The sequence below is a fragment of the Hippopotamus amphibius genome, chromosome 5 (assembly GCF_030028045.1).
Source record: "Hippopotamus amphibius kiboko isolate mHipAmp2 chromosome 5, mHipAmp2.hap2, whole genome shotgun sequence".
Taxonomy (NCBI): Eukaryota; Metazoa; Chordata; class Mammalia; order Artiodactyla; family Hippopotamidae; genus Hippopotamus; species Hippopotamus amphibius.
This window is the reverse complement of record NC_080190.1, coordinates 158,473,070-158,761,427: the sequence shown is the minus strand read 5'-3', so window position 1 is coordinate 158,761,427 and position 288,358 is coordinate 158,473,070. Positions and strand designations below refer to the sequence as shown.

The 288,358-nt window shown below is 42.9% G+C and overlaps 3 protein-coding genes and 1 long non-coding RNA gene across 8 annotated transcripts; 2 read left to right on the top strand and 2 right to left on the bottom strand.

Moving 5' to 3' along the window:
• Positions 1-46,269: 46,269 nt before the first annotated feature.
• On the bottom strand, positions 46,270-87,935 carry FAM91A1 (family with sequence similarity 91 member A1). Its single transcript, XM_057735189.1, has 24 exons — positions 87,622-87,935; positions 82,914-82,998; positions 81,424-81,575; positions 79,731-79,788; positions 78,959-79,026; positions 78,268-78,381; positions 76,982-77,072; positions 76,515-76,577; positions 73,471-73,577; positions 72,916-72,954; positions 72,260-72,372; positions 71,619-71,734; positions 70,658-70,770; positions 69,901-69,987; positions 67,982-68,114; positions 63,881-64,029; positions 62,091-62,225; positions 61,827-61,940; positions 58,043-58,115; positions 55,902-56,051; positions 53,822-53,926; positions 52,013-52,136; positions 50,793-50,862; positions 46,270-48,780 (listed from the first exon to the last, which is right to left on the bottom strand). Exons 1-24 carry the CDS (start codon positions 87,691-87,693, stop codon positions 48,595-48,597), a joined length of 2,517 nt encoding a protein of 838 aa, XP_057591172.1. The 5' UTR covers positions 87,694-87,935; the 3' UTR covers positions 46,270-48,594.
• Positions 87,936-88,061: 126 nt separating this feature from the next.
• Positions 88,062-167,586, top strand: ANXA13 (annexin A13). 4 transcript variants are annotated; one of them, XM_057735741.1, is made up of 12 exons: positions 88,062-88,137; positions 91,550-91,631; positions 135,349-135,424; positions 146,862-146,956; positions 150,064-150,234; positions 152,958-152,991; positions 153,090-153,169; positions 154,794-154,862; positions 155,588-155,689; positions 159,997-160,072; positions 163,572-163,684; positions 166,971-167,586. In XM_057735741.1, the coding sequence occupies exons 2-12, from the start codon at positions 91,629-91,631 to the stop codon at positions 167,088-167,090; spliced, it is 939 nt and encodes a 312-aa protein (XP_057591724.1). In that variant the 5' UTR covers positions 88,062-88,137; positions 91,550-91,628; the 3' UTR covers positions 167,091-167,586. The 4 variants fall into 4 exon arrangements, with proteins under 4 accessions (XP_057591724.1, XP_057591725.1, XP_057591722.1 ...); XM_057735742.1 differs by lacking the exon at positions 88,062-88,137 and adding an exon at positions 89,585-89,701; XM_057735743.1 differs by lacking the exons at positions 88,062-88,137; positions 91,550-91,631 and adding exons at positions 111,028-111,047; positions 112,393-112,515 and having other exon boundaries at positions 166,971-167,563.
• A 21,004-nt stretch (positions 167,587-188,590) lies between these two features.
• On the top strand, positions 188,591-198,747 carry KLHL38 (kelch like family member 38). Of its 2 annotated transcripts, XM_057734181.1 has the most exons (4): positions 188,591-188,787; positions 189,246-190,837; positions 196,397-196,502; positions 197,594-198,747. In XM_057734181.1, the coding sequence occupies exons 2-4, from the start codon at positions 189,485-189,487 to the stop codon at positions 197,881-197,883; spliced, it is 1,749 nt and encodes a 582-aa protein (XP_057590164.1). In that variant the 5' UTR covers positions 188,591-188,787; positions 189,246-189,484; the 3' UTR covers positions 197,884-198,747. The 2 variants fall into 2 exon arrangements, with proteins under 2 accessions (XP_057590164.1, XP_057590165.1); XM_057734182.1 differs by lacking the exon at positions 188,591-188,787 and having other exon boundaries at positions 189,153-190,837.
• On the bottom strand, positions 196,331-201,965 carry LOC130853045 (uncharacterized). The gene is made up of 4 exons (XR_009053650.1): positions 201,702-201,965; positions 201,409-201,479; positions 200,282-200,421; positions 196,331-196,637 (listed from the first exon to the last, which is right to left on the bottom strand). It is a non-coding gene; the product is annotated as an uncharacterized LOC130853045 (long non-coding RNA).
• Between the last annotated feature and the right edge of the window lie 86,393 nt (positions 201,966-288,358).

The window sequence follows — 288,358 nt, the reverse complement described above, 5'->3', positions numbered from 1 at the left end:
TGGTACCTGACCCTCATTCCAAAGATGTCTAGTGTACCACTGATATTTTCCCTTCCCCAAATATCATCCATCAAGGGCAACTCTCAATACCAAGTTTATAGTCAAGACATAAATGACGGGACTTCACCTGTGGAGCAGTGGTTAAAAATCCGCCTCCAATGCAGGGGACACAGGTTCCATCCCTGAGCTTGGAAGACCCCCACATGCCATGGAGCAACTAAGCCTGTGCACCACAACTACTAAGCCTGCGTGCCACAACTACTGAAGCCCTCGAGCCTAGAGCCAGGGCTTTGCAATAAGAGAAGCCACCACAATGAGAAGCCCGAGCACTGCAACGAACAGTAGCCCCAACTCGCCACAACTAGAGAAAGCCTGTGCGCAGCAACAAAGACCCTATGCAATCTAAAACAAGCGAATAAATAAATAAATAAAAATTTTTTGAAAAGACATAAAGGACAGAGGCAGCCTGGGGTAGTACAACCACAGAGTAGTACAAAGACCACAAGCCCTAGAAAGTGAAGCCCTGCCTCTATATTTACCAATTTAACCCTTCCTCAGGCTCCCTTCCTAGGAAAAGGAAGAAATAGTGATATTTCCACATCTCTCTCTCACTGTTGATATGAGGTCCAGCAGGTAAGAAGGGCTGGCATCCTGGAAAGAATATAAGATTCTGGAACCAGAAGAATTGAATTTGATTCTCAGTTCTACTACTTATTAGCTTTGTGTCTGTGGATAAATCATGTAACCTCTCCAATGTTCAGCATCTTCAGTTACACTGAAATCTATCATCCTTCCCTCATGTGTATATGGAAACACTTTGAAACCGCAGAACACCAAATAAAGATCTGTGTAGCTCTACCCAGTTCACCACGATCTCTTTTGCATGTGCACGGCACAGAATGAGCATTTAATAAATATAGTTGGATGAATGGGTGGAAAAATTAAATCCTGGGCCTCTAGTGATACTGTATTCTTTATTCCAACCAGCTCTTAATACTCCACAAGCTAAGAACCTGGAACCTTTCCAGAAGAGCTGTATCCTGGACCTCTTCATAGCTCATCTTTTAAAGCCCTTTCCTAAGGCCACTGGTGAATCCCAAACTCATAACCATTCATTGCTCTGGTATTAAAACACCCTCCATTTCCCTTAGAAACACCCTATCTGGGTGTGTATCTGGGTATCTCTAGACTGCTGTTTTAAAACATAAATCAGTTTAAGTAAATGATGGCTGCTGCAAGAAAAACCTGGCAAAGAGTTTTGTTCTACTGATATCTTTCAACAGCTGAAATGAGATACATATGAAAGAATCCTATTTCCTAGTCATTAACCTCATATTCCAGTTGTATCAATTGGATTTCTTAGTTGCAAACTACAGAAACTCTCCCTGACTAGATTAAATAGAAAAGGAATGTGTTAAAGGGTATGAGACAGTTTCAGATTTTCAAGGAGACTGGGAAAACCAAACTTGAAGACTAAAAAGCCAGGAGCAATGCCCATCCCACACCACAAACATCCCCTGGGTAGACCCCACCTCTGGGTGCAGATACTTCATCTTATCCACCACACTGGAAACCAGAGGGTACTGCCAGAACCTCTGGTACTGCTCTCTCTGAGAAAATAGGCTATTTGCTTATGCGTTTTTGTTTTTGTCTGACTGCGCTGTGTGGCATGTGGGATATTAGTTCCCCAACCAGGAATTGAATCTGTGCCCCCTGCAGTGGAAGCACAGAGTCTTAGCCACTGGAGTCCCAGGGAAGTCCCCAAAATAGGTTAGTTGCCCTTCCCTCACCAGAATGTTTCTATGCTGCACCTATTTATTTGTGTCACTAGCTTTTAATTCAAAATCTCAAGGGCAAGCATCTGATTGGTGCATCCCAAGTGAAATGCCCACGTCCTAGCTGCAAGGGAAGCAAGTTTATGACTTTTACCTTGGAAAGAATTTACGAAAGGAAAAGAAGCTTAAAGGTGTAGAGCAGTCAAAAAGAAAAACAAAGTTTCATTCCACTAACAGCAGACAACATCAATAAATTGCCACCAGGCTGCTGTGATATTAGTTAATCCAAATATCATTTTTGCTCTAAAAAAATTAAATGTTGGAATATTCGGCTGTGAAAACTTTGCATCCTTTGTATGCAAAGGTAAGCATTTAATAAGAATTTATAGAGAAAATACGAGAACACTTTTTCCAAATTCCATTAAAAGGTAATTTACAAATCAATGAACCCTTGATTCATATTCAAGTATTAATAGAGAAATTAATATTCCTCTCTAACCCTTACCATCATCTGTAGCAATTACATAAATAAAGCCCTTCATTACTCATAATATGCACATTGCATACATTTTCAGAAAGGAAAAATAAAGCAGTGAAAAGAAATCATCAGACAACAACTTTAGAAACAGTGATATATAGAGGTGTAAGACAGCAGTTAGTAAAGCTTCATAAAGAACAAATCCTATCAAACCAATCTATTTCAGCTCTCTAACCAAGGTAAGTGTAGAACATAGAGAAGAAGCAATAAATATGATCTATTTTTATTTTGTCAGGGTTTGGGATTCTGCCTTGAATAATGCAGGCATCAGTAAAGTAAGATAATATCAGCCAGCCCATCCAGCTACCAACCAGAAGTACAACTTTTGAAAAAGCATTAAAATAAGACCACTACTGAAACGAATGGTACTTCCACAAAAGCCAATGTGAAGATTTTCAAAATATAGTATGCTTATTACAATCAAACCCCAAAATTCAATTTAACAAATAAAAACTGGGTTGCCCTTTGGATATTTGAATAAAGAAGTGTGGCTTCTATCATTGGATCCTTACCACTCAGAGTTCACTTGGTTTCCCGAAAGGATTAGCACAGATTTCACTGCTGCGAAACAGTTCCACTAGAGATCTAGAAAACTTTTTTCATCAATCCTCTTACCTCACCCAACAATTAGATTCACTATTATGACTGACTTACCCAATCATTTCAACCAAGCCATGAGTTTGAATCTTTTTGTTTTTCCCCAAAAATGAGGTTGGTTGTTGATGTCTCATTATTGATGTCTGACTCACTTCTATGATATAAAACTAGGCTCCCAAGACGCTTGCCTTTTTCACTGCCTGCCATTTACTGATTATCTATGACCCTAGGCACATTGCAAAACTTCTCTGGGCTTCTGCTTTCTTACCAGACATTTTCTCTCCAGCTTGGGAACAAACCTTGGGGGCAAAAGACACCTGCTCAGTCCTCTGGCTCAGATAACTTTTCCTCCATCACCATCCTGCACATCAGCTCATAGGGCAGAAACACGGAGCGGTACACCCTCCACAGGACAGGAAAAGATGTGGCGGGACTGAGAACAGAGAGGGCGAGACAGAATGAGGGGGCAAGAAATCTCAGCTGTTGGGTTTTTGGAAATCAGAACCAGGAAATATGATTTAGAGGAAAGGAGGAGCCAGTCTGCGTTCAAACCCTGGCTTCATCACGTCTTAGCTACAGAATCTTCAACGTCCCTTAATGTCTACCTCCCTGGTGAGAGTCAAAGGGATCAAGTAGAATATAGTAAGATAATCACTGATTTATAAATAGTTTTTTGGGGGGTGGCAGAATGGTAGGGGGACACTAACACATAAATCATACCATGTCAATTATAAGATACAACTCAAGTTCAACATGTAGATCCAAAGGTGACCCTTGGAACCTAGAAGCATGGCAATTTCTCTTGGCAACAGGGAGTGGGAGGTGGGGGAAGGGCGTAGGGAGAAGGATTCCAGGCTGGTTGCGATTATACATGCCCTGACGCTATTGTAGTTCATCTAGTGCCAGTAGGGGGCGCCACCTTCCCCTCACTAGTTGTCTCCTCTGGGGCCCATGGGTGGCTCGGCCCTTGCACAAAGGCGGGGTCCATTCACTATTCAGAGAGCCTAAGCGTGTTTCTGACCTGAAAATTGTCTCTTCAGTCAGAAGTTTCCCCTTTTTTCCTGTTTCCTTTAAGCTCACCTGTGCTCCAGGGACTCAGAAACCCTGCTTCCCTCTCCAGCCACAGATGTTTCACGCAGTCATGTGGGAGAGTTGTCCCCTACGCTCAACTGGCTACAGCCCTGACAGCCAAGATCCCAGAGCTTCCCACATGTGCAGGTGAGGCGACAGGAGCCACCAGCCATGGTACACAGGTGGCCACCTCTGGAAGCAAAGGCTGACGCGGTGATGCGTGCACAGAGCACATGAGGAGGTAGGAAGGAAGTGGCATGATCCTCTGTGCAGGGCACCTGAAGGTAGCAGTTCTGAGGGATTCAGGCTGGAAACACTCTTGACCTTACCCAGCAGTCAAAGTACCTCAGTCACAGGGAGGTAAACAAACCAGCCAGGCTGTTTCACGGTTCTATGCCTCCCTCATTCTGCTGCCTGGCCCAGATGGGATTGTCAAAAATGGAAAAATAGAGCCTCAAACAGACCAATTGACTTGGCCAAGGTCTCACAGCAACTCAGTGGCATGCAGCAAGGGGCGTGACCTTCACTCATCTTTCAAGTCTCAGCCCAAGGGTCACCTCCTCACTGAAGCCTTTCCTGATAGCATCGTCACTGGTTAGCTCTGACCCCTGCCTCTGTTTGCCCCATGGTGCCCTCTCCTGCCCTCTCCCAGCTTCAGATGCACCCCACTACTTCACTAGTTAATACGCCTGGCCCTCTGCAAGAGTATAATCCTCACACCCATTAGAAGGGCAACTATCAAAACCAAAACCAAAACCAAAAAACAGAAAATAACAAGCATTGGTGAGGATACAAAGAAACTGCAAAACTCGTGTGCCATTGGTGGGATTGTAAAATGGTACAACTGCTACAAGAAAACAGCACAGAGCTTCCTCAAAAAATTAAAACTAGGGCTTCCCTGGTGGCACAGCACTTAAGAATCCACCTGCCAATGCAGGGAACATGGGTTCGAGCCCTGGTCCGGGAAGATCCCATATGCCACGGAGCAACTGAGCCCGTGTGCCACAGCTACTGAAGCCCACACGCCTAGAGTCCGTGCTCCGCAACAAGAGAAGCCACTGCACTGAGAAGCCTGCGCACGGCAAGGAAGAGTAGCCCTCACTTTCCGCAACTAAAGAAAGCCCGCGTGCAGGAACAAAAACCCAATGCAGCCAATAAATAAATAAATAAATTTATAAAAAAATTAAAACTAGAATTGGCATATGATCTAGCAAATTCACTTCTGGGTATATATCCAAATGAATTGAAAGCAGGGTCTCAAAGGGATATTTGCACACCCATGTTCATAGCAGTACTAGTGACAACAGCCAAGGGGTGGAAGCAGTCCAAATGTCCATCGATGGATGAATGACTGGATTAACAAAATGTGGTATATAAACCCCAAAATGGAATATTACTCAGCCTTAATAAAGAAGGAAGTCCTGTCATATGCTATAAGAACCTTGAGGACATTATATTGAGTGAAATAAGCCAGTCACTAAAAGACAGATACTATGTGATTCCACGCCTATGAGATAGCAAAAGTAGTCAAACTCATAGAAACAGAAAGCAGAAAGGTGGTTATCAGCGTGGGAGGAGGAGGAAATTGAGAGCTGGTGTTCATGGTACAGAGTTTGTTTCAAAAGAGGAAGAAGTTTGGAGATCTGTTGCACAACAATGTACATATACTTAACACCCCTGAATACTTTTAAAAATGGTTAAGGTGGTAAATTTTTTATTATGCTTTTTCTATTATAAAGTTTGAATTTTTTTAATTTTTGAGTACAGTCCCTTAGTGGCAGACACCTAATCTGATTTCCCTTTTTTCTCCAGTATGTAGAAGAGTACCTGGGTTTGAGTGTGTTGAATGAGTAAATGAATGACAATTACCTTGCCTAAAACTTTATCATGAAATCACAAAGTACCAGAGCAGGGAGAGACCCCAACAGTCAATCAGTGTATCTTCCTATGCAAAGTTTGACTATTGTCTACCCAACAGCAGCCCTGCTACGTGGTCACCCGGACTTACCACGAGTGCTCCGTGCCCAACCCCTGACTCCCAGAGAGAGCCACCAAGCCACCATCTCTCCTCCAACTCTGGGAGCCACAGAACCAGTCTAGTCTCGGTTCTTCATGACAGCCCAGCGTTACTCTCAGAATCTTTGATTTGGATGTGGACTACAACCCCTGGGGACTAGACAGTGTGGCCACCAATTTACAGGAAGCAGCAGAAGGATGCAAGGACTGGCCAGAGCACATCCACTCTGAATTGTGACTCTTGTTGGCCACCCTGCATGCCCCATGGACTGACAGCCCCTAGATGCCCTGGCCTTGTCCCATGCCCGGCACTGAAGGGGCACTCATGAAGTACTTGTTGAGCTGAAAAGAATCTATTCTTCCCTCTGCCTTTAGCCAGGGCTCTCTAAGAGGTAACCCCAAAGATGAAGTTCCAGTTATTTTTAAGGACTCCAAAGCGAGGTCACTTCACCCACTTTCTCTGAAACTGCTTCCGACACTCAGTGGCCATTTCACCTAAAAGCATTCACTCTTCAGCTCTCTACTAAACACTGTCTGGACTGTTCTATGGTGTGCCGTGAATTTTAAGTCCCATCACCCCTGCTGAGCCTCAAGCTTCCACAATTTCTCTTGTCCCATCATAGCCCCTGATACAAACACAAATTAAATTTTAAAAAACTTTGACCTTAGCCAGATTCTCATTTCTAGAAATTTATTCTGAGGGTGCCATTGTACAGCTTCACAAACGGGCAAAGTTGAATACACAAGGATGTTTATTATGAAATGATTACATCAGCCAAAAATGGGAAATAAGTAACTCAGCTGGGGACAAATTAAATAAATGTATTTTGTGTATAGTATGGAATACCATGTAGTCATTAACAGTGGCCGTGTAATATGTATTTGTTGAATTGCAAAAGAACCACTATACAAGGCGGAAGCGCTGACTTGATAAGTTCAAGGAGAAAATGCAAGAAAAGGATTCAACTCAGAATCTTGGTATGACGTGAGGAAAGAAACCATAAAAATCCCAGTGCTTTTTAATATTAAACACTTCTTTTCAATCACCCACCAGTAATAGAATTTTCAGTATATGTTGATAATATTCAGAGGAAAAGTAGGTTACAGAACAGCATGTATAAATACAATGTAGTCTATGTTTTTAAAAATGCATATAACCATAAAAAGATGCCTGAAGGGATTTTCATCAGAAAGATGAGTATTCATCTCTGGGAGGTAGGATTAATTTTACTCTCATCTTTATACACTTTTCTGTGTTGTTTTACATTTTAATAAAGCCTCTGTATTATGTTCACAATCTGCAAAAATTGTAAAGCTCTTTTCGTTTTGGAAAAAAAATAATATCTGGAGCAAGGAGGCTCTTATCAAATACTAGTTAAATGGAAAGTGACTCATCGTTCTTTTGGTGCCAGCAGGATTATACAAATGAAGTGAATAAATGAAGAGCTGAAGGGCCTTCCTGAATGTTATATTGCACCAAATTCCCCTAGTCTGTTCCCTGGGTAAATACCACGGAGGCAGTGTTGCTCTGGATGTGGTGAGGACCCCAACATCAGTGAAATTCTTCACAGTTTTGAGAGGCTTTTGCTCTCAAAGTCTCATTTGACCTTCAAAACTAGATTTGTGGCTATTCCACAAATTGAATTCCCTACGTGTCTGTCTGTCCACCATTAGGCAACGTTTCCAGGTTGGCAACGGCACAGTTGTCTGTTGGATGGACGAAGGGATGGACGGATGGATGGATACTACAGGAATGAATTCTTTTCCCTCTTTTACAGACAAGAAAACAGAGAAGCAGAGGTGAAGCAATATGTCTAGGGTGGTACAGTTAGTAAATGATTAACTCAGGGGTTGGAGTCATTCCTATATATGGTTTCCTAATCAGCCCTCTTTTATCAAAATGCACCCCCCAAACCTGTTTTCTTTGGGAGGAAACTCTTTACTATCACTGACAGATGTATATACTTGGTAATCAGGGGTGATAGTCAAAATATCAATGGCATGGGTATTGACCTGTCAAAATGGCAGGTGCAGGGTCCTGGAGACCTCCTGCCATGCCAGGCATTAACCCATCAATTGCTGGATATAGGTGGGTCCTGGGTATCAGAAGGACATTCAGTGGGCTCAAGACAGGAGCCCACTCAGCCCTCTGGTATGGAACAATTTCATTATGTTACCAATGAATGCAGCCATACAAGTGCATAACGGTTGGATATAAGCCCTGCCCCAAACCCTCCACAATAAATGATTGCTTCCCGTTTGAGAAGTTCTGCTCTCTCTCCACTCACAGCACAGCCCTTACCCCAGGCACTATTTATAACGCCACTTAACACCTTCCTCCTGACACATCCAATCTGCATGCATAAATGAAATCAAATGCCATTATCCTCTTCTGAAAATTATCCTGAGCCTGACTGTGGCAGGGGATCAAGGCAGGCACAGGGAGGGCAGGAATAATTACAGTGAGGGAGAGGATGTGATAAAATCTCAAAAAAGACAAGACAGCAGCACAGAAGACCAGTCCTCGCCATGAACCCAGCACTCCTTGGATGCACACATGCTGTATAAGATTCTAGAAGACAGACTCTGGTTTCTGGAAGACAGACTCTCCCTGATCTCAATCTGCTGCTCAGGGTCCAGGAAAGCAAGAGAGACATTGGAAGTAGCTGTTGTATAAATGGAACTTTCAGAAAGGACAAGAGCACGATGAGAATTCAGAGGAGAGAGAATTTCTTTCCATCAGAGGAAATCTAGGAAGACTGCCTGAGCAAGGTGGCCTTGACCCAGGTCTTCTTTAGAAACAGTGGCAGTTACACTTGGGGAGGAATGGAAATGTGCCATCAGAGATCAACTCAGGCCAGTCTGGAAGCAAACATTATTGTCCAAGGCATTTACCAGCAAAGTACACAGAATGGACATCGTGTATACCTTACTAAATACGCAGAATGGACATCATATATACTTTACTAAATACACAGAATGGACATCGTATATACTTTACTGAACTTGTCACTCCCAAAGACATCATGCTTTCTCACCTCCCAGTCTTCACTTGTGCTGTGCCTTCAACCTGAAACATTCTCTCTCACCTTCACCTCCACTTTCACATTCAAGAATGTTGTTTACCAGTCACCCTCCACTTCTCAGCTTAGATGCACTTTTTCCAAGAAGCCTTCCTTGATTCTCCAAAATGAATGAAATTTCTCTTCCCTCTGGGTGCCTCCCCATATCATAATCTCACAACACCCAAATCATAGTCGTCTGTTTTGGTTTTCATCGACGCCACGTCTCCGTAAGTGCTCTGAGAGGAGAACCTGGGGCATTCATTTTTCTGCATCCAGTGCCTCGTAAGGTGCTGTACTCATAACAGATACATTTAATAAAGGATTGAGTTTTCAAAAATGATTCAGCAGCCCAGTCGTGTTCTGTTACCCCAGTCCTATCCCCAAGCAGAGCTGATGATGTGTCCATGTGATCCTACCAAGTCTCTTTGCAGATGAAAAGATACAAACGTGCATAGACCCCTTGTAACCAGCCCCAAGCAGCATGAAGAGCCAAGGCTTGTTCTGAACACATGACTAACTCCTCCAAGGCCTTTGTGGCCACAGGGCAGCAGACTGAACCCCAGCAAAGCTCCCCCAGCAAGTCCATGAATGAAGCCATAGGGCTAAAAAGAGTCCACCCCTTATTCACAAACTGAGAGAAGAGACTTTGAGGCAGGAGGAGGTGGCCAGAGCGAGAAAAGAAACCACAGGCTTAAGTTGCCTTTGCAGGTTAGTGCAGTTACATAAGGAAAGGCCCTGGTTTTCAAAAGTAACAGCATTTAATATTAACCCTTTATAGTCCAGTTGAAAGAGTTCAAGGAATTTTTTTTAAATGTTCAAAATGTTAACAATGGTTCTCTCCAATGATACTGTGGGTGATTTTTAAAATCCTCATAGCTTCCATATTTCCAAATTTTTTACAATGACTATTTTATACTTTCTCATCAGAAGGGGAAAAGTGTCTTTTAAGAACATGATCAGACCCAACTTTCCCTCCTGGCCCATGACCTTGGACTCCTAAGTCTTAAGTCTTAGTTAACCTTTAAAGATTTTTCAAAGAGAGACCCTCAGCCCCAGCTCCCAGCCCTTTGGCTCTGGCCACACCCAGAAGTCTTCCTGTTAGGAGAAGGAAATATGTTACTTGGCTTTGGGTGGCTTTTCCATTCTTCCTCTTCTTGGTGGCTCCTCCGGGCTAGGAACTGGCAGAATTCTGGTGTCTGGCTTTATCCAGATCCTGGGCACAGGCTTGTGAGTTTCAGAGTCATCTGGTGGGTGAGGCTATTGGGGGTGTGGCTGAATCAACACTCACTGATGTGCAGGCGGTTCTTGAGCATCATGTTACCCAGTGCAATCAAAGGTGCAGAGGGGAAATGTCCCAGGAAGAGCAGACCCGTCTGTCAGGCTTCTTAACCACTCCCACCCAGTGGCGTGTGTCTTAATTCCCTTCAATGACAGAACCAAAGGCTAACTGCCTTCAAGCCTCACACTCATATTTTTCTAAGAAGTATGTGATAAAACCATCTCATGGCAAGGAAAACACACTATTAAGATCACTAGTTCTCCTAGAAAAGGGCTATTTCTGCAATGATGAAATGTTCTATTATCAACACTGACCAATATGGTAGCCACTAACCCATGTGACTATTGAGCATTTGAAGTGTGACTAGGGCAACTGAATACATTTCAAAAAATTAATTTAAATGTAAATGGCCACATGTGGCTAGTGGCTATTGTTTTGGACACTGCAGTTTAGAATCCCAAAATGTTAGACCTAGAAAGAAACCAAGAAAGCATCTGGACCTGTGATTCTCAAACTTTGCAATTGGGAGACCCCTTCCTAATACTAAAGATGCATTCAGACTTTTCTCATATTAACAGAATGTTTAGTATCTGTTGTTAAGGACACCATAACAACCAAAATGAGCAATAACTCAGAACTGTTTAATTTGCATTTTAATTAAGAAAAATCGTCATGGTCAAAGTTAGTAAAAATTCAATAACAGTTTTAATTTAACTAAGAAAAGCGTAATGACCAAAATTAATAAAAATTTCAGTAATACTTTTTAAAAACATTTATTTGTTTATTTTATTTTTGGCTGCACCAGGTCTTAGTTGCAGCACATGAGAACTTTGTTGTGGCACATGAGACCTTTGTTGCAGCATGTGAGATCATTAGTTGTGGCATGCAGACTTCTTAGTTGTGGCATGCATGTTGGATCTAGTTCCCCAACCAGGGACTGAACCTGGGCCCCCGGCACTGGGAGTGTGGAGTCTTAGTCACTGGACCACCAGGGAAGTCCCAATACTTTAAACTGCATTTTGTAACTTACAACAGCATCCTCATACACATATAACAGATGTATGTAAGGTATGATTTTGTTCAGCCTTCATACTTGTCTGACATATGGATTCCCAGACCCTCTCCAATAATTCCACAGCCGCTGATGACCATTTCCAAGAGTGCACAGTTCAGTGTGTAAACCAATGGTTTAATGCAACCCCTAGTTTGAGACAGAGAGAAAATGGAGCCCCAAAAAGGAGAAGACCTGCCCAAATCACATAGCTAATAAACAGTGGGGTTGGCCAGACCACTGTTCTTTTCACTCTGCCACAAAGTCAGAGGAAAAGAAATTGAGCTGGAAATTCACCAGGGAAATAGAGCTGGCTAAACTGAAAACACTTCTCTTCTTCTCTTGGGAATTTTGAGGAATTAAAAGAGCAAACATTTGTAATATCCAAAAGAAATTGATTGATGAATAAATAATTACATAAATATGCCTAAGAAGGGGCTATGAGAAAAAAACAGAACTAGCCCTATACGTAGTTCAGTGAAATTCAATAACTTTGAGATTTCTCTTAAGCTTTTATAAATTCCCCAGTCTTTGTGGGGCTTGTTAGCACCTGTGGGTATCTTCCCAGACACAAGCAATAAAACAAAAACATCTCCTAAGAATAAACCAGGTTTATGAGCTCCTTTCGATGACAGCAAACAGGACACAGAAGAAAGAGCCAAGGTGTTCTTGGCTTACAACAGCCAAGTTACAACGGCCGCCAAGTTCACCTGGAGGAAGAGAGGGGTCTCAACCCCAGAACTCTGGCTCCCATTCTCTTCCTGTGTTGATTACAACACACTGCCTCCGACACCATGCACTGCTCTGCTCTTCCAGATCACTGAGGTTGGCAGGGAAATCTACCAAAGTCAGTTCTAAGGGTTTAGTGTAGTCAGGCTTTCTACTCCACAGGCTTCTCCTTTTGGATTCCCATAGCATTTGATTTTTTTTTTTTTTTTCAACTTGACCATAGTAACTACAACCCTGGACTGAATCAAGACTCTAATACTTATTAACTACGGAAAGTTTGGTAATTTGCTCCACCTCTCTCAGTCAGTTTCCTCATCTGAAAAACGAGTATAAAAATTCACTGTATATAGCCTTGTTAAAAAAATTAAAGATGATTCTCAGAAATCTCTTAGAAGAGTGCCTGGAAGAAAAAAGTCAGTGCTCTCTCTGAGATAGCAAGTGTTCTAATTAATGACACTTGTGCACATGTTTGTCCCATGTGAAACTGTCAATTTCATGATGGCAAAACTTTGTTTCCTAACCACTCGGCATCCCATGGAGGCAAAGATCTCTAAGTACAGCACAGGTGTGTGTGGTGGTTACAAATGTCAGCTTTGGCATCAAACATGCCAGGGGATGAAGGCTATAGCCTGTCTCCAGTACTTATTATGCTTTTCTTTTTCTTTCTTTTTTTATTTTTAACACTAACAAGTTTCTTAATGTCCCTGGGTCTCAATTTCCTCATCTGTTAAATGGGTTTAATCCACTAACTTGCAGCTTAATTGTGAGAATTAAAGGATCTTGATACGTGATGAGAACTCCATAAAAGTTGGCTGTTGTGAGCATATTAATGGGTCATCTCTGCTCCCACCCAGGCGCGGTACCATGTGACGTTCATGCTAGAATTGGCTAATAAACTAGAATCGAGGGGTTGATTTTCAGTGAACTCCCTTATTTGTTTACTCTGTGCCACAGCTTCCCGCTTCCAAGAGATGCCAGAGGCAAACCACCATAAACCCAGGGTGTGGGGCAATTCCAGACATCACAGCACAGCAACGTGTGCCAGCTGTTCCCTTGGGAAGGATAAATTTGCTCTGTAATTTTCTGGAATGATACCAAAGACTGTTTGCAAGAGTGCATGGAAATTCAAAATAGCTGCATGCCAGAGATGCAGCCTAGTATTGATGACAGGCTACTGCTTTGAGAGTCAGAGCCCTGAGTTTGAGAATTTGATCTCACCAGCAACTAACTCTGTGCCCTTGGGTAGGCCACTTCACTACTCTGGACCTCAGATTTCCTTTTCTCTCAAAAGAAGGGCCTCAAAAGAAGAGTGGCCAATCTTCAAGGATCATTGCAACCCCTCTTTTCCAGCATCCTAAGATGAGCTAATCAGGCCAACAGGAAGTTGGGCATAGAATGCAGAGCTGAAAAGACCTGGGTTTGAACCCCAAGCTGTTCTACTTTGATCAAGCTTCTTAATCTTTCTGGGCCTCGGTTTTCTTATGAGTAAAATGGGGAGAATAAACTTGGCTGTTGGAGGATTCTAGAGAGTGAATATCCAATACTACACTGTGCCTGGGCCACTGGAGATGCTCAGTAAGTGGTGGCTGCTGTGACCATTGGCATCACTCTGACTGCCATCGTCATCATTATTAATAGTATCACCTTTCTTTTAAAAAGTTAAGGCCCCTTCAACAGACAAAGGATTAATCTCCAAAACATATAAACAGTTCATGCAGCTCAATATCAAAAAACAAACAACCCAATCAAAAAATGGGCAGAAGACCTCAATAGGCATTTCTCCAAAGAAGACATACGGATGGCCAAGAGGCATATGAAAAGCTGCTCAGCATCACTAATTATTAGAGAAATGCAAATCAAAACTACAATGAGGTATCATCTCACACCGGTTAGAATGGGCAACGTCAGAAAATCTACAAACAGTGAATGCTGGAGAGGGTGTGGAGAAAATGGAAGGCTCTTGCCCTGTTAGTGGGAATGTAAATTGATACAGCCACTATGGAGAACAGTATGGAGGTTCCTTGCAAAACTAAAAATAGAGTTACCATATGACTCAGCAACCCCACTACTGGGCATATACCCAGAGAACACCGTAATTCAAAAAGACACATGCATTCCAATGTTCATTGCAGCACTGTTTACAGTAGCCAGGACATGGAAGCAACCTAAATGTCCATCAACAGGTGAATGGATAAAGAAGGTGTGGTACATGTATACAATGGAATATTACTCAGCTGTAAAAAGGAATGAAACTGGGGCATTTGTAGAGACATGGATGGACATAGAGACTGTCATATAGAGTGAAGTGAGTCAGAAAGAGAAAAACAAATATCGTATATTAACACATATATGCAGAATATAGAAAAATGGTACAAATGAACCGGTTTGCAAGGCAGAAATAGAGACACAGATGTAGAGAACAAACATATGGACACCAAGTGGGGAAAGCGGGGAGGGTTGGGGGAGAATGAATTGGGAGATTGGGATTGCCATATATACATTACTAATAAGAAAAAAAATACCAAATTGTACACTCTAAATAGATGCAGTTTATTGTCTGTTATCTGTATCCCAATAAAAGTTCTTAAAAAAAAATTAAGGCCCTAAAACATTCTACTATCATGTGGCATCTGATAGGAATATTAACTGTTCACTAGTGATTTGTCTGAAATGGTCAATTTCCTTCTCTTGTGTATAATTGGTATTGCTTTCTAACTTTTTCAGTTTAAATATTTTAATTTTTGACACTTTAATTTCTTAATAATAGCAAACAGTATAGATTAGTTTGGTTTATGAGGTATTTCACACACATTATCCCCTGGAGTCCTGTGCCACCACCATCACCATCACCCTCCCATGTCCGTTTTTCAACCCCTGGGGTGAGCAGCTTACCTGCAACCTCAGTGCCCACCCAACCAGGAAGTCACAGGGCCTGGATTTCAAGTCAAGGCTTCTGACTCTGCAGCCCAGGATTATCGCATCCCACCATCAACTTCATGAATTCATTCAGCTTTGTTCTCACTATCACTGACTTGACTAGTCAAGAAATGTTGCTTTTTTAAAGCAATGGCTCTTCTCTAAATGAGGAATTTGAAATGCAGTCTTTGTCTAACGTTTAACCTAAACTCCTGAGTCTATTCAGTCACATGCCATCTCACTTAACCATTTAAGCAAATTTTAGATGACCTCCATTTTAAATTCAAACACCTCAAAAAAGATTATTCTCAGTTCAGGTAAATAGGGGCAGTGTTGTTTGGTGTGTTTTTGTTTTTGTTTTTGTATATTTATTTATTTTATTTTTGGCTGCGTCGGGTCTTAGTTGCAGTACATGGGATCTTCGTTGTGGCTCGTGGGCTTCTCTCTAGCTGTGGCACACAGGCTCCAGAGCACTCACGCTCAGTAGTTGCAGTGCACAGCCTCTCTAGTTGTGGCTCGTAGGCTCCAGAGCACGTGCGCTCTGTAGTTTGCAGCACACAGGCTCTCTAGTTGAAGCGCAGGCTCAGTAGTTGCAGTGCATGGGCTTAGTTGCCCCACAGCATGTGGGATCTTAGTTCCCCAACCAGGAATCAAAGCCACATCCCCTGCATTGGAAGGTGGATTCTTAACCACTGAATCACCAAGGAAGTCCCAGGCACAGTGTTTTTATATAGCCTTTTGGTTTCAAGAGACTTGGCTAACTCAAGTGAAGGGTGAAGATTATTTTAAGGATTCCCATGGAATGAAATTATATTGAACAAAATAATGAAAGTTGACATGGCCTTGTGGAGGATGCAACTGAAGAATGGTCCTTGATCTAAAGCAACTCCAATAATTCTGGATGCAAAAGGTCCTGGATCTTCTCCCTAGTGTTCTACCATCTTACCCTTTTCCTTCTACCATCACACCGTCTTCTACGACTCTATCCCATTGTCCTCATGCAGTAGACTGGATGCCTTTTACTTCCTCATTTTCCCTACAGAAATTACATCCCTGGCTCAACTAACTACCGTTATTCCCATTTGGAAGCATCTTCTTGACCCGAGGGCACATCTTAGACCGCTGATCAGCAGATGAATCTGCTGCTGCCAAGTCAGACGTGGCTTGAGGTGTCCAATGTGGCTGCCTTGAAAGAAGCCATCAGCTAGGGTGGTGGGCGGGTCCATCTTACTTAGAAGTGGCTGTAAGCCTCAGCGTGTGCCGCAATTGTCACTGCTCACAACAACAGAACAGATTTTTCCCCTCCAGATGCTGCTACAGTTTCACATAAATCTAAAAAAATTGTCATTTTTTAAATAATAATTTTTCATGTCTCCTTATGTTTTTAAAGTCCTAACTGATGTGGAATCCCAGAGCTGGCTACAATAACACCAACAAAAATCACTTCCTTTACAACATGGCCCAAGCTTGCTGTCTCCGGTTCAAATAAAATTAGCAAGTCCACCTCCCTACCTGCCCCCACCCCCCAAAATTCACTCCCATGAATACAGTCCTTCGTAGTGGTGGCTGCTCTCTCATGCCCTCTGCTCCTCTCAAATGCTGCAGCATCCTGAGTTGACAGAACAGTTACCAATATCACCACTTGACAGAGGAAAGCTAAAGTGTAAGAGGAATGATTGGCCCGCAGCCACAAAACTAGTTAGTGGTCTGTCTGTGACTTAGACCTCAGTTTCCTAAATCAACCTCTGAAGAAATAGAGAGCAACCTTTATTTTTAGCCAATCATGAGTATTTTGTTGACTGTTCATGTACTCACTAGTCCCCTTTAGTCCAGGTTCAGACCCGCATCAGTTCTCACCCCGAATCTCTGCAGCAGCCTCCTAACTCATTCCCTGCCCTCAATTCAACAACTTTTTCCATTCTTTCCTCCATAAGCAACCAAATAAGTCTTTATCAAACAGAGGTTTTGGACCTCCCTGGCGGCGAAGTGGTTAAGAATCCTCCTGCTAATGCAGGGGACACAGGTTTGAGCCTTAGGTCCAGGAAGGTCCCACATGCCATGGAGCAACTAAGCTGGTGCTACAACTACTGAGCCTGTGCTCTAGAGCCCGTGAGCCACAACTACTGAGCCTGCATGCCACAACTAGTGAAGCCCATGAAGCTAGAGCCTGTGCTCTACAACATGAGAAGCCACTGCTCACTGCAACTAGAGAAAAAGCCCACTTGCAGCAACAAAGACCCAACACAGCCAAAAATAAGTAAATAATAAATAAATCTTTAAAAACAACAACAACAGAGTTTTCAACAAATTATCTCTATCATCACAGGCTCCCCACAGCCCAGAATAAGGTCTGAACTCTTACAAGTATATTCAGGTCTTGGGAGATACAGCTCTATCCAGCTCTTTGTCTTATTGCCCCTGACGTGCAACCCCTCATATCCACATTCCAGCAGTGCTTGTTCCCCAAGCAAGGATGGCTTGCATCTTCCTCCATCTACATCTTTATGTAAGTCACCCTCTGCAGACTAGATTGAGATAGGTTTGAATCACAGGTTGTTACCATGGTGGTTGTTTTCTCTCATTCACTGACAACATTTAAGATTTTCAGCTTTTCTTGAATGCAGAGCTCTGGGAATGGCTGGGATTGAAGACATAAACTTGAAAGTCATCAGCATATAGATGGTGTTTAAAGCCATTATTTTCTACCTCATACAGATACTATTTTTACACAGTGAGGACCGTGAATATAATTTATGTTTTTAAAAAGGAAAAACAACAATATTTTTAAAAAAGAAAAAGAAAAAGGAAAAACAAATCAGAGCAATACTCAAAAGCAAAATGGGGAAGGGGGGAAAACATCAAGATAAAAGAAAAAAATTAAAATTTTAAAATGAGAGACTCACAGCCTTTTAGGCAAAAAAAAAAAAAAGTTGCAAATCACTGCGAGGACACACCCTTCCAAAGGTATTTCCAGATTCAAAGCCAAAAGTCAGATTCTTTGCAGAAGAGTCAAATCAGCAGTTTCAGGGTTCTCGTGAATAACACAACATATAATCACAATAAGGAAAAAAAAAATCCATGTGTTCTGCCTGATTTTACTTTTCTGCAGAGCAGGCTTTCTCAGCTGTACAAATTAGCAGCATGTACAATACCAAAGTACCTTTGCTTTGAAAGGGATTTAAAATCCTACTTGGAAGGAGTAACACTCAAAGGTGAGTGTGTTGTTAGAATTGGAATCGGGGGCCTTTAAGCTGATCGTGCTCCCCTCCTCCACCCACAGGCCCCCCAGCTCTCCGTGGTACCCCTGGCTGGCTTCAGTCTTTTGCCACCTCCCAGGAGGATGCTCTGTTCCTCCCTCCTTTGCCTCCTCCCTCCCAGGACAGCACTTGCTCTTTCGAGCTGCTGCCTCCAGAACAAGCCCTCTTTTTATTTGGCCCCTGGACCCCTGACTCTGTGAACTGCACCCCCCTCCCCCCCCCCGGAGCTTGTGCTGTGTGTGGTGTAATCCTGCCCTCACTTTGAACCAACCATCGAAAAGACTAAGGATCCATCCTTATTCTCATCCTGCTTGTTCCCATCTTCTGATGTCTATTTCCTGGCACCAAACATCAATAATGTTCTTTGTAAATTTGATTCTGCATATCTTATTACGTTGAGCTATGCAACGGGCAAGACCAGAGCTAATACATCCTGTAATTTTTCTGAGATTGATTTCATGAGTGAAATGAATGATTTTTCAAGGCTCCTCTCTCAGTGCCATCACGCCTCTGCTCAAATCTTCACTTGCTCAATGAGGTTGTCCCTGACCACCTCGTTTCAATCAAAATCCAGCCCCTGCATGCTCCTTTGTGGTCTTCTCCATTAGCATAGGTCACTCTCTGATCAACGATATACTTGTTTGTTTGTTTACTAAGAAGCAGTACCGTGGACTTCATAGGTGGCACAGTGGTTAAGAATCTGCCTGCCAATGCAGCGGACACAAGTTCGATCCCTGGTCCAGGAAGATCCCACATGCCTCGGAGCAACTAAGTCTGTGCACCACAACTACTGAGACTGTGCTCTAGACCCCATGAGCCACAACTATTGAGCCCGTGTGCTGCAACTACTGAAGCCCACGCACCTAGAGCCCATGCTCCACAACAAGAGAAGGCACTGCAAGGAGGAGCCCAAGCACCACAAGAAGAGTAGCCCCCACTCGCCACAACTAGAGAAAGCCTGCATGCAGCAACAAAGACCCAATGCAGCCAATTAATTAATTAATTAATTAATTAAAAATTAAATTTAAAAAAAGAAAGAAAGAAAAAAGAAGTAGTACCGTCAGTGGCAAAATCCCAGACTCTGGAGAATCCCAGCTCTACTACCTACTAGCTGTGTGATCTCGGGTAAGTTACTTAACCTCTCTGAACCTCAGCTACCTCATCTGTAAATTAATAGTTACTAACTCATGAGGTTGCTGTGAAGAGAAAATGAGTTCACATGTGTAAGACATACAGAAAAGACATATAGAAAGGGAATTACCATGACCTAATCCTTAGATCATATTGAACTTTCACCAGTTGTGTCAATGCTGTCCTTGACAGCCAAAGGACCCAGGTCAGCCTCACACACGCTTCAGTAGAGCCTGATATACGCCTAGTCTTGGTGGCAACATAATGGTGAGTAGAGGACAACACAATAAAGAGAAATACAGCCTGCCCCACAGTAGCCTGTAACTTCCACTGGCATCCACGGAGGAGAAACAGCACCCAATGAGGGAGGGCGTTGGGGATACTCAGGTGACAACCAGCGACACACTTCCCGCAGAGCCGGGAATGCAAAGCAATTTACAAGTGGCCAAGGCAGGAGAGAAGTGAGGAGAGTGTGTGTGTGTGTTTGTGTGTGTGTGCGCGTGCGTGCCCGTGTGTTTCCCTGGTGCTCCTGAGATTATTTTAGGTGAGATTACGTACTATTGAAACTTATAATAAAATTATTATAACTCTCTTTCTCCCTTGATCCTCGTGATTACAACAAAGGGAAAGTTTCATTTTGGTGTTACTGTGTTTTTAATGCCCAAGCTTTGGCAAATCGCACTTTTTAACAGAGAAGGAGGCCTCAAGCTCAGAGCCTGACACAGGGCACAGAATATAGCTAGAATTTATTTATTTGTTTGTTTGTTTAAATTTTGTTTTACATTTTTTTGGCCCCGCCACGCAGCGTGTGAGGATCTTAATTCCCTGACCTGGGATGGATACTGTGCCCCCTGCAATGGAAACGCAGTCTTAACCACTGGACCACCAGGGAAGTCCCATATAGCTAGAATTTAATAACATTGTTTTGTTTTCCTCATTTTTATTTTTAGTTACCTTCTTTTTATAACACGGTTGTCCATTTTCATTAGTAACATAAAGTCACCTTCTAAAACAGATACAGTTAACGATGAGGTATCACCTCACACCAGTTAGAATGGGCATCATCAGAAAATCTACAAACAGTAAAGGCTGGAGAGGATGTGGAGAAAAGGGAATGCTCTTGCACTGTTGGTGGGAATGTAAATTGATACAGCCACTATGGAGAACAGTATGGAGGTTCCTTGCAAAACTAAAAATAGAATTACCATATGACCCAGCAATCCCACTGCTGGACATATACCCAGAGAACACCGTAATTCAAAAAGACACATGCATTCCAATGTTCATTGCAGCACTATTTACAATAGCCAGGACATGGAAGCAACTTAAATGTCCATCAACAGATGAATGGATAAAGAAGGTGTGGTACATGTATACAATGGAATATTACTCAGCTGTAAAAAGGAATGAAACTGGGGCACTTGTAGAGACATGGATGGACTTAGAGACTGTCATATAGAGTGAAGTGAGTCAGAAAGAGAAAAACAAATATCGTATATTAACACATATATGCAGAATATAGAAAAATGGTACAGATCAACTGGTCTGCAAGGCAGAAATAGAGACACAGATGTAGAGAACAAACATATGGACACCAAGTGGGGAAAGCCAGGAGGGTTGGGGGGGAATGAACTGGGAGATGGGGATTGCCATATATACATTACTAATAAGAAAAAATATCAAATTGTACACTTCTTTAAATATATGCAGTTTATTGTACGTCAACTGTATCTCAATAAAAGTTCTTTAAAAAAACAGATACAGTTCAATGTAAAAGTTTATAGAAAAGGAATAGGAAAAAAGTATTTGGACAAAGCAAAAAAAAAAGTATTTTATTTAAAGTACACTTTGTTCTTGCTATGTGCCAAGCACTATTCCAAATATTTCACAGATATTAACTCGTTTATCCTCAGGATAAGCCTGATGGATGAAGAAACTTATGGTCACAGAGCTAGTGCAGGCAGGACCTGGAATTATCCCCTCAGGGTGGGGTCCTGAGACCTAGCTCCTATCCCTTGTCTTTCCCAGGAGCTCCTTCCCAGGGATGTAAGTCGAGAAACATTGCAGGGGAGGAAGGTGTCTCTCTGGGAGGTGGTGGGTAGAGGCTTGGGCCATAATGATGAAATCCAGGTCTTGATCAATTGCCCTGTATTTATTTTTTTCATTCATTTTTATGGCTGAGTAATATTCCATTGTATATACGTGCCACATCTTTTTTTTTAAGAACTTTTATTGAGATACAGTTAACAGACAATAAACTGCATACATTTAGAGTGTGTTTCTTTTCTTATTAGTAATGTATATATGGCAATCCCAATTGCCCTGTATTTAACTTACTCCCAACCAAAGACCACTCCAGGTTCTCTTTATGACTTTGACTCTAGGAACTCCAGTGTATCCTTGGCCATTAAAGAGTTAAAAAGCACGGGGTGTGGGGGCATTGACATATATGCAACCACCAAATGTTAAGCAGACAGCTAGTGGGAAGCTGTGGCATAGCACAGGGAGATCAACTCAATGCTTTGTGATGACCTAGAGGGGAGGGATGGGGGGGGGAGGGAGGGAGGCTCAAGAGGGAGGGGATATGGGGATATATGTATCCATAGATACATACAAAGTTGAGTCTCTTTGTTGTTCAGCAGAAACTAACACAACACTGCAAAGCAATTATATTCCAATAAAGATGTGAAAGAAGAGTTAAAAACCACATTTGGGAGCAAAATGTTACCTGTGGGTCCCCTAAGTTCCCCTGCTCTGATTCTCAGCAGTCTTCACACAGTCAGCCTCTTTTTGTTTCTCATCTTTCCTCTTCTGGAACATATAATGTTACCGTATTCCCCCCACCCCTCCCTCTCCCAGCTGTTTTGCTCTGTCTGGGAAAGTGACACAAGATTTTTTAAAACTGATTTCTTAAATGAGATCCTCTATTTTATTTTTTAAAAATAACAAAAGACATTAAAGCAATTAAAGCATTAGATTCTTTACACCAGAAATATTTATGCAGAGCTGGTGCCCTCCTCTCTGTCTCTCTTTCTTGTAAATAATAAATGTGCTTAAGGAAGAACCAAAATAATTTGCCAGCCTCTATTATGGCTGGTAATTCTTTTTCATAATGGTAACAACTTTTTAGGAAAGAATCAGTCTCGCTGGAGAGAATAGTTTCATTTTCTTTGCGGGGCAGGTAAAGCAAACAAAGTTATTGGAGGCTTATTTCATATGCATAAGCTAGAGTATTTTGTGCGTAATATGCGATGGGATTTTCTGTCATTGGAACAATCTCATGAAAATGCTAATTCAACTCCTGAGCGATTTAGTCTTGAACAAGAGGAGGCCACCAGTGAGAACATTCACAGGACAGGTCCAGAAACTGTCTATCACAGCAGCAGCATGACAATGGCCCTTATCATGACTGCCATTCCAAAGTGCTTGGCTATTTCTCCCCACTTCATCTCATTTGATGCCAAGAATGTCCAGCTGCTGGTGGCTGAACTCCCAAGAGTCCTTCCGAAACCCACCTGAGCCAGAGAACTCAGGTGTGTGAACTCAGGACCTTCGTCATTTTATACAGAGAAACAACATCGATCAGAGAAAATTATATTGCTATTTTGGGAGCACATTGGAAATGAGAAATGGGAAAATATGCTAAATAGACAGAGCTTGGATAAAACCATGGCAATGAACAAAAAGAAGCCTAGCAATTCCAGACAAGTCCAATAAATCAACGATAGTTAAAAACTCTATGAAACAACGATTCTCGGGTGAGTGTATGCCAAGTGCTTTCTCACAAATCATATCATTTTGTCCCTCAGTAAGCATTTCTATGTGCCAAGTGTTGTAGCAGTTACCAGGGCTCTGAGGAGGAGAAGGAAGAGTTGGTGCAAACCTACGAAGAAAGTCTTACAGACCAGTGTTAGAGTGAGGGTGGGGAGGGGCTGGGACAGAAAGACCAATATGCAGTTACAAAGCCCTGAGTGCAGGGCACTGGGGACCAGAGAGGAGGGAATGGCCAACCCATCCCAAGGTTCTAGGCGACACAGGGTTTTGTAAATCTTCCCTAGAAAGTGACATGTAATCAGAGTCTTAAAGGATACACAGAGGTTTAGTCCATATAAATACTGGCAAAGACTCTTTTAGATTTTAAGGCTAAATTAGTGAACAAAAAGACAAAGTCCCTGCCCTCATACATCTTATATTATGCTTTGAGAAGAAATATCAAAAACACATAGTGGCTTAAGCCACTATGGCAAACAGTATGGAGGTTCCTTAAAAAACTAAAAATAGAGCTACCATATGATCCTATCCTGGGTATATACCACTCCTGGGTATATATCCAAAAAAGACAAAAGCTCGAATTCAGAAAGATATACGCACCCCAGTGTTCACAGCAGCATTTTTTATAATAGCCGAGATATGGAAACAACCCAACTGCCCATCAGCAGGAACTGGCTTAAGAAGATGTGAGATATATGTATATATTCCATATGTATAATATTTATATTCCATATATATATATATAATATGGAATATTACTCAGCCATAAAAGGAATGAAATATTGCCATTTGCAGCAACATGGATAGACCTGGAGAGTATCATACTTAGTGAAGTAAGTCAGACAGAGAAAGGCAAATATTATAAGATATCGCTTATATATGGAGTCTAAAAAATAATACAAATAAATCTATATACAAAACAGAACAGACTCACAGACACAGAAAACAAACTTATGGTTACCAAAGGGGAAGGGGGGAGGGATACATTAGGAGCATAGGATTAACAGATACACACGACTCTACATAAAATAGAGAAGCAACAAGGATTTACTGTATAGCACAGGAAACTGTATTCTATACCTTACAAGGCTACTACAATAACCTATAATGGGAAATAATCTTTAAATATATACACACACACACAACTGAATCACTTCGCTGTACACCTGAAAGTAACACAATATCGTGCATCAACTATGTTCCAAATAAAAAAAGAATTTAAAAATCCCCACAAGCCTGTCTGTGCTGATAAGCACTATGGGGAGAAAAAAGTCAGTGTAAAGGGACTAGAGAGTGATGGAGAAGAAGTGTAGAAGGATCGCTATTTTCCATAAGGCAGGTAAGGAAAGACTATCTGAAACAGTGATATTTAAATAAACTGGGGACTTCTCTGGTGGTCCAGTGGTTAAGACTCTGCACTTTCACTGCAAGGGGCACGGGTTCGATCCCTCGTTGGGAACCGAGATCACACATGCCTCACAGCATGGCTGAAAAAAAAAAAAAAAAGCGTATATATATGTTTATGTATACATACACACATGCACACACACACACACATAATGTAATTCTGTACTTATACAAATAAAATTGTGTGCTAAAAAAATTAGAAATAAATAAATAAACCCGAGGACAGGAGGAAGCAAGCCATAGAGAAATCCAGGAAATAGTGATGAAGATAATTCAGGAAGCAAAGCAGCATGTGCAAAGGCCCTGAGGGTGGGGACTTACTTGGTATGTTCAGTAGGAGTAAGGAGGGGAGTGTGGTTGGAATGTAGAGGGAAGGGTGACTTGATATGGAGCCAGAGAGCTGATGGGGACGGACTGTGGAGGGCCTTGTAGAACATTGAACAGATTCTGGTTTTTACTCCGAGTGAAATAGCCACTGGAGGGCTTTGAGAAGCAGAGAGACATGATTTGACCTACATTTTTCAAGAATCACTCCGTATTCTGAATGGAGACTAGATTATAGAGGAGAACACGTTGGGGCGGGGGTTGGGGGGACAGCAGTGAGACCTATGAAAACAGACACGTGGTAATAGTGGCTTGGGTCAGAATGGTAGTGACAGAGGTGAGGAACATGGTTAGCTTCTGGATATATTCTGAAGGCAGAGCCTTCAGAATGGAATAAGATGCAGAGGGGAAACAATTACGGATACTGACAAAATCAGGATATGAGCTTGGGAATGGGAAGCTGAGGTAAAACAGAGGACAAGATCATTGGAAAAGAAAAGGACAGGAGACTGAGAGTTCAGGATGCTACAAAATCATCCTTGTGGGTGGTGAAATCATCAGGCATCATGGGAAACAGGGATGGAGAGAGTGATGCTAAGCTGGGATCCAAATCTTAGAGGAATGAAGAGGAGTGTCTTGGGGTCAGGGAAGGTGGTCTGAGAATGATTTCAACAATTTTTCTTTTACAGATCACACTTTTGTTGTCATATCTAAAAACTCATCACCAAAGCCAAAGTCATATAGATTTTCTGCTAAAAATTTTATAGTTCTGCATTTTACTGGAAGTAAAACTTTCCAAACTGTATACTTTTTATCTCTTTTTCTTGTCCTCTGCTAGCTAGGTGTTACAGTAGAGTGTTGAACAGGAGTCTTGAGAAAGGACATTCCTTGCCTGCTGCCAGGCTTAGGTGGAAGCGTCCAATCTCTCACCATTAAGGATGATGTTAGCCGTAGGGTTTTTGTAGATGATTTATATCAAGTTGAAGATCTTCCCGCTCTATTCCTAGTTTTCTGAGAGTTTTTACCATGAATGAGTGTTGGATTTTGTCAAAATCTTTTTTTTTTGCATCAGTTTGATGTGATCATATGGTTTTTCTTCTTCAGCATGTTGATGTGGTGGATGACATAGACTGATGTTTGATTCCTGAACCAGTTGTGCATTCCTGGAATAGATGCTACTTGGTCATTGTGTATAATTTTCTCCGTACATTGTTAGACTCAGATATGCTTTTGATATTCATCCTTATGGCATCAATGTTCAGAGTAGACTGATAAGAAGGGAGACTGGAGACCAGATGATTGCTTGGAAGACTATTGGAGTAATTTGGTTAAGAAATAGAAAGGAATCGAAATTCTCCAATGGTAAAGAGAATTGGAAGGATGAAGGGTTGAACTTAAGAGGTACTTAGAAGGTAGAATTGGCAAGATTTGTCAACAAGATTTGTCAAAATGGAATAACTGAGAAGAAAGAGAGAAAGGAGAGTGAGGTGACTTTTAGGTCAGGAGCTTGGACTTGAGGGAGTGGGTAGTGCCATTTATCAAGTCAAGTAATAGAGAGGGAAGAGGATTTGACAGAAAAGGGATAGAAATGATGAGCTCACCTTTGGACTTACTTATGAGATGATGGCAAGACATCCGAATGGAGATGCCCCGGCAGCATTTGGATGTATAGATACAGAACACCGGGGATAGGATGTGGTTGAGATATAGATTTGGGAGTCACTTATGCAAGGTGATGGTTAAAGCCATGGGTATGTACAGGAAACAAGGGAGATCGTACATAGGCAATTACTAAGAATTCTAAAAATGTTGAACTCTACTGACAGTAAAAAATTTGTTTTTGTAAAAGTGAAGAAGAAACTGGTCCAAACCTTTGCTTTTTCTACTATCAGATCTTATCCAACAGCAACTTCCTTCCTTCATTGTTTCTTTAGGAAAAATATTTCTACCTATTACTCTACCTTAGTCACCTTGAACACCATTCAATCCCACCTAGAAGCAGTCCCCAAATCTGCCTCAAACTGGATCCGATTTTAGCTGCATCACTTGGGCTCACCTGGCAGGTTACAGCCCATGGCTCTCCCTCCCTGACAGATCTCTCTGTAGGGCTATGTTCTTTATTTCTTCCTATTACACCTCTCTTGAAATGTCTGGCAATTCTTTGATGACTTCCTGCTTTGTGGAACCATTAGCCCAGAATTTGTTTTGCAGCTCTGGTGAAAGGTAGAGAAAAATGATTACCTCTAGATCCTGAAATTAAGCAGACAATGATTCCTACCGGAGTATAAAAATAAAGATGAACATCAAGTCAACAGACTTTATTTATTGCACGAACATGCCAACAAGTCTGCAGGGTGGCGTGCTTGGGGAAAGAAGCAGTGGGCTGACTTGGGGCCACCTCGCAAAATGTGTGCAGGCAGCAGAGATCATTTTTCTGGGAATGGAAAACACCTTGTACTTAGAATGCATTTTCATTATATAAAGAAATGAACCTCAGTTATGATAAATAAAATCACTGGGGAAAAAATTCTAGAAAGGGCTCTGCTGAACAGATATCTCATCTAGCAACTGGCTGGCTTTGAGTCATTGCCCCAGAATAGATGCTAAGTACGTTTTTATTTATCATTACTCTCTTTCTTTGATCCTTCCTCAAAGTCCAAATCACTGATTGGCTCTTCTTACTACACTTGGGATTCTTAAGTGTCAGGATTTTAATAAGGCAGCAAAGTTCACCAAATCCCTTTAATTAATCTAAGTAACACATTTTCCTTTTTAAAAATTCCTATTGTCACCCACCCATATATTTTCCCCCCTGCATTGGCACTTTATTCCTTTCCAATAAACAAAGAGAGGGCATAAGGGGAAAGAGGAGAAGGGAGGGATGGAACTCACACATATAAAGTTGAGTGAATGAAGCCAGACACACACACACAAAGTACGCAAAAATGTGTACTTTGTATGTGATTCCATTATACAAAGTATGAAAATGGGCATAAAAGAAGCTATGCTCGGGAATTCCCTGGTGGCGCAGTGGTTAAGAATCCGCCTGCCAATGCAGGCAACACGGGTTTGAGCCCTGGTCTGGGAAGATCCCACGTGCCGCGGAGCAACTAAGCCAGTGTGCCACAACTACTGAGCCTGTGCTCTAGAGCCCATGAGCTACAACTACTGAAGTCTGTGCGCCTATGGCCCATGCTCTGCAACAAGAGAAGCCACTGCAATGAGAAGCTATCACACCGCCATGAAGAGTAGTCCCCACTCACCGCAACTAGAGAAAGCCCCTGCACAGCAATGAGGACTCAACACAGCCATAAATAAATAAACAAATTTATTTTCTTTAAAAAAGAAGCTATGCTGTTAGAATTTAGAATCATGGTTTGCTCTTTGGGAGAATAGTGACAGGTAGGGAGCAGAAGGGGCTGGGTGGGTACCGGTCATGTCCCATGGACTGACCAGGATGCTAGTTATGAGAACTGGGGCAGTTGGCAGAAATTCATTAATCTGCACATTTATGACATGTGAGGCTTTTAATAAATACATTATACTTCATTAAAACTTTTTTTAAGAAAGGAAAATACTAGCCATCGTTGTTCATGAAAACAATCACACGCAAATATTGTGAGAAATAGTAACACCCAACATTTAAGGAGCATTCCCCATGCACCAGTGCTGTTCTGAGCACTCTGCAGGTAAATTAACTAATTTTTATCCTCAAAAAACTACTCTGCACGGCAAATACTAAGATTATTCCCATTTTACAGATGAAGAAATGGAAGCTTAGATAAGTAATTTGCCCAGCGTCACACCAACAGAACACATCGGACTCTGGATTTGAACCCAGGTTGTCTGACTCTAGAGCTCACGCTCTTAACCCTTCATCTGGTGTTGGAGAAGTGAGGACACTCGAGCCAGAGTGGGTCACCCTGTGTGACCTCAGGCAAGCATCCTTCTGCCTGGGCTTTAACTCCCCTGTAATATGAACAGTTTGAGCTAGCTCTTCTCTCATGGGACCACACTGCACAATCCAGGATGTTTACCATTCCTGGCCCCTGCCCACTGTCTGCCCAGTAGTGAGCCAGGGATCATTACCATGAAGACAGCACCACACTCTTCCATCTGTGTGGTCCCTAAGAGGACGGTACTGCCCTGGTTGAAAACCATTGTGCTACATCACTACTGTAACAAAATACTGGTCTGGTAAGGATGTGGATTAGGGGGGAAGCTATGCAAGGAGGTGGGGGTTGCGGGGAGGAGGTATATGGGACGTTTCTGTACCAGCCACTCAATTTTGCTGTGAGCCTAAAACCACTAACAAATTCTATTTTTTTAAAAAAACTATGACTACAAGAAAAAATACAGATCATCTAACAAACATATTGATGAGCAGAAGCCAAATACAAGAGTAGAAACTGCATGAGCCCATGTATGTGAAGTTCAAAGATACACAAAGGCAAGGTGATAGGGGTCAGAATATAGTTACCTCTGGACAGGGGCAGTAGTTCGGAAGGCGTGCAAAAGAATTTCCTGGGGTTTGGGGAATATTTATTTTAGATCTCACACACACACACACACACACACACTGTATTTGAGTCTTCCGATTACATGAAGAGGGCAGAGAGAGGGAAGAGGCAAGGGGCTAGTCCATAAATGCAGCCCAGATGGAGCAATGATTCAGGGGTGAGAGAATTTTGACTTCAGTGACTAGGCAGGGCTCTCTTGATAAATTTACTTATTTATTTTTGGCTATGTTGGGTCTTTCTTACTTCACTAGTTGTGGCACACGGGTTCCATAGTTGTGGCGCACGGGCTCTAGAGCACAGGCTCAGTAGTTGTGGTGCATGGGCTTAGTTTTGCTCCATGGCATGTGGGACCTTCCTGGACCAGGGATCAAACCTGTGTCCCCTGCGTTGCATCTTCTCATCTAACTTCTCTGTAACTTCTCATCAGAACCACATTTTATATCGATTCTAGGAAAACTATTTTGTCATTTTTCTTAACCTTTGAAATGGATTGCGTGATCCTCAGCGGGCGCAAGTCACCTTAGAGGGCCATGTCGGAGGGAATATAATCATCCGCCAGGGTTTCAGGTTACTCAAACCCCAAACATGGGCTTTTGGAGAGTCCCAAAGGTTGTCCTGTTTATATTCACACTGGAGATGCTGGTGGGGGAGCCAGCGCCCTGCTGGAGGATCTGTTTGAGCTGTGACCAGTTCGTGCCCCTGTAGGACACACAAGGTCTGGAAATTTGATTACTGTTCCGTCTCTAAAGAGAAATGATGCGTGACTGAAAGGCTTAAGCCCTTCTCCAAGAATCGTTTTCTTTTTTTTTTTTTTTGTGAAAGGAAACAGTTTGGCTGGTGACACTGCAGCTGCAGAGGTGATATTAACAGAATGTTGAGCTGTGTGCGTTTGGCAGGACTTACTGAGGTGATGGTGTTCTAGTTCACCTTCTAGGCATCAGAGGCTCTCACTTTACCTTGTGCAATCCTGTGTCAGTCTGCGAGGTTAAGTCTTATTCCCATTTTCCTGATAAGGAAAGTGAAGCTCAGAATGATTAAGCAACCTGTCCAAGGTCATTTAGCCAGTATCCTCAAAACTGATGTCCTGGCCTCTGTTTTTATTTTATTTTATTTTATTTTAATTTTATTTATTTCTTTTTGGCTGCATTGGGTCTTTGTTGCTGCACACGGGCTTTCTTCACTTGTGGTGAGCAGTGGCTACTCTTCGTTGCGGTGTGCGGTCTTCTCATGGCAGTGGCTTCTCTTGTTGTGGAGCATGGGCTCTAGGCGCACAGGCTTCAGTAGTTGTAGCACATGGGCTCAGTAGTTGTGACTCGCAGGCTTTAGAGTGCAGGCTTAGTAGTTGTGGTGCACGGGCTTAGTGGCTCCACGGCATGTGGGACTTTCCCGGACCAGGGATCGAACTCGTGTCCCCTGCATTGGCAAGCAGATTCTTAACCACTGTGCCACCAGGGAAGTCCCCCAGCCTCTGTTTTTAGAAAGTATGGTTCTGACAAGTGTCCTTACAAGAGACGCACAGGGGAGAGACACAGAGGGGAAGGCCACGTGAAGATGGAGGCACAGACTGGAGAAGTGCAGCTACAAACCAAGGAATTACCTGGAGCCACCGGAAACAGGAAAAGGCAAGGAAGGGTTCTCCCCTGGAACTGCTGGAGGAAGCACAGCCCTGCCAATACCTTGATTTAGAATTTCTGGCCTCCAGGACCATAAGAGAATAAATTTTTGTTGTTTATATGTGTACAGTATATGGTTCTGAGAAACATAACATCTAGGCTGCTGCTGGGGGCTGTTCCCCACTGAGACTGCCATCCACAGCGTGAAAACTAGGATGAGTGATGGCTGGACTGAAAAGCTGGAATAAGATGGGAGGAAACACTCCAGCATGTAGACCTAATTGTGAGTGATCCCCGTAGTCTGAAGAACGCATCGAGTTGATGAGCTTCATTAAGTCCAGTGAACAGTGAGACACGCAAGGGTCCAAGTAATTCCATGGAACGGGAAACTTTACTTATCTTTTATAAATCCTTATATCATGCCAGCCCTTTTCAAAATGAGAGGACTATTCATCTTCTCTCACAGTAAGGCGTAAAGGAATATTCCTAAGACTAAATCACAAATTGGGCAAGAGAGGAGGAAACTTACTAGGCATCTTCATGCAGACTTTTCTGTTCACACTGTGTCTTTAAATCTTTAATGCATCACAGTGAGGGAAGAGGTACATCCCTACTTTACAGGTAAGGAAGTCAAAGTTCAGAGAAGTGGTACAATTTGTCCAAAGCCACACTATAAGGCAATGGTTGAATTGGTACAACAGAGAGAAGTCAGACAGCTCTGTGTGCAAATTCAACCCCAGTAATTCCTTGTTCAGTGACATTAGATAGCTTAGCTCACCTATTTGAGCTTCAGTTTTAACCTAATAAATAATTTATCATTTAGGATGCTTTGAGTTACATGTAATAGAAAACTCAAATCGAAATTCCTTAAACAATTTTTTCTTCTTTTTCTTTTTTTTTTTTTTGCTGCATCGCACAGCTTGTGGGATCTCAGTTCCCCACGCAGGGACTGAACCCAGGCCACAGCAGTGAAAGTGCTGAGTCCTAACCACTAGAACTCCCAGTAAGGGAGTAAGTAAGTTCCAAGGTCAGGTATCTTCATGCTAAACTAATTCAATGGATCAGTGACACCATTAGAGATCCAGGTTCTTCCCAATTCTCTGCTCTGCCATCTTCAAAAAGTTAGCTTTGTCCCACAGTCTAGCTGCCCTCATGGTCTCAAGATGGCTGCCACTGTTCCAGGTGTCACATTTAGACAGGACAAAATCCAGAGGAATGAGAGAGGGCAGCTCTTATTATGTGTTTCTTTCAATTAGCAAAGAAGCCTTTCCCAGAATCTATACACCAGTAGATTTGTTCTCAAATCCCATCATCATTGAACCATATACCATGTCTAAACCAATCACTATCAAGGAGAGTGGAACTACTATTGTTCCCTCAGACCAATCAGGATTGACTTCTGAAGTAAATCCACCTAAGAAAGGGTAGATTCCCAGACAAAATCAGGTCATTCACTGTCAGCAAAGAAAAAGTTTATTGGATGGAGTAACAGAAAAGGCCCTGGGTCTTGGTTTAAATTTGGTGGAAAGAATAACAGAGCTTTTATAAAAACACAAACCAAAATGTGAAGCAGGAGGACTAATGCACAACTGGTGTCTTTTATAGATTGTTATCTCTGTTCTTTCTTCTTTCTGATCTTAATTCAAAGAAAAACTTTATTTTACCACCACTAATAGTTTTTCTTCGGAATGAATTGATATTTCACTTGAAAGAAGTCATTTTCTGGCACAGAGCTCCTAAAATCCTTGGAAATTTCTAAGTGTTGAGAGTGATCAAGGTGTCTTTTGTTATGTGAATGAGGTAGATTTTGTAAACCATTTTGGTGGCCGGGGAAGCAATCTCCTGATTAGTGAACTTTCAGTCTCCTCACCACCCCCACAACAACCTCCAGGGAGGGGAGAGGGGCTGGAGATTGCATTTAATCACCAATGACCATGGATTTAATCAATAATCAATCATGCTTGTGTAATGAAGACTCCATTAAAAAAAAAAAAAACACCAAAAGGACAGAATGATTTCCGGTTGGTGAACACATGGAGATTCGGGCAGTGGTGCAAACAGAAACCAGACTTCTCTCACCTGAACCAAAATTCCTAAACATAAATGTTACTGGCTCAGAGAGCCTGGAGTCCTTGGATCATGTGTCTTGTGAAGCAGTTCTTAGGCTTCTATACATTTTAGACTTGAAAAAATTGTCAAGATCATCACCATGACAACCAGAGTCTATATTGGTATTGCTGCTTTGTTTCCTTTATGCGTCTTAGAAAAACACTAAATGCCTGACTTTCTTTTTCACTGGCTGCTTATGTCCTTCTGGTCAGCCCCTTGTATGGTTGAACCGCAAGCATCATGTTTTTTATTTTTTGTTGTAGCTCCTGTGATAGAATCCAGACAAAACATCAGCAAGGATTTTTTGAGTACTGTTGATGAATGAAAACTGGCAATATGTTTAAACTTAAAAACTGTCCAAAACACTTTTATATAATTTAAATTTGTTGAAAACCTCTGCAGGATGAGGTAGCAATTATAAACAACTCTCTTAAAGACCAGAGGTTTTATTAAGCATACAAATGACTTAATTCTAAACAAACAAACAAAAAATAACGTAAAAAAAGAAAATTAAGCTAGGACGAAGTGAGAGAGTAGCACTGACATATATACACTACCGAATGTAAAATAGATAGCTAGTGGGAAGCTGCTGCATAGCACAGGGAGATCGACTCAATGCTTTGTGATGACCTAGAAGGGTGGGATAGGGAGGGTGGGAGGAAGGCTCAAAAGGGAGGGGATATGGGGACATATGTATAAATACAGCTGATTCACTTTGTTGTACAGCGGAAACTGGCAGGACATCGTAAAGCAATTATACTCTAATAAAGATCTGAAGAAAGAAAAAAAAGAAAATTAGTTTGTTATTGTTGCCTTGTTACCAAATGTTTCATTATTTAGATACAATTGACGTGACTGACAATGGGTAGAATATAGTCACGATTCTTATCTCCTATACTAGCCTTGTTTTATGATTTTAACATCTGCTTTATTCTCCAAAGATCTAGATTATCCATCAAGCATAGAGGTTTACATTTCAGAAGGATAAGAGCTGGACTCTGAAAGAAACCAATTTGACAAGAGAATCTTTATCTCTTCATAGAAAATGTCAGGAAACATAAAGGAGAAAATGCTTTAAAAAAAAAAAAAAAGACCATGGTTGAGTTTAATTACAAGAACTTTGTCTCAAGCTGATTAATTTATAAAGTAGGTTCTTTGCGTAGCCCCCCTAAGACCCTTCAGCAATCATGAAATCCAGAGAAAGAATATAGAACATAAAACCTCAAGACACAAAATACTTAACAGATCCAAGGGATTGACTTCATTTTTCCTCTCATTAAAGGTGATTCCCTTCTCCAGGAGACTCATACTTCTGATTTCATGTTTTCCCTTTTCAGAGATAGGGCTTGTCACCTTTTTTGCTTTCACAATACTCTATGGTGTTCGAATCAACTCAACAAGTATATTTTGATCACCAATCATGAGTCAGACCCTTATGAGATTACACAACATTAGAATGAGTAAGATTCACGCTTCCTTGCCGTCTGAAAGCTCAAAGAACAATCTGCTCACACTGTTTCCAGCTATCCTGTGGGATGTCAAGATTTACAAGGCACAGGTCTCGCCCTTAAAGCTTTCCACCTACTTATACAGGTGATGTGAACACAAGAGCAACAAAGGTTCTACAGACATTCAGAATATTTCATAAGATCACCAGAGGCATTCAGCTTCCTAACTGCAGGAAGCAACGTTTTCTTTTTCTTTTTGTTAGAGCATCAGCCATGGCTATGCTCTACAAGGGCAGATAGCTTGCCGTTACTTTAAAATGCTGAACACTGCCATGCTGCTGTGTCATTCATACTAACCCCTCTGCATAGGATATACACGCCGGCACTCTCCATCTGGCCAACTCCAATTCATTTTCAACACCAGCCTAACTGTCGTAACCCCTACCCTCTCTTCTCCCTTCCTCCCAGCACAACTCCCTCCTCTGTATGCCATACCATTTTGTAAGTATCCCTATGATACAACCTGCCCGTGGCATTAAGGTCAGTTCTGTGTGTGCTTTCCCTGCTTGGCTGAATGCCTTTGGGAACAGACATTCCCATTCATCTCGGTGTCCTCTGCACATCACACATAACGACCTTGTTTTTTTGTTGGTGGTGTTGCATTTATGTAATTCTCTACCTCTTGAAATTTAAGAAGTGTGTCCTGTACAATACTGCACACCAAACTGAAGGATCATGGCTCAATTTCTAGAAAAACTAAACCTGTATTTCTATCTATCCTTGAAAAAAGACCTCGGCTTTACAGGCTAGTAAGAGGGTAATTCATTTAACAGTAATTTTTCGAGTGCCTTCACTGTGTGTGATGAGAGTGAAGAAAATTAGGAAATCTTCCTGCACGATAGGAATAGTAATTGCTATTTCCAATACCTAATAACACAGTAATTAGTATTGTTCCTATTTTCACAACCCCCTGCGTCACATGTCCCCTGGCTCCAATGTCATCCACTCCCGTTTGCCTACTAGAAGCTAACAGCTCGTCTTCACCTTCCCTGCCTATTCCGTCTTTCCAGGAGCGTGGGCTTTTCTGAGGCTCTCTTACCGCCTCCTCTCTTGCTCCGTTTCTCCCACATTATCTTCCAAGCTTCACTAAATTCTTATCACTTTGCTCTCTTCTTCTGGAGCTCCTCTGAAGCCTCACTTTAATCAACCAGACAGACCTAACTTAAGGATGTAAATATGCCACCATTACTCAAGCACTAAATTTTAGACCTGGAAGGTCTCAGAGAAGCACTGAGACAGCTCTCGACGCCTATCCCATACATCCGCTCTGGGAAAATACAAAAAGAACAGATGTAGAAAACAAACTTATGGTTACCAGTTGGGAAAGGAGAGGGGAATAAATTGGGAGCTTGGGATTGACATATACTCACTACTATATATAAAATCAATAATTAATAAGGACCTACTGTATAGCACAGGAATTCTACTCAATACTTTGTAATGACCTATATGAGGAAAGAATCTAAAAAGGGAGTGGATACATGTACATGTATAACTGATTCACTTCGCTGTACAGCAGAAACTAACACAACACTGCAAATCAGCTATACTCCAATAAAAATTATATAAAAAGTAAAAATAAGAAAGAACTGCCGTGGAGCACTGCTAAGTGACCCAAAACAGGCCAAAGTTGGCGAGAAGTTGAAACTCAGGAGAAGGGAAAGCACTGGATGAATTTTCATGGCTTTTTACTTGAGCTCATGCCCCAATTAAGTTCTACAAAGCACAGCTACAATTTTAAAAGCCCATATATTTGCTGGGGATCAGAGGATGGGATTCAGAACAACAGCAGCTGCTGGAAAGGGAGGGAAGAATTCCTAAAAGGAAAAGAGATAGAGAGAGAGAGCTCTACAATCCCTGCATGAATGAGTCTCTGGCTGATCCCTGAACCATGTATGTTCCCCCTTATTCTGAAGCTTTGCATTGGCTCTTCCCTTTCCCTAGCACGTTCCTCCCACCGCCACCTCCCCGCCCCCCGCCGCACCTCTCTCTCTCCACTAGCTCATTTCTCACACTTGAGTAATTAACGTCCACATCCCCTTTTAAGAGGAAAAAGTCTTTCAGACTCTTAGTGTTCATGAAAACTATTTTTTAGTATAATGTTACTTAAACACGTGGGCATCGAACTCTTATGCCTCTAAATCTCATAGAGTTTTACAGCCAACGTGTTTATAGATTAAATACAACAACTCTGTAAAATTCAAATCAACCGTATGACAGATGATGCTGGTGTGTAGAAAACTGACCACTGTTCAGCCTGTCACTGGGGCCCTGCCCACTCTGGGGTTTTGCATAAGATGACTGACTTCTCATCACCTCTGTATTCAAACTTCTACAAGACCTTCATCCACAGAATGGACCCTGAGATGGTCTGGCCTCTTCCTGGAGCACAGATATCACGTTGCCCAGCTTTACCTCTTACTTTCTATATGTACCACTCCTGACCTTAGGTATGTCTCCTACAAAATAGAGATAATCATGGTGTTCCTTCTAGATGATCATTATAGGGTGAAATGAGATAATGCCTGAAGAGCTCCTGGCACGTGCCTTATACATAATAAGTGCTCGGCTCATGTTTGCTTCTTATTGTTGGGTGCCCACCGGGTAGCACTTCTGCTGTCAGGTTTTCAAAATGTAACTTAGCCAGAGCCGTGTCCAAGAGCTGGAAATGCTCTACCAGAGGCTGATGTCTAGGTAGGAAATAGGTAATGGGTTGGTCTATTCCCTTGAATAATGAATAAGTTTAATTTATATTAAATTAAATTATATTAATAATTAATTACAAGTATAATTTTATTTTTTAACTTACATATTCAAATGGATTTATATTTAATTTTATATTAGTAATTTACAACTAACAGTAACTGATATATTGTGGTTTTCCAAAAATTAAATATAAAAATTAACTGAAGATAAAGTGTATAGCTTCCAAAGTTGTGTCCATGTTTAAAATCCCAAAAGGACAGTATTTTACATTAATCCTAGTTGTAGTCAACACATCAACCCTCCTGTAGCACTTCTGATCTTTCAAAAATACATGTCTCTTATTATCCCTTGCTTGAAACTAAATTATAAAATTAAATTACATTAACATAATTACAAATATAATTTTAAATTATATATTTATATTTAAAATTAAACTACAGTAATTAAATTAAATTAATGATGGACCTAAGTTAAAATAACTTTTAATTTTTGTAATTTTAAGAGTTTATGTGCTATAATTCTTTATTTCCTAATCTGTATGTTTAAAAATACTTTCACAGCAAATAACAATCTAGTTCAGAATGACTTTAATGGGGGGTAATTTCTGTCACATAACACAGACTCCAGAAGTTGCTGACATTGGTTCAGCTGCTCAAGGACAATACCAGTGATCCTGGCTCTATTTTCTGCACTGCCATCCCTACTTGTTGGTTTTTGTCGTATGCTTGACATTCACAGTCATAAGAAGGCTGCTGTACCTCCAGACATTACATCCAAGTTCCAGGTAGGAAGAAGGGGAGGGACAAAAATCTTCTCACTCACAAGGCTTTGTTTTTCCTTTGGGAGGGGTGCCCTTCCCAGCAGACCTTCCCTGATATTTCATCAGCCAGAACTGGATCACATGGACACTCTTAGATCAATTAAAGGACAAGAGATGACATGATCAAACCAACTTAGATCAGTCATGATCAACTTCCTTGGGCTGAAGTAGGGGCCAACTCATACTGAGATCCCTTCCCTAAGTGCCTCCATGAACACATTGGCAAAGAAGGGGGACCACCAGAGAGTAGACCATGGGCTATGGACAGGGATGGCTTGGTTTAATCCAGGGCAGACCAAGAAGAGAGGCAACTTATAGCCACAGCCCAGGACACCCCTTCTCATGAAGCTCCCAGGCCAGGGGGACCCTGCGCAAGGGCCAAGTGAAAATCACAGCACACTTTTCCCCAGTGTCACAAGCCCTGCTGATATTCCCTTGGCCCACCCCAAGGCCATCTGCAGCCTCAGCTCCTGTGAAGCCTGCTGCCTTCCTATCCCAAATATCAGTGTCTCTCTGCCTAAATGTGTCCTCAGCCCAGGAACTACGCTCAGCCGACTGGCAGGAGAGGCCAAATTGTTACCTGAAAACAGGGTTCACCTCTTGATGGGTGTCAAGCCAAAAGACACAACCAAGCCAAAGAGTAGCAGAAGAAAGGACTTATCATTTGCCACAAATAAACAGAACACTGAGAATCTTTCCCCAAAGCAGTGTCTCCTAGAGCAGCAAAATTGAGAAAGTTTTAAGCCAAAGGTACAAACATATTCTTGAATGGGCTGGGCAGTGGACAGCATCCAAGCTGTAGTTGATTGAAGTCAGGAGGGTCAGAAAAGGTCAACATCATCATCCCTTAGGTGCCAGTCGATCTGGTAGGTGAGTGCTTCCGGCTAAACTTTATCATGGAAACAGAACAGAGAGTCTCCACGACTGATATATCATCTTTGCTATTGCTATTTGTCTTGCCTGATAAGTTTGTCCTTTTGTTCTCCTAAGATCATTATTCCTGAGACCTGTTCAAGAACAAGCATTGTGGCCAGGCTTAGGCCAAAAATGGCTTCTCTTACGTCAAAAAAGCCATGCCTTTTTCTCCTTCTCTGGGGACCCCCTAACTTACCTGCTTACAGTTTTGCAGATGCAATTTAAGGTAAAATAAGGAGATTTGGGGCCTGACCTAAGCACAGGAACCCTTCAATCTGGTCTGGAGGTCAGAGACAAGGAATTCAGAGTCACAATGTGAGAAGGATTCGACACAGGGAAGACTCCCCAGGGCTTTGGAGCTAGAAGGGGACGTGTGTCAGGGAGAGCAGGGAGCCTTCAGGAGCCGAAAGGAGCTGCAGACAGTAGGCAGATGGTCAAGGAAACAGGGCCGGCGAGGATCTGAGCCCTGCCACAACCACGTGAGCTTAGTGGAAGCCCCCGAGCTCCAGAGAACACAGCCTGTCTGCACCCTGACTTTAGCCTCATGGGACTCTGAGCAGAGAACCAGCCTCACCAGGCTTGGACTGAAGACTCATGGAAGAAGGAATAAGTGGATGTTGCTTTAAGCCACTACATTTGTGGTAATTAAAACGTAGCAATAGAAATTGAAAACATCTGAAACGTTATTAAATTAATTTTGTAAATGATGGAATGTGTTCATCTTTGAGGCTCAGTAACACCCTCGCCACCACCACACTGACTGTTAAACTGTTGTCTCTAAGCCCCAAACCCACCCTTCTGTTCTCTGTGATGCCCGGGCTGTCAGACACTCCTGAAGCGAGCACCCTTCCCCTGGAAATTTATTCACAATCAACCTGGGGGAGTAAGTCCTCCTGTTCTCAGAGTAGTTTTCCAAATGAACTCAACCCACAGTTAACAGGATGGGGGGCCATGGCTGAAGAGGGGGACTGTGAATTCTGCCCACTCTGCACTGTCCTCTGCAAGTGGATTCCCTCAGAAAAAGGGAGATTAAAAAGTGAAATACTGCCACCCACCGGAAGAGAAGAGCCTGCAAACAAACCGAAGCTACTGAAACTATTGAACAATCTGAACCCTGAGTTTTAAACACGGCAGGGAGGACAAAGGGAAGCTGGGACGAAGTGAGAGAGTAGCATTGACATATATACGCTACCAAATATAAAATAGATAGCTAGCGGGAAGCTGCTGCTTAATACAGGGAGATCAATTTGATGATGGGTAATGACTTAGAAGGCCGGGACAGGGAGGTTGGGAGGGAGTCGTGGGAGGGAGGGGATATGGGGATGTATGTATAAATACAGCTGATTCACGTTGTTGTACAGCAAAAACTGGCACAGCAGTGTAAAAATTATATTCCAACAAAGAGATTAAAACACAACAAAAAAACAAAAAAACACAACTTCTGTGCATTGCCTGAGTCCTAACACCAACACTCCAGGGACCTGGACGGTGACTTTTGAAACACCAGCAATAAAACACTGAGAGATGAAGTTAAAAGTTTAATTGGGCAGCTGTGCCCTTTTGGCATTCTGAATTTTCAGTGGTGTTCAGAAGAGAGCAGGAATGGCCTAAAGGTAGGTTTCGACTTGACTATCCTGCCTGGGATTCAGCAGACGCCTGCTTGGAAAATGAAAGCCATTCATACTTTTTTCTCATGAGCAAAACATACAAAATTAAAAAACCATTTCAAAGCAGACTGCCGCCATTATCTATTCAACACAATTTACCGTAGCTCCCTTTACCCCAGTCTCATCAAATCTTGAAGTTCCTCGGACGTGCCAGGCTTGCTTGTACCTGTGAGTCTTGCATAGACTATTTCCTCTCCCTGGAACACTCTTCCCCAGGTGTCTACATGGCCCACATTCTCTGTAAGTCTTTGCTTAAATGTCACCCTGTCATTGAGGTCTTTTCTGACCAGCTACTGATAAATTGTAATTCCAATTCCTAGTGTTCCCCATCCTTCTTACCCTTCCCCCCATAGCAATTGTCACCTTCTAACCTGCTATACAATTTACTTGTTTTGCTTACCTTCTCCACTAACTAGAATGTGAACTCCAAGAAGACCAGAATTTGTCATATTCATCTATCCACCCCTTTACTAAAATCATACCATGTCTGCCATTTAGGAAATGTACAGTAAGTGCTGACTGCACAAATGAAAGAATATTACTTACCCTCTGAACAATATAGTGAGTTTAGAATGCTTTAACTCTGTGTAATCTTCTCCTGACACATGAATTTATTTTTTAGGATTTTAGTCCTATTTCCTTACTCTCCCAAATTAAATGTATTATTTTTATTCAGAAGAGCGGTTTAAGATTAATCAACATCTTTGCTCAGCATTCCTTCTCATCTAACAGACATTCCTTATGAAAAATTTTTTATTTGAATTTTTGTTTTTGAGGTCGGTCTAATGATAAACTCATCTTTTTATATTTGAAAAAGTCTTTTTCACATTTGTTCCTGAAAGAAAGTTTTGCCAGATTCACAATTGTTAGGTCTATAGTCATTTTCTCTAAGTACTTTGATGATGGAATTGAATTGTTTCCTGAGTTCGTTACTGATGAATATCATTGGTAAACATTATGCATTGGATTCCTGTATCTCTGGATCATCTGTTCTGGATCATTCTTAGCCTTTTTCTCTTTGGAATATATCTCACTTTGTCTTTTTTATTTTCTTATTCTAATCCCACAAAATAAAAGGACAGTAAGAGTACACTATGAAAAATAAATGCCCATAAACTCAGTAATCTAGAGGAAACAGACCAATCCCTTGAAAGACACAAACTACCAAAACTCACTCAAGAAGAAATAGCTAATAGGAATACATCTATTAAAGAAATTTAATTTGTAGTTCAAAACCTTTCAAAAAAAAAAATCAAAGACGTTACAAATAAATGCAGAGATACTTGTTAGGATGTCAATTCTCCTCCATTTGATCTATAGATCCAATACAATTTTGATTAAAATCTTTACAGGCTTGTGTGTAGATGTTGAAAAGCTGATTCTAAAATTCATATGGAAAGGGAAGGGAACTAAAAGAGCCAAAATCAATTCTAAAAAAACAACAGTGAAGTTGGATGACCAACAGTATCCAATTTCAGCATGGCATTAAAAGAACAGACACATTGATCAATGAAACAGAATTGAAAGCCCCCACATAAAAATGTCAGTTGATTTTCTAAAACCACTTTATTGAAGTATAATTTACATATGATAAAATTTACTTGATTTAAGTGTACAATGCAAATTTTTTTTTTTTTGGAAACTTGGAGTTGCACAACCATCAATCACTGCAAGCCAATGTTACAACACTTCCGGCACTCTAAGAAGGTGCTTCCTACCCATTTGCAGTCATCCCCACCTCCACCCCCGTCAACTACTGATCTACTTCGTCTCGACAGGTTCATCAACTGATTTTTGACAAAGGTATAATGGCAATTCAGTGAAGAAAATACAAACATGTATCTCATACCACACAATAAAATTAGCTCAAGTGGGTCAAAGACCTAAACATAAAACTACAAAACTTTCAGAAGAAAATGAAAACTCTGCACCTTGGGTTTGGTGATGAGTTTTTTGATAACAGCATCAAAAGCACAATTTGTTAAAAAACAAAAAACAAACACCAAAAACTAAAAAACCACACATTGTCAAAATTAAAGTTTGTTCTTTACTTTAAAAAGCACTATCAAGAGAATGAAGACAAGCCAGACTTGGAGAAAATAACTGCAAAACATGTTATCTGATAAAAAGACGTGTACTCATTTACTGAACTTTTAACTAACCTAATTTTTAAAATATGAGCAACAGATCTGAACAGATACTTCACCAAAGAAGATATACGAATGGCAAGTAAGTATATGAAAACATGCCCTAAATCACTTTTCACTGGGAAAATGAATTATTTCAACCACAACGAGATACCATTGCAATGGGAACCCTCACTCACTGCTGGTAGGAATGCAAAATGGCACAGGCACTTCGGAAGAGTTTGGCAGTTTCTTAAAAAGTTAAATACACACTTACCAATGACTCAGCAATCCCACTCCAAGGTATTTACCCAAGCAAAATGAAGTGTTTATATTAAAACCTGCACATGAATGTTAAATGATAAACAAACCTTGATACATCCATACACTGAACTCAGCGATAGAAAGGAACAGAGCTGTAGATTCACACCACATATATGAATTTAAAATGCATTTGGCTATGCAAAAGAGGCTAGACTCAAAGGTTACAAATTCTACCATTCCACCATTTATATTGTATTCTGGGAAGAGCATAATTATAGGAATGGAACAGATAAGTGGTTGTGAGGGGTAGGGTGAGGGGTTGAGGACAAAGGGGAATTTTTAGAGTAACAGAACTATTTTGTACAGTACTGAGATGGTGCACACATGACTGTTTGTCAGAGACTAGGCAGAGTACATTTTACTACATGAAAAATGTCAAGAGATCCTAGATGGAATGCAGAGTGTGACAAATGAATCTGTTTTACAAATGCATGACATAACCTCAATGAAGGGAGTCCAGGGGAAATGAGCTGAACTAAGTTACTTTGGAAAATGTTTTGAGTGGTTACTATAAGGCTAAAGACAAAAAAAGCACTTAAATACTATGCTCTAGTTGGTCAATTTGTTTCTCACAGGGGTACAAGGTAACTATTCTGAAACCACTTTATAAGTATTTTTATTTATTTATTTATTTATTTAATTGGCTGTATTGGGTCTTTTTTGCTGTGTGCAGGCTTTCTTTAGTTGCGGTGAGTGGGGGCCACTCTTCGTTGTGATGCGCGGGCTCCTCACTGCCGTAGCTTCTCCTGTTGAGGAGCTTGGGCTCTAGAAGCATGGGCTTCAGTAGCTGCAGTGCATGGGCTCAATAGCCATGGCGCACGAGCTTAGTTGCTCCGTGGCATGTGGGATCTTCCTGGAGCAGGGATCGAACCCGTGTCCCCTGCATTGGCAGGTGGATTCTTAACCACTGTGCCATCTAGGAAGCCCTATAAGTATTTTAAAGTTGAACAAATAAGCAAATAAACTGATAAAAGGAGCCAGGTTTCTCACTCTCAGGGAAAGAAGTTACGAACAAGCAAAGAGACATAACTAGAATGAATCTTGTGGTACTGGATAAGAATCAGTTTAACTTAATATACATTCAGATAGATGAATCTAAAAATTATTATAGAGATGGGTACCTATATATTTATTAGTATACATATTTATATCTCTTACATCACTTCACTGAAAAGGTGTAGACTCAGTAGCAGCAAGCACACCTAAGCCCCAATCTCGGTTTCTAAATACCATTCATTCTGCAATGAAAGGAACCAGGGCTCCTCGGAGAAATACCTAATTCTAGGGCTGGCATCCAGATAAGATAATAACCTGCAGTGCTAGAAAGTAAGACTGTGGTCCAAAAACAAAACAAAACAAAAAGAAAAAAGATGAGGGTACGCCAAGGGAGTTAGGAACCAACTTAAAAGAGTTCCCAACAGACAAAGCTAAAACAATCTGCACAACAAAATAAATAACAGCTGTACTGGATTTTAACCCAAAGTGTAAAATAAATAGCCATGACCACATACTGATATAAATAGATGATCAAACAAATAGGTGAAAGGAACAAATCTATAAGAAAATTTGTAAAGGATATAGATAGATATTGCTCCTTCCCTTTGAGTGTGGGATAGACTTAATAATTCACTTCCAAAAAAAGAGAAGTATAGAAAGCAGAAAACTGGTACTTTACAATGGAAAAACCTAGCAAACACCATCTTAACCAATGAAGGAACTTCGCCAAGAATGCCTATTAACGTTATGTACCCCATGATATGATAGTAGGGCACACGACTGCTGTGCTATCCTTCCTGATAAAGCATAACCTCACATTTAATCATGATAAAACATCAGACAAACCTACACTGAGGGACATCCTGCCAAATTACCAACTAGTGCTTTACATAGTGTCATGGCCATGAAAGAGTAAGAAACTGTCACAGATTGGAGAACAGAAGGAGAAACATGAGAGGAAAAATGGGTGAAAACCAAATAAAGTCTGTATTTTAGTAAATAATATTGTACCAACGTTAATTTCCGAGTTTTGACAGATGTGCCACAGTTTACATAAGTTGTAAACATTAGGGGAAGCTCCTGGAAGGGTATAGGGAATATCTCCTGACCACCTCTGCAATTTTTCTGCTGATCTGAAATTATTATAAAACGAAAAGGTTATTGTTTTTAAAAAGTATAGGAAAGGGGCCTCCCTGGTGGCGCAGTGGTTAAGAATCCGCCTGCCAATGCAAGGCACATGGGTTCAAGCCCTGGTCCAGGAAGACCCCACATGCTGTGGATCAACTAAGCCCGTGTGCCACAACTACTGAGCCTTTGCTCTAGAGCCCACGAGCCACAACTACCGAGCCCACATGCCACAACTACTGAAGCCCGCGTGCCTAGAGCCCATGCTCGGCACCAAGAGAAGCCACCACAAAGAGAAGCCCGAGCAACACAACAAAGAGAAGAGTAGCCCCCGCCCGCTGCAACTACAGAAAGCCTGAACACAGAAACAAAGACCCAATGCGGCCAATAAATAAATAAATAAATAAAAGTATAGGAAAACCTCAGCACTGAAAGCATGCCTGTATTTAAAATCAAGGAAGGAGCTTACAGAAGATTATACACATTTTCACAGCAACTTGATCAACACCACAGTTTATTTGTAAACATATTATATGATGTGTCAATAATCAAATTGACAACTTTATACATTTCATTGTATAATATTAACATTATACGAGAAAAAAAATTCACTGTACTCAGTTACAGTTTTGGTATTTTAAAATCTTTAAATACAAACCGTATTTGAAACACTGAACATAAAAGAGAAACACAAATGGCAGAGAAAACTGGGAACAATTAAAAGAAAACAATATTCCCCCCAAAACAAAATATCTGATTACATATTTAAAAAAGAAAAAAAGGAATCAAGAAAATCAGACGATGATATATTTTTTTTAATGACATAAAGTTATATTTCTTTAGACCTATGTGAGAGGTGAAATTGTACCATGCTAAACTCTATGTCCTTTTTTATATTTCTTTTTTCTCTTGGTTTCTAAAGTTTGCCAATAGTGCAAGCTACATTAAGGGTAGAAAAGAGGGGAGGTAGCACAAAGCCAAATGAAATTACTTTAAACATTTGCAGAAAATCTGGATAAAAATTCTTTCATAAATTCTCTTTGGCAAATAATAAAATCTATATTTATTACCTTTCTGTTGACTAGGATCAACACAATATTTAAGAGATGCATCTTTACATAACTTAATGCATGAATGAAACAAAGCCAAATTCACAAAGTAAAAGTGGCTTTCACATTTTGCTAACAGCTCTAAAAATGCAGATTCTCCATCCTTAAAAGTATGAGAGGTCTTCAGCTGGGAATCAGAATCTTTCCTTATTCGTATGAGAAACCAGAATTGACTACATGTTTTTCAGTACTTTCCCTAAAATTCATGATCCTTATTAGGTTCTATTTCTTCTTCTATTATCTCTCAAAAGAAATATAGCAGCAAATCACTCCCATATTTTAAGTTTTAAATTCACCAACTGGGTTCACTACCAACAACTACACACATTCAATGCTTTATTAGTGTACATATGTCATTACTGTAGGCTTAGCTTGTTAATACAGAAATAAATAAAATAACTACAGTAAATTCGAACAAAGCAAATGAAAATGAGATTAAAGAGCCCTGATTAAATGAAATACTTACAACTTTCAGTTGAAAAACTGTAAAAGTTACATACATACCTAATAGCACTAGGAATGTACAATATCAATTATTGGAAAAATAAATGAGTGATTCACAGTTATAAGAAATTATTTTAATATTAGTATTTTTCCTTTTATAGACAAACATTTATAACATACACTTGGTTTCTACCTCATATAAGACAAAGTAGAATACTAAACGTTACTGCATTTACCCCAAACACAGCACTGACTGTGCCACAGGTAACCTGCTCCAAAATATACAATTCAATAGGTAGGCCACAGTATTGAATGCATGGTTATGTTAACAGTTTTAAGAAAGACATATATTTCCAGAAGTATGTTAAATACACAAATGTCAGTTCTATAAATAAAAAAAATTATCAGCAAAAATGTTTAGGTTTAACCTTCCCAAATTTTCTAACGCTTTACAAATTTTAGATATATGCTGTTTGACCAGTTAGTTTTGAGGTTTAAATTAGCAAACCATTATCCTATGAGAAGAGCTAAGCTAAACTATAACACTGCACAAACTTCCCAAGGAAGGTAACTCAAAAAATCTAAAAAGTGATTCCAATTATTCTAATAAACGTTTGAGATATTAAAAGAATCAATGACTCAAGAAACATTTTGAAATTACTCAATTTTTCTTTATCATTTCCTCTAAAACTAGTCACATAAATTTAAGATCCAGATTGCCTAAGAATGTGTCCTCATAGTAGGTTTATCACTAGAGTTTTAATCAGAAGACATAGCCTTAATGCCTCTAATGTGTAATTGTAAGCTAAAATCAAAATCCTTGCTTTGAAAACATCAAATCCAATTCCATAACAACTCATGGGCAGAGCTACTAAACAAAAAATAAATCAGGGAGAAAACGTGCAGCAGCCACAGCTACAAGAGTGGAAAATAAATTCTATTTTTCCATAAAGACTCTATGAAAATATAAAGCCCAAAATGAGCGACAACAGAAGTCCACATATAAACATTGTTTAAAAATAGAATGTTTTCCAAAGCTTCTTATGAGATGTCAATGTACAGTCATAGTCTGAGTTAAGACCTTCTAAATCAAGGTTAAGCCATACATAACTATGCTGATTTACATTCCTTCAACAATGTTCAACTGATATACATAATTTATAAACATCCACAGCAATTCTTAATGCCCCATCAGATCATCTCTCAATAATGGATGTTTATCCTTTTATAGTTTTGCTACTTTAAATACCAAGAAGCCTTTTCAGAGGAAGAGTTCTATGTCTTTCATTGATCCTCTAAAGAGTAGGTAACAAAATATAAAATTAAACAAGATTTATGTTTGATAAACTAACATATAAAATTACCATTGCAATATTCATAGTGACTGCTTATAAACATAACAGTCATCATAAAGCCTATAAAGTATATCCTCAGTTTTATAAAAGAAATGCAGATTGTCTCAAGGTAAAAAATACAGTGCAGGCTGCTAAAAAGCTCTTCGTTGCATCAGGAGGTGCAATAATGAGGAAAGCTTCAGAAAACACGAACATGTTCCCCAAACTTTAACATCAGTTAAGCATGACTTGCACTGCAGCAGCAGGATGCTTTTTAGTGGCTGGCACTATAAAGCTAACGTTAAGAAAGAAAAAAGGCAGAAAGTGTGAGCAACAAATGATGTAACCAAATTATTGCAAATGGAGATTAGCAATAGGAAGTGAGGAAGGTGACCGTCCACTCCACTCTGCTAAGATGCCATCTTTAAATATTAAGTTCTTTGCAGGAAGTGGGACTCCCATGTCAGCATAGGATGACTGTGAAAGCAAACTTGAAAAACTGGCCTCAGTGTGAATATCCAGTGTTGAAGCACCTTCCTAAAAGATCAAGAAACAAGAGAAAAAAATTCTATTCAACACTTTACCAAACCACTTAATGTAGCTAATGAAAAAAACAGACCTTAATTACCTAAGAAATGTTTATGGAATGCAAAGTACTATAGGAGATTTGAAGATGTACCTCACAAACCCAAAATAATCAATGACAGGTATTAACATATGCAAAAATGACTAATACACTCACATGATGATAAATGCTTAAAATAAATAGGAATAGGGTATGAGAATATGGGATAAGAAAAAGTTAAGTCTTAGACAATCTATAAAAACCCTCACACAACATTAAGCACTAGAATAATCCATCCTCTCCCAGGCTCTCAGATTCACAGTCAGCACAGACTTCTCCCCAGAACTCCAGGCTCAAACCCCCACCTATCTGACATCTGTTCTTGCATATTTCACCATAAATCCCACACTTAGCATGTCCATAACCAAACTCTCAAAATTTCCCCCACTGGTTCTTTCCCAGCCTTCCCTGCTCCATGCATCAAGCTAGTCAAGAAATATGGAAATCATTCTTCATTCATCTCTTCCTTATCACACCCTCAATCTTTCCTCACGCTTATTTCATCACCAGGTTCTATCAATCTACCTCCGACACGTATCCCCAACGAGTTTACCTGATTTGTTCACTGCAGCCACCACCATACTCTAGGCCAGCGGTCTCCAAAGTGGGGTACTCACTCCAAAGTGGGGTGCAGTACTGAGAAAAACTTTAAAATCTTGTATCTACTTATTGCATCTGATAAAATTCCTGTTTTTGTGCATGTTTTACAATACACATAATATATTATTACATGTATAACAGTGTATACATGTAATAAACAAACTTTTATTATGGTCACATGAAATTTTTTTTTAAATGAAAAAGGGTGTTCAGCCACCAACATCTCTTACTTGGGCTATTACAAGTCTCTGAACTTACCTTGTTTCTATGTTTGTTTTTAATCTATCCTCTAAACAGTAACTAATCTTTTAAAAGTCAATTAGAAACTATGTTATCCTGTTAAAAGTCTTCAATAGTTTCTCTTTGCACCCAGCATAAAACAGGTATTCTTTAACATACCCTAGAAAGTAGAAGGTGCTCTGTTCTTCAGCCTCACCTCCTGCCACTACCACTCTCTCATGAGGCTTCTGCCACACTGGCCTTCTCATTTCCTTGCAGGCCAAGTGCCTTCCTGACATAGGGCTTTTGCACCTACTAACCTCGGCCTCGAATACTCTTTCCCATCCTTTAGGTTTCGGCTTATACACCATCTCCACCTATTTAAATTACATCTACCTTTGGATTCCATCAGATTTGAACGGGCTTGGCTCCTTCAAAGCACTTACTGAAATCTGTAATTACGTATGTCGATGTTTACTTGACTATGGTCTCAAACAACACTTAAGCTCCATTAGTGTCTCAGACGTCTCTGTTTCCCCAAGACCTGGTAAAGAGCCTGGCACAGAGTCGACTCAAGCATTTATTTAAAGAATGAAGGAAACCAAACTCCAAACTACTGATTTCATAATGTTAGAACAGATATTCCGAACCAAAATATTCCATACTAAAAGTTTATCTACAAATCAAGTCTAGAGTATCCTTTTTTTCCTTGCAGGGAAGATAAAAGGTCTACAGCGCTGGCTGTCACTACCATAACAGACAACCCCCCTCTCAGCAATGGTGCATCACTGCAGTTATTAATGGAAGGGTACTGACCCAAGGACCAGCACCTAGCATGGTGTTTGACCCATGGCAGATGCTTAACACATTTCTGTTTAATGAAGTACTGGCACAGAATGAACAGTCCAAGCTTCCTAAAGACCTGGCCAATGAAATCATGTATAAGTCAGTTAACTTCCTGAATTTTAGTATCTTCCTTTATAAATTAAAATTAATGCTTATTTCATGTCTTACTGCTGTGGAGACTCAGAATAAACATGGAAGTGTTTTGCATACTATAAAAGCTCTATGCAAATACCATTTGGATTTTTTTGGTTTTTGTTACCTGGAATGAGTGAACAAAGTTAAGGACTTGCAGAGACAGTTTTCTACTGGAATGTAAGAGGTTTTGAAGGCTGAAAAAAAAAGGGGGAAGTTTAAAATGAATATGACAAGAACTACTATCTCACAAGAGTTTAATTTTAACAATTTAAATGTATGTATATATGTATATACATCTTGATTAATCACATAAAAATTAAAATAAACAAACTCAATGATTCTCATCAATGAAATTTCTGCTTGTTTTAATAATATAGGGTAATAGTGCATAAAAAGACCATTTCGAAATAAAACATCATGTACAACCAAAATTGGAAAATTATTGTTAAAAGAAAAAGTTTAAACTATTACCAAATATAAATGTTAAATGTAAGAAAACTTTTAAAATAATAATTTAGGCACATACTTTTCAAATACGTAAACTGGTAACAATTATAGTGGCAATCATTAAAGCTATATAGTATCTCTACTTTTTACTCATGTATGTTATTTTATTTTCAGGATAGTTATTAAAATTATTTGTCAATTAAGTACTTCTAATTTTCTGATACAAGCTACATGAAGGCAATTAAATTATTTATTCTCCAACTTTGTTTTCCTAAAGATGTCAAGCAGACCTCTGGTATCACCTCTCCAAGCCACTTACCATGACAATCAGACTCAATGATATTCTTTTCTGCTAACCCAGTCTTAGAACCTCTACAACGCGGCCTCTTAGCAGCCGCTCCCAATGGATCAGAGCTGGCATAAAAGATAAAACCTACATGTCCGTTCTGATAAGTAATACATGCTCATTTTAGAAAATGTGGAAAGAAAATTTAGAAAGTCAGCCATAATTCCACTATAGGAGATAATCACTATTAATATAACTTGAGTGTGTGTATGCTAAGAGAGAGAGACGTGCACAAGAGAAATTTCTATAGATACTTACATATTAAATAAAACTAGGTTCATACAGTCATGTAAGCATGCCCATTTTAACCATACTCTCGCCAAATCTGGATAACTAAGTAAACATCATTAACCAAAACATGTGTCCAGAAGAGCTGCATGTGCCTAATTTCTGAGGTTGAACTTTAATTTTAAAACACATAGAAAAATGCCTAAACTAGCCATCTTTAGTCAATCGACAAACACGTGTGAAATAAGAGAAAGTAAGATACAGCAACTGAGAGCTTAAGAAGCCTCACAGGTGAAAAGATGACAGCGAACCGAAACCCTTACCTCTCTTTTCTGCAGAGGCCGTGTGTAGCAATTTTTCTGCAAACTTTCTGGTTTAATTCAGAACTAAACAGTGGAATTCCAAAGCACAGCTCAAGAGGAACCCAGTCTGCTTCTGCCGTGGCAACTACAAAAGGATATATACAGTTATTAATCACATATACATTTATATATATTATGACTGACCAGGGTTTCTTAACTGAAGTCTAGAGATTTTCACAGATTCCTCCCACCCCCACTGACATCCACCAATGGGTTTAGCAGCACAGAGGACTCAGGGGGGTGGTCAGTGAACCTCTGAAACAGGAAAGAATTTTTTTTTTTGGAAATCAATTTGGGGACTATTTTGTCATTGTGTTGGTTATCCACAAATGTCTACAGAACATTTTATTTTCCTGACAAAGACATACTGTGATACACTTTTTTTTTTTTTTTTTGCAAAACCAACTTTTACTTAAAGCACAAATACATTACTTTTTGCAAACAGATCCATGACACATGACTAGACAGAGAGGTCAGATGGCCACTTAGCGCTCGAGTCCACAGCGCCTCCCAGGAGCTCAGGGAGTGGCCCCACGCCCTTGGACACAGATGTCTGGGCTGATTCTAGGGAGTGACAGTTCAGGCTGAAGTTTAATGCCTTAAATACTGGCTTCACTTGAGTACCACACAGTGGCAGCTCTTGACATTATTAAAAAGGGCACAATGCACTAGAGGGAAGGTTAGTGACGGGTTTGGTGAACGACTAATTCTCACTACATAAACACAAACATGCAAACTTAAGTTACTGTATCAGCCATTCTGTACAGATGTGTTCCTCAAGACTAACTGTAAACCAGGACGTGCATTCTGGAAGTCGGTCCCTTGCAGTGCCTGTAACAGGAGTGTCCTTGACCCTCAGTGATACATTAAAAAAAAAAAAAAAAAACTTATTTATTTATTGGCTGCATTGGGTCTTTGCTGCTGAGTGTGGATTTTTCTAGTTGTGGCAAGCGGGGGCTACTCTTCATTGCAGTGCATGGCTTTCTCATTGTGGTGGTTTCTCTTGTTGCAGAGCATGGGCTCTAGGCGCAAGGACTTCAGCAGCTGTGGCTCACAGACTCTAGAGTGCAGGCTCAGTAGTTGTGGCGTGCGGGCTTAGTTGCTCCACGGCATGTGGGATCTGCCCAGATCAGGGCTCGAAGCCGTGTCCCCTGCATTGGCAGGCGGATTCTTAACCACTGTGCCACAAGGGAAGCCCCAGAAAGAATGTTTTTTGAGTATGTACATGCTTCTGGGAAGAAGGCATGCAGCTTTCATCAGCTGCTCAAAGTGGTCTTTTACCCCCCCCCGCCCCCCAAAATTGCAAGATACCTATAAGATGAGAGAATTAACATAGGAAAAATAAACTTTTTTATTCTCAGGTCACATTTTTATAATATTTTAATTATTATTCTAAATATATAAAAATGTTTCCTAGAAAATACTTATAATAAGAGCAGACAAATGATATCCAAATGACTTAACAGAAGAGTTAAACCTCAGGGGACTTCCCTGGTGGTCCAGCAGTTAAGACTCCGCACTCCCAATGCAGAGGGCCCGGATTCAATCCCTGGTCAGGGAACTATATCCCACATGTCATACTAAGACCCTGCATATACCACAACTAAAGATTCTGCATTCCGCAACTAAAGATCCCACATGTTGCAACTAAAGATTCCACACGCCACAATGAAGATCCTGCACGCTGCAACTAAGCAGCCAACTAATTAATTAAAAAGACTTAAACCTCAGAAATTAGTTTAAGATTGCGTATAATTTTTGAAGCCTTACCAGAGTTTTGCTTTGTGGCTGAATCTATAGTTGCTTCCTCAATGACCATTTCAAATGACTCTGTACTCCCATTTACATCTGAGCCAGAAGCCAAATCAGGTTCTCCTTATAATTAAAGGGCATACACAATATTTAGGATTCTAGCAGTTAGCATAGGTTGTCAATGAGTCAGTCCTAACATAAAAGAAGACTTCAGGCAATAGAAAGACAATGGAAAACAATGAACAGTCTTTAGCATAAAGTGGTAGTTCTTAAATGGGGGACAATTTTGTCCTCCAAAAAACATCTGGCAACATTTGAAGACATGGTTTGGCTGTCATGAATGGGGTCAGGGATGCTACTGATATCCAGGGATCCTAAACATCCTACAGTGCACAGGACAGCCCCCAACAACAAAGAATTATCAAGCTCAAAACATAAATGGCACTGAGGTTGCAAAATTTTTGGCCTAAAAAAAAAAAGGATTCAAAAGGCAGAACACAAGTTTAGACCTTTACTCAGATCATTACTAAAGTCATTTCTATCTCCATGGAAACATGCAGTCTGATTACATCATTCGTTTTCAAAATATTTTTTTGACTCCCTGTATCTTTCAGCACAAAAGATCTGCCAAGATCTTCTACATCTTACCTATTACTTTTCTGCTCTCATCTACTACTGCCCAACAAACTCTTTCCTTCTTTTGGCCAAGATAAGCTACTCTACTGCTTGATTCCCTCTGCCTAAAGGCTGCTACTTTCCAAATAAACAACAATCACCTATGTGTGCTAATTCCTCATTTTTCAAAATTCAGTCCAAACTTTACCTTCTCTAAGAGGCCTCTCTAAGCTCAAATGGGCTGAGATATGCCTTCTATATCCTACTTTAGCACTTCAAGAAACACTACACAGTAGGCTGATTCACTTGCTTGTCTCTCCTTCCTTAAGTCTTAGTTACAGAAATATCTCCAGCACTTAAAGAGGTATTTCGTAAATGTTTATAGAATAAATGAAATAAAACATGACAGCTGTAGTAGACATCCTTCGAAATGACTGCCTAACCCACAGCCCTCTTTTCTAAAAATGCTCCTATGATACCTGGCAGTCAGCTGTTGAAAGTTACCCAACTTCTCTGACCAAAGGAAAATGGACCAGAAGTGGATACCTAAGTCAATCCACTGGATGGCCAGCAATCAATCATATTTTCTCAGGATTTCAAACTAAGAGGTTCAGCAAATACAGTCATTCAGTGATAGAGACCTGAATAAAAGGTTCCCTAGAGTCGTGGACCAGAGGTGACACCACAGCAACCAAAGCCACATACAAGCCAAATTATGCCAGAGCAGAAACAATCAGTAACCATGAGAAGGTGATCTGAAACTGAATTTTTAAATTAAAAAGAAAGAAACAGGTATCTAAGGAAAGTTAGCTGTTGTCAATATGCAGGACAGGTTGAAGACAGAAAGAAGGAGAATGAGGCCAGGAAGGCTAAGCAGGAAATGGTCGCAATAAAACATGTATAAAGTATCAAGACTCAGACTAGAATGGCAGCTACAGAGAACTAAAGAGAGAGGGAAAGAAATGGATGTAAGAGACATATCTAAAGATTAATTCATTGAACTTGGAAATAACTGGGCTGGAAAAGGAGAAGGATGAGCTAAAGATAGGATTTTTAAGGCCTGCATAACTGAGACAATGGTGCCTTTGACAGAAAGAGGAAAGCTGAAGGGGAAATCAATCATTCTAGTTTGAAAACAATTTTACAAAGTGGCTAAAGTTTTGAAACCACCACCCCATAAAGGAACTTAATTTAAAGCCTATAAACACAAATACAACAGTAAAGGGCTGAAACCCAATAACTGTTCTGTATTCCAACCCCAGGTCATCACTTCTTTACTCAATGCTCTTAGTATTTTCTCCATTTGAACAACTGATATTTGTCCCAATGATGTCACAGAATATTTTCTCATCTTTCAGTGGAAAAACATTAAGCATTAAATAAATCAATATCCCCACAAAGGTCCCCATGCTTTTCCAATATTAAGTTTGTGATAAACTCAATACCAATTATCTTAATTCAAAGAACCCAACTATTGGCTAACCTCTCTCATCAGAAGCATCACTGAGTTTTCTGTTTGCAAGCTGGCTAGAAGCATTCAACATGGTGACATATCCACAAAAGTGCTGCAAGTCCACTTTGTTCCTTAATATTTGCAACGCTTTATGAACACCCATATTGACACGCGTAAACTCTAAGAAAAAGAGTTGACATCACATTATAAGTAAACAGTTTTACAACAAAACACCAAAAACTTAAATATACTTTCCTTCTATTAAACAATTCTTAGAACTACTTTTATATTTCATCAAGATTGATTCCAATGAAGAAATATCTGTGAATGTAAAAGGATGCTGTACACATGCAACATATTTATAGAGCTCAGAAGACAACTGCTATAGCAAAACAACTGACCCGCTAAGGAAGTAAATAGGGCCAGTCAGTGGCAAATTCTCTAGGCTTCTCTTTGTAATTCTATTCTGCCTCAAATACTTACTTAGTGGGCTTCTACCAGGTAATGCATTAAATACATATTATATATATTTTTTTAATTTAAGAAAAGTATTCTTATTGAAATTAAAGCTAACAATGTACTTGAAATTATATCCCTAATAAGTTATTTAGACATCAGCTCAAGTTCTCATAAATATGTGAACTTACAAAAGAGAAAGTTGCTCTATAACCAAACATGAATATTTCTCTTTTTTAGAATTCTCACAATAATCTCCGAAGGCAAGAGATTTATTAACCAGTTCTTGAGATTTGTGATTTTTAAGATCCTGTTGTAACTATCCTGTATCTTCTGGTGAACAATAAATTTTCCCATAGAATTTATAAAGAATCAGAGAATTAACTAGCACAGTTTAGTTGCAGAGAAATACTTATTTCTGAATAGGGGCTATTTTTGGAAGAAAAAGCTCTCTCCTCTAAATTTTGTACACATTTATTCACAACAGCCGAAAGAGAGCACTTAATTTTAAATGTGAGGCTTTTGCAGCCTAGCCATGTGAAAAGGAAAAAATACTTATAAAAAAAATCTTCTTCCTTTTCCCTGCTTTGAGGGAGGAGGGACAATGGTGACCGACATTTTGGAAGAAAAGTTCTCATATGAATTAACATAAAATTACTTGAATGATTCACTGCTCTCTCAAGTTCCAAACAATGTGGCTTAGAAACAAGAAAAACAGCTTATGAAATGACAGTTTTGCATGGAGCAGGAAACATCAGTGCTATATAAATATATGTAAGTTTTAATCAGAGAGAATTTTTCTTTTGAATACACACACTTTCTTAATACTTAACAGAGGAAAAGTATTTTTATATAAAACAAAAGGAAGAATGAATTTGCTCTTATAGAAATTCTCTGAGCATCTTTCATCAAATGTATTGTAGCTCACAATTCCAGAAAGAGAAGACATTAACCAGGGCTTTTCATCTTTGATTCTAACTGGCTTAATTTAGCTCAAACTTTGCAATTCATTCAAGTCCTCTTTAATAGGAAAAATAAAATGTAAACAAAAAATGCTTAATTGATTACCTAATTGAATAACTAAAAATAAGTTAGTGTTCTCTCACTTTGTCTACACAATGACTCTAGATTCGGGACTTCTAATACTATAGCACAAACTTAGATCAGAACACAATGACCATTAATAACAGTTATTTTTAAAAATTTGTTTTTGTAAAAACAAATGCTGAAACAGGAAATACATGCAAGTTCTCTGTAAACTCTAAGTTAGTATACAAATGTTCATTAGTGCCCATAAAAGCTCTTAAGAAAACCCAGTATGTAACACTGGGGGGGGGAATCAACTTTCTAAGCATAAAACCTTCTCTATGACTTGTCTTCTCCCCCAGCCTCCAAATAAACAAACAATAAAAGGAAACTAAAAGGCTAAACACACAGAAAATCCACTCTGCCATCTAGGTAGCTATTTTCGTCTCTCAGACAGACTAGTATTCTTTCTAGTCCTAGGTCCTAAATGAGTCTTATTCTATTGGTTCTTTGTGGGAAAAGGCACATGACAGAAAACTACCTTTTGTCAATATTCTTTAAAAGCAGAATCATTTTAAGACCCTAGAACTTAAAAATTTTAAGAATTCACTTCCTACTATGTTTCCACCAAATTGTTGACAAGATTAATCACAAAGAAGTCAAACGGATACAATTCAAAAGTACGGTACCTCCTTGTAGTTCTGTCTCATCAAATGGGAAAGGTATGTGGACAGTTTCTCCTATCCCATGCAAACCATGTCCCTAAACATGAAAAAACACAAGTTGAAAGGTATACACGAAACCTGTATTTCCAATAGTGGGTACTCAAATGATAAATAAGACTGTGCCTTGTGATGGTGTATTCCTCATTAATACTCCATCAAAATGCTCTCAACAATTTTCTATTTTTCTCCAGCAAGTAAAGACAATCTTAAGTCTATATTAACCTATGAAAACAATGTGTCTCAAACTGAGTGTATAGGTTAATGAAAAAAAACAGATAAATCTGGTGTCAGCCAAGTAAAGCCTGAATGAGATCAAGTGCACTCACACAAGGGGTACTGTAGTGCTGAGAGAGGAAAGTGCTGCAGGACCCCCCAGGATCACCTGGCATGCCACGGACTAGGAATACAAATCTCAAAAACCTGCCCTAAATGACACATATTCAAAATCACCTGCTGCAACACTGTAATTACATACAATTGGAAACAACCAAAATGCCTGTCAGTAGGGAACTGATTAAATAATGTTCTTATTTTCCATGCAGCTGCAAAAAACAGGAAGCTCTCTACAAAGTGAGACAGAAAGATTCCAATTGCTAAGTGGAAAAAGCATGGGGCATATCTGTGTAACTGCTTGCATACGCATAAAGAAATTCTAGAGGGGTATAGCAGAAACTAACGTGGTTGTCTGATTTGCAGGAGAGTCAGGGAGTGGAAACTGGGCAGAGTTTTACAAGGGCAGTGATACTTTTCTCTGTGCATCCTTTAATAGTGTTTTAGTTTTCAATCATGTGAATTTACTATCGATTCAAAAGTTAAATTAAAAAAAAAATCTATGAGTCTAACCAGCCCAGTCCCATGTTACAAATAATAACCTACTTCCATCCATCACATTAATTAATGTTGTTCATTTAAATTTTGTTAGTAGTAACGCGTTTTGGTCTTACAGTTGTGTAAGAATGACAAGCATGAGGAATTTACTTTTATGTTTATATATACTTAGAATCATTATAATAGAAAATTTAACACTGGGGATCTATACATTTTTTCCCCTTTAAAAGAGACCCATACATTATTCAAATTCAAGATACTGTGATATAAAAGAAAAAAATAATTTCAGGGGAAAAAAAATCACATTTATTTACTTGGTTCATATAACAACCTGAATATATTTCTGACATTTTCCTTCTATTCCATTGATATATTTATGATTTCAACCCTAAACAAGATAGTTATTATAAAAGCATGGATTAAAATCTTTATTTTGTTGTGTTTTAAGTTCCAGCAAGGTGAATCTTTTTTCCATAAAATTTAATAAAAGAGGCATTCTTTTTTAGCAAAGGCAAAACTCCTTAACAAACACTTTAAAACTCCTCTTACTCCACTTCTACCACCACTGCCACCATAGGGAACATTTTTTGAGATCTTCTGACATGCTGAACACACGTCTAAGGCATTTTTACACAGATCATCAATTTTAATAACTTTTCAACAACCATATAAAGATAAGAACTTTTATTAGCTCCAATTTGCAGGTGAGGTCACTGAAGTTCAAGGAGGTTACTTAATTTGCCCAATATTGCCAACAAGTGTGGAATCAAGATGGGCACTTAGGCACCTGACCCTTCAGTCCACGTCTAACCCATTCTACCATGTGATCTCCACCACCCTTCATGTCTGCTCCGGCTGGCTAACGCATCCTCTCACGGTTTCCACTACCATCCACGTGCTGATGCTGACATTCAAGTCATCTCTCCTGCTCGACCTCTCATCTGAATTTCAGAATATTTTCAATTACCTCCTAGATATCTCTACCACTCAAATGTCCCACAGGCCCAAAACACACCACCTCATCTGCCCGCATAAACCGGCTCTTCCTCCTGTATTCCCAAGTGTGATATCACCCCACTTCCACTCTCACAAGCCAAGCACCCCAAGAATCACTCTTCTTCTTCCCACAGCCTTCTCAGACATCTGATCAATTCTATTTATTTTATATTTGTAATAATTTCCTTTTCATTCTTATTACCACTTCCCTAACCTAGGCTCTTCTCATCTCTTATCTGGTCTCCAACACTGAATCCTAATCCTATCTTCTCCCACCCAGCCTTTCTCAACAGCCTTCACGCTGATCTCCCAAATCGCAACTGACCATGTTAATCCCCTGCTCAGCACCGTTTACTGGCTGCCATCATCTAAAGGGGAAAATCTAAGTACTACAGCAGGACAGTTAAGGTCCACTACCCTCCTGGGCCTGCCTACTTCTCAGACTCATCTCTGACCACCACCCCATCACACTGCAGCTTACCCTTCAAAATTATGTAACAGCTTACAGGTCCTAGCACATGCTCCCACTTCATATTTCTATTTATTTATTCAACAAACACTCACTGAGCAACTTCTATGAGCCAGGCTCTATTCCAGGCACCAGGGAAATATTTATGAAGAAAAAGAAAAAAATCTCCACCCAGAGATGTATTCACGCTGACCCCTCTGCCTGGCCTTGCTCTCCTCTAAATCAGTCTTTTATACTTAGCCCAGGTCTCATTTTCTCTAGGGAGCTTTCCCTAAGCCTTTGTCCTTGCCCCAAGGCTGGAAGGATACTTCTCTTTAACGCTTCCACTGTATAACTCTCTTCAGCACTCGGCAAAAAACTGGAAGTACTGCTTATGCAACTTTCCCCACTAGACTTAAGTTCTTTGTCTTATTTGTATACCCACATTAATGAGTACAGAATATGGCAAGTACAATTTTTAGTTCAATGAATTAATGAAATCTTTACAAAGAACTTATTACGTACCAAAAAGTGTGCTACACACTTCATACACACCTTCTTCTTTCATTCTCTCAACAATCCTAAAGCTAAAAATGTTTACCTCAGCATTAGCTGTCACTATTACTTTTTGTTGTTACACAGCAGATATTATCATCTACATTTTGCAGATGGGAAACTAAGTATATAAGAGGAGTAGCTCTAAAATGTTACACACCACTTCACACCTGCTGGGGTGGTTATAATAAAAAATCAGATAATACCAAGTGCTGGAGGGAATGTAAAACGGTGCAGTTACTTCAAAATGTGGAAGCAGTCCAAATGCCCATCAACTGATGAATGGAAAAACTAAGTGCCGTATTGTCATACAAGGGGATATTATTTGGCCATAAAAAGGAAAGCAGTACTCATGCTATATGAAGAACCTTGACAACAGGAAAGAAGCCAGTCACAAAAGACTACATATTATTATGATTTCATGTATCTGAAATGCCCCAAATGGGCATTCTGGGAGATAGCAAGTAGATTAATGTTGTTAGAGCTGAGGCGGGTGTGTGTGTGTGTGATAGTGGAATAGGGGAGTGAGAACTAAAGGTACAGGAAAATGTTATAAAATTGAGTGTGGTGCTGAGGGCAGACATCTGTGAATACACTAAAATCATTGAATCACACAATTAAATTGGGGTATGGTACGTAAACTGCATCTCAATTTTAAAGCTACTATTAAAAAAAAAAAGGGCCACACAGGTAGCAAAAGGTGAGGCTGGAACTCAAAGTTGGGTCTAACTTCAAAGCCCATGTTGTTTCCGCCACTCCAGACGAAGCCCATGACTAAAACCCAGATCTCTGGTTCCCTACGTTTCAGTTTTACAAATGTCAAATAACGGATGTCTGATTGCGACTCAGCAGAAAGCTAGACAAATTATGATTTTTAAAATAAAAATCCAAAACTGATTGTTTCAAATAAGGTAACTGTACCTGAATCAAAACCGCCGAATGTGTTAGGGCATCATTCAACATCGTGAGCACATTGGATGTGGGAACCACCCCAGGATCGTGACCCCAAGACGTTATTAGTAATCGATCATAACCCTATGGGGAGGAAATGAATAAAACACAGTATATGGCATCTAGAAATACACAAAACAAAACGAAGAAAGGTATCTGTAATACTGCTTAACAGTTTCTATCCTCCTCAACAATGATTTCTAAAAAACTCACAAAAAACCTCCTATAACATACCTGGAATATATCTGGCAGTTTTCGAAGTCTTGTACCTTTGGACAGCAAAAGAGATGGTGGTCCTTGCCTGGTGATGTGGTAAATGTACAGTTTAAACCAGACAGAACTGACTTCTGGGATAGCTGGTCCAATATGCTAAAATTATAAAACGGGGAAGATAACGTTGTAAATACTTAAAGAAGCCAAATTTCACAAGTGACCAAGTATATTCTTACAGCTCATGCCTCATGTAAGTGTTAACTGTTATTATGCTTATGAAGATAAATTTTAAACGATCCATTCAAACAGTTTCAAATTTACACTGGAATTGAGAAAGCAGGTCTTATCACTGCAATTGAGAATGGACTCTGGAGCAGACGGCCTAAGCCTGAATCTTGGCTTCATCCCCTCAGCTGTATCACCTAAGGTTTCTTAAGTTCTCTCATACCTCGTTTTGCTCAATTGTAACATGGCAACAAAGTTCTTATCTCTTAAGGACATTGTTAAAGGCTTAAAATAGTACCTGGCAGCATATGATAAGCTCTATATTAAAATGTTAGTTATTATAATCATTAATAATTTTTCTCAAAACGGACTATCTATCCTTCCACCCACCATACCATTCATTCAGTTCATGGATTCCTACTATCCCCAGAGGCTGTGTTAAAGAATAGAAGGAAGTGTGTGTGTGCGCCTGCGCGCACGTGCGTGCGTCCGTGCGTGTGTGTGTTGGGGGTGGCGGCGGAGGTGGGGAGGTGCAAATTATAATCACTCCCATTGAACAGAGGACAACACTGGGGTAAGGGGGGAGTGTGCTCACTGAGGCAGCTAGATCAGTACAGGTAACAAAATCGTCCTTGTACAAGAATCCTCCTTTTACACCATTAAACCCAGCACATCAAGGAAACCAGGCAGGATTGTAGCATTTGTAGCACTGAAGACTAGACCACAGACCTCACTCTTTGAAAGTGGTACATGTCACAATGGCCTTACTAAGTTATACAAATAAACACGACTGATTTATTTTTAAAAAGTAAAAGACCAGAAGTCATTTTCGTGATTTTAAAGATAACTAGAGTTCTAGCTTTCAAGCATAATCTTTTCTCTTTAGCTTATTTAACATCATGGCGCTACTTCCAAAATAATTCACTTTCCCTAATTAAATTTATCTTATCTCTCAAGGCAATCCAGGTTTCCTTCTTAGAGCATCCAAAAACATTTTCTTTAAAATCATGCATTCATGAAGAAAATTTAATCGAACGTGTCACTAGTCACTAGATAATACATATATACATAAAATGTACCAATTATACCTCACAAACTGAACATAACTTTTTTTTTAAAATTTTTTAATTTATTGGCTGTGTTGGGTCTTCATTGCTGCACACAGGCCTTCTCTAGTTGTGGCAAGCGGGGGCTACTCTTCCTTGTGCTGCATGGGCTTCTCATTGCGGTGGCCCCCTTGCTGCAGAGCACGGGCTCCAGGTGTGCGGGCTTCAGTAGTTGCAGCACATGGGCTTAACAGTTGTGGCTCATGGGCTTAGTTGCTCCGTGGCATGTGGTATCTTCCTGGGGCAGGGATCAAACCCGTGTCCCCTGCATTGGCAGGCGAATTCTTACCCACTGCGCCACCTAGGATGTCCTGAACATAACATCTTACAACAGCAAAATATACAAAACTGCTGAGTTGATGATTTTAACATCAGGTATCCATAAATTGAGAATTAATACAAGACTGTTAAACCCCTCCTTCAAGTTGCCATGAGGAAGAGTGAAATGACAGCAGAGCGAGCTTCCCAGTGGGTCTTTACCTGAGGGGTGCAGCTACTGACAGGCCGGATTTCGTTGGTGAGAGGAGCCATGGAAACAAGCAGTGTGTAATTTTTGTTTAGAACTCTGCTGCAAGTTGCAGGGTCCAACCCAAGAAGGCTTTCACAGCGCAAGAGATCCAGAGGAAAACCTGAATTACGATCAACCACATACATAGAATGAAAGACCGACAATGTGAAACAGAAACATCTATGATGAAACACTGATAACTGCCTTGAAATTTAAATTTTTTAAAATAAGGTAAAATAAACTGTCTACTGGTGTTTCTTCCGGATAGCCTTTTACTTTAAAAATATGTTTGCTTTATCTTACCTTCTCTCCATCATGGCAGTGGCATCTTATGAAAGCCTAAGTGCCCCAGGAAAGCTGCATCCTTCCCTCCCCCAATTTTCAATCTCTATAAAAACTTTGCAGCCAAGTTCTGAATTGACCAGTGGGGCAAGAATTCCTCATTTAGAAACATGTGCCCTAAACTGTAGTCCAGAAAGTATGAACTCACTTGGCATGCAACTGATTTCAACTGTTCCCATTCTTAATCCTTCTGGAAAATACCAATCCTATTGCTCTCTAAAAGATAATTTAAACTTCAGAAGATCAAGCCAGCAGAAGCTATGAGCACAAGTGGCACCAAGATCTTGGTCTTTAATGCCATTCACCAGTAAAAGAAACCAGGCTCCTAGGGGAAAAGGCTGATTCCAGGGCTGGAAAAGAAATACAAGGTAAAATAGTTTGGCCAGAAAATAACGAATTACTTTCCCACCCTCTAACTTTTTTTTTAAAAGATAGAGGCATAGCACAAGGAGAGAGGAGTTTATTGGCAAAATCTGAGACAACTGTAGCAAAAAAACAGAGACAATAATGACTGATTATAAACCACTGAAAAAATAAAAACTGATAAATCCATACTGAGAACATAAGAGAATGCTTGGTCTCAAATGTTAAACAAGGAAGAAGTGTTGGAGTTGGGGGAAAAAAATGATTAATTTGCAACCATCACAGTAAAGAATGGTTCAGATAAGAATCAACAGCAGATGATAAATCTAGGAGGAAACATTGATAAGGAGTAGGATGCTTGCATAGTCTTAAAGTGTCCCCCCACAGATTGCTTATTAGTCGTTGCGGGGGAAAAATAGTTAACTCTACAGTGGAGAAATCAGAAAACACATTAACTGGGTGATCAAAACTTGTTAACATCACAAGAAGAGAAGCTTAACCAAGGTCTGCTTAACAAGCATCTTGTTCTGCACCATCAGTGGGGACAAGCAGTCCAGATAATTGTGTACGAGACAAAGGGAATCTGGAGGGTTTGTCTGTGTCTGGCCTCTCACAGATAAACAAGGGGAGTGCCTGTTATCTTAACTAAGTTATATGAGAAAGGGTGCGTCCTTGCAGTTAGCCCTTTTCTGAAACACAAAAAGGGTGAGATGATTTCTTAATCTTTGGGTAAAGTTCAACACTGTCAATGTCAAGTATAGAAAATATTTAATGAATACTAGGATATGGAAGGAGGTCTAAAGAGTTGATGGTGGTTAGAACAAAGTTTTTACAACTGTGATTGCTTCTCTACAAATGAGGTTTAATTTCTAAACATTTCACAGTACTAGACTGCCAAATTACAAACAGTGGCTTTAAGGTCTCATTTGTACTGATCCTAGCAAAAAGATGTCTTTTTTAAAGACAAAGATACCTGGGGAAAAAAAATCATGCTTATTAAAATGAAAAAAAGCTGACCACGCATTGCTTCTGCTTTTTTTAAGCAGTTCCTCATGCTGTCTAAAAGCAAAAGATTACTAAGAAACTAGTCTTTTTCATACATATCAGAAGTTTGCTTCTATGATAGTATCAGAAGCCCTTTTGGTTTACAGTGAATACCAAGTACTACATGATACACTCAAACTACAAATTATTAGTGACATAAAAAGAAAATTCTTTCTACTCAAAAAAAAAAATGCTTTAAACACCAAAACTACAGGATTTCTTGTTTAAAAAGAAGTAAGATTCAGTTATCACGCCACGCACCTACATACAGAAAGCTACCTTTCTCAACATGGAGAGGATCAAGCCCTAACGCCCTAAAAATGTTATTCGTTATCTGGAATGAATGAGCTTCTTTTCTATGACTCTAGAATGGTCCTAGTTAGACACCAGTATAAAAAAATTGAGAAACAGTCACTTAAATCATCTTCTGTGTTCTGTGGTTCCAGTGAGGAGCCTCAGTTAAGAAAGGCTGGTTAAAAGAATGAAACTTCATAAACAATTGCCATTTTGGTCTCATGGGGAGGGAGGAGTTACTCGCATCTTAACTTTGCAGCCACATCAATTATTCTAAGCAACTAAAGCTCCAGAAGTAGTCAACTATTAAATATACCTTAAAGGGTAGAATTATGCTTTACTTTCATACAGAATAGGTTTAGGTTTACATTTAACTTAGTTTATGATACAGACTATTCATGGTGAAAAACAGTTTAGCCCAACCTATTAAGCAACAAATTGCTGATGAATAAATCAATAAAAACCTTAGTGTTCAAAAGAAGATACTGTAAGGGACAGAGCAAAGGAAAAAAAATTCAAGAGACATGGATTCAAGTCCCAGCTCTTCCATTTACTAATCATACAGGCTTTAATGACTAAATGGGCAGGAGATTAACCAAGATAAGCTTCAATTTCTTTATCTATAAAATGAGTTACCCCTGGCTGGTCACTAGCACTCTCTAACGTTCTTGGGTTCTATGATGGGCAGTGAAAGATGGCTATAACAGAATACTTCAAATATTCTAACCCATTATCTCTGTAAGTCACTAAAAAAAGTCCCAGAAATTCCAGGACTTGTACATCCAGAGACATATTCAAGACTGTGCCACTCACTGTTAGGTCACATGAGCTAATATTTGGTACCAAAAACTGGTTAGTATCAATATATGCTTATCAATAAGTGCTTTAGACTCTTGGCATTTGGTGATTTAATATTCTCAGTTTCAACTATTCATGAATAACCTCAGAAAGAGCATGGAATCACCTGCAATCTTGCTAAAGCATAACTCTGAACCAAACACTCCAAGACTAAAGAAGTGAGTTATTAGGTATTGTATCTAGCCTCACTCAGCTAAACTACCCAGCATCTTTGTCCTCCCCTCTGTAACAACTCTTGTGAAATGACAAGTGATTCCACCCTAATTTTTTTTAATTGAGCTGAAAAGAAAGCCAGGTGCTGGTGAAAGAAGTAGAATGAAAATGGATATGACAAAGAAAATGATGGTTCTTGCCAGAAAATAGAACTTTTAGGTAAATGAAAGAATGAGTGAAATTAAATGTAATAGTGCGCTAAGAATTCACAATGTCCCAAAATGCAACTCCTGTCAATGTGCAAGGACTTCACAATGTAATTACATTCATAGCGTAATACTCTTACACTGATGCCCAAGGTGTTACATCTTTTTAAAAACACACATTCCTGAGTGCCATTTCACAATTTAGGAGCTACTACCATCAGTTCAACTGAAGTCTGGGAACCCCTTTCTATCACAAAACTGAGAGAGCACACCAGGGCAACAGCCACATTAGAGTTCATCAATACGTTAAAATTGCTACTACTTCTTTCTTTAACTCTTTGAAAAGAGGTTATCTGTTCCCTTTTTTATTCTTAAAGTAAAACACCTTAGTAAATATTATAGCAGCATTTGAATAGGAAGCCCCTGTTTATTACTTTTATACAATGAATCTTTCATTATTGATATTTCATGCTTCCTAAATAAATTTTGGTACTTGTCCACCTCTCAAAACAGATGCCTGTTCTATGTCCCACCCAGTTACTTAAACAAATTAACACTTCAACTCTTTTCTGTAGGTAACTAAACAAATTTAGATGCTACAAATGTCAGTGGCACATGAGAGAGGAGAAAAAGTAAGATAAGAAATAGCTGATGAGTAAAGCAATTCACAGAACAAGCCAACAGTTATAAATTCAACATCTACACAAAATGTTTTAAATAAGGGACGATTAAATAAGTGAGCATGACCTGTTTAATTTCTTAGAAAGAAGTTCCATAGGATCATGTCTTCAAAATCAAGTATATTGATCATACCATAATTGGGTTGGTCTGGCTGTGCAGTTTGCGCAACTAGATCTTTATTATGACGCAGAAACAATATTGTGTTTCTCAGAGTGAGTGCATGATCAAAGTATCTCTGTGCTTCTCCTTCACCAGTGCTCTGAACCTAAACCAAGAGAAAATACATTTTGCAACAAAAACCACTCTCGTGCCATTCATTCTAGTATATAACCATACAGTAGAGATATTAAGACATTATTAAAAATCAGTAAATCAAAAACTTGCCTAGGCAATACTGAAACAAATATTAACCTCAATCTTGGTTAAGCTTCCATTTTACTACACCTTTGAAGATGACAGAAGTTACCCCAACAGGTAAAACAACTTCAGCAACAGAGTAATGCCAAATTGTACCATTATATGATATATGTTCCATATGTGATTCAAATAGGGTGCTTTAAAAACTCTACGATCTACACATTCTGCTTCATCCAGAAAAGTATTCCAAATCCATGGACACCAATTACGCCACTATCTTATCACCCTGTTCACAACTTTGCAAGGGACAATGGAGTACACGATTCAACACAGCTGTTCAACACTGCTGAACATACAGCTTAAAATCACTCATCAAGGATTCACCGAGTCCCTGTTATGTGCTATGACCTCTCTAGGATGTAAGAGTGGTGGACAAAACTCCTGCATTCACTGGGTTTATATTTTAATGCATGCTTGTCTGACACTGTCACCTGTTCAATATGTAAAAACATATACATCCCAGAAACAACACAGGAAATAGAACGACAGGTCTACAGGGGGAAATAGCTAAATTAGATTTGCATTAAACTAATAAGATAAACTGATTAAGTTTAATCAAGACAAAGCTTCTTAAAAAATAGCTAAGAAACTATTCTTAAAAATTAAACTTCAGACTAGAAGACTTTCCCAGGAATGATTATGTGGTAAAAAAGAATAAGATACATAAAGAGTGAAAGGGACCTTCCAATTTGCTATACTTGATAAAAGACTAGTTGACGTGAAAAAAATAAAAATCAGGAAAACATTAAAATGTGCTAGAATAGAAAAAAATTATTGGCAAAAGATGACACAGTAAGAAATGGGGTTAAACAAGATATTAAAAGTATTGAGGAAATAATGAAAATATAAAGATAAGAGTTAAAGAGACAAATTAATAACAAGGATTATCTCAGGCACTAAAAAAGTAAAAATCCTATGGAGAAGGAGGAGCAGAAAAAATGTTATGGTAAGTCTTTTTTTTTTTTTTTTGAGATATGAAGAAATCACAAAATCATCAAAAATTCTCTAAACATACAAAAGAGTTCATCACTAAAGCACAAAAGGTACCAAAATTATTAGTCAAGGAAGCGCAGAGGACAGAATAAAATATCCAGGGAATGAAAAACACTAAAAGGGCAATCAAGATTTAGAGCTAAGGAAAACTAGGCTGTACTCACGGGGAAAAAGATGATTAAGAACAAATATGCCTGAAGTCTTCAAGATGCTAAAAGGGATAGTGAGAGTGGACATAAATACAACACCCAGGGACACTGTTCCAGACTTAAGATAAGTGGAACAAAAACTTCCAATAAAATTGCTTAAGAGTGGAGTCATATTGAAAAATAAATTAAAGGCTATTTTAGAAAAGTGCAATTTAAAAAATTACAGACTTAAGATTTCTATACCCCGTTTCCTCATTATATCAAATTATGCTAAGAGCTTAGATGAGGCAGACAAATCACTGTTTTAAAATCACAAAATTCATTCACCCACTCAATATGTTTAAGTCTAAATGACTTCCACAGTATTAAGGTGGGAATGAGGTAGGAATGAGCAAGAATATACCAAAAATCTACACAATCAATAACTGATGTTTTATCAAGCAAGAAAAGATTCTAAATGCTGACATCCCATAATAAGCTATCTAGATTTACCTTTTCTAGCTCTATAAGAAAGCTGTCCAGAGACTCATCTGAGAGTTTGCCAACTTCAAACATTGTGACTGCATGGCTTTTCAAATTCTGCAATAAAGAAACAAAAACAAAACTAAAATGTACCTTATTCAAGCCTATTATTAATAAGGTCTAGTCTTTCCTTTGAATATCAGCTAAGTATCTTATATTTATACTTATTTATTTTTATTTATTTACTTATTTTTTCTTTGGATGTGTTGGGTCTCTGTTGCTGTGCATGGGCTTTCTCTAGTTGCGGCAAGCAAGGGCTACTCTTCTTTGAGGTGTGGGGGCTTCTTAGTGCGGTAGTTTCTCTTGTTGTGGAGCATGGGTTCTAGGCATGTGGGCTTTAGTAGTTGCAGCACACAGGCACAGTAGTTGTGGCTCGTAGGCTCTAGAGTGCAGGTTTAGTAGTTTTGGTGCATGGGCTTAGTTGCTCCACAGTATGTGGGATCTTCCCGTGTCCCCTGCATTGGCAGGCAGATTCTTAACCACTGTGCCACCAGGGAAGTCCTTCCAATATATTTAAACTTAAGGGTGGGTGAGAAGCTGATTTTTCTAATTACAGAAGTAGCCCTCACTAAAAAGTTCCTACACTCCTCTGACAAATATATAACAAAGGCAGTTGCATTTTCAGGAATAAATCTGTTACTTAAAAAATATATATAAAAGCATTGAATTATTTTGTATATAATCTTTATTTTAAACATTTTCACATTTAAACAAGAATCTGACTTACTGGTGAAAGGTTTCCCATCATTAAAAAGGCAGTAAGAGTTGAGTCAAATAGGAATGCAATACGCTTTGTATATCCTGTAGACAAACTCAAACTGCTTACGCTGGCTGTGTCTGCTGTGGGGGGGAAGAAATCATAGTTTAAAAATCAAGTAAACAAAAGCTGTTCTTTACTTATCATTTGGAATGAGAAGGAATTCAGCTTTATTTAATAACTGGAAAGTACATAATTAAATATAGGCAATACTGTAGTCATAAGAGGTCCCAATCCTACCTATCTCCAACACAAAGTTAAAAAAAAAAAATTAAAAAAAAAAATTTTTTTTAAGGCACTCACTTTTGTAGTAAATTTTTCAAAAACCAATAAAACCAAGACTTGATTACTATCAGATCAATAAGACTACCTAGCCTAACCTCGTCAGACAAGTCACCTGGCTCAGGTAACAAAGCTACTGAGGGAAGGAATGGAAGCCCATGCTGTTGCGCCCCTCTCTCGCCACAACACAAAACCATGTGCAGCCCCTCCTGCACTATGCTTTGCCTCCCTCTGTGCTCAGCCCACGCGATGGCCTTCCTGCACTCACCATCTGACACGCCCTTATTCATTCCCAGCCCAGACATCATCTTCTCCATGAAGGCCCCCGAAACCTCCCTAGGCAGAAAGAGGGTTCTTCCTCTCTGCTCCCCACGAGCACCATAATGCTTCTCACACTGTGGTGGGTTTTGTGGTTACACTCTCCAGACTTAGTTTTTAGAAGGAAAACTACCATATTCTTGTCAATTTTATACTCGTAAGATCTAGCACAGGGCCCAACATATGCATAAGTACTCAAAGACTACATATTGAATGAATGAAATCCAGACCAAACTGCAAAATAACTGTCAGCCTGGAGGGTTTGCTTTATGAGTGTATGTGCAGACACATGGCTTATCTACAGACAGACTCAAACTGAGTTACTGCTAACCTTGGTCTTCTTGACTATTTGTATCAGTGTCAGTAGCTGATGAAGCTTCTTGTACAGGACTCCTACTTTCCCCGCCATCCCATGACAGGAGCATCTTTTGCGGATCTAAAGTACTCCTATTAATGAAGAATACATTCACTTTTAAAAAATCACATACATGATCATATATGTGTGTGTGTGTGTGTGTGTGTGTGTGTGTGTGTGTGTGTATAAAAACAACTACTGAAGTTCACATCCAAATCCACTCTTACATTCAAGCCCCAAATTGAGATGTAGCCCCAAAATGCTTTGTACACATAGCAAAGGTTCTTAACTAAACCCAATGACAGGTTTCAGGAAATCTGAGAACATTTTTAAATTATATGCAAACAGCTGTATGAGCTTTTCTCTGGGGAAAGCATTTTAGTTTTCACCAGATTCTAAAAAAGATTATCACACACACAAGATTAAAAACCACTACTAAGAGCAGAAACTGGCACAACAGTGTAAAGCAATTATACTCCAATAAAGAGCTTAAAAAAAAAAAAAGCCCACTAATATATAGGGTTCACCTCAGTTGACAGGCTGAATAAGCAAAATTTTTGTATGTAAAACTGAATATTTTTTTCAAAAAGAAACTCTCATACTAAATAAATAGTTACTTTAATCTGTTTACGGATGGAACATTCTTCCATGATGAATGAAGCTGATCCATATTTATCACCTGTCCCTTCTTATGGGCAAACCCCAATCGGCAGTACATTGACACAGCATTCTGAAAGGAATACAAAGGAAATAAACATTTGAAACTAACCAGACATCAGAATGTTGGTAGACAAAAAATTGTTATGGACTATGCTTATAGTGATCCTGAAACACTTTCATCCCATAACTAGAAAAAAAAATTTTTCAGTAGGCCTAGTCTTCCCCTAAGGTCTTCACATATGTAGGACAGGGAATGCTTCCAACTGTCTGGCCTGGGCCTCCCTAGATCCACCCCCAAAGAAGCGGGAGCTGTTTCTTTAACGGACTTCATTACAAGACACTGTGACTGCATTACAAGACACTGGTCAGGCTGCTTCCTGCTAGGCACAGACATGCGAGCACAGCTTTCACCCCCTGGGGTGGAATACTGGTTCAGCGTTCTCATCTTGCTCTTCTCTATCTTGGTAAGCAACCCTGACTTTGCACACTTCCTCTGATAAGAATCTCACTGCTAATAAGAATCTCACTGTTTCCATTTCTCAGTATCAAGACAAAAATCTATGATCCATTCAGTAATCCTGTCACAAGTGAAAAGAGTATAAAAATTACATACCTTAACCAGGGATAGGTCTATCTCAAGAACATTTGCAAGCTGCAAAATAAAATTTAAAAAAATTTTACATTCTAAGAATTATCAGCATATTACACAGTTGTAATAGACAATTTAACCATATCCAGCAAATTTTAAATTATTAACAACTGAAAGACAATACATTTTGTAATCAGAATTTTCTTCTTTCCATATCTCTAAGACACAGAGCAGTACAAATCCAGGCAGTGACCATAACAACTGAATTACTTAGCCTTTAATTTTGTCTCATTTAAAATAAAAAAATTTCTAGATCAATTGTCTACAATGCTTTTACTATAAAGGCATATAAAGTTATTTAACCAAATTGTAAGCTATTAACTAAAAAAATTTTAATATATATATGTAGGAAGTAACTTAAGAATAGTGACTTAAGTACATTAATGGTGCAAGATCTAACCATGTATGGTTAGATTTTGAAAATATGTTAATTATATCATTAAATAATTGTATCTACTTTATACAAACTTATTTTATAATTATGAGGTTAAGTTCTCTCATAAGATGCTACATACTTACCTCTGCAACGTTAGTATGCTCATCTATTGAAACAAATATCTTATAGAGCAAAGTTTCAAAATAATCACCTTGCACTCGATTCATTACAAAACCTTCCAGAGGAGGAACTAAAATAAACAAAGTAGATTTTTCTCAGTGATATAATTTTATAAAACAAGAAAGTTTAATTCAAATATCTATTCAAAAAGAGACCTCCAACTTAGGGACTGAATTTAGCTTTTTTTTTTTTTTTATAAATTTATTTATTTATTTATTGGCTGTGTTGGGTCTTCGTTGCTGCACACAGCCTTTCTCTAGTTGCGGTGAGCAGGGGCTACTCTCCGTTGTGGTGCGCTGGCTTCTCATTGCTGTGGCCTCTCTTGTTGTGGAGCACAGGCTCTAGGCGCATGGCCTTCAGTAGTTGCAGCACATGGGCTCAGTAGTTGTGGCTCACGGGCTCTAAAGCACAAGCTCAATAGTTGTGGCACATGGGCTTAGTTGCTCCACGGCATGTGGTATCTTCCTGGGGCAGGGCTCAAACCCGTGTCCCCTGCATTGGCAGGCGGATTCTTAACCACTGCGCCACCTAGGAAGCCCTGAATTTAGCTTTTGATTCATTTTATTAACTCCCTAGCAAGTTTTTCTAAAACTTCCAAAGTTAAGGTCATATACAACACTGTCTACAGAGTGGACTCTGATGGCAGAGCATAAAGCCTACAAAGAGTAATTTCATCCCCATGGACCTCCCAGCATTACTGAGGCAGAGAAGTGCTGGAGGCATGGACTTGGCAGAAAGGCAGAGGGACATGGACCGCTTCAGAATGGGGAAGCCTGCCAAGGGGGTGTTTTTGATGTGTCTTAGGCAGCAGGGTGCTTGGCCTAAAGTAGGGAAGCGAGGACTTCGAGTTGCCATCTATACAAAACCAGGTGGACAGGAAGTACTGGCTCCCTGCCCTCTCCCATCATCCCTGCTCTATCCTGAGAAAAGGGGAAATTCATCTGCATGACTGCCACGTTTATCACTGGTATAATCTGCTCTTTGGGGCTTTCTGTTCTGTATCCTCCTCAATGGGAAGAGGGTCAAGACCTTCTTCAGCACAAGAGGCTGCCTGACCACTGCTCTCCACCTGACAAGTTTATTCATACTCACTTCTCTCCATCTCTTTGGTCTAGTTGTTCTAATCCAATTTACTAAAGCGCTCTGCCCACCCAGCAACAAAGAGGCTGTATGCTTTCCTTTGCCATTCTCCCCTGTGGGCACACTTCCCTTGAAAACACCCTGGGAAGAAGGCGCGTGCCTAGGCCACAGCAGCATCTGGGTGTCCCTGTGTCCTCTAACCCTAATACCACCTAACTGCACGCAAAACCTAAATTATTCCCAATGGAGAGCTATAAGACAAAAGTCAAGTGGTCAAAATGAAGACACCGAAGAATAACAATGTACACATCAGGATAGGCTATCCACTTTACAACTCTGGCTCATGTCATTTTCTGATTGAGTGCTACCCATATTTCCAGTTATCCAAGAACTGCTAAGAATCAAAGGTTTCTTTTTAGAAACAGTTTAGAAATCCCATTTTTCATATAATTAATTCTTTTCTACACTATCAACTGTGTGAATAAGAAGTGCAAACATTTACTGAACATTTACTAAGTGCCAGACTATATATACTACTAGCTACTTTATATATACAATTTCATTTAATCCTCTCAAGGTCAAGAGTTGTTCAAAACTATACCCTAACTCAGAGATGAAGAAACCAAGGCACTAAGAGATTACAAATACACAATTTACATCTAGGCAAAAAGAACGAGGCAACTCTACATAAAGAGTCATGGAATAGTCTTCAACATATATTAAGTTAAAAAAGCAAAGTATGAGCTGGATACACCATCTGTGTAAGAATAAAACCACACTAGAAAAGGTATATGCGTATATGACTATGTGCACAGTATGTTTTTGGAATATACAGGAAACTTGGCAGCAGCGGCTGAAAGGGGAACTGAGTGGTTAGGGGCAGGCATGGGAAGCAGACATTTTTATACTCTTCTGTAAATTTAGTATTTTATAATCACAATTATTGCCTACTCAAAAAATACATTAATAAAAATAAATACAAAGAAAAACACCTGGAAATAGCAAAAAAAAAAGTTATGAAAAAAAAAACAAAAAAGAATAAAGAAGGCCTGCCCATAAACACATGCTAACACAAAAATAAACGTCGGGGCACACTAGAGCATGATAACCTGATATGAGAGAGTATTTCTGTAATAAGCCCTACCACTCAGTTGTTAATAGCAAGGTCCCTGGAATTTTTTGACACGTTATATTTGATTACACAAATATCTTAGAATGGTAAAAGATATCACAAACAAGAATAATAGCTAAAATACATGGTGGAAAACACACATAATACGTAACCTTAATGTAACAAGTGCGTCTACAAATTAGTAAGAAATCTAATCTATAGAAAAAAAGCTCTATTGTGTTGAAGGATATTAACCACATAACCACTGATGGAAAAACAATTAAAAAAAAAAAAAGGAAATGATCTAAATAACCAGCAATAGAGGAATGGTTTAATAAATTGAAATATACAAGGGTCTTAATATTGATTTAACTTGAGGAGGTGGGTGAAGAAGGAAGGGAGGAAGAGATAAAGACAAAAAAGATGGTAGTAACATGGAAAAATAAGATGCAGACACGTCAGGTAAAAATGAAGAACATACAATTTTATATTACTGAATATATGCAGAAACTTTTGCAATGAACAAGGTTTAAAAGGTGACATAATTTATAAAAACACTGATTTGATTTAGGACTGTGAGAAATTTATCTCAGATTTCTACTATTTTAATGCCAACGTAAGATAAAAATGAAAGGAAGGAATTTAAGTAAAACCACCACAATGTGTTGCAACATAATGAGGAAGAAGTGTTTTTCTTTGAAAATTTCTAATATCAAAGATCCCAGAATGATATGTGTCTAACTTACCAGGGTGATACACAGTGCCCAGCACCTAGCAGCCGTTCAGAAACACTGAGAAATAGTAGCACATACTCACCTGCTATACAACTGTCATCAGATATTGGCACATCCAGATAAATAAATCCTTTGTTATATAAACCTATAGAAGCAAAAGTATCTTGTTTTAGATGAAATAGTAAACACCAGTAGTTAAAAAAATAAAATAAAATGAAACCTTTATTCCTGACCATCTGTAAAGACTCTTACAACTTAATGGTGTGTGGAAAGGAAGAAGGTGAGATAGAAGGAAAAAAATTATATTAAAGCTTTCAAATTTTGGTTTCCCTCAAATGCTCAGAACTGCAAAAAATTTTTTATGATTCCTTTGTATAAATTTCTAATTTATGTGACTGGAAAACAATGGAGTAAAGTCACATTTCAAACAATAACATGCCTTAGGAAATACTACTATTCTTACCTAATTGATAATTAATTACTCTTAATAGTTGATGGCTTAAAATAAGTTTTTATGTCGACAAAAGACCATTTCTACTAACCACTTACTATGTACTACATTGTAATCTAGTGATCCAGAGAGTTGAGGGCCTGCATCAATGATCTTATCAATAGCGCATTTCTCGGGCAAAGTGCATATCTAGGAAAAGCAAAATATTTTCAATTAAGTTCTGTCCAAATTAATCGATAAGTCTCCCCAAATCTACTCATGTTTAAACCAATGATTATATGTCATTAGTTGAATGAACTATTTTTTTCATTTTTTACTCTAGAATTCAAACAAAAAAAGCTACATGCATAACCATCAGTTAAGGTGCCAAAATATGCTGCCAACAGAACTCACAGAACAAAGCAATTTTTAGTGCCAATACTTGCTGGTAAGCAATGTGCTCACTAATAAATACTAATATTTACTCATCTTTGAACTAGAATCTGATCCAGTTGCTGATTCTCAATCTCTCCAGTCAGAAGTTTATTCACATGCAACAGGACTATTATCAGTGACAAGAAGATCACTATCTTATGACACAGCCTGACTTCTCTGCTCCAAAGCAAACGCACGGAAGCAGAATTTCTAAGCCTTGCACTCACTGGATTTATTCTGTCTTCGGAAGTAAAATAAAATATGCAAACTAAAACAAAAAAATCCACATGCTCACTTAATCCCTTCAGCCACAGGGATATGACTGGTCCCTAGGCACCTCTTCTGCTGCTCCACCTCTTTCCTCTGAATCAACATCTCTTCTAAAATGTGTGAAGCTTGGAGCAAATGTGGTCTGGCCACTGGCAATAGCATTTCTCTCGATCTTGGCGCTATTCCCTATCAGGCACCTACCACTTCAGCACAGTGATTAAGAGCACAGCAAACTGCCGGGGTTCAAATCCTGGACCTTTACTACACTGGGGCTGGAGCCACTACTTCATTTCTCTGCACTCACTTTGCTCACATGTGAAATAGGCTACCAACAATACACACCTCTGGGGGTGTTATGGGAATCAAATGAGACAAGTAAAAAGCACCTGGAACAGGGCCTGGCACATCAAGCACACAGCAAGTGCTCAAATGGTGTTAGCAATATTATTGCTGGTAGCTTCGGCATCATGTCACCTTACATGAAACGTCTCATTAAAATCCCCAGAGGATCATACGTGAACGGTATTTTCAAAACCTACCAACATTCTAGCCTACAAAGATCATTTACAATTTTGGTTTAATTTCCTTCACGAAAACCGAACAGTGTTAGTTCTTTTAAAAAAATGTTATGTAACTACAGTTAAAAATCATAAAATAATTTTTAAAATAAAAGTCCTATGTTTAACTTTAAGATATCTACCTTTATGTCATCTTCTGTGATATATGCAGCCTGTACCACCCACCAAGCCTCTATGGCAATTTCCACGGGCTTTACTGGTAAAAGATCACGGGCCGTTTTCCTTCTGAAAAATTTCTGCAATGGTACAAACATCTGAGAATTTGCAATCAATCCAAAATTACTACTTTCTTTTTTATTGATCATAGTATAACAAGACAGTTTCTAACAGGCTAAATAAATATCTTTAAAATAATTTTCATGTTTTAAAATCTGAAGTATTCTAGATATCCTAAATGGAGAGAGTCATTCTTAAATTATTTCAAAATAAATTACTTGAAAACACTATCATTAAATCTGGATCTAAATCCAGAAACTCAAAGGAAACCCAGGTGAAAATGCATTTTGGAAAATGTGTACTGATTTCACCCATGAAGTGAGCACTGGGAGGGGAATGAGCAGGTAAAAAGATCAGCAGACCAAGGTTAATTTTTGAAAATAAATGAAATGTCTTATGCCTTAAATATTTTCAATTTAATAATCACTTAAGCTATAACCTAGAGATACTGATGAGTTGTTTTTTGTATTGTTTCTGATCAAAGCATATTTTATTTGATCAAGGAAATCACATTTCATTATTTCTACTACTTAAAAATTTCATCAGACTGGATAAGGAGGACAACAAATGAGAAAGAAAAGGAAACAACTAACTTACTTTTGATGATCTACACTGATTCATCAGATCAATGTACTGGTTTCTTCCTATGCCAAGAAGCCTTAGACCTAAAAGAAAGAACCTTTCCTTTAAAAATCATGTAATATATCTTGAAATGTCAGTACACTCACAAGTCTCTTAGGAAAAAACCTTTGACTTTTGTTCCTCTTTTGGTTATTGGCAGACAATATCAAATTAAAAAGAATTCTTCAAACAAAATATAAAAGAAAACCAACTGGGAGAGATGAATTCAAGCTGACCCTTTTGACAACGCTAAACGAGAAAATTTTTAAAAAGCAGAAGTCCTGCCAATTCCAGGAAGTCCAAATGCACTTCTCAGCAAAAGTTTCTTCTTAACACAACAAAACCATGTCACATTTCAACTATACACTTCATTAAAATAAGCATACTAGAACACAAGCAAATCATGTAACAACTATGTATGGCGCTGCAAAAATACTGTGCACAAATTTCTTCCCTCATCTGGTATAGTACACCCCAGGTATCAGAAAGAAGTTCATTCTCTAGAAATACAGAGACTAGTCCCATTTTTCTGATTCTACCGCTCCAAAATACTCCTCTCTTAGACATTTAAATTAAATCTTACACTTGACTTGTATCATCTGATAAAATTCCTATCAATAATGTTGCTTGCCGTCCTCATCTTTCAAATCTTTCAGGTTAAATGCACACATTACAAACTGACAGACAAGAGCACGCGTGCACAAAGACACTCTAAACATTACCTCGTTCAACATAATTAAATACTTACAGTCAGCAGCAGTAAAATTGGGCAATGAATCATAACTTTTCTCACTGTTCATAATGTCCTTTTAAAAAGAAAAAAATGTAAATGTTAAATGCAAAATGTTCTTATTACATGAAGCAATGAGATCAGAGTCTGGCAACCTAGAGCATGCATGTCACATTGTGGCATGTACCACATGGTCCCAACCTAGCAACTGAAAGTCAGGCTTTCAGGTCTGTGTTCCCCACAAGCACTTTCTATGAAGTCCAGACAGTTGCCCTGTCACCTCTGCCCTGCGGAAGCTATGCAAGTAATACCTCTCTTAGAGCTCAGGCTCTCCACACTTCATACCTGATCCTAGACTCCCACACCCTAGGATTAGAGAGAATCCCGAGAAGGCCAGACAGTCTGTCAGAGCTCCATCAACATGCTTCCAAAACGAGCACTGCGGACAACGACCTTAAATTCTCAGTAGTCTTTGCTCCTTAAGTCCCAACCAGCAACAGAGGCAAAATCAGTATTCAGCTTCTTCCAACCCTCACCTGTTTCTCCAGTAATAAACCAGCTATTTACTGTGGGGATCAGACCCATTTTCAACCCAGGAGTTATACCCAGTGGTATAAGAACAGAAACCAGAGAACAGCAAGCACACAGATGCAACTGAAAGCTGGTAAATGCTACAAGACCTCGCTCTGTTACCTCCCCCAAACCTGTGGACAACACCAGAAAAATAATCAGAGAAACAGCAACAACTATTCTATGCACTGCTTAGCTGCTGCCACCTTCATTACACTACCCTGGTTCTAGGGAAAGGGACTGACAGAAACCTGGGCTGCCAGGCGCCTCAAGCTTTACTTTCTATTTCCTCCAAAACAGGGACACAGGAGACACGGGACTGCAGAAGCACCTGTGAAGGAGGGGCTTAAAGAGACAGGCAAAGGGAGCTCCTATGAAGACAGTCATGTCCTAAAGGGAGCTAACCTCGCTGCTACTGTAGGCGCCCAACTCCTTCAGTTCTAGGTTGCCCTCTGCTCTTCAAGCGGCCAGTTAGCCCAGAACAGGAGCACTCAAAAAGAATTAACAGCAAATGAATATTAGATAAATACTGCCAATCTTTACAAAAAGCTCACTTAAAGTAAATAACTAGTATTTAAAGCTTTTCAACACAGGCCTAAAAACTGTCCTTGGAAAAAAGCTAACATCTAAAAGTTAATAATCACAGAAAGATTAGCAGTCCGGAGAACTAATACATTTCTATTCTTCTGATACATGCAGTATATAATATTGCGTCTACATCATCATTTATTCTTTCTACAGTTAGCAAATAGCTAAATACATTAAGCTTCTCTGAACTTAATGTTCAATTCTGTCATCCACATTTTCAACCTTAACCGTGTATTAAAAGCACTAAATTTTATACAAACTGTGCTGGCATAAATGACTAATTAACGCTACAACAGCACAAAGGGTCAACGACGCCTTCAAGAACATAGAATAAAGACAGATACTTTCCCACTGTGAAAACGCCGCTAAAAACAACTACTTGCAGAAGTGTGGCTACAACAGTTAATTTGTAAGCAACCGTTCTTTTTACACTATAAACTCAGAAACAACGTCCACTATGGCTGAGTGCTGCAGGGCTGGTCCTCATCCACAAAGTATCCCCTACAGGAAGTCTCATCCCATCCCTAAAGATCCATGTATACTGTAAACTCACCTCCATAATCCCAGTATAATATGAGAATGGTGTTATCCTCAGGCCCTTTACCATGATATCTGATAAATGGTAAGGGTACAGCATGAGATGATCCCGACTGTACTTTAACAGCTCCTCATAGTACTTGCGTTCATCTTTCTTCACATGTTTAACTGGGAGAGAAAGGGAAATTCTCCAGTTTTTCCGGATCATATACTTACATATAATTATAAACGCAATGAGAGACTTCACAAACTAATAGTAATTAAAAAGAAAAGTATGTAAATTGGAAGAGAATAAAACAATCTAAGTTGGAACAAAGAAACAATTATACCACAAGAAACAGACCTCAGAGTATATAAGTAAAATGTATAATGGGACAGATAAGTAGAGAAATAATTCTTAAATCAAAAAGCAAAGAAAGTGAGCATGGAATGTCTCCCCCAAAAAACATGAGCTACAATCCACCCAATCCCTTACTATGATATTTCACAAGACAGCCAATCTGAATGGCAGTTTTCTATGAAATCAAGTCAATTTTCAAAAATCATTTGCTGGTTTTTGTGGGTCTTTTTAAAATTTATTTTTATTTACTTTATTTATTGGCTGTGTTGGGTCTTCATTGCTGTGCACAGACTTTCTCTAGTTGTGGCAAGTGGGGGCTACTCTTCGTTGTGGTGCATGGGCTTCTCATTGCCGTGTTTTCTCTTGTGGCGGAGCACGAGCTCTAGTTGCGTGGGTTTCAGTCGCTGAGGCATATGGGCTCAACAGTTGTGGCTCTCGGGCTCCAGAGCACAGGCTCAGTAGCTGTGGCGCACGGGCTTAGCTGCTCTGCGGCATGTGCAATCTTCCCGGACAAGGGCTCAAACCCGTGTCGCCTGCATTAGATTCTTAACCACTGCGCCACCAGGGAAGTCCCTGGTTTTTGTGTTTTAAATGTAAAATGTCCTCTGACTTCCACAAAATACATTTACATAGAAAACCTATCTCTGAAATACTCTGCTTATAATAAGAGTAACAAATGGGAGGGAAGACTAGCAGGGCAACAGAATAATCAAAGTAATCTGACAAAAAGCAAACATTAAAAAAAAGAAGTTTAAAAAAAAATGGAGACAACTATGTTTAAAGTCTGTTCCAATTATTATAGAGTCTTCATTAAAGTTACATTATTTGGAAAATTTATAGAAACCAATACAAAACTCAAAGTCAAAAATCATTAGGAAGTAATGTACTTCTTTTCTGGCATATTTTCTCACCTAAACTAAAAAGAGGACATCTGAGTCAAAATTACTGTTCTATAGGTAAAATGAATACCTATAAAGAGTACTCTAAAAAATAATTTTCATTGGAATTATTGTTAGGTGTGATGAGTCATCATAGAATTTCTTACAGTCTGTACATGGAAAAATGTCAGTACTATGAAATATATAGTGAAAAGATAGGAGAGATTTATGGAAATGATAATTCAGCAACAGTCATTTCTACCTCAATGTAAAAATGTCTCTACTTACCTAAGTTATTTCTATATCGTAACTGATTGCGGATACTGTACAGGACAACCTGCTTCTCATATTCTCGCTGTGAATTTCCAAGACTCTAAAAAAATTTCAAATAGATTTAAAATGGTTTCTAAACTAAACAACAGTACTTTTCTCCCATAAAATTTCAATACCATGCCCCCTAATTTTATTCTGGAATCTCTAATTTCCAGAATTGAGTAAAGAAGATTTTCTTAAATTTTATCATATAAATTTTTCTGTTATGGTATTAGAGCAAAAATTCAATGTGTTTATCTTCAGTCTGCCTTTCTAAAAAAGGACTTACTGAAATCATCTAAAGTATTTAATATCAAATAAAAGAGCAGCCTGAGAGCAAAACTTCTCTTAAGTTAACAAGAAACTAAGTTCTACTAATAAAGATCTCCTTCTTGACTGTCTCCAATGTGCGTGGATGGATGGATGGATGGTTTCTTGCACATACATTTATTTAAATTTAAGATTGGCCACTAAGGACAGATCCCTGTCTGATAACTACCGATAGTTCAGGGCTATGATTATTAAAAATTAAGATTTCTGGAGAATGTACATTTCAAATGTACCTCTAAATAAGATTATTTCTTAAAAATGTCATCTTCTGGCCTCATTAGAAAACATTTAGACAATTTTAGACTTTCCAGTATATTTTTTAATGAGCAAAATGCTTTCTAGCTGTGAATTTAGTGTTTTAAGTTCAAAATTGGGTTCTCATGAAAGCAAAGAATAAGCCTGTCTGATTATAGTTAACAATATATTCAATGTGAGACCATAAACCTAATTTGTGACTGCTATCCCCCTTCTAATTACTAGCTGCGATCTTTCCAACACACTGTAAAGTAAGACATCTTAAGAGATTAACGACAGAAACATCCGAGGATTCAGTTATTATACTTCTTACTCATAGGTTTTTGAAAGCCAAGGTAAACGTCCATACACATATTTTCATTTCAGGCCATCTTCACAAGGCAGAAACTCACATCTAAATAAACTGGCACATAACTGGAACTATCGGTGGGTAGCATTTTAAGAAAAAAGGGACATAATATGAAAACACTAAAAATGTTTCTTCCTGTATCTAGATTAACTGATATATCACAGGTTGAACCATAACCCACACCACTGCTGAAATGTATGTACTTACATCATTTTCATCCATTGTAACATTACAAGCAGTTAGGAGTAAAGTTCACTGTAGAGAAACTGCTCTCCCATCTTTTATGCAGCACCAAAGCCAGGGTCAGTATTGAAGATATTTAGGGGTTTCAAAACATTAGGCTTTCTGTAAAACTTTTAAAGAATCTCCTCTAGCTGTAGTGCCAAATAAGTGTCTCTTTCTCAAGGAACACAGAACACAAAACATACACAACCCTCACTCACTCACAGAGCAGACAATTTGCTAAACATCTTAGCAACTTCCAGACTTGAGGATTTGCTTTTGTTTCAAAATAAGTCCCTTAATTTATCCTAACTTACAACCATTTTCTTCCTTTAAAACTCTGTTCCCAGTAACTCCAGGATAAAAAGTGTAAATCAAGCCACTTACACAAAATATAAGGGCTAATTATTTGTGAGCTAATTAGCGAATGCAATATCTATTAAACATATAAGTCTTTGCGCTCGTCATTAAGTAATGACCGGTCCTGATCAACACATGCATACACACAAATAACTAAAAACTACATTAAAAGCTAACTTTACACTTACCTATCCTAGTATAGAAAATATTACTGCTTTGTTCACAAAGATTCTTTGGCTTCTCTTCCACTCCTACCCCAAATTTCCCACCATTCACATTTTAAAACACTGTTGCCACTACAGAAGGCATCTAAAGAAAGGTCATTTTACTCTGAGACAGTGCTGACCTTGCAGAAATTCTGACCAGGTCTGACAAATGAAGCTGGGATGCATATAAAAGGAACTATAACAGATGCAGCGACAGAAACTGGCAGTAAAATACCCACTGTGCATCAGATTATGCTAAAAGCATAAAGAATTCTTTCTAAAGCTTTTGCTCCTACTAACTCCATCCCAATGTGCACCCCCCCCCAAAAAAAAGAATATACAGAATTTTTTTAATTGACCCTCCCTGGATTACACAGAACCTCATCATAAAATTTGCCTTCAAATAAAACAACTATGAATTGTTCTGAACATTGAATGCTGGTAAAGTATAGAAAAATCCTGATCCACAACTTCAATAATGGCATGATCCACAACTTTTTAATGTATTTTAAAGTCTAGTATAGCTCATACCACGTAAAAAATTTTCTTCTCATTTACACAGAAACTATTTTCTAAAAATACATTTAAAAAAACACATTAAAAAAAAAAATCTGACTCACCTTCCCCCAGCTTTCAGAACTGGGAAACAGGAGTCACTTCCAAACTAACCTCATCAAAACTCAGCGGAAACTCTCATCAAAGTATTTAGTATCTGTAACACCAAAAACCAAATTCTTTCCACACAAGGACTATTTCCTACTGTTAAACTGACTGAGCTTTAGCTCCTGGAAAAAAAATCTCAGACAGATGTTATCATTCATTCACTCCAAAAATATTTACTAAAAGCCAACTATGTGATAGTGCTCAAAATACAAAAGCAAAAACAAGTAATGTAACCAGAAAATATAAAGTAGTGGGGTAAGTGCTGTGGGTGAGAAATAACAGTGCTGGGGCAGCACAGCTGAGGGTCAACTACTCCAGATTTAGGTCAGGGAAACCTCCCCGGAGGAGTTAACATCTCAATTCAAAAAGAAGCAACAAGTAATACATGGAGACAAGTAGAAATAGGACTGGGTTTGCATTTTAAAAACCTCACCCCAGTACAGTATGAAGAATGGATAGGAGGGTCCTTTTCTGAGGGCAAGAGACCACATAGAAAGCTGATGTAGTAATCCAAAGAAGAACTTGACCTAGGAAAAAACGGCAAGGCTAGAGAAAGTCCATGAAGTAACGTGTATAGATAGGTTTTGTAACACCTTCTACAAGCAGAAGCTTATCCTAAGTTAAAACACCAATTCTTTTAAGTGATCGTACAAAAAATTTTTTTAAATTTAATGTTACATTTGTACCTAATCATAACACTGTTCTGAGATTTTTTTAAATAGTCATGACTAAGACTTAGAAAGGTTTTAGCCAATACTAATTAAGATCGATTATTTCTCTTGGACATAATTGAATCATCCATCTTTCTTCTACCATGCTACATTTATTTTCGTGAAAGGAAGAGTAAACAAGGGAACAAAGGATTGCTGGTTCTTCTAGTTGTCTTGCCATATGTCACAAAACCCTAAAAACAAAAAATGTCCATCAAAGCCCTCATTCAAGCTTAACAAGAGAAACTTAATCCTTCAGGTTTAGAGCTTTCTTCCTCCAGTTCAAGATTCATGTCACATGGGCAGCCACTGCCACCCAAGAATTCTGAGTTCCTTAAATTTATCTCTCCACTTTCTGTGTTTTTGGTATCTTGATGTGAAAGCATTTTCTCTGCCACATGATGCACTGCCAGAACCCTAAATTAATCATTTCCTGGAACTAAGACTCTACGCTGAGAGAAGAGGCAAAGCAATAATCCTTATACCATCGCCACCACCATCCCAAACTTTCCAAATATGCCAGTGTCCAGCACCAATGGAAAACAGAATTTCACTCTCAACCAAGTAAAATGGTGGGAACTTGAAGGTCAATCTAAGACCAGAGAAAAACGGTGCCTTCTATACAGCACGTATCACTCCTTCATAATCTTTACCACCACTCCTCATATTATGTATTTATTCATTTATTTGTTTACTCTTTCTTTACTAAGACGTAAGCTCCATGAAGACAAGCTTTACCTCTTGCTGACTACTGCAAATTACCCGCACCTAAAACAAGGTGTTCAATAAATATCCGTAAAACTTCTGACTAAAAATGACACAAGCATTTGAGAACTACCTTTCAGACAAAAACCTGTCACTCTCTTGTCGCAACATCTCTAATAAACCCATCTTGCTGAGACGCTAAAGTCCAACAAAATAAAGCACGAAGGCACTCCCAAATCTGGCCCTGCCTGGTACCACCACCACACACTCACCAAGCCCCACCTCCAAACAGATCAATACATTCACACCTCCAGATTCCGGTGATACGTGGTCGCTCACTACTCTCAAAGCACGCTTTCACTCGACTAAGCTTTTTAAAATGACTTTCCCCCTCGCTAGAAAATCTTTAATCTCTCTTATCTATCTCTTACTCGTCCTTTAAGGCCCAATTTAAAGGTCTCCCCTACACATTCTCCTGACACTCCCTGGACAGTTTCTGACTCCCTCCTCTGTGCGCTCGAACATCTTGTCATATACATGTGAGCTAGTATCAGTCTGTAACGTATCCATTTGTTTCTCGTCCCTTTCCCACCACCCCGCACTTCTGCAGGTCAAGAGCCGTGTTTTAAATGTATTTCGAAGGTGCCCAGCCCAGAGCCTGGCTGATGGAGACTGCGTGCAAAGGCGCCAGGCGAGTCCAGGGGACACCATCCCATCCCATTTCGCAACGGCCCCATCCTGCCCCTGCGGCCCCAGGGCCGTCCCCTCCTCACCCGCAGGCTGCGGGTCGGTTATCTCGAGACCCTGGCGGGGGGGGAAAGGCCGGGAGTCAGCCCAGAGGCGCCAGCCCCGGCCCCGCGGGACCCCGGCCCCAGGTTCCATACCTGCCTCACGTTGGCCGGCAGCTTGCTCCACGGGTAGTTGTGCCGGATGTGGAACTCCACGTCTATGTTCATGATGCCGGGAGCCCGGGCGGGCGGCGGCGGCGGCCGGGACCGCAGCTGGAACGACGCCTCCCGCCTGCCCGCCCTCGGCCCGTCCGAGGAGCCCGCGAGAGGCCCCACGCTTCACGCCGCGGACGGCCCGGGCTGCCCCATGGCCTGGGCTCCCGACGGCTCGGCGCGGCCCGGGCCACGGGGCACGCGAGCAGGGAAGAGAGGCAGCCAGACACCTCGGCGGCTCCAAGTTTCTTCCTAGTTTCGGCCCGCCGGAAATGGCTTCGGGCGTGCGTCACTTCCGCCCGCCGGCGCCAGGCCAGGGGGCGGGGCCCGGGGCTGCCCGCCCCCCACCCTGCACGCTGCGGGGCGAGGCAGCGAGGGGGAGTAGCCGAGGTACCTGGGTGGTGACCTCCTGCCCGCCCGCTCCGTGTCCTTCTGTCAGTCTCTGGATGAAATAATTGGGTTTGTATTGCCATTGGAAAGGTGAGATCCCGGGGGATGTCAGTAGCCAATCCCGAACGGAGGCCAGGTGGAAGGGGTCCAGGGCCACGAAGGAATGTATAAGTCAGAGCTTTCCCCCCAGTGGAATGGTAGAGTGAAGGTCTAAAGATCCTTCATCCCCTCCTGGTAGTTGCTGCACCTTATGGAAGAGAAACAGTTGGGCTCTCCTTCAAACGTCCAAATTCTTGTTTTGTTTTTTTGGGGGGGTGTTGCTCCCTGGCTTGCGGGATCTTAGTTCCCCGACCAGGGATTGAACCCGGGCCCTTGGCAGTGAAAGTGGAGTCCTAACTAGTGGACCCCCAGGGAATTCCCACAAAGGACCAAATTCTTAAAATGTAGGGATTCAGGGAGCTCCAATGTTAAGCAGCCGGTGCTGACGTGGGGGAGGTCCAGAGGGAATCTAGGAGATAAAGATTCTTGCATGCAGTCTCTCTATTACTGCTCTGCCCCTTACATATGGCTCCAGAGTCACTTTTTAAAGGCAGAAATTCAGCCCATCTTATTTTCAGTTCTAGTGAGAAAGTCTTTGGAAACACTTTCTTCCAGAATTTGTTACACTGGCTTAGCAAAGCCATGACCATTGTTAGTGGCAAGCAATCATAGTATTTTTGTGACTATGTTTCAGTTTTAAACAATGGTTTAAAATAATATTTTATTACACACCTGACAGATGTATAATCAGAACTTTTCATGATGCCTAGGGCACAGCTCAGCAGCAGCCTGATTCATGGCAGAGACCTTATTATGTCTGTTGAGTTGAAATAAATATGGTCCATACTGCCCTTGTATAGATGTACTGGTCTCATGTTATCCAACTATAAGAGCCCGTAACTGAGTGCTTTGAATCCCATGTCTACAGACCCTCGACGTCATAGCTAAAATTAAAAGAACTCTGACCATGAGATGTTTATTCAACAAATATTGATTGCCTGCCTGCTATGTAGTAAGCCCTTGACTTACAATAGGTTGTTATTTCTCACAACCTTATGAAAGAATACCACTCTTAGGATCCCAGTTTACCAGAGGAGAAAACCAAGGCTTGGCAGGGCTGCCTGACTTACCCACAAGATCACACAGGTGGTAGAGATTGGGCCAAACTGAAACTAAAACCTCTCTCCTGCCAGAGCAGTATTTTCAATTCCTGATTCAGGCTGTCATTCACTGATCTGTTTTGCGTGCTGTTCCAATTTAGATAATGTTCATTTAAAGTCAACAATATAAATTCCCCTCAAAGGTATTTTTTAAATAAGTGTAGAAGAACTCATTCTTCCAAAGTCCAAGTTTGATTTAATGCGATGTAACAACAAAAATTAATCTTTGTAAACCATTGTTTAGGGAATTATCGCAAACAGGTGAGTGCCTGCTAAATTCATCTTTTTTGTTTATCAGCAAATACTGACTATAGTGTGGACACATCAAAAACTACAGAAGTAGATGGGATGGTGGAAGTGAACTTTACACCCGCTAAATCAATAAGACACAGACCTTTGGAAACTTGACCATGAAGAGAAAAGAATCTAACTCAGTAAGTAGAATAGGAAAGATTAGGATAGGAAAGATCTGTTGCAGCAAGTAGCTGAGAAAAGCAGAAATTTGAAGGAGGAAATGGTAACAGAGCAAAGCTACGAATGGGAAGAATCCAAACAACAAGCCCTTCTAAGTAGGAACTGATGACAGAGTTTGGCTTATGAAAAACAGAGTGCTAATTAAAATACTGATCTGCTTCATTTCCCCAAGGTGTCCAGTCTTTGAGAGATGGGAAACAAAGCAATTCAGAGAGACCATAGGTTAATCCACGGGGCTTAAAGAACCCTCTGGTGGGAAGTTCAGGAACAGGACTGCTCCCTCAAACACCAGGAAGCAAAAACAACCTATTGGGCTCCCCATGTAACACTCATTACATCATGGAGCCTTTTTGGTAAACAATAATGTCATTCTTTTCAGTCCTTGACTCAGGCCCTCTGCTATTTCCGCTTCAGTAGACCTTTGCTGTTTTAATTCCAGAGAGGTCAGAAACTGCAGAGAGTTAGAAGCCCCAACCCAGAAGCTACCATTCAAATTAACCTTATGGGTAAACAATGTGCTCAGAAATACAAGTGCAATGAGATTTGATCTTATCTGGCTTTACCAACTTGGACTAAGGAAAATAACTCGGTTGTCTCGAGCAGCTGCCCTTTAGAAAGACTGCAGAACCATTTCATTGCCACAGTTCCAACAAAAATAAGGAGCAGAAACAACCCAGAAGCAGGGAGCTATCTGGTGGACTAATTTCACAGACTCCAGAATATTACTCCCTGTGGTAGATAGAGTAATGGCCCCCAAGGATGTCCACGTCTCAATCCCTGGAAGCTGAGAATATGTTACCTCACGTGGCAGGAGGGACTTTGCTCATGTGATTAAGTGAAGGATTTTGAGATGGGAGATTATCCTGGATTACCCAAGTGGGCTCAGTGTAATCACAGGGTCCTTAAGAGAGGGAGGTAGGAAAGTCCGAGTCAGAGATGGAGGTGGGACAATTGAAGCAGAGGTTGGAGTGACACAGGGCCACAGGGCAAGGAATATGGGCAGCTTCTTGGATCTGGAAAAGGAAAACATATTCTTCCCCAAAGCTTTCCAAAAAGATCATAGCCCTGCCAACTCACTTTGGACTTCTGACCTCCAGAACTCTTAAGATAATAAATTTGTGTTGTTTCAGGCCACTACATTTGCAGTAATTTGTTACCGCATCCATAGGAAATTAATACACTCCCACAACAGTCAAACACTCCAACACCCAAACAGCTGATGCATCATTTTCATAATTAAATCATTGTAGTTGAAGTATAAATACCGTTAGGAAGAAAATAGCTTTTTAGCCTTATTTTTTAGTATGTACAAGCTATCACATCTTTTTCTGAAAGGAAATTTGAAAGAGAGAGAGCTCGGGGATTAAATAAGGCCAGAGAAGCACTTCTAGAGGAGGAAGGGGTATCTAGAGAAAAGAAAGAGGAAGTGGCTGTGAACATTTTGTTTCACAGTTTTGCCTGTGCCTGACTTTGGCCATGGTTTTCCCTCCTGAATGTGCTTTGTTCTGTTCCATGAACCAGTGCATCACCCTTGATGCTCAACACCATGGCCTAGTTGTTACCACCTCACCGCTTTTGCCCTTGCTGTTCCCTTGGCTTTGAATGCCTTTCCCCAGACCTTGGCAAAGCAGGCTCCCTTTATTCCACCCATTGTCACTTAGAGCAGCCTTTGCCAACTTCTCTGTCCGACCTCGCCACTTCTCCCCCACCTCTCTCCAACACATTATCTTGCTTTATTTCCTTTGTTGCAAAGAATCACTATTTGACATTATCCTGCTTGATTTCTTGTTTATTGTCTGTCTCCCCAGCAAAAATATAGTGTCCATGGAAGAAAGAATTTTGTCTCATCATCAGTCTATCCCCAGGACATAGAATCATCCCTCACACATGGTAAGTGCTCAATAAATGCCATTGAATGTATTGAATGAGTGAATCAGTTATGTGACACCTGAGCCCTTCCATGTACCTTCTTGGTTAAGTCTTCCCCAACCACCCTATTTCAAATTGTAACACATCTCCAGTCCTCCTCAGCCACCTCCCCTACATTATTTTTCTCCATAACACTTATTACCATCTAATATATTTAATAACTTAGTTTTTAAAATTGTTAGTCTCCCCCATCAGACTTGAAGCACCCCAAATATAGGAACTTCTGTCTGCTTTGTTCTTGGCCATGACCTCAGGCTTAGAACAGCACAGAGTATTGAATGAATGAATAGATGTTGCATAGGAAGCAGAATTCTCAGGAAAATGCAGATTTGCGGATCCTCTTGAAAATGTGGGAAATCCCACAACATTGGACCCCTTTTCCCACACCAGTCAGTGGAGCTGAAGACAGGCCACCTGGCTTAGACAGAACGTGGGCCTTCTTAGGGCCACGTTCTCCATAGGAAGCTTTCAGTTGCAAAAACCATCTCGCTTGTGCTTTGTTTATCTTGGGGTAGAGAAATACTTCTCTAATCTTGTCTCTGTTGAAAGTGAAGGAAATGAATGCTAGACTGGAAGTCCCAGCTGTCCATTCTCACTTACATTATAGACTTCAGAAATACCAAGACATTTAGAATTCCCTAAACATGCCACACTCTTTAATCCCCATGGGTCTTTGCACATGGAAAACCCATTTGGAATGTTTTTCCTCCTTCTCTACCTGAAAACCTTCTCATCCTGACACTGTGAATGGAACACTGAGGAATCAGGAGGTGAGGATGGAGAGGTGGGAAGAAGCACAATCACATGGGACCATTGTCCTCTACATTAAGGAGTTTCTAGGATTTTCTTCTTCAAGTGATGAAAAACAACTTAGCTGTCTGTTTTAGAGAGAAGCAGAGAGATCCTTTGCCATGCAGCCTGTGAAAGATTAATATTATATATTTATATATAATAAAGAGAATGTTACATTCCTGGCATCTGAAGTCAGTGTGTGTTTAGAACATTTGTGGTCTGACGTGGCAATGAATACTGTTCCAATACCAAGCCACGTCACCTCAACTCAAAGCCTGAACAATTGTAATCATTAAGGTGCCCACTAGAGGCTGATCTCACACAACATTTCTATACCTACAACCTACAAGTTCTACACTTCCTCATTTCTGACTATTGACTTTTATCCAAACCATTCTCTCAAGCCTCAAAGTCCTTGAAATTCTTTCTCTAATTTTTCTCCAGTATCTGATAGCACCAAATACTTCCTTGGAAATTGTTGGGTTTAGGAGTGCTGAGCAGTGGTTCAACTGAGGTTTGTACAAATCTCGAGATCACCATTGAGCCTCCAGTTTTGTGCTCCTTGGTAGCTCTGGTAGACAGGATAAGACAGTCAGTTACAAGGCATGGTTTACCCCTGATTGAAAGTATTTTCACAATATCCATGATGGGGAGTAAAATCACATTTTGAGTGAATAGGATTTTTGAATTCCACAGTAGGTATTCAGTTTTATTTTTTGAAAAGAGGTTGGACTATCTGGAAAAATAGCTATCGAGGTGAAAGGGACAAGGTTGTGAAAGCCCAGAGAAGTGAGGAAGCATCTGGAGAGTTTCCCCCACCTTTAGCTTATCAATGAGTTAATTTAAGTAAGTGGATAAAATACACAACAAACTTTTTAATGCCATTTTTTTCCAGTGAGGGGAGAGGGTGGTTCTAGGAGCATGAGAATCACCTGCAAAGTTTTTTAAACTTAGCAACATCCAGGCCTCACACCAGAGCAATTATATCAGCAGTCCTCCATCGGAACCCAGGTAATGCATGTTTTAAAAATATTCCCGGGTGACTCAAAGTACAATGTTAACGACCACTTCTCAGGCCTCTTTGGGCCTCAGATACTCAGTAAGCACCTGTTGAAATAAATTTGTGAAATGAGGAGATAACTTCTAATGTCCATTCTAACTCTACAGTTCAATAATTTCATGGCCAACTATAATATAATTTTTTCAAATGCAAAATAATCCCCCCAATCTAGACTTTTCCGAACGAGAAATAAGTAGGCATCTATTCAACATTCGTGTAGACCAAGGAAATAATTTCTCTACACCTTGATAACTATTGGGAGAGCCATGAGATAAATGGTGAATTACATGCTATTAGACTAATACGGATATTGTCTGAGTTTGTGTTACACTTACGGTATGGGTACATCTCAGATCTTTTTAGCTTATTTGGGTGTATTGTCACAGTGGCTTAGAACTTGGCTGCAATGAAATATTTTTTGTTTCCTTCTACATTGTGTCACTCAAACTTTACACCTTTAGCAACACGTAATCTAACTGTCCAACAAGAAATACGAGTTTGTCTACTAGTATAATCTGTGATCAAGGATTAAAAGAAGTATAATAGGACTGTTTTATGACTTCTGTAAATGAGATCTCAGTGATCTTGGCTACCATTACAACTGTTCCCAGGAAAATGGAAATTGGCTCTTTCTTGGCCCAGGTCTATGTAAGCATTTGTTCTCTCACTTTACAGAAGTAAATTCTCTTTCTTTTAGAATTTGCAAAGATTTAATTCAATGTCATTAGTGACCATATCTTTTTAGAATTTATATAGCCTCAATGCATAGTAATTTTTTTCTTTCTTTTTCTTTCTTTCTTTTTCTTTTAAACAATATTAAAAGCCAACTGAATCATGTACCTTGTAAAATGTAAGCCCAGGAAAGCAAAAGTCAGGGAAAAATTAATCAAAAAGCCAACATCATCCATTTGCCTTTGAGCAAATAAAAATTATTACAAAGAAAGACAAAGTCAAGGTTCATCTTTTGAAATTAAAAAAATGGAATTTTTGAGTCCAGGTAAGACAGTAGTCTTGAGAACCAAGCTTTCTTGAGAAAGAGTTTCCTGAATTATTTTATTTTAGTTCCCATTGGCATATCTTAAGGAGAAACAGGGGAGAAAGATAAAATCTTCAAGGTGGAGCAGAACTAAGTAGAAACCATTGCTGTAATGAGGTGGCTGTATTTAAACAGGAATAGACCAAATTAAGAGTAATGTATACCTGAAATTAGCACTATTGTAAATCAACTATAATTTTTTTAAAGAAGAGTATCTTAATTGGCAGATTTAAGGCCCCACCCCCTGCACACACACTAAGCAGTGGGGTGAGAGTGTGCGGACGAACTGATCCACCTTCAAAAACAAAGCAGCTACAATATTATTTGTTGATATGAATGGTCGTGTACGAACATTCTCAACCCCAAAACGACTGCCAGGGGCTTCCTAGGTGGCGCAGTGGTTAAGAATCTGCCTGCCAATGCAGGGGACACAGGTTCGATCCCTGCTCCAGGAAGATCCCACATGCCACGGAGCAACTAAGCCCGTGTGCCAAAAAAACAAAAACAAAAACAAAAAAAAACGACTGCCAGCTTTAATCTGAGCTAAGACTTATTTTCTGCGCAGAAGAGGTAAGGAGCAAGACTGAACTGGAAGCCTAGTCCCTCACTTAATTCGACGGAATATGGAGAGGAATACAAGGACAGGTACAAAATGATACATGGGGCCAGCGGAAGGAAGTGGTTCTTCTGATGATGGCTTCTGGAGATGACTTTTTTGTTGGGCTTTAATGCTCAGATAGATCTGAAGGGATTGGAGGGAAGGTTTTGGCTGGCAAAGAATGGTATGGGAGATGCCACGAAGGCCAGGGCACACTAAAACAAAAAAGATTAGGTGATGCTCTTGATAGACTCTGGTGTCTAGTAAGATTTAATGATTTGATGACCAGAAAGCCCCGCCTGAGAGATGGTTTGTCCTTTCGTAGCTCTTCAATGTTTTATGATGTGTTAGTACCTCAGTAACACAATATTGATCAATGTACTGAAAATCCTAACAACCAGATTCAAATATAGAGAATGGACCTCATCTATAATCTGTCCTACTTTTATATCCCCCCAAAAAAATTCTTGATGTGACCAAACGCCAAGTCAAGGAAAGAAACGTGGACTGGCTCAAATATTTAAAGAGATTGAGGTCACCTGTCATTTCTTGCCAAATGTACAGTCACTGGATTCTAGAAAAATGAGAAGCTGGTTGTTCATTTTATAAGTAAACCACAAAGTTAAAGATTCACCACATGTGTCATTAAAAATCAATAGCTGGTACAAGCTGGTACTGTGTATTTATTTCTGATATGAAAAACGAGCCACACCTGTTATTAATGCATAATGACATGATACTGTGGAAGAATACCCAGGAAAAATACCAGGGCAGCTTAGTCATATCATTTAATCATGCTGGTAATTATTGCTGGGCTTCTCACTGAGAGACTTCAGAATTCTGTAGGCCAGGAGTTCTCAACTGGGGGCAACGTTACGTGTTTGTCTGTCACAACTGGAGAAGATATACTGGCATCTAGTGGGTAGAAGCCAGAAATATTGCCCTAAAATGCATAGGAGAGTCCCACGCATACACACAAAAAAGAATTACCTGCTGAAAATGTCAGTAGTGCCAAGTTTGAGAACTCTCCTTGGCACGAAAATGAGCACTCGAAAAACATTCACTGCCACACTTCAAACTCCAAATCCTAAATCAGTCCTGCAGATTTTTGGTGCAATCATTGTATAGGAATCCACACCCACCCTAATATATGCAGTCCTCAGGCAGAGAGTAGTGGCCTGAGTTCAAATCCTTAGTCGACGACTTACTGAGTGAACTCTCGTTGTGTAACCCCTTTGGGCCTTAGGTCCCTCTCTGTAAAATGGGGGGAAATAATAGTAACTGATGAACTCAGTGACAAGAACAAGGATGCAGGTGCAGAGAATGGACTGGAGAACTCGAGGTTTGGGAGGGGGTGGGGGGTGAAGGGGAAGCTGAGACGAAGCGAGAGAGTAGCACACACATATATATACTACCAACTGTAAAATAGATAGCCAGTGGGAAGTTGTTGTATAACAAAGGGAGTTCAACTCGAAGATGGAAGATGCCTTAGAGGACTGGGACGGGGAGGGTGGGGGGGTCTCGAAGGAGGGTGGGTGGGGAGTCAAGGGAGGGAGGGAATACGGGGATATGTGTATAAAAACAGATGATTGAACTTGGTGTACCCCCCCCCAAAAAAAAAAAGAAATAGAAATAAAATGAATGAAACTTTCAGAGCAGGCATGAGGATTATATAAGCACAGCAAGTACTGAAAATGGTGCCTGTCTTACCATAGGGACTGGCTAAAAGTTTCTTTCTTCTCCCTTTACAGTTAAAAGAAATTGAGAGAGGGAAATTGAGCTCTATGAAAAGACAAAGTGTTGATGGGAAGCTTGTTGATTCAAACTTTTTTTTTTACAAAATAGTAAAAAATAAACATGATCAACAGTCAAAAAAAATAGTAACTATCTCATAAAGTTGATGTGATGTTTAAGTAAATAAACAAATGTAAAGTTCTTAGAATGAGGTCTTGCCCATAACACTAAATAAATGTAAAATTTTGTATTATTAGTGTTAATTTTATCACCAGCATCGTCGTCATTACTTGGCACAAAGAGAAATGTAAAGATTTGCGTTTATCTAGACGAATTTCCAAAAATTCAGCCATTTGAATAATTTTGTTATTTCCAAAATCATCTAAACTACTATTTACTTAAGATTTTTCTTTAAGTTGTCACACTTCACACTCTTTATAAACTTTTCCAGTGCTTCACAGGTTTGATATCTTAACTGTATTTTCTTTCTTTTTTCCTTTTTTAAAAATGTATTTATTTGTTTATTTATTATTGGCTGCATTGGGTCTTCTTTGCTGCGCAGGCTTTCTCTAGTTTTGGTGAGCGAGGGCTACTCTTCATTTCAGTGTGCGGGCTTCTTATTGCAGTGGCTTCTCTTGTTGCAGAGCATGGGCTCTAGGCACTTGGGCTTCAGTAGTTGCAGCATGTGGGCTCAGTAGCTGTGGCTCGAGGGCCCCAGAGGACAGGCTCAGTGATTGTGGCACACAGGCTTAGTTGCTCTGGGGCATGTGGGATCTTCCCGACTCAAGGAAGTCCTTAACTGTATTTTCCTAATATACATAAAATAATGCCATGCTATCAAAGCAAAGATTTTGTGTTGGACATAAAATCATCTCATGTGCCCCACTGGTAAACATGCCACAGTTAGACAACCAACCCCTTTCTAATGGACTTTTGTCACTCATTTGGCTGCTCAGCTTCTAAACATTTTATTAATCTTGCTGGAGGCAGAGTCCACCTCCCATCAAGGAAATTATAAATGCCAACATTCTCTTTCCCAGCTGCCTTTGCAGCCAAGGCACAAGCACGTGACCTCAGCCACACCAATCAGATGTGCTCGGGCCGGAGTGTGAATCAGGAGGTGCTGACCAGAAGAAGCGGGAATGTGTCAATCTTCTTAGTCTCAGCAAGATGAGCTTCAGTGGCTGTAGTGGCATGCGGCCCTAGGAGGCTGAGGTGCTGGAGATTCTCTCACTGGCCCAAGATTACCCAGTATTGGGTAAATTCCCAGAACTGCAAACTCAAATGCTAGAGGGACCAGGCAAGTAAATGAGCAACACGAGACAGGTCAGTGGGGTAGGGGGACTGTGCAATCTTGAGGTCTTGAATCTTCTTCTAATATGGGCATCTACTGCTTGGTTCCAGCCATTTGTTTTCATGTGGAGATAGAAGCCCTATACTACCTGATCTGGTTTTTCAAGAGAAACGGGAACTCTGAATTTTATGTAACATTGATGGGCAACTTCAAACACACAAATAAACACTCACCGTGTGGGGCATCATTGATGGGCATGTGCCTGTGAGCTGTCTTCAGTCCTCAGGCCACCAAAACGCAAACTCTGGGGTAATCCTAAATCCTCTCACTTCTCACCTCTCCCTCAGCCAAGGTTTAATGGAGAGAGAAGTTAAAGCAGCCTCTCTCTACCCCTGTAATATCTGTAAGACTTCAAGTAGCTGATAATATTAAGTAATAACATCATTACTAATAATAATATTAAGTAATATAACAATATTATTATATTATTAAGTAGTAATAATAATAAGTATCTGTAATATTAGTAAGACTTCAAAGCTTCCATGCGGAAGCCTTATTCCCTGAGTACAACACAGTCCCATGTCTCTGTATTTTGTTCATGTTGTTTCATCTTCCTTTATCAGCCCCACTCTGCCTGACCACTTTTCCTCCTAAATCCTGTTCAAGGCTCACCTCCTTCTGGAAGCCTCTCCTGACTTCCTCTCCCACTTCTTCCTCCCCCACTCATCCACTTTAGGTTAGGTACTCCATAATATCCAGGGAAAATATTCCAAACATTAAAAAAAAAGGTCTCCATCCCAAATCTCTCACAAACAGATGGACAAATCTTACATCCTAACAGTTTATCAGGGGGGCCAATCCCAGGGCAGCAAGAGTGAGGAGGAAACATTATCAGTCGGGAATGGACAAAAAAGCAAATGTAAGATACTATGGTCCTAAGATACTTCTCAAGAAAACACAGGTGGTGGCTGAGTCCTGTGTGATACCTCTCAGATGCAGGATGAAACTACTGTACCTCAAAACAGTTATGTGGGAGATAGGAGGGGTGAGGAATCTATATTTGGGCTCCTTCCTGTCTTCAGCCTCCCACTGAAGGGTCAATATTTGAGCCGTGGGCTAGTGACGCCCTCCCACCAGAATGAGTGTCCGTGTGCACACAGGCCTAACGGTGGGCCTGCCTCCCCCATGGCACATCCCCATTGTATGAAATCACGTGTATGTGCTTCTTCAACAATTGCACGGACGATGACACCAGTAGCATCCTTATCACTTACATCTTTAGCATTTACATATTGCCCAGCACACAGTAGAGAGGTAGGTTGGTTTCGTTCAGCAGATATCTGTAAAACATCTAGAGGTCGTCAAGTGGAATGCAACCCAGAGGTGGGCGACAACCATGTTGAAATACCAAAATCCATCTTTCTACTCAATACCACAGCTTCTTTGTTTGGGAGGTTGTTTGTTTGTTTGTTTGTTTTTTGGCCATGCAGCTTGTGGAATCCTAGTTCCCTGACCAGTGAGAGCATGGAGTCCTAACTGCTGGACAGCCAGGGAATTCTCAGTACCACAGCGTTAACAAACCTTGTTGTGTGAGTTAGGGTTCTCCAGAGAAACAGAACCAAGAGGATATATAGATAGCTATATATAAGAGGAGATTTATTATGAAAATTGGATCACTCTATACAAGAGGAGATGTATTATAGGAATTGGTTCACACAGTTACAGAGGCCAAGATGTCCCACAATCTGGCATCTGCAAGCAGAGAAGCAGGAAAGCCCGTGGTATAATTCAGTCTGAATCCAAAGGCCTGAGAACCAGGAGCTCTGAAGTCCCGGGGCCAGAGGAGGTGAAGGAGAGCAGAAATCGGTTCTTCCTTTGCCTTTTTTGTTCTATTAGAACCTCCAGAGGATTGGATGACGTTTGCCCACATTGATGAGATGGGATCTTCTCCTCAGTCTACTGAATTGAATGTGGATCGCTTCCTGAAACACCCTCTCAGACACACCCAGAAACAATGTTTCAGTAGCTATCTGGGCACCCCTTTCCCCGTCAAGTTCACACATAAAATTAACCAGCACACTTAGCATCCAAGGTGCATGGACTTCCTGCCTTGCTCTCCATCCTGACCCCCCACCCCTACCCCGCCTCTCCCACCCACTCTGGCCTCTCAGGCACCTAGATGCTCTCCAGGTACCACAGGACAATTTTACCTTGGGTGGTTGCTCTAGACAAAATTCCACCAAATTAAGAAATCTGCAGTGTATATAATATAATATCTACCATTAGACACCTATGGTTTTACTCTTATTGATGTTGAGTGATGTTCACATGTCTATACAGTGCAGTTGATTTTTCTACAAAAAGGTTTTTGTGTATTTTTTCAACCAAATAAAAATGTTTCTTTTCATGGCCTCTATTGTACTAATTAGTTGTTTTTAATATATATTCCTACCAACAGTGTGTGTGTATGTATATATACACCGTGTATATATATATATGTGTGTGTATATATATATATAAAATATATATGTGTATATATATATATAATATTTTTTTGGCTCTGCCAGGTTTTAGTTGTGGCATGTGGGAATCTTCGTTGCCACATGCAGAATCTTCCTTGCAGCATGTGGGATCTTTAGTTGTGGCATGCAGGATCTAGTTCCCTGACCAGGGATTGAACCTGGGCTCCCTGCACTGGGAGCTCAGAGTCTTAACCACTGGACCACAGAGAAGTCCCTGTACTAATTAGTTTTAAACACTTGTCCCAATAGAGTTTCTCTCCATCCCCGGAATTCCCCTGATGACACTGAACCAACAACAAATGAGCATTTTTATATAGAGAAGGAGTCTCCATCCATATGGGATTTTGGTATTTGTTAGCGGGAAAAAGTACCTTTTGCAATTCTTTTCACTTTTCATTCTGAGCATCCACTTAGCACACAATTATTCTTTGTGTGTTTGTTTTCTCAGCTATTAACTAGACATCTGGGTACACAGCACCGGACTAGACCTCTTCACTCACTGACACTTTAAAAGGCTTCATGTTTGCTAGCCATTCAGCATGTACCCCAAGAGTAAACTGCAAAATTTTCAATTTTCTCTTCTCCAGGGGCTGAAAAATATAAAAGCGGGATTAAAAGGTGGATTTTAAAACAAAAATTATGGAAAATAAAATAAGTCACTGTATCTAAATTATGAATTACACTCCAGTAATGCTTGATTCCACTTGTTACTTTAAGAACCCTATCTCTAAAAGTAGTCTTGACTATCAGGAAAGATAAAGAAGCTTAGTTATCTGTTAAAAAGTGACATGGAACCTTCAACACTTCACCCTTTGGGAACTACATTTTCAGTGGCATATTGGTCAGCAGGTGATTTATTAACTTTCTGTTGTATTAATTATTTATCTGTTATCACTACGCATGAGATATTACAATTTGCTGCAGTCTTTCTTTAAAGACGGTTTGGGAATATTCATGAAATCTGAAATGCAGGCTGAAAAAAAAAGATTTTTATGGAACTGATTGACTTAGTCTACCTTTTGCCATGTGTAGTTCATCAAATACAGCTTACTCAGACTCCGGAGAGGAGCCCACACAGGATGTGGTCCTTGGGAGAGCAAAAGGCCTCAGAACAAATAACTTTCAACCTGTTCCTTCTTTATAGAAAGCTCAGGCCTTGAAGTCAGCCAGTAATATAGAGCCAAAACATGGGGAAGTTCAAAAGACTCGAAACTCGTATCTCAGGCATCTTAGTCATAGTGTACCCTTAAAAAGTAAAATTTAATTTATAACATGAGTCAGGCTTTAAGCTGCCATAAAAGTAATAGGAGTTTGAAAGTGGGGATTTTGCATCTTGCTACTGACACTGCTTTGCCCAGAATCATGAAAAGTCAGAAATAAAAATACTCCTTTGCACATTGACACAGACAATCTTAGCCTTGGGCAAATTTTTGGAACAACAACAACAACAAAAGTCTTTTATTGATGTTAATACATTTTACTAAGAAAGGTCTAGATAAATGGTCCTAGGTGGAATCATCGAATCAAAGTCGTCTTAAAACAGAAGGAACTTTACAAGGTACTTGGCCTAACCCCCTTCGCTTTAGAATTATAAAAATGGAAGCACATAAAGACGAAGGGACTTGGGTATGGTCATCAGCTTATTACAGAGACACTGGATGGTGTGGAGCACCTTGTGGCTGAGGTGGCCAGAGATACCCACGTGTCCTGCAATGACCTTGTATGCAGCCACCTGCTCTAACTAACTGCAATCAGGCCGACTCTGATTCTAATCAGATCTCTACACAAATGAAATTAAATTTACTAATTAAAAACATTAAATTAATTAAAGTTTATTTATTATCAATTTGCAATGAAAAAATAAAACCATCTGAGAAAAGATTGCTTCTGTTCATGTGATATGTGTATTCCTAAAAGCCTGCAAGGTTAATGTTTACCATCAAATATAGTTTAGTTACTTTGTTCACTTCATATGACTCTCAGGGGTACTCAGCATAGTTAACTGCTTTCCTTCTTGAAACACTCTCTTATCTTGCCTTTCTGGATGCCACGTTCTTCTAGTTTTCCTCTGCTCTGACTCACAGCTCCTTCTCTGCCCCCTTCGTTGCCTCCCGCTCTTTCTCTGTCCAGCAGGTGAGCATTGGCACAGGTAAGGCTCGGTCCTGGGCCTTCGTTACTCTTTCCTTCTCTCTCCTCTTCTCTGTCCTCACACTCTCTATGAATAATCTCCACCCGGCTTACGACTTCACACATGCCAACAATTCCCAAAGGTTTCTCTAATCCAGGCATCCTTCATGCCCAGCTGCCAGTCTGACATTGCCACCTGGGTGTCTAATAAGCATCTTAGAAAAATCTTGATTCCCTGTGAGGAGATCTCTTCCTTCGACCCCAGCCTTCCTCACCTCAGTTACTGGCACCACCTTCTACCCAGGGGCTTGAGCCTCAAATCTGGGAGAGACAGCCTTGAGTTTCCTACTGCCTCTGTCCCCACATCCAATTCATCAGCGAAATCTTCTTGGCTCCACCTCCAAATCCATGCTCACCTCTAAACCCTGCCTCTGCTTCCAGGCCACCTGCATCATTCACCCTCTCAGCTACAAAAGCCTCTTCACCTGTCTCTTCTGCTCTGCCTTCCTGAGATCTATCACGTACATACAGCGAGGGCCATCTTTTAAGCGCTAAATCGGTTCACGCTGCTATCTTATCTAAAATCTTTAGTGATTTTGCAATCCTCTACCAGTAAATTCCAAATCCCTCAGCATAGCCCTTGGGGCCCTGCTTCTCCCTTCTCTCCACTCAGCCCACCCTCCCCACCCTCCAGCTGCCACAGGACATCCTTCCTCTGCTATTCAAAGGTGCCAAAGCCTTTTGACCTCAACACCTCTTTTGGCCTGAAATCACCTCCACTTGTCCTTCAAACGCTGTGCCTGTTCTTCAGGGCTCAGCCCCCAGCCCCGTGCTCACACAAGTCTCTCCTTCCTGCCCGCTGACAGGTGGCCTCCCCACCTGCTCACCTTCTGATCATCCTGTTTCTCACAGCCTCGCACTTTTCACAACCTGTAACTATGTTGTTTGTATCACTGTCTAGTCTTTATGTTTTCCCCAATGGAATATGAAATCCACCAGGGCCCAGTCTCGTCACCACCAAACCCCAGTGTCTAGCAGAGCGCCTGGCACGTAGTAGATACTCAATAGATTATCTGTTTCATTCATGAACTAAGTAGTGGACTACAATGCGCTAATTCACCACGTTTACAAGAACAGTCACGGGAAACAAAGAATTACAGAATCATTCACACATATATACTTCATCTGTGGGTGTGTAGGTGAGAATCCCAGCCTTTCTAACCGGCATTGGTTTAAAGTGAGAAAAACCTGTGCAAACAGACAGACAGACAGACAGACAGACAGACACACACACACACACACACATGCGCGCGCATACACACACAATTTCCAGCCAAATCATTCATTTATTAAAGGAATGTCTGCATGAATTAAATTCCTGCTCAAGAAGTTTTTCCATCCCTTGGGGTTTGTCCTAACAAAATCTGGTCTGTGACAGACAGCTGTCTAAGGAATTCCTTCCTCTCCCTCACTCACTCACCAAGTGCACGTTGTAAGTCAGCTGCCTGTCATTTCCCTGTGACAGGCACCATACAAGCTCCGTATCTAGAAAGGTGAAGAGGAGATATTTGCTGCCCTGTTTCAGGGCGAGACACACAAACAGGGAAACAAATTCTAAAAATCAAGTGAGGTGAGGGCTGACCTGGAGGAGGCAGCCTTCATCCCACGATGCTACGTGTGCATTTGTGTTATCTTGTTTTTGTTTTATCACTTTCTCTGGTGAACCGTCAGACTTCTCTGATGGGCTCTTTCTTCTTACCACCCTCCAAATACACTTTCCAAGCCCCGACCTCAGCCTTCTATTCTCTTTCGCCATGCTCTGCCTTTGCACATCTCAAGATCCTAACACCCCCTGAGTGGGTGGCTCCCTGACCTGGCTCCATCCCTGTCTTCTCAGCCAAGCCCAGCTCTTCTTCCTCCACCTGTCCTCTGAATTCCTCCCTTTGGGGGTCTTCTGGAACCTCGGCTTCCACGTTTCCCTTAGTTGCCCCACGGCTAAAGATGCCAGCACCGAGTCCCAGTCACTCGTGCTTGAAACCTTGGGTTCCCTTTGATAGCTTCCCATTTGCTACTATTCAAGTGCAGCCATTCTCAGCCACGTCAACTTTCCAAGGTCTCCTCAGCTCTCCCTCTCCCCTCCACACGCCACACTTCCGGGCCTCCCGATCATTCCACAAAACAGCATTCACCACTTCCAGCGCCGAGCCCTGTACGCCCTTCCCCCACCCCTTTCAAATTCTTGCCACGTCACAACTCCCAGAAGAAGGCTCATGCCCCCACGAAGACTCCCTCATCCCTTTGGGATAGTCCTTTAGTATCTCAATTCTATCTTGGCTTCCACCTGTACTTATTAATAAGTATCCCCTGTAAATAAACGTTAAGTTCCTGGAGGGCAAGCCTTCTGTTTTCTACCTTCCTTTCTTCTGCCCCATGGTGCACAGCAAAGCACTGTAACATTCCTCACTTAGTGACTGGTGCATATGTGTTGATGAGTGAGGGCTGGGTTCTGAAACCCTGCAGTGTAGACCAAAGTGATGTTTCATCTTCAGAGAAGCACTGAGAATGGAGCCCTGTCCACCAGCCAGCACTGAGGCAGAGCTCACAGGGGCAGAGGCCACAGGATGGAGCCATCAGAAGAGGGAGGCTGCACGGGTACCTGGGCAGCTGTTGAATGTGCTGGTGGCAGCAGCCAACCCCAGGCAGGTCAGCCCAAGAGGATGCACAGAAAGCTGTACTGGAAGGGAAGGGCGCTCTGCTCCCCTTTCGCTAGCTCCAGTCAATTCTCTGCCTCTGAGAGGGTTCAAAACACTCTAGGCTACTATTTCCACCTTCCTGTCCCATCCTCAAAATTGTTCTCTTTTCCTTTTTCTTTTTCTTCTCTTACTCCTCTTATGCTGCCCCTTTTGCCCTTCTGCAGTTGGACATCTCCTGCTTTGGCTAGCCTACCATCCATTCACCTTTCTTTTTATTAAGAACATCCCAATTTTCTCTGGGTGACCAGCCCTCCCCCACTCTCAGACACCCTGGTTTGGGTGGGGTTGGCTCCTCTCTCAACTCCAGAGGTGATGTGAAACCCAGTCCTCACAACCTTCCTCCAGCTACAGTGGTAAGTTCACAGATGAGTCTTGAGTCCCAATTTGGGCCAGAGAACCAGACCAGGACATACAGTCAAACTTACAGGAAAGGAAAATCTCTCATGACCTTTTCCATAGCTTTGGAATTATGAGGATGGAAATATGAATCTGCTGGCAGCTATTTTGCCTGTGAGAGGGGAGATCCCTTTGAGAGGGGAGAAAGCAGAACTGAGAAATGAAGAGAAACATTTCTGGGATGCTGGGAATATAGTTTGAGTAGCTGGATCTAGCCATGCCTGATGCTAACTACTCTTTCCGATTATATGAGCCATTAAATTCCTTGTTTGTTTAAGTTATCTTGAATCAGATTTTTAGTCACTTGCAACCAAAAGAGTCCCAATATACCTTCCTAAATCCAATTGTTCATAGTATTTTAGGTTTGGAAGTAAATATAGAGAGGAAGTCCAACTCTTACATTTACTTAGTTAAAACCCAAGAACTGGATACTGTGACTCTGATGGTTGTACCAGAGACCAGCCTAAAACTCAGGTCTTTGCTCTCTCAGAGCTATGGTTTCTGTTTTTTGGTTTTGTTTTGTTTTGCTTTTTGCCACAAAATGCTACAGTAAATCAAGGTGTTTTCTCTTATGTAGATGCTTTATTTCTCCAACCAGAACATAACCATCTGATAGGGCAGCGGTAGGAACTATGTCCTAAATTTTTCATATGCCCTGCAGCTTAGCATGATGTCTTACATGTGGCAAATATGCAATAAGCCCTTGTTAACCAATCAGTGAGTTCAGAAGGTATTTTGTTCTGTGCGATTTTTGTTTTTATGCTTGCAAGATGAAATGTGTTACTTTCAGGGTTTTTACTGCTAAAAAAATATTGGGGTATGAAAATACAGTTGTTTTCAGCAACTATAATCATTTCCTGCAGATCTCAGTCTTTTTGTCTTAAGCAACATTTATTAACATCTACAGTTATTATCTAATGTAGAGAAAAATATAAAAAACATAAAATACTAATGGAAAAAACCCGGATGAGCTTTTTGGCCAGCGCAATGTTAACCTCTTTGCTTTTGTTTATATGGAAGAAAATATCAGTCCAAAAATCAACTGTAATTTTGGGGTTCTAATTAAATTACACTAAATAAAAAAAATACTATTAATTCTCCCTGCAGAAATATAATAGATATTAGGCAAGTGTTCAACTTGACTGGTACACTTAGAAAATTAGCATCTGTGTGTGTTTGTTATTTTGAATACTGTATGGCTACAAAATAATCTGAAATACTTGTGGTCTTATTATCATATGAGCTTTCCTCAGGGTATTTCTAAATGGACATTTTATTAAATACAAATTACGCAACATAATGTATCTGCTCTGAGAGTCATAGCAACTGATGAGGTTCTTTTGTTTGTTTTTTTGAGATGTTGCGTTCGTTTCCTAGGGCTGCCATGACAAAGTACCACAAACTGAGCAGCTTGAAACAACAGAAATTTATTCTCTCATGGTTCTGGAGGCTAGAAGTTCAAAATCAACATGTCGGTGGGGCTATTCTTCTGAAATCTGTAGGGGAGAATCCTTCCCTGCCTCTTCCTGGAATCCGATGGTGGCTGTCAGTCCCTGGTGTTCCTTGGCTTTCAGCTAAATCACTCCAATCTCCGTCTCTGTCATTGTGAGGCCTTCTCCTGTGTGATGGAGTCTTCACATGGCATTTCCCTCTTCTAATGAAGACACTAGTTATAACGGGTTCTGGCCCATCCTAACGACCTCCTCTTAGCATCTGCAAAGAGCCTATTTCCGAGTAAAAGTCCCATTCAGAGGTGTTGAGCATTAGGACCTCAGTGTGTCTTTTTTTTGGGGGGGTGGGGATACAATTTAACTGGTAACAGATGTATAAGTAACATTTTTAAGAAGTGTTATAAACTTAACCTTGGTGGGCGGTGCAGAAGGAAAGACTCTCTGAGGAGACTGGTTTATGACTTGCTTTGCGACTCATATAGTTAGGAGATGAGAACTTTGGCTGGCATCACCACTTTGAGAACCACCAAAATCCAAGAGGTAAATAAACAGGCCCAGTCTAGTAGAGAAAGTTGCAGCACCTGTAATAACTTAGAATTACTAAATATTTATAATGATGTCAAAAAAAAAAATCCCAAACATCTCCCATCACGCCTCTTGTGCCCTCTTTCCCCCCATCAAGTCTGCGGACTCTACTTTCCCAGGCAGTTCTTTTTCTGACTCTGGACCTCTAGCTGTGACATCTTTCAAGAAATGGCCTGGGATCACGGGAATTCCCCTCCCCTCCCCCTTGCTGCTGTTGCTTGGAATCATCCCAGCCACCTCCCCACATCCCCATGAGGAAGGAGAAAAGGAGGAGATGATACTAGAAATAGTTCTGTTTCAGTCAAATTCAAACTTGACTGTGGGTACATTTAAATCACCAAGAGGTGGCTGCGGTGGTGGTGGTGGTGGTGATCTAGAGAAATAAGAAGGTGTGTTGGCTTCTTCCTTGGCCTCTAAGCTCTCTATCTCTCACCTCCCTGGAGCCATAAACCATATCTCTTCTTGACGAATTTCCGGTGCTCTGTAACTGGGCATCCTTGAGCAGAACTTATCTCCACAGTGAGCGTCGCACATCAAATTGCCCTGTTCCTCCTGAACTTTGAGCTTCAGCAGCCTGGGTTGGGAAAGGAAGGGAGGGAGGAAGACTGTCACTGATCAAGGGTTCTAGGAGGGGTGAGTGACACAGAGGTCAATTCCAAAGCCAGCACAGAGGTGGGGCAGGAGAGACTTGGCCCTGAGACGTCTGAGGCTGGGAAAGGAGGCAGTGAACTGCAGAGCACAAATTAGACACTAAAGACAAAACAATATGAATGGGCAAAGCGTTAGTTGTTAACTTACATCTTCTTGTCTTCTGCCCCAATTCCACTGTCAGTACCCGGAGGAGAGTTGTGTCTTATTTACCACTGTATCTGTAGCACCCATCATCCCACCTGGTACAGACACACACACACACATTAGCTTCCATCACAGCATCCTGTTTGGTTTCTCCACAGCCCGTACAACAATTTGTAATGATTTGTTCCCTGTATATCTCCTCCACTTTTGGCTGTACATTCCAGAAAGAGAAAATTCACATCCCTTCTGTTGACTGTTGCAGTCCCAGCAATTAGCCCATCCAAGAGACTCAATAGGTAAAGGTTAAAGAACAAAAGAATGAGTATACAAGCAGAAGGTAATAAACCTATAAGAATTTTCCTACTATGTTCCATGGTAAGATGCTAAAAATGGCATCTTAGACCAGAAGAGGAAAGATGAATTAATCAATAACTATCTAGGATCGATTGAAAAACCAAAACTAAAGCCAAATCCATTTCTTCCTTATTCCACATCAAAGTCGATTCCAAACGAATCAAAGATGTAAGCCTTAAAGAAATGAAGCCATTAAAAAAAAAAAAAAACTTGAAGAAAATGTACAAGAAGTCTTAATCATCTTAATACAGAGACTTTTTAAAGCAAGCCAAAGAAAAGATAGATATATTTAAATACATAAAAACTAACACTTTCTTCACACACATATACACACTCAAAACATAAACAGAGACAAAAGATAAATTGGGGAATTATAATAGCTATACTTGCCAAAGGCCTGGATTTTATTATACATATAATTAGAAGTATATAATGAAAAAACCAATAACTCAAAAATAAAGAACATAAACAAGCAGACCAATGTAAAATTCATACAAATGGCTTTTAAGGACTGGGATATACAATTTTAAGACTAGCAAAGGAAAGGAATGTAAATTAAACAGTGAGATAACCATTTTTTATCTTTGAAATTGGCAGTAATGAAAAAGTTTGATAATCTTCAACGTTGGCCAGTGTATGGAGAAAGGAGCACTGGCATATTACTGTAGGAGGGTATACACTTCGTCTTTTGAAAGTCAGCCTCGTGGGTCAGCTGGTCTTTGAAAGTCGGTCAGCATTTTTATGTCTGTGTGTAGGACAAGTTGGCAACTTCTTGCAGAATTTTAAAGCATATACTCTTTGGCCAGCAATTGCATTCTTAGATTTTAGTCTACAGATAAACATGCACACATATGCAAAGATGCAAAATGAAGATAGTCATGCAAAAGACCAAAATAAACTAAATGACCTTGAATAGTGGACTGATTAAAAAAGATTTGGTTCCTACCCATAGTAAACTAACTCGCAGACACTGAAATAGAAATGTGTCAATGTCTTGTATCTATTTAATAAATGAAGCCCACAAGGCATGAAACAGAAGGCAATGTACAAACCCATTTGTTGAGAAAAGCCAAAGATGGATAAGCAGATAGACAGATAAACATGGCTGTGTGTGCATACCATTTCTGGAAGGACTCAAAACTCAGAGGGGAGAGACTGAGTGGTCAGTAGGCTTACTTTTCATGGTACCTCTTCATAATATAAGGGGGAAAAGATGTACCATCTACACATATTGCTTTTTAAATTTAGAAACTAGCTAAATCATAAAAATGGTGTTCGTATAGCTCAATGTAGCCTTCAAAAAGATCCTCTGTAATAATAACGGTGATGTTAGTGAAATAAAAAGATTTTTCAGTCTTGTTTGGTTAATGCTTTTATCACTCCAAGGTATAAAATCTTAGTGAAAACGTACACTTTTTTTTTTTTTTTGGCTGCGCCATCCATGTGACATGTGGCGTACAGGATCTTAGCTCCCAGACTAGGGACCACCAGGGAAGTTCCTCAAGGTATAAAATTTTAAATGAACACCTAAAATAAAAAACAGTAACTCTCAATAATCCAGAAGTGAGGAAGGTTTAGCCCTTTAGCTGTGAGTAAGATATTCAACTTGAAAAGCCTACACTTGATTTATTAATGAATATTTTATTTTAAAAAGGTGGCCAGCCAAGGCAGCGTGGGCAGGTTAAGATCATTTGTAGCTGCTGCCACTCCCTACCCATCCCCAACAATGTATTCAAATGCAATGTCAACGGTTACTTATTAAACTCAAGAGATACTATGTCCTGGGAAAACCTTTATAAACTTGGCCTGTAGGAGAACTGATCTCTTAATGAAATACAGAACAACTCTCTCTGAAAAAAACGAAAATGGGCAATCACCATGTAAGTATTTATTGCTTTGGGGAATTAAACCAAGTTCTAATTTTGGTTAGCATGTGAGGAAATTTAAACTATGAAACCATGATTGATACTTTTATACTTTATCATTGTGATCACTCCTAATGATTGGTTTTCACAACAGCAAACCATGCTTTTAAAATGCATTTGGAATATATTTTTTTCCTCCATTAGTCAGAAATCTCTTAGGAGGGGTGAAAGATAAGTATTTAAAACAAGGTGATAAACAGTGCCTTGCAGAGAGCAAGCGGTTAGAATGATATTTAAGGAATGTATGAGTAAATCTGTTAGTTTGCTGCAAAGCTGCACAAAGCTTCATGGACTGCGCCCATCAGTGTTTTGGGAATACAGGTTCATGCCACAAATATTAGTAGACAAAGATACAAATACTCTCACAAACCTGTATAACTTGGATTGAAAGGTGAAAATATCCCAGTATTTTTTCAAAACAGCATCAAATGACCAGATATTTGCAAATATTCACAGAATGGATTTAATCCTTTACTTTTCTTCTGAAATGTCTAGGATCATGGGAATAGCATGTCTATAAACTATTAATGGCTAAAAACTAATGAAAATACTACCATTTAGAACTAACTATGCACAAGGCAGGTCACAGTTAAATCTTGATTTTTTTTTAACAGTGAAAAAGGTATACTTAAAGCTATGGCAATAAGGATTTTAATAAGGTTTTGTTGTACATACTGCAGCTTTCCATGGGAAGAAGGATTTATTGTGTGTACGCTAGGAGTGAAGAGACTAAAACTCCAAAAGTTTCTGTAAACTAGAACTTTATTTGTAAGGTTTTCTCTTTTGCTGTAAATCAAACTTGCCCTCAGCTGGTTGCAAACCTACAAGCATCTTCTTCAGAGAGGCATTATTTTTAAAATCATCTGTAAATAGCATTTTCCTACTAGACAAGGTTATGAGGCTTCCATTTAAATTATCTTTCAGAGAAGCTGAAACCTACTTTTAAAATACTTCTGATCCTGGAAAAAATAAATTAATTGAATAAAATATTTCTGATCCTGGGAACTCCCTGGTAGTCCAGCAGTTAGGACTCTGAGCTTCCAAAGCAGGGGGCATGGATTTGATCCCTGGTCAAGGAACTAAGATCCCGCAAGCCATGCAGCATGGCCAAAAGACAAAAAATTTTTTAAGTAAATAAAATAAAATACTTCTGATTCATGCAGAGGACCTCAGGAAAAATCATTGGCCCCTGCCTTAGCAGCTTAAGAGGATGTTTTCATCCCTTGAAAGTCACCCCCACAGGGCAGCTGGCTTGTGTGAGTGGTCTAGCATTTTATGTATTTCTTTTTTGAATCCTCAGAGCCAATCTTACTCCCTGTCAGAAGGCAGTCAACAGTTGCCCAAAGTGCAGGCCCAACCCTCGGCAGCCGTGCAGCCTCTCAGCCACCCATCAGGGAGTGGAGAGCCAGAGTCCCATCAGCCTGTAAGCACTTATTTTCCCTTCAAATCATATGTATAACCAGGCTTTCTCATGGGCCTCATATTACTCACCAGTGACTTGTTGTACTGGACCCTCCACAATTCTCCGATCTGAAAATGTCACCATCAGGCATTACTTCCAAGCAGGGAAATTTTTCCCTAGAAAATGTTCGTTACAATATTTGCAACTAAGGTGAAAATGTAATCTAGGAACTCAGTTTCCCTTCCCAACAGTTGCCCCTTGACAGTGCCCTGGAACAGAGGACGTGATCCTACACTATGCCCCTGTGACACTGTAGAAAATATTAGTGGAATTTAACATGTGCATAAGGAATGAATATGCTCTAAGACTCTGTTTCTAGATAAGTAAATGCAAAACCCTTTTAAAGGACAAATTATTGCATTAGAAAATGACTTGAAAATGTACAAACTTAAAATTATGATGCTTATAGTTTCAAAGCAACTACAAAACTAAAAACAAATTGGCAAACTAAATGCTAGTAAAATACAAGTCTATGATGTGCAAAAGCATGTTATTGATTTATTGTAATAGATAATGTTATTTTGCTGAGATTAAATGCTGTGCTCAATGTAAAAATAGCATGGATTGCTATAATGTAGTTTTTCTGAGTTGCAGCACATCTAAAATATGATGTGGTGTGTGACTTCTTAGTTTTCCTATCACGTTTCTCTATCCAAACTACTGAGCAACTTTTGTTTGTAAGACTCCCTGTAAGACAATTGGGCCTTCTCTTGGCTAAAATGCAGGCTTTTTATACTAAACTTCTCTCTGCTCTCTGTTTTTTTGTTTTGTTTTGTTTTGTTTTGTTTTATCATGAGCTTGTAACAATTAAAGTACAGCTATTTGGCATGCTTTGTAGATAGAAACACAAATGCAGGCATTGAAATCATGTGCTAGCCTCTATTCATTCTGATGACCCAGTATGTTTTATGTTAGGGTTTATACATTAGTTATTATCAGCACTAAAGAAGCTTATAAAAAGTCTACTAGGAAAGTTGAATCCCCCAAAATATGTCCACAAACCAGGGTCCACAGATAACTGTTTGACAAATACTGCTCTAAAGCCAATAGGATGTTGGCCAGGAAATGACATTTTCCAAGGTACTCTGATATGGAATCCTAGCCAATTCTGAAAACTGAAAATTACTTTTTTGCTCTGTGTTTTATTCCAATCCATCATTAATGATGTTTTTGAACTCAAGACATAGTGTTTCTGCCTAACCTATTTGGAGCAGTAATAACTGATACTGGGATACTCTCATTTGCTAAAACACACAGTGTTCAGAGTTTGCTTAGCCTGGAGGCCAGGTCCCTGTGCTCCGTGAGCTTTGTGCAGAGACAGAAAAATAGATCCACAGAAAAATGCTTAGGGTCAGCCAGATGACTCTTCCATTCTTTTGTGTGAGTTGTTTTCAAGAGAATCACCGTTTGGAGCAAAATAGAATATTGAGGCAAAGAGTGAGATGATTTTGCCATGAGAGTGTGGCTGTAGGGGCAGAGTCATAGGCAAGGAGCAAGATCTAGGGCCGCCATGGATAAATGTGGAAATAATCACAAACTCAAGAGGACTACTGATTTCCGGAAATTCTTTTCAAGACTAACGAACAGGCACGGGAAAGGACGGCTACCTTGTTACTCGCGGTGTGGACCCTGGGCTGGTAGCAACATCCACGTGGCCTGGGTGCTTTTAGATGTGCAGAATCTCAGGCTCACCCAGACCTGCTGAATCAGAATCTACACGTTAACAGATCCTCAAGTGATTCCCATGCACGTTACAGTCTGAGAAGCGCTGGACTGGGGAACAAGTTCTTAAACTTGGCTGGATGTCTGAGTCCCCTGGGGAGTTCTAAAAACCACTGATGCCTGAGTCCCACCCCTGAGAGAGTCTGAATGAATTGGTCTGGTGGTTGGCCTGGACGTTGGGAGTTCTAAATGTTCCCCAGGTGATGCTGATGAGAACGAGTGACCTGTACACCGCAATCCCAAGACCAGCTCAGCACACCACTGAGGAATAAAGTGTCATCATGAGTGCCGTGAATGAAAACCAACTTGTAAATGTCAGAACATCTGCTCAGCGATCTGCCACAGTGTTTGTCAACATGCCACGTTTATGACTCACTTGTGCTAATATTTAGCCAATACAAACATTGTCCAAAATGGAGACGAGTTTGGGACTAATAGCAGGTGTTTGGAACCAGGCAAGTTCAGATGAAGGTGGATCGGGAGACACCTGGGAGCTACGTGACAGGTGGGGTCTAGGTCCAGATTCCTGAGAAAAGAAGGGAGGCGCTAGAGACAGTGAGAATGTGATTGGGAATTTGAGACAAAAGTAAGTACGGCTTTAACCAAGAGTGTTCATTAAACTGTGATCCCCAAACTCAAAGAATCACAGTGAACCCCAAGCAGAAACCAGCCTAGACCATGCAGTAATCTCTCTCCTATCAGGAAATCTTTTGTCCCAGAAAGTTAGTTCTTCAGATCACCACCATCCACAAGAAGAAACAAAACTGGCCTCTGGTGTCAAAAACATGCACTAAAGCATACCTTCTTTTTTTGTTTGTTTGTTAAAGATTTATTTATTATTTTATTTATTTATGACTGTGTTGGGTCTTCGTTGCTGCGTGGGCTTTTCTCTAGTTGGGGCAAGCAGGGGCTACACTTCACTGCGGTGCATGGGCTTCTCAGTGCCGTGGCTTCTCTTGTTGCAGAGCACCGGCTCTAGGTGTGCGGGCTTCAGTAGTTGTGGCACATGGGCTCAGTAGTTGTGGCCTGCGGGCTCTAGAGCGCAGGGTCAGTAGTTGTGGCACACGGGCTTAGTTGCTCCGAGGCATGTGGGATCTTCCCAGACCAAGGCTCGAACCCATGTCCCCTGCATTGGCAGGTGGATTCTTAACCAGTGCACCACCAGGGAAGTCCCTAAAGCATACCTTCTTTATTTAATGACAACTTGGCCACTTAAAATCTAGCTACATTTTAGGCACAGTTACACAATCTTGGCTTTGGAGGTTTCTTGGCTATCATAGATTAAAAGCAATCATTTTAAAGAGGTGGGGGAGAAAAGGCTGGCAAGGACAACACGCTGACAGAAGGAAAAACATGCAAACTGAAAACTTGACCCAAGGACTCTGAAGCTGTAGAAGCCTGGAGTCACTTCATGTAAGTGATGGATTCCAGCGCATCCCAGTGTACCCGGGCATCTCTGCTGTAGAGCACAGCAGCATAAACCCTAACTCCCAGCAGTGGTGGCCGTCACGGGAGGTGTGAGGGGGCTTCTGACATGATGATGCAAACATTTTTCAAGTGCCGGCTAGACTGTGAGCAGGTCTGAGAGCTGTAGTCCCTGAAAATTTGAGCCCTTCGCTCTACAAAGCACTCCACGTACATGTGTCATTTAGTCCTCACAGCAGTTCTATGAGGGAAGTACTGTTATTATTACTCCCCTTTTAAAAAATGTGGAAAGGGGAGCAAAGAGAGGTTAGGTAATTTGTCCAAGGTTGTATATCTAGTAAGAGGTGAAGCATGAATTAGGGTTTGGGTAGAAATTCTTCACACTATGTCTTGGGCTCATAGTCTACCAACTAGAAGCTCACCTACTGGCATTTCTACAACTATGGAACTGGATTATCACCTCATCATCTCTTTACCTCCGTCCCTGAGCTTCCCCCTTCTCCGCTCACCCCGACGCTGGATTAGATGCTTTTCCCTAGTGCCTCCATAATGCACTGTGGGTAACACCATCACTCCTCTCCCAGGTGGTTTTAGAACCACTTATACATCTGCCCCACACGGCACTGATGACTCCCCGGGGATATGACTGTGTCTCATTCCTCTTAGCATCCCCAGTACCGACACAATGACTGGCACATGGCAAATGCTCAATAAAAGTTCAGTGAATCCATCAATTCATCACGTTTTCTAAATGAGCCTTAATAAAACCCATGTTTTGCTCAGTTGGAGTCCAAACCCTATGACCAATCATACCCCAAGACCAGTGTGTGGGTGAGGGCCCGGCATCTGAATTTTTTAAAACTCCCTAGGTGATGCTAATGTAGAAGCATTGGTCTACTATCTACTGAATCAGAAACTCTGGGGGTCAAGCCCAGCAATTGCCACTGAAAAAGCCCTCCAGGAGACTCTGATGTTCGCTATTGTTTGAGAATCAGTGTTGAAGCAAAAGCCTCTCAACAGGTCTCGCTAGAGCTGTGCCCTCACTCTGACCATGAGCCACCCCCACCACTCAGCCTGCCCAGATGCCCTGACCACGGCATTTCAAGCCTTCTCAGCCCCATGCCCTCCTTCCAGGCCTCTTAACACCAAATGCAACTCAGAGAACTACCCTGTTCTGCTCCCTCCTCCCCGAGCCAGGCTGCTCTCTCTCCCACCTCCCATCTTAGAGCTGCACAGTGAACTGGCAGCAGGGAGGCAGGAAGCCACTCTCCATCCCCTCGGCCAGCTCAGCATATTCTTTTAAAGAAACTACCAGAATCCAGGTACGGTTTGAGGCTCTGGAGATAAAAAGAGGAATAAGATAAACGACCACAGTCTATGCCCTCAAAATAGCTCACAGTCTGGTCAGGGAGGCAAACAAATAAATAATTGTAATGACGTGTGATGGATACACTAATAGAAACGTGTCCATCATAACAAAGTTCAGAAGTTGGACAGAGGAGGGAGTGATGCCCTGTGGGAGAAGTGAGTAGAAGAGGGTTTCTAGAGTGGAGAAAGGCATTCTTTGTAATGTAGGAGCACAGAGAGGTCCAGGAAGGCCGCTGTTGCTGGCAAGTCAAGCTCTAGCCCTGCCAAAGTGCTCAGCACATTGTACAGCAATTGCCCAGGCAGCTGCTACCCTGTCCCCAGTCTGTGAGCTTCTGCGGGGCAGACACTGTGTCTTACTCGTTGCTGTAGCCCTTGGGGCTTGACACATAACAGGCGCTCCATACATATTTTTGATAGAGAGATCAATGAACAGGGAACAGAGACAGGAGACAAGACCAGACAGGTGCACAGGGGTGAGACCCGAAGGCTCTTGCATGCCATGCAAAGTGTATCGGTTTCCTAGGACTGCTGTGCAAACTACCACAAACTGGGGAGCTTCAAACAATGGAAATTTATTCTCTCCAACTTCTGGAGTCCAGGAAGTTTGAAATCAAGGTGTTAGCAGGGCCACATTCCCTCCAAAGGCTCTAGGGAATATCCTTTCTTGCCTCTTTCAGATTCTGGTGGCTCTGGGGCATTGCATTCCTTGGCTCCCGGCAGGATAACCCTAATCTCTGGCTCCATCTTCACACTGCCTTCTCCCCATGTGTGTCTCTATGTTTTCTCCTCTTCTTATGAGGACACCAGTCATTGGATTTAGGACACTCCCTAAGTCCAGAACAAGCTCATCTTGAGATCCTTAACTAATTACATCTGCAAAGGCTCTGTTTCCAAATAAGGTCACATTCTGAGGTTCTGAGGAGACATGAATTTGGATGACAGTATTGAACCCACTACACCAAGGAAATTGGGTTTTACTGTCTTAAGCCAGCAGTGGTTTTTAAACTTTGCACAGCAGATTCCTTTGGAAGGCTTGTTTAAACAGAGAGATGTGCCCCATCAGCAGTGTCTGAATCAGTAGACGCTCTATGGCGGGGCCTGAGAATCTGCATTTCTGACAAGTTCCCTGGGGATACTTATGCTGCCAGCCTAGGCACCACACTTTGAGAATCACTACCTTAGACAATAGACAAGCCCCAACTGATCTCAGACGAGAGAATGACAAGGGGAGCACTGCACTTTGGATGGACTCTGCTGGAAGCTGGTGGAGAAAGGCCTGGGGAGAAACATGCCCAAAGGCAAGTAAAGCCCTTGAAAGGCAGTGGCCCTGGAGAAAGATGATGAACCCTGCCCCCAACTAAAACAGTGACATTGGACTTGGAGAGAAGAGGACAGACTGGAGGGTCAAATCCACATAACTTGCAGACTGACAGGATATGGGAGGTGTGGGACAAAACGACTACAGAGGGACGCCCAGGTGCCTGGCTTGTACACGCAGGTGGATGACGGTGACGCATGGGGGGGCTGAGGCAAAGTCTGCAAGGTGAGAGGATGAGTTTGGTTTGGGGATCTGTTGGGTCTGACATTTCTGTGGTCCACCTGGGGATAATGCCTCGCAGGTAGCTCGATCTGAAACTCAAGAGATGTCTGGGATTGAGGTAATCTGTGGGTATAAATTCAATTTTTTTTTTGGTTGGTTGGTTTCTAATTTAGTATGTATTTGTTTGCAGTCTGGTAAGACTAACAGTGGCTTAAATAGCAAAGACCTTAAATGATTAACCCTAACAGGAGGTCTGGTTCAGCAGTTCAGTCACATCGTTAAGGACCCAAGCTATGTCTGCCTTTCCATTCTGCCACCCTTGAGGTACAGACAACATCTCCCCACATGGATGCAAGACGATGGCCGTGTGTGTTCGAGTTAGTGATCTCGCATGATAGGGTCACAAGCAGGAAGGAAGGGGATAGAGAAAAAAGTGTCTTTCTCCTCCTGTACCAGTACCCTAGCAGTGAGGAAAATCTTTTGGGGAGCGCTCCAGGCAGACATCCCTTTCAATCTCATTGGCCAGAATTGGTCAAAAGCCCATCCTAGACCAATCACTGGCCAAGGTGAAGAGGCTAGTGATGGATCATGATTCATCCACAGGGCTGGGGAAATCATCTTGTCAGCTCGTCTTCTTCCCACCCCGCCCCCAACCCTTCCCCACTCTCTCTCTCTTCTCCTATGTCTTGGCCGCATTCTCTCCTGCCGAAAATGAACTTTTTCTTTTCAATGGTGGGGGAGGCAAAAGGAATTGATGATAGGGAGGCCTGGCCACAGAGAGTTCGGGCACCACAGAGACCCCCACGGTCTCACATAGCTCCGAATCAACTACCTCAAGGAAAAGAGTTTTCTCTAAGCACCTATACATACGTCAGGGAAAATTCTGATTGGCTCAGGTATGTACCTACTTCTTGGACTATCACTGTGGCCAAGGTTGGCCTTGCCCATCTTTAGGGATGGGGGACATGGCTTTATGAGTATTGCTTTCTTATAACTCTTGTTTTTACTAACACCATCACCACTACTACTACTGCTATTGGATGGACTGAAATAGAAACAGAATGAAGACTTGAAGATCAGATGGGAAGGCAGTAAAATAATTCATCCTTCTGGTGATGGGGATTTGGATTGTGGTGGGAATGAAACGAAAGATAAAAATGTTACAAAGAATTTTAGGACGAGGACCAAAAATTGAAATATCTTTAGAGAAGGCTTCATGGAAATGCTAAGGCACAATCTAAGCTGCAACATAATCATGGGATTTAAACAGTCTAAGAAACGTGGAAATAACACACACGAAATTCTTTTACTTGTAAAACATGGGCCAGCTTTCCTTTTACTGCTTTGAACACCCAAATATTCTCTTTTAAAAAAATAAAAATTATACAATTAGAAATTAAAAAAAAGAATTTTAAACAAACAATAAGTTGGGATCCAATGCATGTTTCAGCTCTCTTACTTGGAAAAAGAATAACATTCATTGTTTTGATTCCAGAGGAGACAAAAACTTGCTCAAAGCAAATTTAGCTCTTTTGCCTTGTTTCCTTTTCAGCAAATCTGAACTTGTTCACAAACTGCTGGTTATGCCCTACTACACAGCACTACTCAGTGCTGTAATGGCTCAGCTCAGCCCCCAATATTTTCACTTTTCAATTCCATCTGCCCACTTACCATTGACTCTGGAGGATCCCAGAGTACATTAGTTTCCTTTTTTCCTGTAAGCAATGAATCCCAAGTTCATACTTTCATTGAATTGGAAAAAACAAACAAACAAAAAAAAAACCCAACAGCCTTTGGCAACAGAAGAAGGAAATGGATCATTCTTTTCTGATGAGAGAAGTGCTTCATTTTTCATAACTCTTGAAGGCATGGTTCCTTTCACAGTTGAGAAATAGCTGTCTTCTCCCCATCACCACCTTATCCCCCAAGTGCACTTTAGTTGAGGCAATACAACAGTCATTGGATATCTGGAGGTTTAACACTCTTCAGAGGCCTCTAACTCCCCAAGCAATCTGCAGACAACCTCAAAGCAGACATTTTCCCCAGGACACAAAATCTGGTTTTGAGACAATGCATGTTATTCTGCCTCTGGTAGAAGCTGAGTTGTCCAGCCCAACACAGTACTGAAGGGCCCCAAAGAAGGAGACAACTGGGGCTGCCAGTCGAGGCTGTGATGCAGACAGAGAGGCAGGGGCTCATAACAGGCTTCTCCCTCTGAACCAACTTAAACTCTTCCTCCTAGTTACCTCTTTCAGGTTTGTCATCTGGAGTCCTTTAAAATCAAATCAAAGAGAGAAAGACACCACGGTCCACTTCTAAACCTCCCTTTCAGGTAACCACAGCAATGCATCCATTGTGACTGGGGACCTTGCTTTAGTCAATACCTATGTGCCATTTACCACCAGAAGCTCAGCCTTCTCAACACCTTAAAGTAACATGTTGACAGAAGTGTTACAGCTATGAGATCAGGGCTGTAGACCCTTCACATATCAGATCGTAGCACCATTGACACTCGGAACCAGATAATTCTTTACTGTGAGGGGCTGTTCTGTGCCCTGTAGGATGCGTAGCAGAATATCTGGCCTCTATGGCTAGATATCACTAACCCTCCCTTATTTGTGACAACCAAAAATGTCTCTAGATGTTGCCAAATGTCCCCAAATCACTCCTTGTTCGTTGAGAATCACTTCATGAGACACAGACCTTAAATGGCAAAGCAAGGCTAGTGGACAGTAGACGTCCCTCTAAGGTCTTTATCTGGCTGAATTTTCAGCAGCGATCATGCCTTCCTGCCCCTGGCTCACACTCCCCTTCACGCTGCTGATCGCCTCTCTTATCACCGGGTAAAAGCCAGCTCACCTTGGAGCTTGACCCTTGTCCTCCTGTTGATGACAATGGCAGCCGAGAGGCAGGGGCTCTCCCCAAAAGGCTGTCAGCTCATTCGTTAAGTTCTGATGACCAGAATGCAAAGGGCCTGCCTGCAGAAATACCCAGTATCAAGGCTGCCGAGCTATCAGTTTTCCTGCCTAGATGAGCCGTGCTCATGTGGAAAGACATCGACTGAAATAATCCTGAGTCGATTTGCTCACCTCTCCACTGGCTGTAGCCCCCAAAAGGGCTGCCCGCAATCAATCTCCCTATACCAGGGCTCAGGGCACGGTAGGCCCATCACACTGTTTACGTTTCTTAGCATATTGCCAGCACCTTTGGGAACAATGGCGCCCACCACCTTGAAGAGTCTTAAGTTCACATCTCCTTAAGGTCAGTTCTCAACCCCATAGTCACCTTTGATGGTAAATATCACATCGACATATATAACCCAGACAGCATAGCCTAAGGAAGCGTGCCTTTCAAAAAAAATGACCTAACTATACCAATCTTTATTAGGAGGTGTTCTTAAAATGTCAACATGTAAATAACCCCCAATATAGGAGAAAGACCATTTTTTTTTAATGATCTTCCTAAAGATCTAAATCTAAAAAGTTTCACTTATTTTTCAGAACACACAGCATATGTAAGTATATCATATTGAGATCTGATCCTAGGGGATGTTTTTCTATTTTCAGCCTTGTTTGACAAATGATGCAAATATTTGTACCCATTTAGAATGAAGGCCAAACTTTAATAGTCATACCTGTCACTTTAAAACTTTATCTCTGAATGGAGGAATCAACAGCAATGAAAACCTCCCTGCATTCTCAACACCTCTCAAAAGTCTCCTAACACACTCCTAGCTATCTTGTCTACATCCTTGGCTAATAGACTTCAAAAGCTGATCCAAGTGGGAAGGGGATCTAAGAACCAAGGAATCAGTTTTGCTATTAGTGTGACCGTGGCAAGTTCTAATTAAAATGGAGGAATAGCAACAGGGTGAAATTACCAAATATTCTTGTAAGATTGAAACTGCTTAAATATACCCAACAGAGTACACTGCAATATTTTTTTTCTATTTAATAGTTTAACTTTTTGCTCTGACAAGCATTTAAGTGGGTTTTGATTTAAAACCAAGAAAAGCAAAACTTTTAATCAAATTTATTGTTTCAAGGAAACCATGCCCAAAAAGCAATCAACTTAATGAAACAATATGCCACTAATCACCCAAGATTCATGTTTAAAGATGTGAAGGACCCCTCTGTTGTGTTTCAAATTGCCCATCAGTGTCTACTAAACATATTGTGGAAATGTCACCAGGATATTTTCTGGCTCTGAATTCATCAACTTTAAACAGTACAATACTTTGCATTCATGCTAACTGGTTTCAAAGTACAAATAAGTGACCAGTTAGAGGTAAAATAACATTGTCCTGAGAGAGAGAGGAGTCCAGTTTTTTCCATAAGCAACTAAGTGACCTTGGGCAGATGACTTAACCACCAAGCCTCAGTTTATCTGAAAAATGAGGGAATTGGATGCATCAATAACGTTTCCCAGACTTCAGACTTAAGTGTGACCTTCTTGAATGTTGCCAAATACATGTGCCACATGTCCTACTAATAGTTCTAGTAACTATTTTCTTTAAATCCACTCATCTTTTTGACATAAATATATCTTAAAAAGAAACTTTGTATTAGTACCATAAATGGAAAACCAGTATCAGTTGATATAAATACAGAAAGTGAATCTATTAAATTCGAACTAAATACTAGCCAGCCAAAAGTTCAGATTTTTTCACCTGTTTTCTGATAAAAAGATCTGTTTGCATGAAATAGAGATGTTCACAAAGTAACTATTTGAGGCTCTCAGGACCACACAATCTTTGTGGCAACTACTCAACTCTGCCATTGTAGTGTGGAAGCAACCATTGACCAAATGTATATGAGTGGGTTGGCTATGTTCCAATAAAACTTTATTTACAAAAACAAAATGATGGGCTGGATTTGGCCCCAGCCTACAATTTGCCAACCCCTGGATTGGAGGAGTGTGAAAAACATACTATTACCAGGCAAAGACTGACTACTCAGAAGACTCTAGAGAGAATTTTAAAAGGAACTCCTTTCCCAGCTGGAAATCCAATGGGCTTTAGTACCTTCAATGTTCCATGTCACCCACTTTGAAAAACCCTTGGTTGAATTTCTACCCTAAGAATCTATGATAAACCTCTTCCCTTTATCTTTTGCTCCTTGGATAAAGTCTAGCATTTCTTAAATATACATATTTAAGTTGTCTTTCTCATTCATCGGGATGTCAGTGAGAAAGTTCCTAATTTTTATCAGACCAATGGTTCTTTGAACTAAAGGCAAGATGCTTTAGGAAAGGGGGAACTGGAAGATTTGGGATCAGATGGGGTGAGAAGGAGGAAGAGTCCTGAGAGCCTGTTGGAGAAGGTCAGAAAAGTCAATCCCTCTCTGACTAGCTTATGAAATCTCTCTACCCAGCACACTCAGGTGGTTTTTTTTTGCAGCTTTATTGAGATACAATTGACATATAACATTATGTAAGTTTAAACTGTGCAATGTGTTGATTTGATACACTTATATGTTGCAAAATGATTACCAGCATAGCATTAGCTAACACCTGCAGCATGGCCCTTAGTTACCATTTCTTTTTTGTGGTGAGAACATTTAAGATACTGTCTTAGCAACTTTCAAGTATACAATATCAAATTATTTAACTATCATGACTATGCTGTACATTAGATTACCAGAACTTAATCATCTTATAACTGTAAGTTTGTACTCTTTGGCCAACCTCTCCCCCTTTCCCCTAGTCCCTGGTAACCACCATCCTAGTCTCTGTTTCTGAGTTCAGCTTTTTTAGATTCCACATATAAGTGATATCATACAGTAATTGTCTTTCTCTGACTTATTTCACCTAGAAGAATGTCCTCAAGGTCCATCAATGTTGTCACAAACACAGGATTTCCTTCTTTCTCGTGGCTGAATAATATTCCATTATATATAATATCCTCTATCTATCTATCTATCTATCTATCACCTATCATCTATCTATCTATCTATCTATCTATCTATCTATCTATCTATCTATCTATCATCTGTCTGTCTATCCACCACATCCTCTTTATCTATTCATCCATTGACAGACACATAAGTTGTTTCCATATCTTGGCTATTGTGAATGATGCTACAGTGAATCACATTGTCTTATTTTATCTTCCTGAGATTCTGCTGGGTACAGCAGGTATTAGTCCCCGTTTACAGAAAAGAAGCAGAAAATATGATTCCGTTCGACTCAGAAGGAGTATTGGGAGCAGAGTTTGACAGTAAGGCCTCTCCTGCACACAAACTTTGCCCCGGGAGAGGCTGTCCTGTTTGCCTTGCAAATAGTGATAACAGGCCTTCATTTTTCACTTCCTATTGTCTCATCATCAAGAACATTTATTGATCCCATGGTCATGCAAGTGGTCCTCAGCTTCCCCAGTCAGCAGACAAGTCACAAGTCTTGACTGGTGTTTCTACTAAAAACACAGCGTTCTAAAAGTTGAAATGAGCTTTTATACCATTAAATTTTTTTTAATAAATAGTTTTGACAGGGACAAAAAAATTGGTTGATGAGAAGTCAATAGTAGAGTTTCTTAATCCAGACTGTGTAAGTTTGAATTCCATCACTTACTAGCGGTGTGACCTCAGGCAATTAATTAACCTCTCTGTGCTTTGGTTTCTTCAACTGCCAAATAGGAGGTAATAATACCTACTTCACAGGGTTGTTGTGAGGACTGAGTGAGTATACATAAATTGTTTGGACCAGTGCCTGGCACGTAGTAAGTGCGTTATATTCAGCTCTCATCCTCAATTTGAAGTGTTTCTCCCATAAATTTCTCTTAAACTTGTAGCTCCTGTTACTACTTCTCTACAAGTACAAAATGGTTTCTGATTTAGGACAAAATTATGTAATCAGCTATTTTAAAGTTGCCACACAAGGTACCATGTCAGAGGCTCATTCAACACTCAGCAGGAATCAGGTCAAGATGGAAAGAAGTAATGAAAATAACATTGAGCCCTCACCACATGCCCAACATCCTGCTAAGCGCTTTTGATCGATATCCTTATAACAACACACAAGAGAGAGATACTATTATAACCATCTTTCAGATGGGAAAACAGAGACTTAGAAAGAATAAGGAGAGAAATAGCATCACACCAGGTTCAAGGGCAGATATCTTGGTGCAGGTGGTTTACCTATGTGATCAGAAAGAAGTCTCTCTCCCAAACTGAACCTCAGTTTCCCCAACTCAATACAAGGCCCGTTTAGCACTAAGGGCCAACATTAACTCAAGTACCATTAACTAGCATGGTGATGGTCATTGCTAAAGCTGAGGAGAATGCAGGCGTGTCTGAGGCTCTCTCCAGCACAGCCTTCATTTTGCTCCTGTTTAATAAGCCCAGGTCTTCGCCTAGTTCTAATCCTGGCCTCATTTCTAGTCTCCCCAGTCCCCTCCTGATTCCGTGTCAGCTCAAACAGCAGCCCTCTTTAGATAAGTGTACGGCAAGCCCTCTGCCCTCTGCTCCCTGCTCCCCGGCACTTCCTCAGAGACTTCCTGTCTCAGAGTCTGAATACCAAGCAACCACTTTCAAATATTTACTAAGCAGACCGCAGCCAGACAAGGCTTCTGGGGACCTGCACTGGAAAGAGTAAACAATCCAAATGCCACTCCCATTACATTTTGATAATATTTCAGAGTTTACAAATGACCCTTACATCCTTATGTCAGCCAGCATCCCACCTCCTACGTGCCAGCAACCTTGTGCTTACTGTAATCCGGCACTGTGCTACTGCATCCCGGACACGATTGCATCCAAACTTAATGCTACCCATGAGCTAGTGCACCTCCACTGTGAAGATGAGACAACAAAGGCTCTGAGAGATGAGTCAGCTTGCCCACGGTCCTACGACCAGCAAGGGGCAAAGCATCACTGAACACAATAGGTCTGACTCCCAAGTCCACATTGTGTATTTTTGTCACATTTAGATCAATCATGTTTGTTCTGCAGACGCGCTGTGACAGGTCATAGTAACCACACACGTACACAGACCCAGAAAGCATCATGCTGTAATCTCTCTCTGGAATATCCTCTCCCCAACTTCCACCCCTCCTCTCCCCGCCTTTTTTTTTGCTTGCCTAACTCCTACTCATCTTTCAAGAATCAACACAAATGTCAACTTCTCCATACAAATTCCTCTTTCTCCTCTCAGCTCCTGGCAGCCAAAGTGCTTATCATATCATAACGCAATTGTCATTAAGCTATTTCCATGTTAATTTCCCTGAGGAGAGGGGCTACGATTCTCAGACAGAGTCCCCCCTCACCTGGGGTAGTGCTTGCCACACAGTAGATCTTCAATACTTGTTTGTTGAAGGAAGAGGAGGGAAGAAAAAAAAAGGAGGAGGAAGGAGAAAAGGGAAGAAGGAAAAGGAAAATGAGAAGGGAGGAGAGGAAGCAGGGGAAAAGAGAGGAACTATTCAGAGGATGGTCTAATTTTCCTGCTGTGTATTGCTTTTTAATGAATTCATGAGTCTCTCGTGAGACAGTATATTCTTATTTGCCAGTCTTGGTGTTATCCAAATAGAAGTTCAGGTCACCTGATCAGGTCACACCGACTGATGAGTAGGAGTGTATTTAAATATGGGTGTACTCAAGGCTGGATGACCCACCTGGAAAATTTTGGTTACTAGATAATGTATAGAGCAACCAATTTGTAAACCATGTCCCTCAGCTTACTTTTTTACACACTCCATCCCCAGAGTTTGTGGTGAGATGGAGGAAGATTTCTTAAAATACTCCCTTTCCATCATAAGAGTTAAGCCTTCTTTGAACTGCACTGGATCAGAAGCCTTTGGGCAGGTGTCTGTTCCTCCACTCCGGCTCTTCCTGCTGGGGGTATCAGAACTCGGTACAGAGCCACCCTTCCTCCTGAGCAGTCGATGTGCTAAAGCTGGCACATCCCTGAGTCATTTCGGAGTGGGTATCTTCAACATTCTTTCGGTCCAGGTGACACTACTTCCTAGGCTTCTAGAATTTCAGTTTATTTTCTCTGCATCCTCCCTCCAGTAAAAACATGGATCATTCATTTCCTTGTTTTAAAAACAAGAACATGAGAATACAGAAAAGTGACAGGTAGCCATGCTAGAAGAAAGGAAAAAAAAAGCTCCCAACACAGTCATGCCCCATGCAGTGCACTTTGTAGAGTTAGGAGTATTTGTTTGTTTTCTTTTGAACCTGACACACCAGCACAATGGCGGGCACTGCACCTGCCTTGTATCTCAACAGGACCCTCACACCGCGGGGTGAGAATTATCACACTGGCCAGAATGTGGTGTTGCGGTGTCAGCCCAGATCACCTGTACTCCACACAGCCTGAATTTTTAACCATGTTACTGCCTTGGGTGAAATGCATGTCTGGATCCGAACTGCAGGTGATGAATGAAAAATTGATCCTTAGAGTGCCATTTACAAGGTGAAAACCCCTCAAGCAGGAAAGGGTTTAGAATATTCTGGAAAGGTCATTGCTGATCTGCCTTCAACAAATATTGTTTACATTTATTGAGCAAGTGCCCTCTGCTAGGCTTCATTTTGGATGCTTTGCATGAATGACTTCATTGAAACTCTCACAAGAGACCTACGAGGTAGGTGATATTATTATCCGCATTTCGCCATGAGGAAATCACAGCACAGAGAGATTCCCAAACTTGCCCAAGGTCACAAAAGTAATAAGCAGTCCTGCCGGGATTCATCTAGTCTGATTAGAAACCTGTTTTTTTGGTTTTTGTTTTTGTTTTTTGGCTGCGTTGGGTCACTGTTGCTGTACACTGGTTTCTCTCTAGTTGTGGAAAGTGGGGGCTACTCTTCATTGTGGTGTGTGGGCTCCTCATTGCGGTGGCTTCTCTTGTTGTGAAGCATGGGCTCTAGGCGCATGGGCTTCAGTTGTTGTGACACACAGCCTTAGTTGCTCCACGGCATGTGGGATCTTCCTGGACCAGGGCTCAAACCCATGTCCCCTGCATTGGCAGGTGGATTCTTAACCACTGTGCCACTAAGGAAGTCCTGAAACCTATGTTCTTAAAGTTGACTGTTATATCCTCGGTGGTTACCTATTAAAAACATGATCTTGTCTGGGGCATTGCAAGTTAGAGAATAGATGGATGGGTAGACAGACGATAGGTAGATAGATAGATAGATAGGTAGATAGAGGGACTTCCCTGGTGGCGCAGTGGCTGAGAATCCATCTGCCAATGCAGGGGACACAGGTTCATTCCCTGGGCATGGAAGATCCCACATGCCATGGAGCAACTAAGCCCCTGGGCCACAACTACTGAGCCTGTACTCTCGAGCCCATGCTCTGCAACAAGGGAAGCCACTGCAAAGAGAAGCCTGTGCACTGCAACGAAGATGCAACATAGCCAATAAATAAATAAATAAATAAATAAATAAATTCATAAAAAAAGATAGGTAGATAGATAGATAATAGGATCTCATAATTTCAAGTTTGAAAGATGTCTATATATTTGTACATGTATACCTTCCAAACTTGTCCAATCAAAATATGCAGAATCGAAAACCTAAATATCACTGCAAGACAAAAATCAAGAGTTGGCCCAAAGCAACAGAGGCAGGACTAGCATGTCTGTGGCTCCTCTAAACATCTGGCACTGGAAATGTTATCTCAAGTAAGCCTCAGATCTCAGAAGGCAGACATTGCCCCCATTTTACAGATGAGGAAATGGTGGCTTAGAGTTTCAATGGCCCAAGTTCACATGGCTGCTGAGGGGTGGGACCACATTCAAACCTGGATCCACATGGGCTCAAACCCACACTCTGTAATCATTTTCATTAATATCTAACACTGTGCCTTTTTTATGTGTCTCCTGAGTGTCAGTGCAAATGCTGTTTAAAAAGAAAACAAAACAAATCAAAACAAAACAAAAGGAATGTCTCCCCACCTCTTCTATGTCCTGTAATTGAAAGCAGGTGGGATATCCATGTATCTGCCTCTGTCCTCACAACTCAACCCTCTGTCCCCACAACTCAACCCTCTGTCCCCATCCTGGAGTCCCTGCACCCCCATTTTGTGTCTGACTCACATTCCTGCAGAACTACTTTATGTGGAAGTTCTGCTCAGTGGCCTCAGTTTTCAAAAACAAAATCTCCTGGGACTTCCCTGGTGGTGCAGTGGTTACGAATCTGCCTGCCAATGCAGGGGACACGGGTTCGATCCCTGGGCCGGGAAGATCCCACGTGCCGCAGAGCAACTAAGCCTGTGAACCACAACTACTGAGCCCATGTGCCGCAGCTTCTGAAGCCTGCACGCCTAGAGCCTGCGCTCCTCAACAGGAGAAACCACCACAGTGAGAAGCCCGTGCACCAGGACGAAGAGCAGCCCCTGCTCTCTGCAGCTAGAGAAAGACCGCATGCAGCAACAAAGGCCCAATGCAGCCAATAAATATATAAATTTTATTAAAAAAACAAAAAAACCACAAAATCTCCTGATGGGCAAACAGGCCCGAGGCCCCAAAGTCAGCTGCCTGACCCACTAACAATGAACAATGGTGGTGGAATGTCCGTTCCATGTACATTCCTGAGAAGCTCGTTACCCAGCTCATCGGAACAAGCCAAGGACACCCCTTGCATCAACACTGGACATCGCTGATGAATGCGTGCATTGTAGATGCAGTCCCAGCCACGCCAAGGGGAAGATTCCTTCTACACAGACTGCTTTCTTTCTCTCTCTTTTTTAAAATCACATCACGTGATTTCTTCCCTCTAACGCTGAATATCCTGCTGTTACTAGGAACAAGATGGAATTCTCTTCTGATAAGGAAGGCTAACCAACACGGCTAAGAGTCATTCCTAGAAAGGGATGGTGACGTCAACCTGCCCTGCTGAGGGTCATTCTTTCGATATAGACTTTTACGCTGCATTATTCATAAAGCAAAAAAGGGAACAATTAAGTCTCAATATCATCTTTAATCCTAACATGTGGTTCAACACTCTCCCACTGCACACCCCCACCCCCAGACATAGCTATCATTTTGGACTAAAAGCCACTTATTTTTACTAATTTTTTGGCCTCGGATAAATAAAGCAGACATGTTCAGAGGGTCCTTTTCCCATCCCTCCACTCTTTTTTTTTTAAGGACTTTTATTGAGATAAAATTGACGTACAATAAACTGCATATATTTAGAGTGTACAATTTGATAATTTTTTTCTTATTAGTAACATATATTTGGCAATCACAAGCTGCCAATTCATCCCACCCTAACCCCAACCCCCCCCACCGCAGCTTTCCCCCCTTATGTCCATATGTTTGTTCTCTACATCTGTGTCTCTATCTCTGCCTTGCAAACCGGTTGATCTATACCATTTTTCTAGACTCTGCACATATGTGTTAATATGTGATATTTGTTTTTCTCTTTCTGACTCACTTCACTCTGTATGACAGTCTCTAGGTCCATCCATGCCTCTACAAATGTCTCAGTTTCATTCCTTTTCATGTCTGAGTAATATTCCATTGTATATACATACCACATCTTTATCCATTCATCTGTTGATGGGCATTTAGGTTGCTTCCATGTCCTTGCTATTGTAAATAGTACTGCAATGAACATTGGGGTGCATGTATCTTTTTGAATTATGGTTTTCCTCTGGGTATATGGCCAGAAGTGGGATTGCTGGTTCACACGGTAATTCCATTTTTAGTTTTTTAAGGAACCTCCATACTGTTCTCCATAGTAGATGTATCAATTTACATTCCCACCAACAGTGCAAAATGGTTCCCTTTTTTCCACACCCTCTCCAGCATTTATTATTTGTAGATTTTCTGATGATGCCCATTCTAACAGGTATGAGGTGGTACCTCATTGTAGTTTTGATTTGTATTTCTCTAATAATTAGTGATATTGAACTGCTTTTGATGTGCCTCTTGGCTATCTGTGTGTCCTCTTTGGAGAAATGCCTGCTTAAGTCTTCTGCTCATTTTTTGATTGGGTTGTTTGGGTTTTTTTAATATATTGAGCTGCATTAACTGTTTGTATATTTTGGAAATTAATCCATGGTCTGTTGATTCATTTGCAAATATTTTCTCACATTCTGAGGGTTGTCTTTTCATCTTGTTTATAGTTTCCTTTGCTGGGCAGAGGTTTTTAAGTTTCATTAGGTCCCACTTGTTTATTTTTGTTTTTATTTCCATTACTCTAGGAGGTGGGTCAAAAAAGATCTTGCTGTGATTTATGTCAAAGAGTGCTCTTCCTATGTTTCGCTCTAAGAGTTTTATAGTGTCTGCCCTTACATTTAGGTCTTTAATCCACTTTGAGTTTACCCATCCCTCCACTCTTAGAACTCTATGATATTTGTATCATGGAACCATCTTACTAAAACAGAGAGGGAATGTCATGTCATACCTGACAGTCAGTCCTGGTTCAAGCCCTGGCTCCAATTCAGCCGTTACCTGGCCAGGTGATCTTAAACAAGTCTCCTCACGGCTGCTGCAAGCCTTGGCAGCATCTTTGCACAAATGAGGAAAAAGTATCCCTCTAGGGGAGAAGCAGCCCTGCCAGCACAGGGCTCGGCAGGTGTAACCCCAGCTGGACCCAGCCCCCACTGCCCCTTGGCCAGGGCCCTCAGGCCAGGCATAACCTGAAGAGCCATTCACAGAGCCCTGGGTCTGTGTCAACCTGTCAGTTGTGAAGTGGGATAGATAACAAGTGTTCCACCAAATTCTTGCACGGATGAGGCTAAAATGACATACAGAATAGCTTACAAATCAGCCTGTCACTAGGAGACTTCTGCTGCTCTCGTTCAGCTCCACCTCGCTTCCTGAACTGTCCCTAATACTCCTGATGACAAGCAAAGGCGTGATTTTCTTCTTTGAGATTGCTATTTTTCACACTCCCACACCCAGAGAACTAGCCCTTTTAGAATGTGATCAGAAAGCAGGGTGCGCTTGGTCAGTGCACAGTCTGTGCAGCTGCACAGGGCCCCACACTCAGAAAGGCCCTGCTCCTGGTTTCATGCTCTGATGTCATCACCTTGAAATTTCTAATCATTTTTGAACAAGGAGCCCTATATTTTCATTTTGTACTGAGCTCCATGAATTATGTCTCTGGTCCTGCCAACAAGCCTTTGGAAGTACCAGATAGCTTTCTTACAGCCCACAAAAATTGGGAAAGGAAAATGGGATGCGCCATCCCTCTGCTGAACGTGAAGGCCCCAGTCATAATTAGAGCATGAGGCAGGATGGTGCACGGGGCCCAAGAGCACAGGCTTTAGAAGGCACATTGAGCTGGGGCAGACCTGCATCCTGCAAGACCACAGACAGATTCCCTGACCTGCCTGAACCCAGCCTTCCTCCTCTGTAAAGCAGACGACGAATGCCTACTCTTGCCTGTGAATAATGAAGAAAGGTCTGTCAATGAAGAACTTGTCTAGCACATGACGGGTGCTCGACAAATGTAAGTCCCTCTCCCAGCTTGTTTCAGGAGTATATACTTCAAGATGGGCCATGCACTACATTCCAAAAGGCAGTGCGGTGATAGGGGGCCCTGAGATCTCTTTGGCTCTAAGGTCAGATGATTCTCCATTAACCGAAACCTCGAAGCCAGCCTCCATCCAGTCCATAGTTATTCAATCTCAATCTCTCCCTCCCTCCTTCCCTCCCTCCCACTCTCTCTCTCTCTCCATATGTCCACTCTTCTTGTCTCTGCTTTGCTTCATCCTGAACCCATGCTTCCTTCATGTAGTGGACAACATAGATGCCAACAGCCCTAGACTCACGCTCTGTCGGCTTAGCAAACCCAGCATGGAGGGGAATCTCTCTCTCAATATCTACATAGCAACCCGGGAAAGCTCTAACTGACCCTGCCTGGACCCTCTAATTGACTCCTGAACCAGTCACTATTGCCAGAGTGACAGGGTGTGTGTCCCCGCCAAGGGCAGGATGATGGAGCTCAAGCGTCATGACTGACAGCCCCAAGGAGACCACATGAAATGGGGGAGGGGAAGTCCCCCAAAGGACATAGGGATACCAGGCAGATAAATGCAACTCATCCTCTGTGCTTTATGTGGTTGACTGCTCATTCCCAATAGGTACCCAAAGAAATGAAAGGAGGGAGAGGGGAGTCGGGGGGTGTAGACAGTAGCACTTAAACCAGCCTTCAAGGAAGGATGGGAAATAAGTGACATATGTCTTCAAAGACGATCTCTGTGAGGAAAGACAAAGAACTCAGAAAATGCATGGTGTGTTCAAAGTTATTCATTGCATAACTGAGTTAACCTGACATCTTTAAATTTTTAATAGCAATACACTGATTTTTTTTTGTCAACTAAATATTTTTATTGTGCACTCATTATAAAGTCATCTGCTTTTAATCTTAAACCTGATGCTCATTTTTTTAAAATTTATTTATTATTTTTGGGGGGGTACACCAAGTTCAGTCATCTGTTTTTATACACATATCCCCCCCATATTCCCTCCCTCCCTCGAGTCCCCCACACCCTCCCCATCCCAGTCCTCTAAGGCATCTTCCATCCTCGAGTTGAACTCCCTTTGTTATACAACAACTTCCCACTGGCTATCTATTTTACAGTTGGTAGTATATATATGTCTGTGCTACTCTCTTGCTTCGTCTATGCTTACCTTTTGTTTAGGCAAGCAACACTGGTTTTCCACTTCAGTACTAATAGAAAGTTTTATTTTTATTTTTGGAAAATAACTTTAAGCAAAAACAAAGTAGGTCAGGGCTTCCCTGGTGGCGCAGTGGTAAAGAATCCACCTGCCAATGCAGGGGACACGGGTTCGATCTCTGGTCTGGGAAGATCCCACATGCCACGGAGCAGCTAAGCCAGTGCACCACAACTATTGAGCCTGCACTCTAGAGTCCATGAGCCATACTATTGAGCCCATGTGCCACAACTACTGAAGTCAACACACCTAGAGCCCGTGCTCTGCAATGAGAGAAGCCATCGCAATGAGAAGCCTTCACACCACAAGGAAGAGCAGCCCCTGCTCACCGCAACTAGAGAAAGCCCGTGCACAGCAACGAAGACCCAATGCAGCCAATAATAAACAAATAAGTAAATTTATTTTAAAAAACCCAAAGTAGATTAATTGAAAGAAAAATAAGTAAATGATAATAATGTAGACATAGATAGCTGTGGACATTTAGTGCATATATTATGCCAATGACTGAAGAACGGGAAACATTAGATTAGTATATATAAAGAACTTTCTCTCCCCAAGGAGCAGTAAGAACCAATAACTCTACTATTGGTGGTCCGTAGGGTTATTGCTGACAAACTAAATGTCATGTCTCTCATTGTGTGAATGGTAAATCTCTAGCCCAGGTTGCCAAGTGGATCTGTAATAAGATCCTAGAATCCTCAGCTTCTGGCCAGCAACATCTATTCCCTAGATGTACTGTGTCTCATGGCAAAGGCGAGAAACCAGCATTCCAGGACTCTGGCCCACTATATTACTCTCTGTTTCAGAGACACATACACAAAGGTGAGTTTGATGTGAAAATGGCTCCTCCCAGAGCTGGCCAGGCTGATTGTCCTTGAGAACAGAGGGGCCCATTCTCCGTGGTCATCCAAGCCCAGCTGGCTCCAGGGAGTACCAGCCATCTCGCGGGGGCCAGAGTTTCCCCAGCTGATTTCCACGTGGCCACGTGTAAAGCGGCAGCTGGTCCCTCATTTGGCTGTCTGCTTGGTCTTCCTGTTAGCTGCCAATTTTAGCCAAAGATAATTTTCAGTGCCTATCTTGTCCACTCACCTCTTCAATTGTTTTTTTCTAGGCCAAAGCGAGAAGTCATCAGGGTTTTGATGCTGATCGAGATGCCAAAAGGCTGAACAAAGCCTGCAAAGGAATGGGTATGAGAGATACTTTGTTTGCTAACTCACTATTGAAGTTGATTAAACTTGATCTCGTGTCCAACTTTCCCATGATGTTTGGAAAATGACCCAGTTATATTGTATCTTCCAAGCTAAGCTGATCACTTTGAAGGTTCACTTTATGGAAGTTCACAAATTTATAATCAGATCCTATGACTTTTCAAGAGTCAACATAACAGCTAGAAATTGAATATTATGACATTTAATTTGAACTTGAGCTGGGGGAAACTTCATGAGAAGTGTAGTTCCTAGAGTCATAAAGTCATCTAAATCCTCTGATGCCTTTCATGGGAGGTGGTGGGGACTTAGGGCTGATGAGAACTGGATTAGGGACCTGGGAGCTGCATCTATAAGCAGAGCAAGTGGAGGCAAAACTGTGGCCAAGGTCAAGAATCAAGGGCAACACCGAGGCAGCTATTTACATTCAGCCCCAAGTGAATGGCCAAGAACGGAAGACTAAGCAAGAGATGAGGAGTGAGGTACATCCAGGAGCAAGGCAGGAAGAGGGAGGGAGCGTCTGGAGCTAGGGCCATGAAAAGAGGCTCTGGAACTCAAGGAGGTCACTGATAAATAAAGTTCTAGTCCCAGAAGCCTGGAAGAAGGTGGGACTCACAGCTCAGACAGATGGAGTTACCTTGAGTGGGAGGGGGAAGGGGGAGGAGCAGAGACTGAGAGCAGAAATAGATACATTCATGCTATTGTGAGGGAAGGTTGAAGGTGGTCATGCCTGGTAATCAGACATCGCTCAGTGAGTGGGAGGCAAAGTTATCTGCTAAAGACACAGGTCTGACAATGGGGTATGGAGCTGGGTGATAATTTGGAACACTAGCTCTTGAGTAGAAGAGAAGGCAGAGGTGGCCAGTACAGACTTCTCATGTTGAGGGCCCTATTGAGTAAGAGAATAAAAAAGAGGAGGAAAAGGAGGAGGAGGAGGAGGAGGAGGCAGGGGCAGGGAGAGGAAGGAAGAGGAGGAGAGTGGGAGGGGGAGGAAAGAAGGAAGAGGAGGAGGGGAAGAGGCCAAAGAACAAATCTACCTGCCTTCAATGGTATCTCAAGTTCTGGAACTGTACAGAAAAGGCAGCTTTACAATTATAGGCAATGTTTATTGAACTCTTTTGCCATATATTTCGTATGCATGACTTCATTTGACAATAGAAAACCTCATTTAATCCTAATTTTCCAAATGGTTAAAGTGAGGCTCAGAGGGGCTGAGTGACTTGTCCGGACTCACATAGCTAGTGAGTAAGTGGTCGAGCCAGCATTAAGCCCAGGCAGGAATGAAATCCCTCCTCTTGACCACGAGCTGTTGACCTTCCCAGCTTCAGGCAGCTTTCATCTCCACGGGGGCCTTCAGACCTCTTTAACACACATCTCACATTCACTCAACAAACTAACAAACATTTATTCAGCACCTTCTCTGGAGGGTCGTGTGTGACATGCTTAGGGACCTTCACTTTATTATGAAACAAGGTGGAGTCAAGGAAGAACTCATCTGGGGAGCAACATGGAGAATTGACTGGAGGAGGGTGGGAAGGGAGATAAGGAGACAGGTTAGGAGGTGACCAGGGGACAGATGACGAGGCTGCTGGGCCGTGAGTACAGGAAAGAAGGAAAAGATTTCAGGCATTAATGGGCAGACACCACAGAGGTTGGTCACAGAGTTGGAGTGTGAGGCAAAGTGAGAAGTCAGAAAGAACTCCCAGGCTTCTGTCTTGGGGAACAAGGTAGGTGTTATCATGCATCAAGAAAGGGAACATAAAAGGAGGCTCCAGGGTGCTGGGGAAAGTGTAGGTCACACTTTAGACATGTTGAACTCAAGCGTCTGAGAAAATCCAGTGCAGTGAATGATCCACATTAGTACAAACACGTCTAGAACCAGGGAGAAAGATGTGGACAGAGACGGTAGACTTGGGAGACACCAACACATGGGTGGTGGTGGAAACTATGGGTGAGGACGCACTCGCCAAGGAAGTCTGTGTAAAGAGAGGAGAGATGCAGGAAACCCCAGCATCTAAGGCAAACGTGAAAGTAAGACTGGGAAGGCACAGCCAAAGAGACAGGATGAGAACCAGGAGAGAATGTGTCTCCAGAACTAAAGGGAGAAGAGAGTTCCCAGAAGCAAGGAGTGGGAAACCATATAAGACCCTACCTACCCTGAGGTCAGATAAGATGAGAGGTGAGAGCTGGATTTTGCAGCCAAGAATAAATTGACTATTTCTGCCAGAGTAGTTCTCAGCAGATAGCTGGAAGTAGAAGGCTCATTGCCCTTCATGGGGGTGGGAATGGGGATGAGGTAGACTATTCCATCAGAGAGGAGAGGGGCTCACAGAAGACAGAATGTTGAGGTGAGAGGTGACTAGACAGGTAAAGAAGGAGTCCACTGAGCTTGTAAATACAGGAGGGAAAGGGGGTTGCTGACAAAACAAGATTTTAGAAAGCCTGGAAGAGGGTGGAATCCAAAGCGTAGGTATCAGGATTGACCTTGAATGGAGAGAGGAGGGAAAGGGGTGGGATTGAGAGCTGGAACTGATACTTTCATGGGGGTATCAGGGGCAGAAAGTTGGAGGAGCTCTTGCCTGGCAATGTGACATTATTCAGTAAGGCGGGAGGTGAGTGTATCTGCTGAAAGAGTTGGGTTTGACAGTGGAGTAGGAGGTTTGAGTGGTGGTTTGGAATAGACCTTGAGTAGAGATGACCAGGAAATAACTGCTGATCTCCTGGGAGGCTTCTGTTAAGTAGAGAGACTACAATTTCACATGGATTCAGCCCACAAGGCTCTGTGAATTTGTCCTGCAGCCTGATGGCAGGACAGGAGAAACAGATGTTAGCTTGCCCCCAGATTTGCTGATCAGGGATCCCAGAAGAACAAGGAAGTGAGGGCACTTGAGAAGGCAATAGCTTGGGAGAAAAAAGATAGAGGCAAGGTTGATTAATTTCTTCGATTTTATTTTCTTACATCTGTTGGGGAACTTTTAATATTCTAGGCATTGAGCCAAGCACTTTATAAAGTCTCGTGAAGTTTTTCTCACGAAATTCCACTTTTCAGATGAGGAGAGAGGCCATGACAAGTTAAGTATCATACCCAAAGTCACAACACCAGTAAGTGGCGAGCGCTGGGACTGGACTGATTCATGTCATTGCCTCCAAATGCCACCAATTTAGAGACACCACAGCTAAGCCACCTCGGCCACACAGCAGCAGTGGGTGGGGATAGGCCTGCAAAGACTGGCTGGTAGGGGCCGTCTGAGTCCACAGGCTGTTCTATTAAATTTTGTCTTTTTCTTCTTATGATATAATTCACTTATCATCAAATCCACCCTTTTGCAGAGTACAGTTTAGTGGCGTTTAGTAGATTCACAGAGTTGTATAATCATCACCTCTAATTCCAGGACATTTTCATCACCCAAAAGAAACCCCACATATATTCACAGCCACTCCCACTCCGCCCTCCCTTCAGGTCCAGGAAACCACTGGTGCACTTTCTGTCTCTAATGCATTTGCCTATTCTGGACGTTTCATGTACCTGTAATTATATAATAGGCAGCTTTCTGTGTCTGGCTTCTTTCACTTGGCATAATGTTTTATGAAGACAAATGCTAGATTTTTACTTAGAGGTAAATTAGTGGAGATTTACTGTCCTGGGAATGGATATTGTGGTAGAATAAAGATGGTCATAAACTCTTGTGTAAGTAACACCAGAGGAAAGAACTGGGATCCCCAGTGGTAGTTCTAGGAAGACATCTTTTGCTTCCATATAAGGAACTATCTAGCTATAGAATAGTCTGCCTTGCCCAAGAAACGTTGAAGTCCCAAAGGAGCTGGGGCTGGAGACAATCTGGTTGGAAAGTGGTAGAAGCGATTTCTACGTGGTAAGTATTGTTGAACAGATCGGGGTGGGGGGGAGCTGGAAATGAAGGATGACAAGCAGGCTGTTTGGTTTGGGGGCATCAGAGGAAATCTCAGCAGAGAGGAGCTGGTCCTTGCTCACATTCTGGCTGATCTCGTATTTGGACAACAGCTGTCGGGAGGCATGTTTGCCGGCAAGTGTCAGGATGTTTATAGCTGAGTTGTGCTGAGCGGCTGAGCCAGCCTCACAGGTGTTTCCCTGCTCCCTCTTGAGTGAGGGCCTGACATCTGGATGTGGGCTGGAGGCAGGAGCTGAAGTGGGTGTGGGAATGAGTCGGCTGTGGTTTATGATAAATCCCCGAGTTCTTAGCCACCACGCGCGTTTAGCTCACCAAGCACAGACGGAACGCGGACTGAATGTCAAAGTCACGCAGCGTTCTCCCCACCCCCCCTTTGGCTGTGGCCGCAAGGTGGGACCACGCTTGTGCTGGTGACTGTTGGAGAGCCCCTTCTACGTGCCAAGTGCTAAGGTGGGTACCCACGCACACCATCTGGTGTAACCCTCCCAACAACCCCGTAGAGTTGTACTATAACGACTTAGGTAAGAAGGCCGAGGCTCAGAGGTTAAATACTTACCTAAGGTCAAAGAGTCATGAGGTAAGGGTGGGGTGATTGGAACCTAGGGCCATCTTGAAAAGCTATCATTTGGATGAAGGTCTGTTAATAAGAGCAAGCCCAAGCAAAATTTTATCATCGGCACAATTCATCTGTAAGGCCATGCATCTCTCTCATTGATATATCAGCCCTGCCAGGGCTGGATTTAAATGTCTAGGACCATGCTGTCCAATAGCCACCAAGGTGAGACATACAGGTCATTTTTAATTTCTGAGAAGCCCAATTTTAAAAGAAAAAAAGTGCAGGTGAAATTAATCTTTATAATATACTGTAGCTAACTCAATACTGTATCAAAAATATCATTTCAACAGACAGTCAGTATCAAAGTTATTCACGAGATACCTGACATCCTGCTTTTCACATTGTCTTCAAAAGACCGTATGTATTCTACGCTTACAGAACATTTCAACTTGACCAGCCCTAGGCATCAAAAAGGTCACATGCGCCCCCCACCTGCTCACTCACCTGTGCAAGTCAAAGGAATAAGAATGCTGTACCATAAAATACTACTTGATTTTTACAAACAACATAAAACAGACACATTTCCTTGTTTGTGGTTTCTATGCTGCCCCTGCGTTCCTGGCTTCAGAGTACCTGCTTGGTCTGGGTCTTGGTTAACCCAGAACCCCTGACGCTGACACTCTGTCAGGCCTTCCTCTCAGGGCTCCGGGCCCCCCTCCCATTGCCAGCCCCCCCACCCCGCCCAAGCAGGGCCCTTCTGAAGATAACGTCCTAATCCGGCAGTGTATGGACCCCAATGTTCGTTATCCTCTCTGAGATGTAAAAGGATGTTTGCCATCCTCCCTCCGAGAAACGCAGAAACAGGGTCTTAGAGGCTGCCGTGGAGCTGCTATGGGGCGAGGCAGCTGTGGCTGGCCTTGGGGCCTGCTGGGAAGCGGATCACTCATCAGGCACCAGGGCCCCGGGGGTAACGGGGAGGGCACTTCAAACCCAGCAGCCCCCATCCTGCTGAAACTCAGCTCGGTGTCTTCCCAGAAAAATTGCTGGGAAAGCCACAGCCAGGAGGCCCCCAGCCCTGCCGAGGCTGCCAATCACCCAGTTCTGACCTCTGCTGGTTAATTACTGTGTCTGATGCACCGTCAGGGATGAGCTTCCTTCTTCTCTCATTTTTTTAAAAAAAAATCCTTCCCAGAACCACTGGGGACTGGCCCCGGTGCCTCAAACCATTGTAAATGTTTACAGGAAATTGTTCCACTGCACAGACTGCTTAAATGACACACATACTGTGAAATGTAAAATGAGATCACTGTTCAGTAAATCGCTTCGTGGTCGGATAGTGGGAACGGCTCCCCGAATAAACCTGATACCCGGACTCAAAGGGCTTGAGGGAAATCTAGGCATTTGGAGGCTCTCCCCGACCTCCACGCTGCTGCTGGACCATCCCCAGACGACTTTGCTCTCTGCCCTCCTTTTTAAAAGCATTCCAGGAAGGAAAGTCTAAAAAACGTTATTTTTAAAATTTTAACTCAGTGTGTTCCTGAATTATGCAGATATAGGGTGACTAGAACACCAGAGTGGAGGATTTCCTATTGGTCCCTGCTACATACAGGCCACCTAAGTGGCACACACAGCTTACACCAAAGGAGAGACCGGCTCCGTCATAATGCAGTGCAAACTTCTCTATGCGTGAATTGAAACATTCATTCACTCAGCAAGTCAGGTCTGATGAATACTGAGAGCCTTCTTTGTGGATTTTGCATTGAGCAAAGCCCCCTGCTGCCGTGGAACTTGCAGTGTGGGGTGGCAGAGACAGGACAGAGGAGGAGGACAGGCAAAGTGAGGGACACAGGAGGGAGCGCCCATCTGCCCCAGAAAAGTCCCGCGAGTAGAGTCCTGAAAGAAGAATGGGAGTAAAGGTGAGCATCAAAGCTAGAGGTCTTGCAGGCAGAGGGAGGATCCCAGACTGTTATTCGGGATCTGAAGGGGCCTAGATGGAAAGGTTTGAAGCAGAAGAGTGAGTAGGCTGATCTGTTCAGCAGAAAGGTCACTCTGGGGACAGTGAATGCTGATGGGAAGAAGAGAGACAGGAACCCTACTTGGGGATCAGCTCTGCTGAATGATATGACAGAGATGAGGATGGAGAGAGATGAGAGGGCCTGAGAGATACTGACGTGGTAAAATAGTGAGGGCTTCGTGGTAACAAATTAGATGTGGGGGGAGGGGAAAGAGGGAGCCAGGGATGAGCCCCCCATTCCTGGCTGGCACAATACAGCAAATAGGCCACCTGGGAGGCAGGAAGGCTCCTTCCAGAGAGGACAATTGTACGGATAAAGGTCTGAGGTGCAGAGGCCCTAGACCTGGGCTGTAGCAGCCCACGTGGAAAAAAAAAAAAAAGTGGGGAAGTGGATTAAGAGATTTTTTTATGAGAAATAGAAATCCCTTTTGAGGTAAGAGTTCTGGCACTCAGAGGTTAAAAAGAAATAATGTCACAGAGGAAGTAACTGGACACACATCACGTAGGTGAGGCTGCAGGAGGAAAGGAAGGGGAACACAGAAAGAGGAGTGTTGGCGGTGAGCTGGAACGAGGCAGGCAACGAACGCTGGCTATCTTTGCAAGTGAGCTCATCCTAGAATTTTCTGTTTCTCCCGCTGGAATCAAAGAGCTAGATCTTCCTGGAATTGTAAAGGTGGAAATAGTCCTTGAGATGAAGTGAACATTCCACAGACACAGAGCTGGTGGCTGTCCCAGGAGCAAAGCACAGCTCTCTCACCGCCGGGGCAGAGCAGTCTTTCTAAGTCCCGGTGGTGACTTTCCAAATATGGCATGGAGGGCTGGGGCCAGGGTCGGGCCAAAGTCAATCACTTCAGGCTGTTTTCCAGCATCCCTCTTTCTCCCCATCTCCAGCAGGGTCCCCCTCCCCACCTCCCCACACCCATAACTCAGATTTTTCCTGCTCCCAACCCATCTGTCAAAATGCACCTGCCCCATCCTGTTCCTGCAGGATCTTCATCTCTCAGCAGAGTAGGAGCGATTGTGCAAGTCCAACTAATTCAGTTCCACTCAAAAATTGCCAAGCAAGCTATTCGCAGGCAGTGAACATTGAGAGGAGGGCTGAGAACAGCTAATGCAGGAAATCTTCAGACTTCGGGCTCCGAAGAGAGGTTTTTTGATTCCTTTCTTGAAGTCTTGAGTTAGTGCTGAGGATAGGGGTGGACTAGTTTCCTAGAGCTGCCATAACAAAGTACCACACACGGGGTGGCTCTAAACAGACATTTATTGTCTCTCAAGTCTGGAGGCCAGGAATCTGAAACCAAGAAGTCGGCAAGGTGCTCAGGAAAGACCGTTCTATGCTTCTCTTCTTGCTTCTGGTAGCCGCAGGCATTCCTTGGCTTGTAGATGCATCAACTCACACAGTGTTCTCCCGTCTCTCACATCATCTTGCCTCTGTGTGAGTCTGTCTCTGTGTCCAAATTTCCACTTTTTATTTTTATTTATTTATTATTTATTTTTCAAATTTCCACTTTTTTATAAAGACACCAGTTAGATTAGGTCCCACCCTAACGATTTCATTTTAACTTGATTACTTCTGTAACAACCCTATCCCCTATGACTTCTGTGACAACCCTATCTAAGGTGCTATACGGGGTTAGGCCTTCAACATATTTTGGGGAGACACAATTCAACTCATAACAGTAGGTGTACCCCAACAGCCAGGATACAAGGGTTGTATGGGAGGTCTGCCAGTGCACCTCTTCCTGTGGAAGTGTATACATTGCTATGAGCCAGGATGGACACAGTGCTAATATTCCAGCAGAGCTTTACTACTGTCTAGATACGCATTTTCAGAGTCTCTGTCTCATCCTCTCACAGTTCCTATGTGATCAGATTGTCATAACCACCTCCTACCAGAAGGTAAAAGTGGGACCCAGGGCAGTGCTGCCCCATAGAAACACAATGCAAGCCACACATGGAATTCTGAATTTTCTAGAAGCCACATTTTTTTTTTAAAGTACAAAGAAACAAGTGAAATTAATTTTAATAATATATTTTATTTAACTCAAGACATTAACATTCTAACAGGTAATCAATATAAAAATTATTGAGATAGTCTACATTCTTTTTTGTTTACATTGTCTTCGAAATCCAGTATGCATGCCACAGTAAACACATAACTATTAAAACCTTATATGGTCATTTACAGGGCTGCTAAAACCATCTTTCATTCCTTCACTTGTTGCATGGGACTACACCTTAGAGAAACAGATCTGATGGGCAAGACAGACTCAACACACCCACTTCCACAAGGAAGGTGGCAGTAAGTGGCACCTAACAGTGCACACTACCATTTGCTGACCACTCCCTATGGCTCGGGTTCCAGGCTCAGGATATCATGTACATGCAATATTATATATACATATGCCCTCACATACAATATATATGAGGTATTGTACATATATATATATACTCATAAAATCTTATATAGCATGCAATGACTCTAGAGATACACAAGCAACGTTCTCTAGAGGAACAGAGGGGGCAGAAACTTAACGCTTCAGGATTTCTGGAGGCGTCTGACCCGCTAACAAACATGGCTGAGGTAAGGCGAGGTAGCCCGGGTGTGTGTGCTCAGACATGGGTCTAGAAGAGCAGTTTGAGACCGAACTGCAGGGAGTCTCAATGCCACATTAAGGAATAATGATTTAATTTTGGAAATCGTAAGGACTCCCTAGAGATTTTACAATTAGGGAGTGAAATGAGCACATGCATACCTCCGAATGACGATTCTGATGATGGTGTGGAGGACAAGCTGCAGAGACCAGAGCCTGGTGTCAGGGAGGCTGAAAACAAGCAGGGACTGGTAGGCTGTGGCGGGGGCAGTGAAGAGGGAAGAGTCATCTCGTAGGTGAGATGGGCAGGACTCGGCGGTATGGGGAATAAAAGAAACAGCGCCTGGACCCTCAAAAGTGACTGTGGATTTTCTAATTCGGGTGATGCCACACAGTGAGATGAAATGAACAGGGTGGGGAGTGGATTCAAGGACAGACAGGATGAGCTCAGCTTTAGCCACATGGGGACGTGAAATGCCTTGGGAGCTCCAGGGGAAGTGGCCATAGGCAGCTGGAAATAAGATCTGAACTCAGGAAAGGTAAAGGCTGGAAGCACTAGTTTAGGCTTCACCAGCCAAAGGGCAATGGTCACGGGTGGGGGTCGGGGGGGGGGTGATGGCAGTTAGCAAGGAGAGCTGGCGGCTGAGTGCAGAGGGCAGGTGCAAGGAGAGGGGCTGATGGAGGATGCTGAGAGGGAGGTGGGGGGGGGGCCGAAGGGAGGAGCAGAGGCGAGATGTAAAGCACTCAAGCAGAGAACGGTCAACAAATTCCAACACTGCCGACCGGTCAGGTACACGCGGGAACTAAGGAGGGGCTCCGAGCTGTGCCTCAGTTTCCTCATCTGCAAATACGAGTCTGGACCAGGTTCTGATGCTCCTCCCAGCTCAGTCACTGGGTGCCCACCCGTGGGAGGGTGGTCTCAGCACGAGGCCTGCCTGGATCTGAGGCAGCCCTGAGGCACTTGGTCATTTAGGCTCCCTGGTGTCCCAGGACCCACGTGCACCTCAGGGCCACCACGGACCCCTACTTGGATTTCATTCTCACAGTAGCCTTGTCTATCATCGCCTCCACCTTACAGGTGGGAAAACTGAGGCTTGCTGAGGCTGACTTGCCTGATGTCGTACAGTTTAAGGGTGGAGCCAGGATTGGAATCAAGTCTGAAGAAATTTAATTCAGGGTTTGCTGCTCAAATAATCTTCCTCATTCCCACACCTGCAACTCTGGGTCATCTTTCCAGTCCTGTATCCAGGTTCATAAAAGGAGATACTTCCCTTCTTTCTTAGGCATTATCATTTCGGTACGGATCAAATTACCTGCAAGGAATAAGTATTCCTTTGAGCATCAGGGAAAAAGCGTTTTAGAAAGAGTGTGATTGAAAGAAGTTTAAGGGGTAACTGACCCTCATGCTCGCAATTAAGACTTTTCTCCTGAGAGTAACAAGTTTATGGATGGGCTTGATACTGTAGCAATTTGGGCCTGTATCTTAATCTCTTCCATTCCACTTTAAGTACCTGGAGGCCAAGGAGCACAATATTTTTTGTACAGGTTTTTTTTTAGGTGTAAGTCACACACCATATAATTCACCCATTTAAAGTGTTCAATTGTTTTTAACGTATTCACAGAAATATGAAACCGTCACCACAGTCAATCTAGAACATTTTCATCACCTTAAAAAGAAACCTCCTACAGTTTAGGTATTACACCTCTGCCCACCCCATCCTCAGCCACTATTCTACTTTCTCTCTAGATTTCCCTATTCTAGACCTCCATATAAATGGAATCATAATATGTGGTCTTCTGTGATTGGCTTCTTTCATTTAGCATCCTGTGTTTAAGATCCATTCATATTGTAGAATGTATCAGTACTTCATTCCTTTTCCTGGCCAAGTAATATTCCACTCTACAGATGTAGCACCTTTTATTTATCCATTTATCCATTATTTGTCCATTGATGGACATTCAGGTGGTTTGCACTTTTTGACTGTTATGAATGACACTGCTATGAACATTTGAATACAAGTTTTGGGTAGAGGTAAGTTTTCATTTCTCTGGCATTTATGCCAAGGAGGGAAATTGAGGAATGGATCATATTCATTCCTCTTTCCACTACAACACCTAGCACTGTGCTTGATGCAGTGTGAGGCCTCAGTGGATATTTTTCAAGTGAGTAAAAGAATACCGTTCTCAGCACAAGATATTAAAGCAGAAGGGTCCATCTAGGTTCCGCCAAAGCCTCTGACCACCCTGGCTTCCCCAGATTGACTAAAATAAACACCCACCTTGTTTCTTGCTCATCGTGGTTTTGTTTCTTTCTCCTGTACTCTAGGAACTGATGAAGCCGCCATCATTGAAATCTTATCAGGCAGGACATCAAATGAGAGGCAACAAATAAAACAAAAGTACAAGACAACATATGGCAAGGTGATGCTGAGGGTCCTCTGCCGTGTGCACATGGCCTTGGTCTCGACCGTCTCTTCTGCTTCCTTTACGTTCCCAAGGCAGTGAGGACTATCTTTAAAGCTTTATTGAGTTAGCCCAAGAGAAACAAAATGAGACAACTATTTAAAACTTTAATTGACTTCAGAAAAACTGAAATGGCCTGTTAACAGCCTGTATAAAATCAATATTGTTTAACTCGTTATTTTTTCAATTGACTTCTTTTTTAATTAATCCCTCAGTCACTTTTCGCACTCATTTGGACTAATCCCGCATATTAATTTATAGATAAGCCAGTGATTTGAAAATCAGTTTTCACAGGTGGGTCTTTATATAAGAAATCTTCATTTACTCAAGAATGATGTATTCTTCATAAGTGATTCTCACAAAAACTAAAAAACCAAAACCCAAAAAACCCTCCATTTCATTAAGCATCCCTGCCTTTTTTTCCTTTGCATTATCTTTCCTTTCATTCTTCTTGTCGATGATGTTACACACAGAAACCTTTAAGAATGCATTAGTCTCTCTATTTTCTTTAGTAATATATCACGAACACAATTTAATATTTTCTTAATGTCATTAGAATGATCAATTTGCCAAATAAATATTATTATGCTGCATCCTAATCCAAATGTATAAAACCTTTACAGTTTCAATAACTCTATTTATAAATAGAGATAGAGACAGAGGTGGATTTTCTTCCTTATTTGTCCCTGGGCAGGCAACAATCTCCCTAGGCCTTGGTCTCCTCACAAATACAATGAAGATGATTATTTGCCTCTGCTCTCACATTGCTAGGAAAATCAAGCAGGTGATGCTGGCACCTACCAGTAAAGGGAGGCTGTGATAGGTATGACTGTTTCCATCTTACAGAGAAGAAAAGGGGAGCTCATCTATTTAAATGACTTATGCAAAAGCACACACTTAGTAAGAAAAAGAACCAGGACTCAAATCTAAGCCTTCCATCTCCAGGGCCAGCCTCCACTCCCGGGGAATTCATTGCCATGAGAGGAGCTATTTATTTATACACTAAACAGTCCAGACAGCTGTGCTTGTGTCATTTTTCGGCTTCCCTCTTCACAATCAGGCTTGGCAATGTCACTCACGGATGACATCAGTGAAAACAAGTGAAGCTTCAGTTCAGCTGCATTTAACTGAATTGAATGACATTGAACTTTCATCCTTGTTGGCCTGCCTGACTATAGCAGCCTCTCAAGTGCTGTGTCTACTCATATCCTACCAATATGGAAAGTCAGATACAGGCTTCTTAAGCTTTGGTGTGCAATAAGTGTAAATGGGTTCAAAGTGAGGACGTAGGGCTCTGTGAACGTGGGCATCCTATGCTCTAGCACAAAACTTTGCAATACCTACATCTGCCAATCATTTGCTCACTTTCCAATTCTCAGCTGTGTTTCAGACAGCTGAGATTGCCAAAGAGGTGACGGAGAATCATAGCACAAAGGTAGAAGACATTGGAGACCATCAAATCTAAATCCCCAAGTCAACTGAGCTCCAAAGAGAATGAGTGTCCCAAGGTGACGCAGCCAGTTAGCAGGAAACCAGGATTAGAGCCGAGGTATCCTGAGCTGGCTCCTGCGTCCAAATAGAATGTAAACACACCAGGATTTGTTTTCATGCCTGTGGCTTGTAAGAGCAGGCAGCTGGGATTTCTCTTCTCTGCAGCTCTATATAATGCCTGTCTGACTTGAAAAATATTTCCAGTCTTCGGGTACATCCACATCAGAGTACTGCCCAAAGGCCTGTCTTCACAAGATCAGGGTTAGATGCAGCAACTGCCATGGAATGGAGCCAGCAATATCACAACTCACTATTAAGACTGCAGATCCCAGGGCCTTGGACAAGAATCTTTTGGGTTTTTCTCCCAGGCCTGGAGCTCAGAGGTTCCTTTGAGAAATAGTGGATTTGCCTTTTTTTCTGAAAGTTCCTTTCAACATGCACGAATACGAACAGTCATCATGATGGTGCTCGCTTGCTGAACATTGAAAATGTGCCAGGCACTGGGTCCAGTGTTTGCAAGGATTATCTCAATTCATTCTCCCAACAACATTAAGAAGGAAGTCTTCGTATTCTCCCCATTTTTCTGAGAAGGAAACTGACAGTAGGTGAAATTAAGCACATATCCGAGGTCACTGAGTTCCATGACTGTGTTGTTAGCCATCACACCACAGTGCTGAGTAGCCAGGCCAACCCCGTGCTGTAATTTGGTCTATGGGCCCCCAGGCTGACCCACATGGGGCTGTCTCTCTGCGTGAAGGTCCTGCTTTGAGGCCCTTCATTTAAGTTGGGACACTGATGACTCTAGTTGGACTGAACGCTCATTCCTGACTCTTTTCTCATGAAACCATCTAGACACAGGGAGACAGGTAGGAGCAGGCATTTCACCTGTGATGAAATGAGGGGGCTTGCCAAAAACAGGATGCCAGTGAGAATTTCATGTACTTCCCTTCCCCCACCTGAGTTCTTTCCCACGTGTGTCCCTTTCAGGATTTATCAAAATACCAACGTGACTGTACATGGGGTTAACCCAGGACAGTCCCTCTTTATTCCTGTTGTCCCCCTGCAATGAACTGCCCCCTTTCACTCTCAAAAGCACCCCAACTTGGACAGTGAATGATCTGGTCTCCCAGAGATGACAAACCCATACTTCAGTCCTCTCTAGCCAAGTGTTTGGAGATGAGTCCTTTATCTTATTGAGGTTCAGTTAGTGGGGATCATGCAATACCTCTTGTACCAGGACCGTCTCGAGGATCAGTGAGAAAGCACCCTGAACCCTAAAATGTACTGCAAATGCTGGTTGTTGTTGTGATTCATCTTTGGGGTCCCCAGCCCTGAGCAGGGTATCTTCTCTCTTCCTCTCTGCCAGCCCCAGCAGGAGATGGGTGGGCAGTCGAGTGACCATTGTCCCCCAGAGCAGGTCACTCATGCCTGTAGAGCTCTGTGTGTCTAGATTGTACCCCGTGTGTCCACGGCAGGTGTCCTGTCACCCCTGAGGCTGTGCAGTAGGGAGAGCAGACACCTGTCCTTCTGCTCCCAGGCCGTTCCCTGACAAGACTCTCACTGTCTTCCCACAGGACCTGGAGGAGGTGCTCAAGAGTGAGCTGAGTGGAAACTTCGAGAAGGCAGCCTTGGCCCTTCTGGACCGCCCCAACGAGTATGCTGCCCGGAAGCTGCAAAAGGCCATGAAGGGCCTGGGCACAAATGAGGCGGCGCTCATTGAGTTCCTGTGCACGAGAACCAATAAAGTGAGTCCCAGCCAAGCCCTCGACCGACTCCCAAGGGCACATCCATACGCCCGTCACAGTGGTTATAGCAGCCAGCAGCGAAAGCCCTCCCCGCCTTCCACCCACGGGGCGAGCAAGTGTACGGGCAGAAACGTGACCACTTGGTTCACACTGGAGAGACACCTCTTCCAATCTTCTGACGGTCAGTCTTGGTGTTGCTGCCCCTGGCTTGACAGGATAGATCCTTCCAGAAGAGCTGTGTCAATCCAGCTTTCATTTTTCTAAGGAGATGCACAGTTTTATATGCGGAACACAGGTCCTACTTTACCCTCCCAGCCTGACTTTGGGGGTCTCCTACACAAATAATACAATGACAGTCCAAGCACGGCTGCGTGTAGTGGAGAGCACAGGAGAGAGGCAGGTGGCTGGGTGGTGTCGAGGGGATCTCAGTGAACATCCTGGGGCTGCCACCGCCTCCCCAGAGGTTTCCATGTCCTTCTATCCTGTCCTTCTCCCCTCGTCCCCTGGGCAATGCCACCATTTCAGGAGAAAAGGACATTGGTTAAGGCCCTCGCAGAAGCCCATTCATCTTTGGTTCCGGACCCCATAAGGGCCAAGGACTTCATCAAGAGTAAAGGGGGTCCACAGATCATTATTTGGAGACCCCTTCCCTCTTCCACAGCACCCATCACATAGAGTGGGGAGGTCCAGCAAGGAAATACCAGGAAAACCCAACATTCTTGAGGCCTCTGGGTAGGAAACAGAAGCAGCGGTTGGAGCAGATGGCGAGGAAGAACCGCCGCAGCACTCTGATGCTGAAGTGACACTTAAGCCCCGAGTGCCGACCACCCGGGCTGGTTCCTGCGGCTCAGCCTGTGCCATCCAGCTGCATTTCCTGAAGCGCCACCGGGTCCAGGCTACAGCTGCAAACCCCTTTCCTAAATATCCCTGGACCTCTCTTCTTCCCACAAGATAATACAACCCCTCCATCAGGGGAGTTTCAGGTTAGGCTAGTGCCTTAGGAGAGGGTTAGCACACGAGGGCGTCATCAGTTCGGTCCAGTAACCACACAACTGCCCTTAGTCTTCCTATCCTTTCCAGAAGCACCACAGTCCCAGCCACCAGGCAGTCAATATCAGGAGGCTGCCTTGGCAAGAAGGTTCATTTGGTCATTATTTTTCTAGTCACATTTCTCCACACGTGGTTCATCCTCAGCCTCGTTTCTTTCAGGTCCTGGTCTCAAACAATGAGCAAGGCCTTTTTTTTCCCCCAATCAAATAGATCTGACAGTAAAAAGAAGAAAAGCAGGGAGAGAGCAGGCCCCGGGTTCAGGCACATCCTGGCGGTGGGCTGAAAGCAGGAGAAAGGGGAGGGAGCTGCATAGTCACAGGTGTTCAGCCCTCACCTGCTTCCTCCTCCCTCCTACCCACCAAAACAACATCAGCCTGGCTCTCATCTTCTATTGCCCCCGCTCCCTTCTCCCCATCGCTGCCCCACGATTTTCACTTTAATCAGTTCATGGGAGATGCCGTGGGGCAACGCCTGCTTTTATACGCTGCTGGTTCAAGTGTAAACTGAGGCAGCTCCCAACCGGACCACTCAGCACAAGCCCTTGCAATATACAGCCATACCTTGTTTCACTGAGCTTTGCTTTATTGCATTTTACAAATTCAACATTTGTGGCAACCTTTCTTTGAGCAAATCTATCAGTGCCATTTTTTTCCAATAGCGTTTGCTCACTTCCTGAGTCTGTGTCGTATTTTGGTAATTCTCACAATATTTCAAAACTCTCACCAGGAGAAAGATGACTTGCTGAAGGCTCAGATGATGGGTAGCATTTTTTAGCAATAAAGTATTTTTAAATTTAGGTATGTACATTGGTTTTTTAGACATGATGCTATTGCACACTTAATAGACCTCAGTAGAGTGTGAACATAACTTTCGTAGGTACTGGGAAACCAGAAGATTCATGTGACTCACTTTATGATGATGCTCATTTTATTTGGGTGGCCTGGAACCGAACCCCCAATACATCCAAGGTGTGCCTGTAAAATAGTTCTTTCCGGCACACACCCTAGAGAGAGACTTGCACTCCTGCACACAGCAAATTATTTGCTAAGTGCAGCCTTGTTTGAAGTAGAGAAAAATTACAAACAGCCTAAATATCCATCCATCAGAGGCTGGCTAAATAAACAAGGGCTTACTGTAGGATGGAACATTTTGTATCCATTTAAAAAAGAAAAAACACTAGGTGACTAACTAATGTATAAGCATAGCTGGACCTCTAAGACCTATTACTGAGTGAGAAAGTAAGTCAAAGAACAAACAATATGAACAGTATTCCACTTTTTAAACACATACACAAAATAATTCTACCTATTTGCAGTAGCACAAACATATGGGTACAAATGCAAAGGGAAAATATGCACTGAACTTCTAACACTAGCTACCTGGGTGGGGAAGGGGGAGTGAGATTGGTGAGGGGGTAGTGAAAGAAGATGTTAGCTTAACTATAATGTTTTCACTTTTAACTAAGGATAACATATGCTAAAGGACTCCACAAGGCCAGACACTTGCTCTAGGCCTAGACTTTGACCTGCAGGGATGGCTCCCTTTGGAGGAAGTCGTGAAGGCATCCAGTGTCCAGAGAAAGCCTCCTGCCTCTTCGCTTTGCTTATCTCTGCCTATCTCATTGATTAACCCCACCTTGGAGTATTGATTTTTTTTTTTATTATCTTTCCTAGGAAATCATCGCCATTAAAGAGGCCTACCAAAGGTGTAAGTGACCTTTTGTTCTGACTTTAAAGAATGTTTCTTCCAAAATACCTCCGGGAAACTAAATCTGCTTTCTCTCCTCCTTTCTTCTTCCCCAAAAGTATTTGACAAGAGCCTTGAATCAGATGTCAAAGGTGATACAAGTGGAAGCCTAAAAAAAATTCTGGTCTCCCTGCTACAGGTAAGAGTAAAAAGGTCTCACCTGCTTTATGATCTTGGAAAACAGCCTTTGGTGACATAGGGCCATGATGAAAAAGGCTATGCAGATGATAAACCTTTCCTTCTTTTATTAAAAATGTTACTAAGGGATCATCAACCCGCATTCTGTCAGCCCAGCTCTTGTGAAATTATTCAGTGGGGATTTTCCCCATCATAACAATCCGCCCAGTCATTTTCAGTTTACAATCCCTTTTTGTTAGTGGGTTATCTCTTTAAGCATCACCACCTCACTTTGCCAGTGAAGAACCTTTAGGTATACACACAGTAAGACACAGCCCAGGAGCAAGAACCTGCCCATCTGACCCCAAGTAGGGCCCTTTTCATGACACAATGTACTTCCAGGATTCACCCCCAAGTCTAGGCCTGTAAGAACGGCTGCAGGGAGCTTGACCGGGAAAGCAGGGCTTTCAGAATTGGCCCTGCTAGGACCTAGCCCCCGGGCCCCCAGCCAGATGGCATCTGCACTCTCATTGACACACCCATCTTTATGAGCTTTGTGTGTTTCCTCTGTTTCATTACTCTCGATGCAGAGACTGACAGCAGAGAACACACAGAGTAGGCTTCAGCTGTAGGAGGAAGAGTACGTAAGTGTTCTTCTACTGTATGTAACAAATTGCCGCAAACTCAGCAAACTAAACTATGCAGATCTATGACCTAGCAGTTTCCATGAGCCGGGCGCTCTGTTACGGGTTAGCCAGGGTCTCACAGGCTGAAATCGAGGTGCTGGGCAGGGCTACCATCTCATCGGAGGCCTGGGGTCCTCTTCCAATCTCACTGGCTGTTGGCAGATTTCGATTCCCTGTGGCTGTACGACGGATGACCCTGTTTTCTTGCTAGCTGTCGACCAGAGACCACTCTCAGCTCCTAGAGGCCATCTGCAGTTCCCTGTCATGTGGCCCCATAGACAGTTCAGAGCATGGCTAGTTGGTTTCTTCCAGGCCAGCAGGAGTTCATCTCTCTGACTTCTTCCATCTCTGACCTTTAACCGCTCACCTGATTGGGTCAGACCTACCCAGGATAACTGATTAGAGATCTTAATCACTCAGCATACATCCTTTGCCATATAAACATAACATGATCACATAAGTGATATCTCACCATATTCACGGGTCTTGCTCACACTCAAAGGAAGGGGATTACACAAGAGTGTGTGCCACTGGGGTCAACTTAGAATTCCGCCTGCCACTAAGGGCTTAGGTTAGAGCTCCCAGCCCTTCCATGACCAACATTCAGGACTCTTCAGGGCTGGTACCCTGAGAGGTGAAATTTGATATTTTGGAAAGAAGACTAATAGCTTCCCAATGGGCCCATTCTAGGGGACATCATGAGGTTCCTTAGGGGTCAGTGGGGTTTTTGAGTGATCTGGTTTCTACAAAAAAAAAAAGGAAAACTGTGTTCTCACAGAAGCTACTCTGTTTATCAGTTGTGCCCAAAAGATGGCAGCAAAGAGCAGCGTTGCCACTTTGCCAGGCTGAGCCTAGCTTCAGGCCACCCCTCTGAAATCACCCCCTTTCTAGGACTTTCCCTTTTTGTTTTCTGTGGTCAAGCAGCAACTCAAGTTAATAACAGTGTGTTGATTTTTCTAGGCTAATCGTGATGAAGGGGAGAACGTGGACAAAGATCTAGCTGGTCAGGATGCCAAAGATCTGTATGACGTAAGTATGTAGATGTGCCAATCTCTGCAAATTCTTTCTTTTTCCATTAACATTATCTTCAACAACTGTTTCTTTATTTTATGTGAATTGGAATTACTTGGGAAATAAGTATGATCTTTTTTAAAAAAATTATTTATTCATTTATTTATTTATTGGCTGTGTTGGGTCTTTGTTGCTGCACTCAGGCTTTCTCTAGTCGTGGTGGGCAGGGGCTACTCTTCATTGTGGTGTGCAGGCTTCTTACTTTAGTGGTTTCTCTTGCTGCGGAGCACAGGCTCTAGGCATGCAGGCTCAGTAGCTGTGGCACACGGGCTTAGTTGCTCCACGGCATGTGAGATCTTCCCAGACCAGGTCTCGAACCCGTGTCCCCTGCATTGGCAGGTGGATTCTTAACCACTGTGCCATCAGGAAAGTCCAATAAGTATGATATTTAAAATATTTTTCATATATACAGGCTTCATGAACCTAAAAGAATTGCCTATTCTATTCTTATACTCTGGGGTTAACCACCTTAGATCCATTTTGGAACAAGGGGAGGTATAAATAATATAAATAGATACGTGAGGTATACTTGTGGGTTAGAAGTTTAAAGTGCTAGGTCCCTCCATGCGGCTTAGATTCAGTGCATATTTTATTGTTTCCTCTAAGGGAGGCCTGGTTACAGCTCTGTACATTCAGTCCTTTTGCAAAAGGCTTTTTCAAAGTGTTTGCCCTCGGCCCTCTAGGCGGGGGAAGGCCGCTGGGGCACAGACGAGCTTGCCTTCAATGAAGTCCTGGCCAAGAGGAGCCACAAGCAGTTACGAGCCACCTTTCAAGCCTACCAAGTTGTAAGTGATCCGGCGCTAAGGCGAGGAGTTCACATTGAAACTGAGTCTCAAGCTATTTCCAAAAGGAGCCGAGAGCTGGGACAAGGAACTGGGTGGCAGGGGCCGGGGTGTCTTTTACAATATTGGTTCTCCATCCAGGGTGACTTTGCACCCCCAAGGGATATCTGATAATGTCTGGAAACATGCGGGCTTGTCACAACACAGTGTGTTGGAGGGAGCAGTACTGTTGGCATCTAGAGGATCGGGGTCAGGGATGCTGCTAAACATCCCACAGGGCACAGGACAAACCCCCACAACCAAGAATCATTCAGCCCCCAGTACAGTGCTGAGGCGGGGAGACCCCGCTCTGCAACAGAGGCTGGGAGAGCAGGGGAGTGTCACGTTTAGGAGCAAAGCCCTAGAGTCAGAGGGTCCAGGTTTAAATCCTGGTTCTGCCACTAACAAGTGACCTGATGACTCCATTCTCATCTGTAAAACGAGACCATGGACATCAGCATCCCTCATGGGGTTATTTTAAGAGTTAAATACGGTGAATATAAAAGGCTCAGGACAGTATCTGGCATGTGGTCAGCTTACAAATGTTTGCTGTTACTATTATTCCAATTTACAGTCAGGTTAACCGTGCCTACTGCTCCCAAGACAGACGTGATAATACCCGAGACACGCTCTTGAAAAGATGTGTATAAATTGCTTTTATGCAATTATTTCTAATCTATTGATAATTTTAAGTTAACAAGGTGAGTTAGCTGTTTCAAGGCACTTAGTGGTTAGTCCTTCCCTGAAAATCAGTCTTTAATTGCAAGAAGGCTTTTGAGGACTATCAGATTTTTTTTTTTTGTCTCCTATTTTATATTTGTGGAGTGCTTTTAACTATTCAAAGCACATCTGTGCCCTGTGTCTCATTTCAACTTGACAACAATACTGTAACTCGAATGTAGGCTGGACAGCCATTGTTACCCACAACTGCTGCACGAGGAAAGTCTGTTATGAGTAAGGAACCATCTGTAACTTATCAGGACCACACAGCAAGTCAGTAGCAGAAAGTGGATGAGAACTCCAAGATTCCCCAGCCTGAGCTCCTACCTCAGCTAGAGCTGGCTGCTCCTCACTCAGAATAGCACTTCCTAAGTGTTGCCAGCAGATGAAAAGACAATAAAGCTTTGGAATTTTATCATTACTGTATATAAGCCTTTAGGGCCCGCCGCTTTCAAATCCTGCCCAGAGTCGTGATCAAAGGCAGCTGACCCTGTGCTCCCCTGGCCTCTGGGCCTGGAGCTGTGCAGACTGAGCTGGAAGCCTTCTCCATGACCCAGACTCTCTTCCCATAAGACTGGGGCCACGGGTGGAGTTTCTGGGGTGGCTGGCATTGGGATCACTATGGAAACACACATACGTGTGAGGGGGTGTGTGTGTGTGTACATGAACTGCTGATGATCTAAGGACACTCCCTAGACCAGTTTTTCTCAAAATTAATCCCGAAACAGCAGAATCAGTATCACTTGAGAACAGATTTAAAATGAAAATTCTCAGTGCCCACCCCGGACCTACTGAATCAGATTCCTTGGAGTTAGGGTCCTATAGTCTGTGTTTTAACAAATCTTCCAGATTCTGATACATGTTTAAGAAGTCTGCTTTAGGCTACCAGCTATATGACCCTGGGCAAGTTATTAAGGGTTCTCTGCCTCAGTTTCCCCAACTGTAAAATAGGGATAATAACAGTACCTACTTCACAGGGTTAGTCAGAACTAAATGAATTAACAGATTTAAAGCATTTATTGCTGGCATGCAGTAGGTGCAATTAACATTAGCAGTAGTTATGAGTCTCCTTATGTGAACCAACAGCATCAAAAAACAGAGCTAAAACTCAAATGGTCAATAAGATAATCAATCGATCTGATAATTCTTCACATGAAACCAGCTCTAAAATGCTACCTATTCATCTGTTCCAAAAGCCTTGTTGGAACATTGTTCATCTTGATCTTTATTATTGATTTTTTTGTTTGCCCTGATCTTGGGAACCTGGCTCCATACACTTTCTCATGGTCTCTCGCTAAAAGCACTAAGATGCTAGGGTCAGATCAGCGAAGTGCATTATACAGCATAGGTTGTCCTGGCATAGAGCTGAATTTTAATTTTTGGCTCAAAAACTCGGATTTTTGCCCTCGATTTGCCCTCTAAACCTGAGTCTTAACTGCTGACACTCTCAGAAATCCCAGCCCCAGCAATAAAGCTTCCCAGCTCCACTGCATCATGAAAGGTTATTACCATCCCCAGGTCTACCAGATATGAAAGGCTTATAGAATTATAAAATTCCCCAAACACAGCTCAGTATAAATCGTAGGTACACATACTCGCAGCACCAGGTCACTGCCTCCCCACCACACCCCTCACTACTTCTCCCCTCCCCTTAAAGTGTTCCTAAGCCCACTCCAGAGCCTTTAGCCCTTTAACTGCTATAACCAAAGCCAGAGCGCATAGGGTTCTGCCGTGGGCATGCTGTCAATTTGGGGCATTAGTTTTAAAAGGAAGAAATGTCTCATCTATTCTTCTAATAATCTCCCCACGGGCAATGCTACCTAGTAAACTAGAAGCCTTTGAGGCTTGTCTGGAACCCACTCTGGCAATGGGTTTTGGTACCGAGATCAGAAAACCTGGTTTTATCCAAAGAGCCCCCTAAGAGTAACTGTTCCAGGAGGTGAGAAGCGTGCCATTTTGCAAAGGAACGTCTCAGTAGCTTGGGCCAGTGGATTGTTTTCCATTTGTGTTCAGTGGTGCCCCTGGAGGTGCCTTAGTAGCTACCAGGAGGGGATGGGGGCATGAGGTAGGTAGAGAAGAAAGGGCAATGCCGTCGTATCTCGTGAATAGCACTCCCTGGAGCTGGGAGCAAAGAGCCTCTGAGAGGGCAGGAACCTGGCATTACCCGCTTCCCCAGAACAGCTCTGCTTTCCTGCTTTTATCCGTTGTGTAGGTTGAGATGCTACAGAAAATTTAAAAACTGTTCTAGCCCAATACTTACAATAAAAATGGAAAGTGGTTTAATATGAGGATTTTTTTTTTTATACTAAACACAGACCCGTGTAAATACAATGTCCTCTTGCAACACGATCTCAGTCTACAGAACAAGAACCCTGTTCATGGGAGAGTGATAGCAGTTTCTTCTGAAACACCAGCTCCCACATCCAACCCCCCAAAAGCTGAGAACAGCTAAGAAAGGGACAGGACTGAAAGCCCCCCAACCCAATCCCCTTCTTATCCAGGTCCATTCCACACCAGACTTCCAGATGGGCCAACTATGAGGAGGGGATCAAGCGACGGGTTTCATTAAATCCAGATCCTCCTCACCCCTCATCTATTGTGTTCGTATCACAAAGAATATGTTGTTTACGGAATAAACTACATGGACTCCACTGGCGTGTCCTCAAAGACCCCAATTATTTACAGACTCACAATTGGGTCATATCCTGAAAAGATCATTTCTAAGAAAGAAGTTTCAGTATTTCTAATGCTTAATTGCATTTCCCAAACCCGACCAAAAGTTCTCCTTTCTCTTTATAATGCCTGCCCTGAGCTTGGCCCAGGCGGTACTTGTGTTAAGCGTGGTCACAATTTACTTTGAACTTCAGCTTCTATAAATATTTGGAAGGAAACCTAATGTGTAATGCTGAGCAGAACGATAGGCGAGCTGGCGGTGAATATAAGATCATCTGGAGTCTCCCCAGAGAGGATGAAAGCGGCATTTGACGTGGTCAGCCCTTGGCTCCCAGCCTAAGTAGCCCCACTGTATCTAAAACATTAGATCAAGGCCTTACCATGAGCTTCACAACCTCTATTCATGTCGCCCAAACCGTAGGCGCCCGAGCTCCCAGTCTAAGTCCGCCACAGGGGAAGGTGTGGGAGATGATTATAACCACAGCCTCCTGGAAAATTGGACATGGAAAGAATTTTTACAAACACATAGGAGACTCAAATATTATCTAAACATAAAGCATATTGTCCCAGTATTTATTCATTGCTCTTCCACCCCCTGATTTTACAGAGGAGGAAACTGAGGCCGAGGGAGTGGTCCTGACTGGGGTCATATCCATCAGGGGTCAAGCCTGGACGAACTCCTGAGGGTCCCCACACAGACGGGGGGCAACCACCCACAGCCTGGCGAGGGATGAGGCCCGATAGGAGTCCCAAACTTCCTCTGGTTCTTGCGTGGCCAGATCTGGAAGCATCTAGTGCCTTTTTGTAGAAAAACAAGCCTCAAGTGCACCGAGGCCAAAAGCAAAACCTGGACTAACAATTGGACTTTATCTCTCCAGCTCATCGGCAAAGACATCGAAGAGGCCATCAAAGAAGAAGCATCGGGAGATGCACAGAAGGCCTACTTAACACTCGGTAAAGTAAAGCTAGGAAAGCCTCTGACTTAGGTTGGGCTCCCTGGAACCAGACTGAGATGGAGATTTGTGCGCAGGAAGCTTTCAGGGAAGAGTTTGGGAACCACACATCTACGCAGCATTGGGAAGGGAGAGAATGAATGTGATGCAGCTGCAACAGGAGCTGTGCTGGTCCCCAGGGAGCCCTGAAGTCAGGATGTCCACAGTGGGCAAGGGGGCCAGGTCGTCACACCCCACATCAAGCAGCCGGCTAGCTGCACCCAGGGAGCATTTGTAACCTTGGGGAAGGCAGCCCCCCTCTTTGACTCCTAATGGATATGACCCCAGTAAGTCCCTCCTTCCTGAGAAGGGACTCAGCTGTGAGCAGCCAGCAGGTAACTCTTGGCATGAGTGCCTCCGTCCTGAGGACGGCAGCTGGGGGACCTACCACAGCATCCACGACAGTCCCATTATGATCGTGGGTCCCCGAGAGCATCCATCAACAACCTGGGACTGTTGTCTAGTCTCAGGGGGCGGCATGAGGTTCACATGACACACACTCAAAAGCACCCAGGGTCCGATCCACGAGCAAGTTTTTGCAGGTGCCCGATGGCTCAAGGGTGACCTTTTCCATTTGGTTCCCTTCAACATTGGAATGAATGAGGTCTGTTTAGAAAGCAAGGTGGGGAAGACCAGATCATGGCCGTGCCAAGCAAATGCCAGGCCCTTCTCTCCAGGTGTTGCCCATAGGCAGGAAATAGCAGAGAGATGAACACGGGGCTGTGGCTGGCAGGCTCTTTTCTCATTTTTGCAAGCCCGGAATGAAGGCATTGTCCTTTGTCCACACTCTGGGGGCGAGGAGGCCAGGGCAGCATCCCAAATGGAGTGAGAGATGGAGAGAATATCCCCAGAAGAAGAGGAAGAACCAAAAAAGCAGCCCCTGGGAGCTAAAAAAGGCGCTTTTGCTGCCAAACTCGTTTGGGGATTTTTTACGGGATTTTTGGGAGCAATATCAGCCACTGATTTTTTTTTTTTTTAATTCACCTTCATTTTGCATTCAAATGAGCAGGTCTGCTATTGTGACACAATACAGAACCCTGAACATCCTTAATGTCACTCCTGTCCCGTGATGGATGCACACAGATGACTGTCCTTAGGGCTTTCAGAATAAGTGTCTTAAGAAAACCAAGAGATCTAGCCATGGCCCAGCTACAAGGCTCCAAACCCTTTCTATACTTGCAGTGTAAAGAATCAGGAAAACCCCAGAGTTCAGTCAGAAGGTTAATGTTAATTCTTATTAAATATTAATGGTAATAAAATCATTCAATGCTTTAACATTTACTTAGCATCTGCCTGGGCCAGGGGTTGTGCCAGGCGTGGAGATCAGAGGCAAACAGTTCCAGTTCCTGTTCTTAAGAAGCTTCAAGCTCATGGCAGATACACACAAATCAACAGATTGAGCTTCAATAAAGATAAGAACAAAAACAGAGCAAGGCGGGTACAGAGGAAGGAAAGGACCCATCCCTGCAGTCGGGGGACCATGAAATGCAGGAATTGGGTGGACTCCACTGGTAGCAAATACAGAAGAGATTAGAAAAGACCTTGCAAAAGAACCACACAGAGAGCGGAACATGACTTCATGACTAAATTCTCTAGACACTCCCCACCCTATTCCCGCCTAATTCATAAAGATGCCAATTTGCAGCTAAAACTGAGGAGGAGGTGTTATGAGACCAGATGGTCCCCAATGCTTGCAGCCTCTGGAGCAGCACTTCTCAAAGTGGGGTCCATAGATCCCCTGCATCAGAATCACCTGGGGGGAGGCATGTGAAAATGCAGTTTCCAGGGCTCCACTCCAGGTTACGGGCTTAGGACTTCCAGGAATGCAGCCCGAAGCCACACATTTACAAACTCCCCAAGTGATCACCTTATGCTCCCTGGAGTTTGAGATCCCCTGCTCTGCAGGCCAGGAGGAGCAAGGGACACCGCAGGGTGGCTGGCTGCCCCTCCTCCCACAGCCACAAACAGCCTTATTCCTATATCCTCCCAAGCTGGCCCCATCCAAACTTTCGGGGCATTCCTGCCGCTGCAGTCCACAAAGGTTGTTCACCAGGCATAGATTGTATACGGTGAAAAGCTGAGCTTTTTCTCCCCAAAATATCAAGAAAAAGGAATGTCAGGGGAGAAGTCACCAGTGCAGGGACAGAACACACTGAAGTTAGGCAGACGATCACTTCAACATCAGTTAGTACGAATGCACGGGGAGAGGGTCCTGAGGAAAACCCTGTGAGGCCACCAGCTCAGAATGTCTGGTGGGAGCGGGGTGTCACCATGAGTCTCAAATATGCTGCTCCCCACACGGCCAGGTTCACCCCCATAACCACCACCAATCCAGCAGCTTGTGGCTTCAGATTCCTGGGTCTGGGCTTCTCCACGGATACTCTGGTGGCTGCCACATGACCTATGAAATAAGGAGGCAGACCCCCAACCTGGACTCCGCTTCCCTAATTCTGTTCCTCTCCCTTCCTTGTAAGCATCCTATTGGCAATTACCTAGAAAATAAGAGTTCTTGTGGCGGCAGAACATACGAAGTATGTGCATTCCACACTTATGCTGAATTTATTACTTAGTACTTATCACTAATATCATAAAGGTTAAGTGTCCCAGGTAAATAACAACGTAAACAGTAAAGGGTTCATTCCCCAAAGTGTTAGTCCTGATGAACCCACATGAGCCTGGGAGAGGGACAGGGATCGTGATTTATCCCCGGGAGCAGAGATGCCCCCCATCCCGTGACTGGCGAATACAAACCATACGTTGTTAATCTGTGGATTAGATCATACTTTACTCATATCTGGCGGGGACAGGGCCAGAAAAAAGCACCTAGCAGCCTCACAGGAAGGTGCTCTGTAGACGGGATCAAACATTGCATCGAGCCCACATCCCAGATCACAAATTAAGAAGATTGTGGGGACCTTGGAAAAGATTCAGAGACGAGGTTCACAAAACCCAGTGAGGAAAAACAGAGGAAAGCAAGGTTGTTTAGCACAGGCAGGGGGGCCCCCGTCCAACTGAGCGAATCTTCAAGATGACGAAGTTTTATTACGGCAAGATTGCCGGCCAGTCTGTGTTTCCCCTCCAGACCCGACCCCGGCGTCGGAGATGTCTCTTAGAGACGGGAAGTTATCCCTCCTGGTGACAATCGTGAACGTTGCAGGGAGGGCCTGAGGATGGTCACAGCGTTCCTCCTCCTCCCAGGGGTCTGCAGAGAACAGGAGAGGTTCTTACGCATCTGAAAGGGTTTTGGCTGAAGAGTCCAGGTGCCCTGACCCCGGGGGAAACGGTCAGATCCCTTTACCAACAGTGTGATGTCCGGTCCTTTCAAACACCTGCCTCACACTTCCATCAGCTCCAAGGGCAGCCAGGTGACACCCTGGGCCAGCTCTGTTCCTTCCAAGGGTCTCTGTGCTATTCCACAAAACGTCAGTGCCTCACGTTCTCTTTCCCTCCGTCCCGCCCAGTGAGGAGTGCCCGGGACCTCCAGGGCTACTTTGCTGACCGTCTGTACAAGTCCATGAAGGGTGCGGGGACCGATGAGGAGACGCTCATTGACATCATTGTGACCCGGGCTGAGGTAAGGTGCACTCGTTGGGCTCCACCTTCTTGTTTTGCCACCGCTGATGTCACCAACAGGTCGTTTTTATTAAGGCCTATTTACCGAAGGAGTAACACAGAGACAGCCCTTGCCTTTCCAGACTTTGTGGAGGACGGTGTGCTGCGCTTCAACCTGTTTCTTTTTATAAAAATACAGTAAGGATCGCGGCTTCTATTTCTGTCATCTGTGGCTCCGGAGAGCTCGGGGTGGTGTGTGGGAGGGATGTGGAGGGGCCGGTCCATGTAGGGCAGCTCTATTTTAAGGAAAAGATAAAACAGAGACTCTGAAAGGTTAGCAACGGACTAGGTGACCCAGCAGCAGAGAAGAGAGCCAAGTGACTTCCCCACCCCTGAGCTGGACCTTTATTTCCTTAAACACACCCCAGAAGCACAATTTTACATAAAAACCACATGAGTACAAGACAATGTTTCTCAACCTTTTTAAAATTAAAATTAGCAATCGCCACCCCCGCCCCCCATCAAGGGAGCCTTTTTAGACCCAGTTTTTTCCTAGTCATCGTTCCCCTCCAAGAAACGTTAACATGGCATACATTGTGTATCTGTTTATGTCCTTATGTGTGTACGTAGTTAATTTTACATAAAAAGATTAAGATTTTTTTTCACCCTCTAAGAACCAATTTTTGCCCCATTAGGAACAATAGCGCCCCCCTTTGAGAACGCATGAGTACAACAAAGGCACAGGGAGAGGGGTAGCCAGAAGCTTGGGAGCAGCTGTCAAGACTCATGTTTGGGATACAGGACCACAGAGAGAAGGAATTACAGAATAAAGGGGAAACGGCATTTCATCCACAGCAGAGAGGCCTTGGAGAGTGAAGTGCAACTGGGCACTTGAAAACCACAGACATCTTCCCTCAAAAACGTGTTAAATGAGGGGGAAAAGAGACCAACCCCAATTCTGGCCCCCAGCTTTCTGACAAATAATACTTAACATCTGACCCTGTTTGGAAATATAACTTAGCAACACGACCGTTCTTTCATTTTTATTTCTATTCCTGGAATTTCTCCTCCCCCTCTTTCTCCTTCTCCTCCTCCTCCTCCACGATTCATATTTTCCCTTCTCTCTTAAAGCCCCTTTCTTTTTCTCCTCTTTCCCTCCCCCAGTCTCTCTGCCACTGTCTTCGTTTTATTTTGGTTGCTCTGATTCTCTCTTTCCCTTAGCTCTCCAGGTCTCTGCCTTCTTTGTCTCTTAGTCACTCACGCCCAGCCAGAGTCTCCGGAGGTGCTAAGACACTCCAAGGAGCAGGTTGGCGTCAAAGCCCAGAAAGGATCTAAAGACCCCCAGGGGGTTGGATCGCTCTGAGGGCTCCTCAGGGTGCCATGTTCACTCCAGCATGCGTGGGCTGTGGAGTGTTTATTCCAAGATGCTCTGTCCTATCTCAGTACTAAGCAGAGGTCCTGGGTCATCTCTACATGGGGACCATTCCCTCTGAATGCTGTGGGCTCAGCCAGATATATTGGCCTGATCTGCTAATCACTCTAAGCCGCCTGGTACTAGAACAGAGCCCCGTGAGCCCCTCCCCATCCCTGCACGGACACCACCCCCCCACCCCACCCCCCAGCCCCACTCCTGCCCCTCCCCCAGCCGAGCAGCCTACCAGACAGGGGAGCAAGGATCACGGGCCACTTGCCTGATACAGTCTCTCGCACTGTGTCCACTTCCAACATTTCCTCTCTCTCCTACCCTCTCTCGCTCTCATCTTTTTCTCTCCTTCTGATCAGGGCAGGAGAGAAAAAGAACCAGAAGCCTGAGCAATGGTTTGTAGGTCTCTCAAGAAAGCAAGATAGAGTCTAAATTAAAAACAAAACAAAAAACAAAAAAAACAAAAAAATCTGGTTAAAGAGAGTTCTGTGCTTTTTATGAGACTCGATGTGTTCTATCTGGAATTATATCTTCCATGGTGCAAGTATTACCTGCTTTACTAGGTTATAAGAGTCTTTAGAGCAAAACAATCTCTTTATTTGCGTTTCTTCTGAGTCCTTTCCCCACCTCTAGCACGTAGGTTTTTCAAGCTTTTCAGTGAGTTACAGTTGACCCTTGAACAACACAGATTTGAACAGTGTGGGTTCAGCCATATGCAGATTTTTTTTCAATAAATAATAGTACCTGTGTTTTCATTTTATGGATTTTTTAAAATAAATTTATTTATTTATTTATTTATTTATTTATTTATTTATTTATTTATGGCTGCATTGGGTTTTTGTTGCTGCTCGCAGGTTTTCTCTAGTTGCAGCGATTGGGGGCTGCTCTTCATTGTAGTGCGTGGCCTTCTCATTGCGGTGGCTTCTCCTGTTGCGGAGCACGGGCTCTAGGTGTGCAGGTTTCAGTCGTTGTGGCACTCAGGCTCAGTAGTTGTGGCGCATGGGCTTAGTTGCTCCGTGGCATGTGGGATCTTCCCATACCAAGTCTCGAACCCATGTCCCCTGCATTGGCAGGCGGATTCTTAACCACTGAGCCCCCAGGGAAACCCCTGAATCTTTAAATTAAATGAGTGTGGAGAAACGTTTGTGTTCCATTAGAGATCACAACATGTAAAATCAAAAGAACTAGGGTTTGAGGCCTGATGCTAACCAAACTGATTCAGCTTCCTGCCCTTGGGTGAATCATTGATTAATTCCTTTGTTTTTGAGGCAGAGACAGCAATACACAGATTTGAGGCTGCACAGGGGTCAGTGTTCCTAATTCTTGTATTGCTCAAGGGTCAACCATAGATTCAAAATAAGCCCTACAAGTTGACAATGATTTGAATTTTGTTGTTTGGCACTAATATTCTTGCTGATCAGGGTACTAGAGAGAAAAAAATAAAGGCTTCATTTCAAACCATCTTGACAATTTTCTTAATCTTATACCAAGAGTCAGCAAACTATGGCCTGCAAGCCAGGTCATGCCCACCACCTGTTTTTGTGCAGTCCTATTACCTGAAAATGATTATTTTAAAGTAACTGTAAAAAACTCAGAGGAAAAGTAGTATTTTTGTAACACATAAAGCCATATGAAATTCAAGTTTTAATGTCCATAAACAAAGTTTTACTGGAATAGACACACAGACACCTCTGCTACCTTTGGGGAGCTGAACTCAGCTTTCCTTTTCTCAGCCACAAAATAGGAAGAATAATAACCCCGACTCTAAGGGTGGCTTTGAGACATAAGTGAACAAGTGAGAATAATGTACTCAGAACAGTGACTGCCTGTGTTCATGGTGAAAACGCTTTAAAGGTCCCTACTGCAGCTGTCATCTCTCCTACAGGTGGACCTTCAGGGGATAAAAGCCAAGTTCCAAGAGAAGTATCAGAAGTCTCTCTCTGACATGGTTCGCTCAGACACTTCTGGGGACTTCCAGAAACTGCTGGTGGCCCTCTTGCACTGAAGCAAGACAGCGCAGCAGGAGCACAGGGAGGAACCACCTTTGTCAAGAGCCCCTCCCCAAACAGATTTGCAAATGGGACTCCAGCACAAAACACCCTCAAGGTTCCTGGTTTAGTTCCTTGGCAGCTTGAGCCGTGCAGCCAGGCCAAGCTGTTTAAGTTAAGGGCAGCAGCGTCAAGATGCTTGAATAGATCACCCCGAAAGCTGGCTTAGTGAGTATCTGGGCTGCCTGTTAACTTTCCTTGAGGGTAGTAACTGAATGCTTTCTAAGCACAAATAAAACCTGCAGTTGCTGAAAAACCTCTGCATTCATAATGAAACCTTTAGAAGGATATGTGTCACACCAGGGACTATATGTTGTGGGTAAAGAGCGAATGGTTCAAGTCCAAGAAAGACAAAAGTAAGCCATTCATTCATTTTCCTTCTGTGTGCTCAATTTCAAATCCTCCATGTTAATTAAAGATGTGGATTATGCCTCCGTCAGCGGTTTTTCCAAAGACTGGGTTGATTCATGTTGGCATTTGTCCTGGAAATATATGACTTGTGAAATGCAGACATATTTGGAAAATACAACACAGTTACATTTATTAACAATCACCAAGGACCGTCATCAAGGCCAGCAGCAAGAAACAACTGACTTGCCCATACGAAACGAAACGAGGGGTAAAGTTCACTGATCTGCTACCTGGTTTAAATGGGTTTTCTGGCTTCTCTAGGCATTTGACCCGCTTGAGTCTTCCCTCTGATCTCCAAATACAATTAGGCTGGGCCCAGAGCCAACAGAATCAAGGTTAATGGTCTGACTCTCAAATGGATTGATTCTGCATCAATAGCATCTCCATTCCAAGATGCTTGTCTCATAGCCACGTGCTGCTACGCATAAAGGGGTCTGTCATGAGAACACAGACACTTTGGTCCAATGATTATAGCTATCATCCATTGCATGATTACTTGTGCCCGGCACTGCTAAGTAGCTTACCTTTGTACTCATCTTCCCAACATCGCTATGAGGTTAATATTACTCCCATTTATTAGCTGAAGCAACTGAGACATTAAGTAACCTGGCTAAATTCACTCACAAGCGACAGAACTGAGATTTGAACTCAGGGCTGGTTGACTCCAGAATCCATACTAGTAACCACTTACTTCTCTCAGAAAAATAGCACAAATTACATGGAAATGAGTCTGTATTCACTCACCTGCTTAAGTTCCTACTACTTGCCAATCACTGTGCTGGGCTCTGGGGGTACAGAGATAAAGAGGACACCGGCCACACCTTGGGCAGTTCATGCCCAGGCCAGTGGCAGAGACAGATGCCTCCAGTATTCAACAGATGCGGTAAGTACGTTAATACGGGCATGTAAAGTTCTCCATCCATGAGTAAGAAGAGAGGACACGGAGCTCTGCGTGGGGGAACTGGGGAATGCGTCACAGAGATGCATATATGCTGGGTTTTGAATGCACAGAAACTTTCCAGAAAAACAAAGAAAGAAGCACACGTGTAGAGGCTTGGAAACATGAAGGAGCAGGATATGTTCAGGAGGCGATGAAATCCATTCTCCTGGGGCACAGATGTGGTGAAAGGAAGGAGAGGGTTGGGGGGTGCAGGTGATGAAGCTGCTGAAGTATATGTTTGGATCACATTAGCCGTGGTTTTGCCTTCCAGGCGTGGGCTCGGTCCTCTGGGCAATGGTGGTCACCGGAGATGTTTAAGTGAGGGAGAAAAGGATCAGATTTGGGCCTTGGGAAATCACTTTGGTGGAATAGTCAACACAAAGCATACAGCCCAAACATGCCATGTTGTGTCTTTCCAGTGGCTGCAAAAGGGTGATCAACAAATTGAGAAGTTATGCTAACATGTGGGTCCTCAACACACCAGCTTGTCTACCTAACAGTCACTGTTGTAATTATGAGCTCTAACACGTAAAATGGTTCAATGACAAAACACACTCATGTTTACTTGTTGTCAAAGCTGGCCTTTGCTTTTAAAACAGAGAAACAAAAATAACCAGTTCTTAGGATCTGAGCTTATAGTAAGGACAGAAAAACAAACCAATGAACTGAAAAGAGATCTATTAAAAACAGCCATCCTTTGAGAGTGTTGAAAGCCCTGATTGACATGGGGAAAAGAGGAAAGGGATTTCACAGGGGAGGAAACAGGCTGAGTAAGATGGAGAAGCAAAGTCTTTTGCTCGAGGTCACATGCAGGAAGAATCAGGGCCAGAATTCCAACCCAAGTCCTTCCGACCCTGATGCCCGAGCTCTTAGCCAACTTGCTCATGTCATGGGCGCTTTCTCCTGAGTTTGCTGCACGAGGCGCCGGGCACCTCTCTGACGGCTGCTCACCACTCACAAGCAGAGGCCACTTTCCATGCGCTTGACCTGGGGGCTGCCTCATGAGACCACCCCCGTCGGGTCTGACCCCAGAATGCCCCACCCTTGCGGTCCTCATGGTCAGGAAGTTCCTCCTTTTCCCTTCCGTACACCCCTGCCCAGCCCAAGACCCCCTGCCCTCTCCCCAAGCCCCTACTCTCAGAGGGCAGGGCCTGCCTGGGGATGAGGAAGAGGCAGAAGACAAAGGTGGAAGGAAGAACGAGGGGAGAGAGCAACCGGGCCTTGTCACGCTCCCGCTGCACAGCCCCAGCGCCCACCCCTCCTCCCCCTTCCCACCAGGACCACTGGGGAAATCCTAGCTCCTGCCACCCAGGTGTTTGAGGGTGGGGAGGGGGTCTGAATCCCTCCTCCAGGGCTGCATGGGGAGAGCAGGTCCCGTGGGTGCACGTGGTAACGCACCATCCATTTCCCCATGGAATTCTGTTCCGGGCCCTGACTGGTTCACCCCCAGTGACTCACCTGGCCATGGCGGGGAAAACAGACTTTGGGAGGCTTGCCTGTGGGAACCACGGCAGAAGCTGAGGTTCTCCCCGAGAAGCAAAGGGAGTCCCACAACCAACTGCAGGTGCTCCAGCCCTCTACTCACTCCTCCCAGCAGCTCTGGACCCCCACGTGGTTCCCCTCATGCAGGCCCACCCCCCTTTTTGTGGGTCCCCGCCACCTCCCCGTTTTTCCCTTTCCTAGCTCTGTCCTAAACTGTGAGGGGCCCATGGGGACAAGGCAGCCCACAGGTCCAAGTGCTGTGCGTAGGCCTGTCACAGAGCCTGGGGAGAGGCCAGGTCCCGCCTGGAAGCCAGCTCAGGGCTCCGACAAGGGCCAGGTATAGAGAAGGGGCTTCAAGCTGCAAGTCAGTGTGTCTCTTCAGCCCTGTGGAATCTCCACCCCACAGGGAGGACTGCGGCCAGCGGAGGACAGGGTATTACCCCCGAGAGAGAGGCCCAGGGCAGGGAGCCCTTTCCATGCACCATTTTGAGTAGCACTGACCACTTTCCTTCTTACTCTTCTCTGGCCTCCTATTTCTTCTCCTTTCAGGAGACCAGGGCCAGCTCAGGCTGCTGGGGCCCTGCATGGGCCTTAATCACCTCAAATGGGCAAAATACCACCTCCACCACCACCCACAGACTGCCTTCTGCTGCACGGGCAATGCCTCCTAAAGAGACTTCTGGGGTCTGACTCAGCCTCGAGGCAGACCACCCTTTGTCATTTTTCTCTCCTTTATTCTAGGCTCTTCCCTCACCCAGACTCAGGATCACCAAATCCAAGAGGCTGGAGGGCAACTGTCTCATTCCTGTTCCAATCACTCATTGAGCATGAACTGAGAACCTGCCATGAGCCAGGGTCAGGGCTAGGTGTTGAGGATGCGAAGGTGAGCCAGTCACCCCTGGTCCTGCCATCACAGAGCTTCCTGTCCAGGGGGAGACACACATTTGCCAAGCAAACAAACTGAGCTAGAAAATAATCACAGGTCACGATACAGACCACGAAAGGAATGAAGTGGGTGCTGTGACGGAGGGTGATGGGGGCTGGGCGGGAGGGAGGGTGAGGGGAACCACGTTAAATGCAGTGGCCAGGGCCTGCCTCTCAGAGGAAGAAGCACTGAGCACTAAGACCTAAAGAATAACGGAATCACCCATGTGTTAGGTGGAGAGGATTTCAGGCACAGAGGACAGATCAGGGCAACTTGGGATGACACGGGCAAGAGCAGAGGTGGTCTCTGTACCTGGATGGCCAGGGCAGTTGATGCTGTGTGAGCGAGGGCAGAGTGAGGGATGGTCAACAAGGCCGTCAGGGCCCAAATGGAGCAGGACCTCACAGGCCAGGGTAAGGTGTCTGGGTTTTATTCCAAGTGCCTTTCCCATGGGGAAGCCCCACATTCAGGCTGCAAGGTTTCACCTCTTCTTATCCACAGCTCTGTGTTCCCCACGGTCCCAGCATGACTGCGATCGGGGAGGTGGTATCACCCATGCACAGTCCCAGAACAGCCCACCCTCCCTCGTCTCATGGCTGAGTTTTTCTTAGAGGATTCTGGTGTCCCTTCGCACAAGGTGACAGCGTCAGAACCACGAGACCATATCAGAGAGTTTCTAGAAACATTGGATCCTGCTGGATCACATTGAGGGGTTGCAGTATGTTGGTAAATGCTTAACAGTTAGCTCTCTTAGGGGAAGGGTAGCTGATCTATAGCATTTGCTGCTTTCCTGGTGTAAATACTCCCACCATAGCCGATTTCAAGCCACTGATATGATGTCACTGAATACGGAGTTCAGAAAAGATGAGAGTAGCACACCCGTATACAGTCTTTCCATCATACAGATACAATAGATGTAAATAGCTTCAAGAGCACAGATGACGGTAAAATGTAGTCAATAATTAGAAAGTAATGAATTTTGAGTATCACATTTGTTGTCAATATAATTTCATCGTAAGTTTACAAAATTTAATTTTTATTAATGACTATGATTAACAACCAGCTCATCACATTCATGAAAAATTAACAATTGGCTCCACCAATAGGCGCTGACACCAGCACTCCATTATGTGTGAGTTTCAACCCCATTTCTTCCAGGGGACTCTCGAGACAACATGTACCCTGTCTCCAGGTACCAGAAGTGATTTTCCTGAGCACTCTTCCCCCAGGGCAATGGGTTGCTACCTACCATACATTTCAGGGGCACAATGAATGGTTGTGTATGTTGTCTACTGCACAAGGCCGCCTGGCAGAGGGGATGTTTGGGACCTGAAACCTAGCCCTAGTTCCCCCATCAGACTTTGCCTGCAGGACTGCAGCTGCCTAGAGAGGGCGCCTTCCACTAATTTTCACTGAGGTACCGTATGGACTGGTCCTGGGACTGTATGTTATCTATTTTACCTATGAGAGGCCATTTGAGAGACTCTTGCCTGGATAAAATGCCTGTTACCAGCTTCTTATTCTGAAAAAATATTTAGGTTCTACCCCTCTTGGCATCCCACATAACCACATAATCAATCCCTGTAAATCTAAGGAGAGTGTTTAAAAGTAAAGACTAAGAAAAGGGGATTTCCTAGGTGGTACAGTGGTTAAGAATCTGCCTGCCGATGTAGGAGACACAGGTTCGATCCCTGGTCCAGGAAGATCCCACATGCTGCGGAGAAACTAAGCTTGTGCACCACAACTACTGAGCCTGCACTCTAGAGCCCACAAGCCACAACTATTGAGCCTGTGTACTGCAACTACTGAAGCCCGTACGCCTAGAGCCTGTGCTCTGCAACAAGAGAAGCCACCGCAATGAGAAGCCTGCACACCACAATGAGGAGTAGCCCCCACCCGCCACAACTAGAGGAAGCCTGTAGAGAAAGCCTGTGTGCAGCAATGAAGACCCAACACAGCCAATAAATAAATAATGGGGGGGGGGGGGGTGGGCGGGAAAAAGTAGGAAGGTAGAGAAAAAAATAAAACTTTGTTTCCAATATTTGTTAAAAAAAAAAAAAAAGACTAAGAAGAAAAAGGAGATGAGAATAATGGTCCAGAAGATGAGGCAGAGGTTTTATCACATATACAGAGATAGATGGTGAAGCAGAAGAAGGATACCCAGGCTGCCTTCAGGAAGACATCAGCCCAATCAGAGTTAGACATGCCAGCCTCCAGAATACCCCACCATCCTCGCCCAGAGGGCACTGTGTCCCTGCCCCAGCAGCATGGAGTCTGGCTCCTCCAGCAGCAAAAGACTGACGCACAGGACTCCTCCGGGCTGCAAACTAGCTATTTCTCAGACCGCACTACAGCCAATAAAAATGCCTCAGATAAGCCTCCAGAAACTAGATAAGCCAAGAAATAACTGTGCCAGGAAACCAGAAATGGTAGTTGTGCTTCCATATCAACAAGCAAGAGCCGCCACTTTGAATTCAGAGACTTCAAGCCTGCCTGTTTGCGCCATTGCAGTTTTTTGCATGACCAGGGCATACAGTGATGACCAGTCTGTTAAGAGACATAGGGTCAGAAGAAAGAAAAGTGGCTGGCGGGGAGGGGGGGGGGTTCAAAATAAACTTTTTATTTTATTTATTTCTGTAAGTTTTAGGTTTACAGGGAAGTTGTAATTATATTACAGAGAGTTCCCATATATCCCATTCCCAGTTTCCCTGCACAGCTTATGAACTAATATTGACACATTATAATTGAGTAAAGCCAACACTTCATTCATATTTCCTTAGTTTTCACCTAACGTTCTTTTTCTGTTCCAGAGTCCCATGAGAATATCACATTACATTTAGTTGTTATGTGTCTTTAGGCTGCTCTAGACTGTGACAGTTCCTCAGATTTTCCTTGTTTCTGTTGACCTTGACAGTGTGGAGGAACCCTGGGCAGGTATGTTGTGGAATGTCCTTCCATTTGAGTTTGTCTGGCGTTTTTCTCACAGCCAGACTGGGAGTATGGGGCTGGGGGAGGAAGATCACAAAGCTAAGGTGACATTCCCGTCACAGTGTTATCAAGGGCACTGGCCATCGGTGTGACTTGTCACTGTTGATGCTGAGCTTCTGGCTCTGGTGGTGACTGTCCGGTTTCTCCACTGTACTCATTAAAAGGAAATCACTGTGCATGGCCCACATTCAAGGGGCAGACAGCTATGTTGCACCTCCCGGAGGGGGTAGGATCTACACTACTTGGAATTCTTCTGTTCGGGTTTGTTTGTTCTCCCCCATTTATTTATTTATTTATTTATTTATTTATTTATTCAATAATTCATTTATATCAGTATACTCTTATAAATATTTATTTTATAAATATACTTTGTGTATCCAAGACTATACTATTCATTTTGTTTGCTCAAATTGTTCCAGCTTTGTCTATTGGGAGCTCTTTCACTTGGCTCCTGTGTCCCTCTGACATACCCCCTTACTTCGCTTCTTCAGTACTGCTTTTACTTCTGGCACTATAAATTGCTCCAGGCCCATTTTGCATATTCCTTTCCCCAGTCCTAGAATCTGCCATTTCTCCAAGAAGCTCTGGTTCTTTTATGGGAGAGTGATATTAGAAACCAAAATCTAGGCCCTGGGTGTGCTCATTGCCACTAGGCCCACTCAGTGGACAGAGCTAGGAAATATAAGTATATATACTAATCCATGTATACACACATACTTATATTTATACACAAATGTAGGTAGATGATATGGATATAGTTGTAAAGGTGTAGATGTAGATGTAGACATAGACATAAATCCACCTGTATCTGTATTAAGTTAGACATGAGTTCGTACAATGTCTTCAGCTTTCATTCCACCTGGTTCATGCTAGGAGGATTTTTGACATTTTGAAAACATCACAATGAGACAAGATAGTGGGAGGGAAGCTCCTAGAAAAGGGAGCCATGGGAAGAAGCGAAGAAAACCACACAGTGTCCTGCCTGTGCCACTGACTGATTGTATTTCCATTTTGAATGGGAGAGTTTGTGCCCAGATCTGGGGGGGAAAGGGTAGGCCATGGCGGAGTGGTCCTCAGACCTCCACTACCAGGTACCCAAGGAAATGCCCTTAGGATCTGAAGAGAATGCTCCGTGGCTCCTCTGTTCCTATGGTAACCAACTCCCCATGAGTTCAAAGTGTGTTCAGCCACCGCTGATAGCATGCAAAGGAAAGGGAAACAAAGACCATCTTCAGCGTCAGAATCAAGAGACCGTGGGTGGGGATCTATGTATGCATGCAGCTGACTCACTTGGCTGTATGGCAGAAACTGGCACAACGGCGTAAAGCAATTATCTTCCAATAAAGAGCTGAAAAGAAAGGAGACAGTGGGTTTTTATGTCCGTCCCTTTCTGTATATGATTTTTGTTCCCCGATAAGTGTAACTTCAGGATTGCTTAGAACAAGGATGTGTCAGGACAAAAGAGGCCTGAGGCATTTTTAGACTCTGGGCGAGAAGAAAAAAAGCACTGGTTTTGAATCATTCCTCACTGTGAATAACGTGGACCAGGACAAGATGACTCACAAACCAAAATGGACACACTAATTGGCGGAACTCTGAACCCAACCCAAGTATTAATTTTTTTTTTAACTGCACTGAAAACAAAAATCAAAGCTGTTGTTTTTAAAATCCTACCGAACCAGTTCCAATTAGAACCAGTCTTTGGAAATGGTGGAGCCAGAAGAAAAAAGAATCAGAAAAGCAAAATCATTTCCATACAAGTATTTCATTCACCTCTAGTGTCCGGCACATACAAACATGCACTGTATCTGTATTTCTATCGATAGGAGCTCTTTTAATTGACTCTCACTTAACCTATTTGTCACATTAAGTAACAATGCCCCATCCTCTCTATAGAGTCTATTGGTGGAGGTCCTGGATGCTCTGACCTCCAGTCACATCCCTCCTCCAGGCTACTTCCCATCCCTCAGCCAGCATTGCAGTTCTCCTGACCACAGCTCTCTCCCTCGCTGTCCCCAGCCTCCTAGAAGAGTTTGCCACTCTTATACCTCAAGCCTTCATGCTTCCTCTCCAAGGGGATGTCCAAGTAGCATCTCATACTAAATGCATCCATAGAAAAATCTTGATTTCTCCCATAAAACCTGTTCCCTTCCTGGTCTTCCAAATCTTGGTAACCACTCCCAGTTACCCAGTTGCTCATACCAAAGTCTCTTTGTTTCCTTTCATCCCTCAGTCCTCAAGGACCATGTAGTGGAAGTCCTATTAGTCCTATTACTCAAAATATCTTTGACTTTCCATGTTTCACCACTTCCAAAGCTCTCATGCCAGGTCAAGCCTCCCTCCTCTCTAATCTGAATCTCTACAATGACTTCACATTTCATCTCTGACCCCTGGAACCTCCACTCTCCTCTTCATTCACCAGGAACCAGTCACACTGGCCTTTTTTCCCTTCCTCAAACTTGTCATGCTTCTTCCTGCCTCAGGACATCTGTGCTTGTAGTTCCCTCCACCTAGGACTCCCCTTCTCCCAGACCACCCCATGATCCAATCTTATCGTGTGTCTCCTCCTCCAGAGGCTTACACCAGCCACCCTTTCAAGTCCCGTCCCCAACACTGCCCTCAAAACACACCCACACTTTCCCTTTAGCATTATCTTGTATTGTCTTCATAACAGTTGTCACCATCCAAAGTTATCTTATTTGTTTACATAGTCATTGTCTATACCTCCCCCCCATTAGAATATAAGTTCAAGGAGGGCAGGGACTTTTTCTCTATTATTCATCACTGGAACCCCAGAACCTAGAACAATGGCTGGCACGTGGTAGGTGCTCAATAAAATGTAGTTGAACAGATGGACACTGAACACAATTTCCTTCTTCCTCTTCTCTAGCCAGCTTCATCCTTTGACTTCCACTTTTCCTTTCTGTTGTAGCATCACATCCTCATGCAGCTAGCCCCACCCCACCCCCGCTCCAATCTCTCCCTGCTACACAATTCCATCAGCGCACTTAACGTGTCATGCTTTATCATTCTTGTTGTCCACATCCCCAACTAGACCAGGAGCTCTCTGAGATGAAGGACCACGTCTTCCTCAGCCTTCCAGCCCCAACACAACACAGCAATTCTCCACATCTGCACTGCCCTGCCGGCCCTGGCTGCTAGATTATTTTATATCTAGTCTTTTCCTCCACCCTCTTCTCACAGTCCACCTTTATAGCACTTATCATCACCCCAGATCATCTCAGCTCTAGTTATTCATTTATTTGTTCTGCTTATCTATTGCCTGCCTCCCACGTTGCATCCCTAGCGACTAGAACAGTGGCTGCCGCACAGTAGGTACTCAAGAAAGATCTGTTTACAAAGGGCTTATTCAATGTGTTTGTGAAATAAAGAACTAATTAAAATCGATGAGCCACCATGACCACTATAAATCTTAAGGTACCCAAAGAGCAGGGAGACTCGATGCTATGTTTATAGCAGTTACTCATGGTTTGCAAAACAAGACACATGGACATGATTCATGAAAATCACATTCTGAAGCAAATGTTTGTGGGCAGGGGTGGGGAGAGGGGAACAAGGCAAGTAGACATTTGGCTAATGAGGAAAATGGATCTCAAACTGCTCCAGGGCATCTTCTGCCTGAATGACTGACTGGTTGCTTCTTTTGTTTGGCATTGAGAGCCCTGACAGGAGCAGCAGGTCTCTCTGATGCTCTACTAATTCTATGCCAATTAGTCCAATTAGAAGCAGGTCTATAGATGAATTGCCCAGATGTTCGATTTCATCACATGGCCTATGCGGCCCAAGAAGATTAACATAGATCTTGGCACACAGGGGATGGGGGAAGGGATGACACTCAGAAAAACAGGTCTCGAAGGCAACTTCCAAGAGGACCTCAAGGAGTTTCGACAGCCCCTTTCCAAGAGGGAGACCTCAGGTCACCTGCCTTTTCCAGGTCCGTCAGCCTGGGCCAGCTGGGGAGTAGAGACATGAGATTTGCTAGTGACGTCGGCTTGGCATCTTTCATGTGACGTGTAAAGAATATCAACCACATTAAGTCACCCTAGGTTCCCAGCATTGCTGAAGACGTGATAAATAGAAGTTGGGCCATGCGGCCACCACAAGGGCAGTGAAAGTGGAGGCTGGACCTGAGCCAGCTGATGGGGCCAGCAGAACAGAAGCCAGCTCAGGGCTGCCGGCCACCCGTCCCCAAAATAATGTTTCATCAGGATGACATGTGAGGTCTGGCTAGAGCTGGTCCCTCTCAGTGGACGGAAATGTATGGCTAATTCCAAACAGGTTATCAAATGTACAAATGTGCCCAAGAACCTAGCTGGCTGCACTTCACCTCTGGGCATGGGTGTCTGTAAGGAAGATCAAAAGAAGAGTTATTAGTTCCTACTTTATGTCTTATTATGAGTAAGATAGGCCAGTTAATCATGCCTGAAGTTTGTAGGAGACGTGAATGGTATCTAGCCCAGTGCTTCCCACCCTTGACGGCACAGGGGAATTGCCAGGGGAGCTGACAGATGCTAAGCCTGGGCCCCACCCGGAAAGATGTGGATGTTATTGGACTTAGGGGTGCAGCCTGGGACCTGGGAATATTTTAATTTCCCCAGGGCTTACATGGGAAGCCAGGGTAAGAACCACCACCCTTATACAGCTTTAGACTGAGGGGCTCTGAAACCCAGCCCCTGTCTTCTCCCATGGACACTCCCCCAAATTCCCATCACCTTCCAGACTCATGTCAAGCAAAGAGGAAAGGGAAGGACCATAGGTGACTCTTGTCACAAAAGGGCCCTTCTGGGGACATTCAGTGTACCTCTATACAGGTTTTACTGAAGTCCTCATAATGTTCTATAAAATCCTAATTCCTTGAGCTAGAATTCTGAGGCATCTGTCTACCTGCTCATACATTCCTCCAACAAATACTCACTGAGGACCTACTGTGCACTAAATGTTCTTGCTCTCGTGAAGCTTTCATTCTGTTAGGGAGCACAGAATAAACAATAAGATGTTACAGACAGAATAATTTCATAAAACAAAATGTATAATAAAAAACAAAACAGGGTGATAGGACATAGAGAGACAGGTGAGGGGATGCAAGCTACTTCAGGCGGCCAGGACAGGTACGTGTGATGGAACAACATGAGGCCAGTCCTGAACGTCGAGAAGCCAGACGTACGACTCCCTGAGGGAAAAGCATGGGCAAAGGCCTCAGCCTCCTTGCAGGCCCACTTCAACTCCTCTGCTGTCCCAGGCGTCACCAGCTCCTCTGCCTCTGCATTTTGCACTTGTGCTATGAGAAATGCCATCTTCCAATCCAAATGTATGACGGCTCAAAGTCCCCCCTCCTCCTAGAACTTCCCAGGTCCTGTCTCTTCCTCATTCTGACTGCTCATTACCTCACCTGAAATGTCTGGAAATGCCCTCGGTAAATTGTAATAGGTATAAAAGCATAAGACATGATTGTTACTATTCATACCTCCTTAGCCTCCTGCCTGAATCTGCATTGAATCATCACACCCTTGATTTTGTGGTCTTGTTGTTTCACCTGGGTACAACTGGTCTCCTCCCATGGGATTGTTGGTCCTTCTGGGCATAAATCAGGTTTTCTGCTCCTTTGGTATCCCTAGGTGCTCCTTGAACAGAGGTAGGCATTCATTCACAGCCCCTGACCAGAGCTCTTTATTGGAGGCTTTGATTAGGTTAGCAACTCACTGCTTGTTTGAATAAAAGAATTAATTAGTAAGCCTTGCCTCCAAACCACACAGCCTTCCTTCTATTTTGCACTAGCATTATCTCCACTTGATTGGCGAGAAAGCCAAGGCACAGAGAGATTAGGTAACTTGCCCAAGGTCACACAGTTGGTAAGTGGCCAAGCTGGGATTCAAACCCAGGTCTGTCTGGTACCAGATGCTGGACCACACTGCATGACCTGGCCCTGCAAAGAATGACCATTCTCAACTTTTCAACAGAGAAACTAAAACTCATAAAAGAATTAACAGAGGTGGCCTGGTTCATAGATTGAGTTGGTGCCAAACCCAGGGCACTTATTCACAGCTGTGAATGCCAAGGCCTCTGGGCTTCTGCTTTGCCACGTCCCTTTCAGAAAGGTCAAAATTCTGGTCGGGATTCAGCCAAAGTATCAGATCATCCCTGTGCCCTCTACTGAATTTCAGTGCTGCCAGGGTGCTGCTGACAATAGGTGAAAATGTCTAATGAAATGGTCCAAGGCCAGAGGGCCAGAGAATATTCACTTTTTAAAAAATTAATTTATTTTTTAATTTTTGTCTGCTTTGTTGCTCTGCTCGGGCTTCCTCTAGTTGTGGCGAGTGGGGCTACTTTTCACTGTGGTGCGTGGGCTTCTCATTGCGGCAGCTTCTCTTGTTGCGGAGCACGGGTTCTAGGCGTGCAGGCTTCAGTAGGCACGTAGTCTCAGTAGCTGTGGCTCGCGGGCTGTAGTGTGCAGGCTCAGTAGTTGTGGTGCACGGGCTTAGTTGCTCCGCAGCATGTAGGATCTTCCCAGACCAGGGATGGAACCTGTGTCCCCTGCATTGGCAGGCGGATTCTTAACCAGTGCACCACCAGGGAAGTCCCTCATTCACTTTACATAATATTTTCTTTCTTTCTTTCTTTGGACTGCTGGAATGGTCGAGCTGGGGAAAGACAGGAGTCGGAAGCTAACATCATCCAGCACCCCAAGCAAGTCACATCACCTCGTCTGTAGTTTAGGCTTAATGAACGGTTGCCAGAGTTAGCAAATGAAAAGACAGGATACACACCTAAATCTGAATTTCAGGTGGTGAGAAACTATTTTAGCATAAGTATGTCTTGCACAATATTTGGGACATACTTATACTGAAAACCCTAGCTTAACGAAACCTGCCTCCCGGGATTATGGTGAAGATTAAAGAGCACACAGGATATAAAGTCTCACAGGTACCTGACTGTGGCGAAGTGGCAGCACTAGGTCTGTTCAAAGACTGCTTTTGGTCCTTTATAGAACAGTTGGCAACAGACCCTGCCCTGGACCTTCATGCAAAATAGAAAAATGGCCACCACGGATTACAGACTCACAGTTTAATAAGCAAATTCACCTAGAGAAATCACCACTCCCTTCAGTAAGTGAGGCTTTCTTGCTCTCTCTTTGGCCCCAAGGAAAGCAGGGGGAAAGGGTAGAATCCAGTGGCCAAACCAGTTAAGTCCAGAAAAGTTCCTCATGAGAAACGATAATAGAAGAGATAACAGGATAGTAGCTTTGCAAATAGAAAAAACTTGGCTGAGCAAGAGGAGAAGATGAGATGGGGAGATAGTTGAGAGTGGGGTAGGAAGGGAACAGGGCCTGGGGAGACCACATGAAGAAAATTTGCGGGAAAATGTTAAGTGGCAAAGGGCTGTTGGGCCTAAATCAGAACATCTGGGCACCTTGCATGAGCCACAGGGAGGATGGGAGTGTTTCTCAAAGGTCCTCAGACAACCTCAGGCACAGCTGTGTCTGCCACACCCTTTCCTCTGCCTTTTCAGCAAGAGCACCAAGTCTGGCCACTCCTCTACCCTGCGATCCCTTCACATCTCAGAGACATTGTTCTAAAGAAAGCACCACCTTCATCCCCCACCGCTCCCCAGGTGTGGCACTGCTCTGTTTACTTGTCCAAAGTGCTCCTTCTCAGATCCCCCCCAACCCTTATGTGACACACTAACCACAAGGCGGGAACATCCTTTCTAAGGGTAATTCATATTTGGTAACATCTCCTGGAACGATCTTTTCCTCTTCTCCCCTGCACGTTCCTCTTCATTGTTGTCTAATTCATTACCTGCTCTAATTGGGGGAGGGAGTACTTTCCAGGGAGAAGAGAGGGTTACTGTGCGGCCTGGTAAAAATGAGATCTTTGTGTGTCTCTCCAAATACATTCCATGAGCAGAGAAGACAGTAGGTGTGCAGTCGGTGTTCAATAATTTTGTGTTGGGATGATTTAATCAATTCATGTGCCCTGGTGACTTTCTTAATTTCAGAAAATACGGTTTTTACGCAATCGTTCCCGGAGGAACAGCCACTAATAACTGGGGATCGAAGTCATGTCATCAGTTGCCCATCCCCCACCTCCATAATGTTCTACTTTGGGAAAGAGAAACTTTCCCATCAGGCACTTGTGTTGAAGAAAATTCTGGAGATGACAACAGGAATAACGTGCACATCTCCTGGATAGAATGGCAGATTTCTGATTGCTATTATTGCTGCCAATATTGTGTAATGCCTTTGGGCAACGGACAATGCACTAGATGTTATGAAAATTTTAAATAGCAGACTCCCCGACCTCCAGCTCATGTCTGAAACTCCACGGCCTGTGCTGGCCTGCCCACTGGAATGGAAAACATGAAAAGATACTTCCTACTTCCTTACCCAAAGCCCTGGGGACGTGGGCAAGCTTTCCTAGAAATGGAGGTTACCAAATCAACTGTGTTTGTCTTCGCTCACTCTTTTTTTTCCTACCTTTTGATTATTCAGGTGTAGAAGAAAGTAAAGAGCTGACAAGGGAAGCCTTCATCCAAAGGGCTTCCGAATCCCTAGTAGGTTCTGAGGACTGAATCTCAAGTACAATGTGTGAAGCTAATACAGAACAGTGTCTCTCTGGTAGCATCTATTTCCCACCAAAAATGATTTACGAGGAGTGGTGAACACCCACCACAACCTCAGAAAGATAGGACTGATTACAACCCAATATCAGAATCAACTCAATATCAGAAGCATATATGGTTGGCTTGTGAGAAATAGTGAGTGACCTATTCATGCTTTATTTCGTGAAAGAGAGGAGAGTCAATTCTTTGAAAATCAATAAAGAGAGAGTTCATTTCTTCTACATGCCTCCTCCTTGACTCAGAGACCCAGAAATTAGACTCATCTTAAAACTGACCAGCCATCCTCTACCATACAAGTGATATCTTTTGAGGCAGCCAGAGTACAGTTTTATACACACACACACACACACACACACACACACACACACACTCACCCCACGAAACCTTTCCATATCCTTTTAGAGACTGCAACTCTCAAGCAACCAATAGGACAAGATGTGGAAGATGGTGGGGAGAGTCCCTGACAGGGACCCTTTGCATCCTGAAGGTGGAATAGAATTGATAAAAAATAAAGTTTTGAAAGCCGTGAGGAAGACAGGAAGAGCCTGTTGGGGCATTTTTTGGACAGCTGGGGGGTTATAGGTTTTTTTGCATTGCAGATAGAAGAAAATCACACCTCAACCTAGCAGGGCCAAACTTTGTGGATGTCGCTAGACCCTGGGAATGGAGCTAGGAAGATGGATGGATGGGTAAATGGATGATGGATGGATAGATGGATGATGGATGGATGAATGGATGGATGATGGATGGATAATGGATAAATGATGGAGGGATAGATGGATGGACCTTTAGTTTATTAGCCCCTTACCTGGCTCAATTCACATTTCCCCTAGGGAATCTAATTAATCCTACCTCTAAGGATTAGAGTTCACCCTCCCAACAGACCTTCCTCTGTAGGTCACCCACCTTCTATTCCACAGCTGCAAATTGCCAAACTATGCCTCAGTGGCCTGGACCGAGTGATGTTCCTGCCTAAATTCCTACCTCCCCATCAGGGAGTGCCTGCCCTGGGGACCAGAGACGCCAAGGCAGTGTATTATTCTTTATGATTCACAGTGCTAAAACAGGAGAGTAAGAATGTATCCTTGATCATATTATTTCTTAATTCCTGATTTGATTTAGAGCCCAGAAAGCTGATTTGTGGCACAAATGATGTATGAGGTCAGACTTTAGTTTGTGGGGAGAAGTGGGGCCAGACAGCCGGGTTATATACCAACAATCCCCTAACAGTCTTGACGTCATCTCTGTCGGCCTTTTTTCCCCCTTGCCCTCCCCGGGGGAAAGAAAATATGAAGATATTTTCTGGTGGTGGGACAGGATGGAGGAAGAGTTGGGAATGCAGTCATTTGCACTACTGGCCTAATAAAAGGAGCTAGGCTTTGTAGCTCTCAGAGGACAGTTGTCATGACAACCCCGGAATTGAGGAGCAGGATGCCTTTTGGTCACTGTCTGGAGCACAAAGTCCTTGTTCAGCTTTCCACGAGCTGGTTACAAAAGCATACCCAGCCAGATAGGTACAGATGCTGATAGACTGGCACTCAGACGCAGAAAAGTTTTAAAAATCACACAGCAAGAGGCATGTTCCTTCCTATAGTTTTGACGATTCAAATCACTGAAAGCTTACTTGTCTGATCCTCGTTTTTCTCCTGCACCTGCAGATCGTGGGAACTGGAGATACTCTGATGCCAGCAGAGAACAGTCTTCCAGGTTTCAAGGAGCTGTGCCAAGGCCTTTAAGTGTACATATGTCCCTTCTTGAAACACAGGTCCTAGGAACCACCCCCAGCCATGGCTCACTGGTTAATGTGAAAATAACACCTTGCCTCGAAGGGTGTTAGGAGGACTGGACATGTGTGGTAGAGCGCATTTTGTGGCTTCCTTGCCCGTAGCTGTCAGACCTGAGGCTGATCTGAGCCAGCAGCACTGCCCTTCCATGGGAATCCAGGCCCAGCTCACCCAGGAAAGAAACAGAAGCCTCCTGAGTCCAAGCGCCCTGTAATATCAATGCAAAACTCTACAGGGAAACCGAAGGCTTTCTGAATTTACTTAAAAGGACAAAATAATAAAGAGTACCAGCTGGCAGCCTGACTGGTGTTGAGGCCAGAGCCTCTGGCTTCAGGCCAGAGATGTGCAGAAGCTCTGACGAGGCCCCTTTGCTGAGGCTCAGCCCTTAGCAGCCCCTTCGTGGGCCTTTTCAGGGCACAAACTACAGGGTGAGCTGAGAGAGGCAGGGCTCAGAAGTCACCTGCCTATACTTTGTGGCCAGGTGAGAACGTACAGAGAGGTTAGGTGACTGGTCTAAAGACACACAGCCTGTCCATGACAGAGCCTGGACTGGAATCCAGGGCTCCTGAAAGCTGAATAGGCGATGAGGAACATAGCAGTTGCTCAGGGCAAAAGAAACAGCTAGAGCGAGCAGGAGACTAAATTAGATGCTAAAAATTGAAATCTCATGAGATTATTTTCAGAGTAATAGTATAATACTAACCACAACTTACTGTGAACCTACACTGTGCCAGGCATTTTACTAGATGCTTCTTACACATAATTTCTCTCTGACAAGAGAGAAATTATCCCCATTTAATAGATGGAGAAACTGAGGCTGTTAAGTGGTTACCAAAGGGGGAGGGGGGAGGGGCAAATTAGTGATATGGGATTAAGAGATACAAACTGCTACATATAAAATAGATAAGCAATGAGGATGTATTGTATGGCACAGGGAATTACAGCCATTATCTTGTAATAACTTTAAATGGAGTATAACCTGTAAAAACCCTGAATCACTATGCAGTAAACTAGCATGATATTGTAAAGCAATTATACTTCAATTTAAAAAAAAATAAGCTACCTGCCAAGGCCACACAGATGCTGAGAGGAAACGGCAAGGTTCTCCTGAGTCTTCATGCCCTTGAATCCTGACTCTTGACTCCTTATGACACTGACTTTCATCACAAGGAGGGACAAAGAGCCGAATGCCCTCATTTATCTTAAGTTCCCATGTGTTCAGACCCTAAACTAAGACATCTCCCAGAGAAGGTCAGGACATACGTTTAAGACAGAGAGCATAAAACTTTGGGAGACGAGAAGATTCATTCGTGAATTGAAAGGAGCTGGCTGGGGTTACACGGGGTGATAGACATGCTTTCTGGGCTGGGCTTAGTGTTATATGTGTGTGTTTGCTAGGAGGTAAACACTAAGATTATTTGTGTCTTTTCCTGACGTTTAATGTAGAGCCAGAATCCTCCTCGTAGGCCAGGCCAACGGAATGGGGCCTGTTTTTCCTAAACTTTAGAATCCAAAGGATTTATTAAAGTTGGTCAGACATTGACACTGCACACCAGGGCTTGTCTGAACACTTGACAGGGCTGGACTCCAGAAGGTCTAATTAGTTAGAAGACATAGGGGAAGCTTCCAGATTCCTGCCAATGGGTGGCACCATGTTAGCTGCCCTCACAACAAACCCTTGGCTTTGCCCGCCGGCTGCAAGAGAAATGACCCACGCATTTCAGAACAATAGGGAAGTTATTTTTCCCTTGTGCTGACGCTGAGGCCAAGGACTAAAGCACTGGCTTTGGAGTTAAGAAAACCTCAGTTCACTTCCCAACCTTGACCTTAACCCTTGCTCTGTGGTATAAAACGATCATTTTACTTTTCACTTCATCATGTTATTGGATTTGATTAAAATGAAGGACACCCAGGGCTGCCCCAGAGCCCCATGTGCATTGCAGTCTGATGGGCGTGCACCGAGCTGCACACGGCAGCCCTGCCCACCCTGTACGGCAGGTGGGGGCGTGAAGGCCGCCTGGCAGCATTCTGTCTCCTTCCCGCGTCTCCATTCTGTTACGCTCGATTCAGGAACCACATATAATTCTCCCACTATGATGGCAGGCACTGTGCTAGGCGCTGGGGATAGAGAGACAATTAAGACAAGGTTCTTACTGTCCGGACACTTCCATTCTAACGAGAGGGACACAGACAGGCCAACGTAATTGCAATGAGGGTATGAGGAATGTATTATTGGAAGTGCATAGAGGGCATGGAAACAGTACAGGGGAGAACTGAGTCCTGAGAGGGTCAGGGAAGACTTTCAGAGCTACTGATATACAAACAATGTTTTGAAGGGTGAATAGGAGTTCAGAAGTGAGCATGGAAAGGACGGCCAAGGGAAGAACACGTGCAAAGGCCCAGAGACACAAATAGAGGGACCTCAGGCCCTTTAAGGAACTTGGCTACTCACCCGTATATCCCCAGCACGTCTCAGAAGGGCAAGAACAGTCACCAGCTCTGAGAGCTGTACAAACAACTGCTCTCTCCAGCTCCTTGCTAGTACCTCCAAGAGTCTCTGACTCGCTTGGCTCAGATCTTCTGCTCCTAATTCTGGCCTCCAGGCGCCTGGCCCCAGTGGCATGAGATGGATGTGCTTCCCTGACCTTGATTTTCTAAACTCTTCTGGGCATGATCTACTCTGTGATCTGCAACTGTGAGAGACGCTCCCCCTCCCAATGTGCCCTGCAGTGCGCTACAGGCCAGCCCAGCTCAGCCTCCCCAACGGGGACAAGACACATACGAGAATCTGCAAGTTGTCTGAAGGAGCTAGAGTAACAAATATAAGTGGGACAGGGAAGTGGCAGGAGACCAATCTGTTTCCCACTAAAGAGTCTGGACTTTCTCCCACAGACGGGGGAGCCACTGAAGGGCATGGGGGTGTAGGGGGTTGGGGTGGAGACTGGCAGATCTGATTTGCCTTCTCCGGGGTGACTCTAGTGGTGATGGGTGGATGTACTAGAGGGAGAGAGACAAGAGCAAGGGGAAAATCATGGGAGACTGTTGCAATAGTCCAAGCAAGACTTGAGAAGGAGAGAAAGCTGGGCTTCCCTGCCATTCACTGCTGGTACCCTCAATCAGGACCTCCCTGGAGGCAGAGGCAGGACAGACCGGGGATCCCTTTAACTCATCCTTGTGGGTCTATAGCCCTCCTGGTTCTAATTCTTACATTTGGAGGCTGCATCCTACTCCGTCACCATCATCTTTCTTCTTCTCCTCCCCCTCCTCCCCTCTCCCCCTTGACCTCCTCCTTCTCCCCCTCCTCCTCCTCCTCTCCTGCCCTCCCCCTCCTTCTCCTCCTCATCCACTCTCCCCCCTGCCCTCCTCCTCCTGCCCTCTCCCCTGCCCTCCTCCTCCTCTTCCTCCCCCTCATCCTCTTCCCCCTCCTCCCTGCCCTCCTCCTCCTCCTCCCTCTCTTCCTCCTCTCCCCTCTCCTCCTCCTCCCCCACCCCCCCCTCCTCCTTCTTCTTCCATTCTCCCTCGCCTCTCCCCCCCTCCCCCCTCCTGGAGCAGTATACCTTGCTTCCTTTCTCTAGCTCAAGCCTCCCTGATGGGAGAAACTGGAAAAATAAAGCAGAAAAGCAAGCCTGAACTATTTAAAAAAAAAAACCTAACTGAAGAGCAGTCAGCAGGGGTCTGTGCAGGACAGGTATGACCCACAAGAGGCCTGCCCTTGCCGCTTTAAAACAGAAGCCCCTGGGATAAGGGGGACCAATAAAGTTTAGGTCTTTCCCAAGTCTGGAGACTCTAGGATGCTCCACAGATATTTAAAACAACTTTCATCACAGATAACACCATCTGGGGGCCTGGAGGAGGAACTCGCTGCCCTCTCAACGGTCCTGCCAGCAGACGGTAGGAAATAGAGACCTGCTGAACAGCACCCTTGGGCCCATGTTCTGGCTTCCCTGTGACCATCTGCCACCTTCATCTTGCCCAGAACTATCTTCAGTGACGTTCCCCAGGTCACAGCAACCTGTTTACAGACATCTAGAATTCCCAGGCGCTTTTAGGACAAGCGACTCAGGATGTGTCCAAGTGGGCAGCAAAGTCTTCTCTAAGAGAAGCTGTTCCTCCTGATCTATTTCTGCCGATGTAAATACTTGCCAAGGAAACAAGGCGTGTGGGCATGCGCCGGCCCACAGGCCCTTGGGTTGCTGCAGAAGGCAACTGGAAAGTCACATGTCATAACAGTGGAAAGTACATATGCAACTATTCTTAGCCCTGGAATGTATACACTGTCTCCCTGCCCAGCAGTTCCTTCACAAAGCTCTAGAAAACTGTGAAAGTGCCTTCAGCATAAACAAATTCAGAATTCTCCCAGGACAAATTATTTGCCAACTGAAGGAAAGGCCTGGGTTTATGGTTTCACTTGGAGCCAGAGATGGAAACTCTCCGGAGGGACCAGCCGCGGCAGGTATCGGTGGATGTCACCGCAGCAAAATAAGGTAAATAGTCCTAATGTTTCATTCTTCTGCAGATAGATGGCCAGATGTCATCCAATAAACCCAGCCCAGAGTACTGTTTGGTCTGTGCTTTCTATTTATCTCATTTTAAAAACAAAACCCACAGGAGTCCGTGAAGTCATGTTTAAAAAAAAAATCGCCAAGGTCCACTTTCATCCCTCATTTCTGTCTCGTTACCAGAGGCCACGCCCCCAGAATGACATCCGTGGGGAATGACTAACACCCAGAAAGATGTTTAGATGTTTAGATGTTGCTAAATAACAAATATGCTGAGAATCTGGAGGAAGGTTCAGGGACTGCTGCTGGTCAAATACACGGACTGTCATCTTGCTTCTGGCTAACATTTCAGTCCCTGTGCCCATCTGCCACCTTCAACTTGCCCAACTTATCCAACCACCTTCTCTTTTTCGGTTTTTCTTTTGTTGTTTTGTTTTTCTCAGATCATCTGCAGATGCTATTTGCCTGTTACCTTTGAGAGTAATCGTAACCAAAAAGAGAGGTGTCAGCTGTGAGGCCCACGCCGCAGGTGGTCTCCCTTTCCAATCTTCACTGAGCCACATTCCTGGCAATACGCACCAGCATCTTGGTGAATGGACATAGCTGCTCCCAAGTCTTGGAGGCCCCACAGCTAAACCCTCCAGCACGTGCCCCCCTTGGGACTTCTCTTCATCTTCACAGGATGGGCGAGGAGTCACCAGATGGGTTGCTCTTCAAAGACCATGACTTCTCCTCTGACTTGTTGAGGCAGCTCGATAACTTAAGGCAAAACAGGATCCTGACTGATGTGAGCCTCTGTGCCGGGGCCTGCGAGGTCCCCTGCCACCGAAGCGTGCTGGCCTCCAGCAGCCCCTACTTCAGGGCCATGTTCTGCAGCAACTTCCGGGAGAGCAGTGAGGCCAAAGTCCAGCTGAAAGGGCTCGACTCCCCGACTCTGGAGCGGATCATCCTGTATGTGTACACAGGCGAGGCGCACATCACAGGGGAAACCGTCCTGCCCTTGATGGAGGCAGCCTCCATGCTGCAGTACCCCAAGCTGCTCGAGGCCTGCTCCTCCTTCCTCCAGGGCCAGCTGACCCCCAGCAACTGCCTGGGCATGATCAGACTCTCTGAAATCTTCAGCTGTGAGACCCTCCGGAAGAGAGCCAGGGAGGTGGCCCTGACGTACTTCCCAGAGGTGGCCGCAACGGCGGATTTGAAGGAGCTCTGTGCCTTGGAACTGAGAGACTACCTGGGAGACGATGGGCTCTGCGGGGAGGAGGAGAAGGTGTTCGAGGCCCTCATGGTTTGGATCAAGCATGACCTCCAGACCCGGAAGCAATACCTGCAGGAACTGTTCAAGCAGGTCAGGCTGCAGTACGTCCACCCGGCCTTCTTCCACCACTTCATCGCCAACGACGCCCTCCTTCAGTCCTCGCCCCCCTGCAAGACCATCTTGGAGACAGCCAAGAGGCAGATGTTTTCTTTGTACAGCACCACCAGTGCCCCGGACCTCCAACCTCTGTGGCACATCCCCCCAAGAAACTCTTACCAAGACTTCCTCGTCCTCTTGGGTGGAAGGAAGGACAACCAGCAGACCACCAGGGACGTCCTGCTGTACGACGGACAGACCGGCCAATGGCAGAGCCTCGCCAAGCTCCCGGCCCGGCTGTATAAGGCCTCAGCCGTGACCTTGCACCGCAGCATCTACCTGCTGGGAGGCATGGCTGTGGGCGCGGGGAAGAGCGTGCCCAGTCCCAAGGTCTACGTCCTCTCCCTGAAACTCAATCAGTGGAGGCTGGGGCAGCCCATGCTGGCCGCCCGCTACTCCCACAGAAGCACTGCCCACAGGAACTTCATCTTCTCTGTTGGGGGGATTGGAGAAGGGCACGAGGTCATGGGCTCCATGGAGAGATATGACAGCATCTGCAACGTCTGGGAGAGGATGGCCAGCATGCCAGTGGGGGTCCTCCACCCTGCAGTTGCTGTGAAAGACCAAAGACTCTACCTTTTTGGGGGAGAGGACATCATGCAGAACCCTGTGCGCCTTATCCAGGTAAATGGTCCTTCCCACCGTGCTTATATACACACACACACAAGTACATACACACACAAACATATACACACACAAATACATGCATATACACACACCTATACACATACACGCATGTACACATGCACACACAACACATAGCCATGCACGTGTATACACACGTACACACATGCATATACATACATGAGGGTGAGGCAAAATTATCCTCACTCTGGCTGTAGTTTGCACGTAACCAGAGTGCGGATAATTTTTGACTCACCCTCGTACATGCATATAGTGAGTACATACATGCTTGTCTGTTGCAGGGGAAGGAGAAAGGAGGGAGAGAGGAAGGAAGGAAGCTTAGTCTCAGCCAGATTTTATCCATTTACGAATTCTTTTTGTGTAAGATTAATACATACAAAGGTACATCAGATGCATCTAAAGATTCTAGCTAGAACACATCAAATGCCAGACAATGAAGTCCTATAGGAATATTGCAGATGCTTCTAACCCAAATCAGTAAGGCATTAAAAGAAGACTCCCAAGCACTGGTGCATAATCTATTATCAAATCCCCTGGAACCTGACCTCAGATCTGCTGAATCAAAATCTCTATGTATGGGGTCTTGGGGCAGTGGTTGAGAATCCGCCTGCCAATGCAGGGGACACGGGTTCGATCCCTGCTCCAGGAAGATCCCACATGCCATGGAGCAACTAAGCCCATGCGCCACAACTATTGAGTCTGCGCTTTAGAGCCCATGAGCCACAACTATTGAGCCCATGTGCTGCAACTACTGAAGCCCACGCGCCTAGAGCCTGTGCTCTGCAGCAAGAGAAGCCACAGCAATGAGGAGCCTGCGCCCCACAACAAAGAGTAGCCCCCACTCACAGCAACTAAAAAGAAAGCCCACACACAGCAAAAAAGACCCAACACAGCCAATAAAATAAACATATTAAATAAATAAATAAATTTATAATAAAAAAGAATTTAAAATCTCTATGTATGGGGTCTTGACATTTGCTGTTTACAAAAGTCTACAGGAGTTCTAAGGTACAGCCAGGTTGTGGAACTCCTGCCTTAAATGATAGGTAGATGCTAATTTCACTAACAAGCTCTCTGAGAAGTGTGATTAATAAAGATTAAAATGTCAGAATATTGGGTGTTTCCCAACTTTACACAAGTTCTAGTCTCTGCAGTTCCCCTAATGATGTGAAAACTTCAATAAGGAGCCTCTCTTTAAAGATAACCAAGGAGGCCCCTGAGGTCTGCTCTATTCCTTTAGAGGAGTTACACCGGGTGCCAACCATGGTGAAGTCCCTGGGGACACAGGCATGAGCAGTAAATCCCACTTACCCTCCAGGAGCTTACAACACAACTGCAATTCAGATGCTGAATAGAGGGGTACTCTAAGAGCATGGGGGTGTCCTAAAGCAATCTTGAGGGGATCAGGGAGGATGTGAGGGTTCACGGAACTTTGGAGGGAACTCTGTGAGGTTGGTTTAAGCTGACTTGAGCGGAGAGGCAGGAGAAGAGAGAAGGCAGGTGAGGATGAGGGGCAAAAGAGGAGGAGGACGCATAGGGTGGACAGAGGGCTCTGACATGGACAGAGGTGGGCGGGCAGCTTCTCTGAGCAGACGAGCCTGCCATCTGGAGCAGGAGTCAGACTCCTCTACTGAGGGAGGGGTGGTGTTCCTGGGGAAGGCACACAGGTCCTGAACCAGACAGGGGCACAGCCCATCCCCTGGAGGAACTGAAAATGTGACCAGGTAGTTGCAACAAGTCTGTGCACCAAGGCGGAGCTGGGGGTGGTCAGTCCCCCCACAGTCTCCGTCAGTCCCCTTCCCAAGTCACACTGAGCAACTCCCTCCACCCAGACTGCTGCCCTGAGCCCCTCCTACAGAAATTCCAGGGCATTCTTGGGGGATGCGTGCTTGTGGAGAGGAGGCTGACCCGGCAGGGCTTTCCAGGCCTTGCCAAGGAATTGGGTTCAAGCCTGAGAGTAGCAGGGTAGGCAAAGTAGTCAAATTTTCATTTTCAGAATTTCCTTCTGGACGCTTTGTGGAGAAGGGATTGGAGGAGGCCTGAGTGGACAAAGGAAGGAGAGTTGGGAGATTCTTCCAGAGGTCCAGGCAAGGATGATGGCGGCTCGGGCTAAGTTGGAGATTGAGAAAAATGACAATTTCTATTCAAGTCTTTTCTTGTTTTTCTCTTTCCTTCACTTCTCCAGCCCATACTGTCAACTCTTCCCTGACGATCTAGGCAGATTCTAAGTCTCTTCCAAATCCCACTCATTTATTTGAGCCAAGAGAGACGTGTTCTGTTCACCTCCAAGCTCTGGCCACACAACACAGGTATCATAAAGTGCTTCGGTATAAAGCTAGAGCTCCTCCTACATTTTTTAAAAGCTATTTTTCAAAATAAAGTCAACAAATATGCTGATGATTTCACGTTACAAAATAATTATCTCTTCCTAAGAATAAATACAAAGCTCAAAAAAGCTTTAAAGCTGCCTCCTCAAGAAATGCATAGGACAATCCAAAAAGAATCTTAAAAAAGCCAAAAAACCAAAATACTAAACATGTGAGTGATTCTTTTACACTGCAGTCATGAGAAGGGGAAAATGGGAAAAATTAATTTGGAAGCTCTTCTTATCTACTTAGCATTAGTTTTGTAATGGAAATTGTGCTCATTCAGATATAGTTCAGGGTGATTGCTTGGGGTTAGTTATGGGGTAGTTTGGATTTTCAAGTATAGGTTCAAAGATTTCTTCATTGGACAGCTTATCTTCATGCCAGCATTCTTTTAAAAGACTAGGCTGTCATGTGTGTACGTGTACACTGCCATGTGTGTACGTGTACCCGTCTACCTGACCTTCTTTCTACTTCTATGCCTGGATGGCATTAAGCAAATCCTTTACCATAACAAAGTATCACTTCCTGCAGGGGTCAAAGACCATCCTTTGTCATCCTTCCCTCAACCACTCTGGGGGGTATCGTGAGGATTGTGAGCAAATGTTTAATCTGTTTTTGAAACCATCCCCAAAGCTGATAGAGAACAGAAAGCCAGGAGGCAATTACTCACTCAAGTAAAATGCAACCAGTGTTTGCTTCTCCTCCAAGGATCCCATTTTCCAAAGACGTGACCTACGTATTTGCAGATGAAACCACGAGGCTTGACGGCTGTTGTGGTTGCCCCTGTCTCTAGCCGTGGCCTCCTCTGTGCTTCACCAGCTTTGAGGAGAGAGACCTCAAGATGGCTTCGGTCTCAAGAGCCTCCATCAAGAAAGCCACACCCGAGAAAAAGGAGCCTGCCTACACTGTTGGGAATGTAAATTGGTGCAGCTGCTATGGAGAACAATATGGAGATTCCTCAAAAAATTAAAAATAGAGTTACCATATGATCCTGCAATCCTACTCCTGGGTATATATAAGGAAAAGACAAACACTCTAATTGGAAAAGATACATGGCCCCAATGTTCATAGAGGCGCTATTTACAATAGGCAAGATATGTAAGCAACCTTAATGTGCATCAGCAGATGAATGGATAAAAAATATGTGGTACATACATACAAATGGAATACTACGCAGCCATAAAAAGGAATGAGATAATGCCATTTGCAGCATGGATTGACCTAGAGATTACCATACTAAGTGAAGTAAGCCAGACAGAGAAAGACAAATATGATATCACTTATGTGTGGAAACTAAAAAAAAAATGCAAGTGAACTTATTTACAAAAAGGAAATAGACCTGCAGACATAGAAAACAAATGTATGGTTACCAAAGGGGAAAGGGATGGAGGAGAGATAAATTAGGAGGGATAAAATTGGGATTAACATATACACACTACTATATAAAAAAATAGATAACGGACAAGAACCTATGTATAGCACAGGGAGCTATACTCAGTATTTTTTTTTAATCTTAGGATTTTTTTAAAATAAATTTATTTATTTATTGGCTGCGCTGGATCTTTGATGCTACACACGGGCTTTCTCTAGTTGCAGTGAGTGGGGGCTACGCTTCATTGTGGTTCATGGGCTCCTCATTGCGGTGGCTTCTCTTGTTGTGGAGCACAGGCTCTAGGCTCGCAGGCTTCAGTAGTTGCGGCACATGGGCTCAATAGTTGTGGCTCACGGGCTTAGTTGCTCCGCAGCATGTGGGATCTTCCTGGAGTAGGGATTGAACCTGTGTCCCCTGCATTGGCAGGCAGATTCTTAACCACTGCACCACCTACGACGTCCCTATCCTCAATACTTTGTAATAATCTATAAGGGAAAAGAATCTGAATTCAGTTATATATATGTATATAATTGAATCACTGTGCTATACACCTGAAACTATTGCAACATTGTAAATCAGCTATACTTCAATTTAAAAAATCTATCTAAAACAAAAAAAGAAAGAAAAGCCACACCTCCATGGCCCCAAACATGAGGATGGTAGATAAAAGCATGGATTCTGGGCTCAATCAGACCAGCTATTCTACTCACTCTAGATGTGTGACATTGGGCATGTCACTTAACCTCTCTCAGACTCAATGGTCTAATCTGAAAATTGGAAGGAAGTAATGGTATCTACGTCATAAGATGGTTGTGAAGATCAAATTTGGTAAAATGATAAAATATAAGGTCTTTAATACGGTGGCAATTATGTTTCATACAGAAAGAATTTCTAGTGAAGAATATTGAAATGTTTTTGTTCTTTCTTTTCTTATATGAAGTCCATCCTGTATCTTTTGTGCTAAATTCTGCCGGTAATGAACTAATTGGCATTTGACATTTAAACTTTAAACTGAGAGACTTAACAGGAGCCCGTGTTGTGGGAATCAAGATTTGCTACTCTATTTAAGACCAAAGCCAAGGAATCCTGCCCCCACCTCTTTGCTCTTTCTTCCTTTTCTCATGCTTACTTTTTTCTATGATTCTAATGACTTTTCAGGCATGACCTGTTCAAAAGACTTCCTCATTTAGCCCCAAATTTATTCTTGGCCCTAAGACCCTCTCAGATACACCAGAACATTTAGAAATGTAAACATGAGCCAGAAATAAAAATGATTGAAAAATCATTGGTTTTACGCATGTCCAAGTTGCTTCATTTCTCATTGAAAGGAAAGAATGGTTCCAAGCAAGGTAAGCAAACACATACTAGAAACGCATGACTCTTGGTCCATTCCACAGAGACACAGCCACTGAGCTCATGGGGCCACGTTAAGACCAATTTCTGGTAACATTCTTCTTTCTGTCGTTTAATTATATTTTGTTTACTGATAGTAATATACCTACATTTTAAGAACTGGAAAAAAGTGAAAAGAAAAAGAAATCACTACTCTTTCACCCTCTATCTTTTAAAAACATCTCACTTTAAGTTTTGTTACCTTATATATAGAAAATGTTAAGGAAAATATTAATTTTGAGCTTTTTTAATACTGAGCTTTTGAAGTTTTGAATTATGTGTATTACTTAAATAGAATACTTTCTGGAATTAATGATATTTAATTTAAATAAATATGTTCTTAGTTAAACAAAAACACCTATTATCACTTTAAAATGCAGTGCCGTGATTATATTTTTCCCTCAGGTTTATCACATTTCCAGAAACATGTGGTTCAAAATGGAGACGAGAATGATCAAGAACGTATGTGCCCCTGCCGTGGTGCTTGGCGAGCGGATTGTCATCGTGGGAGGTGAGTCTGAACAGGGGATCTTGAGGCTGGATACGAACTTGGCATCTCCCAAGGGAAAAGGGTCACTGATAGACAGATGTTGTTCTACGAGACAGTCTTCTTAAAAGCACGTAACTGAACCACTTTGCTCTATACCTGAAATTAACACAACATTGTGAATCAACCATTCCCCAATATAAAATAAAAAATAAATGAAAAAAAAATAAAAGTACACCATCCAACTAGGAGAGTGTGGACGACTTGACAAAGCTCTTTTCTCATCCATAAGTTTCTCCCTGTCAAACAAAGAATGAAATAATACCTATTACACAGAGTTGTTATCATAAAATGTGCTTATCAATCTAAACCACTTAGCACTTATCCCAGACCCGGGGCAAATACTCAAAAAAACATTTGCTGTTGTAAATAAGATTAGCTGCTAAAGGCAAAAAGATGATGACTTGCTGAAGGTTCAAATGATGGTTAGCATGTTTTAGCAATAAAGTATTTTTAAATAAAAAAAAAGATTAGCTGCTAAGGGATTCTTTCTATGTAATTGTAGTATAATATTATGGTTAAGAGGTCTGGTTTGGGGGTCAGATAGACCTGGGTTCAAATCCTGACTCTGCCCCTAACTGACTGTACATTCTAAGGCAAGTTATTAATCTCTTTGTGCCTCTGTTTGCTGATCTGTAAAATGGGGATCTGAAAAGTACCCACGAGAGAGAGCTGTTGTGGGGACCCACTTCTGAGTTCCCAAGGCTCCTTCTTGGGATTGTTAAAGCTCTTGGATGAGCATATGAGAAAGACGAAAAAGCTAACGAGGTTGAGAAGGCCACTGGAATCTCTGCTCTCAATCTAAGAACAAATGACGTAAGTGCTGCCCTTCACTTCGAATTAAGGTGCAGAGACTGAAATCAGACGGATCTGGGTCCAAACCCCAGTGCTGCCACACATGAGACCTTGGACACGTAATGGAAACATTCCACAATTTAGTTCAGAGTCCAGCCTCAGGGTTATGTGATGGTGGAAATCAGACAGTTCCCCGGACCGGTGACCTCCAGTCCCAAATAAGCATCGCTGACCTTGTCAATACGCCATTTGGTTTTCAGGTTACACGAGGAGGATCCTTGCTTATGACCCTCAGTCCAACAAATTTGTCAAATGTGCGGACATGAAGGACCGGATGATGCACCACGGGGCCACAGTGATGGGCAACAAGCTCTACGTGACGGGTGGGCGGCGGTTGACCACGGACTGTAGCATCGAGGACTCAGCCTCCTTCGACTGCTACGACCCCGAGACAGACACCTGGACATCTCAGGGGCAGCTGCCTTATAAGCTCTTTAACCACGCCTGCCTCACTCTCCGGTGCATCCCCCACCCCTCCACCATCCCCTGAGGTTCATGAGGAACTGAGAAGTCATCTGTCCTAATCAAGATGCTCTTGTTGCAAGAGACAGAACCCAAATCCAAAAAGCTTAACCATGGAACGGTGCATGGAGAGTTCATAGGACTGAAAGTACCAGAGCCTGGAGGCCTGGGACCAAGCATATTGTTGGCAGAACTCTGTCTCTTTCTCTATCTCTGTCTCTGTCTCTCTCTATTTTCTCTCTCCCTCTCCCTCTCTCCCTCCCTCCTTCTCTACCTCCTCTCGTCAGGCTTTACTCTAGAAACAAGCTTCTTTATCCACACAGTGTGAGAACAATGGCAATTGATAAGTCCAGACCCACACTCTCTAGCTTGGCATCTTCAGGAAAGAACTTTACCATTATCCACATAATAACTGCCCCCCAGAATGATGCTGATTGGCCCTTTTTGAATTCCAGGCCTCCCTCTTGAGCCAATCACTGTTTCCAGAGACTGTGCTACTACAGGTGGCTTGTCCAGGATCGTGTCTCTACAGACAGAGATGGGGTTAACTGTAATCGTTGATAACCTATCTGAACTGCACATAATGGGATAGAAATGGTTCCCCAAAGCAAGAAATAAATGCTGAGCTGATTAAAAACCACATCTTCCCAGAACATCACAGAAATTCAGAATGAGAGGGCAAAGACACCCAAGAGAGTCCCTGGAAGCACTTGGTCCAGGTGGCAAAGAGCAATTGGCCTTGACTGTGTTTCTCTGCATCCTAGGATGTAGTGCGTTGGAATTCCAGAAGAGTATATGAAACTCAGTATCGAGTGTTTGCAAAATTATCTACACCACCAGAATAAAGTGTGTTTCTGGTGCCAAATGATGTTCTTCTCCAGCCTCTGGGGAGCTATACACCTGCAGAATTAATCAAGATTTTCATTTTGGTAAATGTTATGAGAGTTGCTCTTCTGAGGAAAGCCAACAAATTCCTTCAGAAATTATCGCAATTATGGCCCTTCCAATGCCAGGGCTGACATTCCCTGTGGCCCTCTTTATCTCAGAGTGCCTCCCACACCAGCTCAGTCCCAAACTCAGGAATTAGCTGAAGCTGCTGGCATGTTACAATCACTTGGGAAGATGTTTGAAAATGGGGCCAAGCCCTACTCGGGATGGATGGACAGGGATTCTCAGAGGTGGGGCCAGAGCTCTGTATTTTTGAAAAATGTCCCTGATCATTGTAATGTACATGCAGTCAGGTCAAGAACCACCGCCCTGCTCAGCTGCAGGCACTGAAGACCTTCACATGCTGGTCCCATTCCCATCCTGGCCTGGCCAGCCCCGCCCCAGCCCAGCGGCAGAGGCAAAGTCCTCTCCCCACCAAGGGAAGCACCGGGATGAGTCTTACCACCCTGAGCCTCGCATCACGGTGCCAAGCTGACAGCTTCCTCCCCGTCCAGCTCTCCACACCCATGTTCTGGACCTTTCCTTTCTTCCTAGTTTGTGTTTTTTGTGCTCTTTCTCCTGCTGGGGTCTGAAGCTCCGCCCTGCGCCCCGACCACTTCTGTGGGCCAGACACCCTCCCCAGGTGGTCAGCGCCTGCTGCTCATCCTGGATGCTGTCCCCTGAGCTGTTGGTTGGCCTCACTCCAACCTCTTCTCTTTGAACCTCTTTGTTAAGGCTCTCAGTCTCACCTCTCCCTGAGACCGTACTTGTGAAAGCAGCCAGTGACTCTGACAGTACCTACACGGGCAATCCATTTCTCACTTCTCGTCTGACTTGACCAGTCAGCAGCATATGACATGGCTGACCCCCCCCCCCATCTTGAAATACCCTCCTTTCTCGGCCTCTGGGACACCCACTCGCTCTTGCTTCTATTCCTTCTCCCTGCAGTTCATTCTTGTCTCCTTGTTTCTCTGGAAAATACATGGTGTCGGGTCTTCCCTGGTTAGGGTTAGGGTGGTCCAGTGGTTAAGACTCTGTGCTTCCACTGCAGGGGGCACGGGGTTCGATCCCTGGTCGGGGAGCTAAGATCCCACAAGCTGCTTAAAAAAACAAAAACGAAAACCAAATACCTGGTGGTTTATGAACCACAGTGCTCAGCCCTGAGAACTTTTTTGTATCTACTCTCACTCCCCAGGTGCATGAGCTCACCCAGCGCATGGCTTTCCATATGGCCCCAGTGCTGCTGATTTTCCAGCTTTCTCTAACTCCACACCCCACTGCCTGCCCTACATCTCCACACTGGTGTTAAGCAGACACCTCAAACTAAACACCTTCAAGATCACTCTTTCCTCTCCAACACAGCTCCCCCCATACACTTCTCCATCCTGGGACAGAACAACACCTTCTCCCAGTTTCTCAGGCCCAAAGCCTCGGACACTCCTCTTGGCCCTTTCCCTCACACTCCACTCCGTTTGTTCCAAGAACATGCAGAGACCCACCACGTCTCACCACCCACAGCTCCGCCTCTGGTCCCAGCGGCCATCTTGATTCAGCGGCATTATCACCATTGTTTCTTCACAGGTCTCTCTGCTTCCACCTTTGCCCCTGAACCTCTTCTCAACACAGCAGCCTGTGTGATCTGTCACAGACATAAAAGTAAGTCAGAATAGGTCAGCCCCCCTGTTTCCTCCAAAGCCTTCCCAGCTGTCTCTGGCCACCCACAGGGACCCGCAAGCTCGCTCCCCCACTGGCCTGCCACCTCTCTGCTCTCGGGTCCTGGTCTCACCTCCCACCACGTCCCCCTGCCTCACTCAGCATTAGCCGCCAGCTCACACATGCCCAGCAAGGCTCCACTTTCTGTTTCCACCCTTGCTGCGAGCTCCACCTGAAAACGCTTGCCCCAGTTCATCACCACGTGGTTCACTCCCGTGTCTCTGCTCAGAGATGCCATCCCTGATGGCCCTCATCTGACCCATCAACAGGTCCTGTCTGCGACACCCCTGAAATAGACCACGAACACCTCCAGTCCCTCTGTCTGTTGCTCCTTCTCTGAGTGCAGCCGTCCTCACCTCCTACCAGCCTCCTAGTAGACTTGCTGCTTCCACTCCTGTCTCTCTGATCCTTCCTCAAACAACAGGCATTCTTTTTAAACACAAACCTGATCATGGTACTTTCCTGCTTAAAATGATGCTAAGCCTTCCAGGGACATTTGCACGAAGCCCCCGGTCCTTTATCTAGCCTCTGCGGCCCTCTGTGATCCAGCCCCAGCCAATCTCTCTGGCCTTGGCTTTTGCTACTCCTCTCCTGCCTCCCACCCCTGCAGTCATCTCTGCTTCAGTCATCCTTCATGAGTCCCCCTCCTCTCTCTTGCCACAGGGCCTTTGCACTTGCTCTTGCCCCTGCCTGATACACACTTCTCTCACCTCTTCACCTAATGTAATTTCAATTTTTACCTGACACTCCAGATTTGAAAGTCACTGCTCAAGGAGGACTTCCATGCCCCCTGTCGCCACAGCCTGGGACAGCTTTCCTATTAAATGCCCCCATTGTTCCCTATACAACCCCTTTGAGACCCTCACCCTGTTTGTGATAGACTTGATCATCATCTTCCTCTCTTGAGTCTTACCTCTGTCCCGTTTTCCTCTGCATTCCCAGAGCCGGGGCTGGGCTCAGGGTCAGCCCCACGGATGGTGGATTCTCCACAAACATATGATGAGAGGATGAAAGAATTAGTAAATGAACACAGAGGCTGAATCAACACTGTCTCTGGGGTCTCCATCCCAAACTCAGAGGTAAGCGTGTGTAGGCACTGGTTGAAGCCCCCCAGAACCTCTGCTAAGGGGACACTCGGTCCTTCCCTCTTTCCCTCCCCTTTCCCCTCCTGAACTGAGTTTGACGATTCTGGGTGGCATAGCCTACCTTGGTCAAGCCTTCAGAAGGGTGAAGGGCTTTGTCCAGAGGGCTCTGTTGGCCTGGAATTAGAAGTAGGAGTCTTGCCATCTATAAACTCCTTCTGTGGCCTCCAACTGTCCTTCTGTCAGAGACTTGCTAATGCCTTGACTTTCTTTTCCCTTCGTCTCAGTCCAATATTTAATAAGCTGCCAGAGTTTGTGGCTATCAGAGCTCGTCCAAGTCTCCCTGGGGCACAGAAGAACTATGTAAATTGCCCGCTGGGATTTATAAAGAAAGACGGCACCGGAGCCAAACACGTTTGGACGCACATCTCAGGCCAGCTCCGTGCGTCAAATCAGCTGCGTCTGTGACAGGTGCATTCACACACCTGGGCGTCCCGAGGACCAAACCCCATATCTGAACTGAGTTACAAAATGACCCTCAGGACATGAGGGATCCTGTCCAAACTGCTGAGGCTAATCTCAGTCCAAAACGAAAGAGAGAGACGGTTTTGGCACAGAGCTTCCTCGGTCTCCCTGGCTGAGGGGAGAGTCACAGTCCAGAGCTGAGGTCAAAACATATTTAGCCAGCAGCAGTTAAACTGAAACATTTTAAGTAGAAAAATGTCAACTAGCCTGACTAATCATCTCAACAGGCAACAAGGGAAGGGGTGAGGGGATGAAGCAGAGTGAGGGCTAAGCAAGAAAACATTAACAAAAATATCAAACACCCAGTCCCAACACACACCAGTAGAGGAGCCAGCAGGAGAGGGGCCAGCAGAGAAAACAGCAGCAGAGGAAAGACACTACAGCAGGGGCAGTGGTAAGTGGGATGCTGGAGGGGCTGCTAGCTTCAGCACTGAAACATGCCCCCCGCCCCCACCCTGACTCCCAGCAGACATCTTGGAAGAAGGTCTGCTGTGCTGAGGCCACCATCAGGCCATGCACTGTCCAGGATGTCCCCTGGCAAAGCCACATGGCCCCAGCGGGAGAGAGCTGCTGGCATCCTGGCCCCACCCCATGCAAACCTTCCCTGACTCTCACCCCACAAAGAGTGGTGCCTCCAAAGGTGAAACCCCACCTAGAGCCTCCCGTCTCCCCTCCAGGTGGCCTCCTTATGATCCTGCTTCATCCTCTTCTGCATCCACTCCATCTGGTGAACAAGAGGAGGGCCCAAGTACCCACATCTTAAAACCAAAGTCCCGAAGTAGGCTGAATTTACCTTCGCCACCTATAACAAAAATCTGTGACGCCCCGGGGCAAGGGCTGTAACCAGCTTTGCTCAAGCACTTTCTCAGGATGTCTGACACCGCCCTCCCCACCCAGCTCCAACACGCCCCCAGTGCCTTTGCACATGCTACTTCTCCTGCTATGATGCCCTCCCCAGCCCCACCTACTGAACTCTTACTTGGCCCTCACCTCCTCCATGGAGTGCTTTCCAACCTTTCTTCCCACCTCCCTCCCTCCCTTTAGTCCAGCTCCTTTCATACTGTAGCACCATAGAGACCTGGCAAATGGAACGGAAAGGGGACCTCTTCACGGAGACAAAGACAGAGTCTTGGTGCCCTATAACCTCCTGGGCCAAATTCAGTCAGCACTTGACACACAGGCGATGCTGACATGTCTGTGGAATGAAAGAGTGGCTGCACAAATGAAAGGGTCCTAAACACCACAGGGTGTCCACGCCGCTCCGGGTGAGCACAAGGGCTTAATTGTTAGACACCTTGGGCTTTAAGTCAGAGAAGATCCCCAATGGTGTCTAAGCTTTAAAAATTGTTTCTGCGGATCTGAGAGCAATGAAAAACATAGACTAGAGTAGTATGTAATATGGCGGGGAAGAAAATGACATTGATCTTTACCCCAAGAACCCTATTCGAAAGGGCACAGCTGATGGCCTTCAGATGATCCAGGTCCCCAGAACTCTCTGCATGCCTTCTGTCCTCCTGGATCATTTTTCAGAGAATCCCCGCCTCCAGTCATCTGGACTTGGAAGGCATTAAATCCTTTCCCAGACTCAAGGACCCCTGACAGCCTTCCCTTGCCAACAATTGTTTACTAGTGGAAGCAGCATGTTGTGCTGCAGAGAGCACAAACATGGGAGCAGAAGAGACCTGGGCTTGGATTCGGGTTCTGCCATTCACTGGCAGTGCAACTTTTGACAAGTTACTTCACCTCTCTGAGCCTCAGTTTCCACATCTGGAAAATGGGTGGATTTTTACCTATGTGAGGAATTGTTTGGAGAACAAGAAAGATGGTGACCATTAACAGACACAGTACAGTGTCTGACATTGAGTGGGCAGTGAACACAGCCAAGTTCCCTTCCCTTCTTCCCTGTTTGGTCCTTCTCCCTGTCTTCATTACTGGCTAGTCTGCACGTTCCCAATGAAAAACTTCCCTAAATACCCACTAAAGACCTAACTTCCCTAAAGACCAAGGAAGAGCAATTGACTCAGACAACCCTGAACAGCCTCTCCCCTCTGGCTTCCAGGGCTTCTCACACCTGAGGATCTGATTCCTGCATCTTGCTAACTGGTCCTCCTCTGAGAGCACTGCTCTCTTCTTCGTTCACTCACTCATAGACTGGTATGCATGCAACAAACACTGACCAGAAACCCCTACGTGCCAGGCACAGTGGTAAATGTGGGGGTCACAGAGCGAACAAGGAGGTGAACAAGGCTCCTGCTGCCACCAACCACACAGACCGATGGAGTTTTCCCAACCAGATGTGCTCAAACAGGGAAAAGGATGGGAGAATGAGGGCAAGACTCTGACCCTTCCTTTAGGACTCAGCTCAGACCCTTGTGTTGGTTCCCAAGCGTTCCCAAGGCTGCCATAACAAACTACCACAAACTTGGTGGCTTCAAACAACAGACATTTGTTCCCCCACAGTTCTGGAGGCCAGAAATCCAAGATCAAGGTGTCGGCAGGGCTGGGCTCCCTCTGAATACTCTAAGGAAGAATCTTTCCTCCTCTCTTTCAGCTGCTGGTGGCTCCTGGAAAACGCTGCCATTCCTTGGCTGGTGGCTGCATCACTCCAATCTCTGCCCCCATCCTCACCTGATCTTCTTCTCTGTCTGTCCTTCTCTGTCTCTTGTTGGATTTGGGGCCCACCCTAATCTAGTATGATCTCATCTTGATCCTTACCTTATCACATCTGCAAAGACCCTATTTCCAAATAAAGTCCCATTCTGAGGTCCTGAGTTGACATGAATTTGGGGAGGAGGCGCTATCCATCCCACCATAGGTTACATCTCCCCCAGGAAAGCATCCTAAGGAGCCCTCCTCGCCCTCTGCCCCAGGCTGGGCCATCATGACACTGACTCCTCCTCATCTCCCTGTTTCATCAGGGCATCTCATGGGTGGGGACCATGTCTGAGAAGATACTCAGTAAATATGTATTGAACTGAACTAAACCATCTCACAGGGACCAGCAACTCTTTAATGGACTCCAAGGTCAATGTATACGAGACACAGCTTCCCAAAAGTCCAAGGTGAGCAACATTTGCCAAGTGCCAATCAAGAGGAGTTAGGGTCCATGAGGAGAAGCCCAGGGTCAGGCATCAGGAATGATCTAAGAGAACTAATCTGTTAGCATAATGTCACCGCAATGTCCTATTCTTGGTCTTGCCAACATAAGCCTTTGGGGTGATGTTGTGAGAGGCTGCACCTTACAGCAGAAGCCAGTGCTGAGGGTACTGGAGGGAGGGGGTCTGGTTTCTGAAATGTCAGCTCTCACGCAATTTTATAGGAATTCTAGGCTCCCATTCAAACGCCACGTCATTCTCTTCATGTGGGGAATTTGGGTTTTGTTTTCCCTAAAGATAACCACGAATCTCTTTTCCTCTTCATTTCTGTTGTTTGATTTAATTAGGATCCCAGGGCCTGTGGTCCAGAAATCCCCAGTAACACTCCCAGAACAAGCTGATGGTCCAGAAAATGGTGCTTTGAGGACAGAGATTCAAGAATCCCGGATGTTTGTAAGTTAGGAAGACGCAAGCGTGGAGGTAGGTCCTATTCGAAATCAGAGGCTGTCTTTGAAGCTTCCCCAAAAGACCTGCTGGCCCCACTCACATTCAGAGACAAAAGGCCACCTCAGGGCAACTGCAAAATCAAAGCCCTCTGCAACAGGCTGGAAGGGAAGGCAATGTGGAGACATCAATACTCAAGATAAGACCGAGGAGAAAATAGTAGAATTCATTAGCAGAGCCTCTGAGACACTTGTCTTTCGTGGAGCTTGGAGAAGAAAACAGAGTTAATCCCCACTTTAGGTATAGATTGATTTGGCTTAACTTATTAGAAGGGCAAAACTAAGAATGCTAATGGGTTTGAAAGAGCCCAGATAATTCGCCACTTGAGACTGAGACCACGGGGGTCTGTGCACATGGGTGTAACAATTAATCCTCAGAATGTTTGCGGAGTGAAGGGATCCATGAGTGATGAGGACTGACATTTACTGCCCGCTTACTAAGCACCATACCCACCTTACCGGCTCAGCTATCACAAGAATCTTCCAGCTAGCACCCTTCCTGAAAACCCCATCTAAAATAGCCTCCACCCCACTCACTGCAGTACTCTTTCTCACCCCTTGTATCTTCCTTTCATACCTTCTATCAAAATTATCTATTGTTTTATTTGCTTTTTCAAGTTTATTTAGTTGATGCCCCCACCCAAATGGAAGTTCCATGAGGATGCAGAACGGGGCTGCCTTGATCACATGTGTTTCCCTGGTTCCTGACACAGAGAAGGCAATCAACACAGGTGTGTTGAATGAATGAATGAATGAATGAACGAATGGCAGTCCGGGCATTTCAGATGCAGCAAAAGAAAAGAGAAGGTAAATTTTTAGAATAGCATGGCAGGGAGCCGGACCCAATATGAGGAAGGAGTTAATTGGCCCTGGGGAAGGCATGTTCTCTGTCCAGGTGAGGGCTATAGGGAGATCGCTCTGCAGGCAGCCAGTGGAAGGATGGAGAAATCCAGAGAGTTTAGATGTGCTGCTATTCCTGTCCCATGATGAGCTAGAGCCACTAACATAACAGCAAGGAGTTATAAAACACGGTAACAGAATCCACAGGGAACTGGACACTAACTGGACACAGAAAGGGGAGGGGGTGGGGAGCAAGGAAGAGAGAGAGAGAGCGCAGCTGCTAGCCTGGCTCAACCACAGGATGCCTGGGCCATAGCAGAGAAGTGCAGGACAAAAGCAAGGGGAAGTACACCCCAGGGCCGCCAGCCAGGAGGTGAAAGCCCCGAGATGGGTACAGAGGTGTCCCATGTCCAGAGCAGTGTCATGGATCTGTAATCTTGCCTATAGTCTGTCTCCCTTGCTAGATCTTGGGGCCCCATCTTTCAGAACCCCTTTTGAAACTCCCCAGTCACCCATGAAAACACCCCTGACAACAGTTTGTGTGGTGACCTTTTGCGTCTGCAGAAGAGCCTATAAAGGCAGTTTCTGAGTGGATGAGAGCACAGACGGAGCCAACGTGCCTGGCTGTGTGGCCCGGAGAAAATTAACCAACCTCTCTGTTTCTCAGTTTCCTCATCTCTAAGTTGGGGACTATGATAATACCTACCTCCTCAAAGAGTTTTTGAGACCATTAACTGAATTAATATACATAAGTGCTGTCTGTAGGTCAGCCATCATTACTGTTTCTGTCATTAAATATAATGCAATACAAAGGGCCATCTGTAGCTATGTGGCCTTGGGGACGTCTCTTAGCTCAGAGGATCTCTGAGCATCAGCGTCCCCTTTGGCAAAATGGAGATGATGATGCTATCACTCTGTAGTGCGTTGAATCATGGCCCCAAAAGATAAAACCTTATTTGGAAAAAGGTTCTTTGCAAATGTAGTTACATAAAGGATCTCAGGATGAGATAATCCTGGATTAACTGAGTGGAGTGTAAATCCAATGGCAAGTGTCCTTATAAGAGAAAGGCTGAGGGAGATCTGAGACACAGAGGCCAAGTCTGCATGAAGATGAAGGCAGAGACTGGAGCTACACAGCCCACAAGCCAAGGAACGCCAGAAGCCATCAGAAACTGGAAGAGCCTCTGGAGGGAGGGCAGCCCTGCCAACACCTTGATTTTGGACTTCTGGCCTCCAGAACTTGAGAGAATACGTTTCTGTTGTTTTAGGCCACCAGGTTGTTGCAGCAGCCACGGGAAACTAATACAGTCCCTCATAGGACTGCTGCAAGAATTAAAACAGATAACATCCATAAAGTAGCTGGCAATCAACAATTTATAATAATTATTGTAATAATTTACCTCCCACCTCTGGACCTTCATCTCCCCACCTATAAATTCAGCATTTAGATGGGATAAAAGTGTCCAAGTTTTTGCTACCTTGTGCCGGCTCCTTCACCCCTCAACTCCCTCCTAAGGTGGGTTGGTACCATATTAATTCCTGCCTCCTTCTTTCTCCCTCCTGTCCCTCATTCCAGGGATCCACGATGGACAATGTCCCCAGCTGATGGGTCTTTACATCTCTGTGTCCATCACAGAGGACGGTGGGCATGTGTCCTTATCCCCATTTTCAAACTGGAGGTGATGAGGAAACCACAGCATCCTGAGCAGTCACCTTCCAGATCTTCCAACCTGAAAGAAGACCTTGGGCAAGTCACTCAACCCCACTAGGACATGACTGCCCAAGTTATATTTTAGGAATTATGATATCCTCCTCCTTCTCAGGGCTTGATGAGGAGGAAGCACTAAAGATAACCATAAAAATGTCTAAAGCAAAATTAGTAACCACGGACGGTGGGGGTAATAACAGATGTAAAAATAAAATATGCAATGACATTAAGAATGTCAATGACAAAAAAAAAAAAAGAATGTCAATGACATTGTAAATGACAATGATAGCAGAAAGGATGGGAGGAAGGAGATGGCGAGGCTTCATGGGTGTACTAGATGGGGACCTCTCACTCGACTATACAAAGGGCCCCCCTAACTCCTCTCCCTGGCTCCATTCTTTTCTCTTCTCACTCTTGCCCTGCCACTCAAAGTCAGGATTGGAGGGACATTCCTAGCAGAAGTAGGGGAGCAATACATCCATTTGTCTTTCTAAGAAATGAATCTGGCTAGATGTCTCCCTTTCCTAAATCCCTCCGATGGTTTCCCACCTCGAGAAATTCAAACTCTATTTCTATACCCATGAGGTGCTTTGTATGTGTAAGAATAAACAGCCTCCAATTGGTTAGGTAACAAATACCATGGTGGCAGAGGGCCCACCCAAGAGGCACTGAGCGAATGCCAATTTCCTTGATGCCCATACACTCCCTGTTCTCTTCAACTGGCCAAAAAAGAGAACTTTCTTATTTGCTCATTAACAAACAATGCTTAGCTATTAGCTGTAGCTGACTAAATAGCTCTCAGATTCTTGGCCACTGGCTCCCCACCCTATGTGGACACAGTGACCTGCTCTTTCATGCCAAAGGCACAGGACACTCTTTCTACAAGGGCTCAGTCCCAGCGAATGTGGTCAAAGCCTTAGATTCTCAAGAAATTTTCAAGGAAATATTTTTGCCCTCAAAATTGCTTCCTTCTTTTCATCTAGAATGATTTATTTTGTTATTCAGTGATTGAAAATTCATGAAATTTTGTGGTGAGAGCAAAAATGTCACACATGATTCCGTATGTCCATGCAGTGGGGCTGAGAAAACCTGACAATGAAAACCATTGTTTCTTTCCCTAGAGTTTAAGGGCCTCTAGCCTCTTTTTTTTTTTTTTTTTTGCTTATAATATTTTATCCTCTTAATCAAAAACACTGCTTAAAAAAAATCATAACTAGATACAAGGCTCTATAAATAAAGACAATTGTCAAAGCACTGTATTTTCTTAGACTTCAAGAGTCAGCTTCTCAAACGCAAATGTAACATTTCCAAGTCATGGAGCTAGAAGGAGGCCTGAGAGACCAGTTGGTCCAATCCAGAGGGGCAATGTGGAGAAATTAAAACAATGGTGGGTCCCATGAGAAGCATCCAAGAGCCTGGATTTGGGGCTCAGTTCTCCCTGCACCAGGCGCAGGACCTTGGGCACGTCACTAAACAACAAAGTCCTGGCCTGTAAAATGCATGAATCTCATCTGTCCAATACTCCTGAGAAAACTGTGATGGTAAATGGAAAAGCTGACAGTGCCCTATGGTGGCCAGGGATAAATATTCTCCCACACTCTTCACTCTACCTCTCTGGTGGGCTCAAGGCCCATTTGGCCTCAGGAAGCAAAAGTAAAGGGACAATTAGAGAAAGCCATGGAAGACACATGTGTAAGCAGCATCCAGATCACAAAACAGGATGTTACAAAACCTTAGAAGGCCCCTTCACCCCTCCTTCCAGTCATTAGACTCTCCAGCAGGAACCACTATCCTGACTTCCAACACCTCGTATTAGTTGTACCTGTTTATGAAGTTCATGTAAATGGAACTAGATAGATTGACCTCTTTGGCATGGCTTCTGCTCAACCTTAAGTTTGTGAAATTCATTCATGTTATTATGTGGTGTTATAATTTGTTCATACTTTTTGCCTATAGTATTCAACCACATGACAATATCACAGTACATATATCTGTTTTACTCTTGATTAGCATTTGTGTAGTTTCCCATTTGGGGCTATTATGAACATTTACGTGCATAACTTTTGATGAACATATGTGTGCCTATCTGTTGAGTATATATATCTAGGAATGAAATCACTGGGTCATGGGGTGTACATAAATTCAACTTTATAGATATAGCCAATCAGTTTCCCAAACTTATTGTACCAATCTCTACTCCCGCCAGCAGTGTACGAGAGTTCCAGTTGCTCCACATCTCAACAACACTTGACATTGTCTGTCTTCTTCATTTTAGCCATTCTGGTGGGTTAGAAGTGGCATCATGTTGCAGAATGATATTTTTAAAGTGTAAACCAGATTATCTTACTCTACCAATGGTTTCCCTTTGCATGCCCAATAAAACCCAACTCTTCAACCTGACCTATAAGGCCTTGGTTACCTCTGACTTTCTCTCTGACCACTCACTCTATTCACTATTCCTCCACTCCACCGCCTTCTTTCTAGTCTTCAGACATGCCAAGGTCATTCCCAACTCAGGTTCTTTATATTTGCTGTTTCCTCTGTCTAGAATGTTTTCCTCCAGATCATCCCATGAATAACTCCTTCTGGCTCATTCATAGATTCAACAAATATTAGTGAGTGATTATCAGGTTCCTTCTCAAATGTCACCTCCCTCCAAGGATCCTTCCCTGATCACCACCATGTTGTCAAGATTAGTCCACCACCACTACCACCACCCCATGTTCACTCTCTAGCCCCTTATCTTGCTTTATTTTCCCTGCAGCACTTACCACTACCTTCCATTACCTCTTTTAAGATTTCTGCCTTATCACACTAGGATATAAACTAAGAGCAGAGACAGTCAGTGTATCTTCAACTAGAACAGTGCACACAGTAAGTATACAATAAATATTTGTTGGGTGAATGGAGAACAAAAGGAAAGGAATTCAGATAGCCTTCTCAAAGATAACTATAGAATATTAAAGCTGTTGGAGCCCCTTCTATGTTTTCCTATCTTACTCCCCCCCTCCCCCGCCATTTGACTCATAAAAATGAAGCTCAGAAAGATAAAGTGAATTGGCTAAGTGTCAGCAGAAGTGGGGTTTGAATCCCAGCTCATGATTTCTAGTTACAGTGCACCATTCTGCCTACAAGAACAGGGGACAAAGTCTGATCCCATTTGAATGAGTCTCTAATTGTTGAATGTTGGAATTAGGAATTAATTCAACCTGGAGAAGTCTCATCTCATACCATGAAGGCAGACAACACATCAAGAGAATATGACACAGGAATCACTTCTGCTTTACCCCCAAATCATCTCTGACCTTGGTTCAGAGGAAGAGGATTATGTTGAGAGGGTAAATATGGACGAGGGTGGCTCTGAGTCTCTCCCCCATTCTCTCAAGAAAGGATAGTGAACCATCTTGACAGGAACAATTTCCCTGGGCTCCAAGGACCTGAGATCTACCAGGGGATCATGTGCTACCAGGTGAGGGCCCTGTCTCACATGCATGGTTTGGGCGAGAATCAGTTTGTACCACAATGTAAGCCTTAGGGTCAGTTGCATAATTGGATATGTAATCGGTACCTTCAAGAACTTCAGCCAAAAACACTCCTGACACCACTTCGATCTTGCTGAATCATCTCCAAACCCCATGACTGGATGATTCACTGGTCTCCTCCGGGGTCATGACTATCAGGTGCTGACCCAGAAATAAGAAATAAATTCATAAGGGGAAAGATCCACTAGTTGGAACTCCTATTTTTCCAGTGCTTCAATTTACCACTCCTTGGGTTTCCAAGCAGTGATGGAGGCCATGATGGTCTCCTCCTCATCAATCTAAATAAATGGAAAAAGATAACCATAGACAAACTAGATAAGATAGGGAGCTAGTGTTTGGGAAGAAATCAACTTGGAGTGATTAAAAAAATAAAAATACAAAACCACAACCTCCTATCACAATTCCAAAATCCAAAAAGCTCTTAAAACCAGGTTTTTTGCTTGTTTTGTTTTGTGTATTTACACCAAATTCATCTGGCAGCAAATCCTGACAGCAAAAACTGACATAAGACTATTTTTAGCCTTTATCCTACCTCGGGTGCATACTCATACATTTTGATGTAGAAATATTACCATTTGATCCTGAGGTACTGGGTCAGACCCCAAAGGCATGATCAGAATAGACAGTATATGGTCCATCTTATTACTGTAATGAAAACTGAAAAAGTCTTAATACCAAAACACAGCTTGCCGCTAAGATTTCAGGTAAGGATGGTAGATCTGTAATTCTTCACTTACCTTATTTGTTCTGCACAAAAAACCTAGGGCATGCAGTATTGTCCTCATTTAACAAATGAATAAACTGAGGCTCAGAGAAGTTATACAACCTGTTATCTATCACTGCATAACAAATTACTCCAAAAGTTACTGGTTTAAAACAACAATAAACATTTATTGCTTCACACAATTTCTGTGGATCAGGGATTTGAGAGTGGTTTTGTTGAATGGCTCTGGTTAAGGGCCTCTCATGAAATTGCAGTCAAGATGTTGCCTGGTTATCCAGCATGTTTTATCTGAAGGTTTGACTGAAGCTGAAGGATCCACTTTCAACATGGCTGTTGGCAAGAGGCTTTGGTTCCCTGTCACATGAACCTTTCCCTATCGCTACTTTAGTACCCTTCCAATATGGCAACTGGATTCCCCCAGAGCAAGTAACCCAAAAGAGAGCAGGAAGGATGCCACAATGTCCTTTATGACCTAGACTCAGAAGTCACATTCCATCATTTTCATAATATCCAACTGGTTACAAAGGTCCGCCTTTCCCATATAAGAGAGGACTATACAAGGACATGAATGCCAGGAAGCAGATATCAATGGGGGCCATCTTGGAAGGCTGGCTATCACAATTAGATAGTATTTTGTTTATGTTTTACAGATGAAGTCTAAGTAACTGGTCCAAGTTTACATAGCTGGTCAGATGCAGAACAGGACCTGAAGCCAGACTGACCAGTTCCAGAGTCCATACTTTTAACTGTGACATGATAATACCTCCTTCAATTTACTTGACTGTCCTCCTAATATATTGAACATTTAAATAAATTCCAATTTCTTGTTACATATAAATAGCACCAAACACTTTCCACATAAATCTATATCTCTAGCTCCTGTTCTTTTGTTAGGACAATTGCCTAGAGGCAAAATTGCTGTCAAAAGGTATGAACTTTTTTAATCCTCTTGACATATATTACAAAAAATAATCTCCAGAAAGGAAACACCAATTAACAATCTCAGTGAAGGCTCATATGAATGCCTCTCACTACATCCTTGATACAACTGAATATCATCATTGTTTAAGTCTGTTAATTTTATGGGCTATAAATACTCATAATGATTTGCATTTCTTCATATGACTATTATTACTATTTATCTGCACATTTAGGGGTTTTGGTTGTAAGCAATAGAATTTGACTAATTTAAAGTTTTTTGAAAAAGGAAATATTCAAAGAATACAGGTGGCTCACGGGATTAAAGAGAAGGTTGGAAAATACAGCTTGAAAAGAAACAGAGACCAAAGCACACTGAAGGCTTTAGGCAACAGGAAGGGATGGATGGTCTTAAAGGCCACCATCACTGGAATGAGTCAGTTTCAACATTCTATCCATCCTTGGGTCAAAGAGCCCAAGCTTGAATCACATGTCTAAACTTGGATAGGGCAGGGCAAGGTGCCTAAATTCAACCAAGACAGCACTTAGTGGGGGAGAGGTAATTATCCAGAAGTAGGCAAACTGCTGTTACCAAAAGAAAGAAGGAATGGATCCTTTACAGCTAAAGAACAATAAATGTCTACTACAGGGTTTAATTTGATGGCTACAAAACCCATGCTGTTAAGTTAAAATTTCTCTGCTCCTTATGCTGCTGGTTCACTGCCTATTTTTATTCATTGGTCAAGTAAAATTACTTAGTTTTTAACCTAAGAAGTTCAGCATCATTGGAGTCCCCACCATGGACAAGCCAGGGAAGAGTTCTCTTTGGTTGGGAGAAAAGTCTAAAAATATAGAAATGTGGAGATAAGACCCCTTCAACTTTGCCAAGTAAAATAACCGAGAACAAAGGGATTAGACTGGCTCCAGTCTGACTGTGCCCTACCCCCAAATTCATATGTTGAAATCCTAGTGCCCTATGTGATGGTATTACAAGGTGGGGGCCTTTGGGGATTTCCCTGGTGGTGCAGTGGTTAAGAATCTGCCTGCGAATGCAAGGGACATGGGTTCAAGCCCTGATTCAGGAAGATCCCACATGCCGCGGAGTAACTAAGCACGTGCGCCACAACTACTGAGCCTGTGCTCTAGAGCCCGTGAGCCACACCTACTGATGCCCACGCACCTAGAGCTCGGCAACAAGAGAAGCCATCACATTGAGAAGCCCGCACTCCACAAGGAAGAGTAGCCCCTGCTCGCCACAACTAAAGAAAGCCCCAGGGCAGCAACGAAAACCTAATGCAGTCAATTAATTAATTAATTAATTTAAAAAGAAGGTGGGGGCCTTTGGGACGTGATTAAATCCTGAGAGTGGAACCTTCATGAATGAGATTAATGGTTTTATAACAGAGACCCCAAATTGCTTCCCAGCCCACTTTCCATCACATGAAAATTGATGTGATGAGAAGTCTGCAGTCTAGAAGAGGGCCCTCACCTCACCATGTTGGTGCCCTAATCTTGGACTTCCAGCCTCAGGAGCTGTGAGAAGTAAATTTCAATTGTTTATAAGCCACCCAATTTATGGTATTTTGTTAGAGAACCAAACAGACTAAGATAAGCCCTTTACCAGGGGTTGGCAAACATTTTCTGTAAAGAAACAGACAGTGAATATTTTAAGGTTTGAGGGGATAACAGTCCCTACCACAGCTACCCAGCTCTGCTGTTGCAGCATAACCACACTCACAGACAATAAGAAAACAAAGGGGCCTGGTTGTACTCCAACACAACTTTACTGACAAAAACAGGTGGTAGGCAGGATTTGGTCTTGGGGAGGCAGGATAGTTTCCGACTGTTTCTTTAAACCAAACAACAACAAAATGCAGAATGCTCCTGTTTGTGATTATTTCAATCTTGGCTCCAAAATGGTAACATTTCTCCTGTGGTTTTAAAGAATTTACCTTCAGTTGCCAATATTTAGGACAGTGTTCACTTGATTTACCACCTGCATTTTAACCATAAATTACTTTAGGTGATTTTGGCTTGGGAAAATATAAGAGCAATAATGAACTCTTTATAGGGACTCAATATCCACCTCAAAGTCAACTTTGCTATCCCTGTAGATGGGGACAAGTAGATGTGCTTATTAATTCAAGAACATTTAACATGCATTTACTCAGCAACTATTATGTGCCAGGGACTGAGGATGGACACACAGACTACACAGGTCCAGGCCTTGAAGAGTTTAAGCCTGGTGGAGAAAATTACAGTCTAGAAAAATAATCCGTTGTTGAGTGTTACTCTAGTGGATAACAGATGGGTGTTACAGAGAACTGGAATCAGGTTTGGAGATCTGTAACTGTCTGAAAATGGAAGAGAGTACCTCATGGACAGGTCAGAAGAACTCCAGCTTTGCGGGATTACCAGTGCCCAAGGCCAATTCCTAATCTGAGTAAATGCCCAGACTGTAACGCTCTATAAGACTCTATAATCACCAGATATCACTTGGAGTGCCTGCAAGATTTATAACAATTCCCCCTTCAGTGGGTGCGAGTACCCTCCTCAATATGTCATTTTGAGCTCCCAGGGGCTGAATCTATACTATGTTTCAATGCCTGTGTTCATGGCTGATTGATCCAGGGGTCGACAAATGACCCGAGTAGGGTACAGTAGAAAGTCTTCAAAGATGGCCACCACTGATTCCTTTCCTCCTTCTGTGCACGTGCTACTCCTCACATCCAGAGGGGAGGTCTGTTTCGCTTATGCTTGAATCTGGGTTGATTTTTGTGAAGTTTTTGACCAGAGGTTATGGCAGAAGTGATGCTGCCTGACATTAAAGGCTAGGCCAGAAGCAGCTTTGCGGCCTCCACCTTAGTCCCTTGGAACATTTGTTCTTGGAACTCAGCTGCTACGCTGTGAGGAAGTCAAGCAGCCCCATGAAGAGACTCACATGGTGGGGCTTCCTAGGTGGCGCAGTGGTTAAGAATCTGCCTGCCAATGCAGAGGTCACGGGTTCGATCCCAGCTCCAGGAAGATCCCACATGCCGCAGAGCAACGAAGCCCGTGTGCCAAAAAGAAAAAAGAGAGACTCACATGGTGAGAAATCACGGTCTCCCTATCGATGGTCCGGCTGAGCTCCCAGCCGACAACCAGGGACCACCGACCAGTCATGCGAATGCACCACCTTGGAAGTGGCTCTTTCAGCAGCACCAGCTTAGGGCTACGCAGCTGAGCCCTGCCCAAATTCCTGACTCGTAAATCATGAGAGGAAACAAATCATTGTTTGAAGTCACTCCGTTTTGAGGTAATTTGTCATTCAGCAACAGATCATTGGAACATGAAGCCAGCCACAGTCTTTCTCTCCCAACAATGTGAAGTTTAGGTTGGAAATAAACAGATACTGGAAATTTTCAGAGCTGAATCTTATTAAAAACAACCCTTGGTGTGCATTAGAATCACATGGAGAAACTGCAAAATGTAAAGTTCTGGGCTACCACCCTTCCCCTAACGTTCTCATCCAATCAGACTGGGTAGAGTTTCGGAATATTTTAAGCAAACATTTTAAGCAAGCATTCCAGGTGATTCTGATATCATGGACTAAAACTATGATTTGGATACACAACTTAGAGAACCAACACACACACGTCCACTTAGATTTTCCCTTGTGTCCCCAAACTGGCCTTGACTTCACCCCCTGACAATACAGTGTCAGCTATGTGTAGCCTAAAAACTGGTCGGATCTCAAATTAAGAAAAGCTCACGTCAATTAAAAACTCAGTAGAGAAGATGGTGGTGCTTGAATCCTCATGAACTCACAGTTCTCTCTAAATTGAACTTGAAGACTTAATCACCTTCCTAATTTTAGACTCCTGAAACGTCTAGGATTGCAAGATTAAAGACTGCTTTAAACTGCAATGTGAAGTGTGTTCTGGTCCTTGCTATATTTTTTTTCTCCAAAAGGCGAATCTCATCCGCCACCTTGGGGTTTCTTCTGGATTATATCAGAGACAACAGGATTCTCTCAGTAAGACAGGCCGGCTGTGACTGCCATTATCTGCAGACAGAATTTCAAAGGGCTGGTCAGTGTGTGTGAACTCTGGCTGAGGCGATAGCTTTGGGGGAAGATTTTCTTTGAGGAGTTCAGATAGGGAAGCTGATTTACAGGCACTGGACTCCCACAGTCCTGCTCTAGTTAGACGTGAATTGGGCCAAGGTCTGTGCGTACTTTCCTGCTTAAAGGTTTATTTGGGAACAAGAAAAAGAGAGAGAAAATATCTCTGTGAGTTGGTGAACTATTCACCTTTTCCCACAGCCAGTCCAAAGAGGCAAATACTATGTAAATGAGCATGTGATAAGTGTCAAAGTGACAAGCCTGGAGTTTTCAAATATGGGGTCGATGCTAGCAAACTTGGAAAGCAGGTGACGTTTACTTCAGCAACCTTCTCCCAACTCCGTGTTCCGTGATACCGCTCCTTGCTTTACCGTCTGTTTTCATGTTGCTCTCCCGTTCTTCAGTTGTTCAGCGCACTGAGTGTCCCCACCCAGAAGTAGCTTGTTCAGCTTCACAGCTTATGCTCCCAAAGGGTTTTCCTCCTCTTTCTTCAATCAGCCCACCACCTCCATCAAAATGTACCCTTCCCAACACCCATGCCCTCTGGACCCTCCCCTCGCCTCACCAATCTGATGATTCATCTTTTTATGGCAGCACTAATAGGGGAGAATTTTTATTATTACCCTTCACGTTTCACTTTTGCAGTTTATAGGGACCTCGAAGAAGCAATTCCTTGGAGTAACTAGTAGTTAAAGCTTCAGGCTCACTGCAGTGAGATGATAGGGTTTAAAGCAATGCATGGCTAAAGAAGATATGGTATACACACACACACACACACACACAGTGGAATAATACTCAGCCATTAAAAAGAATGACATTTTGCCATTTACAGCAACATGGGTGGACTTGGAGGGCATTATACTAACTGAAATAAATCAGACAGAGAAAGACAAATACTGTATGATATCACTTATCTGTAGAATCTAAAAAATACAATATAGTGAATATAACAAAAAAGAAGCTGACTCACAGATATAGAGAAGAGACTAGTAGTCACCAGTGGGATAGGCGAAGGGGCAAGGGGCACTATAGTGGCAGGGGAATAAGAAGCACCAACTATTAGGTATAAAATAAGCTACAAGGAATATAACCAATATTTTATGATAGCTATAAATGGAGCATAACCTTTAAAATTGTGAATCACTATATTATACACCTGTAACATATAATATTTTACAGTAACTATACGTCGATTTTTTAAAAAACAGACATTGGACTTCCTGGTGGCACAGTGGTTAAGAATCCACCTGCCAATGTAGGGGACATGGGTTTCGATCCCTGGGCCAGGAAGATCCCACATGCCGCAGAGCAACGAAGCCCGAGTGCCACAACTACTAAGCCTGTGCTCTAGAGCCCTTGAGCCATAATTATTGAGGTCACGTGCCACAGCAACTGAAGCCCATGCACCTAGAGCCTGTGCTCCACAACTAGAGAAACCACCACACTGAAAAGCCCAAGCACTGCAAAGAAGAGTAGCCCCTGCTCACCTCAGCTAGAGAAAGCCCGTGTGCACCAACAAAGACCCGACATAGACAATAAATAAATAATTAATTAATTTAAAAAAAAAAAGAATCCACCTGCCAATGAAAGGACACAGGTTCGATGCCTGGTCCAGGAAGATCCCACATGCCATGGAACAACTAAGGCTGTGTGCCACAACTACTGAGGCTGTACACTAGAGCCCGAGAGCCACAACTACTGAGCCCATGCACTGCAATTACTGAAGCCCAGGTGCCTAGAGCCCATGCTCCCTAACAAAAGAAGCCACCACGATGAGAAGCCCAAGCATCGCAACAAAGAGTAGCCCCCACTTGCCACAAGTAGAGAAAGCCCTCGCAGAGCAACAAAGACCCAACACAGCCAAATTTTAAAAATAAATTAATTAATTTAAAAAAAACAGATATTGAAGGAGGAAAAAAAAAGCAGGGGCTTCCCTGGTGGTGCAGTGGTTAAGAATCCGCCTGCCAATGCAGGGAACATGGGTTCGAGCCCTGGGCTGGGAAGATCCCACATGCCGAGGCGCTGCTAAGCCCATGTGCCACAATTATAGAGCCTACGCTCTAGAGCCCATGAGCCACAACTACTGAGCCCGAGTGCCACAACTACTGAAGCCGGTGGGCCTAGAGCCCGTGCTCCGCAACAAGAGAAAGCCCACGCAAAGTAACGAAGACCCAACATAGCCAATAAATAAGTTTAGAAAATAAATAAATAAAATAAAATCCTTAAAAAAAAAAAAAAGCAACACATGGTTTCTTCTTTGTACCAGGCAAGCTTAGAGGCTTAGGGGAGTTGCAGGGTCCTGGGTACTGAAGAAAGGAGCGTTCATTCTTAAATGAAAGTGTAATTGAATACATCTGGATTTTTGGAATAAAAATGACCTTTCCTGTAACTTAGAATCTACTTATTCTTCCCTGTGCAAATTAAGAAAACTTGTTTTTTAAATCTGGAAAATAAAGCCAACTCACAAATCAAATTAAAAAATGGAAATGTGAAACTCACCCTACCAAGGTCTACTGGCTGCTCCTGTGGCACGTTTTTGTGGGTGGTTTACGTTCAAGGCACATCACCACCCTCGGCTATGGCTCAGCATGGAGGAGAGGGCGGCACTGATCAGTCCCTCTGACCAAAGCTAATTTCCCAGCTTGCATACTTGGACCCCAAGATTTCCACCATGACTCTATTTTCACACTAAAAAGTGCAGACTAGAAATCGGAAGACCTGACTTCTAACCCAGACTTTGCTGCTAACTATGGGGTCTTGAACTTAAGAGAAAAACGAAGAGTTCAAACCTTGGAAATTCTCTTCACCCCAAAATATCTAGGATTCCAAGATTGAAGGTCTCTGTTTAAAATACAAATTAATTCCCTGAAAAGAGTGACACATTAATCATCTATTACCCACTGCCCCTTAGCTCAAATGAGCTTCCCAGCTTAGCTTGTCCATCTTCTTACAGGTCCTAGAGGAAGCCACAAAAGATCAGTAATTTATAAAGATCAGTAATTTAAATCAAAACTACAATGAGGTATCACCTCACACCAGTTAAAATGGCTATCTTTTAAAAATCTACAAACAATAAATGCTGGAGAGGGTGTGGGGAAAAGGGAAGTCTCCTGCACTGTTGGTGGGAATGTAAATTGGTACAGCCACTATAGAGCAGTATGGAGGTTCCTTAAGAAACTAAAAATAGAGATACCATATGATCCAGCAATTCTACTCCTGGGCGTAACCCAGAGAAAACCATAATTCGAAAAGATAACATGCAGCCATGGGACTTCCCTGGTGGCACAGTGGTTAAGAATCTGCCTGTCAATGCAGGGGACATGGGTTCAATCCCTGAGCTGGGAAGATCCCACATGCCGTGGAACAACTAAGCCCATGTGCCACAACTATTGAGCCTGTGCTCTAGAGCCCGAGAGCCACAGCTATTGAGCCTGTGTGTCACAACTACTGAAGCCCAAGTGCCTAGAGCCTGTGCTCTGGCAGCAAGAGAAGCCACCACAATGAGAAGCCTGAGCACCGCAAGGAAAAGTAGCCCCCATTTGCAACAAAGACCCAATGCAGCCAATAAATTAATTAATTAATTAATTAATTAATTAATTAAAAAAAAGAGGAAAAGATACGTGCACCCAATGTGCACTGCAGCACTACTTACAATAGCCAACACATGGAAGCAACTTAAATGTCCATCAACAGAGGAATGAATAAAGAAGATGTGGTACATATATAAAATGGAATATTATTTAGCCATTAAAAATGAAATAATGCCATTTGCAGAAACATGGATGGACCTAGAGATTCTCATATTGAGTGAAATAAGTCAGACAGAGAAAGACAAATATCATATGATATCATTTATATGTGGAGTCTAAACAAAAGGTACAAATGAACTTATCTACAAAACAGAAATGGAGTTATAGATGTAGAAAACAAACCTATGGTTACCAGGGGGTAAGGGAGGAGGGATAAATTGGGAGATTGGGATTGATATATACACACTACTATATATAAAATAGGTAACTAATAAGGACCCGCTGTATAGCACAGGGAACTCTGCTCAATACTCTGTAATGGCCTATATGGGAAAAGAATCTAAAAAAGAGTGGATATATGTATATGTATAACAAACAGAGTCACTTTGCTGTACACCTGAAACTAACACAACATTGTAAATCAGCTATACTCCAATAAAAAAATTATATTAAAAAATAGGATGATGAGAAGGGAAAGTTCTAGAAGACAGTGGCTTCTCAAAGGAGGAGAGGAATGTGGTGGGAGATATTGCTGGGCTAGGGGAAAGCATAAGGCTCTGGACCCCCATTTTGGAGGCACCAAAGGGAAAGGGAGATATGGACAAGGCACACACACAAAAAAAACCCTAATTTTTTCCATTTCACATTTTTTTCCTTGGTTGGGGCTAAAGAAAAACTGCACAAAGTCCATCATAGTAAGAGCTTTGTAGACCCTTGTGGATGCTCATTAAATGGTCAATAACTCCAGAAATAATCATCCTCAGGAATGCTAGTCCCATCACTGCCCTGACCCAAGTCAAAATAAATGCTTTCTCTTCTTTCGAGAAATGAGACTCAGTTGATGTGGGACCAGGAGGGGTTGGGAGGGGAGAAAAGAAGAAAATAATCAGCAGTTGCCTTTATCAAGCATCCACTCTGCACTAGGCGCCGTGCTGGAGTCTCTTGCTGGACATGACAAATCCGCCAAGAAGAGATTATCATTCCCATATTCTACCCATGGGAGCCGCTGCGGCTCAGAAGAGGTCCCCTTACCCAACATCACCCAGCCACGATGGGCACGGCCAGGATTGAAACCCACACCTGAGTGACACCAAAACCTACACTCTTTCCATGGAAAACGAGTTTTAGCAAATGAGTTTTAACTTTCCACTTAAGTGATAAGCTAAATAATACTAATGATTAACATCCAGTGAGGGCCTATTATTTGCCAACCACTGTGCTAAACGCCGTCATTTAGCATGACATTTGATCCTCATTCTGACCCTACAAAAGAGCTAATATTTGCCCATTTCACTGCTGTGGAACCCGAGGTTAAGCAATTTGCCCAAGGACATAGGGTTTGATAGCAAAGACTGAAGCCAGACAGTCAGACACCAAAGGCCATAATCTTAACCACTGCACAGAGCAAACTTATCTTAGTCCAATCCCCCCATAAATAAAAACGTGTCACTTCTCAGTGTATTAAGAGGGATGAAGAGAGAGGGGATTTTAACTATGATCCAGGCTGTTGACAGATCCAGAAATCACTCTTTGACAGCAGCTTGGAGTGACTGAGGGGTGAATGTTTTCAGAGTGACAGCCCTGCCCCCAGAGCTACTTGGGCCCCAAACAAGACCTTCTCTGTGTCCCTGACGTTCTTAAAGAACACAGGCCAATTTCAACAATCCCGGACCAATGGCTGCCACCATAACCCCAGTGTGTAGAAGAGCACCCTGACCTTCTCCTGGAAAATGATTCTGGCATCTTTGCAAAGACGGGAAACTGGAGTGAGGAGGAGGCAGGGAGGAGAGGTAAGGTGTGGAGAAAAAAAAAAAGAAACAAAAAACCAGTGTCCACGTATGTAAAATGCAGGGGGAAGCTGAGCTAATGAAAACATATTTCCACAAATGGAGCCAAAACATGTTTCACAAACTCTCTTGGCCTTACAAAGGATTAGCTGCTAAGGACATGACCGTGGGTACCACTCTCTGTTTACAAGCTTCTCCTCTGCCCTGCATGGAGACGTGACTTTCCGTGTCCTTGCTGAAGGGCTAATTATCTGGTTACCTGAGCTGTGTAAACCCAAACAATTCCCAGAGTCTCTAGGACAGGAGTTAAAAAGCAAGGCCTGGAGGGGCACTGGCTGTTGACACATGTTCACTGTCAGCTGAGAGACGTGTGTCTTCAAGAGTTTTCCCACCACAAACAACTGGCCTGTATGCTTCAGAAAAGTCAGTGGCTTGAAAGACCGAAAAAAATAAAAAAGCTGGGGAACTGTTCCAGATCAGAAGAGATTAAAGAGGCATGAGGACTAAATGCAATGAGCGATCCTCCACTGCATTCTGGACCGGGGAGGGGGGATGGATATTGCCCTAAAGGCTATAACTGGGGCAACTGGCAAAATCTGAATATGAAGTTAGCTAACAGTGTTTTACCCTAAAGTTAAAACTGAACCTCATGGTTATACTCTGAAATGCAAATAGAAAATGGCCAGACCTTATCTTAAAAAAACTTTGACCCACAACCTGTAGGCACTTGCCCAAGAAACCAACCCCTTAATTATAATAAACAGCCCAGGTACCCAGCCTGCTATAAGTCAAGATTTGCAGGAAGCCAGATTGCTGTCTCTAATGACAATGCAGGAAGCTAAGTGATAGTTCTATAACAATTGGCCCCAAATGGCCAGGACTTGGTTAATAACTGACAACTTCCTTAATTTTTGTTCCTGCTTCTGACTTAGGACCAACCAGAGAAAGTCAATTATGCACCCCTAATCAACTATGTGGATCCCCCACTTCTAAGTTAGCCCACCTCCAGCATCTGCATACAAACAGCCCCCAGTCAGGGAGCACCTGAAGACTTCCCTTTTCTTCTCTATAAAGCTTTCCCACTCTTCTGCCTGCCTTTGCATCTCTGTCAAAATTCAAGTGATGGTGGCCGACTCCCTTGTTATAGCAAGCTCAGAGTAAATAGCCTTTGCTTTTTTCATTTGGTGTATCTTTATTTCCACTGTTCTACAGTCATGTGAGAGAAAGTCCTTGTTATAGCAAGCTCAGAGTAAATAGCCTTTGCCTTTTTCATTTGGTGTATCTTTATTTCCACTGTTCTACGGTCATGTGAGAGAATGTCCTTGTTCACGGGAAATATACACTGACGTGTTTAGGAGTAAAGGGTTTTCTAAACCTCAGTGGTTCAGAAATATATACATATATGTATATCTAGAGGAGGGGTAGAGATAAAGCATATGTGGTTACGATTAGTGAATGTGGGCGAATGGTGAGAAAGTTCTTTGTACTCTTCTTGCAACTCTTCTGTAAGTTTGAAATTATCTCCAAATAAAACGTTTTTTTAGAGTTTTAAAAACTGGCTGATTGCTTACATCCTGACCGGACAGACCACACCTGTTCAGCTAAGATCTCAGACGATGTCTTGTCTGTGTCACTTTATCCACCTGCTTCCCTTGTAGAACCACAAAGGCGGAAGCCAGAGCTTCCCTGGTGGTGCAGTGGTTAAGAATCCACCTGCCAATGCAGAGGACACAGTTTCGACCCCTGGTCCAGGAAGGTCCCACAGACCGTGGAGCAACTAACCCCATGTGCCACAACTATTGAGCATGTGCTTTAGAGCCTGTGAGCCACAACTATTGAGCCCACATGCCGCAACTACTGAAGCCCACGTGCCTAGAGCCCGAGCTCCGCAGCAAGAGAAGCCACGGCAGTGAGAAGCCCGGGCACCGAAAAGAAGAGAAGCCCTCGCTCGCCGCAACTAGAGAAAGTCCGTGTACAGCAACAAAGACCCAACACTCTAAAGAGTGATCACACATTCCCCACACTTTCCTAACTCTCTTTGGCAGTCATCTGTTTGGATCGCTGGCTACATAGAGAATCAGAGTGATCTCGGAGTCCCTTTTCCCTTCTCCCCTTAGCCAAGGGGCACAAAGAAGTAGGATGCTCCTCTCATTATCAGCCTTCACATGTACCCTGGGCCTCGTGATGCAAATGGCTCATGAACCAAAGATTGCAAGGATGTTTGGAGGTTGGCCATCAGTTTCTTAAGGCTAAGCTGAGTTCTTGGAACTGGCTGGACTTAACTATTACATTCCAAAGATGCTGTATATGACTGCAGTGTATGACTGTTTCCTAATCTTGCTACTTCCTCTTCTTTCTTGCAACTTATTGGGGCTCCCCCTTCTTTAGTAAGCCTCTCTTATCCCTTCACCCAATAGTTCCTAACTTTGGCTACACAATGGAATCATCTGAGGAGCTTTAAAAAATACTGATGCTGGGAGGGGGTTGGAGTGGGATGAGTTGGGAAAAAAATATCAAATTGTATGCTTTAAATATATGTCACAGAGACTCTTATTCAATTGTTTCAAGGTGCAGCCTGGGACTGGGGGACTTTGTTGTGTTTGTTTTGATTTTTAAGTTCCTTGAAAGTTCCCTGCAGCCAAGATTGAGAACCACTGTCTTAATGCATTGTCAAATACATCTACAAGGCTCTTCTCTCCCAGATTTCCCATCTTTCTAATTACTCTGGGGAGATTTCTCATCATTTTCTCAGGCCTCACTAAAGCTCCCACACAGGGGGAATTTCCCTGAAGTGGTTGGAATTCACTTGGCCTTTACAAAAGTGCTTTATTTGAAAATCTTTCCCCAACAACGCATTAAAGAATGATGAGACACGTGAAAACTTGCTCTGGTCAATAACAATCAAAGGTAACCATCATCATTTCCTATAAATAAACTCACCCAGCCTATAGTGACAGGGCAAAACCCCCAGCGGCATCACAGCACATGGCACATGTCCCCTTGTGACTGCACACACTGCTACAAGGCAGAAAACAACAGACCGTCCCTCCAGATGTAGATATAAGGTATCGAAAATACGTGGGGCAAAGCGATGATGAAACCGCACCAGATTTACAGCAACAGGTGGTGGCCTCTCCTGGCAAGTGCAGACGTGGTCATCCAAACTTTCAGTCACAGGAAAAAGAGAACAAGGAGGCCCAGCACCAAGAAGTCTGTTGAGAGATCTGTAGCTTGGATTACAAACAGGGGGGCCCAGAAGATGCTGGGAAAGCATGAGCTTGTGCAGTTTTCAGTCCAGATATGCACAGAATGATGAAGGGGGCTTCCAAAAATGACTTGTCTCTCTCCTATCCCCTGCTTGGCCCAATTAAATGAATTTCTGCAGGTAGAGCCCAGGCACTGGTATTTTTAAAGGCTCCTCAGGTAGTCTAAGATGCTGTCACTTGACTTTGAGTGTTACCTCCACGTAGAATCCTCTTGTCTCACCAGCCAGGCAGGACCCTGAGTTCCCAGCCCCCCTGAGTGGGGTTCTGAGCCACCTCACTTCTCCTACCCCCACCGCCTTAGCACTGCCTTCTCTCCCCACACCCCTGCTCCCATTACACACATGTACACACACACACACACTCTTAAACACTCTCACTAACATACTCTCACACACATAGACCCACAGAACAAAACTCTCGGCAGCGGCTTCCCTGGTGGTACAGTGGTTAAGAATCCGCCTGCCAATGCAGGGGACACAGGTTCGATCCCTGGTCCGGGAAGATCCCACATGCTGCGGAGCAACTAAGCCTGTGCACCTCAACTACTGAGCCTGTGCTCTAGAGCCCGTGAGCCACAACTACTGAGCCCATGTGCCACAACTACTGAAGCCTGCACACCTAGAGCCCGTGCTCTGCAACAAGAGAGGCCATCGCAATGAGAAGCCCAAGCACCATGACAAAGAGTAGCCCCCACTCACCACAACTAGAGAAAGCCCACGCACAGCAACAAAGACCCACTGCAGCCAAAAATAAAATAAATAAAAATTAAAAATAATTAAATATAATGGAATTAAAAAAAAAACTCTCAGCAAGTACATGTCAGTTATTACAGTTCCTTGCATGTGAGTTGTTTTCTTAATTACACTGTGAATTTCTGGAAGTGAGTATCTCTTCTCACCCTGTGAGGGCCCCCACAGCATCTAGCAGAGTCCCAGACTCAATTAAATATAAGTGCTAAATGACTGAAGGGTTAGTTGACCCCTTCAGCAAAAACTACCAGAAGACAATTCACCTCACTGAGCCCAAGACTTGGTATCCTGAAGTAGAGTCAGACAGCTACTGAATATCCCATACCATGGGCCTGGGTTTGAATTTTGGCTCCAACACTTATGAACTCTGTGACCTTGAGCAACTGCTTCAACCTTTTCTTCAAGCTTCAGCTTCTGTAGCAATCAAGTGACAATAGTATTACTATCCACCTCACAGCGTTGTTAGATAATACTACATGCAAAGCACTTTGCAACTACATAGTGTCTGGCAGATAGAAAACACTCAATGAATGTTTCAATGAATGATTTCAATAGCCATACCTGTGGACAAAAGTTTGCTCTGAAATGATCCTCAGAGTTCAACTTGAGCTTGTGTAACATCTTCTCTAAACAGTGACAATAGCAAAAATGGTCTCCAGATGGCACAGGGCCCATCACCTTACTGAGGTGCCAATGTCCTGTCTGGGTGACACTGCAGCTCCCATTCTGACTATTCTCAGTTTAAAAGAGCCACCCACGGAGCTTCCCTGGTGGCACAGTGGTTAAGAATCTGCCTGCCAATGCAGGAGACATAGGTTTGAGACCTGGTCCAGGAAGATCCCACATGCCGCGGAGCAACTAAGCCAGTGTGCCACAATTACTGAACCTGCGCTCTAGAGCTCACGAGCCACAACTACTGAAGCCTGCATGCCTAGAGCCTGTGTTCCGCAACAAGAGAAGCCACCGCAATGAGAGGCCCGTGCATCCCAAAGAAGAGTAGCCCCGCTCTCTGCAACTACAGAAAGCCCATGTGCAGCAACAAAGACCCAATGCAACCAATTAATTAATTAATTATAAAAAAAGAGCCACGCAGGAAGTGTCGATCCATAGCTCATCTGTTTCACTCTTCCCCTATAAGGGGGTACAGAGCGTGTGGCGAAAGTGTTGAGATCAATCCTGGAAATCGGACCAGTCTTAGAGATGCCAATCAGCCATGGAGAGCGGGGGTGGGAGTGGGGCGGTCTTAAGTATGAATGACATAAGAATCACATGTAGAACTTGCTACATAGACAAGGGGTGGGCTCCACTTCCAGAAACTCTAATTCCAAGGTTCTGGACTCCGTGATTCTTCCGAATAGCAGCCCTAGTGATTCTGGGGCAGGTAGTTCAGACCATTCCTGAAGAAACGTTGATCTCGTAGGTTGATCAAGGCAGAGAACATGAAGAGGGTTGTGCAGGAATGTGGCTCTGATGTCAGATACATTTGTTTTAAGTTTGAATCAGTTACCTAATCTGTGAGTCTTAGTTTCATCATTTGTAAAATAAGAATAATAATATCCATCTCACAAGATTATTATGAGGGTCAAATGCATGGCATTCCGACATGGGAATTTATAGGATGGGTAGAGGAGGCCAGTTCAGCAAACACACAAAAATATCAGCCATAATCCAGGTGAAGGATGTGTCTTGAAGACAGAGGGAACAGTTGTATCCACAGCTGCTAATAGGTCAAGATGAAGACCACGCGATTTGACAACATGGAGACAGCTGGTGACCTTGAAGAGAGTGTTTTAAGATCAAAAATACTCTTAAAATATTGGAGCAGTTTCAGGTCAGAAAAAATGGGAAAAAATCTGCATTACTAGCAAAGTTGTAGACTCACATAACCCACAATCCAGCAATTCTATTTCTTGTACCTACCATAGAGGAACCCAGCACATACACACCATAAAACACACACAAGAACACTCCTAGCGGCATTGAAACAACTCAATATCCATCAATAACAGATTGATATGAAAAGATGCTCAATATCATTAATTGTTAGAGAAATGCAAATCAAAACTACAATGAGGTATCACCTCACACCAGTTAGAATGGGCATCATCAAAAAATTTACAAACAATAAATGCTGGAGAGGGCGTGGAGAAGAAAAGGGAGCCCTCTTGCACTGTTGGTGGGAGTGTAAGTTGGTACAGCCACTATGGAGAACAATATGGAGGTTCCTCAAAAAACTAAAAATAGAATTACCATATGACCCAGCAATCCCACTCCTGGGCATATGTCCAGAGAAAACCATAATTCAAGAAGACACATGCACCTCAATGTTTATTGCTGCACTATTTGCAATAGCCAGATCATGGAAGCAACCTAAATGTACATCAACAGATAAATGGATAAAGAAGATGTGGTACATATATACAACGGAATATTACTCAGCCATAAAAAGGAACGAAACTGGACTGTTTGTAGAGACATGGATGGAACTGGAGACTGTCATACAGAGTGAAGGAAGTCAGAAAGAGAAAAACAAATATCATATATTAACGCACATATGTGGAATCTAGAAAAATGGTGCAGATGAACTGGTTTGCAAGGCAAAAATAGAGACACAGATGTAGAGAACAAACATATGAACACCAAGGGGGGAATGGAGGTGGGATGAACTGGGAGATTAGAATAGACATATATACACTAATATGTATAAAATAGATAACTAATGAGAATCTGCCATATAGCACAAGAAATTCCACTTCGCCATACAGTAGAAACTAACTAGAAACTAACACAACTGTAAAACAACTATACCCCAATAAAAAAAATTTTTTTAATAATAGATTGATAATAGACAATAGATCATGAATTGGGTATAATGATACAATGGACTAATATGGCATCCACGGAAGTAAACTCTCAGAGACAATGGCATGGAAAAATACCACAGACATAATGCTGAGCTTTTAAAGGAAGTAAGACACAAAAGAACGTATACACTATTATTCAACTCATATAAAATTTAAAAACAGGAAAAACTAAGCTATACTGTTCAAAGGATGTATTTTTTTAAGAACTTATATGTGCTATATCTTACCATTTAAAAAAAAAACTGAGAAAGAGCTATACAACAAAAACTTTTCTTAAGCATAATTACAGTTGGCCACATCCTATGTCATCACTGGATGGCCCCCGCTCAGAAGTCACTTCCTTACAAAGCCTTTGGGACCACTCAGGCTACACTCATCACTTTCATTTCTTCGAAGCACTTCTCACTACACAAAAGCATATGACCATTCACATTTTACCTAGGAATGGTCCATCTGCTCCATGGAGGAGAAAAGGAGAATGGGAACTGAAGAGGTGGATACAGAGAAGATAAACAACTGCTTCCACGATTTTTTTTCCAAGGGAGAATAGAAATGTAGCAGAAGATGGACAAGGATCCTTTTCCTCTTCTTTTTTTAAGATGGTACCTACAATACATGTGATGATGAATCTGTGCAATGAAGGGAAGCATTCAGAAGGAAGGGGGAAACGTGATGATGCAGAAGGAAGAGGGAATAATCAGACAGGCTAAGTGCTAGAGAAGGGGACGGGAGCTGGACTCAGGGTGCGAGTGCAAGGCTGGGCCTTGCCCAGGAGCAAGGACCGCAGGGGGAGGAGCAGAGGGGGACGACTGCTGGGAGGTCTGTAGATCTGGTAGTGGAAGGAAGAGGAAGTTCTCTTCTAATTGTTTCTATTTTCTCCATGAAGGTAAGGATGAGGGAACAGATGTGAGAGGTTGGAGGAGACAGGTGGCATAATAGCCTTCTGGGAGAAAGTTGACCAGAGAAATGCAGTAGAACGCAGGCTGTGTGTGCCTGAGAGCCCTCTTAGAAATGATGGTCCCCAATTTAACGGGAGGTGAGTCAACATCGAGTGCTTTTCTCCATTTTATTCCACTACTTGGAACAGGTCAGGAATAGAAAGAGAGGTGGAATTCTGTCAACTGAATGTTAGAGGGAGAGAGGCAAGGGCCTGGTTGACACAGCGACCATGAGCTCTAAGCTGGGCAAGGAAGGATGTGCAGACGTAGCACACTTCACGTTCACTATCACCACCATCCTCAACTGCCAGAGCAGTTGTTACTTTCATTTGTGCTTTAAAGCTACCAATAGAATTCACAACAAGACACGGTATTTTATCTGCTTTTAAAACTTATATTTTAATATCTATAAAGATATGAAAGTCCTTGGGAAAACTGGGCTTTTTGAATCTGTCATGATAGGCTCCCAGTTTTTCGACAGAATACAGATAAGACATAGGAAAGCCTGGGAACCACTATCTCATGCAATCTACACCCAAGTAAGGGTCCTTTTCAGAGAAACCACGTGCTCTGCTGATTAACAACTCGGGCCACGGCAAGAGGCGGATCTGGCCTCCAACCCCCTCTCCATCACCAGCTGGCTCTGGCCAGGTTTCTTTTCATTTTTCCACCTTAGTCTTCTCAGTCGTATAATAGGGATAACAGTAGCATCTACCTCCTAGAACTGCTATTAGGATTAAGTGAGAAAATTCATGCAAAGTGCTTAGCAAGGTGCCTGACACATTCCAAACATTCAGTGAAAGATGATTATAGTCTTTCGGAGTAACTTCTCAACAAACATTGACTGTTTGGGGCTGTTGGTGATGGTGCTATTGCTGCTCAGTTATTTAACCCTGAATAATGGGTTAGATGCTTGAATACCTGGGTGCAAAAAGGCCTCAATCTCACTTGCATTCTATTCTGTCATTGGACAACCTTAATTTGATTCAAGATAGGAAGCATTTATGTTCTCTCAGCTTATATATATTATTTCACTTAATTGTCACAACAACAGGATTCAAAACCAGAGCCTTCTGCTGCCAAAAGCTATACTTTTTGCCCAAGAAAACAGTTCTTCCTGATCATCTGTTCTAACTCTAATACGTTCTAATTCTGCTCACAGGAAGGACCCAAAGGAAATAAGCTTCTCCTCTATGTGACAGTGTCCTCCAAACCAAGCTCCAAATTCTGCAGAGTTGTTGATCACACCAGGAAGTTGTTGGGGAACTCAGCCTCCCATCCACTGAGTTCCTCTCAGAGCCTCTACTTACTGCCAGAAACCCCTTCCAAGGAAGGTCTCTTATCTAAAGTCATTTCCATTAACACCAGAGAATCTTCCTCAGGCGAAGCAACTTCTCCATCCAGTGAAACAAGAGTCCGCTGCTGTCATATTCCCAGTCTAAGGTCCCTGTACATGACCCTGCCTGACACGGCGGTGCCGCCATCCGTCATTCAATCAGCAAGCTTTAGGGGACCGCTTGCCAAAAGACATAGGCACGAAGGGGAGTGCAAAGGAAGTGTGAGGTCTGGGCTTTAAGGACCTGAGGACACCCCATAAAGATACCCAATAGCCTGTGTGACCTCAGACAAATCACTTCACCATTCTAACCTGCAGTTTCCTCGGTGTGAAGCGGGGATGATAATAACTCCCAATGCAAGAGTTACTGTGAGAATTTTGTGAGGTGATGCTAGCTTTTTTTATGGAAAATGCTCCCACACAGACACCCTTCTTCTTTATTGCCAGAACCCCAATTTTGTTCAAGAAAGCACTGTGCCTGCCCTGGACTATGAATTGAAATTGATATGACATGATCTTGATAATCCTATTCCTTTGTTAGATACTGATTTTCTCAGCCTCCCTTGTGCCTAAGCATATCTATTTGACCTTGTTCTGGCCTATGAGAGGCGAAGCGAAGCCATCTGAGAGGCTTCTGGAAATTCTTTTGCTTTCCTATAGGAGGCAGGCATGAGATAATACACATAAGTGTCTCACACATGCTCTTTCATCCTTCTTCCTTGAATTCAGAGGCAATGCTTGGAGCTGTGGCAGCTATTTTGTGACCATGAAGTGGTAAACATGAAGGCAATAGTCAAAAGCTAAGGACAGAGCAGCTGAAATGAAGAATGACCCTAGATCTTGATGAGCCCCTAGAGCTATGAACGACCTCAGAATGCCTCCCTCCAGAGTTCTTAAGTGACATAATAAATGCTTGAGTAGTTAAGCCACTATTAACCAGTTGTCAGTCACAGCCTAAAGCATCCTTAATTGATCCAATGATATTGTCTATTATCATTTACTCCAAGCTCCCATCATTGTTCCTTCTTTGACTTGGAGCAGGGAACCACATCTCTGAGTACCAACAGGGCTTTATGACCGGGTACTTTTGACCAGGTCATCCACAGTAAAGTTGAGCCCCTCTATTATTTTCCATAAAGTCCTCCTCTACAAAGGACCCCAGCACAATCACCAAATGAGGAGCCCTTAGCCTCATATGGCTCAGAAATGCTTCTCAGAAATTCCTCCCGTGTGACACCATGCTTGCACCCCGCCCCTTGACCAATCCCATGTTTCATGTGTCTCATATATTATATTTACATTATTCTGAGTTGTGTCCCGGGCATTCCACTCTGCCTCAGTGGAAGAGCTTCTAATTCTGAGAACCAGGTTTCACAATTGCCCATGAGGGCAGAGAGATCTGAACATGTGATCAAATGCATAGAAACTTAACACAGTGCTTACTTAGCACAGTGACTGGTACCTAGTGGTCTCTTAGTGAAAGGCTGCTGTTATTACCATGATCATGGCCATTATCACCATATAACACAGTTGCTGTCACTTCTAAATTCAGCTCTTCCACAAAGGGATAGACAAGCCCTGTACTTCCGAGTCCACCCACCTCTGTGACTTAGAGATCAGGATTCCTTCTGACTCCATATGTTCCCAGTGTGGGAGGGGACTACCAGGTGCTGGTAAGTGAGCAGGTGCCTGATAGGTTACACGAAGAAAGAGGCAGGACTTAGAATGACCATTCAGGAGATGAGTCAGGGCCATGGTAAAGAATCACACCCTATCTTCCCAATCTGGGCTGAAAGTCAAGATGAATTTTATATTATTCATCACCCAACAAGTATTTATTGAGGTACATGGCAAGTGCTCAAAATTGTACTGTAAAATTCCCCTGGAAAACAAGGGAGACAGTAAGATATATACTGCAGAGGGGATTTATGGCTCGATTAAAGGCATTCATTCCAGGAAAACAGCCTTAGGTTTCAGCCATTTACTTTCCCGGAATTCTAACTGAGGTACCAAGCTGGAAGATTCCCAAAGATACACACCAAGCTTCCCAAAGAGCTCTCCTCTAAAATGTACACTGTAGCTCTATAAACAAGCCAATCCAAGGCAACTAAATGATGATGTGGTGGGACTCCCCTTTATTTGGTGCCAACAAATGAGCAATCTCCTTGTGCACTGGGTCTCCACCCAGCCCCAGTGGGGAAATACCCCAGTGAGTGGTGTAGTGCACAGAGGGCAGGACTGCAGCCAGAACACCTGTATCTCCATCTGCAAACCATCCTCCCCCCCACAACTAAACGGCTGCACAACTACGGGTAGATTACCGAGCCTCCCTGGACCCCCGTCTCCCCATTTGTCAAATGAAGGGGCTGAACTCAATGACTCCTGTGATGTTTAATTTCATGTGTTATCTTGGCTGGGCCATGGTGCCCAGGTATGTGCAAACATCATCCTGGATGTATCTGTGAGGGTGTTTTGGGATGAGATTGACATTTACTCTGTGGATTTGGAGTAAAGCAGATTGCCCTCTGTAAGGGGGCAGGGAGCAGCGGAAGGCCCTCAACCAGGCATTTGAAGGTCTGAATGAAGCAGAGATTGACTTCCCCTGAACAAGAGGGAATTCTGCCAGTAAATGCCCTTTGGACTCGAACTCATCTCTTCCCTGGGTCTCCAGCCTGCCAGCCTGCCCTGCAGATCTATTTTAGACTTTTTCCAAGCCTCCATAATTATAAGAGCCAATTCCTTTTTTAAAACAGTATATATGTGTGTGTGTATTACATATATGTATATGTGTGTGTATATACCTCCTGTTGGTTCCATTTCTCTAGAGAACCCTAATACATCCACCAAACTCTTTTCCAGTTTTAGATGCTGGGAGTCTGGCAGCAGAGGGGAAGTTTGGAGCCCATTTCTCAGGCTGCAGCTCCCCAGGGCAGGGATGTCAAAATGATCAGGACAATGTCCTCTTTCAGGAGAACTTATGCAATGAGACTCCTCAGCACAGCAATAAATACCAGTAGTTCCAGAACTGGGACACCACGTACTGTAGGGGTATGGAGAGAGATAAATTGATATGAGCGCAGCCAAGAGGAATCCAGCATAGGCGGTTATGAAGGCAGCTTCACAGCCCACTGGTTTTGCCATCTTCTGTCAGGACCTCCCCAGAGATTTGCCACATTATGACACTGTCCTCCCAGGAAAACATCCTCAGGTTTCAGCCGTTCACTTTCTCGGAACTCTAACTAATTCTAGAATAGTCACGCTGTTATCCCAGAGGCAGGAAGCAGGTTTTCTAACTGTGATTGATGAGGTGCTGCTACAGAGCAGAGTGTCTGCTGCAGAGGAGACAAGGAGACTGTCTCTGCAAGACAGAATTTGGGAGAAGGAGGAGGAAGGGAGAGCGGGAGCAGACTGACACTGAAATCCATGCGAGGACCACAGCATCAGAAGCACCTGCCCCACACCAGCTGTTGTCTGGATGCTCCGGGACCATTTCGTGGCTCTCCTTTAACAACTCCGGGCAGATCCCAGCCACGGCTTCCAGAATTAGAGAGGCCACAGATGGGAGATGGCAGGTCTTTCTCAAGCTCCCCTGCTGTCTCTTCTTCCTCCTTAAGCCCTGTGTGTCCCATGTTCCATCCAAGGCCCTCTTCTCTTCCATTCTATACCCTTCCAGGTTGCCCCGTCCATGCCCAAAGCTTCACCCCCATGTGGGTGAACCCCAAATCTAGACATCCAGTCCTCCTATTCTTCTGTGCTCCCGACCAGAGCTCCCCGAGAATGTAAGCTTCATGAGAGCAAAGACAGTCACCTTCTGTTCTCTGCTATGTCTCCAGCACCTGGAACAGCTCCTGGAAGGTAACTGGTGATTCAGAAATACCTGTTGAATCAGTGAATGAACCTTCCTCCTTTAACCCCAGCATCTCCACTGGGGCTCTCCTGCACTCAGCATGTATAAAATCAAACACTGGATGTTCCCCTCAAAACCTGTGTTCTTCATTTTGTTGACTCTCTCCACCACCCGTGTTCCTGCCAAGTCCCGAAATCTGGGCATCAATCTGAATCTCCTTTTCTCTCCTTTGCCTCTCAATCTCAATGAGCCTCCAAGTTCTATCTTCTTGCTATTTCTTACCTGTTCCGTTTGCTCTTTCTCCACCTGGAATGAGGAACGAGGCCCCATCATTCCTTTTGTAGTGTAGTCATCTGTTTACTTTTCCGCTTCCCTGACTGCACAATCAGTCATGCGATGGTAAAGGCCTGCGGTACTGACATTTATCTGTGTGTATGACAGGCAGCGCTGGAGGAGGTAATTTCCAGAATATGAATACCCCCTCCTTTTTTTTCTTAATTTTAGTAAATAGTGTTTATTTAATATTACACTCAAATTTCCGTGGATACCCATGGTTCAAAACTCCAAATATAATAAGCTGTGTTCCCATCCCTGTCCTTGTCCTCCCTGATCCCCACCCTTACCCCTAAGAATGATCACTTATTTTAGTTTTTTAAAAATGTTTTCTCTTTATCTTTGATGTTCTCAGTTAATGGGACTTTTAATTTTTAAAAACTTTTCATTGGAGTATAGTTGATTTACAATGTGTTCGTTTCAGGTGTACGACAAAGTGAATCAGTTATACATACACACACATCCGCTCTTTTTTTAGATTCTTTTCCCATATAGGCCATGACAGAGTATTGATGAATACCCCCTTCTTATCTGTGGAAAATCCTCCACTGAGTGAGAGATGGTGAGAGGCTGGGTCTTGACTCCCCCAACAGAAGCCAAGGGCGCCAGCATACCCTCCCTGCATTCGTGATCACATGACCTGGTCTCACCCACTCAGAGGCCTCCACCCGGGAATAAAAAGCTGGAGGTAAGAAAGCAAAGAGGTAGGTTCATTCAGAGTTTTTTTCCTGCTCTAGCCACTGTGGTGGCTGTCCCAGGAGGGCGGCAGTGAGTCCTAGCAGCAGACTGCCCCTGGGGTGGGCCCTGGGCTGTGTTCTCCGCCGCCTGGCTTCCTTGGCCCTGCCTGCTGCCCAGTTCCTGCTCTCCAGCTCCCCATCACCCTGAGAAGTGACCAGTACCCTTCTGACACATCCCTTATATTAATAAGTTTACTAGAGTCAGTTTCTTGGCTGGAACTAAGAACTCTGACGGCCAAACCTGGTGTTACCTGTCCTTTAACCCCAGCATCCAGCAGAGTACCTGGTATCTAACAGGTAATGTATGTTAAGGGATGAATGAAAGGAGAAATGGAGGAAGGGAGGGAGGAAGGAAGGAAGGAAGGAAGGAAGGAAGGGAGGAAGGGAGGAAGGAAGGAAGGAAGGAGGGAAGTAGGGAAGAAAGGAAGGAGGGAAGGAAGGGCAGACAGCCATCCTCATTTTTTTTCAACCTTTGACTACTTCTCAGGTGAGCTTGGAAGTAGGAAGAGAAAGGTTGGGAAATTAGGGATCACTATATGTATATGAGCCTTGGAGGGGGAGGTTGTTTGTTTGTTTGTTTTTGGCACTGAATTCTCCTACCTCTTCACTGGCTGTATCTGGGAATCCTCAGGAAGTGTGAGAAAATATACCATCCCAAACTCTGAAAAATCACTAGGATTCAACATCCTCCGGGCTGTAAGTTGACAGCCAAGTAAAATGGTGACTCCCACGTGATTCCCAGTCAGAACAGGGAGAACAAGGGAAGAAAGGAGTAGAACCTGTGTGATTAGGGAGGGAGAAACAAAATAGGGAGCTGAGAATCAATCCGGGAAGGCACATGAATAGAACTTGTAAAATTCCCATGCTTTATAAAAACCAGATGAGAGTATAAATTGGTGTAAGTGTTCTGAAAATCGCTCCGGCATTCCCTTTGACCCAGTAATTCCACATCTAAGCATCTATCTTAACGAGGCAATCAGAATACAGACAACAGGGACATCGCTGGGGGTCCAGTGGTTAAGACTCTGCGTTTCCAATCCAGGGGGCACAGAAGCAACTCCTGGTCGGGAAACTAAGATCCCACATACCACATGGCCAAAAAAAAGAAAAGAAAGAAATATAGACAATGATTTATGTTTAAGAACCATCATGTTAATGTTATTTATAACTAGAAAAAAATTGGAAGCAACTTAATGTCCAACATTAAGGAAATAACTGAGTAATACAACTCTTCCATACAATGGAATATTAGGCAGGCATTAAAAATAATGTTCACAAAGGGGTCCTAAGAGTTATGAGGAAGTGTGGTGACATAATGTTACGCAGAAAAGACGTGGGAAAGGAGCATCTCTTCAATGAACAGTGTTAGGAAAACTGGACATCCACATGCAAAAGAATGAAACTAAACTATCTTATACCATAGGCAAAAATCAACTCAAAATGAATTAAAGACTTGAATGTAAGACCTGAAGCCATAAAACTCACAGAAGAAAACATAAGTGGTAAGCTCCTTGATGTCAATCTTGGTGATGATTTTTTGGATTTGATACCAAAAGCCCAGACAACAAAAGCAAAAGTAAACAAGTAGGACTACATTAAACTAACAAGCTTCTGCCCAGCAAAGGAAGCCATTAACAAAATGAAAAGGCAACCTATCAAATGGGAGAAACTATTTGCAAATCATATACCTGCTAAGGGGTTAATATCCAAAATATATAAAGAATTCATACAACTCAATAACAAAAGCAAACAATCCCATTAAAAAATGGGCAGAGAATAGACGTTTTCCAAAGACATACAGATGGCCAACAGACACATGAAAAGGTGCTCAATGCCACTAAACATCAGGGAAATGCAAATCAAAACAACAATGAGATCACCTCATATCTACTGTAATGGCTATTATCAAAAAGACAAGAAATAACAAGTATTGGCAAGGAGTTGGCAAAAAGAGAACTCTGGTGCACTGTTGGTGAGAATGTAAATTGGTGCAGCCACTATAGAAAACACCATGAAGTTTCCCCAGAAAACTAAAAATAGAACTACTATAATGTTATCTGTCAGCAATTCCACTCTGAGTATTTACCACGGAAAATAAAAACGGTAACTTGAAAAGATATATGGACCCCCCCTCCCCCACGATGTTCATTGCAGCATTATTTACAAAACCAAGACATGGAAGCCACCAAAATGTTCATCACTGGATGAACAGATAAAGAAAATGTGCTATATGTTTACAATGGAATATTATTCAGACACAAAACGAAGGAAATCCTGCCATTTATGACAACACGGATAAAACTCAAGACCATTGTGCTAAGTGAAATAAGTCAGACAGAGAACGATAGATACCATATGATCTTACTTGTATGTGAAATTACAAAAAACAGAACTCATAGACACAGAGCACAGCTGGTGGTTGCCAGAGGTGAGGGTGGGGTGCAACATGGATGAAGGTGGTCAAAAAGTACAAACATCCAGTTATAAAACAAATGTCATGGGGATGTACTGTGCAGTGTGGTGACTATAGTTAATAATACTGTGCTGCATATTTGAAAGCTGCTAAGAGAGTAGATCTTAAAAGTTCTCATCACAAGAAAAAAACGTGTAACTATGTACGGTGATGGATGTCAACTAGACTCACCGTGGTCATCATTTCGCAATACATACAAATGTCAAATCATCATACTGTACACCTGAAACTATATAATGTTATATATGTCAATTATATCTCAATTTTTAAAATAATAAAATAAAATTTAAAACAGAAAAGAAATGATATATGTAAAATAATGAATATAGAGTGTGGTCGCAAACAAAGAAAAATGTCTATATCAGAACAAAGGCTGAAAAATGATCAAAGTATTAACAGGGTTCGTCTCTACATAATGGAATTATGTAACTTTTCAGTAACTTTTCCATCATTTTCTACAATGGGTCAATATTAATTTGTTGATCAAGAAAAGAAAATACGGGGACTTCCCTGGCAGTCCAGTGGTTAAGACCCTGCGCTTCCACTGCAGGGGGCATGGGTTTGATCCCTAGTCAGGGAACTAAGATCCCACATGGTGCATGGCACTGGAAGAAGGAGAAGGAGAAGAAGGAGAAAGAAAGAAAAAGGAAATACAGTAAAATGCTGGAGTAAAAATTAAAATTAGATAACCAGTGCCATATTTTTTTTTTTTAATTTGGAGCCCTTTTGGTTGATTCTGAGGCTAAAGAAGCCCTACCTTCTGCACAATCACTTTACCTTCCGCACAATCACTTTACCTTCCACCTGCCTCCTTCTTCTCAGGTGACATTTGAAAGGACGTTTCTGCTATCTCCTGGACCCAGCGGTGTAGTCCCTTCCTTTCCGCTCCTGGTTCCAGTCCCTTTCTCTCACTCCAACTTCACCTCCAACTTCTCAGAGCCTCCTCAGCACAGATTCATCACACCTGGCCCATGGGTGATACTTCTAAGGAGCTACTCTCTCAGGCAGGCATGTCTCTGAAAGGAAGTGACCAAATTATTCATATTCAGTGAATAGGATGTGTGGCATGTGCTGCGATCATTCACCACTTGAAAATTTGGGGATGACAACCCATGACTTGCCAAGACTCATTCATTCCATCTAGAGTCTCTGAACTCTGAATAGGTGCTACAGGCTTATATGCTAATAGGTCCAGCACCTTAGCACATCTAACACGGAGAAATAGGTATGTGCATCCTGTCACAGAATTAATATGTTTTCTCACCAAATACAGAGTTGCTCTTTACTCAGTAAATAGTGCAATCTTTTTATTAATCTCGGTTTCTTCTTGCAACAACATAATAAATGTTAGAACAAAGCTCACGTAATTAATTTAAATACCCTTGTCACTAAAATATTATACAGCCAATTTCAACTACTCCTCAAGTCTGCTCCAGTTTGTTCTGAATTGCACATAAAATAGAATGTTGGTGTTAATCGCCTCAGTAAAAATAACATTTATAATAGTAATGGGTCATTATATGCCAAGCACTGTGCCAAACTCATTATTTCCTTTAATATTCACATGAACCCACACAGAAACTGAGGCACGGAGAGGCTGAATAACTTGAGCCAAATTACACGGCTAATGATAGCAGAGCTGGCCTCGAACCCAGGCAGTCTTTCTCAGAGCATCCCGTGTACGCCTTCCCCCTTCCATAGGGTTCTATCCCATCGCTCCAGCTGTGTCTCCAAAGGAGAAAGGCTTCTTAACATCCTCCGACAAATAGCACATTCTTGAACTTCTGCTCTTGGCATCCTGAGGTTCTCCCTGTTTTGTGACTCAAAATTAATTGCTCTAAAACCTTACACCTTCATGTCTCCAACCATGGTGTTTTAATTTTTTCAACTCAAGTATCTGTCTCAGTTTCTAAAGCGATTGTTGCGCGTTATTTTTAGCTGTTTTAGAAACTTTTTAAAGTGCCAAGTCCCCTCCCTTAAAATGTTTTTAAATTTTAAAAAGCCTAACTAGAGGAAGCAGAGTAGAATCGTTCTAGGAGCTGAGCAGATGGTCAAGTAAATATTATTTTAATAAAGGGAAAAAATGTTAATGAAGCCAGGGGTATGCATGCCTGATGGTGGAATTTGGTTCGTTGGCAACAGTCTGCTAAAGAAGATATTTTTGAGTTATCTTCCAAGGAAAAGCAAAACAAATCAAAATAGAAGCTAGTGCTCTTGTCACTTTTCCAGACTTGGGAAATGAGAACCCACTGAAATTTCTACCTAATGATTTGACCTGCCAGGAATTTGCCCTGTCTGCTTTCAAAGTTTCCCTCCTGAGTCCTGATGTGGTCAAGGTGGCAACCACTAAGAAGGGACTCTGGAAAAATAAGAACGAGACAGGGAAAGGAGAGGAAAAGAGAGGCAGTAGGTCATATAATTGCTAAATGTCAGCCACAGCAGTAAGATGCCAAGAGCTATTGTCCAATTGATAAAATATCAACAAATCAAAAAATAAAAGTGTAACATCACTTAGGTTTATGGTTGTAGCCATAACATTAATTTGTAAAAATTAACATTTGAAGATGGGGTAATGTGTCCCTCTAGGAAATGCGGTGGTGAGGTCAGGGAGAGCAAAAAGCTTTTTAATTTCATATAAATATACCCTTCCATACTATTTGAAATCTTAAGCAAGGAATAGGTATTATTGTTATAATAGAAAAATAAAAGGACCAAAAGTTATTAAAAAGTATATATACATATACATCTATCTATATATGTGTATATGTGTGCATGTACATACACATGTGTACATGGAAACATGCATATCATGAATACATGCACATAAATATACATACAGCCATCCTTTCCAATTTTCTTTTTCCCTTAAGGGTGTTTGTAAAGTTCATATGGGTACCTATTGTCAGACAGCCAATGCTGTCTTTTCACCAAGATCTGTATGCTTTCAAAAAAAAAAAAAAAAGAGTGACTCAGAACTTGTGGTCAAAAATCCTTCCATTTAGATGAAGAAGGAAGAATTCCCTTTCCACTAACATTTATAGAGCAGCTACAATTACCAGAAGACAAGGTGCCAGGCCTCAAGACGCAGGGATGAATAACTCCAAAGGTTTCCAATTAAGATCAAGGTCAGGGACTTCCCTGGTGGCGCAGTGGTTAAGAATCCTCCTGTCAATGCAGGGGACATGGGTTCGATCCCTGCTCCAGGAAGATCCCACATGCTGCAGAGCAACTAAACCGATGTGCCACAACTACTGAGCCCATGAGCCGCAACTACTGAAGCCCGTGCGCCTAGAGCCTGTGCTCTGCAACAAGAGAAGCCACTGCAATGAGAAGCCTGTGAAGCCTGTGCACTGCAACGAAGAGCAGCCCCTGCTCTCCACGATCAGAGAAACCCCGCGCAGCAGCAAAGACCCAACACGACCAATAAATTAACTAATTAATTAATTTTAAAAAAGAAAGATGGTCAACAATGCAAATGGCTAATTATGATGACAATACAAATGTAGTAAATGGCAAAACTGAAACAAAGGGCAATTGCTCAAGCTGATGCCAAAAGAACCACCAATTGCAGATGTGAGCTCTTCCTTGGCAGGGAGGGGCGGTGTCTGGGAGGGGCAGTGTCTGGAAGTTACTTCCACTTGTCCAGAGGTTTGGGACCCGAAAGACACCCACCTCGGTTCTCCCCATTCATCATCCTGCTCCAGCCAGATCAAGGCCAAGGCAGAGCCCAGGGGTCCAGACACAGAGAGGAATCCTTTCCTTGCCTCGGCTCCACAAGAGCCGGGTTATTTTAGGAGCCAGGGGACTAGCGGTCATTCTTAGTTTTCCAGAGCCTAGATCCCTGGAAATCTGGGCTGACGAGTGAGTCCTATTCTTTCTTGGGAACTGAGGGCTTCTGAAAACAAGAGGCATACAAACAAGATGGGCCCCCATGCATATGAAAAGTTGTGGAAACCTCCCCGGTAACCAGTGACAGCAATCTGGTGCTTCCATTTTCTACGCATCAGATGGGCAAAACTTTCAAAGACTGAATAAATTTATGCTGTTGAGGATGCAAGGTAAAGGACGTACCCATTCACTGCTGGTTGGAATAGAAACTGGCTTAACCTCTTAAGGAGGACGAGTGGAAGCATCTACACAAAGATCATATGTAAACCCACAACCGGCAGCTCCACAAGGACATCCTTGCACAAGGATATACGGACAAGATGCTCACGTAGATGTTTATAATAGCAGAAAATTGTAAACAACTGAAATGCCAATCAATAAAGAAATGGTTAAATCAATTACAACATATCCCTGTTAGGGAATGCCATGTGCAACAATTAAAAAGAATCAGGCGGATCTCTTTGTCTCGTTATGGGTAGAATGATAAGTGAAGAATGCAAATATCATAAAAGTACAGAGTGTGATCTTACCTGTGTTTTTGAAAATCTATATGTGTTTGTGTGAATGCAAGTGCCCAAGAAAGAGAGTGGTTGCCTGTCCCTTGTCATCTAAAATTTTACAACATGTATTCATATTTCACTTACCGAATTTTTTAAAGTGAAATAAAAATAAAAGTATTTTAAAATATGACAACAGAAAGTGGAAAGAATTTTGAAGTCAAGGGAGACAAGCGGGCTGCCCAGAGCTCTAAGTGGTGAATTCTGCACAGTCCAGGTGTTGGTCTTCAGCCTGACAGGCTAAGAGAGTTTACTGAACCAGATCTGACAGTGGTTTAGTCTCCCAGAGGCAAATTCAAACTAGCTAAGCTGACAAGAGACTGATGGAGAAATAGCAACTTGTCACTTACAGCAAGGGGTCTCAACCTCAGCACTGTTGACTTTGGGGCTGGATAACTGCTGTGTGTGGAGGGGACATTGTGAAACATTTACCAGCATCCCTGGCCTCTGTTCTCCAGATGCCAGTATCACACTCCTCCCGCAGTTGTGACGACCAGAAATGTCTCTAGAAGGTGCCAAATGTCCCCTTTTGGGATGTTGCCAGAATTGTCCCCAATCAAGAATCACTGATTTACAGTGAGAAATAGAACTGCCAAGAAAGCCAGATGCTGCATTGCAGGAAAAAGACATGGGCAACAAAATTACAAAGCAAGGTTGCTAGGAGAGCAGGAAGTCAGAACAAAGGCAGTTTTTTTTTTAAATATGATTTAAATATGATGACTCTGGCCTGTGGTAGCCTGAGGCACCCCTCCCCACCCCCACACACACACACACACACACACACACACACACACACACACACACACACACACACACACACTCCAGGGAAATCTCTGTCCCTGGACAGTACCTTGGTTGGGCACTGCCAGCTCTCTCCCCTCTGACCCACACTAATTAACTGTTCCCCTTTTGATCAGCACTTTTTTTTTTTTTTGGTTGTGCAGGGTCTTAGTTGTGGCACATGGGCTCCTTAGTTGTGGCATGCAAACTCTTAGTTGTGGCATGCATGTGGGATCTAGTTTACCGATTAGGGATCGAACCTGGGCCCCCTGCTTTGGGAACACGGAGTCTTAACCACTGTGCCACCAGGGAAGTCCCTTGATCAGCACTTTTTTCTCCCCAGAGAAACCAATGTGGTAATTGTGTTAGTGCTCCTTAAACATGCTGATGACCTTGAACAGCAGAGGAGTATAAACCCACGAAAGTAGGTGACCTCTGAGGGCAGCAGAGCCCCAAATGCCCTACCATAGACATATTATTTATTTGAAATTGTGTTTCACCTTAAAACTCTATGTGATTTTTGCAACCATACTTCAATAAAAAAAGGAATAAATTAAAAAAATAAATCTAGGTAAGAATCTGAAAAAAACAACTCTATGTGATTTCTGCCTTCTGCTCTATGTATGTATTTATTTTAATGAAAAGCATACATTTCCCAAACCCTAAATAATAAACTTTGGGAAGGTACACAGGAAGTTTATCCTGTGGCTTCATGCTCTCCCAGGCACCTGCCAAGTATAAAGAGTAGACAACTTCCTGCTCTTCCCTCTTCTCATCCGAGGAGACTATTTCCAGGAGCTTGAAAAAGGTTCAAAGTTACTTGAGGAATCTTCTTTCTCTAGGGTGCCGTATGCATCTATCTGACCTCCACAAGTGTACTGCTTACACTCCCAGGTCCAAGGAAAGCCCCTGCATGGCTGCCTATACTGAGCAACTCATAGCCTCTGCACCAGCTGAGCTCCAAAACCAACACAGACAAGAGAATGACATGCTGGGCCTCCTCTATCTCCAGTAGAATTGTAGTTAAGACAAATACTGTACAATTTCATTCATATGTGAATATTTAAATTTTTTTAAATAAAAAAAAATTGTTTTAACAAGCTTAATGAACAAAACAAACCATACAAAAATGAATATGTAGATACAAAGAACAGAGTAGTGGTTACCAGAGGGGAAGGGGCATGCAGGGGGAGAGCAAAATGGTTAAAGGGGGTCAACGGTATGGTGACAGATAGAAACTAAGCCTTTGATGGTGAGCAAGCTGTAGTGTACAAAGAAGTTGAAATGTAATATTGTACACAGTCAACATACAAAATGTTATAAAGCAATTTTTTAAAAAAGACAACCAAGTGGCTCATTTCAAGCAATATTGCCTCGAGATTTTTGTTTGTTTGCTTTTTGGTTAGATATTTCTCTTAGTAAGAAACAAATTGGGGAGAGGGAGGACGTGGGAGACTCTGTTTCTAAATAAGACTTCCTTGGAATTTTATGTTCCCTTATTTGAGGGATTTCATGTTTTAATGCAGTGGCGGAGGGTAAATATAGTATATTTCAATCATGGCTCATTTAAGGCATGTGTCAAGACTGACTTTTTCAGGGAACAGAGGGCTTATGAAGCAAAATCACAGCAGGGAAGCTGCTCACGAAATGTGGAGCTTCCCTTGTCTGTTCTGAAGTCACAGTGTTGGAACCTGCTGTGCTGGGACAGGCCTAGGATTTTCTGAAATAAACACTTCTGAGGTTGCAGTCATAATTTCATAAATCTCATTTCAGTATCGTTTGGAAGCCTACATTTTTTTCTTGTTCCCATCTCTCCTGGTCCAACCCTTTCTTTCTTTATATGTCATAAATACAAAGTCTGACAGAGGACAGAACTGGACACATCACTTTCCTCTTCCCAGAACTGGGATGGAATTTCATGTTCTGCTCTTGCCCTCCTTACCCAGTTCTATATGTGATTTTGATGTACTTTCAGCCTCAAATAGTTTCCTAGTAGAACAAGATTTTCTATTTTTACAATTTCCCTGAAAAATGACTAAGAGAAATGGGCCCTGGATTGTTCACCTTTTCTTCCCTCCTGAATATTTTTCAGGGACTCACATCTCAGTCTTCTTATCCATCCTCTGTGCCATGATATCTAGGGAGAGGAGGCCCAAAGTGATGGCAAATTTGAAGCCCTCTTGAGAGTTAGCTTTGTGGAGAGATAAACATGGTGTTGGTTCCTGCAGTTTCCAGGCTGTGGAAAAAACACTCAGCCTCACTGCAGACTACTTACACGGGGAGGAGGCAGGGAGAGAAGAGAGGCACAGTTCTGGGAAATTGGGTCCCATGTTAAGAAAAGTAAGGCCCAGTACCAATTAGATGGCATGTCAGAGCAGAAAAGTAACCCAGTCCACGTCAGCCCAGAAGGAGAAATCAGGCAAAAAAAGGTGACACCACCAAGGGGTCTGAAACGCACGAGGATTAAGGGTGTCGGTTTTGGTGACAGGCAACTTGGGTTTGAACCCCAGCTCAGCCATTAAATTAACTACAAGTTACTTAGTCTCTCTCTGCTTTGATTTTCTCATATGTGAAATGGTGATAATTGCACTGATTCATTCAACAAATGTTTATGAACGCCTGGTATATGCCAGGCACTCTTCTACATGCTGGGTGTGGGGTGGGGCAATGGTCACTGCTCTTGGGGAGTCTACATCCTAGACAGCAATGCAAAAAAACAGAGGATGATTTCCATAGAAAATGCTATAAAGAAAGCAAAACAGGATGGTGTGATAGAAAGTGGTGGGAGAAAGGGGGTGGTGAAACGTTAGAAGAAACAACTGAGCTGATGGATGAAAGATGGAAACAAACCAGCCACGTAAAGATGAGGAGAAGCACATTCAGGCAGAATCCACTTCAGAAGGTATTTCATAAGGACTCAATGAGATAAAGTACGGTAAATCTTAGTGCAGCACCAGACACAACAAATGGAAATTACTCAACAAATGGAGGCAACCATTATGATTCAGAGGGCTTGGGAAAGTTCCCAGAGTCGGGCCATGAGGAAACTGAACGAGGAAATGACAAGGACATCGGTGAGGAAACTGGAGCCAAAGAGTTGACTGTATATCCTCATCTATGGAGGCCGGATGGAACAAAGGAGTCATGGGAGGGCTGTGAAGGAGACCATGAGGAACTGGAGAGCTCATGAGGAGCAGCTGGGATGCACTCCACTTCCCTCAATTACCCTGATCTCTGTGACCTGTCATCCTCATCTGCACATAGCATTACTCTCAGCTCACCCTACCCATGTACCTCCCCTCCCTATACTTGCGCTGTCTCTGCCCCACCTGGCCTGGACTCTTGGGCAGCAGGTGGGCAAACAAGTCAAACAGCATCTGTCTAATCTCCTGTTTTATCAATAAGGAAACTGGAACCCAAGGAGGTGATGAGATTCTAGTGGGGAACACAACTGCTCTCTCAACCTTGACAAGAGATTGTGCCTCCTCCAGTCAAGAAGGTTGTCTCTTTCCAGCTCACCTCCCTCTATGTCTGACCTGTAGCTCAAGAGGTGGCAGGCAGACAGAGCAGCAGCAGAGAGAGGGGACCCCTGCCCAGCCAACCAACTCTGGCGATCCACAGGGTCACTGATGCCACGGTGAAATATCCCCCACACCAGAGAAATGAAGCTCCAGTTTTCAGAACTGTCAGAAGTATTTTTTGGCAGGACATGGGGACGGAGAGGAGGCCATGGTATCATCACCACCAGGGGTACTGATTGAGCAGGCCATGTACACAGCAGGGCAGGACATCGGAGAGCAGCCCTAGTCAAATGAACAATTCAATCATCCAAAGAGTATCAATGGTACAGCCTCAAACACAGAACTGCAGATGGTAACAGATGCAGTGACATCCCCTTCCATTTGAAAACTATTTTTACATTTCTTGTCCCAGATGGTTTACAGAGGAGAAAACCACAGCCCAAAGAGGTTAACTGAGATGTTGTGACTCCTCTGTGCTCTGCTCTCATGGAAGTCAAAGCCCATAATATCTGTTTGCCTTCCGTGTGTGGAGAACACGAGGTTCCCATCCATGAAACGATGAGAGAACAGCACAATGCACAGGACCACCCCAGGAGCACCCGCTGGTCCGTGCGCCGGACTTCTGAACCACTTATAATTTCTGGACGGCACATGCTCTTTTCATCTGTAGGCTTTGTAAATACTATTTCTTTTGCCTGAAATTCTATTTCTCATACCTCCTCCAAATATGAGCTTCATTCGCCTGGCTAAATCTTATTTATTTTGTCGCAACACAAACATCTCTTCCAGGAAGCCTTCTCTGACGCTCGTGGGTTGGTGCCCCATCCATGTGCCTCCCTGGCACCCAATGCCTCTTAGAGCATTCACCAGCCACACTGTCCTATCATGACTTGATTGCATTTCTGTTATACATTAGACTTTGTTCCATGATGGCCAAGGCTGTGTCGTATTTGCTGTTATATCCTCTGGCCTCAACAAGCACTCGACAGGTTGTCATTTACAGAATCACAAACAAGAGCAGAACCCGCCCTCTCAAGGTTCACAGGGTAGAAGCTCACAGCCCAGGGTGTTTATTCCACAGCAGGCTCGCCCTGACAGCCCCAGGCCTCTTATGGCTCTCGCTCCCTCTTTTGGGAATTCCTACCCTCCCTCATTGTCAACAACTCCATGTTAGTCAGATGAGATCTGGATAATGCCAACCCACTCCGGAGCCAGCCAGCTCCTCTCTGCAGACCGGGCGCCAGGCCATCTGATGTTCTCCCCTCCACTGGCATGAGAGGTCCAAAGGCAGCCAGGAAATCAGTCTTGGGAATGTTTGGCCTTTCCAGGCCCTTGGGATTAGAGTATAAAAGTCTGATCCGGGGAGACAAGCTAACAACCCTCTTCCCTGTCGATTGGTGGGAACTCTTTGCATTCACTTAGCTAACTGGGCCCACCTGTCTCTCTCTCATTCTCCCAGGTTTTTACCATCATTTGTATGCTACTTTTTATTTTTGAGGGCAACTCTCCGTATAGGCTATGGTGAACAGCTTTGGGGGTGTCTGCCTGGTTTACATGACTCCCTAAGCATACTGCTTACCAGCATATCTCATACCCTGCGCTCTCACCAGGATTGACACCTGAACCAACTGAGCCAATCGCATCTCTCACTGAGGACATGGGACTAAGAGAGTCTAGTTCAGTCTGAGCTGGTCGTTTAAATGGAGGTGATGCAAACTAAAGACCCACTAACTAGACTGGGAAGCATAGGCGGCTGGTCTGCAGAGAAAGAAGAAGGAACCAGAGATACCAGGTTCAGATGTCTGGATTGTTTTTTTTATTCCTGGTTGCACCCCCTTTCTAAGGCCCAGTCTCATTCCTTCCCATCAGCACCTCTCCAACATTCAACACTTATTCATCGAGCACCTACTATGTATCCATCTTGAAGGCCTGAGCATTTGGTCTAAGTGGCGAGAAAAAATAGACAAAATCCCTGCCCTTATAATGTATACAATCTAATTAATCATAATTTAAAAAACTAAATATGTAATCACAAACTGGTTTAATTGCTACAAAAGAAAATTACAGTGTTGTTTTATCTATAGACAGATAGATAGATAGATATACACATACATGCATACATATATAGACAAAGAAAAAAAAACAAAACAAGAAGACCTGACCTAGTCTGAAGAATCAAGGAAGGCTTCCTGAAGGCAACAATATTTGGATGAATTCATGAAACAGAGAAGCACCTGTGGGATGGTAAGGTGATTCCTAAACCAAACCAATGCAGTAGAAGCAGTGTTTCAGGAACAGAGGTGAGCATGAGAATATAAAATTAACTCAACAGGGAGGATCCTGGGTGTTCCACAGACCGAGGAAGGGGAATTCAAGTCAATCTTATCTTACTCTTAAGATACCTGGGTCCATCTGATTTAATTAGTCGGACTCTACTTGCACACTGAGAGCTTTTAAGCCCCTCAGGTGATTGTAATGTGCAGCTACAGTGGCGAACCACTGACTTCTGGACCACGATGTGAGTCAGGCTGACAGCAAAACCATGACTCTGTAGCAGTCTCAATCTTCAAGGTCGGGCAACTTCTCCAGCATCATCTACTGACCCATTCTAGTGATCAAATCATGCACACTGTGTCATAATTAATGAGGCCTCCACTACGGAGCATGCTGGGGACTTAGACCTCCCCACCAAAAAATGGAGAGTGACCAGAACAGTCTGAAGCATGACCTGAGTTCATTAACAAGGAAAGAAGAACTCACACACCAGGGAAAATAAACAGAGGTAAGGCCAAGAAAGAGAAGGAGAGAAGATGGCTAGACTGGGGTAGAACTTGTAGAACTAAGAACGATTCTCTTCAACCACCTAGACACAGAATGCCAGGAATTTGGGAGGCAGAAAGCTAACCAAGGGCACCCCCAAGGTCTTGCGTGAGAGCCAGAGAAAGATGTGTGCCAGTGGCTGCAGCAGTAATGTGCTGGCCAATGCTTAACACCCACTCTTGGGGGAAAGCCCTGGTTTGTAGCATTTGCCATTTCTGGGGTGTAAATACTCCCACCATGGCTGATTTCAAGTTATCAGAAGCAGAGCTGGGAAGAAACGCTCACAGTTGGCACTCTTGAACCAGCCCCAGCACACCCCTGGCCAAGCAGGTAAGCTGAATGAGTTTTGTAGGCTGGGTCATCCAGGAATGCTGGGTCCTGGCATTCACACTTAATCTGTGACACACATAATAAATAGCACTTGCTGTTAATTGACATTCTACATGTGAGAGCAGAAAAGGTCACTTGTACTCTACTCTCCCTGCCTCCCAAGGAGCATGAATCCCAAAGGAGATGTGTCTGGAAGGCTGGAGAAGCTACCAAAAGTCTTGGCAGACTATCTGGGCAGCAGGGAGAGGTGAGGTGGCTAGTGTTGAGAGAGGAACTTTGGAAACAGAACAAAGATGCTTGAAAGGGGAATTCTTTTTAAGTTTTGCTTTGTAGTATGCAATATTATCCTCCAGATTTCCCCAAGAAATCCTGAGTAAAGTCTGCATTTTTGTCACCAAAACTTTTGGAGTTCAATTTGATTGGAGGAGGGAGCCTGTAAGGTGCTGAGTCTGGTCTCAAGGTGGGTACACAGTGAGAGAAGGGGCTGCCCAAAGGGGCATAGTCACATTCAGATCAGATGGAAAATGACAATAATAACACAACAAAAACAGTAACAACCCCACTTGCCAAGCACCAAACCCATGCCTGGCTGTGCTCCACTCACTTTATGAACATTAACCCATTCAATCTCACAACATCCCCATTTGGTAGAAACTATACAGATTAGCAGCTGATTTGAAGCTGGACAGGCGGGTCACAGAGCCCAAGTCTGATTGGTTATCACACTACATGACCTCTCCGTGTAGTGTATGGAAAACAGTGTATCTTTTAATGTTTTCATTCGTTTCATTATGTTTTATTGAAGTATAGTTTATTTACAATATTATATGAGCTTCAGATATACAACATAGAGGTACAATATTTTGGTACATTATACTCCATTTAAAGTTATTATGGGACTTCCCTGGTGGCCCAGTGGTTAAGAAGCCACACTTCCACGCACAGGGCAATAGTTTCGATCCTTGGTCAGAGAACTAAGATCACACATGCCATGCAGCGTGGCCAAAAAATAAAAATAAATAAATAAAAATAGTGTTATTATAAAATATTCGTTATATGCCATACAGTGTATCTTTTTAGAAACGGTGTATATTTCAATATAAAACATCTTAGAGCTTTGTGGTTAGGATGCTTGATCAGGTATTCCCAGGAGAGCTGGAAACCTAACGCTACTTTTTGGTGAACATTGCTTTGAAGTGAAATGAAAGCCTTACATGGACTGTAAGGGGAAGAGGGGGTTTCAGTCATTAACCAGGGAGTTGGATATTGTCTCTCTGAGGCTCCTGAAATCACTACAGAAATGCATTGTGCACCAGCTGCATACAATTCAGTTCAACAGACATTATGAAGCACCCTTGGACGACTACACCAGTGAAGATAATGGTCCCCAAGCATCTCAGCCAGCCAGAGGGATGGGGCAGGGAGTGGAGTGGAAACGCAGGTACGTCCTTCACTCTGTGACAGGGAGAGTGAAGTGGGTGCATGAGAGGCAAATAAGTAAGTGCAGCTCAGGACGTGGCACAGATGTCATAAGAAACTTCACGGCTGATAAAGTCGGGGCTCGGCTTTGAGAGCAGGCACAAGTGGAGGGGGAGTAAGGGTGCTCTGGGCAGAGAGAAAAGCCTGAGCAAAGGTGCAGAGGTGGCACAGACAAGGGCAAAGAGTGTGACATAAGCACAAGGAGCAAGCTTCGTGCACAGAAATCAGACGCCATTCTTGGGAGCTCACAGTCTTCTCCACGTTGTTTTATAATAATTTAACTATGAGATGAGATTAAACGTATCATGAAAATGTGAAAGGTCAACAGGACTACTTTAATTTTGACAAAGTAAAGAGCACCTTAAAATGGGAGGAAATATAACCATACTCCCACTAACCTTAATTCATAATAATTAATCAATAACGAATCGGTTAGTTGAGGCTTAAAATTTTAAAGGCAGAGCAGAGTTGCTTTGTGCAGGTCCATGATACCATCAGTCTCTTTCATAAGTTCCTCCAGCCTCTTCCGCTGCTTCCCCATCTCAATTTTTCCATGCTTCTCCCAGTTCAGATCTTCAAACTCTATATGCCCTCCCCTATGCTGGACTCCCTTCCATTGGGTCCTTTCAAGGTTGTACTTTCCTGATCGTGTCTTTTCTATCAAAAGATCATGTCTTTTCTATCTTCTGTGTTCCAGGCCCTTGGAGTCTGAGATAGCCCTAACTGGAGCTCAGGCAATAATACTGATAATAATAATAATTATGATCTTCGATTTGGAATATATTGGCTTCAGGACCAAAAAAGCAGGAAATGCGAGAATTTCAGGCCAATAAAAGAGATCAGGGCAGGATCTTCTAATTCCCCTCAAATTACACCCAATAGGAGACTCTCTATTCCACCTACAGAGCTGGCATTTGTTGGGGAAACTGCTTTAGGAAACCAAAGGCCAGATTTCATAAAAGAAAAGGTAGAACGTGGCTATAGAGTGTCCTCTATGCCCTCTTGTGCCCTGGTCCCTGTTTTCCTCCCTCCCCCCCGAGGAAACGCAGAGATGTTTTTGGAATGTAATTCTAGATAACTCAGGCTATCTATCAAGTTACATTTCATCTGGCAATCCAGACCAGCTGCATGATCCAGCATAAAGAGAGGCCGGAGGTGGGGGAGGGAGGAAAAAGCCGCAGGGGAGAGCAGGGTAAAAAAGAACGTGATGACAAGAGGGGCTCATAGAGGCAAAGACCTGGAAATGTGGACCCAGCAGGTTCAGCTTCTGAGCCTGGTGTCCATCCGAAGGCCAAGGGCACTGCCAAAAGCCCTATGGGAATCTCCAGCATTTCCTAATTGCCTTGGCCAGAGTCCACGGCAACTCATATCTCTAGACATTTCACTGTTTACAGAGCCCTTCCCAGACAGAAAGCCTCACAACAGCCCTGGGACAAGAACCACTCTATTAATATACCCGTTGTACAGATAAATAAACTGAGACTGAGCAAACCAGTGATTCACCCCGAGGTTGGTCAGTGAGCGAGAAGGGAAACTTGGACTTCACTCCAGGTCTGCCAATCCTCTCCCACCTGCTCCTCCTTCTCCATTACCATGGTCGAATGACTATCCACAATTCCTGTTGATTCCATTTAGTTGATGTCCTCAGATCTACCATGAACAAGTACCTGGTAGTAGCCAATGTCATAGGAAATAAAGCAATGGGGGATAAAATCGTCCCCTTCTCTCAAGTTACTCACAAGATTGAGAGATTTTGAAATAAAGGTAAAGAGTCTTCTGGCCAATGTGCTTGCAGACACAACCATAAACTCCACTTTCCTTCAAAACTTCACCCTAGACTTCCCTGGTGGCTCAGCGGTTAAGAATCCGCCTGCCAATGCAGGGCACAGGGGCTCAATCCCTGGTCTGGGAAGATCCCACATGCTGTGAAGCAGCTAAGCCCATGTGCCACAACTAGAGAAAAACTGAGCCTGCGCTCTAGAGCCCACTTGCCACAACTAGAGAAAGCCCACACGAAGACCCAACACAGCCAAAAAAAAAAAAAAAACACTTCACCCTATAGTCATTCATACAATAAATGTTTATTGAGTACCTGCTCTGTGCCAGGCCCTGTCCTAGGTGCTGAGGTTACAACGGGGGCGGGACTGTTAGGGCCCTTGCGCTCATGAAGCTTAGATCCTAAGGGTAGCTGACAAGAAAAAAACCAGGAAAATAAATAAATAAGCCTCTGTCAAAATGAAAACAGATACAAACAATGCTGCTCTTGGGCAAAAACAAGCTCAGAGCATATGAATGTCAGGCTGAGCTTCACAAATCAGCCTCCAATCTTCTAAATTAATACCAAGTTCTCTACTTACCAGATCATATAAAAACAAGTCCCCTTATTACAAAACTGCAGAAAACACCACGTGAGAACCCAGTCAAAAGTCAAACTGGGAAGGATAGCTGCAAGACCTAAGGAGAGATGTTATTGCTGATAAATCACGGCCTCATCTTCAAGGCAGGAATGGATGCAGAGCCTGCGAAAAGGGCAGATGCATTCACGTTGAAATGATCTGGGAAGATGACATTATCATTATGACTTCAGGGTCGAATTGGAGATTTTTGTACATCAAAATTAAATTATGCTTTCAGTATTGTACACAAGGATTTCAGCTTCCAGGATATCAATATGTGTTTATTCACATGTGGCTTTTATATTTCAAAAGATAATACCTTCTGAAACTAGCACAGCCCACCCCACAGAGAGTGTTCTCCCTTTGAACTTGAGGCATTTGACATGCACTGTGCTTGTTTGGCAATTAACCACACATTGTCCATGAACTCGAATTGTTGTCTTGCATTGTTCCTTATCTCTTCCAGAGTTGAACTCCTCGTGCAATGATGATTCATCTACTAACTGGGATTTACAGGGACCACCCTTGTGCTATCTTAACCTTGCACTATAACATAGCCTTCATTTTAGTCCACAATGCATTGAATTCTGACCATGTACTGGGCACTGCATTAGACATTGGGGAGGGTAGACTTCTTGGAGATTTCAGTCGACAGAGAGAGATAGACACACTTAAATGAGTCTATACTTAGACATTGCAGGCTGAGACAAGCAAAATGAGGGAAAAGAATTCAATTCAATGAGAATGGATCATATTCAGGAAATCCGACCTGGCCTGGAGGGAAGGAAAGGATTCCCTAAGAAAGTGACACTGGAGCTGAGAAGGGCAGCAGAGGAAGAAGAATGTGGAAAGGCCCTGGGCAGGAGGAACAACGGTGGGTCAACACGTGCACTGTGCGAGAGTTTGCACTGTCAGAGCTGCAGTCAGAGCAGAGAGAGCAAAGGAGGCTGGAAGGGAGTGAGGCAAGAAACTTGGGTGGATCCTTGTAGAAGTTTCCTTAAAAGCAATGAGAAGCCTTTGAGGGGTATGATCGCATTTGCACATCAAAAAGGTCTCCTGCCTGCAGCATGAAGCAGCCTTCTCTAAACAGTGAATCAAACATCCTTAAGAGCAAAAAGGCTTTATGTAAATTTATGTATTGTATATGTGTATATTCATATATACTGTATAGTTCACGTACATTATAAAACATACAAGTATAGAAATGTTTTTAAAGGGAGCTAAGAAATAGTTTTTAAAGTCTTGTCTTGGCAAAATGCTGATGGTACGTGGGGTTTCATTATTATATTTTCTATCTTGTGTATGTTTGAAAATGACCACAAAGAAAAGGTTTTCTTTAAATCTCACAAATTACAATGATGACTAGATACTATCATTAGTTAATATCTCAAAGCACAATGTACACTTAGGATGAGGTTTGTTACCAACAATAGTAGATGTCTGTCCATATTCCATGTGATATTTTTGATCACTCTGAATTCGGGGGCCACCTTAGTGTCTGACTTAATCAGTCATCGTCTTTACTCATTCAAGGAGGTGTAATGGCTCAGCCCCTAGCCCACTGTCCCTCTTGCTTGCCTTTAGTATTATCTGCAATCTGCAAATGTGATGCAGGAATCCTTTTAAGTTGCTTGTCCATTTTTTGAAGGTTCATTTAATTAAAGCTACTTAACGGAATCCATAAACAGCTTATCCTGGAGAAAGATATAAAATGCAGCACATTGCAAGACACTGAGGACAAATAGGAAGAGGACCTGAATACACACTTCCAAAGACAACGTGTTGATTACCAATAGGTACATGAAAAGGTGCTCAACTTCACTAATCATCAGGGAGATGCAAATCAAAACCACAATGAGATACAGACTGTCATACAGAGTGAAGTGAGTCAGTAAGAGAAAAACAAATATCGTATATTAACACATATATGCGGACTATAGAAAAATGGTACAAATCAACCGGTTTGCAAGGCAGAAATAGAGACCCAGATGTAGAGAATAAACATATGGACACCAAGTGGGGAAAGCGGGGAGGGTTGGGAGAAAATGAATTGGGAGATAGGGATACGAAATTGTACACTCTAAATATATGCAGTTTATTGTATGTTAACTGTATCTCAATAAAAGTTCTTAAAAAAAAAAACCGCAATGAGAGATCACCTCCCACTTGTTAGGATGGCTGTTATCAGAAAAATGAAAGATATCAAGTGTTGGTGAGGATGTGGAGAAAAGGGAACACTTGTACACCATTTGTGGGAATGTAAACTGGTATTGCCACTATGAAAAACAGTATGGAGATTCCTCAAAAAATTTTAAATGTGACCTAGCAACCCCACTTCTGGGTATATAACCAAATGAAATGAATTCAGGATTCTCAAAGAGAGATCTGCACTCCCATGTTCACTGCAAGATTATTCCCAATAACCAAGATATGGAAACAACTGAAATGTCCATTGATGGACGAATGGACAAAGAATATGTGGTACCTATATATACAATGGAATATTATTCAGCCTTTAAAAAGAAGGAAATCCTGCCATTTGCAACAACATGAATGGACCTGGAGAACATTATGCTAAGTGAAATAAGCCAGATACAGAAAGACAAATATTGCATGATCTCACTTATATGTGGAATCTAAAATAGTCAAACTCTTAGAAACAGAGAGTAGAATGGCAGTTACCAGGGGCTAAGGGATGAGGGAGATGGGGAGATGTTGGTCAGGGGTACAAAGTTTCAGTTATGCAAGATGAATCAGTTCTAGAGATCTACTCTACAGTGATGTGACTGTAGTTAATACTGTATACTTGAAATTTCTGAGAGTAAATTTTGTGTTTTCACCTCACTGCAAAAAAGGTAACCAAATGAAGTGGTGGATATGTTAATTAACTGGATTGTGAATATTTCACAATGTATATGTATATAAAATCATCAAATTGTACACCTTAAATATGTACAACTTGTAATCATCAATAAAGCTGGGGGGAAAAACCAACAAGCAGAAAACCATGAGGGCATCTCTTGAACCCTGCCATGTCCTGGAGCCTCCAGGATACCTCTCCAACCAAACATGACATGCAACTGTCTGGCACAAGGATTGGGATGAGAAGCTGGGGTCAAGCCACTTGTTGAATATCAGTAAAGCTTTATTCCTAATTTTAATAAAAATCAAGATTCTAATGTTTTCTGCCTGTACCCCAATGGATCATATTATACACAAACTTCTGAAGACACAGCAATAAAGACTAGACAGGCGGGACCCAGTAGGGACATATAGGAGGCCAGTCCAGTATGGAATGGAGTGATGATGGGGTGACAGTAGCAATGACAGAGGGACATAGATGGATTCAAGAGATATTTGGAAGTACGGATACATCAATGCCGGATTGAAACGGGGATAGAGAAGAAGAAGAACACAGGAGCACCCAGGGTTTCTGTCTCGCACAAAGCTGTGCCTTACGCAAAGAAAGTATATTTATTCAAATGCTGAATTAAACCAGCACAATGCCATAAAACTGAAACCTACTTGTGCTATTTAAGTGGATTGTTCATACTAATAGTGCACATGGTGATACTTTCTCTGTTGCGGTTTTTTTGGGGGTTGGGGGGCGGTTAGATAACATCTCTTTATTTTACTTATTTATTTTGGACACACCGTGTGGCATGCGGGATCTTAGTTCCCTGACTAGGGATCAAACCATTGCTCCCTGCATTGGGAGCACAGAGTCTTAACCATGGCACCACCAGGGAAGTCCCTGCTTTGGTTTCTTAATAGTTCCAGAAAGTGCACCAGGTTTTTGCTTAGCTAATTTCACTGCGGGAGGCTTCTGACTTTGAACCCTGAGCCCAGGCAGAGTCTAGGAGACAGCACCAGATAAGCTGCACATTCAAGCCTCTGCAGTGCAGCCCACATCCCGGGTCAGTCCTTCCCGTCCCACCACCAAGAACCAGCTTCCCCGACAGGCAGCTTGATGGGAGAGCACACCATAGTCAGGATGATGGGGAGAGGCTGGTGAGGTGAGCCCTGGATACGGGCCGGGCAGATGATCACCTCCTCTAGTGTGACTATAGGAACTCCAGGAACTCCAAGCCCCAAAGGCCAACTTCTCTCTCCTATTCACCTGGCACCATTACTTGAGATCCTCCCCTTGGAAATGAAGTATCATCTCCCAGGCATTCTGAGAGGAGCAAAACATTATCATTGTCGCCTTAATATGAGTGAGTTTATCAGATCACTTTTCAAAGCAGCAGGGAAAGCCCAAAGTTTCACAACAACGTTGTACATCTGGCAAAGCATGGAAACGAGCATGCAGGAAGCCCCCAAATACAAACATCCTTGAGGTGTCTTTGCCACTTTCCTAGGCTGCAAGGGGCAGGCAGACAGAGGTACCCCTTCCTTCTCACAAGCCAATTCCCTCAACTAGGGAGGTTATGCCATTCCAGAGTATAGAACAATAATGAGAATATGGTTAAATTTTTTAAATTCTAATTCACTAAGCAACTGTGTGTGCCAGGCACTTGGGAAGGCACTTTACAGGTAAAATCTCATTTATTCTTTACCATGACACCATGAAGTGGGTAACTATGCCTGCCTGTACTTTACAGATGAGCAAAGATCAGAGAGACTAAATATTTGTGTAATGACAAAGCATGAATGATGAAGCCAAGATCGTATTCAAGTTAGCAGCATGTTGTAGATTAAAGAAAACTGCACCAAGAATCGAGAGACTTGAGTTTGAAATCCAGCTTTCCCAGGCAAGAGCTATGTGACCTCGGGTGACCTCAGAGCCTCAGTTTTCTCCTCTGTAAGATGAGGAACCCAATGATCTCCAGGGCTATCCCGGCTCTGACATCCCATGAATCTACTGAGACATAACCTTCTATCCGCTAGGCCTCCCATCCAACCACACAGTTTCTCTTGAAGGCAGTTTAATTAGCCACTGTGCTCTAGCTCACAGGAACACTTTTCAGAAAGCAACCAGGTGTTACAATGGTTGTCTTTCTTTAATTTTTAAGTTAAACTAGGACTTCCCTGGTGGCACAGTGGTTAACAATCTGCCTGCCAATGCAGGGGACATGGGTTCAATCCCTGGTCTGGGAAGATCCCCCATGCCGTGGAGCAACTAAGCCCATGCGCCACGACTACTGAGCCTGTGCTCTAGAGCCCGTGAGCCACAACTATTGAGCCTGCGTGCCACAACTACTGAAGCCCACATGCCTAGAGCCCGTGCTCTGCAACAAGAGAAGCCACCGCCATGAGAAGGCTGGGCAGCGCAACAAAGAGTAGACCCCCTCGCCACAACTAGAGAAAGCCTGTGCACAGCAACGAAGACCCAATGCAACCAATAAATTAGTTAATTAATTAAACTGAAAACAGCTACTATAGTGCTAACGAGATGAATGCTTGCGTATTCACAGGTTTAGATGGAAAATATCAACCTGCCGAATGGACAAGCTGATTCCAGGCAGGCTGGCGTGTTACAGCCACTGTGTTCCCGTTACCAGGGCTGCGGAGGCTTAGGGCTCAGCTGTTCTATCAGCTGCGAACTATTCGTGTTTCTCAGTTCTCAGAGTTCCTCTGCCTTAGGCAGAATTACCTTCCACAAAGACGCATGACAGGTGGCCTGGGGTCCACATGTAGCACCCAGGAAAGCCATAGTGACCAGGCCTTGCAGCAAACAACTTTTCAGAAGAGGAAGAGCCTTCCTTTAGAACCTGGAGGAGCCTTCATCCGGGGCCTACCTCTTGCTGCTTCATCTCAAGTCAGCCTTGATCATCCCGTGTGAGCGCCATGAGTAAGCTACACCTGGCTCTGGCCACCGGGTCGCAACTCTCAGCTTTGCTGTTTATGAAGAATACCTGGGCTGAAATCCTAGCTTTGCTACTTATTAAAAACATCACCTCACCTAAGCCACCGACTACCTCCAAGCTTCAGCCTTCTCGCCTGAACAATAGAGATCATAGTACTTTACGGGGTCGTTAAAACTATGAAGAGCTTGCTTACACGGGAACACATATATTCCAGGGTTCACGTACACCAAGCACTCGATAAGTATGTGTTAAATCTGAATCATAAGTTGTGAGTCTCCGAGCCTGTAGGGGTGAAAGTTAAAGATTTTATGTCACACAGAAGAAGCTGTGGGATTCTGCAGCCCTCAAAAGCCATTGGAAATTTAATTCCATTTATTCTGCAAGTCTTTACTGAATGCCGACTGTGTACCAGGCACTGTTCTAGGCACCAAGGATACAGAAAAGAACAAGACACACAAGAACTTGCACCCGTGGAACTTATTTAGTGTAAGTTATTTGAAATTTTCAAAAGTTTAAATCCATTTGAGGATAACAGTGTCATATTAAGCTATTAGGCCGTTAAGGAAACCCAGTGTCCAGCCTCCAGGCTTGGCCTCAGCAGAGGGCAGCCATACGCTCTTGCAACACTCTTCTTGGTGGCCCTATCACAGAGCACATTCCCGGGCTGGAAGGACTGTGGCTGTGACCCAGTGTGACATTTCTTATGTCCTCAGGTATCCTTTCTGGCCTAAGTGGACAGGCTGTATAGTGTAACACAGCCTCTCTTTCTCCCAGTATATTCCTCAAGACATGACTAGATGATCAATGAGAAAAGAGTACCTTGTCCACACAAGTTCAGGAAACAATGCCTTGAAGCAAGTTCAATAGGTTTCTTTACTGCAGGCCTTCTCAGAGCCTTTGGTAAGCTAAGGTGCTTGTGAGTCTCAGAGAGGATTACAGTGAGCATCCTTTGACTAAAGCGCTGCTTCAACCATGGAACACTTCTTTATTCCAGAGTACGTGGTAAGTCTGGCTTTTCCCAACACATATTTTCAGACATACTGGATTTTTGGAAAGAAGTCAGCAGTCCTGAGTTCTGGTCTCTGGATACAACTGACTTGCTCTATGGTCTCAAGCAGGTCAGGTCACTTCTCTAGGTCTTAGTTTCCTCATCCAGAAAATGTGTTTGTGGGGTCAAGATGGGGCAGGAAGGTGATAAAGAGGAAGGAGGAGGCTGGACCACATCAACTCAAAGGTCTGTTTCAGGAGGACTGGTTTATCATCTGGAAGGTCAGCAAGCTCCCTGGTGTACAAGCTGGCTCATGACTCTGTGTGTGGCCCACGGGGAAGTTCCAATGGCCCCTCAACACTCAACGCCCCTGGGTTTGACTGTGACACACTCTCCATAATCCCAAAGACCATTCCTACTTCCCTTCAGTTCTATTAACAGCCTCTCCATTCTATGACCCACTAGTTCTTGAAAGAATTGCTCAGTAGCTTGTGTCAGCAATCAGCTAGGGCCTTAAATATGCTCCAGGATAAGCAAGAGTCAGCCCAAACCCATCTGAACCATTTCTAGAGCACCTAGCGAAAACCATGCAAATAGTATGAGCTAATACTTTTAACATGATCAATCATGTGCAAATCAATATCCATCTATCTATCTATCTATTTAAAGAGAGAGAGAGAGAGAGAGATCTATATTTATTTATTTATCTATCTAGCACCCATCAATAAACAGAGGAGAGACTGGAAAAAAATCCAATAAAATATTAGCAGTGGTTTTCTCTGGGTCGTGGACAATGCATGACTACTATTTTCTTATTTAACCTTTTCTATATTTTCCACATGTTCATCAATAAGCACGTATTATTTTTGTGATATAACAAAACCAACACCTCCCCCCTTTTTAAAGCGTCATCTAGTGAAAGTCTGGGTGTGAGAGAAACCATCCAGCAGATTTTGTCAGATTGCCCCAGCAAGAGTCCTCCCCATTCCTGTCTCCCATTACCTTGGCTTGTTTCCCTGATTCCTAATCTTCAACACCAACTCCCAAGCACAGTTTTTAATAGCTCCCCAACTGAGCTCCTGGCATTTCCATGTGACCTCTGGCTATCAACTTATGCAGGCCCCAAGGCTTGGAGTAGCCACATATATTCACGCAGACTGTCCACTGCACAACTCCAGGAGTTATAATTACATAGATGCCAACATGAATGGCACCTCCTGAGTTGTGCAGTGCACAGTCCACACAACCTTACATGGCAGCCCTGCCTGATGACCTGAGCCATTACTCATGACTGTCTAAACATTTTGCAGAGTGAAGTGCTATGCAGAATATGGCAGAAGCTGGGCTTGGGAGGCATCCCCCTAATGTATCACAGCATGGGCTCTGAAATCCAACTGCCTGGTTTATACCCTGGCTCTGCCCCTTAGCAGTTGAGTGACCTCAGACAAATTATTTAACTTCTCTGGTAATACAGCTTCAGTTTCTTTACCTGTAAAGTGAGATAACACAAATACCCCCTAGAGTTGTTCTGAGGATTAAATGCAGTTAAAATATAAAGCACTTAATTTTCTGTCCCATGGTAAGTGCTCAATAAATGTTAATTACTGTATGATTTGCTCTGAAGTCACACACAGACACCTAGAGACAAGCTCTTCAATGCTAATTAAAACTTGCATTCTTATTTAGCTCTGTCTGGGTGGGATAAAGGGAAAGTCGGCCAGGGAAGGGATGAGTTCCTTGGGGCCACAACTGGATTATGGATGCTCGCCAAGGCAGCATAGGATTCAGAGAGCCAGGGAGTCAAGCTGAATCAGGCTGGTTAGTTAAGAATAGACAGCAGAGGCAGGGACAAGAGACAGGATGGAAATGAAGGCTGTGATACTAAGACTGCAGCGTCTGATGGTAAAGATGCTGGATTTGGAGAGTCGGGGTCAGGGAAGAAGCTCCTGAATCATCACTGAAACACCCTTGGGATGCTCCCACCTTGTAGAGCCTGGGTCTGTTAGATCTCCTTAGAGGTCAGTGCTAATGCCTTTTCTTTCTACAATAATTAGCATTGGCTCCAGCTGTGAGTTTTGAAAACACTCTAGTAACAGTGGCTTCAACAAGATTGAAATTTCTCACTCAAGTCAGTGTGGAGGTAGAAATTCCAAGGCCGGTCCATGGCTCTGCTCCTTCCAGCTCATAACTCCACATTCTCTGGGGTCTGGCCTCATCGTCGTGGTCCAGTTGGCATCCATTTTTAGGCAGCAGGATGGAAGAGAGATGAAGAAGAAGGGGTGGGGTGCTGCCTGAGATTCCCAGGAGCTGCCACACACCTGCTCCACCTACTCCCAGAACTCAGTCGTAGCCACTTGGATGCAAAGAAGCCCAAGCAATGCCCCTTTTATTCCGGGCAGCATATTAGTTTCCCATTGCTGCTGTAACAAATTACCACAAACTTAAAGTTTAAAACGACACAAATTTTTATCTTGTGGAGGCCAGAAGTCTGAAATGGTTCTCACTCTGCTAAAGTCAAGATGTCATCAGGACTGGGTTCCCTTCTGGAGGCTGCAGGGGAGAATTCATGTCCCGCCTTTTCCAGCTTTCAGAGGTCACCCTATTCCTTAGGTCATGACCTCCTTCCATCTACAAAGCCAGCAATGGCCAAGCAAGACTTCTCCCAATGCCATCTCTCTTGTTCTGACCCTTCTGCCACCTTCTTCCCCATGTGCGGACTCTTGTGATTACATTGGGCCCACCTGGATAATCCAGGATAATCTCTTTATTTTAAAGTCTACTGGTTTGCAGTCAATTTAATCTGTAACTTTAATTCCCACTTTCCATATCATAGGTCCTGAGGATTAGAAGGTGGACGTCTTTGGGGGATTAACACAGGGAAACGTGGCAAAAAATCCCATCACTATAGGAGTAGGGCGGAAGAACATGCCACACTTCCCAAGAAGGCTGTGATCTCAGACAGTGGGAGTCACGATGCCCCCACCCCGCCTTGCTACCCACTGCCAAGTTCCACTATGCTGATGGCACGGGAGGTGCCCACTGTGGAGGAGGTAAGCCTTCCTGTCTGCCCAGCATCTTTGAGGGATCCCCCTCCCCTATGTGCAGTCCAGGAGGTCCAGGTAGGACAGCCCACGCCCTCTCAGCCTCAGACAGTGCCAATCAGAATGCTCTTGGGTGGAGCATTGCTTCAGGACATGGGCATGTGACCCAAGCCAGGTCAATCATGTCATTCCTGGTACTTAGACTGGAATTTTGGGAATGATGTGCTCCCTTTTTTCTAGGATCATCAGCTCAGAGGACAATGGCAGCTGGGAGAGGCCAATGGCCATCTTTGTCACCACTGAGAAAAGTCTGCCTGGTGCTGAAGCCAGAGCAGAGGTAAGCAAAAACGTGTAATTAGGAGAAAGAGACAGAGGCATGGCGGACCTCCAGCCATACCCACAGCCCAAGAGCCACTCCTGGGCTTTCAGTGCTTCCGGGCCAATACATTCCCCCTGCTCTTTTCTTTTTCCTTCAACTCACTTGAGTTTCCTTCACTTGCAGCCAAATGCCTTGGCTAATACACTCAAGAAATACCTCCTGGAGCAAGCCACCACTTCCCAGAGCCCTGGAGTGTCTCCTGAATCCTAGCTCTTCAATGCTCTGACTCTAGGCTAACAATCAGGACCCATGAGGCCCTCCAGCTTCTATATGTCTTCACAGATACTCAAATACCTGGCCTCCCTCGGCCTAACTCAGCCCAAAGGCATGTAGACTTTGTCAAATCATTCACTCTGCCTGGCAAACCATGTAACCAGGGCCCTTCCTGGCCACTCAACTGTTCTTTTCCTTCTGCTTCTGTTGGGAACACTAACAAATAGTCCAGAGGTAAATGGAGACCTGCATGGCGCTTGTAGGACATCCATTTGGAAACTCATGGCTGCAGAAGGAAGAGAGAAAGGACAGCTTTCTTTCTCTGAGTGGCAGCTGCAAGAATCTGTAGTTGTTTCCTCTCTCCTGCAGCCCCATCTGGAGCACGGCTTTTCCTGGCCTGAGTTTCTCCCTGCTGTTCAGTTCTTGGCTCAGTTCTAAGGGAAAGACACTCCTTTATATGTAACCGGAAGCAGGAATACTACCTCCGGGGAATCCAGCCACAGAGGAGGAATTTAGAAGAAATAGCCATTTTCCAGTCATCCACTGTCCAGGCTGAGGTCAGAATCAGAGCCCTTCTGAGTTGCCAGAAGGAGCAATGGAACTGAAGAAGTTTACAAAGCACCTGGGGAGCTGCTTTGCTATTATAAGTGTCTCATTTCAAAATTCCAAGGCGGTAGTATGCCTGGCTGGCTCATGGGAGCAACTGTGAGCATCTCCTCCCAGACTTAAACATTACCAGCCCCCTTCACCTTTTCCCAGGTAGATGGGGCAGGAGAGCCTGTAAGACCTATCTGGGTTCTGGTGTCTTTAAAGAAATCAACACCCTCTTGGATCATTTATTAAATGAGAAATTAATCCTCATAATCTTGACTTGTAGTTTGACTAAAATCAAGTGTGAAGTCATAGTAATCACTGCCATTTACAGAGTGCCTCCCATGTACCAGACGCTCCATCAATTACCTCCTCTAAACCTAACTACAACTTACCAGAGGTTTATTATCCCCAATTTACAGGTTAGTTGGCCAGGAACTCGCTTACAAGAAGGTATGTGCTCAAAAAGAACTCAATCCCACTGAATTAATTAATAAATAAAATTTACCTAGCATTTAACTCAAAATGAACAGCTGTCAACCTCTGATAGGAGCACTCACCCCTGCTCCCCATGGGACAGCGCTGCCTTTGTCTTCCAAATGACTGGGTTCCAAGAAAAGTCCCATGGTGACCCATCATTTAAAGACCAATGGAGTTTTAGAAAGAGCCCAGTTCTTGAAGAGAGACAGGTCTGGGATTAAATTCTGGCTCTGCCACTAAACTAGCTGTATACCTTTGGATAAGTCAAGTAACCAAGCTGAGCTTCAGTTTTCTCATGTGAAAAATGGAGCTCAGGGGACTTCCCTGGTGGTTCAGTGGTAAAGAATCCACCTTACAATGCAAGGGACGCAGATTCGATCCCTGGTCAGAGAACTAAGATCCCACATGCCACAGGGAACCTAAGCCCGGGCACCACAACTACTGAACTCACACGCCTCAACTAGGGAGGCTGTGTGCTGCAAACTACAGAGTCCACACGCCCTGGAGCCTATGTGCCACAACTAGAGAGAGGCCCGCGTGCCACAACAAAGATTCCACATGCCGCAGCCAAGACCCAATGCAGTGTAAAAGAAAAGAAAAGAAAAGAAAAGAAAAGAAAAGAAAAAAAAATTTTTTTAATGAGGCTTGGAATACCCATCTCTCTGAGGTTGTGTAGGGATTTGAGATATTGTTTGTAAAGTACCTCTCAGTGAGTATACAGTAAGTGCTCAGTGCATGGTGTTATTAGCAGTCAGGTACTGTAGTTGGTTGATCTGGGACAGAGTGATGGGCTTGATGAATGGGAGGATGGTGAGGGCAGAGAACCCACTGAAAGAAGGCCCAGGAGAGGGCGCTGATAGGGACTGGATGGCCAGCAGAGCAGAGGTCACCAGACAGCAAGGTGTGAGGGGAAGAGAGGTTACAGGGTGGACCAGCAACTGCGGAAGGAGAAGGGCGTGCCACGGAGGACAAATGGCTCCATTACTGAGGTGTCAAGGACGCCATGGCCTGGAGCCCAAGAGCTGGCTGGAGGCAGAACCTCCATGGGACCTCTCTTCCAGAAGGACCATTTGTCCAGATGCTGAGTAACACCAAGACCCTTGAATTAACTTCCTGTGCAAAAGGCCTGAGACTCAAGAAAGTTCACTTGCTCACTTGCTCTTCCATCACCAGATAAACAGGCCCTCTGCCTCCTCCCCACCCCTTCGCCCCATCACTCTCCAGGAGGCCAAGTGGAAATATTCCCCAGAGCCTCCTCTTGCTGCAAAGCCATGGGAAGAAGGCTCTTAAAAAGCAAATATTCAGCTTCATAAACATGTCACAAATCCATAACCAGTTCTCCACGTTCCTTGTGTTTTTATGTGATATATCTAATCTCTTCCTACCCTTGACTGTGAACCCAGATTTTGGGTCCATGTTACTGAGAAGTGGCTATTCACAGGAGATTTTATTACTGTTTATTACTTTTTTACTTTTGTGTGAACTGAGCAGTTGCTTCTTTTTTATTTATCTCCAAAAAATATTCCCTGTGGCACTCAGAAGTGATATTAGATATATTTTTCTTTTTCTGAAGAAGTTGCTTCTACTTCTGGTAAGATATTGTCTAACCTGGATCTCCCAGAGGCCACTTGCCTTCATGGTTTCAGGGTGGTGGCCATTGTGTGGGAATCTACACCTATTTCTTTCCTTCAGAATGAATGTGCTCAAGACAAGTGCCATCTGATACCCAGCAGGCTCCTTGCAAATTTTATCCATAAATGCACATAAACCACAAAACAAGGGGGGAGCCAACTCTTGATTAACCAGTACTCAACCAACCAGAACTCTCAGTTAATCCAAATTTTGTACTTGACTTCAAAGGGAAGGCCTAAGAACATGGAGGAAAGAAGCTAATACTGGAGGGTTAGCTTTAGAAACAAAGTTCTTCCGACTTTCAGATGGCCAGTAGGCACATGAAAAGACACTCAACATCACTAACTATTAGAGAAATGCAAACCAAAACTACAATGAGGTGCCACCTCACACCAGTCAGAATGGCCATCATTAAAAAGTCTACAAATAACAAGTGCTGGAGAGGGTGTGGAGAAAAAGGAAACCTCCTACACAGTTGGTGGGAATGTAAATTGGTACAGCCACTATAGAAAACAGTGTGGAGGTTCCTCAGAAAACTAAAAAGAGAGTTGCCATATGATCCGGGAATCCCACTCCTGGGAATACACCCAACAAAATTATAATTCAAAAAGATACACAAACACCGCAGAGCAACTAAGCCCATGCGCCACAACAACTAAGCCTGTGCTTTAGAGCCCATGAGCCACAACTATTGAGCCCATGTGCTGCAACTGAAGCCCACGCACCTAGAGCCCATGCTCTGCAACAAGAGAAGCCACGGCAATGAGGAGCCCACACATCACAGCAAAGAGTAGCCCCCACTCACCACAACTAAAAAGAAAGCCCACACACAGCAAAAAATACCCAACACAGACAATAAAATAAACAAATAAATAAATTTATAAAAAAAAGAAAAGATACATGCACCCCTATGTTCATAGCACCACTGTTCACAATAGCCAAGACATGGAAACAACCTAAATGTCCATTGACAGATGAATGGATAAAGAAGATGTGGTACATATATACAATGGAATACTATTCAGCCATAAAAAAGAACAAAATAATGCCATTTGCAGCAAGATGGATGCAACTAGAGATTATCATACTAAGTGAAGTAAGTCAGAAAGAGAAAGACAAATACCATATGGTATCACTTATATATGGAATCTAAAATATGGCACAATTGAACCTACCTACAAAATAGAAACAGACTTACAGACATAGAGAACAGACTTATGGTTGCCAAGGGGGAGTGGGGAGAGGGATGGATTGGGAGTTTGGGGTTGGTAGATGCAAACTATTACATTTAAAATGGATAAACAGGGAGAAAAGATGGCGGCAAAGTAGAGATGTGGAGTGCATCCCTCTCCACAGATGCATTGGGAATGCACAGAAGGACGCAGTAATTCCCACAGAGAACCAGCTGAACACCAGCAGACGGCCTCGAACACCAGAAAGGACTGCGGGGAGCCCGACATAGCCGGTAGGGAGGCATCTACGATGGCTCAAAGAGGGTGAAGCGGCGGAGCTGTGGCAGACGGGAGGGAGTGAGAAACATACGGAGGGTCCGCAGCACAGCTCAGCGTTCCCTGACCGAGACATCGATCCGCGACTGAACGGAGGGTCCAGGAGCGGGAGCGTGGGAACCGGAGAGCTGGTTCAGGGTGAGAAACATTGTTGCCGGTAGGGTGACGGACTGAGAGGACAGGAGGGAGGAGGTCCGCGGAGAGGAGTGCCTGTCCCTGAGAGCTACCCGGCCATGATGGCGGCTGGAGGCTGCAGGCTCATGGGCGGGGGGGAGGAGCCGCGTGCATAGCCTCTCTCTCTCTTTCTTCGCCTCTGCAACAGGCAGTGGAGAGACGCCCCTGGGCCACCTAAGGCGCTCAGGGATAACAAGCACTCTCAGGCGCTCGGGCAGGGCTAGATTAAAACCCCTTGCAACGCCAGCAGCAGGGAGGCTGCCAAGAGAAAAACAACAACAACAACAACAACAGCAACAACAACAAAAAAAACCCGAGAGAGGCCCAACTCTAAGACTTTCTGTTTACACCTGAGCCACCGGCGTCCCTCTGCAACAGGCACCTCCAAGCCCGACTGAAACAACAGTGCACCACTGCTCACTCACTCCCAGGAGAAGGAGCCACTATTGTACCCTCTCCCTCCCCACACACCGAAGCTTACAGACGAACAATAAAGGAACCTCTGCTGGTCACAGAATAATGCAAAAAAACCCAAGGCAAGGAGAAGGACACTTACAGCTGAGACACTAAGGAAACAGAAATAGTAGTATCAATACCTATTGAACTGGTCCATTCTGGGATCAGTTCTGGATTTCTTTTTTTTTTCTTTTTCTCTCTCTCTCTCTTTTTTTTTTTTTTTTTCTTTTCTTTTCTTTATTAAATACAATCTTAGCCCTAAGGGATCTACAAGTTTTATAACATAATTTTTTAACGATATTTTTTATTCTTTTTTTTTTTTTTTTGCCTTTTTATATACTTCTATAACTAGCTAAGTTTTTGGTAGTAAGGACAATATATCTCTCATACTTTCCTTTCATCCCTATCTTTTATACATTTCTATTCCTTTCTTTTTATTTGCATATTTCCAACCACATTATGCTCTTCTGTTCCCCTTTCTTCCAGCCATTTTAAGTGTATTTTATCTTAACATACTTATAAGCAACACTATCGGTCTGCTCAGACTCCTTGCTCTATTCTCCAGATGATGCACTGCCTTGGTATTTAATATTAGACTTTTGTCTTTATCTTAGCTCTTAGTACAGTTGTCTAATTACATTCTGAGAATCTCCATTCTCTCTGGTGGTACTCTGGCTCTTTTCTATATTTGATCCTAGCTTACAAAATCTCCCTGGATTAATGTTTGTATGTGTAAGGTGTTATTTGTTTGTTTGTTTGCTTTTGTCTCTGATTTGTTCTGTTTCAGTTGTCAATTTCTGTTGGGTTTCTCTTTGAATATCTGATAGCACACTGGGGTTCTGTCAGGTCTTTCTAGAGCCTTATGTCCTAACGGATTCAGTAATTGTGTGTCTTATATATGTATGTGTTTCCTAGATTTAATATTCGTTTAATCCAATACTTGGACATTAGTCTAAGGCTTGGACAGTCTTCTATAAACACCTCTATCGCCAGGACAAGCAACCCCAAAAGTCTGGACAACCATGAGGAAACAAAGAAACACCATGCAGGCAAAGGAGCAGGAAAAAAACCCACAAGACCAAATAAATGAGGAGGAAATAGGAAAAATGCCTGAAAAAGAATTCAGAGTAATGATAGTAAAAATGATACAAAATCTTGATAACAAAATAGAGAAAGTACAAGAAACAGTTCATAAGAACTCACAAAAACAAACAGCAATGGATAACAAAATAACTGAAATTAAAAATACTCTAGATGCTATAACCAGCAGAATGACTGAGGCTGAAGAATGAATAAGTGAGTTGGAAGATAGAATGGGGGAAATAAATGCCACAGAGCAGGAAAAAGAAAAAAGAATAAAAAGATTAGAAGACAGTCTCAGAGACCTCAGTGATAACATTAAGCATACCAACATTCGAATTATACGCATCCCAGAAGAAGAAGAAAACAAGAAAGGGTCTGAGAAAATATCTGAAGAGGTTATAGTGGAAAACTTCCCCAACATGGGAAAGGAAATAATTAACCAAGTCCAAGAAGCACAGAGAGTCCCATACAGAATAAACCCAAGGAGAAATACACCGAGACACATATTAATCAAACTAACGACAACTAAACACAAAGAAAAAATATTAAAAGCAGCAAGAGAAAAGCAACAAACAACATATAAGGGAAAACCCATCAGGATAACAGCTGACCTTTCCACAGAAACTCTGCAGGCCAGAAGGGAATGGCAGGATATCCTGAAAGTCCTGAAAGAGAGAAACCTACAGCCAAGAATACTCTACCCAGCAAGAATCTCATTCAGATTTGAGGGAGAAATCAAAAGCTTTCCAGACAAGCAAAAGTTAAGAGAATTCAGCACCACCAAACCAGCCTTACAACAAGTGCTAAAGGAACTTCTCTAAGTAGGAAACACAAGAAAAGGAAAACACCTACAAATACAAACTCAAAACAATTCAGAAAATGGTAATTGGAACACACATGTCAATAATCACCTTAAATGTAAATGGATTAAATGCTCCAACCAAAAGACACAGACTGGCTGAATGGATACAAAAACAAGACCCTTCTATATGCTGCCTACAAGAAACCCACTTCAGACCAAGGGATACATATAGACTGAAAGGAAAGGGATGGAAAAAGATATTCCATGCAAATGGAAGTCAAAAGAAAGCTGGAGTAGCAATACTCATATCAGACAAATTAGACTTGAAAGTAAAGACTATTAAAAGAGACAAGGAAGGACACTACATAATGATCAAGGGATCCATCCAAGAAGAACATATCACAATGGTAAATATCTATGCCCCCAATATAGGAGCACCTCAATACATAAGGCAAATGCTAACAGCTATAAAAGGGGACATCGACAGGAACACAATAATAGTGGGAGACTTGAACACCCCACTTACATCAATGGACAGATCATCCAAACAGAAAATAAATAAAGACACACAAGCTTTAAATGACACATTAGACCATCTCGACTTAATTGATATTTATAGGACATTCCATCCAAAAACGACAGAATACACGTTCTTCTCAAGTGCACACGGAACATTTTCCAGGATAGATCACATCTTGGGTCACAAATCAAACCTCAGCAAATTCAAGAAAATTGAAATCATATCAAGCATCTTCTCAGACCACAACGCCATGAGACTAGATATCAATTACAGGAAAAAAACTGCAAAAAAGACAAACACATGGAGGCTAAACAATTCACTCTTAAACAACCAAGGAATCACTAAAGAAATCAAAGAGGAAATCAAAAAATATCTAGAAACAAATGACAACGAAAACACAACAACCCAAAACCTATGGGATGCAGCAAAAGCAGTTCTAAGGGGGAAGTTTATAGCAATACAGTCCTACCTTAAGAAACAAGAAAATGATCGAATAAACAACCTAACCTTACACCTAAAACAACTAGAGAAAGAAGAACAAAGAAACCCTAAAGTGAACAGAAGGAAAGAAATCATAAAGATCAGAGCAGAAATAAATGAAAAAGAAAGGAAAGAAACCATAAGAAAAATAAATAAAACTAAAAGCTGGTTCTTTGAGAAGATTAACAGAATTGATAAACCATTAGCCAGACTCATCAAGAAAAAAAGGGAGAAGATGCAAATCAACAGAATTAGAAATGAAAAAGGAGAAGTCACAACGGACACCTCAGAAATACAAAACATCATGAGAGACTACTACAAGCAACTATATGCCAATCAATTGGATAACCTGGAAGAAATGGATACATTCTTAGAAAAATACAATCTTCCAAGACTGAAGCAGGAAGAAATAGAAACCATGAACAGACCAATCACAAGTACGGAAATTGAGGCAGTGATTAAAAATCTCCCAACACACAAAAGCCCAGGACCAGATGGGTTCACAGGTGAATTCTATCAAACATTTCGAGAAGAGTTAACACCTATCCTTCTCAAACTCTTCCAAAATATTGCAGAAGGCGGAGCACTCCCAAACTCATTCTACGAAGCTACCATCACCCTGATACCAAAACCAGGCAAAGATGTCACAAAAAAAGAAAACTATAGACCAATATCACTGATGAATATAGATGCAAAAATCCTCAACAAAATACTAGCTAACAGACTGCAACAGCACATTAAAAAAATCATACACCATGATCAAGTGGGGTTTATCCCTGGGATGCAAGGATTCTTCAATATACGCAAATCAATCAATGTGATACATCATATCAACAAATTGAAGGATAAAAACCATATGATCATTTCAATAGATGCAGAAAAAGCTTTTGACAAAGTTCAACATCCATTTATGATAAAAGCTCTCCAGAAAATGGGCATAGAAGGAAATTACCTCAACATAATAAAAGCCATATATGAAAAACCAAAAGCCAACATTGCTCTCAATGGAGAAAAACTGGAAGAATTCCCTCTAAGAACAGGAACAAGACAAGGGTGTCCACTCTCACCACTGTTATTCAACATAGTTTTGGAAGTTTTAGCCACAGCAATCAGAGAAGAAAAAGAAATCAAAGGAATCCAAATTGGAAAAGAAGAAGTAAAATTGTCACTCTTTGCGGATGACATGATATTATATATAGAAAACCCTAAAGACTCTACCAGAAAACTGCTAGCACTCATTGATGAGTTTAGTAAAGTAGCAGGATACAAAATTAATGCACAGAAATCTCTTGCATTCCTATACACTAACAACGGAAGAGCAGAAAGAGAAATTAAGGAAACTCTCCCATTCACCATTGCAACAAAAAGAATAAAATACCTAGGAATAAACCTGCCTAAGGAGGCAAAAGATCTGTATGCAGAAAACTTTAAGACATTGATGAAAGAAATCAAAGACGACACACACAGATGGAGGGACATACCATGTTCCTGGATTGGAAGAATCAACATCGTGAAAATGTCTGTACTACCCAAAGCAATTTACAGATTCAATGCAATCCCGATCAAATTACCAATGGCATTTTTCACAGAACTAGAGCAAGAAATCTTACGATTTGTATGGAAACGCAAAAGACCCCGAATAGCCAAAGCAATCTTGAGAAGGAAAAATGGAGTTGGTGGAATCAGGCTTCCTGACTTCAAACTATACTACAAGGCCATAGTGATCAAGACAGTATGGTACTGGCACAAAAATAGAAAGGAAGATCAATGGAATAGAATAGAGAACTCAGAAGTAAGCCCAAACACATATGGGCACCTTATCTTTGACAAAGGAGGCAAGAATATACAATGGAAAAAAGACAGCCTCTTCCATAAGTGGTGCTGGGAGAACTGGGCAGCAACATGCAAAAGAATGAAATTAGAACACTTCCTAACACCATACACAAAAGTAAACTCCAAATGGATTAAAGACCTACATGGAAGGCCAGACACTATCAAACTCCTAGAGGAAAACATAGGCAGAACACTATATGACATCCATCAAAGCGCCATCCTTTTTGACCCACCTCCTAGAATCATGGAAATAAAATCAAGAATAAATGAATGGGACCTCATGAAACTTAAAAGCTTTTGCACAGCAAAAGAAACCATAAACAAGACTAAAAGGCAACCCTCAGAGTGGGAAAAAATAATTGCCTATGAAACAACGGACAAAGGATTAACCTCCAAAATATACAAGCAGCTCATGAAGCTTCATACCAAAAAAGCAAATAACCCAATCCACAAATGGGCAGAAGACCTAAATAGACATTTCTCCAAAGAAGACATACAGATGGCCAACAAACACATGAAAAGATGCTCAACATCACTCATCATCAGAGAAATGCAAGTCAAAGCCACACTGAGGTATCACCTCACACCAGTCAGAATGGCCATCATCACAAAGTCTGGAAACAACAAATGTTGGAGAGGGTGTGGAGAAAAAGGAACTCTCCTGCACTGTTGGTGGGACTGCAAATTGGTACAGCCACTATGGAAAACAATTTGGAGGTTCCTTAAAAAACTACAAATAGAACTACCATATGATCCAGTAATCCCACTACTGGGTATATACCCAAAGAAAACCATAATCCCAAAAGAAACTTGTACCATAATGTTTATTGCAGCACTATTTACAATAGCCAGGACATGGAAGCAACCTAAATGCCCATCAACAAATGAATGGATACAGAAGATGTGGCATATATATACAATGGAATATTACTCAGCTATAAAAAGGGATGAGATGGAGCTATATGTAATCAGGTGGATAGAACTACAGTCTGTCATACAGAGTGAAGTAAGTCAGAAAGAGAAGGACAAATATTGTATGCTAACTCACATATACGGAATCTAAAAATGGTACTGTTGCACTCAGTGACCAGAACAAGGATGCAGATACAGAGAATGGACTGGAGAACTCGAGGTATGGGAGGGGGCGGGGGGTGAAGGGGAAACTGAGACGAAGCGAGAGAGTAACACAGACATATATATACTACCAACTGTAAAATAGTCAGTGGGAAGTTGTTGTATAACAAAGGGAGTCCAACTCGAGGATTGAAGATGCCTTTGAGGACTGGGGCGGGGAGGGTGGGGGGGGCTTGGGGGGGGAGTCAAGGAAGGGAGGGAAGATGGGGATATGTGTATAAAAACGGATGATTGAACCTGGTGTATCCCCCCAAAAAATAAATAAATTAATTAATAAAAAAAAAAAAAAAAAAAAAAGAACTCACAAAAACAAACAGCAATGGATAACAAAATAACTGAAATTAAAAATACTCTAGATGCTATAACCAGCAGAATGACTGAGGCTGAAGAATGAATAAGTGAGTTGGAAGATAGAATGGGGGAAATAAATGCCACAGAGCAGGAAAAAGAAAAAAGAATAAAAAGATTAGAAGACAGTCTCAGAGACCTCAGTGATAACATTAAGCATACCAACATTCGAATTATACGCATCCCAGAAGAAGAAGAAAACAAGAAAGGGTCTGAGAAAATATCTGAAGAGGTTATAGTGGAAAACTTCCCCAACATGGGAAAGGAAATAATTAACCAAGTCCAAGAAGCACAGAGAGTCCCATACAGAATAAACCTAAGAAGAAATACACCAAGACACATATTAATCAAACTAACGACAATTAAACACAAAGAAAAAATATTAAAAGCAGCAAGAGAAAAGCAACAAACAACATATAAGGGAAAACCCATAAGGATAACAGCTGACCTTTCTACAGAAACTCTGCAGGCCAGAAGGGAATGGCAGGATATACTGAAAGTCCTGAAAGAGAGAAACCTACAGCCAAGAATACTCTACCAAGCAAGAATCTCATTCCGATTTGAGGGAGAAATCAAAAGCTTTCCAGACAAGCAAAAGTTAAGAGAATTCAGCACCACCAAACCAGCCTTACAACAAGTGCTAAAGGAACTTTTCTAAGTAGGACACACAAGAAAAGGAAAACACCTACAAATACAAACCCAAAACAATTCAGAAAATGGTAATTGGAACACACATGTCAATAATCACTTTAAATGTAAATGGATTAAATGCTCCAACCAAAAGACACAGACTGGCTGAATGGATACAAAAACAAGACCCTTCTATATGCTGCCTACAAGAAACCCACTTCAGACCAAGGGATACATATAGACTGAAAGGAAAGGGATGGAAAAAGATATTCCATGCAAACGGAAGTCAAAAGAAAGCTGGAGTAGCAATACTCATATCAGACAAATTAGACTTGAAAGTAAAGACTATTACAAGAGACAAGGAAGGACACTACATAATGATCAAGGGATCCATTCAAGAAGAACATATCACAATGGTAAATATCTATGCCCCCAATATAGGAGCACCTCAATACATAAGGCAAATGCTAACAGCTATAAAAGGGGACATCGACAGGAACACAATAATAGTGGGAGACTTGAACACCCCACTTACATCAATGGACAGATCATCCAAACAGAAAATCAATAAAGACACACAAGCTTTAAAAGACACATTAGACCATCTCGACTTCATTGATATTTATAGGACATTCCATCCAAAAACGACAGACTACACTTTCTTCTCAAGTGCACACGGAACATTTTCCAGGATAGATCACATCTTGGGTCACAAATCAAACCTCAGCAAATTCAAGAAAATTGAAATCATATCAAGCATCTTCTCAGACCACAACGCCATGAGACTAGATATCAATTACAGGAAAAAAACTGCAAAAAAGACAAACACATGGAGGCTAAACAATTCACTCTTAAACAACCAAGGAATCACTAAAGAAATCAAAGAGGAAATCAAAAAATATCTAGAAACAAATGACAACGAAAACACAACAACCCAAAACCTATGGGACGCAGCAAAAGCAGTTCTAAGAGGGAAGTTTATAGCAATACAGTCCTACCTTAAGAAACAAGAAAATTATCGAATAAACAACCTAACCTTACACCTAAAACAACTAGAGAAAGAAGAACAAAGAAACCCCAAAGTGAGCAGAAGAAAAGAAATCATAAAGATCAGAGCAGAAATAAATGAAAAAGAAAGGAAAGAAACCATAAGAAAAATAAATGAAACTAAAAGCTGGTTCTTTGAGAAGATTAACAAAATTGATAAACCATTAGCCAGACTCATCAAGAAAAAAAGGGAGAAGATGCAAATCAACAGAATTAGAAATGAAAAAGGAGAAGTCACAACGGACACCTCAGAAATACAAAACATCATGAGAGACTACTACAAGCAACTATATGCCAATCAATTGGATAACCTGGAAGAAATGGATACATTCTTAGAAAAATACAATCTTCCAAGACTGAAGCAGGAAGAAATAGAAACCATGAACAGACCAATCACAAGTACGGAAATTGAGGCAGTGATTAAAAATCTCCCAACACACAAAAGCCCAGGACCAGACGGGTTCACGGGCGAATTCTATCAAACATTTCGAGAAGAGTTAACACCTATCCTTTTCAAACTCTTCCAAAATATTGCAGAAGGCGGAACACTCCCTAACTCATTCTACAAGGCTACCATCACCCTGATACCAAAACCAGGCAAAGATGTCACAAAAAAAGAAAACTACAGACCAATATCACTGATGAATATAGATGCAAAAATCCTCAACAAAATACTAGCTAACAGACTCCAACAGCACATTAAAAAAATCATCCACCGTGATCAAGTGGGGTTTATCCCTGGGATGCAAGGATTCTTCAATATACGCAAATCAATCAACGTGATACATCATATCAACAACTTGAAGGATAAAAACCATATGATCATTTCAATAGATGCAGAAAAAGCTTTTGACAAAGTTCAACATTCATTTATGGTAAAAGCTCTCCAGAAAATGGGCATAGAAGGAAATTACCTCAACATAATAAAAGCCATATATGAAAAACCAAAAGCCAACATTGTTCTCAATGCAGAAAAACTGGAAGAATTCCCTCTAAGAACAGGAATAAGACAAGGGTGTCCACTCTCGCCACTATTATTCAACATAGTTTTGGAAGTTTTAGCCACAGCAATCAGAGAAGAAAAAGAAATCAAAGGAATCCAAATTGGAAAAGAAGTAAAATTGTCACTCTTTGCAGATGACATGATATTATATATAGAAAACCCTAAAGACTCTACCAGAAAACTGCTAGCACTCATTGATGAGTTTAGTAGAGTAGCAGGATACAAAATTAATGCACAGAAATCTCTTGCATTCCTATACACTAACAACGGAAGAGCAGAAAGAGAAATTAAGGAAACTCTCCCATTCACCATTGCAACAAAAAGAATAAAATACCTAGGAATAAACCTGCCTAAGGAGGCAAAAGATCTGTATGCAGAACACTTTAAGACATTGATGAAAGACATCAAAGACGACACACACAGATGGAGGGACATACCATGTTCCTGGATTGGAAGAATCAACATCGTGAAAATGACTGTACTACCCAAAGCAATTTACAGAGTCAATGCAATCCCGATCAAATTACCAATGGCATTTTTCACAGAACTAGAGCAAGAAATCTTATGATTTGTATGGAAACGCAAAAGACCCCGAATAGCCAAAGCAATCTTGAGAAGGAAAAATGGAGTTGGTGGAATCAGGCTTCCTGACTTCAGACTATACTACAAGGCCATAGTGATCAAGACAGTATGGTACTGGCACAAAAATAGAAAGGAAGATCAATGGAACAGAATAGAGAACTCAGAAGTAAGCCCAAACACATATGGGCACCTTATCTTTGACAAAGGAGGCACGAGTATACAATGGAAAAAAGACAGACTCTTCAATAAGTGGTGCTGGGAAAATTGGACAGCAACATGTAAAAGAATGAAATTCGAACACTTCCTAACACCATACACAAAAATAAACTCCAAATGGATTAAAGACCTACATGGAAGGCCAGACACTATAAAACTCCTAGAGGAAAACATAGGCAGAACACTCTATGACATCCACCAAAGCAAGATCCTTTTTGACCCACCTCCTAGAATCATGGAAATAAAATCAAGAATCAACAAATGGGACCTCATGAAACTTAAAAGCTTTTGCACAGCAAAAGAAACCATAAACAAGACAAGAAGGCAACCCTCAGAATGGGAGAAAATACTTGCCAACAAAGCAATGGACAAAGGATTAATCTCCAAAATATCCAAGCAGCTCATGCAGCTTAGTACCAAAAAAGCAAATAACCTGATCCACAAATGGGCAGAAGACCTAAATAGACATTTCTCCAAAGAAGACATACAGATGGCCAACACACACATGAAAAGATGCTCAACATCACTAATCATCAGAGAAATGCAAGTCAAAGCCACAATGAGGTATTACCTCACACCAGTCAGAATGGCCATCATCACAAAATCTGGAAACCACAAATGTTGGAGAGGGTGCGGAGGAAAGGGAACTCTCTTGCACTGTTGGTGGGACTGTAAGTTGGTACAGCCACTATGGAAAACAATTTGGAGGTTCCTTAAAAAACTACAAATAGAACTACCATATGATCCAATAATCCCACTCCTGGGCATATACCCAAAGAAAACCATAATCCCAAAAGAAACTTGTACCATAATGTTTATTGCAGCACTATTTACAATAGCCAGGACATGGAAGCAACCTAAATGCCCAGCAACAAATGAATGGATACAGAAGATGTGGCATATATATACAATGGAATATTACTCAGCTATAAAAAGGGATGAGATGGAGCTATATGTAATGAGGTGGATAGAACTACAATCTGTCATACAGAGTGAAGTAAGTCAGAAAGAGAAGGACAAATATTGTATGCTAACTCACATATACGGAATCTAAAAATGGTACTGATGAACTCAGTGACAAGAACAAGGACGCAGATACAGAGAATGGACTGGAGAACTCGAGGTATGGGAGGGGGCGGGGGGTGAAGGGGAAACTGAGACGAAGCGAGAGAGTAGCACAGACATATATATACTAACAACTGTAAAATAGTCAGTGGGAAGTTGTATAACAAAGGGAGTCCAACTCGAGGAAGGAAGATGCCTTAGAGGACTGGGGCGGGGAGGGTGGGGGGGACTCGAGGCGGGGGGAGTCAAGGAAGGGAGGGAATACGGGGATATGTGTATAAAAACAGATGATTGAACCTGGTGTACCCCCAAAACAATAATAAAATAAATAAATAAAATAAAATAAAATGGATAAACAACAAGGTCCTAATATATAGCACAGGGAACTATACACACTATCCTGTGATAAACCATAATGGAAAAGAATATAAAAAAGAATGTAAAAAAAAAAAAAAAGAAAAGAAACAAATCCCCTTCAGTAGCTGTTATTATTATAGCCGATACTTACCAGGAGCTCATGGGGTGCCAGACACTAGGCTAAGTAGTGCATATGCACCATCGAATTTAATCCTCACAACAACCCTTGAAGGAAGTCCTCGTATCGTCCCCATTTTACAGATCGGAAGATTGAGGCTCAGAGAGGTTAAATACCTTGCCCAGTCACACAAGCCTGCCCTCGAACCCAGCACTCTGACTCTAGAATCCACAAGCTTAACTGTTCTGGGAAATCAGTAAATTCAGCTCCAATGTCTACACCTTCTACAGACACACCTAAAACTTAGAAGAGTCTATTCACCCCCTCTTTTTACAATCAAGGAAATGGATGCCCAAAAAAAGGAAGGAGGCAGCCTGTAGACACCCAGCCAGCAACTGACAGAGCCAGGATCTGAAACAAGTTCAGCCCTCAGGACAGTTCCCAAAGGCTGCATGTTTAGAAAGACAGCACAGCCAAGTTCCGCAGCTTCCACGACAGCCCTCTCTACTGCTCCTGCGGCTCATTAATATAGGACAGTGAGACCTTAGTTTTTGGATAGACTTTGAACAAGAATTCAGAGGGGAATAAATTAGCCACTTAATTAACTTTTTAATTTATCAGTCAAGTAGCAGGACCTAATTGAAGTTTCCTTTGGGTATTAGGTTCAATAAGTCAACGTAATAGCCAGGATTCATTGAGCACACACAATGTGCAAACGCTACCCTGAGTAATTTACACGGTTGATCTTAGTTAATTCTCACGCAAGCTGATGACACAGGACCGATGATGTTATTCCCATTTCACATGTATGAGATTGGGACTCAGAGAGATTAAGCACTTGCTCAGGGTCAGCTAAATTTATTTACTATGTGTATAAAACTGCTTCTGCATTTATCTTCTTATTTGATGTCATAGCAAACTTGCGATTCACAAATTTATTTTTTTATTTTTTGGCCACACATCATGGCTTGTAGGATCTTAGTTCCCCAACCAGGGATCGAACCAGGGCCCCCTGCAGTGGAAGTGCGGAGTCTTAACCACTGGACAGCCAGGGAATTCCTGAATATTTTATTATTTTTATCACCTCCATTTTAGAGGTGAACAGAGTTTGCATTGGCCCTGCCACTTTTGAGCTATATAAGTTCGAGCAAGCACTTTACCTCTTCAAGCCCTAATTTCTGTAAAATGGTCAGGGTGAACCGAATGCTCTCTAAGGTTCCCCCCACACACACACCCCTAGCTGGAATACCCAAGATAATGAAGAGAGATGGCCTTGTTCTCTGAAATATCCTTCCCTTATGCCTGGCAAACCTGAGGTCTCTTGGCTTAAATACAGGGAGGTTGGCACCTCCATAGTGATTGTGAGTAACTATGTGGCTTAACTATCCATGTGCCCAAGGGCAGAGGAGAGAGGGTGCATTTTTACACTGATCTAATCAAACCCTGCTTCCTTCAGGACGTGCAACAATTCTGTTTCCATGAGCACCCAATGGATGGTCTGGGGCTGGCTTCCCTTGAAGTGATATTGAGGAAATGACGTGGAGAGTTGACTCATGAAAAGTCCTGGGGACATCACCCAAGGAAAGAGCCACACGGGGGGTGGACACAGCCATCAGGCCATGCCTCACAAGGTCTAAAGCAGCAGGGAAACTCCCTGATCACATGTGCATGGCAAGATCAGAGGCTGAAGCTCTAGTGTTTTTCTGGGTATTTCTGATTTGTTTTTTTTCTTTTCTTAAGGCAGTCAATTTCTGTTTACATTTAAAAGTGCTCTGTGTTCTGGCAGGATTTGCTTTTAAAATAAAGGTAGGGGATAGATAAGAAATCAACAGGCCTCTTAAGAACATGATGACCTGTCATACCTTTGACACCTGACATTTGGAGAGTAGGGAGTAAGTGAAAAATAACACAGTAATTGCTTCATTGACTCTAAAGGTTCAGAGAACTGGGCATTTTTTCAGAAGCCGTCAAACAACTACAATGTATTCAATTTGGAGAAACCTAGCTTGCCACCTATTATTAGAGTAAAAAAAAATTTTTTTTTCTGCCCAACACTGTCTTCCTATTCTAGAAAATTCCCCACTGAGAGTTCTGGGGTAAGGCAGAGCCCATCTCCACCATAGAAGTCTAAAAGATACTCACTTTCCCAGCTTCCCTTGCAGCTAAGTCACAGCCAGTCAGCTGGGCCCATGAGCTTCCAATCAGAAACCAGATGCAAAGAAGTAGGGCCAATGGAAAGGCATTCTGGTGAGGCCAGCAGCATAGCAGCAACCTTTGATATCCAGGAACAGTGATGGTGACCTCCATACACTGGTAATGTCCTCTGCTCAGGGGAGATGTCAGCAGTGTCCTTACTAGGCTGCTTCTCAGGCATGATTTTGGCCTTAGTCCTCATTGCTGTATTACCTCCCTTGTTCCAGCTCATTTTCTAAGCCTGGTCCTTCCAGGTGATTCTGTGAGCTCCCCAATAGCCATTCAACAAACTATTTTCTTCTTAAATCAGCCAGAGTTGGTTTCTGTTGTTTATAATTAGGAACTCTGATGGACATACTGGTTATGTGACTTGGGCAAGTTACTTAATCTCCCTGACCCTCAGCTTTCCTATCTGTAAAATGGGGATAATATGCCTATGTCTTTCATTTATTCACTCAGCAAATACGTAATTATTGAACACTTGCTAGGTGCTAGGTACTGTCTCCCCTACACTCGTAGGTTTGTAGTCTGATGGGAAAGATAGACATGAACAAATTTTCATGGAAATAATTTACTGTGTAAGATTTTTTGAAAAATTCATAGTAGCATGATTCATAATAGTCCAAAACAAACCAAACGTCTATCAACTGATGAACGGAGAAGCAAAATGTGGTCTATCCATGCAATGGATTATTATTCAGCCAAAAAAGAAATGAAGTACTGACATACACTACAACATGGATAAACCTTGAAAACACTATCCTAAATGAAAGAAGGCAAGTACAAAAGGCTACATATTGTACGATTCCATTTACATGAAATGTCCGAAACAGGCAAATCCATAGAGACAGAAAGTAGATTGTTGGTCTCCAGGGGCTGGGAGGCACTGAGAGTGCTTGCGAAAGGTGACAGTTTTCATTTGGGATGATGAAAATGTTCCAGAATTATACAGCATATATTGGCGATGGTTTCACAAATTTGTGACTATGCTAAGAACCACTGAATTCTATACTTTAAAAGTGTGAATCTTACAGTATGTGAATTATATCTCTTAAGAGGGCTCTCACTTTTATTCCACTTCTCGTTACTGCCTTCCCTTTGTGCCCTATCCTCTCTCTCTCTCCGAAAGCAGATAGTTTTTCTCAGCACTGCTGAGGAAGATAGCCTCTGGTATCCCTAGACCCACAGGACTTCTAGTTTAGCAGCCCCATCAGAAACAAAGACCCTCCAGGTCTCTTGAAATCCATTCCAGAGAAGACCCTGATTGGCCCTCACTTAGGTCACATGCCCATCTGTAGGCAAATCACTTTGGGGAAGGGGGGAGGGAAGGACTATAATTGGCTCAGCCTGGTTACCTGGCAACCCCTGTGGATGGGAGGTGGGCTCTGTGATTATCAGAACCGCAGTATAAACGGGGAAATTTTCAGGGACTTCCCGGGTGGCCCAGTGGTTAAGACTCTGTGCTCCCAATGCAGGGGGCCCAGGTTTGATCCCTGGGCAGGGAACTAGATCCTGCATGCCACAACTAAGACCTGGGGCCGCCAAATAAATAAATATTTTTTAAAAAAATAAAGGGCAAACTTCTCCCCCAAAGGAAAGGAGGGGCTGTTACCAAAAGAGGTGGGGATGAGACAGATGTGCTTGACAACCAGTATCTATCTTGCTTCACCACAATCACTACAGAAACCAAGTCTGTTCTAGGGGTGCCAGAAAAACCTCCCTAAGCACAGTTAAGATAAGACCTAGAGAATAAGTAGAAACTAGTGAAATAAAACCTGTACCTGAGAAAGCATGTTACAGGTGGAGGTAAAAACTCACAGGAGAAGATAATATAGTTGACCCTTGAACAACACAGCTTTGAACTGGGTGGCTAGAACTGAGCGTAGGAAGGCCAACTATAAGTTATACTCAGATTTTCCACTGCACAGAGCGCCCGTGTCCCCAAACCCCTTGTCGTTCTAGGGTCAACCACATATGTTAAAATACATCAACTCCAAACCACTAAGTAATTATCACTCTACGACCCAGGAATCCTGACTCGCAGACTAGGTCCCTTTCTGCTCTGGAGAGCTGTGACTTAGAACACACCCTGCCTCAGGTGGCCTGAGCAAAGCCCCACCTGAGATCCATCACTGCCAGTGAGCAGCATACCTGATTCTAGAAGACTCTCTGTTTAGTGTCATAGGCAAAATAAACACCATTTCATGCCTCGTGTTCCAGCCCTCTTCCCACATAAAGGCTGCAAGCAGATACTTTCATGACCCTCACTTCTGGCTGTGTAGAACTGTGCCAACAGTCAATAACATCAGCTCAACCATATTGCTTGCATCTTGGAACTCTGCACAGCAACTTTTTTTTTAATGTTAAAAATGGGGGCATTGCAAGCCTGGACTCATACGATGAGTAGACTTTACGAGACTGGAAGAGAACATAATAGTAATCCACCCACTCGTCTTAATGATGGGAAAAATCAAGACATACTAGAAGGTTTTAGAGACTTGGTCAAAGCCACACAGTTGCTCCTGTCCCCTTAGCTGTCCATTTCTGGCTCAGTCAGGACCCATAAAGGACAGAAGCCAGTGAAAAGTCCACAGATAGGGCTGGATCTAGGGGATCAGATGATGTCATCAGGACACACTCCCACTCTCTACTTGAGGTAGAGACTGTCCTGGTCTGCCCAGGACTGAGGGGGTTCCTGGGATACAAAACTTTACATTTTAAAATCAGGTCAGTCTGGGATGAGTTGGTCATTCTAGTCTCTTTCTTCAGCTGTGCTGTCCTCTGCATCTTCTCTCACGGAGGTAAGATGGCTGCAGGGCTATGTCCCACCCTCTCAGTAACTTCTGCAGGAAAGAGCCATCCCAGTGTCTCCAGCAGGAGTCCTGCAATGTGCTCTGATTGGCCTGATTTGGGTCACATGTGCTGAATGCCTCACTGCATCCAAGAGGCCAGGCTTGTGCTCAGCTTCTCCTAGACCTTGTAGAGAAATGCTGCACAAGACCACACACTGGTCACCATTTCGTTGCTGTAGTTCAATGACCATTCATTCATTGTCTCAGTAGGGATACATCACACCCTTGCTATGTTCCTGGAACTGTATAACAAAATATATGTGTATAAGTATACATAAGATAAACAGTTGACTGAAACATAGATGACAAGCAGATAAACAATGTATGACAAGATTTATATCCTAGCAACTGTATAACAAGATGGTGCTGGTGGCCCTGTACAAAATTGTTCCCAGAACCTAGATGTCAAATCCAGATTACATATCCTGACAAAGGATAGGTAATCAATTTTTTTTTTGCAATCACATGAAATGATGCTGCAGGAGTTTCAACAGGACCTCACCCTAGAAAGGCAGAATCCCATCACCACAAACCCAAATGTATGTCCTAGGAGGAAACAGGGTGACCTAATGAAGCAGTCCTCCCAGTGCATCCTCCAGACTGAAACTTCCTGGTCCACTTTGCTGAGATTGTACCCTTGGTGCTTGTCACAGAAAATTGTGCTGTCTGTAAGATTCAGGGTTGATTTTGCCAAGACTTCAACCCTGTCCTGTGGAGAAATGCTTCACCTGGGCCCCGTGCCCACCCTGTTACCTGTAGGTGGGGCAATCCCACCCAACACAGGTGAGTTAGACATCAAGGAGGGGTGCTGTTGCCAAAAGAAGGAGGCTGATGGACGCAGAACCCCCAAAACGACACATGTCCACCCCACCATGCAAGCTGTTTAATTCTGCTGACTTTCATAACACAGTAGTCCTCCCTTATCAACGGTTTCACTTTCTTTGGTTTCAATTACCCAAGGCCAACCTCCATCTGAAAATATTAAATGGAAAATTCCAGAAATAAACAACTAATGAGTTTTAAATCGCACATTCTGAGCAGCATGATGAAATCTCACATCATCCTGATCCATCCTGCCTGGGATGTGAATCATCCCTTTGTCTAGCGTATCCCATGCCTTAGTCACCGAGTAGCCGTTTGGGTTACCATCAGATCAACTGTCACGGCATCGCAGTGCTTGTGTTCAACTGACCCTTGTTTTACTTAATAATGGCCCCATACCCTGGCACATCACTGAGGGGGTTCACATTGATTAAGCCTCTATGGATGACAGTTGGACAATCCCTATGAAATGTAAAATTCCTATACCCTTTGATTTGGGAATTATCCTCCCAGGAACTTATCCAACAAATATTTTGGGAAAGGGTGTGTATTCAGGTTAATTATCATGGCATGATCAAATCAAAGGCTTGGAAACCAGCTACTAACAGGGGATCAAT

Bases quoted from the DNA above. Each gene is read 5' to 3' on its own strand.
- FAM91A1 (XM_057735189.1), bottom strand. From the start codon at position 87,693: ATGAACATAGACGTGGAGTTCCACATCCGGCACAACTACCCGTGGAGC. The intron at 78,382-78,958 runs GTAAGTTAGTTG...GTACCATTGCAG, and splicing joins ATCAGTGTAGATCATCAAAA to AAATTTTTCAGAAGGAAAAC. The intron at 48,781-50,792 runs GTAACAAAAACC...TTGATCTTTTAG, and splicing joins ACTTTGTTCACTCATTCCAG to GAAGGTGCTTCAACACTGGA.
- ANXA13 (XM_057735743.1), top strand. The intron at 152,992-153,089 runs GTAAGTGACCTT...CTTCCCCAAAAG, and splicing joins TAAAGAGGCCTACCAAAGGT to TATTTGACAAGAGCCTTGAA. The intron at 155,690-159,996 runs GTAAGTGATCCG...TTATCTCTCCAG, and splicing joins CCTTTCAAGCCTACCAAGTT to CTCATCGGCAAAGACATCGA.
- KLHL38 (XM_057734181.1), top strand. From the start codon at position 189,485: ATGGGCGAGGAGTCACCAGATGGGTTGCTCTTCAAAGACCATGACTTC. The intron at 190,838-196,396 runs GTAAATGGTCCT...TTTTTCCCTCAG, and splicing joins ACCCTGTGCGCCTTATCCAG to GTTTATCACATTTCCAGAAA. The intron at 196,503-197,593 runs GTGAGTCTGAAC...TTTGGTTTTCAG, and splicing joins GCGGATTGTCATCGTGGGAG to GTTACACGAGGAGGATCCTT.